Raw genomic sequence first — 288,358 nt, forward strand, 5'->3', positions numbered from 1 at the left:
CAAGGGAAATTTAAATATTTCTATTATTCACATTAACAATGTGTTAGACCAGGATGCAAGAAAAGACCACTGACTCCAATTAAAATCAAAGTAAAGCAAGCTTATTATTTTGACCTGCCAGGCTGCTTCTCCCACCCAAAACCGCAGGAAACAAGACAACAGCAGCAGCTTTCCTGCAGCCCAGCTTTATAGCCCAGAAAGTTACACAAAGGGAGGTTACAGATAACTGAACTCTGACAAACAACACACTAATGGTAGTTTACATTTTTTTTGCTGGCCCCAACTTCAGAATTTATGAGGATCATTAGAGCCTCAGACAGGGTCATTATCTGGTCAGGGAAGGCCAATATTTATGAGGTGTCACTAAAGTTTCAGAGAGGGCTGCTATCTGGTCAGAGAGCCAGGCATGGGTGAGTTCAAGGCACAGCCAGGCATTCCAAGCAGGTTCAGAATTTGCAGTAATTTATAGTAAAGCTAAAATTACCTTTTCGTGGCTTTGTAGGGAGATGGCTCCCAATTTTAAGAAAAGATCAGGTTGGGTCTATCAAATGGAAAAAGAAACAGCTGAAATTGATTTGAATAACATAACCCAGCATAGTACATTTAGGTGACTAATAAAATACCACTAATAAAGTATGTCTTTTTGAAGCCAGATTTAAAGATTGGTAGTTAGTGTAGTTAGGTAAATCAGGTCTAATATTGAGTAAAATTGAAAATGAAGGCCATGTTGAGAATGGAGCCCAGGAAAGCAGAGCAACACTTGGGGAAATTGAAAGGTTAATGTTCCCAAGGCCCAGAGCCCCTTCTAAAAAAAAATGTTAATGAAGCAGGTCCCAGCAAACTGGGAGGTGCTAATCAGGCCCTTCCTGCCCAGACTACTTCTCTGGCCCATCTGCCTCTCACCTTTTTGGGTCCTCCCACCTACATTATATCACTGCAAGATAACAGAACAAAGCCCAGTAACAACACAGAAAAGGGAAAAGAAGACCTTAGCTATAAAAGAGGGAAGTCTCCTCCTAACTTGGATTCCACCTCTTGAGTCCCCTTCTTCCTCTACAGAGAATTCTTTTCTGCTGTCCATTAATAAATAAAGCTTTAATAAATAAAACTTCTACTTTCCACTCTAAACTTGCCTCCATGTGCTTCTCTGGTGTTATACTTCAGCATTAGGGAAGCAAGAACTCCACAGCAGTAAACAGCAGTAACATTTTGGGAACTACACCATCAAGTGTGAATCTCTCTGTCATATCTCAGTTCACAGTAGGCAAGTTTTCAGAGCTATGGGTCCCCTGATATCAGTGAGTCAAGGGCCTGGTCTCCTAATATTTCTCCTCAGGCCCAAAATGTAGGAGAACAATGCCCTCCATGGGAACAGGAACCTCCAACCAGGAAGTGTCCAAAAGTAGATTATTCTTTCCCACTTGATTCTTATCACAGGTTCTTTCCCATTGCAGATATTAGATAGCAAACACAAGGAGATGGGGTCTGAAGACCTTGGGGTCACACACACCATGATCTTCCATGGCCTTGACTCTATTGTTTAAATACATTAAATTCAAACTTATCTCACAATTGGGGCTTAGAACTAATGACCAGGATGTAATATCTGTTTCCTCCTATGGACAAACTCCCAAAACTAATAAAGAGCTGGGCTGGGACTCAAGATGAACTGTGTCTGATTCCAAAGCCAAAATCCCTCCACCAGATCACAAAATTCTTGCAACATCCCTAATTTTCATCAGACTTGGAAAGTGACAATTATTCAGAAAAGCAGGATTTGTGATATATGTATGTAAAATCCAGTCCTATGTATTATATAACATAACACAAACAGAACATTCTCATGTATCTGTGTCACCTTGAGGTTCCCATTCCAGGATCCAGGGAATCCTGGTTCAGGTTACATCAAGGGCAAACACCATCTAGAATTCACCTCAGCACCTCTTTAAATATCAAAATATAGGTTGATATTGAGTATGTGGTAAGTTATTCAGGGTTTAACAATTAAAGAACAAGCTAATCTGGAAGGATGCAAAGGACCACTAAATCCTATGTTTTCAAAACAAAGAGGGGCATGGGTTATAGAGGCATGCAGCAGTTTTTTAGTTTGTCTCTTTGTTCGTTTTGTTTTGTTTGTTTTTCATGAGGGCACAGAGCAAAAGCAGGCCAAGGAGGCCATATAATTATTGTCACTTCCATGAAACATCAGAGAATTGGACTCTGGATTGCAAACAAGGAAGAGTTGACATATTTTATTTTGGCACATGGATGACATGAGTGCCCATGATAAAAATGTTATAAGTTTCTAAAAGAAAATTGATATGGTTTCAAATAATGGTTAAGCAGTGTCTACACAGTAACTTCAAGGTGTCTTGTCAGGTGTGGAGAAACAGTACCTACTTATCAATATCCTGAAGAATTCATTAAACCAACTGAGTCCTTTAAAAACATCCAATTGTAGAGATGAGGAAACACAGGCATCTAGATATCAAACGCTTTATCAGAAGCATGTGTCAGAACTGAGAAGTACCCAGGACAGAACCTATGGAATTTCTTCTAAGCTTCTCAAAGTCTGATTTCCTGGTATAGGGGATGTCCATTAAAGGAAATACTATTATTTCTTTGCCATTTTAAAGAGAGAGCCTAGAGAAGCTATCCCAGGAGGTTCTTTTGACTTGAGAGACTATTTTTTATCCTTTTTGCATGTTAAGGGAAGTCTTCAGTAACAGAGCTATGTCAAACCAAGTTGCTTGGAGACCCAGGGTACAGAAAAGCACAATATAGTTTCCAGAATCTGAGAATGATGTAGGGAAGAAAAAAAAATTAAATAGCTGATAATCAACTGAAAGGTAATTAAGGTTGTCAGTTGAGAAATTAGAAGAAAAAGAATGAAAGAAACAGTGTGATTCAAATTGCCACATGGACAAGAGATTAACCAAAATGCTAACACTCAGAGAATCCTGGATGCAGAGAAGCAGGTACAACTAGAGATTTCTTGTGGCAATGTAACTTCAGCAGCCCTTCTATGATGGGATGTAATCTGACTGTAGCTATTAAAATGTTACCTGGGCATATCCCTGCACTCAGTATTTCCTTTCCTGGGAGTGTGTCTTCAGAAGGAGACTAGTTTATGTAACCAGCTGAAGTGTCCTCTCACCAAATCTCTTATATGGATGTTCTGAATACCTAGTGCTTCACACTGTGACTCTTTTTAATATATGGATCTTAAAAACATGATTAATGTTAACACGATTAATTGGTTTAAAGTCTAATCGAATTAACTTTTTCTACTTATAAAAAGCAGCAATAAGAACACAGAGAAGCACAGGAAAATGCCGTGGTAAATATAGAAATAGAAGATGGCAATCTACATATCAAAGACTGGGTCTCAAAGAAAATTATTCCATCAAGCACCTTGATATACATCTCTGGTATTAGCAAAAATGAATTACTGTTTAACCCCATTTGTGGCACTGTCATGACAACCCAATGATACTGATGCAACCCACTAGGACACATGTACACTCTCCCTGCAGCATGGCTGAATGAAGATATATTTGAGTCACATCACATTCCACCAGCATTGAAAGGCTGAAGTGTTGCAAGAAATGATATTTCTTACTTAAATATTATGAAGGCATGTGAGGACACACTTCTTAACTAATAGGGCTATAGTAATTTGTGTGGGGGGAAGGAGGAGGTTATGGCACAATAAAAAAAAGTGTAATTTACTTTTACCTCATTTGTTTGCATAACCTTTACTCCTGTCTGTGTCAATAATTTACTGGTGGTAAAGGTGTTAGTTTTTAAGACTTGTAAAAGAACAAAAAGTAGAGTGGAAATGACTGATAAATGAACTACCAGGGGCAAGGAGCTAAAACAAAAAGAGTAGCAACAGAAAAGAAATATTCAGTGCCCAATAAACATTTAAAATGATGTGAAAATATTTTCTTTGTAACTTATACAAGTTTGTAATCTGGATTTTTCTACCTATTATATTGCCAGGGAAGAATAATGCAGTCTAGATTTCTTTGGGGATAGGAATGTGAGTCGTACTAGTGGTAAATTCCTGGGACAAGATTTAGGGGAGTACCCACACTTGGGTATTTCTTCTGTCTTGGCTATCTCCAAATCCTGCCTGTGAAGGCCCTTCTCCAGAAGTCTCACCTAACCTTAAAACAAGGATATTCTTGTTGGTTATGTGGTGTACTTGCTCATTCCCCAAGGAGACAGAAATAACAAGTAGCTCCATGAAGATCTGCATGGAATTCTGCAAACAGACTGTCTAATATGTAGGAGGAAAATTAATGTTGGTCATACTGGCTGACTCCACAGAGGATAATCACAATTTAAAATTCTTATACCCAGATCAGGTATATATAAATATATGCATAGGCCTCTGTATCCACTGGGTTACAGAATAAGGTCTATGGATAAACATTTGAATAAGAAACAAAATAGTATTCAGCATTTAAATATCCACCCTACCAGCCATGTCCAGTGGTACAAACATGAAATTTCTGCCACAGATTCAACATGGAATAACTTACTCCCATCATTTCTGGTCCCCTGCAATTCCTGCCTCCGCCCCGCCCCCACACAAACACAAAGAAGGGGAAGGTCAAAGGACTCCTCATGTAAATCTTTCTGTAAAAGTGGTGGAAACTGAAATCTGCATGTATCTTGTGGAGACATCTATAACCTGGGCTCTCAGACTGTGGATGATCACCATCCTGTCCTCATTGACAATTTGGATGCTACAGTAAGGACCAAAGAGCTTTGCCGCTCAGGAACCAGGTCCAACTTTTTCTCATGGTGGACCCCCCCACACACTAGAGTATGAGAAAGAGAATAATATTCCTGTTGGTTATCTCTCTTACACATTCTCTCTTTGGCTTTTTCAGAAAGAGATAGAAACTGGGATTCCAGAAATCTTGAGAGTGTAACTGGAACAAGATCAGTGCAGATCATGAGAACTTTTTAAAAGTTTAGTGATACAGGGTTAGTGGCTTCTGGGAAACTGAGGCAGAACAAAGATTCCCCCTTCAAATCCAGATTTTTATATTCAAATCAGACAGATTTCAGACATGTTGCTCAGGATAACAGGCATGAGTTTATTGAATGAATAAGACAAGGGAAAGGGGACACTCTCAACGGAGAGAGCAGGACCTCTCAGAGAAGAGTCAGTGTGCCTCTCTTGTATCCCAGTTGTATTGGGGATACCCAAGTTCTTCACAGAGAGACCTACCATGTCCACCTCTTGACTTTTGACTGACAGCTGGATGATTTCAGACTGTCAAGATTCCACTGCCATAACAACCCTAGCTCACTTTGGTCCATACTGATCAGTTTTCATTGGATTCTTAACTATAATTTTTTACAGATTTTATGACTCAGAGGAAACTCTTCCTGAGTTTCAGGTTCTGGTCTGTGGAAAGGACCTCAAAAATCTCACCCTTCGGGGTAACTTGGGTCTTGGGTTCATCTTATTGATATTACCCTCAGGCCTGTTTTTTTTTTCCTTGCTGATAACAGATAGTTTGCTGATGAATGGGATATAGCCTCTGCACTGAGACCAGGCAGGGATGTGGGTAATTTTCTTCTTGGAACAAAAAGCATGTTCTGAAAGAACCATCGGTATTTTTCTGGAAGTGGAAGCAAGAGCCAATCCGTTGTTTAAGAAGTTCTGAAAACAGAGTCTCTGCGCTGTGACCACTGTGGTTCACAAGTTTGGGACCATGATTTTTCTTTTATGGAAAATCCTGGGTCCTGATGTGCAGATCCCCGGCATTGCCCCTCATGACCCCTAGGTGGCGAGGCTTCATTTTTCTGCCCGCACAGATGGGCTCTGGGTTCACTGTGTTGCAAAAGTCCTGAAGTGTCAGTGTGCTGAGGCCGATTGGACTGCGGTGTCCATGAAGTGCTATGCAGCCAGGGGCATTGACTATAGAGAGAAATTGCCGTGGTACTGTAGCAGAAAAGTTCTTTAGAACTGTACAGGTCCTCATTTCCGTGCAGGGCAGCATGACCATTTTCCCATAGCCCTGAGTCCTGGAGGCTCACAGAGTTCTGGTCACTGACCCTAATACCAATTGGAAATATAAGAGCACATAAGGTGGCAACAGGCTATTTTCTTCTCATAGAAAGTCTAATCTGATTATAAAGATGCCCAGAAAAGACCAGTCTCCTTGTATTGTCCACTGTGAAGGTAAGTGAGGAGGAGGCAGGAGAAATAGCATTTAAATCTTAGGTCCAAGTCAGGCTCGACTCCTTACTATCAAGGGCTTTTGTCAGTTCCTGTGCCTCTTCTGTAATCCAAGTTTGCAGCCATGGCTGAAGAGAGTGTTAGAATAACTTTCAGTCTCAGCTAGCAGCTACTAGCAGCTCAGAAATGCCTGAAATAATCCACCTTCCTTCAGGCCTGACAGGAGCACCTTCAGGATGGGGTGAAACCACATCCTCAGCACTTGTGGTTAGTATTTCCAAACTGCCCTGCCAGGAAACCGAGAGCCAGGGGCTTCAGGGCATGAAACCCCTGACTCAGTAAGGGCTAAAGACCCTTCCAGATTGCTTTCTGCCACGACAGCAATATTTAGAGTTTCGTCACAGTCCAGTTACGTTAGGCAGAAGATGATTGGCCTATGGCTATTGTCTTGCTTATGTATAATTGAAATGCACGCCCCACTCAAACCCTATAACAGTTGTGTGCATTCCTAAAATAAACTGAGCTACTGGATGACGACCTGAGGTGGGTCTCCAGCCATTTCTCTCACCAGCTCCCAAAGTTTGTGTGTTGATTCTTCGTCTCTACCCCCCTGGCAACATGGTAGCCAAGTGACCACCGACCACGAAGGGACTAGGAACACATTCAGTGCAAGAGGAACCATGTTTGCACAGCACCTGCTTCCCAATGACAGCAACCTTTCTCCCCTCCTGCATCTAGCAGCCAGTCCTGTTCACCCGCATGAAGATGGGGAGTGCCTAATAGAAAGCACAAGACTGGGTGCACTCCCATGACCCACGCCCAGTGGTGCAAGTCATGGATGCAATTGCCCTGACCCTCTTGAGAAGTTTTGCATGTTTGGCATTGTTACAAGGGTAACTTGGGTTTGTTTTAATCTGGTATGGTAAGACTCAGAAACAGATTTGACAGGCAAAAGACCACTATAATTTCTTAAAATGCTTGTGCAGGGTCATGTGGGAAGCATCAGTATTTGTCAGAAAGCAGAGGGTATGGAAGGTGAGGGTGAAAACAGGAATGAGACTTCATTGCATTTGTGCAGAAAGTAAAGTTGAGGTTTAGGATGAGTATTTTTCAGTAATTTCAGTCGGGTCTAGGGGCAAAGACACTTCCTGGTTCTCTGGTACCTGAACCTGGTGTAATTAGGGCAGGCAGAGAGTGGCCTAGTAGTGTGGAAGCCCAAAAGGGAGGGAATTGGTGGCATGAGAACTGGATCTCCTGGGCACAGTGGCACATGCCTATAATACCAGTGTTTCAGCAGGCTGAAGCAGAAGGATTGTGAGTTCAAAGCCAGCCTCAGCAAAAGTGAGGTGCTAAGCAACTCAATGAGACCCTGTCTCTAAAGAAAATACAAAATAGGACTGGAAATATGGCTCAGTGGTTGAGGGTCCTTGAGTTCAATTCACGGGGGAGAGAGAGAGAGAGAGAGAGAGAGAGAGAGAGAGAGAGAGAGAGAGAGAGAGAAGAACTGGATCTGTTAGTTTAAGTAAGGTGAATATGCTGGGGAGATAGCTGACTATTATAGAAATTGCTAGTCCCAAAAGGGCATACGATGGGTACAGTGGTACATGCCTGCAATCCAAGTGGCTTGAAACAGGAGGATTGCAAATTTGAAGACAGCCAGGACAATTTAATGAGACCCTGTTTTGAAATAAAATTTGAAATGGCCTAGAAATCTGATTCAGTTGTACATCAGTTGGAGAATGCTCCTACATCAGTTGGAGAATGCTCCTGAAGTCAATACCAATACTCACCCTCAAACATAAATACACACACACACACACACACACACACACACACACACACAGAGAGAGAGAGAGAAAGAGAGAGAGAGAGCGCTTAGGAGTGCATGTCCTTCAGGTTCACCGAAGTCCCAATGTCAAAGAAATAGAATAATAACAGTAAATGTCATGGTAAACACAAGCACTTTTCATCCCAAGAAAAGAAGATAAGTATAGCTCTGCAGGTGCTCCTAGCAAGATTGCTCTCTGGTCCATCTAGGCCAGGGTCTGTGTTTATGGACTTCTGCTTTGCCTGCTTCATAAACACTAAAAGACCTCTGGGTGACTGCAGAGCAGCATCACTCTTTGTTTTAGTGTGGCATAAAGCTTGGCCAGCAAAGCATAGAATGCAGAGGTCTGTCAATGGTCTGTCCTTTGATTTTCAAACTGTCATGAAGAGATGTCTGCCTGAAGCAGGAACAACAAAAGTCTTCTCAGGTAGAGAGAAGAAGGCAGTGGGCTGGCTTTGTGGAGCATTGCATCTCACCAGAGCTTGTATTTTCTTTAATGGCAACTTGGAAGGGAAAGTGAAGTACCACACAGACCACTGTGGAATGCATGGGATCAGAAGCTAACAGGGTTTCCTTGAAGTTGGCCTGAGACCTTCCCAGGCCACCAGCTCCAGCATGGGGCAGTGAATTCTGATGGCCTACATGTTAGTTTATGCATGTGTGTGTGTGTGTGTGTGTGTGTGTGTGTGCGCGTGCACGCGCTCGCGCGCGCGCATGTGCATGCTCACATGCATATGTGAATGCAGGTCAAGTGCTCAATGATTCATTGTGCATTCTGGGGATACAGAATTTGGGGGTTACTGCTTAGAAGGAATCTTTCCTGATATTCGAGGAGGGGCTTTTGACTCAACATCAACAACTGGACTTAAACTGGAAAATTTCTGGGAGAAAGGAAAATCTTTTTGACACAGAGACTGTAGCACTAGTAGCCAAATTAATAATTCCTCTGCTTTCAGGCTTGAAGCTTGTCCTGAAAATATACTGTGTGTTTCCCTCTCCCCTTTCATTTATTTATGTTCTCCCTCCTTTATCTACTATGAGATAATCACTGTGTTGGAAATATTGGAGACAAAAAGTGAACTAGAAAAGGCCAAGTGCCTTCCTGTATAGCATTTATAATCTAGACCAGGGTTCTTGAACCTCAGCAGGATTTACATAAGAGACTAGATGCTTCTTTGTGATGAGGTGCTCCCTGTGCATGATAATGTGTTTAATAATACCCATGGTTCCTAATTCTAGAAGTCCTAGCATGGCACCCTGAAAATTTGGACAAACAAGATGTCTCTAGTCAGGGTAGAGTGGTAGAGTGCTTGCCTAGCATGTGTGAGGCACTAGGGAAAGTGAAGCACCAAAGGTTTGATTCTCAGCACCACATATAAATAAATAAAAATAAAGCGCTATCAACAACTAAAAAAAAAATAATAATAATAATAAATGCCTCTAGCCAGGACAAATTTTCCCTGGGTGTGATCATTGCCCTGGCTGAAAACTGGTGACCAATGTGGAAAACAAATAAGTGCACGCTTGTGTAGAATTTGCACAGATGTGTCTGTGTAGGAGTTCTGTGTTTGTGTTTGGGTCTCTGACACTCTTCGTGATTGTGGCATGCTTAGGGACTAGGAAGTTTCTGGGAAAAGGTACAGAATTCTTGGCTGCTGGGAAGTTTCTGTGCAAGGTTGCAGAATACATGATTATGGGGAAACTCCCATGTCAAAGACATGGGATGCCTGACCACTGTAGCAATGCTCTTCAGGAGGGTTTTGACCTTGATCTTAGGCCCATAGCTCCTGGGAATAGAAGAATTTGTTTGAAGGATAACTACAATGTTTCATCAAGCTACCATGTTCCTGGAGCTGCCTGCCTAATAATAACTTTAGACAATGGACTTTCTTGAGAACTGCACAAAGCTCCTAACATTGCATATTGTAACTGTGAAGTGTAACTCTAGCATAAGCAACTTTACTGATACTCTAAGAAACAATGACACCCATTGGTATAAATAAACATGGCCGCTTGGACAAAAAGCCACTCTGCCACCTTTCCTGCTCCTGCACCTTGTCTGTGTCTCTTCTTTAGTATTATTCTTTACATCTCTATGCCTACTTTGGGCCTTCTCTGGGGTTTGTCACTTCTCACAGAGTTCAGGGTAGTAGGGCTTGCAGAGAGTGTTAATATATGCCTGTTGTGAGATGGAAATTGATGAGAGGCTACCAAATAAAACCCCAGTAAAGAGAGGCTCCATTTTAATATCATGGTGGGATTATCATGGAGATATTTCAGTGACAGCAAAAATCAGTAAAAGTCAGTGGCGGTATCTGTGAATAAATGAAAGATTAAAATGACCTTCCCTCTTATTCCCTTTCAGCCATTCCTTCTGAAATAATTGCAGGGCAGGAAAAAGAGTGCTTGGTGACAGGCCTGCATCCTGAAGTTTTTCTACTTTTCAAATAAAACTCCAATTCCATTTGTGTCCCTGTGGCCCCTTAAAGAGCTGCAAATGGCTTTCTTTGTGCCTCATACAAGGGTCATACTCTGCTTTTGCCAAATGTTTGGCCTCATTTGTTGAAGGCATGTGTGTCTGTTTCCTGTGACATCCAATAGAAAGGTACCATCTAACTCTGGAATCCAGTACAGAAATTATTGTCAACACCCCTGCCTGTTCCTCCCCATTCAGCTGAGTGTCTTTCTGTTCCATTATATAGTGTTGATGGGTTAATTACGACTCAAACATGATGTGTCCCCTGAAATTTCATATGTGAGATAATGCAAGTAGGTTTAGAGGCAAAATGATTGGGGCATAAAAATCTTAACCTAAGGGATGAATCCACTTGAATGGAATAACTGGGTGGTAACTGAACACAGTTGGGGCATGGCTGAAGAAGGTGGGTCACTGGGAGCTTGCCTTTGGGTTTATATTTTGTCCCTGGTGAGCAGTTCTTTCTCTGTTTCCTGATCACCGTGTCCTGAACTACTTTTTCTCCTCTACAAACTTCCACAACAATGTTCTCCTTTATTTTAGACCCACAAAAATGGAATTGGCCATCAATAGATGTATACCTCTGATATCATGAGTCTCATATAAACTTTTCCTCCTCTACTGTTTCTTGCTAGCTCTTTTGGTCAAGTGATGAAAAGGCTGACTAAAATTCCTGCAAAAAATGGGTCCTCAGTCCATTTTTATGTAGGTCTTACAGGAAAGAATTATGAAAAGATTCTGAAACAAAGATCTTGACTCAGAAAATGAGGTTCTATCCTGAGTCTGTTGTAAGGCAGGTAGAGCCAAAGGGTGTTGCTGTTACTAATACCTCACAGTCATCCCTGGCGTGTAAGATTACCAGAAGAAATCTGTTTCTTTGTGTATTTTATACTCAATTATAAATTGAGTAAAGAAGCATTTTTCACTCCTGTGCAAGAATCCACATTTAGTTTTTACTGGTTTACTATACTTGTGTAACACAGGCAATATTGCTCAATTATAGCTAGTCATCAGTGTCTACAGAGGACTGGTCCCAGGATCCTTATGAATACCAAAGATCAAGTCTCTTTTATAAAATAGCAGAATATTTACATATTACCTAAGTAGCTTATTTTATAGTTTCATTCATCTCTAGATGATATTTAATACCTACTATTGATACCACTGGTTATCAGCAACAAGTTTGGCTCCCTCCCATGTTGAACATTAGAGAGGCATGCCGAGGCAAGTATATAAAGCAGGGTTTATTTGAAAAAGAGGTAACATAACTTAGAGGATTAATTTCTCCTGGCCTTCCAAATGGGTGCCTCATCTTGAGTTAGGTTATTCAGCTGCAGAATTTGGAAAATACTGATATTAGCTACAACTTTACTGAGTACCTACTATGTACCAGACATAGAGCATACTTTATCTCTGATTACGACTATAAGTGCATAAGTAGATCATTATAGTATCTCCATTTTCAGAGGATAAAACTGAGGAATAAAGGGCTAATAATTTGCCTAAATTCATTTTGTTAGTGAAGCCAAGATTTGATCCCAACTCAGTATGCTAAATTGCATATTATATCTATTATTCCTAACCAATACTCCTTTGCAAATGGCATGAAAGATTTTACAGGAATATTGTCCCTGAAGCTACTGGAAATTATACATTTTGTCTATGCATGGATTTCACATTTTTATGCATTCAATCATCTATAAATTCATTCATTCATATATTATTTCATTCTTTTAGTTGGCTATATGGAGAATCTATCAGGTCCTGGGTTTGGGGGGGGGCTGGATTTACATGTGAACCTGTTGTTATTCCTGCCTTCATCTTCAAAATAGACTAGCAAACTTGAAGGGAAAGCAATACACAAACACACACACACACACACACACACACACACAGTGTTAAAGGTATGTCTAGGAAAATATGGGCATAATGAGGAGATATCTCTTGCTGAACACAGCATGTGGAGAGGTAACAGAGAGAGTTCTATAGAGTTCTATTTCCCTTTGAGAATCTTATACACAATGCTCCCATTTCACTAAACCCACAGTTTGGGGGCAAATGCCATTATACCTGTCATGATGCTTTTTTCTGAAGGTCATAGTGTCAATGGCTTCTGTATTCTGTCCTTTTCCCTAGAAGGTGCCCCCTTGTTCCAGTTCTCTACTGTCCCTGTGGAGTCATCTTTACTAATTTCTCCAAAAATAGCAGGATAAAATTCTAGATCTTTGAAGGGCAAAAACAGACTTCTCCAAAGCCAGGCCTGTCACTAGCTAGTCATAGTCTGGGGCAGTTTGCAGAATAGGGAAAAAGTGAAAAAGAACCCTTTGATTATGTACTCCTAAGATGGATAGTTTGAATAGAAACAGTTTTGTAGTTCTGGGGAATAAAATAATGGAACCCTCATGTGTGGAAATTGTAAGACAGACGTACCATGTTCACTTCTTTTTTTTTCAAAGCCCTCACAGCAAGCTGCATGTCTGGGTCAGAAAGACTACTGATGACCTTTCAGTCCTGAGGGTGGGTGATGAGTACTACTAACCTATAAGAAAGATGGCTCAAATGCACAAACCCCATGATGTTCACCATCTACTTCCTACAATCTAGAAGTGCTTTTTGAGAAATCCAAACACGACTAGATCCAAAAGTTCCACAAATCCTGACAATGCTTCTACAAGCCAAGGCTTTGGAAATGCCTATCTTCAAAGGAATGAAAGGCAGATTTTTCCATGGGCTCTCTCAGCCCTTAAAACGGGACAAACAAGAGGGCTAAAAAAAAAAAGTTGGTCAAAGGGCATTATGCTGAGAGAACTACAGAAGTCTTCCTAAGGATCGCAACCTTGAACTGATATTAATATTAATCAGGTATTTAGAGCAAAACACTTGAAAAAAATCTCTAAAAATCCACATGACTAATGAAGGGCCTTGGATGGAGGAGGCTGCTGTTGCCCAGAAGGTTTGGCTTATAAAATTTCCCTTATAAGTCTCTTTCTACACAGCTGCCACACCATGCATGATAGCCTCTTCCCCTGTCTGCCATGGGGTCTAGTATGAGGTTCATGTTAACAAGAGTGTTTGCAATGGAAGCTGCCGTAGCTCTTAGGGCCATCTACACAGGGTTCAATTGTTCTTCCTTCTTTATATGGCACCTGCTTTTATCATTACCCTAATGGTGCAGCTGTGGCAGGCAGGATATGTTAACAAAAAAAATCTGCATGCTGTAATCTGTGCTGAGCTTAATCGAGGGTGATCATAGAATCTACTCAGGTACAATCAGAAAGGTCCTGGAAGTAACTGAGGATGGAAAGGATATCTCTTCTGCAGGTTGAGATATCCAGTCCAACTGGATGTGTAGCATGCCTGCTTGATGTCATATTGCTTCTGGTAGCTGTCTTTGGACCTAGAGGGGACCAGAATTATGCCAAAGTTAATAAAGTGGAGGGCAGAATACTATCCTTGGAGATAATATCAGGTTGACAGATCAATACCCCCCTGGGACAACATTCCATGGGAGTAGTAAAGCTATGTGTTTAAAACCAGTTGGGATTGGGCTTTCTGTTCCTTTTACAGCAGACACTTGAGCCATGGTTATATACACTTCTGTCTCATTGAATCATATCCCTATAATTCTATTTGAAAGGTTAATTTGACCTTCCTAGGAGGAAGGTGCTTGAAATGCAAAGAAAAGTGTTATTCAATTTTTTAATGTAATCCTTGGGCATTGTTCATGAGGAAGAATCTTGGATTTCCTTCCTAAGAAGGAAGATGTCACGGTGAGTGACATCTCATGTTGATGGCACCTGAGCCTCCTGTCCAGTGGTAAGGGGATGTTCTACATGAATCCTCCCAGCTTTTCCACCATGCTTTGTTTATATGCACCAGCAGATATTTCACAGGGGACTGGCCCTAGATGGTAGAGTTAGACCAGCCTAGCACTGAATGTGTTACCTCAGGCATGTGACTACCTCTCCCAGCCTCTGCTCATTTGTGATTCCAAAAAGGTGGCCATGATAAACAAGTAAGATGGCAGAGAGTCTGCCCAATAGTAAGAACTCCATATATTCCAGTTTCCTTCACTGTTCTCACCATATTTTTGTCTTAAAGATCAGAGAAAATATAATATAATAAAACATCAGAATCACACACATAATAAAACATCTTTTTAGTGTATCTCCCCCTCCACTCTATCCACAGAATTGGGCTATCCCTGGGAAGCCCAGCTTCAAAAAGTAGTCACAGGGTTTCTCTCTGTCATTTCTAATTATATCATTCAGGTGCAATGAGGCCTGAGTGGACTTCTGACATTGAAACAAACTTAGAACCCCAAGTCTGGTTGTCTGAGACATCTCAACACATGCCACCCAGTTTAAAAATCTGCAGGGATTTAATCATGCCAAGCAAATGTAACAATGCTGTTACTTGATTAGCTTAAGCCAATATTTTTGGATTGACTGACTTTCCAATTTCCAATTGGCCAGGAAGCAGCATTTGCCTCGTCCATATGTGCTTGTTCACTTTGGAAATGTTTGCCTGCCAAACCCCTGAAGACAAGGCTTCATCTCAACACATCTCAATCAATGCTGGTGGGAATCTTGTGGGGGATTGTTATGTGGGCCCTGAAAAATTTGTTCAAATGATTAACTTTGAACTTGGTGTCTGATATGTGATATACCCCCAAGTAAACAAAGCATCAGCTGCCCAGAAAGCACCAGTGGAACAACTAGGAGTCCTTGTTGGTCTCCTGGAACCTAGCTGGTACAAACATCTTGAGTCTGGAGCATCAGAACCTTTTTGTTGGATCACAGTCCCCCTTATTTCCTCTTCCTTGCCCCTGTCACCATAAACCCCTGCTAACAACTTCTTCCCTTCCCAATAAAGTTCTTTCTTTAGACCTGGGTCAAAAGGGGAAAAACCCATGATAATGAATGATAAAATCAATGATTTGACTCAATTCAAGTAACCCTTGAAATTTGCTTAATGTTAGCTCCTCACCTTCCTTGAACTGCTAAATATTGTTCTCCTTTGAAATTCTATTAAAATGAGCTGATTTTGGCGTTGTACTTGGTACTATGTGGGACACTTGTCATGTCTTGCAATTCAGGGCTGGAAATGAGTGCCAGGACTGGGGTGCTGGATACAGATGGGGGGTTTTGGGGAGATTGTGACAATGGAATTGGGAGGTCTCTTACTCTTTTCAAGATTAGTCTGTGAAGTGCTGGTGGGAATCTTGAGGGGGATTGTTATGTGGGTCCTGAAAAATGTGTTCAAATTATTAACTTTGAACTTGGTGTCTGATATGGGCTGAATTCTATACTTTTAAAATTCATACATTGAGCAGGGCACAGTGGTACATGCCTCTCATTGCAATGGCTCAGTAGGCTGAGGATCGAAGATAGCAAGTTCCAAGCCAGTCTAAGGAAATTTGCAAGATCATGTCTCAAAATTTAAAAAAAAAATTAAATTAAATTAAAAGGGTTGGGGATGTTGCTCAGTGGTTAAGTACTCCTGGCTTTGCTCAATAGTACCAAAAATATTTTTCATAGCACATTCTGTTGTTGAATTCAGAACTTTGAGTTGGTTAGGTTTCTCTAATTCAATCTGTAAAGTACCTTTATTAGATGACTGAAAGGGCACATGGTTAAAAATACTATTTTACATCTGTAGAAATTCATAAGACAGTTTCATTAATGTGCTGGTTTGGGGGAAATGGGGCCTGGAAGTTCAAAGATAGAAATAATTTTTTGAGAAAAGATAATTCAAATTCAATCCATAAAGATGGATTTGAAATTTTATTTTTTTTAATTTAATTTTTATTTATTTATTTATTATTATTAGTTTTGTTTGTTTGTTTGTTTTTGGTTTTTTGGTACTGAGGATTGAACTCAGGGGCACTTGACCACTGAGCCACATCTACAGCCCTGTTTTGTATTTTATTTACAGATAGGGTCTCACTGAGTTGTTTAGTGCCTCGCTATTGCTGAGGCTGGCTTTGAACTTACAATCCTCCTGCCTCAACCTGTGGAACCTCTGGGATTACAGGCATGCACCACGGGATTTACATGCATATAAATTTATTGATTCCATGTTATTAGTGCATTATAATTATACATAATGTTGGGATTCAATGTTACATATTCATTAATGCACGTTATATAACAATATAATTTTGTAAATATTGATCTCCAGTATTTACACTTTTCCTTCCATTCTTCCTTCCTGTGATTGAATTTGAATTTTTAGACAAATTATGTATTTACAACATACAGTTTTTTCTAAAATAATAAAACAATTTAATAATAAAAATTGTAATTATACTCAGAGCTTAAAAAGAAAGAAAAAACAATTCTAAAATTTAACCCAGGTTTAATTCAGATGTTTTAAAAATGATAATAATAAAAAGAAAGATAAGGATCATATATCCTTTTTTTTTCCTTCTCCTTAGAGATAACTGCTTTCTTAAATTAGAGTCATGCATTTCCATTCACAACATGCAGGTTTTGAGGCTTAAAGCAAAAGAGTATAAGAAAGACATGCATAGTCATACTATCACATGCCTGTAATTCCAGCAGCTCAGGAGGCTGAGGCAGGAAGATTGTGAGCTCAAAGCCAGCCTCAGCAACTTAGTAAGTTCCTGAGCAACAATTCAACAAGGACCTGTGCAATCCAGTGAGACCCTGTTTCAAAATTTTACAAAAAGGGGTTGGGGGTTGGGGTTGGGGGTAGGGGATGTGGTTCAGTGGTTTAAATGCCCCTAGGTTTAATCTTTGGTACCAAAAATAAAAAATAAAAAAGTGAATCTTTAACATCCTAATGAGAAAAAATAAATAAATATAGTTGGAAATAAAATCATTATGGAGGAACACCACAAGTGTTGGAGTAAATGTTTCTAAGATGTCCAGATAGGATCATCAGGAGGGAAAATAAACACAGACCTTCCCCTGGGATATTTTCACCTGAGAATCACCTATCTCATTCTCTTTCTCTTCCTTTTACTTTCTGTTTTTCTTTTTTTCTCAGAAACCATTATCTCTACAAATCACACCTGAATGTTCATAATATGCTTTTAAAGGTGACAGCACAATCATTTCATCTGCTACCTCTGTATCCAAAGGCAGAAGTGACTTGTGATGCAGAAAAGACAAAACTTTCCAGTCCTGTGTTGCTGGAGAGATTCAGGTATAATAAGTTCCTATATGTTATTACCTTCTTTGGAAAAAAAAATCCAAACGCAACTCTTCTAAACATAGCCAGAATCTCTTTATGTTTGAGTCTGGCCTCATGTTAGAATGATATGTGACATTATGTTAACAACTATTCTGCCAAGAATGCAAAACCAAATCCTAGTGTTATATATAAAAATAATGCACCAATAAAAATATATAATTTTTTGGGCTGGAGATGTGGCTCAGCGGTAGCGCGCTCGCCTGGCATGCGTGCGGCCCGGGTTCGATCCTCAGCACCACATACCAACAAAGATGTTGTGTCCGCAGAGAACTAAAAAATTTAAAAAAAAAATATATATATATATATATATATATATATAATTTTTTAAAAAATATAGGCTATGGCCAGTCATTCACCTTGTGAATTATTTCCATGAAAAAGTGATCTAATTGTATTCTAAAATATGTTGTAGACACAACCCCACATGCAGATCCAGAGGGTAGCCAAACTCTTTGATCCACAATGGAGCATTAAGGATTAGGATTTGTCATGAAAATCTAGCCGGTAAATGCAAGACACTTCTCTTATGAAGCCTGTGCACACTTTTGAGTTTATATTGGTCTGCTAATTCTGGACAGTTTTTAAAAAAAAAAACATTTCCAAATACAATCTACACTCAAAACAGAAAAATAATCTGTAAAATTGTAGGAAAAACAAATATATATATATATATATGATATATATATATATATATCATATATATATATATATATATATATATATGTATAAACTAAAAAATGTAGTGTAGGATATAGGAAATCCATAAATGTATTGCAAAGACAAAAAAATCCTGCCATTTTTATATAATCAAACATATTCAACACATTGCATATAAGTTTTCAATATAAATTATAACTGGCTCTACATAAGTAGACTTGGCAAAATAACTTGTCATATGTTATTCAAAATTTTATCTGGCAGCTTTCAAAACCACCTTATTTGCTATTTGGGTTTATTTAACAGAAACATATATATGTTTCTGTTAAAAGAAGTAGTTTTGTATCTTTGAGGTAGCTGCCTGCTGAAGCTAGGTTAATTTTCTCCTACTTAAACTATGAGATAATGTGCAATCATCTTTGAAATTTATATTTGTAGAAGATGAGTCTCAGGTTCTGAAATTATTCTTTCCTTGGTAAAAAGAAGTCTAACAAAAACCTCATTTCAGTTTTAAAAGCGTTTGTACATGAGTTAAAATTCAGAGAAAGAATTTACAATTAAAAGCTTTCTGAAGTAAGTGCTCTATGAAAAAAGTAAAGGATAAAAAGCTCTTTCCATAACTTAAAAGCGGGAGCTCTGGCACCATTACAATGATTTCTGAGGAAGTAGCCTTGTTTTGCAAGAAGCACAGCTAACCTGTTTTCCTCACACATATGCATGATGGGGCAGGGTGAGAGAATTTCCCTCAGAATTTGTTTCATCTGAGAGTGCTCAGTCCTTGGCCATCTAACAAAGATGTGGATACACAGGAACATGCATGGTGTAGACCTGGTGTCCCACCAGCCCAGACCCTAGCCTGATCCCTATTGACTGAAACTCACATGAACTCATCTGTTCTTACCTCCACTAATATGTCACTGGGGACAATTGTGATATGTAGAACTTAGAACAATAAACAAGCTTTTACTGGGTATATCTACAGGGATATTGCCTGAAATTGTGGTATGGATCTGAAGATACTCTAAGCACCAGATTGATTTGAAACTTTCAAAACCCATAAAGATGGAGCATGGTTCAGTGATCTGTGGATGGAAACATTGAACAGTGATACTATAGACATGTATCACTGATACACAGCTGAGGTTATAAATAGTGGCAATAAAGCAAATTACACCTACATTCATAGCTTGAATTTTAATGTTTTTGAAATTAGTGTATTTATTTTCTATGAGATGTGGTACAAAATATAGTTTCTTTTTATGTATTTAAATTATTTCACTTCTTTGAAGTGAATAAAAGCATTTTTGTAGTTCAGTATTACAAATAATTAAACCTTAGAAAATAGGATGTCAGGCATTTATTATTCATGATCATACTGAAGTTTAGTGTTTAAAATAAAATATTCCTTGTTTTCTGTTCCAAGATTTTTAAAGTGTGTATATACATATATATATATAGTTTAGTTGTACTTAGACACAATACCTTTATCTATTTTTATTTTGGTGCTGAGGATCGAACCCAGCACCTCGAATGTGCTAGGCAAGCGCACTACCACTGAGCCACAACCCCAGCCCTAAGGTATATTTATGAATGTTTATTCACATAATTATCACAGTGACAGTTATTACATAAATATGAAATGTATTAAATAAAAAAAATCAAGTATTTTGAGGGAAAAACATACTTAGAATGAGGAGGAATTAACATTGTGGCAGTTTTCTTAATGCAAACTAATTCACTCAGTTTAATGGCTGGCTCTAACTTTCCTATCCTTCGTCTATAGGTGCCCAATGCCTGGCATATGCAAATTCTAGAAAAAGAGGTTCTGTCTTTATCTTTTCTGCCTCTTTAAAGAGACACTTTCTTTTTCTTTTTGGTTAAAGAGGATATCTGTCCTACATATGATTCTGAAAAAAATTAAAATATCCACCCTGGAAAATGGTTAATCTAGATTAAAAACTACAAAATCTTTTGCTTCTGTCTACAAAACCTTTTGTTCCTCTCTCTGTCCCCTTCTCTCTCTCTCTCTCTCTCTCTCTCTCTCTCTCTATATATATATATATATATATATATATATATATATATATATATATATACACACACACACACACACACACACACACACATACACACACACACACAATTGTATGTTGTATCCACTTGGTACCAAATTGGATTATTAATAAATAAGCACTCATAAAATTAAAAAGACAGATCCAAATGCTTTTTAGTTCATGTGACTTCAATAAACCTTTAACAAAAAATCAATTTAAATTAATTTGGAAATGATAATGAGTAAATTTTTTAAAAAAAGTAAAGTTGTCTTTAAAGTAATCACAAGTTTTTCTAGGTGATTAGTCAATGAAGAGTGTGTTCTCTATAATGTTTAAAGTATAATGTCCATTGCTTTTAAGATTCTTCTTTGACAGAGAAAAATGACTTAAAATATTAACTATTCTTATATGATATCATGGTTTTTATGCATAACTTAAAATTTGCTGTTAAAAAATGGTTTGATATCAATGTTATTTATAAATGTATTAGAAAATATATCTGAAACATTTGTAAAGTGCTAAAACATCAGCTGCTAAATTATAAATTCAAATACATTTGGCTTCATAAATTTTACAATTTGGGTTTATTAATAAGTGTGTTTTTATAAGATGTTGATATATAGAGAAATTGTTTAAGATTGCTTTGTCTCTAGTTCTTCACTAAAATCAAGGTTATTAAAAGCTAAAATTCTAATTAATACATGAAGTTGTGTACAAAACATACCCCCAAAATTAAGTTGTACTTTGATGGAGAAAGTCAATAAAAGGAAAAATATGTCATCTTGATAATTTTTTACAAGTAATTTTTATAAATCCACAATTTTTATAAGGATATTTCACAGAGTAAATTTAAGAAGGAGTCAACAGCAATAAATAAATAAATAAATAAAAAGAAAAAAGAAAAGAAAAGAGTTACAGGCAGGTAAATCTATTTTGGTAAGAAAAATTAAAAGGAAAAGAGAATACTTCTGGATAAAAATATTTTAAAGAATATTTTTAGACCTACATTTATTTATTTATTTATTTATATGCAGTGCTGAGAATCAAATCCAGGGCCTAAAACATGCCAGGCAATTGCACTACCACTGAGCTATAGCGCAGTCCCTGGATAAAAGTATTTTATATGATAAAGTCTATGTTTCAAAAGCTTTATAGAAGGTAAATCTTTGTGGGTTTTTTTAGTTGTTAGTGGACCTTTATTTTATTTATTTGTATGTGGTGTTGAGAATCGAACCCAGTACGTCACGCATGCTAGGCAAGCGCACAACCACTGAGGCAGAACCCCAGCCCCTAGAAGGTAAATCTTAAAAAAATGTGTGTGATTATGTCAGCTATAATTATCACATTATGTTAGTTACTTAAGGGTTTTTCTAAAGTCACCATATAATATACTGATACAAACCAGAATCCAATCCTGTATGTGTTAAAGGGTTTCTTAAAATATTGATCTGCTTATTTCTTAAGATAATTTGTTGTGTATACAAGGTGTTTTTTTGTTTGTGTTTTACTTACAGAAACAGAATCTTAAAATAATTAGGGTTTATACAAGTCTTGTTTTAAACTATTTTTAATGAGCACTATAAAAATCTGGTTAAATTAACACCTACATTAACAGATTCTAAATTTCATTTTAGAAGTAAAATCTAAGTTAACATATACAGGACATCTGTATAATTGTGATGGTAATTATCACTGGCTCCTTTGTATATTAGATTTATTCATGTTCTCCAAGTATACAAGTTTTTTAAAATGCAAAGCTTAGGAAACACTTAGCAAAACAGTGCTTCTCCAAATTAAAGTTATTTGAAACAATAGTTTCTTCCAAATTTGTATAAAAGTTTAAAAAATAATTGAAGATCTACTTATGACTTTTAATGTTGTGTAACTGGATAAATTTTGTTACGCTTTACCCTGGGAGAGGAGTTTAAAGTATTTTTATAAAGGTAATGAGAGACTAATTTGTTTAAAGATTGACAATGTGAACCTTGAAAATATTTTTCCACACAGAAATGGAAGTTCAGAGCTCCCTAGCCTATCTGCTTGATTTATATATTCACATGTAATGTTATGCAATGTCATGTTATAACAACTGATGTTCAGATAGACACAGAAAAGAACATATTAGAACTTGGTAAAGTCACATTTTAAAAAGAAGCAAAGATCAGCTTTAAAAGTAAAACACTTGAGCTAAGATTTGTCAAAAGGCCAGCTCCACCCTGGCTCCAATTCCATTTTGCCACCTAAAACAGCCCTTCTATAAATATTGAATCCCAAACCCAAGGAGGGACATCTCTCTCTCAAGATAGATCCCATTTTCTCCTGAATGTGTATATACTTCCTAAATAAGCCTCTGTCTATGTCTTTGTTTGGCTAATGCTGAAATTCTTTACCATCATGTATACCAAGAACCCCACTGGTCCTGAGTTGAATTCCCCCTTCTCTCTTGGAACTTCTTAGACACTTCTTCAGAGACATTTCTTCTATCATGACACACTGACCAATACATATATATCTAATGTCATTTTGGGATGCTAGGTTAAATATTAGATAAAATATTCAAGATTTTTAATGCAAAGCCAATGGGTATTGTAGTGCCCCATACCTCCCCCAACCACACACAAAAATTTAACAGAATCTGGAAGGTTTGTATATATTTGAATATTATCTGTGCTTTATATTAAATTTGTTATTTCATTTGTTTTTCTTTTTCTTTCATCAGACAGAGGTATTCTGATTCCAATAAACTTAATGAAGTTGTATCTTGAATTTACTTTGAAATACCACAGTGATAATTGTAGTTCACAGCTGAAAATGGCAGTCAAAATGATGAGTTTACAGACTTGCGATGGTAGCTTGTGATGAGTTATATGTAACTTTTGCTGCCATGTTAACATTTTATAGTTTCACAACTTTTTTATGAAATTAGGGAAAAATAATACAAGGGGGAGAAATTAATTACAGTAGAGGGGGTAGAGAGAGAAGAGGGGAAGGGAGGGGAGGGGGGTTAGTAGAGGATAGGAAAGGCAGCGGAATACAACAGACACTAGTATGGCAATATGTAAATCAATGGAAGTGTAACTGATGTGATTCTGCAATCTGTATAAGGGGTAAAAATGGGAGTTCATAACCCATTTGAATCAAAGTGTGAAATATGATATATCAAGAACTATATAATGTTTTGAACAACCAACAATAAAGAAAAAAAGAAACAAAGAAACAAAAAAAAATTTAAAAAATTAAAAATTTAAATCCTTAAATAAGCACATATGCCACTTTGCATAACCAAAAAAAGGCAAACCTTGCATGTTGTAACAATGGAATAAAAATTCAGCATTGGCCAGAGGAGATGCCACAGTGGCTTGTGAATGGGTGCAATAACTACAGATCACCTTCACTGGCTGGTCACCATGAAATAGGCAGAAAGTCTCTTTGCCAGGAAAAGAAGCAAAGAGACTTTGGCTAGGTGGGTAATGTGACATCATTTTAAGTAACAGATGTTTCTTGTGAAGGATAAATGCAGGGTTGAGATCTGCCCAAGTGAGATGCCCATGTGCCAGGCCTCTTGTGTTGTGGTGTGGGTCTCTATGGCTGGCCCAGGCTGATATTCAGCTCTGTGAGACTGCCAAGTGAGGTGAGAGTAGTGGAGAGGCAAAATTGGTAGCAAACTCTGTTTCTTGCAGTAGTCTTTTGCCTAAATCCTAGGTGCACCAGCAAACTTTTATGAGAGATACATAACTGGAACTGATGTCCTCGGTTAAGTGGCTATGTTTTTAATCCTGATATCTATTGCCAAATTGTATTCTACTAGGGGAGTCCATTTCACTTTTTCTTAACCAGTTATAAATATCATTTCTCTTTGCCAATTTAATAGGTGAGAAATTATATTGATGACTAAATTGTCCCTTTTTTGGGGAGACAAAATCAGTCCTCGGAGAGGGACTGAATCTTAGTGTGTATCGAGACACTACTGAGCACAAGTCCCTTCAGACCAGCTCCTCTCTGATGGCTCATATTCTGGATCCTCACATAAGGCAGATACATTTTCACATTTATGCCAATTTCCCCTGTGTGGTATCCTCATCTTCCTGACCTTTGCATGATGGCACATCTGAGTTTACTTCTTATCCACACCACAATTGCTGGTCTCTGAGGACACTGCCCTTTGGTGCTTATACCCTGGCTATCTTTCCTGGTAGTTAGCCTAATATCAAGATGCCATTTTCATGGTCTAACCATGCTATGGAATACCTTTTGACCATAATAAGAAATAAGTTCTGATATATGCTAAAACAGGTTTGATTCTTTTAAAAATATGCTAAATAAAAAATAGCAGGCACAAAATAAAAATATTAATTAAAAATAACTGGGGATGTACCACAGTCATTGTAACCCCATGTTCAATCCCTAGTTATTGCAAAAAAGAAAATGATTAAAAGTATATGTTTAATATTTTATATATAAGAGCAAAAATTGCTACATGCTGCAATATGAATAAAACTTGAAAACATGAGAACTGAAAAAGCTAATCACAACATATGGTTCCAGAGTAGGATAGGCTATAGAAAAAGGGTTTATATTCATGCTTCCAGGACTGGAGTATGTGGGGAATTAAGAAGTGATCACTAAATCCATGAAGCTTTGTAGAGAGTGATAAAAATATTTGAAAATTTTACAGTTGTAATGGTTGTACCATTTTATGAATATACTAAAATATAATAAATTGCATTATTTGTATTAAATTTAATTTAATTTAAAATGCTTTTCTGGGAATTGAACCCAGGGCTTTGCTTGTAGTCCTCCTTCCCCAGCCTCCTGAGTGGCTGGAATTACACAAAGGCACCACTGTGCCTGGCTTTGAATTGTATACTTTAAAATGGTAAACATGATGGTGTATTAAATTACATGTCAACTTAAAAGAAACTATGGGTCTGGGTTGGGAGAGTGCTGTGGAGTTCCAGGCCATACTCAAATTGTGGTTTCTTCTGCTCTCCCCCAGTGAAGGGATATTTGTGTTGTTTTCAGGACTTTTTCTTGTTGATGTCTTATTTTTTGCAATTTGAAATAATTGTGCAATAAACATCACTGAACATGGATAAAAGTCAATCAGGCAAGTCTTGGATGCTCCCCAAGGTTTGACATATGCCTCAGATTTGACATATATCATTGGGGCACTGGTGCATAAACAGCTGATGAATGACAGGAATCCCTACCCTCTGTCCCTGGTAGTTTCTCAGTTACATGAAAAGTCCTGAAGATCTCTTTTTTTCTTCATCAAATCGTCTTTCATAAAAATTAAAATAAATCTGTCCTGCATTACCCTGAAGAGACAAGTCAAAGTGAGAGAAGCTAGTGTCAAGATCAGGAGTCAGCAAATTAAGGCCCAAACGATGTCTGTGTACCAGCTAAGACTGTGTTTTTTAGATGCACATGTGCAACCAGCTTGATAACAGGAAACATTAGCTGTGAACACCAAATTAAGCAATATCCCATAAAAATGTTACACTCTGTGGCTGAGGGTGTAACTCAGAGGAGGAGCCCATGCCTAGTGCATGAAAGGCCCTTGGTTCCATATCCAGGATGGTCACAAGAAAAAAAATGAATAAAACAAAATTACTTTGTGCAAGTATTGCTACTATATTTTTAATTCCATCAGTTAAAATCTCTTAGAAGGGCTGGGGTTGTGGCTCAGTGGTAGAGTGCTTACCTAGCATCTATGTGTCACTGGATTCGATCCTAAGCACCATGTAAAAATAAATAAATAAACAAAATGAAGTCAATTAAAAAAAATCTTGAAATTTTTTTCTCTCATTATATAAATGCCCATATAAGAATGCTATTTCCCCTTGGCTCCCAAAAACTAAAAGAGTTTCTAACCCATTACAGAAAAATGTTTGTCCTTGGAGTAGACTCGAGAGAGATGTTGGAAATAACATAGAAAAGAATAGTACTGTATAAAGGTGGAATAAACTCAAGTTACAATTACTTCTCAAAAATAACATATTGACCAGGTCTTGAAATGTTTTTTACATATTCCACATATTTTAGTTTGAACAAATTCAAAGGAAAGGATGAAACTTTGTATCAGCTGTTATAAGAAAAAAATGAATGGAATATAAAATGAAATTAATAGAAGGATAGTCATGCATTTTAATTAATAATAAAATAATTATATAAAAATAATGTATTTGGACACCTCTGTGTGTATGATCTAATGCATTCCTCATAAAAATTCTGAAAGGCCAAAGGATTGAGAAGCCTGGGAGATTTCCGCAAAGGGGAAGGGTAATAAAAGGAACAGGAAAAGGGCTACTGATGGGAGATAGAGCCCAGGATGCTGCAGAAATTCTCTCTGGGGTGTGGGGGTTGTTCCTATATTGAGGAAGAAATGAGGGAGGGCTGGGTGAAGGCAGTAGAGGAATGGACCACAGGGCCAGTGATATCTGAGCTCCCTGTCCTCATCAGCCACTCGTTGGCACCATGTTTCAGGTGCCTGTTATTGGGGACTTGAGGTGGGGCAGCAGCTATCGCCATGTGGAGGGCGAGCTGTGCCCTGCTCTGGGTTACACTATGATGTAAATAGTAGGCTACACCTAAACTTGAGTTTCTATGTTTTGTAAAGCAGTAATTGGCCTTGAGCCACTACATTTTGAGTACAAGATCCAAAGTGGAATAGCTTCATAACATGTTTGTAAAAGAAAACAACCACCACCTTCCCAGTAAAACCATAAAGCACAAATTGATAAGTAACTCACTTATATGTGTCAATTTATCTAAATAAATCAAGGTGCACCTGGTTATGGGAACATTCCAAACTATATCAGGAAGACCAGAAGCAGGAGCTTATTGATCTCAGCAGATGCAATCTCCTCCTCAATCCAGGACCATAAAAGGAGGACCCCATTGAGAATAAACACAACACATCTCTAACCCCTCTCACCTGGTAATACATCATGAGCCCTGCCTGGGGAAATCACCACAGTGACAAACCTCTAACTTCCTGTCCACATTGAGCTTCAGCAGAGTATGACTTCTGCTTCCTCTGATGATCACACATGGCCCACTCCAAGCTGACAACTTGAGCTGATGTTCTGAAACTGAAACTGCTGGAAGTATGTTCAGTTCACTAGAATTATAAGCTTTTAGGTCTGAAGAGTTTTTTACTAAGTTTATGATGGAGTGGCCTACTCATTGGTGAGAGAGACATGTTCAAATCACTGAGTATTATTGTACTGGAGTCTATCTGAGTCTTTAATCAAGTAGCGCCTTTGAGGAGATAAGGTTCACCAATGTTTGGGGCTATATTCTTTCAAGGTATGAGGATTTCATCAGAGTTACCATCAGTAACTCTGATTAACTTGTCTCAAAATGTGACCTGATATTTTTTTTCTTCAGGCTTTTAAATTTTTATTTTATCCTGTAGTGTGTGTGTGTGTGTGTGTGTGTGTGTGTGTGTGTGTTTGTGTGTGTGTGTGTGTGTGTGTGTGTGTGTGTGTGGTTTTGGGGATCAAATGCAGGGCATTGTGCATGCAAGGAAAATACTCTATCAACTAAGACATATCCCCAAACCTCCTTTTTTTCTGTATTCTGAACATAGGTTTTTTTTTTTTTTACTCTTGCATACTGAGAGTTCTGATAGCATTTGTTTTTGTTTTCACTTTTGTTTTTGATACCAGAGATTAAACCCAGGGGCACTTAACCACTGAGTCACAATCCCACCCCTTTGTTATATTTTATTTAGAGACAGGGTCCTCCTAAATTGTTGAGGCTGGGTTCGAAGTTGTGATCCTCTGGCCTCATCTTCCCAAGCTTCTAGGATTAAGGCATGCAACACTGGGCCCTGCTCTACAGGTTATCAATGCTTTTATTCTGCCTCTCACAACTCTTTCTAATTCCAGTGATTCTTAAATTTGACCTCCCCATGTTGTTCCAAAGTTCTTGGACATTCTGGTCATGGTCACGTATTTTCTCTTTATTAACACTGTCTAAATTTCAAGACAAGTAATTTTGTCTTCCACCTCTGAGATTCTGTCTTCTTCTTATCATGGACTACCCTGTTAGAGAGACATTCATATGAACATTTTATTGGATTTATTGTGCCTGTCATTTCCAAGACCTCTTTTTGTTCTTTTTCAGTATCTCTATGTCTTCATTAAATCTGTCATTCACGTCCTATACGGACTTCCTTATTTCATTCTGTTGTTTTTTCTGTGCTCTCTTAGAATTCATTGCTCACTTTTCTAATCATTATTTTGGAATTCTTTCTTAAGAGATTCATGCATTTTGTTTATTTATGTATCTGACATTTAATCCACATATCGCTGGAGTCAGTTGTTATGAAGTTATGAGCTTTAGGAGGTGACATGTTATCTTATTTTTTTCATAATGTTCTGTATTGGGTTTTGTGTATCTGTTTGGATGGATTTCCTTTTCCCCCTTCTGTGGGCCTTTTGAGGGCACAGTCTTCCCTTGGAAAAATGTTCTGTGATACCAGGTTTTTGTGAATTTTTCAATGTATTTCCAAATGGATTTTGGAGTATAATTTCTCTGCTAGTTCTTTGATGGTGATTAGTGTATTTTTATACATTTTGTATTGTATCAGATCTTGAGAATCCCAATTTCTCTGTAGTTCTTACAAGGGTGGGGTCCTTCTTGTGGATCAGATGATTGTGTTTATACAACAGGATATGTGCAGTAAATACTGTGATTGTTCTTCTATAATTAACAACTCTGTTATTCTAAAGGGGTACAGAAATGATTTCAACTGAGACACCTTAAACATGTGATGTCCATAAATTTGTGCCAATTCTCTCTGGTTTTGCTGTACCACCAGATGTCCCTGTGTGAGACCTCAGGAGCTCAGAAGTAGAAACAGGAAGGTCTGGACATAGGTCTTGGTTTTGGTACACCCACAGCTAGCTTCAAGTTATCCAGAGTCTGGAGGCCATTCAGAAGAGGAAAAAGTCCAGTCTTCTGCCCAAAATTATTTGAGGTGACTGTATAGGACACTCCCTCAATGCTCAAGAGGCCCCTTCTCTCCTCCTCTGATACCTGGCAGAATGACCAAGGGCCTAAAACTCAAGAGCCATCTTTTGACCTTCAGATTGTGGGGAATGAAATCCCTGAAGGCTTTGCCCTCAGGTTGGCCTCATCCTTTCTTGACAAGAACCCAGGACAGGTGATGAGCCTGTTTTCCTCTACCCACATGCTGATGCCCAGTGACAAGACTTGAAGCACTTCCCTTGGCCCACTCAAAATTCAGCCTGTTCTTTGTTTATGCATCTGTTTGGATGGATTTCCTTTCCCCCCCTCGTGTGGGCCTTTTGGGGGGGATCCATACTCACCTCCAATGCAGAGAGAAGACAAGAGAGAAGATTGCAAAGAATTCAAAGATCTTCCCCTCTCCTCCCACTTTGTAGACAACCACATGGCGTCTGGCTCTCACCCACTGCCTTCAGAGCAGACATCCAAAATTAACAAACTTTGGTGCTCTCAATTCTCAGGACTGGAAGAAATTCATCAATGACCCATAAAAGTCCAATGTGGACATGAGCAAAATGGAGAAGCAGTAGAAATATAGAGAGTAAATTCTAGATATCAAGAGCCAAGAAGTTCCTGGGTCACTCAGATGCTGCTGAACTTACGTGTTTTCATACCTCTCTGGTGGCAATGTGGGTACCCTCTTAATCCCACACTGATAAGATACCCCAGGTCTTTCCTGGCCTACCCCATAGCCTTGTGGTAGGGAAGCTTGCAAGCCCAGGTCCCTGAAGGAAGCAGAGTGAAGGTGCTGAGAAATGGTGAAGAATCCTTTGTCTAGAAACTGCAACTGATGAGATCTAGTCTTGGGACTCAAGCTTTGCTCTACCTCTTGGAGCCCATCAGAGGCCCTGGGGAAAGACTTTCCTAATTCTCTAGCCACCATATGGACAAATAATTTCAAATTCTCAAGCTAATCCCTTTGTAGTCCAGTCTTAAATATTATTTGATTATTTTGCAAATTGAGCCCAGGACACAGATGACATGACAACAGAGACTAAACTCCCTGAATGCATATGAAGGTCTGACATCTGGCTCCCTCTGAAGAAAGGTCTGGGGGACCCATACTCACTTCCAATACAGGCAAGCCTTTGCCTCCCCTCTGTACCCAAGCCTGGAAAGTGACTGCTTCGGATAATAAAGCAGACTAGCCTCTCCAGCCTCACTCTGGCTCCTTCCTCCCTCTTTTGTCCAAATATCAATCACATCCTCTCTTTCCCAGAAATTATCCTTCCCTATTTTGAGTAAATCGTGATTGATGGCTAGGCCATTCTCAGAGTCTTGTTGTTCTCCAATCTCCACCCTGGGGCCACTACCCTGGGCTATGCTTTGCTCACTGGACGACTCACACTCCCCGTTCCAGCAGAGACCAAGAAACAGATAGGCATCCTATGGCCCGCTTTGGCACATGGTGCCAATCTCAAAAAGAAACAGGTTACTAGGCCACATCTGCCTGGATATAAACTACATCCAGGATGACCAGATTCATGATCATAGGCACAGCAACACATACAAGAATCCACGTCTTCTCCTTTGTCCCCTGTGTTGAAAGATGTTGTCCCCATTCGGTTGGCAACCTGGAATTTAGGATTTTTGTCCCATGTCCTTGGCCACCCAACCCATTCTCTCTGCAAGCTCTTAGGAATTTCACCCTCCACAGATTCCAGGAACCATCTATTTCTCTCCACATCCTCAAGCTCTTCTCTGCCTCACCCTGCCTAGAGCCTTTGATTTGATCACTGGCTCCCACACAAGGTATTCCATTCTGTTTACCATGTGGCACCAAAGTCATCTTGCTTAACATCAAGTCAGTAAATTCCTATTGCCCAATGATTTTTTGCCTTTATGATTAAAAAAATCACACACTAAAATATTAAACATGGCCCTCATGAACTCAGTATTGTCTGACACCAAATTGAGTATACAGAAGGATGACTGTGTTGGGTGGGACAGAGACAGTGGAACAGTCAGGGGCAGAAACAATTTCTCCAGAAGGACAGAGTCTGAAGGATAAGAGGGGCTATCAGCTGGAGTGAAACAGCATCAGTGAGGAAGGCCCAGCTTAGGCAGAGAGGTGGTCTTCAGCCTGGGTTATCTGCTCCTGCATGGAAGCAGGGGAAGCAGGATATGTCAGAGTTGCCAGCACTTAGATCTGCTTCTGCCTGAGCCAGACCCTGGCAGCTCAGCCTGAATATCTCTGAGACTCCTCTTGCTCTGCATACCCACACCCTGCCCTGCCAAAGGTAGGGACCCTTCTATATGGTGCTTCTATACTGTCCTATTTTTACTAAGCAGCACAAAAGTATTCTTGTCCGTGAGGTGACAGAGTATCACTAATGAGGGTACAGCTGTGAGATGTCTGAAAAGTTAAATCAAATTTCAAAATGAAACATAAATACCAACTGTAGTATGAATGACATCAGGTTGTCCACAGGCTGCTAAGGCTCTGGTAATGGTGTTGAGAAACCTGGGTTCTGGAGGGAAATAAGCAGTGAAAGAGAGCAAGAGGAAAGAAATCTGACTTTTGAGAAATTCACACAAAAGGAGCTTGGGGTTTCTTTTTATTCAGATATTTGTTCACATTCACATTTTCTAAGATCCTTTTGGTGTCTGGCTCAGGGCCCTCACACAGCTCACAGGGTACGGAGGTCATCATATTGTGAACCCACACTGGAGGGTCCCTGATGAGGGCCAGAGTGGAGATAGTGCAAGTGTCTAGAGGACCTCACGGAGGAGATGACTTTTGATAGCTGGCCATCCAGGTTCCAGACAACATATGGCCAGTATCTGACACTGCTCAGGAACCAAATGCATGAGTAAAGCATGTGTGAGTGAATGAAGACAGCATGAGCAATGAGCACTCAGTGCCCAGGCTCTGTGTGAGGCAGTTCACCAGCCCACTGCTGGAAGCATAGTGCAAGTTGGGGAGTAGTGGGATGGGACAGGTCATGGCAGGGTTCCTGTCTCACACCCTCATGCCCATTTACCCTCAATACAGGCAATAATGGGGAATCCCTCTTCTGTCCTTAGCTGCGACACAGATCATATTTATCCCTAGAGACCTGCTTGCGTGGCCTCTGTGCCATGTATAATTGGATCCTTCTTATAGGACTGTATAGGACACTATACAGTCTTATAGGACTGTATAGGAGTTTAATGCACCTCTGTTTCCATTTCTAATCTCTCAAGTAGGATATGATGAATTGAACATATTGACAACTTGGTCTCAGGTGAATTTGCTAGGTGAGATAAACCATTAAAAGCAAAGAAACAAAATCCACACGTAGGGGAAGCTAAGAATCCAGACTGAAAACTCCTCTTGCCAAACCTTCAGCCCACCACAGCTTCAGAGCCTTTCAATTCCCTGTTGTCTCAACTTAACACATAAACAACATGTGTAGCTCGTTCTCTAAAAACCTCCAGAAGCCTCCTGAAAGTCATTTTTTAACCTTGCCTTTCTCCATGGCACATATCATCACCTGACTTAATTTACACTTTACCTATTTTTTAAAATATTTATTTATTTGTAGATGAGCACACAGTATCTTTATTTATTTTCATGTGGTACTGAGGAATGAACCCAGTGCCTCTCACATGCGAGGCAAGCACTTTACCATTGAGCTACAGCCCCAGCTCCTACATTTTACCTAATTTTTTTAGGTCACCCTAATTAAGCTGCCCATCCATGACAGCGGAAACCACTGCCTGATTCACTGGGTAGGTGAATATTATAGGCCACAGATTTCTCAAAGGGTGACAGTTTTGTTTTGTTTTGTTTTCATTTGCTGTTCATTGAGCCATGACTGTATGCCTGGCAATGGCCAAAACTGCAGCATCCAGAAAGGAATAAATAAAATAAAATAGCCTTTCTATTTCTTGGAACTAGCAGTGTGGAGAACAGACACACAGGAACATGGCACAGGTGGAAGGAGAAACAAGTGCTTTGAAGATCTCTTAGAGTGGAAGGAAATCAGGACTGCAGGGGTGGAGCTGGAGTGGTTGAGAGGGCTGGTTACTGACAGGAAAGGAGACAAAGGAGGTCATGAGGCCCAGGTCACACAAGCTTGTGTCCACCATAATGAGGTGAATCAAGGTGGTCAGGAGCCACAAGAGCTGCTGAGCATAGGTGGATAGGAGTGGAATGCCATGGAGGGAATGAAGAGGACAGTAGTGAGGAAGACATCGGTTGAGGAGGCTGTCACTGAAGAAGACATAGGCAGAAATGGTGACACTTGAGCTGTGTCCTCATACTGACCATGTTTCTGGCTAACATGGACTTGACTGATCTAACACCCACTTACATACATGTGCCAGATGTTCCTTGATTAGACAGCCTGGTAACATGCCTCAGTCATCAGGCCTTGGCCCAACTCCACTCTTGTCACCCACCCTCCCTTCTGCCATCAGAATTCTTTCCCCTGGGGTGTGCTCTTTAAATGTGATCCAGCCATTCCATTGTCCACATGCCAATACTTTTACTGTACTCCCAAATTGGAGCCAAATTCCCTGCCTTAAGCACCCCAGGGACAAGATTACTCAACCAGGGATGACCATGTACCCCAGGGTCTGAAGCCATTCAACTGGCCCATCCTAGGCCTGCTTACTCTGCCTCACTAGTTTTTTTTTCCTGAAGAAACCACAATAAATGCTCTTACCACTCTTCCCATCCGTCTGCTTCTGACCAACACTATACCTTCCCCATGTGGCCATGTGAGGGTGACTGGGACCTCCCAGGACAGTCATCTCCTGATTTCTTAACATCACTCCATGGTCACAGCAATGAAGAGAAGCAAAGACACGTTCCACTGCACTCAAGGTGTCCCAGCCATGGGTCTAGGCACTTTTTGGAGTCTACATGACTCTGTAAAGTAAACAACATTGCTCTTCTCATCTTAAAGAAGGCAAAGCTCAAAGACGTTGAGCAACTTGCTCAAGGTTGCTCAACAGACTGGTGTGGGAACTGGGGTTGGAGCCCAGGCTCTGGCTCCATTCTCAATACTCTTCACACGACTTTGACCTGAATCAGGCCACAAACTCTACCTCCCAGTGAGAGAGGTCAGACCCTAGTCAACTTAGGGCTGACTCTCACACATGCAGTAGAGAAGAGCTTTGTCACCAAGCCTTGTATTTATGGAAGGCCTTGGCCTGTTTTGGCCTCCCTGATCCCCAGAAGATGCTCCCTGTTTGTGAGCCTTCACCAGCCCAAACGTGGGTATTCCACCTTGCTTCAGGGGTGTCCCAGTTCCAGGTAAATGAGACATTGTTTGGCCAGTTGTAGCAGTTTTTAGACCCTAAACATTGGGTCCCATGCCTCAATTATAAGATTTTAGACATCAGGTGCTCCTGGGTAGATGCTGATTCCTGGAACCCCCTGGCTTTCATTGGTGAGACTTCTAGGCCACCCAAGTCAAGGTGTGATTGACAATGTCCATTGACCACGAGATTTGCAATCAATCATATTATAGTCATAAACCTGAGCCTGTGCTAAGAATGATGTGTAAAATTACAGCTCCTAGAAAAAAATTTGACTGAGCCAAGCATGGTGGCCACACCTTTAATCTCAATGGCTTGGGAGGCTGAGGCAAGAGAATTGCAAGTTCAAAGCCAGATTCAGCAAAAGTGAGGCACTAAGTTCTCACTAATTGGTGAGAACTTGTCTCTAAATAAAATAGAAAATAGGGCTGGGGAGATAGGTCAGAGGTTGAGTGCCCCCAGAGGGGCTGGGGATACATATGTGCAGCTTTTTCTTGAGTTTGTAAAAAGAAAATCCCTGGTATTAAAAACATAATGATAAAATAAAAAATAAATTTGTTGTTATAAATCCAGATATCTAGAACATTAATTTTTTATCTTGATTTTAGCAATATCAGTCCTGTATGTTAAAAACTTAAAGCCTTGCCTAGGACTGCCAAACTTCAACTCCCAGTTCTGTCTACCTTGCAGAGGCAGGGCTGGGAGTTGAAGCATGTCCTGTTGTCTCGTGAATATTCGAATGATCTCAAGAGGATCCATGGCAAACCAGTCCTATGATCCTCAGGACTGCCATAGCCTTCTAATTCAGGGACTTCTTGGTTCCAAACTCCTTTGCTGCCACTGACACTTTATCACAATCAACTATAGAAGACAAGTTGATTCACTGTGACGCCACTACATGCCATGGATTGCGAACAGCCCGTGTCCCATCAGCAAGGAACACAGTACTGCCTGGAGTCAGAGCACTCCATTTAACCATTCTACCCATTTCATCACTCTAGATATATCTTCTGGGGCGACTCATGGCACCAGTTCTGTGTCTGTCAAGAGTCCAGGAGATGCAAAGCATGCTGTAATGGGAAAGGCACCTTTAGTATGTGAGGCTTTAACTATTTAGATGCGTAAATGATAAGAAGAGATAGAGCAGATTACCCTAAGGTGGTGAACAAGTTGAAGAAAGAGGTAGACATAGGAACAGAGGGAAGTCCTATCCACCACGGTCCCCAGTGCCTCATTGGAGAAGGTGCGCTTGCTACTCCTTGGATGGCACATTGGCTCAGTTGCCTAGGCCAGAGCTGGTCTGTATCTACAAGTGGCAGCTGGCAGGTAGGGAGTCATGGGCTGTTCCTGGCCAGGAGAAAAACCCCAGCTAGGATGCAGTGGGCCAGATATCCTGGGCAGGAAATACATGACTGGGACTGGCAGAAGAAAAATCCATAATACCCAGGTATGAGCTAGCTGAGACACTTGTACAGTGAAAAAGAAACTCTTCCTTGGCTATTAACCCACCAATGCCGCCTAGTGACCAACTTTACTTCACACCAGTTGGACTTGAGGCATGTCAACTGCATCATCTCAGAACAAGAGGAAGAGGGAGGATTTGGATCTCATAGTCATCAAGTATATAGTGGAATGGTTGTTAATGGATAAACAAGATGATGCAGAACAGTGTTCTCAGCAAGCTGTCATTTGTGCAGGAAGGCTGGGGATATGTAAGTGCAGTTTTTCTTGAGTTTGCAAAAGAAAATACTAGCATTTCTTATTTTCCCTTTCTTTGATAAATATTATGTGTCTGTGTATGCTACTTCCTTCTTCTCACTTTCTATTTCCTTGTAGGATGTTTTAAAGTGGAACTTACAACTTAGTCCTTTGTACCACTGACAGAATTGTAACTGAATTTGATGAGTCATTCAAATAGCCCATAATGCATAGCAGTGACCCCTGGGATTGTGCATCTCACTGTGGGGACTTCTTCACATGTCTGAACTGTAGCTGTATCTTGCTACAAGGAAGAGTTGCTTTGTTGTACAGAATTTCAAACATGAGCAAGAGAAGAACATGGATGTTGAGTAGCCAAAGGAGGAGGATTGTGGTAGTTAATGACCTTTTGTCTCTCAGCTTCAAAACCATTGTGCACTGCCTTGCTCTATCATCATAGATCTTGAGTTCAAAATGTTCTCTTCTACTTTTAGCAATGAAGACTTTGGGGGAAGACCACAGGAAGGAGAGGGGGGGCCTTTCTGGTCATCTGATTTTTCAAGGGCATCTGACTTTTTTCCATCTGTGGCTGCCTCTGCCTGTACCCCAACAGTGAGTTCCAACTGCAGTTCCCTGTGTGCTAACATCTCACACACTCTTTCTTATCACCACTCCCACATCACAATTCCAAGATGGGGATCCTTACCCCCAAATAGTGGGCCAAATATGGCCTGGTGTAGCCCACCAATTTCTTCACCACTCATGACTAAACATACTACTTCTGCAAGAAAGATGCTTCTTGGAACCATAAGAGCTTCCCAAGGGACCTTCAGTTTGATGAGAGGCAACACATTTTTACTGTGGGTTAAGCCAGTCAACTTTGGAGTATTTTGTTATGCAGTAAAGTCTAACTGAAAAACCACCATTTAAAATCATTGCTTTCCAGAAATGTTTGCAATGCCTTACTACTCTTAGATTTTCATGAAATTAGGCCTGTTTCTGGCTTTAAAATATGACTCAACTTTGCTCCAAAGGTTTTTTTTTTAAGAGAGAGAAGAAAGAGAGAGAGAGAGAGAGAGAGAGAGAGAGAGATTTTTTAATATTTATTTTTTAGTTTTCAGTGGATAAACATCTTTATTTTATTTTTATGTGGTGCTGAGGATCAAACCCAGTGCCCTGGGCATGCCAGGTGAGCACGGTACCGCTTGAGCCACATCCCCAGCCCTGCTCCAAAGGTTTTAAACTGGGAAAAATTCACACCTTCTTGGCAAATAATGCTACTCAATATGGGAAGTGTACCATTCTTTATTCAACTCCAAATTTTTTCTCAGTGTTTTAATAATTTCCTCAGATACTTTTTCATTATTTCTCTTGTTGTATAAAATAAGCTTTATAGCTTTAAAATCTTTATAACTGTTTTTTTTCTTTTTCTTTTTCACTTTTTCTACCACATTTACTTTACTGCTTTTCCCCCCAACATTTTAATTTGATGTTTCTTTTCATTCTTTCATAAATGGAGTTTCTCATAAAGTCCACATTTTTAAAATTTAGGGACTGGAAATTTTCTTTCCTTAAGATGCATATTCTACATATACCACACTTTGTGTGTGTGTGTGTGTGTGTGTGTGTGTGAGAGAGAGAGAGAGAGAGAGAGAGAGAGAGAGAGAGAGAGAGAGAGATAAAGTGTAAATAAAGTGTACTTAAATATTTTCATCAATGAGAGGACAAGGATGGGAGCCATGCCCCTGCCACCCTCTGCCACTATCAGCGGATACCGCACTCCAGGTCCAAGCAGGTGATGGCCAGCACTAGGTATTTTGAAATCGTTCCAGATGGATGAAGGCAAAGAGTACTCTGGCATCTTCAAACCAGGTAGAAATACCCCTGATACCCATGACCTCTGAAGAGCTAGGGCTTAGCCAACCCTGGACTATACAAGTACCAGTTCTGGACATGGATAACTGGACGAAACAAGAAGCAACCAGCACTCCCTTTGAGCCAGAGTGGAGTTGGCTCCCAAGAGGAGGTTCTGGATAAAGAAGTCAATAGATGGGCCCTCTTCAACCAGAAGGCCTGCTGATCCTTCAAGAAGCCATCTCTAGGGTCACCCTGGATGGGAATTCCCCTGAACATAAGTCAGCTAACATCAGTTCTGAATTTCAAGATTTTGGGGTGAATTGAGATAAAAACCTAGGGGGGTGGATTCTCTTTCTGGCCAGGAGACCACAGGTCTGATTCACCCACAGTGAGCTTTTACTTCTGAGTCTCATAGGCAGCTAAAACTTTCTCAGATGGATTTGCTGTCTGGTGTGAGAGAAAAATAGAAAATAGGCAAGTTAGCATCTTGGCCTCCCATGTAACCAGGGCTTGGTAAGGCCCAGTCATGGACCACTAACCCATATGCAGTGATGGGTGGCCTTAGCACTTATTGAATGATGTAAGTTGCCCTCTTGTCTGCCCTGTGGCCTTCCTTATCCATGTACTGGTAGAAAATATGAAGTTGGATGGAAACTTGGTGAAGAACTTTGGCAGAGATGACCAATGGACCACTAGAGCTCTTGAGTCTCTTTCAAGATGGCAGAGCCATTTTCAAAAACTCAAATTGAATCACAGTGAAATAGAAATTTTGAACTTCCTGGAGTACAACCACCCCACCCCCATCCCCCATGACCTTGGTTAAAAGGAGACGTTGTTCAGAGGCAAAACTAATCTTGTTGGGATCATGGTGTTTTTTCTTTCTATTGTTGCTGAGCATGTTAGAGCTGCTGACCTTGCCCAGGTGAAAAGTTGCATGGTGGAGGCTTTAAGAGGACCTGTCACCAGACATCAGTTCTTCCCCATTTAAAGTTTGGAACTTACAAAACTTCTGGGATAATTTCTTGCTTCATGTTCATCTGAAACTGCCCTCTTTAATGTTGGTAATTATAGTTGCCAGATGAGTGTTGCCTTTGAACTATTTTAGCACCTCAAGAGTTATTATTGAAGGGCTGGGGAATGTGGCTCAAGCGGTAGCACGCTCACCTGGCATGTGCGGGGCGCTGGGTTTGATCCTCAGCACCACATAAAAAATAAAGATGTTGTGTCCACAGAAAACTAAAATAAATAAATAAATATTTTTTAAAAATTCTCTCTCTCTCTTTCCTCTCTCTCTCTTTAAAAAAAAAAGAGTTATTATTGAAGTTCAATAAGCAGAAAATAATAACTACTTCTATGATAGTAGGTAATTGTGGTAGATGTAAAATTGTTTTCCTATGGGATGATCATTTGCATAGTCATTACTAAAAGAGCTAAATTGCATTATGAGAATATAACTAATGTCAATATTTTTTATAGCCTATGTCTATATTATATAACGTATACCGAGGAATTTTTTGTTGTTCAAATTTAGCATAGACTTCTAATTGTGAAACTGTTATATGCATAAAAATAGGATATTGATTTAAAGAAAAATCTTGGAATACCTAGTATAACGACTGATTTTAAAGAAAAAAAACAAATATCAATTCTAAATTATGCTGTTACTTTAATTAAATAATATACTTGAATGTACATAAAATGGCTTCTCGTACCTTTAACCAATAGTGTATTTTGAGTAAAAAATATATTTTCATTAACCATATCAGGTATGCTTAAATGTTTGCCTTTTTTCAATAAAAGAGTAAAAATAAAGTAAGATTTGGGATTATTTTGGTTTTCTTTGTGTTTGTGGATTTATTGGGAGGGGTGGGGGATGTTTTCTGTTTCTAGATTGGTCTTTCATATGTGTGTAAAATTAAGGAGAAGAAAGCTAAAAGCAGTCAGGTGGAAGGCAGTTCAACATCTACTTGGACCTATTTCAAGGTTTATGGTAGCTAAAGATCACCCCACAAGATCTAGGTGAATGGAGCCCAGGGCACCCAGGCAAAATTAAATCAGGAGTGCTCTTCCATAAAAGATGAGCCCTGTGACCAGGTGCAATGACACACACCTGTAAGCCCAGAGGCTTGGGAGGCTGAGGCTGGAGGACTGCAAGTTCAAAGCCAGCCTCAGCAAAACTGAGGTGCTAAGCCACTCAGTGAGACCCTGTCTCTAAATAAAATACAAAATAAGACTGGGGATATGGCTCACTGGGTAGGTTCAACCCATGCCCCCCACTCAAAAAAAAAAATGAGCCCTGTGGATTTATGGGGCTCCATCCTGACTGTGCTGTGTGATGGAAAAATGGAAACAAAGGTGCCCTGGGTTTGCTGCTGGTCCGTGCTGGCATATGGACTGCTGGTGATGGTGCAATATTGTCCCACATGGATTGGGTGGAGGTTGGTGTCTGAAAGCAATGGTTCCTTGCCATCCACATATATCTCAATAGGTGGGTTCCCCATAGTGAAAATCAGAATAATGCTGATGGGCATACTGGATGTGCTGGGATGGTGAGGAAAGGAGATTCTGACACAGGTGGATGTACTGGATGTGGTGCCCATGAAGCCGGCCCATGAACCCATTATCTGTAGGCCCCAGATAATGGCCAGGAAGAGTGTTATTAGTACTAGAGGACTGGCAAATGTAAGTGAGATGTGACTAGGGCCAAGGGCAGTGGACCTAGGCAGGGTCCTTTGAACACCTTCTCCAAATAAGGAGTGTAGGAAGAAGGATGAATTAGACATGGTTTAGAGTGATAGGGATATTCCTCTGTTAATATAGCTTTCTATCACATACAAAAACTGGTAATGATGGATTCTCCCAAATAAAATTCATAGAAATCAAAATTAAAAGATTTTAAAAACACTAGCTGGGTATGGTGTGCATGTCTGTAGTACCAGTGACTTGGGAGGCTGAGGAGGATCTCAACTTTGAGGTCAGCTTGGATAACTTAGTTATACCAATCTCAAAAAAAAAAAAAATTCTTGGAGTGTACAACTCAGTGGTTATGTGACCCTGAGTTCAATCCCCATGACTGAACAATAAAAACTAAGAAAAATTTTGAAGCATATACATGAAAAGGATTTTTGAATGTAAAATTTTACCGACTACCAATCTTTACCTCAACTCGCTGGTGGAAGAGTTGGAGCAGGGTAGTCAGGACTCAGGCTCTCACCTTTTCTCATGCTACTGTGCAAGACAGCTGGGGGAGCTGAACCCTCACAAAAAGTAGGAGTGACATCAGGAAAAAGGTGACCTCATTTCTGTGCAGCAGCTTCAGCACATGTGACATATCTACTCTAATACTAATAAGCATTTTTTTCCCTGCAGCATGCCTGAGGTCTGAGGTCACAGTGACTGGGTGAAAGTTTCCTTGACCTGTGTGTAGACAGGGATGGAGGAGGAGGGATGTACCTGTGAAGGTATTCAAGTTACTGCAGAAATCTTGACCTAAACACTCCTTGGTACCTCTCCACTGAGCTGAGGGCAAGAAAAAGTACCCAGAGGAAGACCTGAAATTTGAGGTTAAGATGTAGAAAATACTGGAGAGAAGGCTGGAGGACAAACGACATCTCTTGAAACCCACTAGCTCTCCTGTCTTTCCTGGTGTTCTTCCTCCCACAAGCTAACTAAGCAGTTTCATGCCATCCTGACTGCAGACAGCCATCCAAACTCCACAGAGAACTGATGGGGACGGCAGAGCCTGGATGCTAAGAGTTGAGCAAACATCCAACAGAGAGAGCACAGGGTTAAGTGTGGATTCTAGAATCTTCCTGCCAAAGACCAGTGATAGCCAGAGCTGCAACCCCTCCCCCCACCCAGAGGGTTTAGAAAGCCAGGGATGGTTAACCACATTTAGGAACCTCAGGGGACAGGCGCCAGTTGTAAAGAAAAGCATAAAATGCAGAACCACTGCCCTTTGCTGAATAAAATAGATACTGAGAGGCATAAATACTTTAAAGCACTGAGAAGCTGGAACACCTGGGGTCTGAGACAGGTAGGGTTGGGGAGGTTTGCACCCATGTCTCTCTGAAGGAGAGGAGGAATAGCAAAAACAAGAAGACAATGGGTAAATGTCAGGAATTGGGCAAGCTGACATACGGCAGCCAGCTTGGCAGAAATGCTTTCAACTTAGTTTCCCATGTCTTTCTACTGATTCTGCTTAAAGGTATTATTCTTATATTCCTTCCCAGAATACACAACACTAGAGTTTAGTCACAGATACCAGGTTCAGGTGTTTCCTACCTGTCCAGTGCTGCTGCAGCTGCCACCTTGAGCAGGTGCCAGTGTCAAGCCCAACTGCCTGTGCATGCCAGGTGAAGGGGTAGAAAGCAGGGCTCAGTATCAGGGCTGGCAACAGTGCAGTGGCCAGTTGGTGGGATTTTTAATACAACAAAAACAAAAGTATTTTTAAACCAGCCTCAGTGGTATACCTCTCCTCCTACATCTGCAGTCTGTTAAGATGGCCATGAATCTGAGGGAGGACCATAGCCCCTAATTCCTGCCTCCTCATCCCTGACTTGTAGTTCAAACTGTCTATAACTGAATACTGATGAAGAGGGGGCAATAGTTACTTGTTAGTGACCATCAAAAAATACACTGCCATAATCCAACTTGCACAGAGACCATCACAACTTTATACAAAAAGTGCTTCTATGAGGATCTGACCAACAATTGTATGGCAACCTCAGATTGATGTCACTCTTGTTTTTAACCATGGTGGCCAAGGTTTACTATTTTAAAATAGCAGACGTAATCCTCATTATTTTTGCCTTTAAATTTTGGTTCTTGCCTCTGCCTTTTGGCCCACAGTTTACAACAAGATGCATATTCCCAACACAGTGCTCAGGTACCATTATAGTTGGGGCGTGACTTGGGGTCCAAGTCCTTGATCCCCTAAAAGAAAAACTGAGCAAAAAACAGAAATAACAGGCAAAGTATGGAATTGCTTTTTAAATATGTCAATGGATATTTATTTATATGCAGTGTTGAGAAATCGAACCCAGTGCGTCACAGGTGCTAGGCAAGTGCTCTACTGAGCTACAGCCCCAGCCCCAAAGTATAGAATTATTGGAGGTGAAGGTGAAAGAAAACGTTCTGTAGGGTAGACTGGAATGGGCCGAGCAAGAGAGAGAAGCTCAAGACCCCCATCTCTGCAAATGAATCTTACAAGCTGGGCTCTGAGGCATTCGCTTACCTATATGGACCTGATTGAAGACCTTACACCATTTGTTCCCACTGATTATCTTTATAACACATGATAAAAACAGTATCCAATTTCCCCCATTGGTTACTTTACAAAGTCAAATTAGAATACTGACCACTTCATCCTCAATGGTCATTTTAGAATGCCAAACCTTCAGGAGGGAGTTTGACAGGGCAATGAGTCCTCAGTGGCGGGCATTTTCATGTCAATGGAACTTACCCTAAACAAAGACTGTGATGACTGCCAGCTAGGAAGCGAAACCAAGCGATTCCCATTATTACATTAGCCACTTAAAAAATAGTACATTCCTTTTACTGTGAGCTTCCTCCACCAGGGTGGCTAATTTCCTCCACCCACTCATGCTTCCTCTATTTTACAAAACCTAGTAGCCACCAGGGACAGAGAAAAGGACAGTGGAGGCCTCCGGGCCACCCTCCGATTCTTGGATATCCAGAGATCAGCTGGGTTTTTACCCCGACGCTCCTGGTACAAGACAAAAACACGTTTCTGCTGCACTTGACCAAGCAGGCTCACCTACGCCTTGCCCCGGAGGAGTGGAGAGTACCCACCACCTCTCGGGAGGCCAAGAAGCAGGGACCCAGGCGCAGTGAGGGAAGCCAGGATGTGCGGACGCAGGCGCGGTGAGCTGGGACCTCAGCACGCGCAGGTGGCGTCATCAGGGGGCGCGGCTAGCGCTGATCATTTCGGTGCCTGGCGCGTAGTGATGACGCCTTCTGTAGCCAGCACAGGTGAGCTGCTTGAGCAGTCGTAGGCTGCTGACAACGTTGACAGAGAGGTTGTGCTGGACTCCAAAGCGAGAGTCGTGCTGTATGGTAGCCAAGTTTGTGCCAAAGAGTTCTTTCTGGACAGAAGCGAGAAAGTACGTTAAACTCCAGGCCACCCTTGCTGTCTGTGACCCTTTGCCTGTAGGCCATGTTGGGGTTGAGCTTTGTCACTGTCCCCAGACCCTTTGGACAAGCACACCTTTGTCGGGTAGGGCATGCCGAAACTATGTTCCCGAGACCCACTGGAGCCTGAGGAATGAAAGCTACAACTTCCCACAGCAAGGATCGCTGGGAAACGTGGTTTATACAGTGTTGGTATAGTGTTGCAGCTATTTTCCTATCAGGCGATTTGGGGAAAGCATAAGGGGTGGTGGTCACTAAGCCACCATCAGTTGGGTTTTGCTCCATCTCTGCTCCAATGACACTCGCCGCCCCCCCTCCCCCAGCCAATTCCCCCTCCCCCAGCTTCCTGTGAGCCATGAAGCACCACCTTGCCACTGGGGTTCTTCAGAAGTCTGGTTCCAAAGTTCCCGCCCATGGCACAAGGCTGTGAAGGTAATTGTGGCAGGGATAGGCTGAGATTCTGTGTATTCTGTGAAGGAGAAATATTTGTTCTGAGAGGCTGAGTGATGGGCTCATCTACCTTTTTTTTTTTCCCCTCTTTATAGACTAGTTTAAGAACAGGGTTGTGATAGATACAGGGATTCCTTTAAGTGAATAGCATTGCAGCTCTTATTGGCAGACCCCAGCAGCTCACCACCAATGTCTTTCTGAGTTTTTGTCTCATAAATTTGAACTGAAAGGGTAAAGTTTCTAAGCTGGAAAGCTTGAATGTAAAAGATTAGGTATTATTAAGTTCCTCTGTTACACCCAGATTCCTGAGATAGTTAAGACAACACTCTACTGGCCATTTAGCCTAGGGCCCTGTGCAGTTCCTCACAGGGCCCAAACCAATAAGTTTGAATGTGTAACCCGCTTACGAATGACCAATCACCGCCACCCGGCCGGTTCCCGCCAATGATTGTGCCAATCACATCTCAGAGTTGTTGTTCAATTTCCCCGCGCCTCATGATGATTTGTTCTGATGTATGCAAAGCCCACCGCCCTCTCCAAAAAGTGTACTTAAGCTCTGCTTGACCTTTGCTCTGGGCTCTGGGCTGCTCTCCCTTCTTGAGTGAGCACAGAGTCCCAGTGCGCTGGAATGGATCCCCAATAAATCCCCTTTTGCCAATTGCATGGAGTAAGTCTCTTGTATGGTCTCTCCCTCCGACCTTCCGCCGGACCCCCCTTACAGAACAATGAAATCCATGGATAACCATGGCAGGAGGTGTTACCGCTGTTGGCCACTGACGAGTCCTTGCTTCCCCGATGTTGAAGAATAACACCAAAGAAGCACGCCGAGGCAAGGTCAGAGTAGAGATTAGAAATTTATTAAAGGACAGAAGAAAAGACTTCTCCCAGAGGAAGAAGGGGACCCAAGAGGTGGAATCCAGTTAGCGGGCAAATGTGTTCCCCTTTTTATAGGTTTGGTGATGGAATGTAGGTTGGAGGGCCCGAGGGGTGGGACACAGGTGGGCCAAAAGGGCAGAAAGGACTTTTGGGATGGGCTTATCACTTCTCTAGAATGGGCCATCTCCAAATCTGTTGGGGCTGTTCATTAACACTTCTTTGAGGTGGACTTTGGCATAGGGCCTTTTTGGGACTTCACTGACATTCCATGAATTATCCTGCATTTTCCCTGAGTCATTCCCAGCATGGCCTCCATTTTAGATTTCACTTGATATTAGACCCGATTTACCTAACTACCCTGACTACCTAACTTTAAATCTGGCTTCAGAGGGAGTGAAAGCAGTAAGATATATTTGAGTGAGAAGGAAAGGCAACTCTGAAAAGGTTAAAGGGAACCTGATAGCAGGTTTCCACTTAGATATACTAGCCTGGCACCAAGACTGCTGGTTACAATCTATGGCAAACAAATATTGGAAAAGTACCAAAGGTATAGGTTCAGCCCATAACCTTCTAATTGGCTGTGTCCTTTTTAGCCCTTGAGTTTAAACATTCCCATAACTTCCATTTGGGTCCACCCTCACTTCCATTTTCCCTACCATTCTGGGACAAAGACTTATTTGGAATGTTTCTACAGGCTAACCTTCTGGAGCAGCCTTTGCATAAAGCACTCACCTAGCACATGTGAGGCCCTGGGTTTGATCCTCAGCACTGAAAACCAGCCTCTACCTCAGAGCAAAGCCTGTCCAAGGAAGAGGGCGTGACCCTTGTCCTTGGAAAGACCCACAGAGCACTCTTAGGCACCTACCCACCTGAGTTGTTTATCTACAAATAACTGGAGAGATCTGCAGAGCCAGGTGTCCTTGACTCAGTTAGGATAGGAGGGGACCCATAGCAACCCACCAATCAGCATGAGACAGGGAAAATACCTGGGATGCCAGATGATCCTCCCAGTAGTTTATGGTGGTTGATAACATGTTGGGAAACCATGTAGTTCAGCACGTACTCCCCTCATGGCTTAAACCAATCAGTTCAAACAAATCCCCCTCTTGAACTAACCAATCACCCCTACCCAACTTATTCCTGGCAGTGAATGTGCTAATTGTTGGGAAAAGTGTAAACAGCAGCCGTACCCCAGAGAGAAACCCCAACATGGCGTCTAAGGACTTCTTCTTCCTACCTTCTTCTTCTCTGCAGTGGCGAGAAAAGTTCCCGCCCTTGTGAATTCTCCCGCCGGCGCTAATTTTAAACCTCGCTGGCGGGAACCTTAGCCCCAATGAGAACTAATTCCTGGGCGCGGGAACTGATATCTGGAAGAACTTGCCAATAAACGGGTATCCTGCCATTTATCTAAGCCCTACCATCTCCCCTTTAGTTCTATATAAGCACACAGCTTTTTGCAATAAAATTGGAATTCTCCTGGCGAAGTGTCTTTGCGTGGGGATCCTTTCATCTGGTGCCCCGTGTGAGGAGACGGGTAAGCTCTTTCCAACAAGAGCCCCGTCATCTGCCCTGCTGAAGATTCTCCGCCCAGGTCCGCTGTTTTCAGGCGCCGGCTCCCCTGCACTCACCACTGATTCGACTGTAGGTAAGCCCCCCTTGACCCTGGCTCGCCAACTCCCTTCAGGCTAAAGCTGGAGCTGTGACCGTTGAGCGTCCGGCACTCTCCAGACGCTCGTTGGGGGGAGGGAATTCCTCCCACTAAGGCCTTTACCGGCCGCAGTGGACCCTCTGGTGATCCGTTTCCCTTTGGGGCGTGAGGCTTCTGGGTTTACACGAGAGGTTCTGTGGTTTTTCCTCCTCCGCTGCTGCTGCTGAGGCTGCTGCTATCAGCTAGAGCTGCTATTTCCTGCTGGGCTACTGTGTCTGCCTGAAGCTGCCTTTCTGCTCCGGCAGGAAAACTGAACTTCCGGCCTGGAACTGCGTTCCACCGGAACCGGAGTTCTGTTTTCATTTCTGACTTCTTCCGCTACGGTCGAAAACTTTCCTAACGTCAGGTTGCCCGAGGCTCCGACCCCATTGGGTCTCACAGATCGCACTTCACTGGTGACGACCGGGTAGTGCCCTCTGTAGTTCCTGGCGACGGCTGGTCATTTTGGGGACGCCCACTTGACCCCCGTTCGCCCTGGGCTTCCTGGAAGCCGTTCCAGCCCTGGTTTTCCCTTTTGTCTCTCTCGCTTAAGCCTGTTCTCTTCTACTCTCTTCCATCTCTCCCTGTGACTATGGGCACCTCTTCGTCTATACCTGAAGCCTCACCTCTCAAATGCTTAATAAAAAATCTGGCCACACTTTCCCTCACACCAGACATTAAGCCCAAACTTTTAATCAAATTCTGCACCCAAGATTGGCCTACATATCCACTGGATAATGGCAATCATTGGCCTCCAGAAGGCTCCTTAGATCCAAACCTCCTTCGAGATCTTTTTAACTACTGCCAGCGTCTGAAAAAGTGGAGGGAGATTCCCTGCGTGAGGTAGCTGGTCCCGAGGGTGTCATCAGAGTCCACGTGCCCTTCTCCATGTCGGACATTACTCAGCTAGAGAGGAAGCTAGGCTCATTCACCACTGACCCCACCACTTACATTCGGGAGTTTCAATGGGTCCTGCAAGCATATAGCCTCACTCATCATGACATCTACATGCTCTTGGCCAATACACTTCTCCCTGAGGAAAGGCGACGGGTCTGGGAGCTAGCCCAAGCTCAAGCTGATGAAATTCATAGGACCAATCCCAACCACCCCTCGGGCCCTCATGCTGTCCCAGAGCAGGATCCCCTATGGGATTATAACACCCCTGAAGGCTTACAGTCTCGTGACCTTTTTGCGTCCTGCCTCTTGGCAGGCCTGGAAAAGGCCACCCGCAAGGCTGTTAACTTTCAGAAGGTGCAGGAGGTCATTCAGAAAAAGGAAGAAACACCCTCAGAATTCTTGGATAGACTAACCAAGGCCCTTCAACAGTACACAAACCTTGACCCAGAAACCCCTGATGGCCGTCATGTCTTAATGACATATTTTCTGGCCCAAAGCTACCCTGACATTAAAGCCAAGCTTAAAAAGCTTGAACAGGGCCCTGCTACTCCTCAGACCAAAATCCTCGCTGTCGCTTTCATTGTTTTTCATGGTAGAGAGGATGAAAGCAAACGCCGTAGGCAGAGGGCTGAAAATGCCAAGCTCCAAATGCTGGCCCAGGTCATTCAGAGAAGGTCATCACCACGCCGTCCTAATAAGACACCCCCTGGAGCTTGCTTCAAATGTGGTAAGGAGGGACATTGGGCCAAAGATTGTCCTTCGCCAAGGACACCCTCCAACCCCTGCCCAAAATGCCACCAAAGGAGACACTGGGGGGTGGACTGCCCATCAACCCGGAGGGGAGGTTGGTCAGCCACCCGGCAACCCCAGCCTCTCCTGGGCTTGGCAGAGGAGGATTGACGGAGCCCTGGGCCTTCCCTCCCGACTATTACCATCAAGAAGCAAGAGCCTAGGGTCACCTTCCTGGTGGATGGACGCTTTATTACCTTCCTCTTAGATACTGGTGCCGCTTTTTCGGTCTTGAGGGAGTATTGGGGTCCTACCACACCCTCAAAAACTCCTATTGTCGGGGTAGGAGGTAAACAGATTTTCCCTCGAAACCCCCCCCCTTATCATGTCATATGCAGGGATCCCTTTTGTCCTTCACACACTCCTTTCTCGTTATAAGCCATTGCCCCACTCCCCTTCTGGGAAGGGACATACTCTCACTATTGAAAGTCACCATTCACATATCACCCCACACCTCCCCCGCCTCTCATTTCCTTATGATGTTCCTAGGGGCAGATACACCTCTTTCACACACTCTTCCACAACTATCTAAACCAGTTAACCCTGAGGTTTGGGACACAACTACACCCTCTATGGCTAAATGCAGCCCTATTCACATTGTCTTAAGGGACCCTTCAAGATATATTAGTCAACCACAATATCCACTCACAACCACAGCCCTCCTCGGATTAGAACCCATCATCCAAGATTTATTACGAAAGGGATATCTTAGGCCTACACACTCTCCTTTCAACACCCCCATTCTGGCAGTTAAAAAACCTAACGGGTCCTACAGGCTGGTTCAAGACCTTCGCCTCATTAACTCCTCTGTGGTCCCCATTCACCCGCTAGTGCCCAACCCTTACACCCTCCTCTCTCAGATCCCTGCCACTACTACCCACTTCTCAGTTCTAGATTTGAAAAATACATTATTTTCTATTCCCTTGTCCTCAGAATCTCAGGATATCTTTGCTTTTACGTGGACTGACCCTCACACCCGCCATTCTCTTCAGCTTACCTGGACTGTCCTCCCACAGGGATTTAGGGATAGCCCCCATCTCTTTGGCCAAGTTCTTGCCCAGGACCTCACATCCTTTCACTCCACCTGTCCTGACTCTATTCTCCTTCAATATGTCGATGATCTTCTTCTATGTAGTCCCTCTTGGGAACACTCTCAATCCCACACCGTCCAGCTTCTTAATTTCCTAGCAGACAAGGATATAGGGTGTCTCCCCACAAGGCCCAGGTTTCCCAGTCTTCTGTCACCTATCTTGGTTTTTGCCTTACACCCGGGAAAAAGGAAATAACACTGGATAGGAGGCAACTCCTCTCTAATCTTCCAGTGCCCCATACGAAAGCTGAAATACTATCATTCCTAGGACTAGCAGGTTATTTTAGGGCCTGGATCCCAAATTATTCTCTTCTAGCCAAACCTCTGTATGACCTAGCAAAGGGACCCCCTAATGAATCCCTTGCCTCCTCCCCCAACTACCACTTCCGCAGGCTTCAGCAACTCCTCTTAAAGGCACCCGCCCTTCACCTTCCTGATCTTTCAAGACCATTTCATCTATATGTCCATGAAAAAAGGGGACAAGCACTTGGGGTCTTAGGTCAAAACTATGGGCCTACATTTGTACCTGTGGCATATTTGTCCAAGCAACTAGACCCTACCATCCGTGGATGGGCCCCTTGCTTAAGAGCTCTGGCTGCTGGACAAATTTTACACAAAGAAGCCTCTAAGCTGACTTTTGGGGCCCCTTTAACTATCCACTCCCCACATCACTTGAAGGATCTTTTAGCTTATAAGAGCCTTCAAACCCTTCCTCCATCCAGAGTTCTGTCACTTCTTACTTCCTTTCTGGAAAACCCTAATATTACGTTTCTCCCCTGCTCTGCACTGAACCCTGCTTCACTGCTCCCAACGACTCCCACGTCTGACACACCAACTCATAATTGCTTGGAAACCTTAGATGATTTCCTCCCCTGTCATCCTTCCATTTCTGAGGGACCACTCACTAAGCCTGACCTTATCTGGTTCACTGACGGCAGTTCCTTTAGGCAGAACGGCACTCATTACTCTGGATACGCTGTAGTTTCAGCCACTGAGATTATAGAGGCCAAAGCTCTGCCTTCAGGAACTACCAACCAGCAGGCTGAACTCATAGCAGCCACTCGTGCCTGCCTTCTAGCTCAAGGCAAATCCCTCACCCTCTATACTGACTCAAAGTATGTCTTCCATATTCTATTATCCCATGCTGCAATATGGAAGGAGCGAGGCCTACTTACCACCAAAGGTAATGCAATCACTAATTCGGCTCTTATAACCAATCTGATAGAGGCCTCCCACTTACCCACCCAGTTGGGAGTTGTCCATTGTAGGTCTCATCAGAAGGACGGCTCTCTTATCACTGAGGGCAATGCCAGGGCTGACCAGGCGGCACGAATGGCTTCTACCACTTCCAATTATGGCCCCCCTAGGGGACATATAATGGCCACTTTAGACAGCTCATCTGAAGCCCCTACTTCTTCCAGTAAGAACAAGGATCTTTTCGAGTTCCTTCATACTCTATTCCATTCCAACTCTCAGTCTTTGACCCTCTTCTTACAGAGCTTCTTTTCCCTCACCCCCTCTGACAAAGCCATGCTACAGAATATAGCCTCTAATTGTCAGATCTGTCAGCGGACCAACCCTCATACTCCTTTAAGGCCTAAACCCTTCCCCTCCCACCAAGCTAGGGGACACACTCCTGCTGCTGACTGGCAGGTAGACTTCACCAACATGCCCACAGTACGGCGCACTAAATACCTCCTTGTCTTTGTGGACACTTTCTCTGGTTGGGTTGAGGCATTTCCTACTTCCAATAAAAAGACTTCCACTGTAGCTTCAATCCTACTGACAGACATCATCCCTAGGTTTGGTATGCCCACTTCCTTACAATCTGACAATGGTCCTGAGTTTATTTCTAAGATCACACAAAAGGTCTCTCAAGCCCTCTCCTTCAAGTGGCATTTCCACTGTCCATATCGCCCCCAGGCTTCAGGGAAAGTGGAAAGGGTAAATCGGACTCTGAAGGAAGTCCTTACCAAATTGACAATGGAATTAAACTTAGACTGGGTCAAACTCCTTCCCTTGGCTTTGCTTCGAATCAGAGCTCTCCCTAAGAAACCATCTTTACTGTCTCCCTTTGAGATAATGTATGGAAGACCTCTCTCATACCCCCTGGGTTGGTTGTTTCACAAGGACCCCTCACCCGAGATTTGTCTTTGCCTCTCTTGTTTCATCTCCGCTCGGAACTCTGGAAATATCAGGACTGGCTTCTTCCGGACCCACACTCCTCTCCAAACACTCTTCCCTTAACACCTGGAAGTCTAGTCTATTATAATACCCCAGAGGAGAAAAAGCCTCTTACCCCCAAATGGGAAGGCCCCTATCCTGTCATTCTCTGTACCCCCACCGCCGCCAAACTTTCCTTACCAGACAACCGTCTCACTCCCTGGATTCACATTTCTAGGTTGAAGCCATATTACCAGGAGGCCCCACCTGCTGACGACAGGACCACCCCAGAGGAACTCCAAGAAACACCTCCTGAACCTCCCCTTTACTCCTGCTCTCCACACCCATCTCACCCCTTTAAGTTGCGGCTCACACGGTGTTCCCCGCAGCCCAATTCCTCTTAAAAAGGCACAATGAGCTTTCCCAACACCCCAGTCTTTTCTCTCTGCTTGTTTTTTGTGCTCTGCTTATTTTCTGTGCTCTGTCGGGATCGGTCTTTACCCTCCTCTCCTACCATGTATCTATTCACTCTTAGGGAACGATACTCAGAACATGGCATGCTAAAGGTCCGCGAAGTGGATGCAACTACTTGCTTCATCCACAACTGCACCTCTATTTCCCTAAAATTGTCACCTTCCAGGACCTTCGTCCCTGGTAGCTGGAACTGGCCTTTCATTTGCTTCCTTTTTGATCAAACTAAAGGCTATTGTCATTGGTGGCCTGAGATATATAATGGATGCCCCTATTGGTCATGCAGGTTCCATGATGAACGTGGTAGCTATTCTTACCACTCACTAGGTTACCCTGTAGGATGGACTTCTAGTTACCTAAAATGGCATAAAGGCTTTTCATCAGATAACCATGGATGGTATACTTTAGATATACCTGACCCCAAGGCCAAACGTTGGGACTATGTTGAGTTTGCTGTCTATGCCCGGACAACCTCAGCCAGACCCACGGGGTGGATGACTGTTGGCCGCACCCTGATTACGCCACCTAAGGCAACCATCCAGGTAGTCGAACACATCAAGGAGTCAGAATCAAACCTTCAAGATCTTATCCATAGCCCATCCAAAGGGGATTCAGAGCCTTCAGCCCCCTCAGGCCTCCCTCCCACATGGCTCAATTTGTTACACCAAACTCTTCGATTATTAAACTCCACCCCTCTTTCTGTGCCTACTTCTCAATGCTTTCTCTGTGCTTCACTTAGTCGTCCACTTCTAGCAGCAGTCCCATTAGCAGCAGGAAATATTTCAGAAAAAACCTACAATTTCTTTGAGAAAGGACAACCCCTACACGTGACAAGTATCCCACTATGGGAAAGTTATTCCACCAATACTTCATTTCCTTTCATCTGTTTCCACCCGCCAACAACGAATCCTTTACCCATTTGTTCCTTGAGCTATAGCACCCCATCAAGCCCTGCGTTTATGCAACCTGGACATTTCCTCTGGTGTAAGGGGTCTTTAAGTACCTCAACAATCAATGTCTCTGGCACCTGTTTCTTGGTTACTGTAGTTCCTCAGCTGTCTTTATATACTCCCACCGAATTCCGACAGCTGGCCCTACCTTCCCGCACCCGTAGGGCAGTCTTTCTGCCGGTTCTGGTAGGCCTCTCTTTAACAACCTCAGTGGCGAGTCTCAGACTCTCTGGTGGAGCTCTAGGTCATGCTCTATGGGCATCCAATGACCTGCAACAAAAACTGCAGGAAGCACTTGATACCACTGCTGAGTCTCTGGGCTCCTTGCAGCGGCAAGTTACTTCATTGGCACAAGTGGCTTTGCAGAACAGAAGAGCAATTGATCTTCTCACTGCAGAAAAAGGGGGTACATGCCTGTTCCTTAGAGAGGAATGTTGCTACTATGTTAATGAGTCTGGGCTAATAGAAAAAAATGTTGTTAAATTGCAGGAATTATCAATCCAATTGCTCAAACCCACCTCCTCTAATCCCATAACGGGGTTCTTCCAATCCTCTCTTGCCACGTACTTACTACCTATCTTAGGGCCCCTTATTGGGATACTCCTTTTCTGTGCTCTCTTGCCCTGCATAATGAAGTTCCTTCAAACCCAATTGCAGAAAATTTCTAATCAAACTTTCAACCAGCTTCTGCTTAGGCGCTACCAGCCTCTGATGACCGATGAACCCCCAACATCTCCAAGAGAACAGTTCACTCAGTGCTGAAGCTTCCTACCAGGCACGATGGAATGCAACGGACATCAGACAGCGAGAGACAACGAGCCCCAAGAACCTTTTAATCTGCCATCCTGGATCCATAAGTCTTTATGTTCTTTTAAGCCTCCTCATGGCCCTTGGCCTCTTCTCTGTCAGTCCCCCAACATGGAACTTCTGCCAAAAATTGACCTTCGCTTTAATTTTTATCTTTATTCTGTTTGTATTCGCTCTGATCTTCTTCAGGTGCTGGTGACGCCATGTCCAGACAACGCTTCCAGTATTTCCTAGAGTCCCTGTTACAGGACCAGTGGCTGATACCAACAATCTTCTCCATCCAGGACTGGTTCGATGCCATCAACAACTTGTGGCTTCAGGGAACTTTTATAGACTTCACCCCTACGGAAGTAGCTGTCTATAGCCACTGGGTTTTATTTCTGGCTGCCATGATATCCCCAGACCTTCCCCCCCCAACATTCCTCCACTCCCCCTTTTAGGCCCTACGACGCCCCCACCCAGCAGGAAGCAGCCGGATCTGACTAACGACGTCCCAGTTCCTAAGAAAACAAAAAGGGAGGAATGTTGGGAAAAGTGTAAACAGCAGCCGTACCCCAGAGAGAAACCCCAACATGGCGTCTAAGGACTTCTTCTTCCTACCTTCTTCTTCTCTGCAGTGGCGCGAAAAGTTCCCACCCTTGTGAATTCTCCCGCCGGCGCTAATTTTAAACCTCGCTGGCGGGAAACTTAGCCCCAATGAGAACTAATTCCTGGGCGCGGGAACTGATATCTGGAAGAACTTGCCAATAAACGGGTATCCTGCCATTTATCTAAGCCCTACCATCTCCCCTTTAGTTCTATATAAGCACACAGCTTTTTGCAATAAAATTGGAATTCTCCTGGCGAAGTGTCTTTGCGTGGGGATCCTTTCACTAATCATGTTTTAGAGTTGTTTTATGATTTTTCCACAGTGTATGATGATTTGCTAAGAGATGCTATGATGTATTGAAGTCCCTACCTTCCCCGAAGAGTGTATAAAACTGCTGCAAACCCTGGGCTCAGGGCCTCTCAGAGTCACCAGTTGCTGGGTGTGCGACGAGGACCGAGCTAGCTTGCAATAAACACCTCTTTGCTGCTTACATCGATCTTGGTCTCTGGTGGTCTTTTGGGGATCCCGAATTTGAGAATAACAAGCACCACATAGAAATAAATAAATTAAATAAAGCTAAAAAAAAAAAAAAACCTGAGTTGGGGCCTATTATCTTCGTTGCCTGATCTTTTTCTTATCTATTCTCCTATTCACTGTGACCAAAGAGGTGAAAGGGTAAATAAAGTTTCTAAGCTGGAAAGCTTGAATATAAAAGATTAGGTATTATTAAGTTCCTCTGTTACACCCAGATTCCTGAGATAGTTAAGACAACACCCTACTGGCCATTTAGCCTAGGGCCCTGTGCAGTTCCTCACAGGGCCCAAACCAATAAGTTTGAATGTGTAACCCGCTTACGAATGACCAATCAACCCCCGCCCAATCTGTTCCCACCAATGAATGTGCCAATCACGTTTCAGAGTTGTTGTTCAATTTCCCCACGCCTCATGATGATTTGTTCTGATGTATGCAAAGCCTCCCGCCCTCCCCAAAAAGTGTACTTAAGCTCTGTTTGAACCTCTGCTCGGGGCTCTGAGCTGCGCTCCCTTCTTGAGTGGGCACGGAGTCCCAGCGCGCTGGAATGGATCCCCAATAAATCCCCTTTTGCCAATTGCATGGAGTAAGTCTCTTGTGTGGTCTCTCCCTCCGACGTTCCGCCGGACCCCCCCCCCCTTACAGAGGAACTAATACATTTGGGGGCCCATTGCTAGAGAAGAGGAACCAGGTGATTGATTGTATGTACAAAGCCTGGGAGAAAGGCTAATGACTTCTCTAGAAACTTCTTCTTTGGATACTTGGTAAGAGGTGCCAGGAAAAGAGGCAGAGCTCCTGGCCTGGCAGATTGTGAGCCATCACTGATCAGCAAATGCACATCCAAGTTCATATCATCATATGTGTAAGTGCATGGCCCACAAATGAACAGAGGAAGGAGAAGGGAAACAAACCTGGTGTCAGCAAGCTTCCGTTTATTCTGTAGTGAAGTCAATCAGGCACAGAGGGCTTATTTTCTTTGTATATGAAATTGCCCCCAGGTTCTGGAAGGAGTCTGGGTTTTATAGTTTTACAATGAGGGCAAATTAATCATTGGAGACTGTGGACATGCAGTTTGCACAGTCAGGGACCTAGTTGTGCAGGTTAAAATTTTAATTCAGGCAGTTGTAAAAAGTTTGAAACTCCTTGTCACTGGAAAAACCTCACAACTCAGTAATCACTGCTTATCTTCTTTCCTCTGGGACCCATTGTTACCTAGAGCTTCACTATGCTTAACCCTTTACCAAGACTCATCTGCAATGGTCCAGGGCCCAGCATTTCAGAATTTTCCTTCTTCCTTAAGGACCCATTGTGGTTGGGAATCGGTAAATGTTTGCTTTAGGTGGAGATGCTAGGGGTGAACCCAGGAAGGGATGAAAGTTCGCTTTTTCCCTCAGGGCCCACTGATAGTATTTGCCTAATTCCCCCTCCCTCCTCCTGAGCCACACTGTCCCTCTGATTTTATTGGGGGAGCTGTCTTATAGTAATATTATTTTCCATTACCCTTTAATATGCAGGCACCAGAAGGAGGGAGTGGACTCCAGTAGACCAGAGTGGCTTATGCCAAGGCAGAATGATTTTAGGGTCCAGCACAGAATCCTGGTGTTTTTTGTTGTTGTTGTTTGTTTGTATGTTTTGATTTTCGCTGTTTACTTTGAAGTAGAGACTGGAAGCTAAGTCATTCTCCACACCACAGTGTGAACAAGAGCAGAGCCATAATCTAATACATGTAATTAATCCATTTTCCAGGACTTGTGGTCATTTTTTAATGTCACAGTTGAAGAAACATTTATAACAGAAGTGAAACACTGAGAAAGGCTATGTGAGTTGTCCCAGCCATATCTAAAGAGTGGCAAAGCCCAGGTTGAATTCAGGTTGATCTGGCTACAGTGGATGACCCTCAGCTCATTTCCTCACGCAGAACAGGAAATATGTCAGCAACAATAGGGGCAGCAGCTCAAGGAGTCATCCTGGTTCCCATGGGATACTCTTTCAGTGGCAGCATTTTAACCTCACAAAATAAGTGATGTAGAGTTTTCCATTTTAATAAAGAGCTTCATGTTCATTTTCTTTCATACTTCTCACAAGGGCTGCAGAAAATGCTACCTACATATCATGGGTGAAAAAATGGAAGTACTGAGAAATTAAGTGATTTGCCAATGGATTTGCAACTAGTAAGCAACATATCAAAGGCTAAGCTCAGTGTTTCTGTTAGTATGAGCCCTTTTAAGGGACAGTCCTCATTTTTTAAAAATTAGCCCTTACAATGCCTGATAAGAAAATAAACCTTACAATGCCTAATAAGAAGTGTAGGGCTATGGAAAATAACATTTCTACAAGATAGCCCCCAGGTTCAGGGGAGGGAGGGAAACTAGTCAAACAATTAGACCTCTCACAACACATCCTTTCCCAGTAACAGTGGGCCCTAAGAGAAAAAGGAAACTTTTCATCTCTTCCCAACCACAATAGGTGCTGAAGGAGGAGGCAAATACTGAAATACTGAGCTCTGGACTTTGACTCTCCCCCATTACCGATGAGTCCTGGAAAGAGAAAAACAAATAGTGAAGCTCTAGGTAACAGTGAGTCCCAGATGAACAAGATAAGAAGTGAACACAGAGTTGTGAGCTGTTCTCAGCGACAACAAGTTTCAGACTTTTTACAACTTTTTTCCTGACTGCCTAAACTGACCCATTTGCCTCAGTCTTCAATGATTAATTCACCTCATTGTAAACTAAAACTCGGACTCCTTCTGTAACTGACAACCATTTTCATACCCAGAAAATGAGCCCTTACAATGCCTGACTGATTGTCTCTACTGCAGAATAGAGAAAAATTTGCTGATCTTATTTGTGTTTTCATAGGGTGCTGAAACCATGTTGGTTATTTTTGATTACAGGAAGCTGATCCAAATCAGGAATAAACCTATTTGACAAAGGAGGTGGAGTCTTTCACCTAATTCCTATATCTAAAGCACCCTGAGAGGTTTGCTTTCCCAGTCCTTCAGTGGGTCTTTTTCTTCCCCTTTGTATCATGATGGACCTTTTGGTTAACATGTAATTTTTAATAAAGTGTTTCTCTCTCTGTTTTTTCCTTATTTCCTGAACATAGCAAAGGTGAACTTCATGAAATCAATCCATTTGTGAGAACCATGGAAAAGTTCTTCACTGAAAAGAGTATGCATAATTTTCTTTGTCATTGCCAATTCACATTGTAAGTGTGATTGCATTGATAATTGATTTAGAAATAGTGTATATAGAGAGGAAGCCCTCTTCATTGTTGTTAATGAAGTAGAATTACTTCTAATCATAACATTTTGCTTTAGGGATCATACCAATTGTTAGTTATTGAAAGACATGTACTTGACTGTTTCTCCATAGTTCCATGGTGAAGGACAATTTTTAAACAATTCAAACTGCTGTAGAACAACACTCATACAAGATACAATGAAAATGCATATGTAGAAAAATGAGATGAAAACATCTGAGATACTCAAAATGCAAATCATATGTTGGTTTGTGTGTCAGTGTTAGATGGTACATGTTTCTAAAGGTTGAGTCTGAATTCCTATGCTGATCTTTTTACAGTGGAGGCATGGTCGGTACCACCTACATCTGCAGCCCACATATGGAAAAACATCCCTCTAGAATGTGGTGACTCTCCCTCAGGATGGTAGGCCATGACTTAGCAGTGCAGTTGTCCCTCTCAAGGGGACTGCCTGAGAACTGATTGATGGTAAATTAATAGCCCTTCTCCAACAGTGAAAAACCTAAAGAGCTTTTATTTATGTTTATTTTATCTACCAATATTTACCCTGTTGGGAATTAAAACTGAGAATTAAAAAAAAAACCACTGCATTCAGTTAAACATATTACATATTAACACACATAGAATTATTAGTAATGTGTGTGTGGGTGTTTATTTTAGATGTAGGTGGACACAATATTTTATTTTTATGTGGGGCTGAGAATAAATAAAACCTGGTGCCTGCCTCATGCATGCTATGCGAGCGCTCCACCTCTGAGCCACAATCCCAGCACCAGTAAAATATATTTTTATCACAAAAAATATCAAGGGAAAGAGTGGCGTTGTTGGAAAGTTTTAAAAATCTTGCTGTTTGGCTAATTAAAATACAGCCAGATTCCCCTCTTTCTACACTTTATGTTCAACCTGTGTCATGTAACCTGTGGAAAAATCGACACTATACTTTTGAGAGAATTAGAATTAAAAAGGCAAATAGCATTTTTCTATTACAATAAAATAGCTTTGAACCTGTGCTCCCTTAGAAGCAAATCTTGTTTTCCCACAACCTGTCTTGATAATGCTGCTGTATATCATTGCTTTATACCATGTTCTACTGCTCACAGTGGCTTGTTTGTATATAAATATGTTTTACTATTTAGAAATATTTATTTTGTTCTTGTGTTTACCTTTTCCTACTCAAGCCTTTAGTTTCTTGGACCCTTTTTTAATTTAAGCTTATACTACATGACTTGGCAGGGTTTTTTCCTTACACTTTGTTGAGGTATAATTGATTTATATTAAATCAGACAGGTTTAGGTTGTGCCCTGAAGAACCTTCAGCACATCCATCATAATAAATATAACCATTCCGCCCAGAAATTTTCTGCTCCCCCTTTATTACCCTCTTATTTGCATGAAACTGCTGCTGTGCCTTTTCTTACTATAATCTTTGTGTGTGTGTGTGTGTGTGTGTGTGTTGTCAATGGACCTTTATTTTATCATTAATTTACTTATATACAATGTTGAGAATTGAACCCAGTGCCTCATACATGATAGGCAAGCACTATACCACGGAGCTATGACCCCAAACTTTTAATATGTTATATAATCATATATTCTATGTGTTTTGTCCATCTTCTAGCATATTTTTGAGTTTCACATGTTGTGTGTATCTATGCCTTCCATTTCAGTACTGAAAATTTATTTTGTATATATTAAAATTTGTTTATCCATTCACTTATTCACCCTTGATATACAAGGAGATTTAGCTCTCATTAACACACTTGCTGCAGACATTTCTCTGTGGTATTTGTGTAGAATCATGTTTGCATTTCTCTTGGTTGATGCCCAGGAGTGGAATATGTTGACCATGAGATTGGTGTACACTTTAAGAATTTGCCAAGCACTTTCTTTGCAACTGTTCCACATTAACAAAATTTTTAAATTTTATTTATTTATTGGTATGTGGTGCTGACAATGAAACCCAGTGCCTCACACACATGCTAGACAAGCACTCTACCACTGAGCCAAACCCCAGCCCTCTCCAACTTTTTTTCTTTTCTGCTGTTTTAACTCTTATATTTAAATCTGTTTAACTCTTCTATTCTTTTTTTCTTTTCTGCTGTTTTAACGCATTTAAATCTGTTTTAACTCTTTTGTATTCTTTGCTCTTTTACTGCATTTTAGATTCAACTTTTCAGTGTCCAGAAAAAAAAGGCGTACTGTGGGGGCTGTGGTTGTACCTCAGTGGTAGAGTGCTTGCCTAGCAAGTGTGAGGCGCTGGGTTCGAACCTCAGCACCACATAAAAGTAAGTGAATAGAATAAAGGCATTGTGTCCATCTACAACAAAAATATTTTTTAAAAAAAAGCTTGCTAGGCCTATGTTTGGAGTTACAATAAATTTATAACTCAGTATAAGGAAAAATTTAAATTTATAAAAATAGTGAATCTTTTCATATATGACCATGATATATATATCTCAGTTTATTTGGTTCTTTTCTTAATTTCTTTTAAGTATTGTGCATAGTTTTCAGGATGTAGGCCTTAAATACTATCTTAATAACTTCATTTTATTTTTTATGTGGTGCTTAGGATTGAACTCAGTGACACATACATACTAGGCAAGTGCTCTACCACTTAGCCACAGCCCTAGATCTTAAATATTTCATATGAAAAGTTTTGTTTTCTTTTGTTTTGGTACCAGGAATTGAACTCAGGGGCACTTAACCGCTGAGCCACATTCCCAGCTCTCTTTTGTATTTAATTTAGAGACAGGGCCTCACTAAGTTGCTTAGTGCCTCGTCATTGATGAGGCTGGCTTTAAACTCTCAATCCTCCTGTCTCAGTCTCCCAAGCTGTTGGGATTACAGGCGTATGTCACCGCTCCTGACATCAAAAATCTTTTTTGATTTTTATTTTATTCTATTTATTTATTTTTATTTATTTATTTATTTATTTATTTATTTATTTTTACCATTGAGTTAGTTTCTTCACTCAGCAAAGAATTGAACAGGACAGAAAGATAGTAAGAAAGCAGCAGGATTTTTGCAAGAGCAAAGGTAGATAAGTAACAGACTTTTCTGAAGAAAAGGTACCCTGGAACCACAACCTGGAATCCTAAAGGAAAGTACTGACTGGTTCTTTTCATACGTTTTGGGCCTTCCTCCTTTTTCAAACTTTTCTCCCTCTACTCTCTCCTTACTTTTGCTCATTGGAATCACGTGTGTACACATCTATTTTAGTCTTTCTGCTGATTCCCCATTTGTGTCCATGGGCACATTTGTCAGCTAGGAATTTGGCCTTGTTAGGGGACCATCATTGTGCTCTTACTGTCTGGATCTGCCTCTGGCTTCCTTCTTTGCCATCCTTGCCTTACTGTCCACACCTTTCTGAATCTCCCTCGGGTTGTTATCTGAACATTTCTTTGATGGGTTGTGAAACTTATTTATAAGTACTTAACCTTTTTTATGTCTATCATAAATGGTGCTATTTCAAAAGTTCAATTACTGCTGAAGGCAAATAGCCATGTCTGTAATTCCACCCACTCAAGAGGAAGAAGGCACAAGTGAAAGCCACCCTGGAGAATATAGTTGGACACATTCTCTAAGTAAATGAATAAATAAATAAATAAATAAATAAATAAATAAATAATACTAACAGTAAAATAATTGAAGGGGACTGGGGTTGTGATTGGCCCTGGAAGTGATCCTTAGAACTACACGACCCCCAAAAAAAATCACTGTCTGATATTTCTTGCTATGATATAGAGGAACTATTGATTTCAAATAATTTTTACAGTGACTTTAATATTTTTGTGTAACTTTATTTGCAGAATTTATCCTTTTATTTTAAGTTTTAATCTTTCATCAGTAAAATAAATTTCTACTTATTAGAATTTTAGAAAGTACAGATAAAATGAAAGACAAAAATCATCATGTTATAGTGTTTTTTCAATGTTTGAAATGTGTTTCATGTGGACTTAAAGATCCAGTATTTCCAAACATTTGATAATGACATTATTGGATTTGAACTGTTAAAAAAAAAAAAAAAGATGGTATAGCCTAGGAGAAATAAGTAGAACAGAAAGCCATACAGTGATGATTTTCTTCTCTTCCAAGATGAATCTTAAACACTGGCCACAAGTGGAGAGAAAGTGTCTCATCCAAACTGGGAGTGACAGTCTCTAGAAACACTAATCTCTTTTAGGACAACTTCTCCTGAGGTACTGGCCGGTACTGGCCACTAATGCTGCCAGCTCAAGGACTCAAATTCCTGAGTGCCCAGACTTGACACACACACTAAATCACCCACAACTTACATAAGCCCAGTCCCCTCCATTGTTTGGGGGCTCATTTTACTTATTTATTTTTAGAGACAGAGTCTTACTGAGTTTCTTCATGCCTCGCTTTTGCTGAGGCTAGCTTTGAACCCGTGAATTCTCCTGCTTCAGACTCCTAAGCTGCTGGGATTACAAGGGTGTGCCACCACATTTGGCCAGAAATACATATTTCACTCAATTTCTCTTAATGGTATAACATCGTGCATAACTATAGGATGCTGGCACAAGGAGAAAGTTGGTCTCAGGTAGTGCAGCTTAAGCTTGCTCAGATTCACCAGTGTTACATATACTGGTATGTGTGAATGCTTCTGCAGCTTTATAATGTGTTCAGATTCATGTGCAGATTACCAGTCAAGATAGAGGGTTATATCATAAGCATTCCTCATTCTGTCCTTTCTAGATTTCTATAAAACTTTGTGTAAACTAGTATTATTTCCTCCTTAAATTGTTTCTAAAAGCTGTACACAGTGCTGCATGCCTAGAATTCCAGGTACTCAGGAAGAAGGGGGCCACCCATAATATTCTCATTTGAACAGCATTGTGTTCGTGAACTACACATTGTGAAAATTTTGTGGATCAGCTCTGTTCATCCAGCATCAATCTCCATGCAAGTTGCTATATCTGTCAGTACGTTTGTCCATGTTATTGCTCTGTGGTGTTCCATGGTGCGGACATGGAGCCCTTCATTGGACACTGTCGCGACCCCTTGCCCGCAAGGAAGACGCAACTCAGGAATCTTCTTTCAGCAGTTTATTCAGGTCCTTGATACTTTTTCTTCTTTCAGCTGTTTATTCAGGCCTTTGTATTGACATGTCTTTTAGCTTCTACTGCTACTCCTACTACTACTTCTACTGCTACTCCTACTGCCACTACTACTACTGCTACTACTACTGCCACTACTACTACTCCCGTGTGCCCCAGCCTTAATAAAGCAGATAAAGCCCCAATGCACAACTGCCACGTGGACTTTTCTCATAGGGTGCCAAGTCACAGCGTGCCAACTCATTCTGATAAGGAGTTGTTTGTCACAGACTACAGGGGAAACCAGCGCCATCTTGTAATGGCGGCCACAGTTCACAGAAACGGCTCACCACAGGACACCCCTGAAAGTACATTGGGGGTGTCTTTAGTTTTGTGGGTGCTTTTGAATCAAGCTGTGACATATGTGATTAGGGATATTTGTGGAACTGTTTCCATTTTTCCAGCATAAATGCCAAGGAGAGCCACTTTGGGGACTATGTGTAATTGTTTAAGAAAGTGCCAAACCTATTTTTAAAGTTGCTCTATAACTTTACATTTCCACCAACAATATGTAATGTGACCCAGGTTCTCTGCCTTTTTGCCAAAATTTGTTTTTATTTTAGTGTCTTTCTTTCAGTCACTCTGATGGATATGGATTGATTTCTCACTGAGGTTTTCATTTCTATGTTCAAAATGGCTAATGAATGTTTTCCATGTCTTTACTTTCCCTCCTTCTGTTTTCTTGAATGAATACAGTTGATCTTCCTGTAGATCTTGTATCCCATGATCAGATTACAGCAATTTGTATGTTGTAGGAGCTTTTTGATAGAATGTTTCTATATAGACAGTTGTGCTGGACACAGCTTTATATTTTCCTTCAGAGTCTGGTTTTATTTACTTTGCTTTATTGCAGTTTCTAAAACTTCCGGAATTTTCCTTTTATTTAAGTGTGATGAGTTTTCATCGTGAGTTGTATCGAATTACATCCAGTGCTTTGTTTTGCATCTATTAAGATGATTATCCATTATTGTGATTATGTATCAACAAACTAAACAAGAAATATTGAATTTAAAAGGCTGATACATGCTTACATTTTTAGGATATTTCTCACTTGGTCATGATGTAATGTCCATATTTTATATGGCCGTGATCAATTTATCAAAAATTTTCGAGGTTTTGCATGTCTTCTTGAGATATATTGGTCTATAGTTTAATTTTGTGATGCCTTTTTTCCCTTTAAAAAATTCAAATACCAGTGGTCTCATAGGATGAGGACAGAAATATTGCTGCATCTTCAAGTTTTTGCAACATTTTGTGTAAACTTATCATTATTTCTTTTTTAATATTTGGTAAAAATTGGCACATGGGTGCATGTCTGTAATCTCAGGTACTCAGGAGGCTGAGGACAGGAGGATTGCAAATTCAAGGCCAAACTCAGCAATCCAGTGAGAACTTTTCTAAAAATGAAAACAGCTAGTGTTGTAATCCCAGCAGTTTGGGAGGCTGAGACATGAGGAATGGGAGTTCAAAGCCAGTCTCCACAATGTAGCAACACTTTGTCTCTTAAAAAAAATACATAAAGAAAAAAGGGCTGGGGATGTGGAACAGTGGTTACGTGCCCCTGGGTTCAACCCCTGGTACTGGAGGGAAAATTTTTTTAAAAAGAAAAGAACAGCTAGTGGTGAAGCCCTTGCCCCCTACCATGTGTCATGCTCTGGGTTTAATTCTCAGCCCAATTAAAACAACAATTTTTTAGATGTCACCAGTGAACCCTCTTGAGCCTAGGTTTAATGGGAATGTTTCAGCCAATTCAAATTATTTTAATAATTTAATAGCTATAGGGCTCTTTGGGTTCTCTCTTTCTCATGAAAGCTTTAATAATTCTCGTTTTTTAAAGAAATGTAGACACGTTTCTCTTTTATCAAAGTTGTTGAATTTGTAGGCCTAAAGCTGTTCATAATCTTTCCTTATTTCTGTATTCTTAAAGTTCATAGGCTCTCCAGTGATATTCTGATTTTTACTTTCTAAATGTATTATATTGTGATCAGAGAACATAGTTTGTATAATTAAAATCCTTTTGGTTTTTTTGGTACTTGTTTTGTGGCTCAGACTAAGGTTGTGTCTTAAAAGTATTCTTTACAGCCGGGCCTGATGGCACACACCTGTAATCCCAATGACTTGGGAGGCTGAGGCAGGAGGATTGAGAGTTCAAAGCAAGCATTCTTCCTGGTACCCTGGAAACCTATGAAAATTGGAAAATTGTCCTGCTGTTTGGGTGGAATGTTCTGAAAATTGAGTGGAATGTTGAAATCTCTAACAATAATCATGTATTTTTCATGTTTGTTTATACTGGCTTTTTCCTTCATATATTTGGCACTCTTTAGGATGTAATGTTGAGGATCACTATGTGCTCTTATGAATTGACACCTTTCTCCCTAAAGGACCTTTTTTATTCCTGATATGATGGTATCTGCCTAGGAGTCTACTTTGCCTCATAAACAAGAAATTGAGAGTAGCATCCCTAGTAATAGGACTGAGTGACATCATCATATACTTCCTGCCATGATACATGTGATAGGTACTTGAAACCTGATCACTTAGTGACAAAGAGTGCTTTGTTCTTGAGCACCTTCTATATATTAGGGATGGATCCAGCACCCTCATGTCTTCATGTCCCATCCTCCAGACCACTCTGCCAGTGGTGGAGGTGATGAAACTGATGATGAGATCCTCAAGTGGGGCATTCCTTGCCCAGTGGAGAACCCAAGATGGAGATCCCAGAGTCTGACTTCAAAGCTCTGTTGGTTCTGTTGGCCTTTTCACAGTGCTCTGCCTAACGTGGTGAGCTGTGGGCTCATGGTGCCATTTCCTTGGGTGAAATAAATATTTTCTTCAGAAGGGGAAGTCTCACAACCGTGTCTTATGCTCACTTCTCAGCTGAATTTAATCTGTGTAAATATCATGGGGGCTCATCTTGGTCAGCAGTGTGGAGCAGAGGTCAATTAATTGCCTCAAATGGTGTCTGGCTGATCTTTGCCTTCAAGAGCCAGACAGTTGTGCCTTCTCCCACAAACATCATCTGCAGTGTCCTTGGAGTTTTCCCATGTTCCCTAGAAAAGGGGCTGTTTTCCCAGTTTCACTGTTTCTAAGGAGTGGCTGAAATGGATTTCTTCTAATCAAGCCAACTACACTCCTTGTCAATGCTTGAATCATAGCTTCTCAGTCACAGTAGGCTTACACAGGAGTTTATGTTACTGACAGCACCTATAACACCAGTGTTTGTGGTACACACCACATTTCAAATACGTGGACTAGGTGGAATGTCCCCATACATAGATGAGGAACTGTGGTTCAGTGGGATGTGTCACCAGTCTGGCATCATTCAGCTAGGAAGAATAAGATCAGGATAGGGCCCAGGCCTTCTGACTACAAATCCATTACTTGGACCATGCTCAATCCTGCTTTACTTGGGATCCTGGAATAGTCATCCCTCCCATAATATTCTGGACCAATCCTTCTGTAGAAACTGCTGCCTCCTGAGCTGCCTCTGGATTTATTGTTTTATTTTTTATCACGAAAACTTTCAAACATACATGAAAGCATGGTGAGATGTTTCCATGTACCTGCCCCTGCACACACTTCAGTAGTTATCACTACCTCTGGATTGCATGTTGACAGTTTCAACATGTAGCACTAAAAGATAAAGCTGTTTCATTATTTGCACGTTACCTACTCTTTTACCTTTCTGTTTAAGAGTTTGCTTGAATCAAATACAGATAAATGCCACACATTGTAGTTTTTAAGCAGTGTCTTTTTTTATTCCTCTTTTTTCCTTCTTATTTATTTATTTTGCTACCAGGAATTGAGCCTGGGGTGCTTAACCACTGAGCCATATTCACAGCATATTTTTGGTTTTTGAGACAGGGTCTTCCTAAGTTTTTCAGGGCTGTGCTAAGTTGCTGAGGCTGGCTTTAAACTTGAAATCTTCCTGCCTCAGCCTCCCAGGTGGAGCTCCTGGGATTATAGGTGTGCTCATTTTTATTGTTATTATTTAATTATTTTGGGGGGATGGTGCTGGGGATTGAACCCAGCTAGGGCCTTGTGAATGCTAGGCAAGCACTCTACCAACTGAGCTGTATCCCCAGCCCCTTTTTCATTTATGATTTTTATTATATATATATATATATATATATATAGTTATATTTATATATACATATATACACACATATAAAATATGTACAAATATTTGTGTGTGTGTATATATATATATATATATATATATATATATTACATACATATATATTATGTAGTTGTAGGACATAATACCTTTATTTCATTTTTATTTGTTTTTATTTTATTTGGTGCCAGGGATCAAACCCAGTGCCTCACACATGCCAGATGGGCACTCTACCACTGACCCACAGCCCCAGCCTTCATTTATTTTTAAATAAATAATTCAAATACAAACATGGTGTGTGTGTGTGGGGGGTGTCTATAATTTTCTGCTTACATGTGGTATTGAGGTGTATATGCATACATATATACACATATATATAATCTTGTCGTGTGATTCTTTCTGGAAATATCCCTGTTCTCTGATGGCAGAACGTGAACTAACAGTTCCACTCAGAAACATTTTTCCACCTGCAACCGTGCCTTGACCTCATGTCTTTTAGGAAATTTGTGGGGAGTCTGTATTGTTTTCTGATCTTGCAGATTTGGTTCTGAGAACCTAAGGACTTGTACCTGTCTGACCTGTAGTTTGATTGGCAGCTGGAGCTTGATGGTTAACACTGGAAATGGGATTTTGTCAAATGTACTTCATGGAAGCCTGAAGATACATTAGGCTTTCAATGGTAGCTTGTAAGTATATTTGTGTGTGTCTGAGGGAGAGAGAGAGGCAGACCAACCTTTCATTACACTGAAATATCAAGACATGAGACTTAAATAATGTGGATTTCAATTAAGCATTTTGCAGTATCAGATTACGAATGCCACAAAAGTCTTCCATGGTGAAGATGAGTTGCTTAACACAAACTCATGCATTCAGTAGACATCACCTGCATACCTCCTTGGGCATTGAGCTTTGGTGATTTCAGGTGGAATGAAGAGCTCATCCTTGGGTTCGGTGCACAGTCATAGACACTACATAGGGCAGAAGTTTTGTTTTTTTTTTAACAAAATTCACATTTTATTTAGATTGAAATAAACTATACAAAATTGATTTTCTTCACCAAAAATAACAGCAATATTTTCTGTATTATTTCTAGATAAACCACAAAACATTTATTTTGTAGGTTTTCCAGGTTTTGCTTATAAATCAAGACGAGGCAGTAGATATAGTCATGGAAAAAGAAAACAGACAAGTTGCCCATATCCACAGCCTCTGATTCTGTCTTGACCATGAAGCAGAAGTGTTCACCATTTACCTGCTAAAATGAAGATGTAGGCTTATAAAGACATAGGCTCAACAAAGGAATGTAAACAGCAACGACCAGATGTGGAAAAACTATGGCAAGCTCTTCCACTCAAATTTTAACTGTAACTTTTTTTTTTTTTTTGGAGAGGAGTGAGAGAGAGGGAGAGAGAGAGAGAGAATTTTTTAATATTTATTTTTTAGTTCTCGATGGACACAACATCTTTGTTGGTATGTGGTGCTGAGGATCAAACCCGGGCCGCAAGCATGCCAGGCGAGCGTGCTACCACTTGAGCCACATCCCCAGCCCAACTAACTCTAACTTTTACACTAACCCTAAACCTAACCCTTACCCTTACCTAGCCATAGACCTAACTCTAGCCAAAGTGCTGGTCCTAGCCATAACCCTACCCCTAGTCATAACCTAGCCCTAACTTTAGCCATAACACTAACCTTAGCCATAACACTAACACACTAATCCTAACACTAGTTCTAACCCTAACCAGAGGTGTAACTCTAGCCCTAACCCTAGCCTAAGTCCTAACCCTTATGGAAGCCTTAGACCTAACACTAAACCTTAATGTACCCCAAAACCTAACACTAGCCCTAATCCTAGACCTAAAACTAGCCCAAACAAAACCCCAAACCTAACACTAACACTAGCCTTAACCCTAGCCTAACCCTAGCCAAACCCTAAACCTAGCCCTAGACCTAGCCCTAACCCTAACTCTACAACAAACCCTAAACCTAAACCTAGCCCTAACCTTAACTCTACCTCTAACCCTAAATACCCACACAATAACCTTTACCTAAATATTTCCCTAGCCTTAAAACTAATCGTAACTCTAAACATAACCCTAGCTCTAACCCTAACCATAGACCTAACCTGAACCCTTAACTACCCCAAACCCTAACACTAGCCAAAACCCTAGACCTAACCCTAGCCCTAGGCCCAAACCTAACCCTAAACCTAGACCTAGATCTAGCCCTAACTTTAAAAATACACCTAGCTCCAACCATAAACCTAACCCTAATCCTAGCAAGAAGCCTAGCCCTAGACCTAACTCTAGCCCTAGAACTAGTCCTAGCCCTAACCTGAGCCCTAGTCCTAATTCTAAACATAACCCTAACCTGAGCCCTAGCCCTAACCCTATCCCTAGCCCTAGTCCTAACCCTAGCTCTAACCCTATTCTTTAACCTAACCCTAAACCTAGCCCAACCCTAGTTCTAACCCAGGCCTAAGCCAACCCATAGCTCTAACCCTAGATCTAACCCTAACTATAAAACTAAACCGAACCATAAGCCTAACCCTAACCCTAACTCTAACCATAAGTCTAAACCTAAATCTAACCCTAACCCCAGCCTAAACCTAGCAGTAGCCTAAACCCCAGCGCTAACCCTAGCCCTAGCTCTAACACTAGCCCCAGCCCTAACTCTAACCCTAGCCCTAACCCTGGCCCTAACCTGAGCCCTACCCCTAAACCTAACTCTAGGCCTAACCCTAGTGAAAGTTCTAACCCTAAACTTAGCCATAATCCTAGCCCCAAACCTAATCCTTACCTTCAACTGAAAACTAAACCTAGCCCAAACACTACACCTGGCCCTAGCCACAACTCTAACTCTAACCCTAACTCTAACACTAGCAGTAATTCTAGCCCTAGACCTAACCCTAACCCCAAACCTAGCCCTAACTTTAACCATAACCCTAGTTTTAGGGCTAAACCTAACTCTAACAGTAGATCTAACCCTAACGCTAACCCTAATCCTGATCTTGACTCTGAATTAACACTAACCCTAGCTCTAAACCTGACCCTAACCCTAACCCTAAACCAAACACTAGACTAAGCACTAAACCTAATTCTAAAACTAGTCTTAACCATAACCCTCACCACAAGATTAGCCCTAGCCCTAATTCTAGCCCTAACCCTAACACTACCCTAACCCGAATCCTAACCTGAACATTAGACCTAGCCACAAATATAATTCTAGCCCTAACTCTCACCCTGGACTGACTCTAACCCTAGCCCTAAACCTAAACCTTAAACTAAACCTAACGCTTACCTAACTTTAAACTAAACCTAATGCTTACCCAACCATGACCCTAATCCTGACACTCACCATAACACTGACTCTAACCCTAACTCTAAACCTGACCCTGATCCTAACCCTAAACCTAACCATAACTCTAATGCTAATGCTAACCCTGACCCTAACCATAATGCTCACCCTAAACCTAACATAGCAGTAATTTTAGCCCTAGACCTAACCATAACCCAAACTCTATCCCTAATTTTAACCATAATTCTAGTTCCAGGCCTAAACCTAGTTCTAACAGTACCCCTAACCCTAACCTTAACCCTGGCCCTAACCCTAACCCTAAACAAAGCCCTAACCCTAGCTATAACCCTAACACTAAACCTAACCTTCACCCAAAGGCTAACCCTAAACCTAACCCTAACCCTAAATTTTATCCTAATGCCAACCTTGGGCTTAGTCTTAACTTTTACACTAACCCTAACCCTAAACCTAAACCTAAACCTCATCCTAGCCCTAGCCCTATCCATAGCCCTAGACCTAAACTTAACAATATCCCTAGACTTAACCATAAATATTGCCCTAACCCTACACCTAGCCCTAACCCTAACCCTAACCCTAACCCTAATGCTAAACCTGCCCTAACCCTAACACTAACCCTAAACCTAAGGCTAGCCCTAGCAGTAATTCTAGCCCTAGACCTAACCCTAACCCAAACCCTAGCCATAACTATGACCATAACCTTAATTCTAGGCCTAAACTTAGCTCTAACAGTAGCCTTAAACCTAGACCTAAACCTAACCCTGACCCTGTCTCTGTCCCTAACACTAACCCTAGCTCTAAATCTGACCCTAACCCTAAACCTAAACCCAACACTAGATCAAGCACTAACTCTAAAACTAGCCCTAACCATAACCCTTGCCCTAAATTTAGCCCTAGCCCTAATCCTAACACTAACCCTAGTCCTAATCCTAGCCTGAATACTAGACCTAGCCCCAAATTTAAGTCTAGCCCTAACTCTCTCCATAGCCCTAACTCTAACTCTAACCTTAAAGCTAAACATTAAACTAAATCTAAAGTTATCACCAACCCTGACCTTAATTCCAATACTGACCGTAACCCTGACTCTAACCCTAACCCTAAACCTGATCATGACCCTAATCCTAAACCTAACCATAACTCTAACCCTAACCCTAACCCTGACCCTAACCCTGACTCTAACCATAATGCTCACCCTAATTCTAAACCTAGAAGTAATTCTAGACCTGGACCTAACCTTAACTAAAACCTTAGCCCTAACTTTAACCATAACCCTAGTTCTAGGCCTAAACCTAGCTCAAACAGCAGCCCTAACTTGAACCATAACCCTGCCCTAACCCTAACCCTAAACTAAGCCCTAACCCTAGTCCTAGCCCTAACCCTAGTCCTAGCTCTAACCCTAACCCTCACCCAAAGTCTGACCCTAACCCTAACCCTAACACTAAATTTTAACCTAATCCTAACCCTAACGCTTACACTAAACCTAGCTCTAGCCCTAAACATTACCCTAAGTCTAGACCTAGCTGTAAACCTAGCCCTAACCCTAGGCGTAATCCTAGCCCTAACCCTAAACCTAGATCTAACCCTAACTCTAACTCTAAACCTAATACTAAGAATAAACGTAACAGTAACCCTAACCATAGCCCTAAACCTAGCCATAACACTAACCCTGACCCTAAACCTAAACCTAACCATAACACTAAACCTAACCTTAGCACTGACCCTAAACCTAACCTTAAATTTTACCCTAACCCTAACACTGGACTTAGTCTTAACTTCTACACTAAACCTAACCCTAAACCTAAACCTAAACCTAACCATAGCCCTAGCCCTAGACCTAGACCTAGACCTAAACTTAACAATAGCCCTAACCCTAAACCTAGCCCTAACACTAGCCCCATCCCTAATCCTAAGCCTCACACTAAAAGGAACCATAGCCCTAACCCTAGCCCCTAGCACTAATTTTAGCCCTATTCGTAGCCCTACTGTTAATGCTAGCCCTAACACTAACCCTAACCCTAACCATAACCCTAACCCTGACCTGACCCTAACCCTAACTCTAAATGTAACCCTAACCCTAATGCTAACCCTGACCCTAACCCTTACCCTAGCCATAATGCTCACCTTAACCTTACACCTTACCCTAAATTTTGCCCTAACACTAAACCTAAACTTTTACCCTAACCCTATCCTAAAACTACCTCTAGCCCTAGTCCTAGTCCTAACATTAACCTTAGCCATACTCCTAATCCTAACCCTACCCTAGCCAAAGCTATAGCTTTAACCCTAACCCTAAAATTAGCCCTAACTCTTGCTCTAACCCTAACCCTAAACCTAACACCAGCTCTTAACGTAAACAAAAACCTAAAACTAAAGCTAGCCCTAACCCTAGGATTGATTCTAGACCTAACTGAAACCCTAACCCTAGCCCTGACCCTGACTCTGTCTCTAACACTAAACCAAGCACTAAACCTGACCCTAACGCTAAACCTAACCCTAAACACTAGACCTAGCCCTAACCCTAACATAAAACTAACCATAACCCTAGCCTTAACCCTAGCACTAACCCTAACAGTAACCCTACCCTAATTTTAGCACTAACCATGCCCTGGCCCCAAACCTAACTCTAGGAATAACCCAAGCTCTAGACCTAACTCTAAACCTAGCCCTAAAACTAAACATTAAACTAAACCTAATGCTATCCCTAACTATGACCCTAATCCTGACACTCACTGTAACCCTGACCCTAACCCTAACCCTAACCTGACTCTAAATCTTACTCTGACCATGAACCTAACACCAACCATGACCCTAACCCTGACCCTTACCATAACCGAACCCTACCCTAACCCTAATGCTAAAGCTAACCCTAACCCTAACATTAACCCTAACCCTAACAGTAATTCTACCCCTAGACCTAAACCTAACCCAAACCCTAGCCCTAACTTTAAACATAACCTTAGTTCTAGGCCTAAACCTAGCTCTAACATTAACCCTAACCCTAATCACAAACCTAACCCTGACCTTGTCTCTGAAGCTAACACTAACCCTAGCTCTAAACCTGACCCTAACGCTAAACCTAAACCTAACACTAGACTGAGCACTAACCCTAAATCTAAAACTAGCCCTAACTACAACCATCAAACTAACATCAGCCCTAGCCCTAATATTAGCCCTAACACTAACACTAACCCTAGCCCTAATCCTAGAGCTAACCCTAGCCCTAGTCCCAAACCTAATTCTAGCCATAACTCTAGCCCTGGCTCTAACTCTAACCCTAGCCCTAACCATAAACCTAACCCTATCCCCAACGCTAACCATAATCCCAACCCTGACCTTAACCCTGAACCTAACCTTAGCCCTAAACCTGACCCTGACCCTAACCCTAAACCTAACCATAACCCTAACCCTTATGCTAACCCTGACCCTAAACCTGAACCTAACCATAATGCTCACCTTAACCCTAAATCTAGTTTGTGATGCTGTTTTTTCCTCATGTAAAATGCAGTGTCCAGCTCTAATAAGGATGCACACCTGGGCAGAGCATCTGTAGCTTTTGTAGGAAGGCAGTCCCACTGCCTGAGATCCAGGTGACTGGTGGGGAGAGCACCAGGTTGGCCTTGGTTTGTGTAAGACTGCCTTCATGTGGCCACCACAGATATTTCTCTCAAAAACTGGTGCACCAGCAAGTTGGGTTTTAAATGGTTCTGTGCTCTCTGATGATCTTTTTTTGTGATAACAGCCATTTTCTGCCTCCAGACAAAATGCAGAATCAAAATATATATTAAATTCAATTGGAGAAAAAATCAGGTTCTAATGATTTCTTCCAGATTCAAGTCTTCTCCAAGCAACTGCCTAGACTCCTCTGACCCTCAACCAAAGTGGCCAGTGATGCTTTGACAACTTCCCAAGGGGATAAAAGGCCATTTGTTTGTATAGCTTTGCATAGATAAGTAGATGACAAATCAGCACCTCAAAGGACACCTTGGGAAGGTCTTATTATAGGAAGAGTTCCAGGTAATTAAACTTTGAAAAAGTGACCTCAATTTCTTTTTTTAGATTTATTTATTTATTTATTTATTTATTTATTTATTTATTTATTTATTTATTTTGTAGTTGTAGATGGAAAACATGCTTCCATGTTTATTTTTATATGTGCCGAAGATTGAACCCAGTGCCACGTGCATGCTAGGTAAGTGCTCTGCCACTGAGCTACAGCCCCAGCCCATGACCTCAATTATATACTATTAGAACTCAACAGATCTTAGAATTCTGCTAACCAGGCACACACATTCTAGAGAGAGTGTCTTATTCAGCTCATGTGGTGGAGGTGTTATGTCAGATTTGTGGGACCCCAATAGACCTCCAGGAGCCAAATCCAATGCAATCACACAAGAGTATTTATTGCAAGCTTGAGCCTGGACTCACAACTCTTCCCCACGCAGTGGTCCCAGGAGGTGAGTCCCAGTCCTTTGTTCAGTGAGATTTTATAGGTTTTGGGGATACTCTATGCATCACAACATCACACAGCAAATCATTCCATACAGCAGGAAAGTCAAACAACAACTCTTAACATTGATTAGCACACTCAATGGCAGGGACAGGTTGGGTAGGGGTGATTGGTTAGTACAAGAGGGGGATTCGTTTGAACTGATTGGTTTAGGCCACATGGAGTGTACGTGCTAAACTACATGATTTCCCAACATGTTATTAACCACCATAAACTACTTGGGGTCATCTGGCATTTCAGGTATTTTCCCTGTCTCATGCTGATTGGAGGTTGCTAGGGGGGTTGCTATGGGTCTTCACCTAGCCTGACTGAGTCAGGGACACCTGGTGCTGCAGACCTCTCCTGTTATTTACAGACAAACAACTCAGCAGGGTGGGTGTGTGCTTAGGAGTGCTCTGTGTGTTTTTCCAAGGACAAGGGTCACACCCCCTCCTTAGACAGACCTTGAGGTAGAAGCTGCTGTTATTTATTTATTTTCAAAAATGGAGTCACATCAGTTTCTCAGAGGGAAATGGGCAAGAGAACTAGATATTTTCTTGATTTCTGTAAATCTTTGAAGATTCCAGGAAAAAAACGTCCAAATTTTGACTCAGCCCTCACACCAGACCCTTGTGGTCTCTTATTGAGAGCCACCCACAGACAAAACAGGGCAGCCCCGAGAAGACCCATGCAGTCAAGTCCTCATCTGTGATCACATCTGAGGAGTCCTTTGACCTTCCCCTTCTTTGTGTTTGGGGGGGGTAGGGGGGATGGAGGCAGGAATTGCAGCACGGGACCAGAAATGACAGGAGTAAATTATTCCATGTTGAATCTGTGGCAGAAATTTCATGTTTGTACCACTGGACATGGCTGGTAGGGTGGATATTTAAATGCTGAATACTATTTTGTTTCTTACTCAAATGTTTATCCATAGACCTTATTCTGTATCCCAGTGTTACCACTGTATGGAGACCTATGTATATATTTATATATACCTGATCTGGGTATAAGAATTTTAAATTGTGATTATCCTCTGTGGAGTCAGCCAGTATGACCAACATTAATTTTCCTCCTACATATTAGAGAGTCTCTTTGCAGAATTCCATGCAGATCATCATGGAGCTACTTGTTAATTCTGTCCCCTTGGGGAATGAGCAAGAACAGCACATAACCAACAAGAATATCCTTGTTTTAAGGTTAGGTGAGACTTCTGGAGAAGGGCCTTCACAGACAGGATTTGAAGATAACCAAGACAGGTTCAGAAGAAATACCAAATGTGGGTACTCCCCTAAATCTTGTCCTAGGAATTTACCACTTGTACGACTCACATTCCTATCCCCAAAGAAATCTAGACTGCATTATTTTTCCCTGGCAATATAATAGGTATAAAAATCCAGATTACATACTTGTAGAAGTTACAAAGCAAATATTTTCACTTCATTTTAAATGTTTATTGGGCACTGAATATTTCTTTTCTGTTGCTACTCTTTTTGTTTTAGCTCCCTGCCCCTGGCAGTCCATTTATCAGTCATCTCCACTGACTTTTAGTTCTTTTTTTTTTTTTAATTCTTTTTTTTTTTAAGAGAGAGTGAGAGAGGAGAGAGAGAGAGAGAGAGAGAGAGAGAGAGAGAGAGAGAATTTTTAACATTTTATTTCTTAGTGTTCAGCGGACACAACATCTTTGTTGGTATGTGGTGCTGAGGATCGAACCCGGGCCGCACGCATGCCAGGCGAGCGCGCTACTGCTTGAGCCATATCCCCAGCCCGACTTTTAGTTCTTTTACAAGTGTTAAAAACTAACACTTTTACCACCAGTAAATTATTGACACAGACAGGAGTAAAGGTTATGCAAACAAATGAAGTGCCATTACCCTCTCCCTCCCCCCACACAAATCACTATAGCCCTATTAGTTAAGGAGTGTGTCCTCACATGCCTTCATAATATTTAAGTAAGAAATATCATTTCTTGCAACAGTTCAGCCTTTCAATGCCGGTGAAATGTGATGTGATTCAAATATACCTTCATTCAGCCATGCTGCAGGGAGAATGTACATGTGTCCTAGTGGGTTGCATCAGTATCATTGGGTTGTCATGACAATGCCACAGATGAAGTTAAATAGAAATTAATTTTTGCTAATACCAGAATCTGCATATCAAGGTGCTTGATGGAATAATTTTCTTTAAGACTCAGTCTTTGATATGTAGATTGACATCTTCTATTTCTATGTTTGCCTGGCATTTTCCTGTGCTTTTCTGTGTTCTTATTGCTGCTTTTTATAAGTAGAAAAAGTTAATTCGATTAGACTTTATACCAATTAATTGTGTTAACATTATTCATGGGGCTGGGGCTGGGGCTCAGGGGTAGAGCGCTCACCTCGCAGGTGTGAGGCCCTGGGTTTGATGTTCAGCACCATATAAAAATAAATAAGTGAAATAAAGGTATTGTGTCCAACTACAGCTAAAAAATAAATATTTTTAAAAAGCATTATTCATGTCGTTAAGATCCATATATTAAAAAGAGTCACAGTGTGAAGCACTAGGTATTCAGAACATCCATATAAGAGATTTGGTGAGAGCACACTTCAGCTGGTTACATAAACTAGTCTCCTTCTGAAGACACACTCCCAGGAAAGGAAATACTGAGTGAAGGGATATGCCCAGGTAACATTTTAATAGCTGCAGTCAGATTACATCCCATCATAGAAGGGCTGCTAATGTTACATTGCCACGAGAAATCTCTATTTGTAGCTGCTTCTCTGCACCCAGGATTCTCTGAGTGTTAGCATTTTGGTTAATCTCTTGTCTATTTGGCAAATTGAATCACACTGTTTCTTTTGCTAGTTTTCTTCTAATTTCTCAACTGACAACCTTAATTACCTTTCAGTTGATTATCAGCTATTTAATTTTTTTCTTCCATACATCATTCTCAGATTCTGGAAACTATATTGTGCTTTTCTGTAGCCTGTAGTCTCCAAGCAACTTGGTTTGACATAGCTCTGTTACTGAAGACTTCCCTTAACATGCAAAAAGGATAAAAAATAGTCTCTCAAGTCAAAAGAGCCTCCTGGGCTAGCATCTGTAAGCTCTGTCTTTAAAATGGCAAAGAAACAATATTTCTCTAAATGGACATCCCCTATACCAGGAAATCAGACTTTGAGAAGCTTAGAAGAAATTCCATAGGTTCTGTCCTGGGTACTTCTCAGTTCTGACACATGCTTCTGATAAAGCGTTTGATATCTAGATGCCTGTGTTTCCTCATCTCTACAATTGGATGTTTTTAAAGGACTCAGTTGGTTTAATGAATTCTTGGGGACTATTTATTAGTAGGGGCTGTTTCTCCACACCTGACAAGACACCTTGAAGTTACTGTGTAGACACTGCTTAACCATTATTTGAAACCATATCAATTTTCTTTTAGAAACTTATAACATTTTTATCATGGGCACTCATATCATCCATATGCCAAAATAAAATATGTCAACTCTTCCTTGTTTGCAATCCAGAGTCCAATTCTCTGAGGTTTCATGGTAGTGACAATAATTATATACCCTCTTTTTGCTCTGTGCCCTCATTAAAAACAAACAAACAAACAAAAACCTGCTGCATGCCTCTATAACCCATGTCCCTCTTTGTTTTGAAACACAGTGTTGTAGGGACAAAGGAGGCAAGGCACCAAAGATAGCAGGAAACAGTTTTATTTGGCTGCAGCCAGGTCCAGAGGGTACAGCCTTTGCTATAATCAATCAATCCCTTGAACCCCGAGTTCAGGGAGTTTATAGTTTTATATCCAGCATGTAAGGGAAGGGGCACAGAAGTTCACAGCCTGAAGAAGTTCACATAAAAGCAGCTTTTTCTTTCACTGTTCTGGGCATGTTAACTCTTCAAGGTCAACACCTGAGATGGGGAGAGCTTCATCTCCCCTTTCTTTCTTCCCCCTGCCAGCTGTTACCTGATATACCTAGCCTAGTTATCTCATTAGATCAGAAGCCAGCTTGTCACAAGTTATGAAGGATTCATTTCTGTTTTCTGTAAAAATATCAGGATGTCTGTATGGCCTGGCCATTAGTTGATGTTGTAAAGCTGATTGGAATGCCTACCCATGTCCTGAACTCACCCATGTCCGGTTTTCCCTGACCATATAACAACCCTTTCCTAAACCTTAGTGACGCCTCATAAATTCTGGCCTTCCCTGGCTGGATAACGACCCTCTCTGAGTCTCTAAGATCTCCATAAATTCTGATGCCAGGGCCAGCAAAAATGTAAACTTGTGTTATGCTCCTCAGAGCGTTGTTATCTGTAACCCCCCTTTTGTGTAACTTTTTGGGCTATAAAACTGGGCCACAAAGAAGCCTTGAGGCTGTCCTTGACTCCCACGATTTTGAGGGGCAAGGCAGCCCAGCCGGTCGAAATAATAAGCTTGCTTTAATTTGATTTTAATTGGAGTCAGTGGTCTTTTCTTGCGTCGTGGTCTAACATTTTGGAGTTCCCCAGCGAGATCAAACTGCAGGACCAGACTGCAATATCAGGCTGCTGGAAATTCTGAAGTCGGACCTTCGCTCCCGGGCTCCGGGCTGGAGAGCCACTCTAGGGGGTGCGCACCTTGAGATGTTCCAAGGCCCCAGGGTGAGCCTTTGGTCCTCGGAGAGCTGGAGTGAACTGCTGCACTAAAACAATTAGCAAGCATCTGGGGGAGGAGGCCTCCATAGGTAAGTGGCGCCTTTATAACATCTGATATCCGGTTAAGGGAGATTTCTTCTGATGACAGAGAGGTGGCCTGGCGAGGTTCACATATACTCCTGTCCAGACAGTAATGAGAAATCGTTCTGGTCCTCTGTTCTGTTCTGTAGGGAATTCCTCTGGAAGGGTAGAAAGGTGCCCACGGGCACGCACGCACTCCTACCCCGGAGTTTTAGCAAGACGTTGCATTGCTCCTCCGATTTTCTGTTCTGGTGCCGGGTTTGTGTTTCCTTGTGTTTTGTTCTGTGTTCTATATGTTTTTTCTGTCTTTTGTTGTATGAATTCTGCGGTGAAACTTAAGGAAAGTGGACATCAAAATGGATAATAAAGCAAGTAAGCCTGATAGCCCTTTGAACTGTGTTTTAAGGAATTTTGATAAACTTTACCCCTCTTTTGTTAAGCAGAGCTATGATTATCCCATCACCAAGAATTGCCTCCGAACTTTCTGTGAGGCAGAATGGCCCACTTTTGGCCCCCTGAGGGCACCTTTGATCCCCAGGTGGCATGGGCTGTAATTAATGCCACTCTTGGCAACCCTGGCCACCCAGATCAAATAGGATATATCCTACCCTGGGCAGAAGCAACAACTAATCCACCCCCTTGGATGAAGGTTTGTATGGTCCAAAATGTACAGGGAGGGCAGGCCCTGATTGTGACCAAAAAAACTTCCCAGGAGCCCTCAATTAAGAACCCTGTTTTACAGGACGCTCAGGAGGATTTCCTCCCCCCCCCCCCCACTGGGGCTCCTCTTTATCTCCCTGCTGCTGGTGCGGGAACAATGGAGACAGCTGCAAAAACTGCACCACCGCCTCCCTCCCCCTCCCCTGAGCCGCTGCAACTACCTCATTCCACCACTCCTTCTGCTATCACTTCCCCAAATAAGCCAGCCCCTGTTTTATCCCCTCCCCATACCCGACAGGGTTGCCCCTATGGAAGGCCTGATTCTATCCCCCCCCCCCCAGGCAGACCCGCAGGCACTGTTTCTATTTCTATCCCAGAGGAAGAGGTGACTCCCACCCCTGTCCTTCCTCTCCGCCAGGTTCCAGAAGGTCGTTATATATATGTACCGTTTTCCACAATGGATCTCTACAATTGGAAAAATCAGAATCCCCCATTTAGTGTGGATCCTAGTTCCCTGATTTCCCTGGTTGATTCTGTCTTTTTTAATCATCTCCCCACCTGGGATGACTGCCAACAGATTCTGCATACCCTTTTCACTATGGAGGAAAGGGAGCGAATCCTGGCAGAAGCAGCTAAAGTGCTGCCTGGAATAAACTCTCTTATGCAGGACGAGAAAATGGAAGTAATCAACTTGGCTTTACCTAAAGGAAGACCAGACTGGGATTATGGAACGGCTGAAGGAGAGCACTCAGTGATTACCACCAGGCTCTATTAGAGGGTCTTAGGAGGGCAGCTCGCAAGCCCACCAATCTTTCTAAAGTAGCAGAGGTGAAACAAAACCCAGACGAATCGCCTTCAGCGCTTCTCGAACGGCTCCTAGAGGCATACCGTCTATATACTCCTATAGATCCTGAGGACCCGACAAATCTGAAGGCGATTAACCTGGCTTTTGTAGCTCAGTCAGCCCCAGACATCCGTAAAAAGATTCAAAAGATAGATGGCTTTGCAGGGAAGAATAGGTCAGAATTATTGGAGATAGCCCAAAAGGTGTTTGAAAACAGAGAGAGCCTGGATGATCTACTGATAAGGAAAGTAAATCGGGCCACAGTAGTTGCACTAAGGTCTCCCGAAGTTTTCAATTCCAGATAGATGCAGGCGGCACATGGCAGGGGCAAAAGACGGACTCCCCTCCAAATAGATCAGTGTGCTTATTGCAGGGAATATGGACACTGGAAAAATCAGTGCCCCCAACGAAATCAAAAAGACTTTCCCCCAGCTGCAGACCGGAGCCCCTCAGCCAAAACCGGCTCTAACTTTAGAAGAATAGGGGGACCATGGCTCTTTCAAACTAGGCTCCCGAGAGCCAATGGTAACCTTCACAATTGGGAGCCAACCTGTAAATTTCTTGGTGGATACAGGGGCTTCATATTCGGTGTTACAGAAGCCCCTAGGACCCCTCACTAATGAAACTATGGAAGTATAAGGGGCAACAGGAGAAATTAAAAATTATAGATGAACCACAGATCGGACTGTTGATGTAGGACAAGGAACAGTGACTCACTCTTTCATTGTTATCCCTGAATGCCCTTTCCCATTGCTGGGGCGGGACCTTCTAAGCAAACTTCAGGCAACTATATCATTTTCAGGGGAGATGCCTACACTACAATTGCGGAGTCCTACAAGAGCCTTAACTATAACATGCCCATTAAGTGAGGAATATCTGCTTTCTCAAAATCCTATCCAAGCTTCAGAAGGAAAATGGAAAAAACTATTAATCCAAGAAATTCCTGCAGTTTGGGCTGAAGATAACCCTCCGGGGTTAGCTAAACATGTGCCACCAGTCGTAGTCCAACTAACCTCTGGGGCTATGCCCATTCGGGTTAGACAATACCCCATTAGCTCTGAAGCCAGAGAAGGCGTCAAAATTCATATCAGACATCTCCTAAAAGAGGGAATACTAATTAGATGCCAGTCAACCTGGAACACCCCTTTGCTGCCGGTCCAAAAGCCTGGGACTCATGATTACAGACTGGTACAGGACTTAAGAGAAGTAAACAAACAGGTGGAAACTGTACACCCAACCGTCCTTATACCTTGCTCCGTATGTTGCCACCAGAACATACAGTCTACACTGTATTAGATCTGAAAGATGCATTTTTCTCCATTCCTTTGTCAAAACTGAGTCAGCCCATCTTTGCATTTGAATGGACTGACCTGGAACTGGGGATATCAGGACAACTAACCTGGACTTGACTACCTCAAGGATTTAAGAACTCCCCCACCATCTTTGATGAAGCACTCAACAAAGACTTGAGCCTCTTCCGCAGTGAGTACCCTGAGATAACTTTGCTCCAATATGTGGATGATCTTTTACTAGCAGCAAGGGATGAAAGGGACTGTTTAAGGGCCACCCAGGGTTTATTGAGAACCTTGGCTCAATTGGGGTACCGAGTCTCCAAAAAGAAAGCACAAATCTGTTCTCCTCGAGTTACTTATCTAGGATATGAACTGAGGGAAGGGAAAAGGCTGCTATCCCAAGCCTGCATAGAGGCAATAATGAAGATCCTGAAAAACCAGCCTCTATCTCAGAGCAAAGCCTGTCCAAGAAAGGGACATGACCTTTGTCCTTGGAAAAACCCACAGAGCACTCCTAGGCACATTCCCACCCTGCTAAGTTGTTTATCTACAAATAACAGGAGAGATCTGCTGCCCCAGGTGTCCCTGACTCAGTCAGGCTAGGTGGAGATCCATAGCAACCCTCTAGCAGCCACCAATCAGCATGAGACAAGAAAATACCTGGGATGCCAGATGACCTTCCCAGTAGTTTATGGTGGTTGATAACATATTGGGAAACCATGTAGTTCAGCACGTACACCCCTCTTTGCTCAAACCAATCAGTTCATACCAATACCCCTTTTGTTCTGACCAATCACCCCTACCCAACTTGTTCCCGCCAGTGAATGTGCTAATCATGTTTTAGAGTTGTTATTTGATTTTCCCGCGGTGTGTGATGATTTGCTATGATGTATGTGAAGTCCCTGCCCTCTCCAAAAAATGTATAAAAATGCTGCAAACCCTGAGCTCGGGGCCTCTCAGCGTCACCAGTTGCTGTGTGTGCAAGCGGAGGACCGAGCTAGCTCGCAATAAACACCTCTTTGCTGCTTACATCGATCTTGGGTCTCTGGTGGTCTTTGGGGGTCCTGAATTTGAGCATAACAATCCCAATCCCAACTAATAAAAGGCAAGTTAGGGAGCTCCTGGGGGCCGTTGGGTACTGCCGTCTTTGGATACCTGGATTTGCTGAGATTGCCAAGCCTTTATATACTGCAACTGCAGGGGGCAACTCACCCGTAGTTTGGACTGAAGAAAATGAATTAGCCTTTAAAAATCTAAAAAAGGCCCTGGCACAGGCTCCAACCCTAACCCTCCCTGATATCTCTAAGCCCTTCCATCTGTATGTTCATGAGAAAAAGGGCATTGCAAAAGGGGTTCTTACCCAAAATCTAGGGCCATGGAAAAGGCCTATTGCCTACATTTCAAAAAGGCTGGATCCAGTAGAGTCAGGATGGCCCCATAGCGGCTACTGCACTTCTGGTGAAGGAAACAGACAAGCTTACCCTAGGGCAGACTCTAACTGTGACTGCCCCTCATGCAGTGGAAGCTCTATTGAGGGATGCCACAAATCATTGGATGTCAAATGCCCGCCTCACTCAATATCAAGCTCTACTCCTAGATAAAGACAGATTAACCTTCAGTAAATCCCTGGCCATCAATCCAGCAACTCTGCTGCCAGACAGCAATCCAGAGGAGCCAATTCATGACTGTTCAGAGATGCTGGATGTCATCCAAGGTACTCGAATAGACCTGACTGACATTCCTCTCACCGTCAGAGACACAGACCTTTACACCGATGGCAGCAGCTATGTCCGGGATGTAATAAGGTATGCAGGGGCAGCTGTAGTCACAGGTCAAAAAGAAGTTATTTGGGCCCAGGCTCTGCCCAGGGGCTAATCAGCCCAGAAAGCAGAAATCATTGCTGTGACACAGGCATTGAGATGGGCAAAAGGAAAACGGGTGAATATCTACACAGACAGCCTTTGCTACTGCACATGTGTATGGACAAATATATAAACAAAGGGGACTTCTAACCTCAGATGGAAAGACTATAAAAAATAAACAAGAAATTCTTGAACTACTGGAGGCAATTTTGTTACCAGACAAATTGGCTATTATCCACTGGCCTGGACACCGCAAAGACGATAGTCCTCAGACCCAGGGTAACAACCTGGCAGATCAAACAGCCAGGGAAATAGCCCTTGGAGAGCCAAAATACCAAGCTGTCCCAGAACTCTCCAATTATCCAAAATTTCCAGTTAAATTTTGGGAAGAGGCCCCGTCATATACTACAGAAGAAATAAACTCATACTCCTCAATGGGGGCCCAGCAAAACTGTCATGGCTGGTGGACCCTCCCAGATTAAAAAAACTGCATACCTAAGCTGCTAGGGAGAAAATGATTAACTAATCTTCATCAAGCCATGCATTTATCCCCCAAGAAGATGTCAGAATTGATCTCACCCTATGTCTGGCTACCAGGACATCGAGAGATGATTCAAGATATCTCAAATCGATGCATGACATGTGCACAGGTAAATGCTAAAAGGAACCAACTTCCAAAAGGAAACAGGAGTCAAGGTACTGTACCTAGTGAATTTTGGGAACTAGACTTCACTGAAATTAAACCTGGCCTATATGGATATAAATACTTGCTAGTCTTTGTTGATACTGTCTCAGGCTGGGTAGAGGCTTTTCCAACCCGGACAGAAACAGCACAAATAGTAGTTAAAAAACTAATAATTGAGATTGTTCCTAGATTTGGCCTCCCTCTAATTTTGGGGTCTGACAATGGCCCGGCCTTCACGGCCAAATTATCTCAATTGATTTCAAAGGCCCTTAATATAAACTGGAAATTACGCTGTATGTATCGTCCTCAAAGCTCAGGGAAAGTAGAAAGGATAAATAGAACATTGAAGGAAACACTGACTAAATTAATTCTTGATACTGGTGGTAACTGGGTTGATCTCCTGCCTTTTGCCCTGCTGAGGGCCCGTTGTACTCCTTATCGGGAAAAATTTACTCCTTATGAAATAATTTATGGGCGGCCACCGCCTATGGTTCCCAGAATACATCTAGATCTGCTGGGAGACATTCCAGTCTCAGAGGCACTTAAAGGGTTACAACTAATCATGGATAAGATCTTTCCTCAGGTCCAGGCTGCTCAACCCATGGACACAGATCACCTGATCATTCATTCCAGCCTGGAGACTGATGTGCTGATAAGATGGTTAAAAACCAACAGTCTTGAACCCAGGTGGAAAGGCCCTTACATCCTGATTCTCTGCACTCCCACTGCCGTCAAAGTTGCTGGCATTCCTGCATGGATTCACCATTCACAGCTTGAGAAGGCACCTGCAGAACCCACTGGAGGAAAATCAAGCAACCAAAGGTGGAAAGTGACTAACGTGGACCCTTTAAAATTAAAATTTCTAAGGGTTAATGTTTTGTCATTAACTTCTCATTTTTTTCCTTGTCATTGTAAACATTATGCTAATGTTTTTCACTTGTTGTAATATATATTTATTCTTGGGTTTTAGCTATGCCAGTTTCAACGAACCTTGCACTCCTTCTGTAGCCCAGGTAGGACCTGCCATTGCAGGATCCCCACTAATATTAAATTGCACTTACTCCTGTCAGGATCCAATAATTGGCCCTATCAGATGGTATAAAGATAACCAAGAAGTTTTTAGTCAGGTGTTCAGGGAGGGACCATGGAAAAACCTCACAGATCAGTCCCAAAGAGGTAATATAAACTTTGGAATCTATAAATACTCAGCTCACCCACGAGATTCAGGGCAATACTCCTGTGTTAAGCTTAAAAAGGGAGCCCTGGTGGATACTGTCTATTCAAGTGCCACTTTAAATGTGGATGTTTCTGTGAGCCCCCTAGAGTCTGTAAATAACCAGAACTTCTGGCTACAATTGGCTGTTGATACTATGAACAAAAGTTCCTTCTGCATACAAGAAGGAAGTTCAGTCCATCAATTGTTAGCTAATAATCTTATGGGCCTGTCTATAAAATATGATGACTATGTTAAGGTGACTGGGGATAGAGTTACACAGCAAAACTGGCCTGTGTCTCATACAGAGCCAGCCTTGCTGGCTTCACTAATTGTCCAGAAACATTGTCTATGCATAGACTGCACCCTTCCTCGATCCCCACCAAATTGCTCGATTGAACAATATATCTCCCTACCCAATGGCAAACGACTTCCTACAGGATGGGTTTTTCTCTGTAATAAGACAACCTTCCAAGCGTTGCTACCAATTTCTCTGGAATCTGCTCTGTTGGGAGGATTTTTCTTTTACTGCCATCCCTGGCATCTCCCCACTGAGTTATCCAAAGTCTGCCCCCCAATTGCAATGACAATGTAATCCTCCTGGATCCACTAGACGTTGCAATTGCAGCAGCTTTCATTCTACCAGTCCGGGACTAATGGTAGGAATTCAAAGAGAAATCACTAAATTAGCCTGAAGTTTTAGCAAAAGAGCTAACCTTACAGCACAAGTTTTAGCAGAAATTAATCAAGACATGAAAGAACTCCGAACCTCAGTACTACAAAATAGAGCAGCTACTGACTTTCTGCTACTGAAACATCATTTGGGCTGCCAACAATTCCCAGGCATGTACTGTTTTAATATTACTGACTATTCTAATGTTATTCAACAACAGATAGATGAAATGAAAAAGGAAATAAACAAGATTCAAATGGACAACTTTTGGCCAGACCTAAAAAACTGGTTTCCATGGTTAACTTCTCTTGCAGGTCCTATAATTTGTATTCTTCTCCTATTAGTTATTGTCCCATTCATTATTAACTATGTGCTCAGGTTTATAGGGCTACAACTCAATTCTATTATGTACCACCGACAGTATTAACATATGTTGCTGACATTGCTGGTTGCTCCCTATCAAAGATTTGAAAGGGACACATCAGAAAAGGGAGGAATGATATACCTAGCTTAGTTATCTCATTAGATCAGAAGCCAGCTTGTCACAAGTTATGAAGGATTCATTTCTGTTTTCTGTAAAAATATCAGGATATCTGTATGGCCTGGCCATTAGTTGATGTTGTAAAGCTGATTGGAATGCCTGCCCGTGCCCTGAACTCACCCATGTCCGGTTTTCCCTGACCATATAACAACCCTTTCCTAAACCATAGTGACGCCTCATAAATTCTGGCCTTCCCTGGCTGGATAACGACCCTCTCTGAGTCTCTAAGATCTCCATAAATTCTGATGCCAGGGCCAGCAAAAATGTAAACTTGTGTTATGCTCCTTAGAGCGTTGTTATCTGTAACCCCCCTTTGTGTAACTTTTTGGGCTATAAAACTGGGCCACAAAGAAGCCTCAAGGCTGTCCTTGACTCCCACGATTTTGAGGGGCAAGGCAGCCCAGCCGGTCGATATAATAAGCTTGCTTTAATTTGATTTTAATTGGAGTCAGTGGTCTTTTCTTGCGTCTTGGTCTAACATTACCATGGGCCCATTTGTAACTTATCTTAAAAATGTAGAAATCTCTGTGAAGCCCAGCTCAAGGCCAGAGGCCTTGTTTGCACATTTCTTCAAAGTACTGTACTGGGTACATTTGTGAAAAACTACTAAGGGGGTGTCCAGCACCTGGAGTGCTGGTATCTTCTCGGCCAGTGGCCAAGTAAACAGGTGACATGAAAATAGGAAGTTTATCTACATTGAATTATTTTGCTGACAGTCCTAAAATCAGCCATGGTGAAGGGGGCTTTCTGTGGAGAAAGGGGGTGCCACTTCAATAGGATTTAGTGATCTTTGCATCCTTCCAGATTAGCTTGTCCTATAATTGATAAACCCTGAATTGCTTACCACATACTCAATATCAACCTATATTTTGATATTTAAAGGTGCTGAGGTGAATTCTAGATGGTGTTTGCCCTTGGTGTAACCTGAACCAGGATTCCCTGGATCCTGGAATGGGAACCTCAAGGTGACACAGATACATGAGAATGTTCTGTTTGTGTTATGTTATATAATACATAGGACTGGATTTTACATACATATATCACAAATCCTGCTTTTCTGAATAATTGTCACTTTCCAAGTCTGATGAAAATTAGGGATGTTGCAAGAATTTTGTGATCTGGTGGAGGGATTTTGGCTTTGGAATCAGACACAGTTCATCTTGAGTCCCAGCCCAGCTCTTTATTAGTTTTGGGAGTTTGTCCATAGGAGGAAACAGATATTACATCCTGGTCATTAGTTCTAAGCCCCAATTGTGAGATAAGTTTGAATTTAATGTATTTAAACAATAGAGTCAAGGCCATGGAAGATCATGGTGTGTGTGACCCCAAGGTCTTCAGACCCCATCTCCTTGTGTTTGCTATCTAATATCTGCAATGGGAAAGAACCTGTGATAAGAATCAAGTGGGAAAGAATAATCTACTTTTGGACACTTCCTGGTTGGAGGTTCCTGTTCCCATGGAGGGCATTGTTCTCCTACTTTTTGGGCCTGAGGAGAAATATTAGGAGACCAGGCCCTTGACTCACTGATATCAGGGGACCCATAGCTCTGAAAACTTGTCTACTGTGAACTGAGATATGACAGAGAGATTCACACTTGATGGTGTAGTTCCCAAAATGTTACTGCTGTTTACTGCTGTGGAGTTCTTGCTTCCCTAATGCTGAAGTATAACACCAGAGAAGCACATGGAGGCAAGTTTAGAGTGGAAAGTAGAAGTTTTATTTATTAAAGCTTTATTTATTAATGGACAGCAGAAAAGAATTCTCTGTAGAGGAAGAAGGGGACTCAAGAGGTGGAATCCAAGTTAGGAGGAGACTTCCCTCTTTTATAGCTAAGGTCTTCTTTTCCCTTTTCTGTGTTGTTACTGGGCTTTGTTCTGTTATCTTGCAGTTATATAATGTAGGTGGGAGGACCCAAAAAGGTGAGAGGCAGATGGGCCAGAGAAGTAGTCTGGGCAGGAAGGGCCTGATTAGCACCTCCCAGTTTGCTGGGACCTGCTTCATTAACATTTTTTTTTAGAAGGGGCTCTGGGCCTTGGGAACATTAACCTTTCAATTTCCCCAAGTGCTGCTCTGCTTTCCTGGGCTCCATTCTCAACATGGCCTTCATTTTCAATTTTACTCAATATTAGACCTGATTTACCTAACTACACTAACTACCAATCTTTAAATCTGGCTTCAAAAACACATACTTTATTAGTGGTATTTTATTAGTCACCTAAATGTACTATGCTGGGTTATGTTATTCAAATCAATTTCAGCTGTTTCTTTTTCCATTTGATAGACCCAACCTGAACTTTTCTTAAAATTGGGAGCCATCTCCCCACAAAGCCACGAAAGGTAATTTTAGCTTTACTATAAATTGCTGCAAATTCTGAACCTGCTTGGAATGCCTGCCTGTGCCTGGAGCTCACCCATGCCTGGCTCTGTGACCAGATAGCAGCCCTCTCTGAAACTTTAGTGACACCTCATAAATATTGGCCTTCCCTGACCAGATAATGACCCTCTCTGAAGCTCTAATAATCCTCATGAATTCTGATGTTGGGGCAGCAAAAAATGTAAACTACCATTAGTGTGATGTTTATCAGAGTTCTGTTATCTGTAAACTCCCTTTGTGTAACTTTCTGGGCTATAAAGCTGGGCTGCAGGAAAGCTGCTGCTGTTGTCTTGTTTCCTGTGGTTTGGGGTGGGAGAAGCAGCCTGGCTGGTCAAAATAATAAGCTTGCTTTACTTTGATTTTAATTGGAGTCAGTGGTCTTTTCTTGCATCATTGTTAATGTGAATAATAGAAATATTTAAATTTCCCTTGTGCCTTACATGCTGTTTTCATTGGATGTTGTCGCTTTAGGAGGTTGCTTCCCAGTTCAATCTGCCTCCTAACAAGAGCAGAAAAGTTAAATGAAATTTCATAGTAATTGTCACTATATGACTTTCAACCATGAATAATATACAGGCATATGTAATCCAGAAACGGAAATTACATTATATGCAAATGTTATGCTGGTTGGAAGCTCTGGGGTGCAATTCCCAGACCTCGGAAAAAAAAAAAAAACCAAAAAAACCAAAAAAAAAAAAAAAAAACCCAACAACAAACCAGGATGCAACCAAGAACCCTGCCATTCTGGCCTTATTCATGCAAGGATTGGACATAATTCCCTGTCACTCAAAAAGAAGGCTTACTGGGCTCATACTGGGGGTGGGTGGGCACCCTCCAAAGCCCTGTCCAATCAGGAGCACTTCCTGACAACTGTCCAATCCTGTGTGCAGCCAGCGAGAAGGGGGCGGGCTTCCTCGAGCTCGTGAGGTCCTTTTCTCCTGAGTTCGCCATTGCTACTGTTCAGCTGCAGGATCGTCTGTGACGTTTAGAGGCCCCGGTTGGGGTGCTGTGCGGGTGCTGAAGATCCCTGGGTCGTAGGCTTGGCTTCTGAGCAGGAGGAAATGGTGAGTGTGGCGTGGCATCCGGATCCTGAGAGGGAGGCGGGCGGCGGCGGCGGGCGGCGGCGGCGGGCGGCAGGGGGAGGGGAAGCAGAGACTGTTGGAGCCTTGGATGTGGCGGGAACGGGAGCCGGCGGACGCGACTCCAGGCAATCTCTCTTTGCTCGGCAGGCTTGAGCTTCCTCGGGGCGTACCTCCCCTCAGTCCCAGTACTCCCTCCCCTCAGTCCCTCTAGCCCTCCAGATGGCGAGCGTGCCCGTGGCAGAACCCCGAACAGCCTTCCCCACCCCCCCCAAGGGCACCCTCAGCCTCCGACTCTAACCCTATCTGGCCGCCATGTGCCTGCAGCCAGTGTCTTCCCAGATGTGGTGGCTGACTGGGGGCAGGATTATCTTCATCCAGTCTCCACCTGCGGGTTTCCCGCGGGAGAGGAGGTGTAGGATATAGGAAGAAGCTTCTTCCTGAGTTAGCTCGTTTGCATTTTTACTTCATTTTTTTTTCTTTACTTTCCTTTTGTTTGTTACTGGACCATTGACGGGAGGGATACTTTAACCACTGAGCTACGTTTCTGGTACTTTTTTTTTTTAATTTATTTTTTAGAAGTAGTCCGAAACAATACCCTTATTTTGTTTGTTTATTTTTATGTGGTGCTGAGGGTCGAACCCAGGGCCTTGCACTTGCTGGAGGAGCACTCTACCGCTGAGCCACAATCCCACCCCACCCCACCCCACCCCCCTTTTTTATTATTATTTGAGACAGAGTTTAGCTAAGTTTCTGAGACTGGCCTTGTTATGGTTTGATTTCTCTAGACTTCTCTATCGCTATTAAATATATAATTCTAACATACCTGCAAATGGATTCCTGTGTGGAGTTTGTTTACATTGTTATTCCTTGATGATTAACATAATGGTATAGTTTCATAATATGCATGGATGTTGTAAGGACTTCTCTCCAAAGCATATTTGGAGATCTTTATCATTAATTAGATTGTGAAACATTTCTAGGTCTCTGTAGCTCCTGTTTTGTTTAATGGTCTCTGTTTTTGTTCCAGAAACACACTGTTTTTGCTATTATGGCTCTGTGGCATAAATTGAAGTCAGATGTTTTGAGGTTTTCTGGTTTACAGTTTACAGAATTGCTTGCTATTCCATAAGACACTGAGGGTTTTATTTTTCTTCTAGTTATGAGAATAATAATATTGTTATTTTGATCAAGATTATATCCCATCTGTAGGTGGCTTTAAGTAATCTGATGGCTTTTTTTAGTCTATAGATGGCTTTAGTTTATCTGTAGATCACTTTAATGTTTTCAGTGTTTTGTAATTTTTCTCATGGAAATTTTTTCTTTTGTTAGACTTATTGCTAAGCATTTTTAAGTTATTTGCAATAAAACAAGTTTTTTGATTTATTTCTCAACACATTCATTATTGTGGGCAAAAGTTATTGATTTTCATACTGATTTATTTATTCTGTAACTTTGATGCATTTGTTTATCACCAGTAGGAATCTTCTGGTGGAAACATTAGGATTTTCTAAGTTTAACCTTATGTCATCTGTAGACATATAATTTGACTTCTTCCTTTCCTATTTGTATCCCTTTAATTTTTGCCTCTTGTCAAAAGCTTCAGCTAAATTTAAGTACAGGAGTGATGGGGGTGGGTGTCCTTTCTATTTTTCATCATTTAAAGGCACCGCATTCAGCTCTTCCCTATTCAGTAGAAAGCTGGCATTAGATTTGTTATGTAGCCTTTGATGTTGAAGCAATTTCCTTCTATTCACAGTTTCTTCAGATTATATATCTGGATGTGATATTGAATTTTTGTCAAAGACTTTTTTTTTTGCATCTAATGAGATGATCATGTGACTTTTATATTTGTATTTTTGTGGTGTATTATATGTATATTGATTTGTGCTTGTTGCAGTCCTGCAATAAAAACAAGTTTATCATGCTTTATGATCTTTGTAGTGTGTATTAAATATGATTTGGTTTGCTATCACATTCAGGGGGTATTCATCTAAGTTCATTAGTTATATTGGTTTGTCATTTTCTTCCCTCAAGAAGTGTTCTTATCTTGCTTTGGTGTTTGTTTGGTAGTATTGGGATTAAACTCAGTACCATTCAACTCATACAATCCCAGTTCTTTTAATTTTATTTTGAGATTGTTAAGTTTTGGATGTGAGGTGGACCCCAAATGCTCACATGCAAGATAATGCAAGAAGATTCATAGAGGAATTGATTGGATTGTGAAAGCCTTAACCCTATCAGTGAATTAATTCTTGCATGGGATTAACTAAGTTGTCACTGGAGGGAATAGTGCATTGGGGTCAGGGCTTTGGGGTATATATTTATGTCTGGTAAGTGGAGTTTTTCTCTTTGCTTTCTCATCACCATGTGAGCTGTTTTCCTCTGTCACACTCTTTCTTTCCACCATGATCTGCTTCACTTTGAGCCCTGAGGAATGAAACTGGCCTTCTATGGACTAAAACTTCTAAGACTCTGAGCCCTCAAATAAACTCTTCATCCTGTATAAATGTGTGCATTCTTTTAGTCACAGTGGTTAAATAGCTACTAACTAAAACACAAGGTCTTTCTAAATTACTGAGGCTGGCTTTGAACTTGTGATCTTCCTGGCTCAGCCTCCCAAATTTTTGGGATTATACGTATGCAACACAGTTTGGGATTATAGGCATGCAACACAGCTGGTCTCCTGCCTGGTTTTTAAAATCATGATGATACTGGCTTCATAGAATGAATTGGGGAGTGTTCCTTATTTTTCTAGTTCGAGGAATAACTTGAGGAGCATTGTGTTAATTCCTCCTAATGTTCTGGTAAAAGTTAGTATTGAAGTCATCTTGTCCAGGAGATTCTTTGTTGAAAAGCTTGGTATTATTGCTTTATTTGCATTAGTTTTTTTTTTTTTTTTTTGCGGGGTGGGGACGTACTGGGGATTGAACTCAGGGGCACTCAACCACTGAGCCATATCCGTAGCCCTCTTTTGTATTTTATTAGAGACAGGGTCTCACTGAGTTTCTTGCTAAATTGCTGAGGCTGCCTTTGAACTCATGATCCTCCTGCTTCTGCCTCCCTAGCTGCTGGGATTACAGGCATATGCCATTGTGCCCAGCTGCATTGAATTTTATTGTTATTTTATGTTTTCAATATGCACTTGTTAAATTTTGGTAAGTCATGCATACCTTGAAATTTAACCATTTCTTCCAGATTTTCCAATGTATTAGAATATGAGTTTTCTAAATAGTCCCTGATAATCCTTTCAATTGCATTGGCCTCTGTAGTGATATTGCTTCTTTCATCTCTAATTTTATGAATTTCTCTTTCCTATGATTTGATTGTCTAAGGGTTTATTCATTTCATTAATGTTTTTCAAAGAACCAATTAGTTTCTTCATCAATCCTTTGTACTCTTTTTATTCTCTATTTCATCTCTTATCTTTATTCTTTCCTTATACTCAGTTGGAGAATAATTTGATTTTTGTCTTTATAAGACTAACAGATGTATTACTAGGTTATTTTGTTTGTGTCTTTCTGGTATTTTATGTAGGAACTCATAACTGCATTTTCTTTTTTTAGAACTTCCTTCATGGTGTCCCAGAAATTCTGGTATATAGTATTTCTATTGTTTGAATCTAAGATTTTAAAAATTTCTCTCCTTATTTATTTTATGACATACACTCAAAAGTATTTTATTCAGTCGCCATGTGATTGTATAGTATCTTTAATTTTTCTTGCTACTGATTTCAGGCAATAATGACCTGACAAGATACAAAGCATTGGTTGCACGTTTTTCTCTGTTAGGACTTCCTTTGTGGCCTTCAATATGACCTATTTTGGAGAGAGTTCCATGAGCAGGTTAAAATAAAGTGTGGTCACCTACTGTAAATTGAAATATTTTATAAGTACTTGTTAAGTCAATTTTGTATGTAGTATGCTTTAGCTGCAGGCCATATTTTTTCTTCAAAAATTAGGTCTGATTTTGTAATTGAAAGGTAAATTTGGTCATGTTTAATCAGTTTCATATGATCGTAGTGAACTTGGAATAAAAGCTGTGGCAAACCTGTGAGAGTTGGACTTCGAAAAAGTGGAGTTGGTAATAAAATTATAGACAGAAAGAAGGCTATCTAAATTGGATTTTGTCATGAGCATATATCTGCATATTTGTAAGGACAATCTAAAAATAAGTTGTCAAATATTTTCTTTGTTCTCTACTTATTTGTCAGGGTTGTGTTTTCCTATTATTGTTTGTCAGTGTGGCTTATTCCTCATAGAGGTGACTTGTATAATTGCTTCTGTATGAATATGGGAATGTCAGATGACAGCATTTTTTGTTCGTTTATCCTGGCACAAGTTTTTGTGTAGTGCGTGGTAGATACAAATGAAGGCCTATGTTCTAGTGTAGATTAGAGTATTATCAACCCTAAGCTGGAGCCAATGCAAGAATGAGGAGACAGTAAAGCCCAGAGAACTGAATATTTGGTGAGATTGATGACATTGATCATTAGAGAAACAAGGTTTGATTTTGGATTAGATATGCAAGCGATTATACAAGACATAAATGCAAAATAGTACAAAGTTTTGGCTGAACAATGGAATTCTTAACATGTGTCAAGAAAATAATAATAATTATGATAATAATAGAATATTACTTGAGATATGAGAAGATTATTTTAATAATAACAAATGGCTTAAAACAATAAAACAATAAATATGAGAAAGAGTGACAAGAGATGATCTTCCAAAAATAAAGATTTGAAACATACATTTGTGTCGGGTTTATGACTCTGTGGTATAGAAATTTCCTTGCTTATGAGGTAACCTTAGTGTAATTCCTACCACTTCCAAAATAACAACAAATAAAAAAGGAAATTTTCTAATTACAACATTTAGTTATACATATTGTGTTTATTTTGCCAAAATTATACATGGTTCAATTTTATTTTCTCCCTTTTAATCCTCATTACCTTCTTTTCTCTTCCATCTTTCCTCCTCATATTCTCCTTAGTCTAATCTACTAATCTTTCTCTCATTTATTTCTTTTTCATTGGTACTTTATATATACAAAAATATGTAATTGACAGTGTTATATTCATGTATGCAAATAATATTTTGTTCAATTCTGTCCACATTTTTCTCCATTCCTGTCCCTTCTTTTCTCAATCTCTAATCTCCCCTGTATATTTATGATATCCAATCACATTTTCCTAGTTTTGCTCTAGCTGACACATATGAGATAAAACATTTTACCTTTGATTTTTTTAATCTGTTTTACTTAGTATAATATTCTCTATTTCCATCCATTTACTGGCAAATGCTAATATTTAAAATTTCTTTATGATCGTGTAAAACTCTGTGTGTGTGTGTGTGTGTGTGTGTGTGAGAGAGAGAGAGAGAGAGAGAGATGGATGAAGAGAGAGATTTCTTGATGCATTCTTCTGTTGATGGGCATCTGAACTGCTTCAACAATTTGGCCATTGTGAATTGTGCTACTATTGTGCTACTATGTGAATATATGAAAATATAGTTTAAGTTACATTTAGTTATGTATATAGGGAAAATTGACAGATATCCAATATTCATGACTATTCAGACATGTTTTTCTCATACAAATATAAATGAGTCATAAGAAGAAAATAACACTTCCTAATGATTTTATATATATATATATATATATATATATATATATATATATATAGCGCCATGGCATAGTAATGCAAATGTTTTTTTATTATGAAAAATAATTTTTATTCAGAAACTATCACTTGCATTTTTGTGTGTCTCTTCACAATACATGACTGTAGAATTCATTTTAGAATTGACACATTGTACAAAAATGGAGCACAAGTTTTCATTCCTCTGGCTATACATGATGCAGAGTCACAAAAGTAGGGTAATCATACATGTGTATAGGGTAATAATGTTTGTCTAATTTTATCATCCTTCCCATACCCACAGCATTTTGCCTCCCCTAACTCCCCTCTGCACAATCCAAAATTTATTCATCACCCCCCACCTCCCTTGATGGATCATCATTGGCTTATCAGAGAAAACATTTGGCTTTTGGGTTTTGGGGGGTTTGGCTTATTTCACTTAAATTATATTATCTGTAAATGCCATAATTTCATTCTTCTTTAAGGCTGAGTAATATTCCAGTGTGTATGTGCACTGATTTTTTTTTTTTTTTTACCCATTCATCTATTGAGGGGCATCTAGGTTGTTTCCATAGTTTAACTATTGTGAATTGAGTTTCTCTAAACATTGATGTGGCTGTTTCACTGTAGTATGGTGATTTAAAGTCCTTTGGGTGCAAGCCAAGGAGTGGGATAGCTAGGTTAAATGGTGGTTCCATTCCAAGTTTTTTGAGAAATCTCCATACTGCTTTCCATAGTGGTTGACCAATTTGCAGTCCCACCTGCAATGTGTGAGTATGCCCTTTCCTCCCCATCCTCACCAACACTTATTATTGCTTGTATTCTTCATAATTGCCATTCTGACTGGAGTACGAGGAGATCTTAGAATAGTTTTTATTTGCATTTCTCTAATTGCTACAGATGTTGAGCCTTTTTTTCTATGTTTGTTGATTGATAATATTTCTTCTTCCATGAAGTGTCTATTTAGTTCCTTAGCCCATTTATTGATTGGATTATTTTTATTATTATTATTTTTTGGTATTAAGTTTTTTGAGTTCTTTATATATCCTGGAGATTAATGCCTGTGGTAAAGATTTTCTCCCATTCTGTGTTCTCTCTTCACGTTATTTATTGCTTCTTTTGCTGAAAAGCAGTTTTTAGTTTGAATGTATTCCATTTATTGATTGTTGGTTTTACTTTTTGCACTTTAGGGGTCTTGTTAAGGAAGTCAATTCCTAAGCTGACCTGGTGAAGATTTGAGCCTCGTTTTTCTTCTATTAGGTGCATGCATGGTCTCTGTTCTAGTGCCTAGGTCTTTGATACACTTTGAATTGATCTTTGTGCAGAGTGGGACATAGAGGTAGAATTTCATTTTGCTACATATGGATTTCCAGTTTTCCTATCACCATTTGTTGAATAGCTACTTTTGTCTAGTATGAGATAAGGTGTCTATGTGCATTTCTCTCTGTGTCTTCTATTCTGTACCGTTGGTCTACATGTCTTATTTTGGTGCCAATACCATGTCATTTTTGTTACTACTGCCATGTAGTATAGTTAAGGTCTGGTATTGTGATGCCTTCTTCACTCTTTTTGCTAAGTATTGTTGTAACTACTCTGGGCCTCTTAATTTTCAAAATGAATTTCATGATTGCTTTTTCTTGTTTTATGAAGAATGTCACTGGGATTTTAATAGGAAACAATTTTGGTAGTATTGTTTGGCCTTTTTTATTGGCAGTGGATTTGACTGTTCTCTGCCTCCTGTACAAACTTGTGTCTTCTACTTTCTGGTAAAATATGCATAAAATTAAATTTACTTTTATAACTCTTTTTAAGGGTAAAATTCAGTACCATTTAGTGTATTCACAGTGTTGGAAAACATCAGAACTATGTAGTTCCTGATATATATACACACACACACACACACGCACACACACACATACACACGCACACACACACACACATACAACAACCAGTGCTTTCCAACACCCATTTCCATTTTCTTCTTCCTCATAGCCTGGAATGACTAAGATACATTTTTTTTTCCAATGCATTTGCTTTGTCATAAAATTTAAAATAATTTGACCTATGTAGTATGTGGCAAGTTCCTTTAATTTATTTCCCTTAACATAATGCTTTCAAGGCTATTTTGCTATATATTTTAGCATATTCTAATTAAAGTATTGATGAGTAAAATACTTTGTGGACATACCAAATTTTAGTTATCAGTTGTGGTTTTTATTGTGTCATTTGCAGTATTTTGGATAAATCCAGGTGGACTCTACTACTGTACTGACCAACATTTCCAGACCTTTTTTTTTTTTTTTTTCTTTCTTTCCCATTTTGAGGCAGGGATTCCATAATCTTGCTCAAACTTGTGATTTCCACTTTCTACCCTCTAGAGTTCCTGGGATTCTAGGTTGCACCACCATAAGTGACAGTTATCAGTGAATCTGCTATTAGATATTTGGGTTGTTTGCACCTTTGGTTATTAATATTACATTTTGTGTGTGAGTGAGTGTGTGTGTGTGTGTGTGTGCGTGCGTGCGTGCGTGCATGCGCGCGTGCACAGTGCTAGGGGATTGAATACAGGTCCTTGTGCATGTGAGATAAGTACTCTACCACCTGAACTGTGGCCCCAGCCCAGTACTTTTGGTTATTTTGAATAATTCAACTATAAATACTCATATACAAATTATTTTCTAACTATGTTTTGAGTTACTTTTGTACATGTCTGGGGTGAATTTTGATTTATTTTGTAATTCATTATGTATTATAGTTATTTATATGTTTATTGCTTATAATACATGAAGGTGCTTTCCACACTACTTGTACCATTTTGCATCCTCCCAAAGGTGTATGGAATTTTCTCTTTTCCATAGCTTTGATTTCCTTTTGTTTTGCTTATTCACAGTTTTAGGTTTTGGTAAATTTTAATATTTTTTGTTTACAGCACAAAACAACAACATTTAGGCAGATAAAAGATCAAACAATCTGTTACATATGGCTCTGAAGAGAAAAATGTATTGATACAAAGGAACATAGAGAGCATATGCAGTCCATGGTTATCACAGTCTAGATCCCTAAGACACAGTTTGTACGTTTCAGTTTATATCAGATCAACAAAAGTTTATGGAACCACATTGATTTAATAGGTGAAAAAATTTGGGTGACTCTGGAATGTGCAAGTTGTCCCTAACAGTATGGTCTCTGGCATTTGTGTTTATATGGAGTATGCATATGGGCACTGCAGTGTGAAAACCTGAAACAGAAGTGTTGTGTGCATGGCTCTAATCATATTTTCAAAAGGGGAAATAACTGCCCTTCAGCTCAGGTTAAATATTTGTTGACACAACTTTTCAAAAACAAGAAAACTGTTAAAATCGTCTTTTTAGTTCCATGATAATATAATATTATGCACAGGACTTTTATTTTAGTAGAGATTAAACATTTTTGTTGAATTTATTTTTGCAGCCAAAGGCTCCATTGCCAAATCTAAGTTCATGAATATTTAATTTTGCTTTTGTGTAAATTTTTATAGTTTTGGCATTAAAATTAGTTCTGTGGTTTACTTTGAGATAATCATCGTACAACAATCTCCTTTTTTGCTTGTAAATAAGCATTCATCTTAACCTTATTTGTAGAAGAGACTATTCTTTATTAAATTATCTTGACAACCCTGTCAAAAATAAATTGTCGTCAGGTATGTGGTTAATTTCTTTTTTCTTTTTGTTTTTAAAGAGAATTTTTTTAATATTTCTTTTTCCTTTCCTTTTTTTTTTTATAGTTTTCGGCGGACACAACATCTTTGTTTGTATGTGGTGCTGAGGATCGAACCCGAGCCGCACGCATGGCAGGCGAGCGCGCTACAGCTTGAGCCACATCCCCAGCCCTATGTGGTTAATTTCTAGACTTCAAAATTGTTGAGAGCCACAGCCGAGTTGGGATGGTGCCTAGCATTTTGCCAGAAGGAGTGGTTGAGAGGTGTCCATCGAGAGCCATTAAGATGATGATAATTAAGTTAAGCTGTGTATAATTGCTGTGACTGGATGATGCTGGATTGAAACAGGCTGTGTATTCAGTTGTCTATAGACCCCTGCTGTCCGGCAGTAGAGTGACTCCATTGGGCTGCTCTGGCAATAGGGCAGCAATAGGGTGGCTCCTGCTGCCTCAGGCGCCCGCTACTTTTGAGTTCTCGCGGAGTTCCAGTTGAGTTCCCGTGGAGTTCTCACAGAGCCTGGTGGAGAGGGAGAGAGTTCCTGGGAAGTGCTTGTGGAGTTCGGGTGAGAGTTCGGGCATAAAGGAGTTCCTGTTTGAACCTACAAGTGGCTCATCACCTCCAGATTTGGTGCCCAGCCTGACTGCAGCATTTGGTGGCCTGTGCGGGGAACGCCTGAAGCTTGGGATTAAGTGAAATTGCTCACCCCTGAGGGAGGGCGAGAGAATGGGTGTCCCTTTCAAAAAACAATGTGTTCTTGTTTTGATTTGTTTTGTTTTTGTTTCAAGATGCCTGTCCCTAGAACTTTCTCAGGCAAATTGGGGAAAATGGTTGGCTCAGAGTTTGAAGTTGTCCGGCCCTGAGGAAGAGATAGAGAAAAACCATGGATACACATATCAAGAAAATAGAAAAACTGATACAACGAATTTTTGTTCCATTTTTGTTTCATTATGTTTCGGTTTTGTTTTATGTTACCTTGTTGGGTTGCGTTATCAATGTAGCAGAAATATGGGGTCAGAAATTAGCAAAAAACAAACCGAAAGAATGTTAAGTAAATTGTTAGAGGAAGGAGGCACCCCAGTAAAAGCAAGAACAGTCAGGGCATATGTTGATACAATACAAAAATGTAGCCCATGGCTTTTTAAGGAGGAGTTGTTGAATATATCACAATGGGACCATCATGGTGAAGACTTAAGAAAGAGGGAAAAGAAAAACCCAGGAACTCTGCCAGTTGGTACATTGGCATTGTGGATGATGATACGATTTTGTTTGCCTAGTCCAAAGCTTTCAGTTCAGATTATGGTAGAAGACATATTAGATCAGGAAAAAGAGGAGGCATCTCGAGATAGTCAGAAAGGGGAAGAAAGTTTAGAGAAGAAAAAGCCATCAGGGGAAAAGATACAACAGGAGGCTGCTACTAATACCTTTCTATCACCAGAGGGCGTAAGTGTCCAACCAACAGCTCCACCCATGGAGTCAAGATATGCTGGGGGGCCCCAAACCCCCGTAGTTGGTAGATGGGATCCTGAGAGAGGACCTCAAAGATTACGATGCCCTCTATTTAAGACAACAGAAGGGCAGCGATTTCACCATGCTCTAGATTTCGAAACAGTGATTCAGCTGAAAGAGGCTGTAACAACCTATGGTCCTCAAACACCCTTCACTATAAGTATGGTTGAATCCATTACCAACTTCAACATGACGCCAGCAGATTGGGCTAGTATGTGCAAAGCTGTGCTAAATGAAGGACAATATCTGTCATGGAAGCTTGCCAATCAGGAATTTTGCATGGAGACAGCTAAGCGAAATGCAGCAGCTGGTTATCCTCAGAGAAATCTAGATATGTTGTTAGGAAAGGGACCTTATGAGAGTCAGTTGCAACAAATTAGATATGATCCTGCCGTATACTCACAAATCGCTTCAGCTGCAGTTAGGGCATGGAAAACTTCACAGGGGCATGGAGATTTACAATTATCTAAGGTAATACAAGGAACTAATGAACCTTATGCTGAATTTGTATATAGGCTTATACAAACAGCTACGAGAATCTTTGGGGATGAAGAACAAGCAATGCCATTAATAAAACAACTAGCTTACGAGCAAGCAAATAAATGGTGCAGGGAGGTCATTAGACCATGGAAACATGAAGATTTAAACACATATATTAGATTATGTAGAGACATTAATGAACAGGAGCAAGTCTTGGCAGCTGCAATACAACAGGCTTTAGGTGCCAGGCCAAAAAGATGCTACAATTGTGGACAAACAGGACATTTTAGAAGGAGTTGCTCCATAGGAGGAGGGTTTCACAAAACTGGATATGATCACAGGGGTAGAATACCAGCTATTTGCCCATGATGCCATAGAGGGAGACATTGAGCTAATGAATGCTGTTCTCAAACCACCATAGAGCGTATTTCTTTATCAAAAAACTGACAAGGACCAGGTGTTGACCCACAATATCATGGAGAAAAGCATCGGGCTCCATTGCCAAAAAACGGACAGGGCGGCCCAATGCTCTGGGGCCCACCACCACAAATATATGGGGTACTGGAGGAACCCAGCAACACCATCAGGGTAGTGCCCAGGATACATTATCCGTCATAACGCTCATAAAAAAAATGGATCCAAATATTTTTATTATTCACATGATTTAAATGGTTTAATTTAAATTAAACAGCTGTTGAGGATTGTTTTAATATGTGAACAGAAAAGGAGATTAACAGATCTGTTTACTTTCACTTTTCCTTTTCATTATATCTAATTCTATTCAGAATACTAAATTGTTTAGAAAATTGCCTTTTTTTAGTGCCTGCTGGAATGTTACATAATTTTTTTTAGCCATGATTGCCAGAATTCCTATCTTCATCCCAGTGCTGGTGAAAACAAAGATAAAACCAAACTACAGTTCTGCAATAGCTATCACAACAAACTGTATAAACTGATGCATCAATGAATAACAACTCAACAAGTGATGCTCAATCAAGGAGTCGATTTACTTTGGGAGGAAATGGACATATTGATGGATTCCTCTGCTTTGAACTGCTTGCAGAACTTGCCTGGACTATGTATCACTTGTATGCATTGTGAACTATCTGTTGGTGCAGCGAATTGTGGTAGTGCTGCGGTATCTTTGCTGATGGTGTCATCGGTGGTACAATTTTTCCAAAAGGAACCGTCATTTGGCTTGGTGTCATGGCATTTTGAATCCTCCTCCCTTTTGCTTGTGATGGTCTAAAATTTGGGGGCCAACAGTGGTGAGGCAAAGAACCTCACCCCCCCCCACTGGCACCAAGGCCAAATTTGGGGGCCAACAGAGGTGAGGCAAAGAACCTCACCCCCCCACTGGGGCAAAGGCCAAACTTGGGGGCCAACAGAGGTGAGGCAAAGAACCTTACCCCCTCACTGGTCCAATGGCCGATCCACAAGTATGGCTGTATGCTGGAACAGTAGTCAATGACTGGTAAAATCCAATTGCAATGGTACCAACCTAAGACAGGAGGCTGACACCTTGAGGTCAGCTCATCCTATGATGAGTAAGGACCATATGTAGTATTGGACAACCTAAGACAGGCATGGTCCCTAAGCCACATTGCTTGTTGTTTAATTAAACAGAATAGAGGAGATGTTGAGGGCCACAGCCAAGTCACTATGATGCATGGCATTTTGCTAGAAGGGAGTGGTTGAGAGGTGACACCATGGAGCCATTGAGATGATGATGGTTATGTTAAGCTGTGTATTCAATTGTATATATGATCTTTGCTGCCTCAGGCACCCCCTATTTTGGAGTTCCCTTTGAGTTCTCCCTGTGGTTCCCAGAGTGAGAGCTCATGCAGCCCAGGGGAGTGAGGAAGAGTTCCCAGGGAGTGTGCCTGGAGTGCTGGTGGAGTTCAGGCAATAAAGTTTCCTGTTTGAACATACAAGTGCTTTGTGGCGGCTCAGTTATTTGTGCCCAGCCAGACTGTGGCACTGTGAAGCGGAGTAATGAGGTTTTTAATCTGTCTGTCTGTCTGTCTGTCTGTCTATCTATCTATCTATCTATCATCTATCTTATCTATTTTTTAAATTTATTTTGGTGCTGGGAATGGAACCCAGAGCATTGTACATGCTAGGAAAGCACTCTACCAACTTAGCTATATCCTCAACCCCAGACAGAGTTTTTTTAATCATTTAAAAATTTTATTAAGCGTCTTTGAACACTTACAGTATTTGGGGAAAAACTAATGATTTGTTTTAAAGCAGGGAGAAAATTATCTACAATGTCACTGCATAAAAGTTATAGTGAATTATTTGACCAACTTCTTTCCTTTTTTGCCCACAAAGATTTTGCAGTTTCTTAGTTCATATCTTCTACATGTATCCCAATCTGTTGCAGAATAAATTTTTAAAATTATTTTTAGTTTTTTTTCTTCTTAAAAATATTATTTTAAATAATCATTTATACTTTTTTGGTTGTAATTGACACAAAACCTTTATTTTATTTATTTTTATGTGGTTCTCAGAATTAAACCCAGAGCTTCTCATGTGCTAGCCAGGTTCTCTACAATTGAGCCACTACCCCAGCCCTTACTTTGTTTTATTTAGTTATACATGACAGTAGAATGCATTTATGCACTTTGATATATCATTCATAGATGGGATATTATTATATTTTTCTGAGTGCACATGTTGTAGAATAATATTGGTCATGTATTTACATAGAGTAATAATGTCTGATTCATTCTACTATCTTTCCTATTCCCAAGTCCCCTCCACTCTCCCACCACTTCCCACTACCTAATTCAAGGTAACAATACTCTTCCCTCTTGCCCCCTGCCTTGTTGTGAATTAGCATTCACATATTACAGAAAACATTCAGCCTTTGGCTTTGTGGGATTGATTTTATTTTGCTTAGCATGATATTCTACAACTCCTACCATTTACTGGCAAAGCCATAATTTCACTTTTCCTTGAAGCTGAGTAGTAATCCACTGAGTATATATACCACATTTTCTTTCTCAATTCTACTATTGAGGGGCATCTAGATTGGTTCCATAGTCTACCTATTGTGACTTGACCTGCTATAAATATTGATATGGCTGTGTCACTATTGTATGCTGATTTTAAATATTTTGGAGTGGGTCAAATGGTGGTTCCATTTCCAGTTTTCTGAGGAATCTCCATACTGCTTTTTATAGTGGTTTCACCAATTTGCAATTTCACCAGTAATGCGTGAGTGTACTTTGCTCACCCCATCCACACCAACATTTATTGTTGCCTGTATTCTTGATGATTGCCATTCTGACAGTATGATTTAGAATAGTTTTAATTTGCATTTCTCTGATTGCTAGAGATATTGAACACTTTTTCATATATTTGTTGATCAATTGTATTTCTTCTTCTGTGAAGTGTCTGTTAATCTTCACCACAAGCAGCTCCAATAAAGCATTAATCTCTAAGATATATAAAGAACTCAAAAAACGTAACACCAAAAATAAACAAATAAATAATCCAATCAATAAATGAGCTGAGGAACTGATCAGAATAAATCTTTATTGATGCCTAAGCCAATCACTATGGCCAGGAAGGTGCACTGCTTTCTTCTTGCTAAGGCTAGATTACAAATGGCACTCCTGGGATACAATAGTACCCTATCTTCCAGTTGGATCAGTTGAAGACAATGGAAAGGGAATACCCAAAAGGAAATTGTCTATGGGCATGGTGGAACTCACCTCTAGTCCCAGAGGCTAATTAGGAAATCTGAATTCAAAATTTGAGGAAGGATGAAATGAATCAACTGTGGTTCATGGTGTTTTTTGTTTTGTTTTGTTTTGTGTGTTTGTTTTTGGTATTGATTTTTCCGTTGTCTGTTTTTTGTTTGGTTGTTTGCTGTTGTTGTTGTTGTAGGTCTCAAGGAATCCAACCCAGGGCCTCTAGCATGCTAAGCAGTAAGTACAAGCTCTATCATGGTTGAGCTGTTCCCCATCCCCTGGCCATCACCTTTTTTTTTCCCCTATGGTCTCTAGTTCTGGCTGAGGAAGAAGGAATGGAGCAGTTTTGGGAGAGGGGGGAGAAGAAGGAGGGTCACAACTTGTTTGTGGTTTGTTGTTGTTACTAGGACTTGAGAAAGGGACACTTTGCCACAGAGCCACTTCCCCAGCTCTTTTTTATTATTTATTTATATATTTATGATTTACTTTGAAACAAGTTCTCACTGAGTTATGTGGAGCCTTACTCAATTGCTGAAGATGGCCTTGAACTTGGAGATCTTCCCATCTTTCTCAGCCATCAGAGTCCCTAGGATGATAGAAGAAATGGGCCACCATGCCTGATCTTTTGTTATCTTACGCTCCATGCTAGAAGCAATGAATGGAGAGACACTACTTTCACCACTGGTTGAGATGTTTCAGTGTTGTGAAGACAGGAAAATAATCAAAGATGTGGATGTTAGTGAGAGTGGTAATATATAGTGAGTGATTTTGTTATTTGTTGTTGTTGTTTTTGTTCTTGGCAATGTAGGGTAAGGGTAGGGGCAGCAAACCAAGGGCCTTTCAGTTTGCTGGGCCAATGCTCTACCACTTAGCTGCACCCCCAGCCTTTTTGACATGTGTTTTTTCACCATCAAAAAGTTCAGGAGGGGGACTGGGTTGTGGCTCAGTAGTAGAACATTTGCCTGGCATGTATGAGGCACTGGATTTGATTTTCAGTATCACATTAAAAAATAAATAAAAGAAATTTATTGTGTCCACCTACAACTAAAAAAAAAAAGGAGGAATCAGGTTGTAGAGTGCGCGACTAGCTTGTGTGAGGCATTGGGTTTGATCCTCAGCACCACACAAAGTAAAATAGACATTGTGTTCATCTTTATTTGGTATTCCCAGAAATTCACACAAGCGAACTTAAATTCAGCTGCCTACACAGGTTGGGGGCAGCAGAAGTGCTCTGCTACTGAGCGATATCCCTAGACCCTTGGACTGTTTTTTGGAAAAATATTTATATTTTAGTTATAATTGGACCCAATACCTTTATTTTATTTATTTACTTTTATGTGATGCTGAGGATCAAACCCAGGGCCTCGCACATGATAGGCAAGCATTCTACCACTGAGCCACAACCCCAGCCCAACCCATGGCGCTTTTAAAATTTACAGTTGCTCCAGTGATTGCAGCTTCAGAAAATCCATAGCCTGTTTTGGGCATATTTTGAGAAAGCCTGCCCTATGACTTTAAAAGTATATTTATTTTTTAGTTGTAGTTGGACACAATACCTTTATTTTATTTATTTTCGTGTGGTTTTGAGGATTGAACTCAGGGCCTCACACATGCTAGGCAAGCACACTACCCCTGAGCCACAACCCCATCCACAAGGTGTAATGCATTTAATCCATTTAAACATTTTATGTGGATTGTCCCGGTGATTATGGTGAAAGCATGGAAGTTTGTTTCATGAATATTAATATTAACTTCTTTACCCTGGGACGGCTGGGAAGTACCCATGTGGAGGGGCCTATGGGGTACTCCCTCTCCCTCTTTTCTCACAGAGATGGGTCCAACTCCCCCCTTCCCCAGTGTTGTAGATCTCCGGAAGCAGTGCTTGCCAAATTGGTTCTAAGGACTGCACAGGTCAGGCTGGGACAAAGCCCACCTGGGTAAGTACTGAGGTTGTGGGTGGTGCTGCCCCCACCCACAATGCCTCCAAAAACGGCAGCATGCCTTCCAGGCCAGACACCACCAAAGGCTTGCTCTCCTGCCCCCACAGTACCTCCCCCATCACCAAGCGGCTCCCCGTATCCTATTTTCACCTCTCTGCCACTGAGGTTTATTATAAAGTGGACATGTTTTTCCCCTTTCTTCCATGGTGAAGGTAGTCCAGAGAGTACTGGGAGCTGTGGTGGATGAGGGTGGTCTCCTGGGGGCTTGGGGAATCCACAGTTGCGGAGGGCTGGGTGGTGATCTTACACATGAGCTAGGCTCTTCCCATGGACCACCCCAGCTGCTGTGGCACTGCAGCCGCCCTTGGGGATCCTGAAGAGAATACTGAAGAGTACCCTGTGGCCCTGGAGGCAGGGGTGTGGCAGCTGCCAGGAGTGACCCTAGATGGGGAACCCCAGGTGGGCAAAGGGATGGTATGGAGGAGCTCCATCCCTGCCTTGCCCACCCCAGTCCCCCAGCACCCCCCCCCCCGCCCGCAGGATATCCTCCTCCCCGCTTCCCCCATCCCTCCACCCCAGGAGAATCCAGAAGTTGGGTTGAATTGCAGGGCCAGTCTACTTTGCAGGGTCCAATCTGAGCTGCAGTTTCCATCTGGGTCCTACATCCTCAGGTGCTGGCAGCTTAGAACTGGTGAAGACTCTTTAAAACAAAGCTTCGTGTTGAGGGGCGGGTGGGGGGTGTGTAAGGCAGGAGGAGTTCAAAGTTAGCCTCAGCTAAAAGCGAGGGCCCTAAGCAACTCAGTAAGATTCTGTTTTTAAATAACATACAAAACAGGGTTGGGGATGTGACTCAGTGGTAGAGTGCCCCTAAATTCAATCCCTGGTACCCTCTGTCAGGTCGGTGGTGGTTACTTAGGAACAAAGAACCAAGCACCCTGAGCATGGGAAAGAAACACCTGTCAATCAGAGTCTTCTGGCCAATCCTGGATTCCATCCAGTTCCACCAACCAACTTTACCAGGATAAGGGACTCTAAGAATACCTTTTCCTGTCCCAAGCCCTTCCCTTCCTGCCATAAGCCCCATAAACTTCCAGTCCCATGGAGCTTCCACGGGTTTTCTCCTCTGACCCTTCTCCTGTTCACTCTGTCTGTCTGATCAAGTTGTGCTCTGGAGCAACATCTCAAATAAAGCCTCATTCAGCGGCCTTTTAAAATCTGTCTCCTTTGGTCAACATCCATTGCTGGACCTCACACCCTCCCTATCAAACAAAATAAAATAAAAACACAAAGCATTAAGAGGGCCTGCTGGGGGTGTTAACTCCATGTGATTTCTGCCCAGTCCTCTGAATGTCAAAGTGAAGAAATTCAGTGAAGTGCGGTTAATCAGAGGGAGTAACTATGATTCTCTTAAGGCCCTCAAATGCCTCCTCTTCTAATTAGTGATGCATGAATAGATGAAAAAGATTCCCACTTTCTCTATGTACTATCCAGCAAAACCATAGCCAAAGGAATGGGCTCTGCAGACCCAGTGAGGAAAGAACTGTAGAAAAAAAGAACCAAAAAGAAGTCCAGCTTGCCCCCCATGCCCCCGAAAGGGCTCCATTTTTACTTCCTCAGCCAGAGCTGGAAGTCCAAAGAAAACAACAACAATAACAAAACAAACAAAAATAACAACAACAAAAACATGACAGCCAGCAGTGGAGGAAACAGCATAGCCATGATAGAGTTTAAAGGAGCTTACTGTGCCAGATCCCCTGGGTTGGTTTCTTTGGGACCTACAACAAAGAAACTAAAGAAACACCAATCCACCCTGTCCCCAAGGAAAAGAAAATGAAGCACAGTAGATGCATTCCATTCTCCCCCCTTAATGGACTATCTAGTACCACAGATTTTGAACTCAGCTCTTCTGCTGAAAGGAAATGATAAAGCTTGGTTTAGTGGCAGAAGCCTGTCACTGGAGGAAAGATCACTTGAGGAATTTGTGACCCAACCACATAGAGACCCCAGTTTACAAACAAGGCAGCATGCCAGCTTAAAGTTCAAAGGAAGATCAGATTGTTTTTAATGACTTGAAGGCTTTTTCTGTCATGTATTACTCTTCATCTCTGATCAGTTCTTGGGAGACCCAAAGTATCAGGAGGTGAGGGTGTGGTTGTCACTTAATGGTAGAGTACTTGCCTAGCACGTATGAGGCACTGGGTTTGATTCTCAGCACCATGTAAAAATAAATAAGACAAAATTATTGTGTCCATGTGATAGTAGGAGCAAATGTGACTCCATTTTGTTTTATGACTTCATCCTGTAAAACAACCATGCCAAGTAGAAGAGCCATGACTGGGGCAAGATGTTCTTTTCCTTTTGCTATAGAAATCTTTAAGAACACAAAACTACCTAATGGGGTATTGTTTCTGTAACTAGGGTAACAGGGCTCTGTTTCTGTAACTGGGGTGACTGGGCTAACTGTGATTGGTTAGGCTTCCCTCCACTTGACTGCACTCTGCCACTTCTGCAACCTGGCTTGCTTGCATTGGCTAGACCCCCTGAGCATCCCTTTTGCGGTTTTCAGGCTTATAAGGAGTGCCCTTGCAATTGTTCTGGGCTGATCAGGGGAATGGCTTTATGTTCTGGTCAGCCGCCAGCAGTGTGCTTCAATAAAGGCTTGATTTGATTATATGTGGGTGGTCTGGAAGTCAGTTTATGAAACCCTGGGAGGAAGCTTTAACTATAATATCCATCTCTAACTAAAAATAAATAAATGAATAAATAAATAATTTAAGGTTTGAGTAGGTGGGAGATGGACCCTTAGAGTTGCATAAGAGGGGATGGGAAGGTAGCTCAGTGGTACAGCTACCTAAAATAGGCTAGACTTGCATGTCTGGTGGGTTCTGGTTTCATTTCATTCCATTACCAGGATGGATTAAAAAAAAAAAAGTTTTTTTTTTTTTCTTTTTTCTTTTAAGCCTCCTAAGATTTTCAGTGTAGCTTGTGAGGAACACATAGCCCAGTTAGAGCTTTCTTTTACTAGAGGAGTTGAAGATAAAAATTAAGTAAGGAAGAATAAGCCTAAACTCTCAGTTAAATAGAGAGGGAGAAAAAGGGTGAGAAGTGAGTGGAAGAAAAAGAGAAAGTGAGAAACCAACCTCTACCTCAGAGCAAAGCCTATCCAAGGAAGGGGGCGTGACCCTTGTCCTTGGAAAGACCCACAGAGCACTCCTAGGCACATACCCACCCTGCTGAGTTGTTTATCTACAAAAAACAGGAGAGATGTGCTGTACCAGGGGTCCCTGACTCAGTCAGGCTAGGTGAGGACCCACAGCAACCCCTAGCAACCACCAATCAGCATGAGACAGGGAAATACCTGGGATGCCAAATGACCCCCCCCCGTTGTTTATGGTGGTTGATAACATTTTAGGAAACCATGTATTTCAGCACATACTCCCCTTGTGGCTTAAACCAATCAGTTCAAATGAATCCCCTCTTATACTCCCCAATCACCCTTACCCAACTTTTCCCTGCCACTGAATGTGATAATCAATGTTAAGTGTTGTTCTTTGATTTTCCCGCAGTGTGTGATGATTTGCTAAGAGATGCTATGATATATGTGACATCCCTGTCTTCCCCAAAGAGTGTACAAAACTGCTGCAAACCCTGCCTCGGGGCCTCTTAGTATCACCAGTCGCTGTGTATGCATGGAGGACCCAGCTAGCTTGCAATAAACACCTCTTTGCTGCTTACATCGATCTTGGTCCCTGGTGGTCTCTTTGGGTCCTGAATTCGAGCATAACAAGAGAAATTTCAAAAACCACAAAAACCAGTCCACATCTTAGACTGCCTCCTCAAAGCTAAGAGTATAATGCAGCTGGATGCTAGTCATCTCAGAAGCTCAGAAGTGTTGGTAGGAGGAATGGAACCCAGGGGCACTCAATCACTGACCCATATTTCCTTCCCTACTTTTTTTATTTTTTTTGGTGGGGTGGGTGGTGTGGAGGGGTGGGTTACCAAGGATTGAACTCAGGGGCCTTGACCATGGAGCCACCTCCCCAGCCCTATTTTTGCATTTTATTAAGACAGGGAGCCAGGCACCTGTAACCCCAGAGACTCTGGAAGCTGAGATGGGAGGATCGCAATTTCAAAGCCAGCCTCAGCAAAAAACGAGGTGCTAAGCATCTCAGTGACACCCTGTCTCTAAATAAAACACAGAATAAGGCCCACTGGGCCTGAGTTCAATCCTTGGTTAAATCATTCCCCGAAAGAAAGAAAGAAAACAGAAAAAGAAAATAAAGTAGAAACTCACATTCTTGTTAGATTGCTTTCCACCACTCTGCTATATCCCGGCTATGATGTATTTATAAACAGTGTGTATTCCTGCACTTTGCCCCTCCTCCACCAGAACATCCACTTTCTCCCTCTCTTCTTCCCTCCACCCATTTTCTGAAGGAATTACTCTGGGTTTCCTGGTTCAGGACACTGCTGTTCCCTTCTACATCCACCCCACCCTATCCTATCCCACTCCACATTCCAGCTGGATTGGATAGATCTGCCTGTCACCAATACAAAGACAAAACAACAAAAAATCTCTCTGGGCCTGTTGCCCTGGGACCCAACCCACCCCAACCTGGAAAAACGTGACAGGATATGTGCCAAATGTCCAGGCGGGTTTGAACAGGGCAGGTTAGGTGTCCAGGAGTAGTGGACTGGGAAGACCTTAGAGGGAGGGGCTTTGGTCTGGTGTGGGCATGAATGCAGGGCATTGAGTACCTGCAGATGTTCTGGGATCCATAAAGGATTGACCCAATTTTATCTGCAGACTTACTTGGCACCTAGAGAATCCAGTCTGTGTTTCAAATATCTGTTTTTATTTAAACTTGGATTTTCATTTCCCCGAAGAAAAGAGTGGAAGAAAGAGAGGGATCCCATGGGAAGAATCTCTAGGATTCACTTCTTCTATTTTGTATTTTCCTTGAAGGTCCTCTAGAGATCCTCCAATGTGGGAGGTACAGATGTGTCCTACTGCATGTTTGGCAGCTGTGGAGGAAAAAAAAAAATCCCGATCCCTCCAACCTGGTCACATATCATGTCATGCCACATTTTTTTTGAAGAAGAAAGGAGAGCCGAATATTCTGGAACAGAACAATAAGAGCAGTTAAAAATCAGATAGGTGGAACAGTGTAGCACCCATGGCTCCAGATACTCACAAGACAGGCTGAGGCACAGGAAACACCTGGGCAACCTAGACAGACCTCACTTTTGAATAGGCAAGCAAAAAGAGAGTTTCCCGTGGCAAAGAAAGAAAGGAGAAGAAAGCAAGAAATGTGCCCCACCACATTAAGAAAGAAAGAAAGATACCAAATAAAAGGGAAGAGAATGGAGAATAGAGGAACTATAGTTAGTTCAAGATGTGTATGGGTTCCATCAGGAAAGTACAAATGGAGCTACCTATGCAGGAGTGGTGGCATACTTCTACAATTCTACCTGTAATCCCAGGGTGAGGTAGGAGGATGGCAAGTTTAATGCCAGCATCAGCGATTTAGGGATTCCCCCTCTCAAATAAAAATGAAGAGGACTGGGGATGTGACCCAGTGGTCAGGCAACCCTGGGAAAGAAATGAAAAGAAAAGAAGGAAGGAAGGAAGAGAGAGAGAGGGAGGGACAGACAGGAAGGAAAAACAGGAGAGAGAGAGAGAAGGCCATATAAACACATAATCGGTCCCATACTACATAGTTCCCCACCATATGCGAGGGTGCCTGGTGGGAGATAAGAGTACATTAAAAAAAAAAAAAACCACCTAAGCAAAAGTGAAGGGAGGGAGCAAGAGAGAAAGAAAGGAGAGAAAGAGGAGAGGGAGAGAGGAGAGACAGACAAGGAGACAGAGGAGATGAGTCCAGGGGAGAAGGGTAAGGAAGTATCTCCATAAGACATAAGAAAGGGAGGAAGGAAGGAAGGGGATATAGAAGTAATTTAAAAAGGAAAAACCAACAAACACACAACAGAAATACCCAAGAGCGCCCTGTGTGGCTTTGAGGTTCCATTCCAAGTACTGCCTACCCTAAAAAGAAAGGTCCAGAGGCAGGAAAGTAATGATTTAATGTATCTGATTAAAAATGAATAAAAGGAAAGACAGTGGAAAGGATCCGAAATAATTATCCTATGTAAAAATAAGAATGGGAAATACTTGTACAATCATTCTAAATCAAGTTATAAGTAGAAAGAACCTTTGAAAAATGAGTATAAAAAGAGCTGGGAGAGGAGGCAGGGAAGAGAGAAAGAAAAAAAAGACAGGAAGAGGAGAAGAAGACAGACAGATGGAAAAGGAGAAGAAAAAGGAAGTTCAAGCTGGGACAATTGGTGGATCTCCCTCCCGGGAGGAAAAATGTGCCCCAGAGCACGGAGGGAAGAGGGGCACCTGCTCTGGCCAGGGCCCCTCTCTTCTTCCAGTGTCATTGGTGGGGAAGGCGATGGCCAAGACATGGAGAGCCCAGCTGCTCTCCTCCCCTCCGGAGACTTGGTCCCAGCCTGGGAATATGCCAGGCCCCTCTTGTAGGGACAGGGGTGCACCCCTCAAACACCAGCCTGGGGGACCAAGGGCAATGTTTAAAGACAATTGGAAGCGCTGGCAATGAGCACAGGCAGCAAAAGAGAGACAAAGTCAGACAGACAGACACACACACACCCTTGTGCGGAGGGATGACTTTCAATAGATACCAGTAAGGGAGGTGTTCTGCTACCTACTAAATCCTTACACAGAAGCAGGTTTAGAGCCAGGTTCCCCACAACTTGCAAAGAATGACACTCCAGAGAGCAGCCACATCCTGTTTCCAAGGAGGAAGGGCTCTCTGCAGCATCCTACACAGGTCCCCTATCATCAAGCATTCCCGGGTACCTCCTTCCAGGCTACCAGCCCCACTCTCACAGGGCAGGCAGGCCATGGTGGCCACAGGAGCTGCAGGGGTGGTGGCGCACAAGTCAGTGGCCTGCACGCAGCAGGAGCAGGGAAAAGGGACCAATGGTGACTAGGACACAGAGCCATGCTTTCTCTAACATGCACTTCTCCCAGCAAGTGGCGCCTGAGGCTGGCCCTGGAGAAAAGCCTCAGAGGAATGACCTTCTGGGAGGGTGCAACTCCAAGGCGATTGTGTTCTGCAAGTCAAGTCAATTCTTGGAGCTAGCTGCATGTTTTGTGGATGCAGGAGCCAAGTGATCCACCTCAGAATCATTCTTTGTGTGTGGGGAGAGGCTGAAGGTCCCCACCACATCCCTTCCTGGCATGGCACTGGATCTTCCTCCTCTTGAGCGGGGAGGGAGAGCTTGTTTCCTGGATGGCCAGCAGACAAGGCATACAGAACAGAACTCAGTGGTGATGGGAAGGTTTCACGATGGTGCACGCCCTGCACCACAATCAGGCGGCCTGGAATGGCTCCACAGGCTCCCGGGTGTTCGTCGGGAATCTAGTGGAGTTGAGGTCAGCTCGGGCCCTTCCCCTGCAGTACTACCCCTTCGCTACAGGAAGACCCAGGCACAGTGGGCAGTGCTTCGGGCGGCCAGCGAGGTTCCACGTGGAGCACCTGAGAACCCTAACTGAGCCAAGGGGATGGGGGCCTGTACCACCACCACCACCGAGTCACATCACACCCCTATCTCCCACTGACCCCTTCACGTATGCCACTGGACCCGGGATTTGCACCCAGACTCTATGGCATGGGGAGGGCACCATAGCGGGGACAGCAAAGCCAGAGACAGGAATGGATTGCCCCACACTGGGAGACAACCTGGAACCGCCTGGCGGCTGTGGCTGGAACAGGCAGGGAGCCACTCACAGTGGGCGAGGGGCAATGGATCAGTTACCTTGGCCTGTGATGGAGCGCCACCGCCGCTGCACACACATGAGGTACTTGGCCCTTGCTCAGAGGCCTGGCCAGGACCAGCTGGTCCGTCTCTCCACTGGGAAGGTGCAGGCGCAGGCGACAGTAGGTTAAAGAGCATGCGCAGGGCCCCAACCCGCGGGGGGGGGCCAGCGAACCCCTTTCAGGAAGTCTTGCCTATGCACAACACCATCTCAAAATTAAAAATAACAATGACTGGGGATGTCGCTGAGTGGAATAATACCAAGTTTATTTATTTTTGGGTGTGGGGATACCAGGGATTGAACCCAGGGGTACTTAACCACTGAACCCCATACATCCCCAGGCTTTTCAATATTTTATTTAGAGACAGGGTCTTGTTAAGTTTCATAGGGCCTCCTTAAGTCTCTGAGACTGGGTTTGAACTCCTGATCCTCCTGCCTCAGCCTCCCAAGCCGTTGGGATAATAGGCTGCATGACCAGGCCCAGTCCAAGTTTAATCTTCATTACAAACAAAAACAAAATTAAGAAAACCAACTGCTTCTTAAAACGAGAGTGACTTATCAAACAGTCTCGAGGGATGAGCTAGATAAATGAACTGAGGCACCATTGCTTCAGGCTGAAGGTAAGCTCTCACTTTCAATTGTTACTCAAAATTTTATACTAGCAGAAGGAATCTAACTGTTCCCAGGCTCCAAGCTGACTGCCAGATCACCAAAGCCTTAAATGTTAACACAGGGAAAGGAAACACCTTTTGAAACTATGCCCCAAACCAATGAAAACCCTAGACTCTAGGTGCCCGGCCCTCTCCCCACCCCCACCCCTGCCCCACAACAAATACACATAAATAAACCATTTCCCTTTATTCAAGGTCAGCCTGTCTGGCTTTCAGTCGGAAATGCATCTTCTTGCTTATCGGGCAAAATCTCCAATAAAGCCTTCCCTGTGTTTGAATTTCTTTTGGTGCCCCCCCCCCCTCCTTCTTGCTTATTGGGCAAAATCTCCAATAAAGCCTTCCCTGTGTTTGAATTTCTTTTGGTCTCTCTCTCTCTCTCTCTCTCTCTCTCTCTCTCTCTCTCTCTCATATATGGACACAATACCTTTATTTTGTTTATTTATTTTTATGTGGAGCTGAGAATCGAACCCATAGCCTCACATGTGCGAGGCAAGTGTTTTGCCACTGAGCCCCAGCCCCAGCCCTGGATCTCGTATTTTTTCCACCATTTCTGTACCCAAAGACCTGGCACAGTTAAGGGAGGAGAATCCCATCCCTCACTCAAGGCAAAAGAGGACTTCTCATAGATAAAGATTCTCAATCCACCATAGATTCTCTCCTCTAGGAGAAAGGCAAGTGTGCCGACTTCCAGAGAGCCAATCATGATCATTGACCATGCCAGAACAGAATGGAAGGTGGAAGCATATATGCCACAATTGAAAAACTGATTAGTACACAGGACTGTGGTTAGAAATTCCTCCTGAACCTGAACCCAGCCTCTCCAAGTATATTTGGGATGGACCATCTGGCATTTTCAAAATGGAGTTCCCAAGCTGAAAGACATGGAATTTAATTTGTCTTTATCTGAAAAATTTTCCCCAGACCCACAGATACACAGTTCATTCATTCAGGATTTTGTAGGACAGGACAGAAGCAAATTTGTCTTTGGGGAGCTCATGTTTTGCTTAGTGAGACAAACTGTAGACACCATGATATAATATTGTGGTCAGGACTTGACAGTAAATAAATGGCAGAGTGATAGACATGGAGATTGGAGGGAATAGATAACAATATTTTTATTGAAGACTATGTCAACCTTTCCTAAGGTAACATTTAATAGAAGTTTATGAGAAAGAACTAAATAGAGAAAAAAAAATAAGCTAGATAGAAAAACACTTCCTTGGGGCAGATAGCATTAATGGCCCCAATTCTTAACTACAATATAACCACACCAATACACAGAAATGGCAGCACCCTCCTAACTTGGTCAGGACAAGCCTCCCTTTTTCTGCTTCTAATGCTAGGTTTGGCCAACGGAATATAGCCAATGCAAATTAATTAAAATCATTTTCTGTTCAAAAAATTTAAACAAGAGCCAGGTGTGGTGGTGCAGGCCTGTAATCCCAGCGGCTCTCGAGGCTGAGGCAGGAGGATAGTGAGTTTAAAGCCAGCCTCAACCCCTGAGTTCAATCCCTGGGATACAAACCAACTAAACAAACATTAGTATTTAAAGTCAATGAGAACAGAAGACTTAATTGTGCTTATACGGTATGTCATGCCCTGTTAATTGCCTGTGATGTGCAATAAGAACCTGCCCCAGGATGGTAAAGAAGACTCTTGGGCTGCACTGAGGCCAACCCCAGCCTGAACAGCTTGTCCTGGGAAGCCCAACAACACTGCAGGAGTGGTGTTCTGAGGCATCTGTCAGAAGGACTACTGTGTCATGGGAAGACTTGCAGTCTTGCTGTAATTCACATCAGTCCTAATGGAGAACAAAGGGAAGGTCAATGTGAATATGACACCAGAGAGGAGAGGCACAGTGGGTGCCATTGGAACCTGAGGAAGACAGTGGCTTATGACATATTTTCTACTTTGCATAAGCATGCCAAATCCTGGCAATTTACACTGGAGAAAAAAGAGGCTTAGGGCGAAGGCTTTCATGGTTCAAGGATAGCCAGGCCAGGTATGAGCATGCTCACTCTGCTGATTGTTCTTTCCACTACTGCCACTGCACCCAGAGACCCTACTGGGGAAATATATTAGAATCACCATCTCTCTGGTCCCGGGGTTGAATTTAAAGCTTGTATAAATGGCAGGTAGGACCAGGCCCTTCTGCCAGAGTCTACTGCATGTGGGTAGGAATCTGCCTTTTTCTATTGACCTTGGCCATTGGCCCACTCCTGTGGGGTCCCTGAAAATGCCAGTGGACACTGCCCACCAGATTTCAGTGCAGAATAAGCGCTTGCATAGGTGATCACTGGCCAAATGGCTCTGTCCTTTCACCTTTCTCTTGCTCACATGCCACACTCTTCTTTAGCCCAAGGCTTCTGATCTGTTCTCATTTGTTGGCATTTTTGGTTCTCAATAAGTAATAGTGGTCTTAGCTGTCACGTTCATGGAAGCGATTCCTGCTGTCACACTTCCACATGCACCGAGCATCCCCATACTGTATGCTGCCTCCTCACATCACTTCCACAAGGCAGGTTTCATCAGCACCTATTTCCTCTCACTGGTAAAAAATGCAGCAAGTGTTGGGGCTCAGGGTAGAGCTTAGGAACCCCTGAACTCTCAGCCCAAGCCCTATAGCCATTTTCATCCTAAATACAAGGTTCCCAAAGATGAAAGTGATTAGCAGTGACAAGCTGGAACACAGTCACCCCCGGGACTTATAGTCTTGAGACCAGAACTGAGAGACCCATGAGAGAAATAATATAGGACCCCATGACAGCACTGGAGAGGGAAAGCCATCTTAGAAAAAAGTAGGCTGAATGAGCTGCTTGTTCACCAGTGATGGCAGGTTGGATGGACGGGCAAAAAGGCAGCAAAAGAAAAAAGATTTTAGGAAGAAAGGCAGGGTGGTCTGTCATTGGATGTTTACCCAGAACATCAAAAATTTTCTGCCCTGCTTCCATCCACCATTTATGAAGCCCTTCATTTGCCTGATATCAAGTTTTTTCCTAATGTATACGCTTTGCTGAAGGTCCTGTGTATTCTTCCTGTAATGAAGGTTGAGAATGAGCGCTATGAAAATGGACGAAAGCGTCTTAAAGCATACTTGAGGAACACTTTGACAGACCAAAGGTCAAGTAACTTGGCTTCGCTTAACATAAATTTTGATATAAAACATGATCTGGATTTAATGTAGACACATATATCAAACTATATACAACTAAGTCAGAGCTTCCTACAGATAATTCAGAAACTGTTGAAAATAACTAAAAGACTTCTTAAATGGGCTTTCTCTTATATTTGATATTCGGAAGAAAAGCCTTAAGGTATATGTAGGTCACTTATCACTGAATATCTTTGCCTACAGGCCTCATGAATACATTAGCCATTGGTAATCTGCCGATGTACATGGCAGCTGTTTGAGCTCTTGTGCTTTGAAAAATTGTCTGTTCTTCCAGAAGACTGCATTGGAAGTACTACATTTCACCTCTGCGTGACCTCTGCTAGTAGCACTCTGAAATTGTTTTAGTTAAGTCTTTTAGGTTATAAAATGTATTATTACCATGGATCCAGTTGTCAGGTATTATTATCAATTTTGAAGAAATAAATTTTGAGGAGGTATAAGAAAAGAATGCATCTTATGAAATGTTACAATGAAGCCTACTGTTGACCTTTGACTATTAGGAGTTTTAAGTGTGTTAAAATCTGTAATGGACAATTAAGGGAATTAACCAGAGTTGTGAGCTCACCAAACAGATTTCAGTATAGATTTTGTCTTTATCAAAAGAACTTAAAGAAAGTTACAGTTAAAATCTGAGTGGAAGAGCTTGCCGTAGTTGTTCCACATCTGGTCGTTGCTGTTTACATTCCTTTGTTGAGCCTACGTCTTCATAAGCCTACATCTTCATTTTAGCAGGTAAATGGTGAACACTTCTGCTTCATGGTCAAGACAGAATCAGAGGCTGTGGATATGGGCAACTTGTCTGTTTTCTTTTTCCATGACTATATCTACTGCCTCGTCTTGATTTATAAGCAAAACCTGGAAAACCTACAAAATAAATGTTTTGCGGTTTATCTAGAAATAATACAGAAAATATTGCTGTTATTTTTGGTGAAGAAAATCAATTTTGTATAGTTTATTTCAATCTAAATAAAATGTGAATTTTGTTTAAAAAAAAAATTTCTGCCCTATGTAGTGTCTATGACTGTGCACCAAACCCAAGGATGAGCTCTTCATTCCACCTGAAATCACCAAAGCTCAATGCCCAAGGAGGTATGCAGGTGATGTCTACTGAACGCATGAGTTAGTGTTAAGCAACTCATCTTCACCATGGAAGAGTTTTGTGGCATTCGTAATCTGATTCTGCAAAATGCTTAATTGAAATCCACATTATTTAAGTCTCATGTCTTGATATTTCAGTGTAATGAAAGGTTGGTCTGCCTCTCTCTCTCCCTCAGACACACACAAATATACTTACAAGCTACCATTGAAAGCCTAATGTATCTTCAGGCTTCCATGAAGTACATTTGACAAAGTCCCATTTCCAGTGTTAACTATCAAGCTCCAGCTGCCAATCAAACTACAGGTCAGACAGGTACAAGTCCTTGGGTTCTCAGAACTAAGTCTGCAAAATCAGAGAACAATACAGACTCCCCACAAATTTCCTAAAAGATATGAGGTCAAGGCACGGTTGCGGGTGGAAAAATGTTTCTGAGTGGAACTGTTAGTTCACATTCTGCCATCAGAGAACAGGGATATTTCCAGAAAGAATCACACGACAAGATTATATATATGTGTATATATGTATGCATATACACCTCAATACCACATGTAAGCAGAAAATTATAGACACCCCCCACACACACACACAATGTTTGTATTTGAATTATTTATTTAAAAATAAATGAAGGCTGGGGCTGTGGGTCAGTGGTGGAGTGCTCACCTGGCATGTGTGAGGCACTGGGGTTGATCCCTGGCACCAAATAAAATTAAAACAAATAAAAATAAAATAAAGGTATTACGTCCTACAACTACATACTATATATGTATGATATATATATATATATGTATATATATATATGTATATATATATATATATGTGTGTGTGTGTGTGTGTATACACATACACAAATATTTGTACATATTTTATATGTGTGTGTTTATATAAAATAAAAATCATAAATGAAAAAGGGGCTGGGGATACAGCTCAGTTGGTAGAATGCTTGCCTAGCATTCACAAGGCCCTGGCTGGGTTCAATCCCCAGCACCATCCCCAAAATAAATAAATAATAACAATAAAAATGAGCACACCTATAATCCCAAGAGCTCCACCTGGGAGGCTGAGGCAGGAAGATTTCAAGTTTAAAGCCAGCCTCAGCAACTTAGCACAGCCCTGAAAAACTTAGGAAGACCCTGTCTCAAAAACCAAAAATATGCTGTGAATATGGCTCAGTGGTTAAGCACCCCAGGCTCAATTCCTGGTAGCAAAATAAATAAATAAGAAGGAAAAAAGAGGAATAAACAAAGACACTGCTTAAAAACTACAATGTGTGGCATTTATCTGTATTTGATTCAAGCAAACTCTTAAACAGAAAGGTAAAAGAGTAGGTAACGTGCAAATAATGAAACAGCTTTATCTTTTAGTGCTACATGTTGAAACTGTCAACATGCAATCCAGAGGTAGTGATAACTACTGAAGTGTGTGCAGGGGCAGGTACATGGAAACATCTCTCACCATGCTTTCATGTATGTTTGAAAGTTTTCGTGATAAAAAATGAAACAATAAACCCAGAGGCAGCTCAGGAGGCAGCAGTTTCTACAGAAGGATTGGTCCAGAATATTATGGGAGGGATGACTATTCCAGGATCCCAAGTAAAGCAGGATTGAGCATGGTCCAAGTAATGGATTTGTAGTCAGAAGGCCTGGGCCCTATCCTGATCTTATTCTTCCTAGCTGAATGATGCCAGACTGGTGACACATCCCACTGAACCACAGTTCCTCATCTATGTATGGGGACATTCCACCTAGTCCACGTATTTGAAATGTGGTGTGTACCACAAACACTGGTGTTATAGGTGCTGTCAGTAACATAAACTCCTGTGTAAGCCTACTGTGACTGAGAAGCTATGATTCAAGCATTGACAAGGAGTGTAGTTGGCTTGATTAGAAGAAATCCATTTCAGCCACTCCTTAGAAACAGTGAAACTGGGAAAACAGCCCCTTTTCTAGGGAACATGGGAAAACTCCAAGGACACTGCAGATGATGTTTGTGGGAGAAGACACAACTGTCTGGCTCTTGAAGGCAAAGATCAGCCAGACACCATTTGAGGCAATTAATTGACCTCTGCTCCTCACTGCTGACCAAGATGAGCCCCCATGATATTTACACAGATTAAATTCAGCTGAGAAGTGAGCATAAGACACGGTTGTGAGACTTCCCCTTCTGAAGAAAATATTTATTTCACCCAAGGAAATGGCACCATGAGCCCACAGCTCACCACGTTAGGCAGAGCACTGTGAAAAGGCCAACAGAACCAACAGAGCTTTGAAGTCAGACTCTGGGATCTCCATCTTGGGTTCTCCACTGGGCAAGGAATGCCCCACTTGAGGATCTCATCATCAATTTCATCACCTCCACCACTGGCAGAGTGGTCTGGAGGATGGGACATGAAGATATGAGGGTGCTGGGTCCATCCCTAATATATAGAAGGTGCTCAAGAACAAAGCACTCTTTGTCACTAAGTGATCAGGTTTCAAGTACCTATCACATGTATCATGGCAGGAAGTATATGATGATGTCACTCAGTCCTATTACTAGGGATGCTACTCTCAATTTCTTGTTTATGAGGCAAAGTAGACTCCTAGGCAGATACCATCATATCAGGAATAAAAAAGGTCCTTTAGGGAGAAAGGTGTCAATTCATAAGAGCACATAGTGATCCTCAACATTACATCCTAAAGAGTGCCAAATATATGAAGGAAAAAGCCAGTATAAACAAACATGAAAAATACATGATTATTGTTAGAGATTTCAACATTCCACTCAATTTTCAGAACATTCCACCCAAACAGCAGGACAATTTTCCAATTTTCATAGGTTTCCAGGGTACCAGGAAGAATACTTGCTTTGAACTCTCAATCCTCCTGCCTCAGCCTCCCAAGTCATTGGGATTACAGGTGTGTGCCATCAGGCGCGGCTGTAAAGAATACTTTTAAGACACAACCTTAGTCTGAGCCACAAAACAAGAACCAAAAAAACCAAAAGGATTTTAATTATACAAACTATGTTCTCTGATCACAATATAATACATTTAGAAAGTAAAAATCAGAATATCACTGGAGAGCCTATGAACTTTAAGAATACAGAAATAAGGAAAGATTATGAACAGCTTTAGGCCTACAAATTCAACAACTTTGATAAAAGAGAAACGTGTCTACATTTCTTTAAAAAATGAGAATTATTAAAGCTTTCATGAGAAAGAGAGAACCCAAAGAGCCCTATAGCTATTAAATTATTAAAATAATTTGAATTGGCTGAAACAGTCCCATTAAACCTAGGCTCAAGAGGGTTCACTGGTGACATCTAAAAAATTATTGCTTTAATTGGGCTGAGAATTAAACCCAGAGCATGACACATGGTAGGGGGCAAGGGCTTCACCACTAGCTGTTCTTTTCTTTTTAAAAAAATTTTCCCTCCAGTACCAGGGGTTGAACCCAGGGGCATGTAACCACTGTTCCACATCCCCAGCCCTTTTTTCTTTATGTATTTTTTTTAAGAGACAAAGTGTTGCTACATTGTGGAGCCTGGCTTTGAACTCCCATTCCTCATGTCTCAGCCTCCCAAACTGCTGGGATTACAACACTAGCTGTTTTCATTTTTAGAAAAGTTCTCACTGGATTGCTGAGTTTGGCCTTGAATTTGCAATCCTCCTGTCCTCAGCCTCCTGAGTACCTGAGATTACAGACATGCACCCATGTGCCAATTTTTACCAAATATTAAAAAAGAAATAATGATAAGTTTACACAAAATGTTGCAAAAACTTGAAGATGCAGCAATATTTCTGTCCTCATCCTATGAGACCACTGGTATTTGAATTTTTTAAAGGGAAAAAAGGCATCACAAAATTAAACTATAGACCAATATATCTCAAGAAGACATGCAAAACCTCGAAAATTTTTGATAAATTGGTCACGGCCATATAAAATATGGACATTACATCATGACCAAGTGAGAAATATCCTAAAAATGTAAGCATGTATCAGCCTTTTAAATTCAATATTTCTTGTTTAGTTTGTTGATACATAATCACAATAATGGATAATCATCTTAATAGATGCAAAACAAAGCACTGGATGTAATTCGATACGACTCACGATGAAAACTCATCACACTTAAATAAAAGGAAAATTCCGGAAGTTTTAGAAACTGCAATAAAGCAAAGTAAATAAAACCAGACTCTGAAGGAAAATATAAAGCTGTGTCCAGCACAACTGTCTATATAGAAACATTCTATCAAAAAGCTCCTACAACATACAAATTGCTGTAATCTGATCATGGGATACAAGATCTACAGGAAGATCAACTGTATTCATTCAAGAAAACAGAAGGAGGGAAAGTAAAGACATGGAAAACATTCATTAGCCATTTTGAACATAGAAATGAAAACCTCAGTGAGAAATCAATCCATATCCATCAGAGTGACTGAAAGAAAGACACTAAAATAAAAACAAATTTTGGCAAAAAGGCAGAGAACCTGGGTCACATTACATATTGTTGGTGGAAATGTAAAGTTATAGAGCAACTTTAAAAATAGGTTTGGCACTTTCTTAAACAATTACACATAGTCCCCAAAGTGGCTCTCCTTGGCATTTATGCTGGAAAAATGGAAACAGTTCCACAAATATCCCTAATCACATATGTCACAGCTTGATTCAAAAGCACCCACAAAACTAAAGACACCCCCAATGTACTTTCAGGGGTGTCCAATGAAGGGCTCCATGTCCGCACCATGGAACACCACAGAGCAATAACATGGACAAACGTACTGACAGATATAGCAACTTGCATGGAGATTGATGCTGGATGAACAGAGCTGATCTACAAAATTTTCACAATGTGTAGTTCACGAACACAATGTTGTTGAAATGAGAATATTATGGGTGGCCCCCTTCTTCCTGAGTACCTGGAATTCTAGGCATGCAGCACTGTGTACAGCTTTTAGAAACAATTTAAGGAGGAAATAATACTAGTTTACACAAAGTTTTATAGAAATCTAGAAAGGACAGAATGAGGAATGCTTATGATATAACCCTCTATCTTGACTGGTAATCTGCACATGAATCTGAACACATTATAAAGCTGCAGAAGCATTCACACATACCAGTATATGTAACACTGGTGAATCTGAGCAAGCTTAAGCTGCACTACCTGAGACCAACTTTCTGCTTGTGCCAGCATCCTATAGTTATGCACGATGTTATACCATTAAGAGAAATTGAGTGAAATATGTATTTCTGGCCAAATGTGGTGGCACACCCTTGTAATCCCAGCAGTTTAGGAGTCTGAAGCAGGAGAATTCACGGGTTCAAAGCTAGCCTCAGCAAAAGCGAGGCATGAAGAAACTCAGTAAGACTCTGTCTCTAAAAATAAATAAGTAAAATGAGCCCCCAAACAATGGAGGGGACTGGGCTTATGTAAGTTGTGGGTGATTTAGTGTGTGTGTCAATCTGGGCACTCAGGAATTTGAGTCCTTGAGCTGGCAGCATTAGTGGCCAGTACCGGCCAGTACCTCAGGAGAAGTTGTCCTAAAAGAGATTAGTGTTTCTAGAGACTGTCACTCCCAGTTTGGATGAGACACTTTCTCTCCACTTGTGGCCAGTGTTTAAGATTCATCTTGGAAGAGAAGAAAATCATCACTGTATGGCTTTCTGTTCTACTTATTTCTCCTAGGCTATACCATCTTTTTTTTTTTTTTTTTAACAGTTCAAATCCAATAATGTCATTATCGAATGTTTGGAAATACTGGATCTTTAAGTCCACATGAAACACATTTCAAACATTGAAAAAACACTATAACATGATGATTTTTGTCTTTCATTTTATCTGTACTTCCTAAAATTCTAATAAGTAGAAATTTATTTTACTGATGAAAGATTAAAACTTAAAATAAAAGGATAAATTCTGCAAATAAAGTTACACAAAAATATTAAAGTCACTGTAAAAATTATTTTAAATCAATAGTTCCTCTATATCATAGCAAGAAATATCAGACAGTGATTTTTTTTGGGGGGGGCGTGTAGTTCTAAGGATCACTTCCAGGGCCAATCACAACCCCAGTCCCCTTCAATTATTTTACTGTTAGTATTATTTATTTATTTATTTATTTATTTATTTATTTATTTATTCATTTACTTAGAGAATGTGTCCAACTATATTCTCCAGGCTGGCTTTCACTTGTGCCTTCTTCCTCTTGAGTGGGTGGAATTACAGACATGGCTATTTGCCTTCAGCAGTAATTGAACTTTTGAAATAGCACCATTTATGATAGACATAAAAAAGGTTAAGTACTTATAAATAAGTTTCACAACCCATCAAAGAAATGTTCAGATAACAACCCGAGGGAGATTCAGAAAGGTGTGGGCAGTAAGGCAAGGATGGCAAAGAAGGAAGCCAGAGGCAGATCCAGACAGTAAGAGCACAATGATGGTCCCCTAACAAGGCCAAATTCCTAGCTGACAAATGTGCCCATGGACACAAATGGGGAATCAGCAGAAAGACTAAAATAGATGTGTACACACGTGATTCCAATGAGCAAAAGTAAGGAGAGAGTAGAGGGAGAAAAGTTTGAAAAAGGAGGAAGGCCCAAAACGTATGAGAAGAACCAGTCAGTACTTTCCTTTAGGATTCCAGGTTGTGGTTCCCGGGTACCTTTTCTTCAGAAAAGTCTGTTACTTATCTACCTTTGCTCTTGCAAAAATCCTGCTGCTTTCTTACTATCTTTCTGTCCTGTTCAATTCTTTGCTGAGTGAAGAAACTAACTCAATGGTAAAAATAAATAAATAAATAAATAAATAAATAAATAAATAAATAAATAAATAAATAAAAATAAATAAATAGAATAAAATAAAAATCAAAAAAGATTTTTGATGTCAGGAGCGGTGACATACGCCTGTAATCCCAACAGCTTGGGAGACTGAGACAGGAGAATTGAGAGTTTAAAGCCAGCCTCATCAATGACGAGGCACTAAGCAACTTAGTGAGGCCCTGTCTCTAAATTAAATACAAAAGAGAGCTGGGAATGTGGCTCAGCGGTTAAGTGCCCCTGAGTTCAATTCCTGGTACCAAAACAAAAGAAAACAAAACTTTTCATATGAAATATTTAAGATCTAGGGCTGTGGCTAAGTGGTAGAGCACTTGCCTAGTATGTATGTGTCACTGAGTTCAATCCTAAGCACCACATAAAAAATAAAATGAAGTTATTAAGATAGTATTTAAGGCCTACATCCTGAAAACTATGCACAATACTTAAAAGAAATTAAGAAAAGAACCAAATAAACTGAGATATATATATCATGGTCATATATGAAAAGATTCACTATTTTTATAAATTTAAATTTTTCCTTATACTGAGTTATAAATTTATTGTAACTCCAAACATAGGCCTAGCAAGCTTTTTTTTAAAAAATATTTTTGTTGTAGATGAACACAATGCCTTTATTCTATTCACTTACTTTTATGTGGTGCTGAGGTTCGAACCCAGCGCCTCACACTTGCTAGGCAAGCACTCTACCACTGAGGTACAACCACAGCCCCCACAGTATGCCTTTTTTTCTGGACACTGAAAAGTTGAATCTAAAATGCAGTAAAAGAGCAAAGAATACAAAAGAGGTAAAACAGATTTAAATGTGTTACAACAGCAGAAAAGAAAAAAAAGAATAGAAAAGTTAAACAGATTTAAATATAAGAGTTAAAACAGCAGAAAAGAAAAAAAGTTGGAGAGGGCTGGGGTTTGGCTCAGTGGTAGAGTGCTTGTCTAGCATGTGTGTGAGGCACTGGGTTTCATTGTCAGCACCACATACCAATAAATAAATAAAATTTAAAAATTTTGACAATGTGGAACAGTTGCAAAGAAAGTGCTTGGCAAATTCTTAAAGTGTACACCAATCTCATGGTCAACACATTCCACTCCTGGGCATCAACCAAGAGAAATGCAAACATGATTCTACACAAATACCACAGAGAAATGTCTGCAGCAAGTGTGTTAATGAGAGCTAAATCTCCTTGTATATCAAGGGTGAATAAGTGAATGGATAAACAAATTTTAATATATACAAAATAAATTTTCAGTACTGAAATGGAAGGCATAGATACACACAACATGTGAAACTCAAAAATATGCTAGAAGATGGACAAAAACACATAGAATATATGATTATATAACATATTAAAAGTTTGGGGTCATAGCTCCGTGGTATAGTGCTTGCCTATCATGTATGAGGCACTGGGTTCAATTCTCAACATTGTATATAAGTAAATTAATGATAAAATAAAGGTCCATTGACAACACACACACACACACACACACACACACACAAAGATTATAGTGAGAAAAGGCACAACAGCAGTTTCATGCAAATAAGAGGGTAATAAAGGGGGAGCAGAAAAAATTCTGGGCGGAATGGTTATATTTATTATGATGGATGTGCTGAAGGTTCTTCAGGGCACAACCTAAACCTGTCTGATTTATTATTAATCAATTGTACCTCAACAAAGTGTAAGGAAAAAACCCTGCCAAGTCATGTAGTATAAGCTTAAATTAAAAAAGGGTCCAAGGAACTAAAGGCTTGAGTAGGAAAAGGTAAACACAAGAACAAAATAAATATTTCTAAATAGTAAAACATATTTATATACAAACAAGCCACTGTGAGCAGTAGAACATGGTATAAAGCAATGATATACAGCAGCATTATCAAGACAGGTTGTGGGAAAACAAGATTTGCTTCTAAGGGAGCACAGGTTCAAAGCTATTTTATTTTAATAGAAAAATGCTATTTGCCTTTTTAATTCTAATTCTCTCAAAAGTATAGTGTCGATTTTTCCACAGGTTACATGACACAGGTTGAACATAAAGTGTAGAAAGAGGGGAATCTGGCTGTATTTTAATTAGCCAAACAGCAAGATTTTTAAAACTTTCCAACAACGCCACTCTTTCCCTTGATATTTTTTGTGATAAAAATATATTTTACTGGTGCTGGGGTTGTGGCTCAGAGGTGGAGCGCTCGCATAGCATGCATGAGGCAGGCACCAGGTTCTATCCTCAGCCCCACATAAAAATAAAATATTGTGTCCACTTACATCTAAAATAAACACACACACACACACACACACACACACACTACTAATAATTCTATGTGTGTTGATTTGTAATATGTTTAACTGAATGCAGTTTTTTTTTAATTCTCAGTTTTAATTCCCAACAGGGTAAATATTGGTAGATAAAATAAACATAAATAAAAACTCTTTAGGTTTTTCACTGTTGGAGAAGGGCTATTAATTTACCATCAATCAGTTCTCAGGCAGTCCCCTTGAGAGGGACAACTGCACTGCTAAGGCATGGCCTACCATCCTGAGGGAGAGTCACCACATTCTAGAGGGATGTTTCTCCATATGTGGGCTGCAGATGTAGGTGGTACCTACCATGCCTCCACTGTAAAAAGATCAGCATAGGAATCCAGACTCAACCTTTAGAAACATGTACCATCTAACACTGACACACAAACCAACATATGATTTGCATTTTGAGTATCTCAGATGTTTTCATCTCATTTTTCTACATATGCATTTTCATTGTATCTTGTATGAGTGTTGTTCTACAGCAGTTTGGAATTGTTTATTAAAATTTTCCTTCACCATGGAACCATGGAGAAACAGTCAAGTACATGTCTTTCAATAACTAACAATTGGTATGATCCCTACAGCAAAATGTTATGATTAGAAAGTAATTCTACTTCATTAACAACAATGAAGAGGGCTTCCTCTCTATATACACTATATCTAAATCAATTATCAATGCAATCACATTTACAATGTGAATTGGCAATGACAAAGAAAATTATGCATACTCTTTTCAGTGAAGAACTTTTCCATGGGACTCACAAATGGATTGATTTCTTGCTGAATGTCCCAAATATTGTGTCCTGAAACAAATGTACTAAAACTCATGTATTTTGAATGATTTTAGTGTAAATCAATCCCTTTTTTTGTTTTTGTTTGTTTTTTTTTTTAATCATGATTGTAACTTTCATCTGGGGAGGAAAATATTGACTGAGAAGATCCACAGAAAATTTTCTTAGAATATTGTAAATATTCTATGCTTATCAGCAATAAAATTTTATTGGTGTATTTGTCAAATCTGCACAGTTAATGTTTGTTAGATTCAATATGTGTCCATCTGAACACACCCAAAACTTAAAATAAAGTGGGATTTGGATGGGAAGAAGGTAGGGACATAGAAAAAGTAGAAATAGGAGATAATTAGCAGATGTTGAATCTAGTTGACATCTATACTGTACTATTCACTTTATTTTACATATTTTTAAAGTTTTATGTAATGAAACATTTGTATTAATGTAATTAGTTGATGTATACTAGTTCTTAAAATCTTGGTTGCTTATTGGATTATTATAGAAGGAACTGATTTTTGTTGAATTCTGATCAAGAGTGATTTTACTCTGTTATACAAAAGTATTTACTGTGAGAACATTTATGAAACTTCACATGAATACTTAGTCTATGTGTATGTTTTGTGTGAACATCATATATCAATGCAAATGGCAAATTTGATTGATTTGCTCAAAGTAAAGTATCTTAGAATAACAGCAACAATTTGCTTTTTGCTTTAAAGTAGGACATGTTTACTCTTCTTATGGATTTTAATATTCTAAGGCATTTATATATGTGCTAACCCTGGTGGGGGAAGAAAAGTTATCTTTTCATTTCATTTAGGCCCCAATTTGGTAAGTGGCCTTTAAAAAATTTATTTATTTTTCAATACAGGTATGAGTCCAAATGTGCTTTACCACTGAGTTGCATCTTCAGCCCTTTTAGTTTTTGTTTTAATTGTGAGAAAGATCTTCACTAAGTTGTTGACACTGATGTCTAATCTGCATTCCTTCTGCCTCAGCCTCCTGAGTTGCTGGGATTACAACATGCAGCATCATACCCAGTTTGACTTTCTTTTGGATTGAAATATTTCCCAGTAAAACCTTTCCCACACTGTTGCTCACACAGGCAGAGTACAAACCACAGTGCCATGTCAATATTGTAATCTCAGAAAGTGTGAAAGTGTGAACTGAGTTCAAAGACTAAAAAAAAAAAAAAAGTCTCTCAAAGATGACTGTGTGCAAAGGATAGAAATTAGGTAATGCAAGTGCTGTGGTTTGTGTAGGTGTTCCACATAGGTTAACACATTAAAAGCTGGGTTCCCAGTGTACTTGTCACTGGTAAAATCAAATGATGACTTCCACAATACTCAGGTATTGGGTTAAAATGTAGCTGGAGGAAATGTTTCCCCAGCAGATCTATTTTGGGTACTTGCTCTCACATTAAGAGGTTGTTTCGGGTACAGTGTTTTCCATTAGTCTAGGTTGAAAATGATAAATAGCTTACAATTACCAAAAAGGAATTAAAACATTGCATATATATGAAGTACAGTAAACACTTTCCAGTTTAACCCATGATAAGAAATTTTAAAAAATGTTTAAATTTTATTTCTTTAGCTATTTATTCACATTATTCCAGGGTTTCCAAAACAGGTAATGTGTTCTCTTATGAACATTCTAAAAATAAGTACACAGGATATATAATTCTAAAAGGAATCCTGCCTTTATTGCAGACATTTTGCTTCATTTCCTTGTTTTTCTAGAGCATCAGCAGGATTAGTTTGGTATAGAACACTTTGAGTTTTAGAGTCTGGCAGTAGTGAGTATAAGTTTCATCCCAGACTAGACTTTTAGTAGATACAGTGTTTGGAAAATTTCCCTAATTTGAAAAGTCACAAAAACTTTATCTGTGTTGGGGTTGGGGGGAAGCAGAATAAAAGACTGCAAAAACAGCCCCAGTTCTTCATTCTCCCCAGCCCTTGGCAGTGTTTTTTTTTTTTTTTTTCAGTTCCATTTGCACACAGAATGTTCTTGCCAAGCATTGGATATAGGATGGTCTATATACTTTGCCAATAGAATGCAGTGAGCATGATAGTGTACCAGTTTTTTCCTCCCTTGGATTTATTATTATTATTATTATTATTATTATTATTATTATTTTATTTGTATGTGACAGCAGAATGCATTACAATTCTCATTACACATATAGATCACAATTTTTCATATCTCTGTATATAAAGTATGTTGACCAATTTGTGTCTTCATACATGTACTTTGGATAATAATGTCCATCACATTCCACCATCATTTCTAACCCCATACCCCCTCCCTTCCTTTTTCATCCTTCTGCTCTATCTAGAGTTTGTCTATTCCTCCCGTGCTCCCTCTCCCTACCCCTCTATGAATCGGCCTCTATATATCAGAGAAAACATTCGGCATTTGGTTTTTTTTTTGGGAGGGGGGATTGGCTAACTTCACTTAGCATTATCTTCTCTAGCTCCATCCATTTACCTGCAAATTCCATGATTTTATTTTCTTTTATTGCTGAGTAATATTCTATTGTGTATATATGCCACTTTTTAATCCATTCATCTATTGAAGGGCATCTAGGTTGGTTCCACAGTTTATCTATTGTGAATTGTGCTGCTATAAACATTGATGTGGCTGTGTCCTTGTAGTATGCATTTTTAAGTTCTTTGGACATAGACTGTGGGGTGGGATAGCCGCGTCAAATGGTGGTTCCATTCCCAATTTTCCAAGAAATCTCCATACTGCTTTCTATATTGGCTGCACCAACTTGCAGTCCCACCAGCAATGTATGAATGTAACCTTTTCCCCACATCCTCACCAACACTTACTGTTGTTCATCTTCCTAATAGCTGCCATTCTGTCTCTCATTCCTATGAGTGAGATGAATTCTTAGAGAAGTGCTGATTTGCATTTCTCTAATTGCTAATGATGATGAACTTTTTTTATATATTTGTTGATTGATTGTATATCATCTTCTGATATGCATCTGTTCAATTCCTTGGTCCATTTATTGATTGGGTTATTTTATTTTATTTTATTTTTTGATATGTAGCTTTTTGAGCTCTTTATATACCATAGAGATTAGAGCTCTGTCAGATGTGTGAGGGTTAAAGATTTGCTTCCAAGATGTAGGCTCTCTATTCACCTCACAGATTGTTTCTTTTGCTGCAAAGAAACTTTTATTTTTTGTTTGTTTTTCCATCCCATTTATTTATTCTTGATTTTAATTCTTGTGCCAAAGGAGTCTTATGAAGGAAGTTGGGGCCTAATCCCACATGTTGGATATTGGGCCTACTTTTTCCTCTATTAGACACAGAGTCTCTGGTTTTATTCCTAGGTCCCTGATCCATTTTGAGTTGAGTTTTTGTACATGGTGGGAGATAGGGATTTAATTTTATTTTGTTGCATATAGATTTCCAGTTTCCCCAGCAACATCTGTTGAGAGGCTATCTTCAACAAATGCATGTTTTTGGCACCTTTGTCTAAGATAAGATCATCGTAATTTTGTGGGTTAGACTCTGTCTCCTCTATTCTGAACCATTGGTCTGCCCGTCTGTTTTGGTACCAATACCATGTTACTGTTGCTCTGTAGTATAGTTTAAGGTTTGGTATAGTGATGCCATCTGCTTCACTCTTTATTCTAAGGATTGCTTTAGCTATTGTGGGTCTCTTATTTTTTCCAGATGAATTTCATGACTGCTTTTTTTTTGTTGTTGTTGTTTCTATGAGGAATGTCATTGGGATTTTGATTGGAATTGCATTAAATCTGTATAGTGCTTTTGGCAGTATGGTCATTTTGATAATATTAATTCTGCCTGTCCAAGAGCAAGGTAGATCTTTCCATCTTCAAAGGTCTTTTTTGACTTCTTTCTTTAGGTCTCTGTAAGTTACATTATATAGATCTTTAACCTCTTTCATTAAATTGATTCCCAAGTATTTTATCTATCTATCTATTTATTTTTTGAGGCTATTGAGAATGGGGTAGTTTTTCTCATTTTCCTTTCTGAGGGTCACCGATATACAGAAATGCCTTTGATTTATTATTTATTATTATTGAGATGTGATTTGTATTCCCAGACATTTTTGGCATTTAACTTCACTTTGTTTCTCCTCTGATTACATTTTCCTTTACTGTAATACCTCCCTTTGCTGATTTTCTTTGTTGTTTTTCATTTCCTCTTCTTGGAATATTTTGCTGAGGATGTTCTGTAGTGCAGGCTTTCTAGTTGTAGATTCTTTAAACTTTTGTTTATCATGGAAGGTTTTTATTTCATCATCAAATCTAAAGCTTAGTTTTGCTGGATTAGATTCTTGGTTGGCATCCATTTTCTTTCAGATCTTTGTATATGTTATTCTACAATCTCTTGGCTTGGAGGGTCTGCTGAGATACAAATTGATCTCCCCCTATATGTGATCTGATTCCTGTCTTTTCCGGCTTTTAAGATTCTATCCTTGGGCTGGGGATGTGGCTCAAGCGGTAGCGCGCTTGCGTAGCATGTGTGCGGCCCGGGTTCGATCCTCAGCACCACATACCAACAAAAGATGTTGTGTCTGCCGAGAACTAGAAAATAAATATTAAAAATTCTCTCTCTCTCTCTCTCACTCTCTCTTTAAAAAAAAAAAAGATTCTATCCTTATTCTATATGCTAGGCATTGTCATTATCATGTGCCTCGGTCTGTTGTAATTTTGTACATTTGGTGTCCTGTAACCCTCTTGTATTTGGTTTTCCAATTCATTCTTCATGCTTGGGAAATTTTCTGATATTATCTCATTGAAGAGATTGTGCATTCCTTTGGTTTGAAACTGTGCCTTCCTCTATCCCAATAACTCTTAGATTTGTTCTTTTGATGCTGTCCCATAATTCTTGGATGTTCTGTTCATTGTTTCCTACCATATTCACTGTGTGGTCAACTTTATTTTCAAGATTGTATACTTTGTCTTCATTATCTGACATTTTTTCTTCCAAGTGATCTAGTCTATTGATTATGTTTTCTTTTGAGTTTTTTATTGGATTTATTGTATCCTTCATTTCAGGGATTTCTGAGTAGTTTTTTTTCCCCAAAGTCTCTATCTCTTGAAGTAATCTTTTGCTCTCTTATCTCCTTGTTGGAGTGATCCATTTTTGCCTGCATTTTCTCATTTAGGTCATTCTTTAATTCACTGATCATTTTAATTATGAACCTTCTGAATTCCTTCTCTGATATTTCATCAACTTCACTGTCCATGGGTTCTGTTAAAATAGAGTCCTGGTTTGTTTGGGGCACTTTCCTCCCTTGTTTTTTCATGGTGTCTATGTATCTTCCTTTCTTTCACTGTGGATCTGCGATATTTCAGTTTCTTCCCTATATTCTTGTAGTACCCATGCAGATTGTCTGTACCTCACCTTGATGTTGGGCTTCCAGACCCTGCTGGTGTACCTCAATGTATGCTACTGCATCTAAAGGTGGTGGCTGCAATAGCTGAGGTAACTTGAGATAATAGTTACGGTGCCCCAAGATGGAAGTAGTGTCTTTCAGAGATGGGGCTGAAAGAGTGGCCTCACACTCCCTTTGGGATGCCTGCTCTGAGACGCATTAGATTCTAGGCCCTGTCTGCCATCAGAAAGTTAGGGACTACTGGGTGTGAAGGCTATGGCGATGACTGCAGTGTCCCAAGATGGAAGTGGGTTAGGCTTAGGCTCTGAGGTAGAGGGCAGGCAGACTCAGATTTACCGTGGACCTGGGTCCTTCGCAAGTTGGTGTGGACAGATCTGGGCTGTGCCTGGGCTCCCACGGTTGTCTGCTGGTCAGAAGAGGTGGTCCTGTGCCAGAGGCTGGCTCCTATGGTTGTCTGCCCTTTGGGTGGAGGGGTAGACCTGGGTGTACTGTGAGCCTGGGTCCTACACAAGCTAGTGTGGTTGGATCTGGGCCACCAGGACTTGACCTCCTGTGGTAATCTACCGGTGGGAACTGTGTACCAGTTCTATGTTTAGGTCTAAAATGTTTTGAAAGCTTCTGTTTTTTCCTTTCAAACTTCCAACAACACCATGAACAATAAGATCCCATTGAGTAGAGTAAAATAGTGCTCCAGGGGATGCCAACTCTCTCCTAAAAATACAAATCAAGCAATAGAATATATTCCTGATGGAGCCCGGCAGACAGTAGAGGAATAGCCTAGGTAAACTGAGCCTAACTTGTCTTAATTATAGTCTAAAAACTTGGTGGTGGCTTGTTAGGCTTAGTAGCTGTGCAAGAAACACATTGCAACCAGGATGCCAGTAATAATGGCATGCCAATTTCAAATTAACCGACAAGCAGCAGACATGTAATGGGTACCATGTTCCTGTTCTTCTGATTTAATATTATTCTCTTGTTAGATTATTTGAGTACATAAAATGCATAGAGACTTGAAAACATGTTAACAGTGCTTAAAATCTCATAGGACTCCACACCAAAGGATGAAACAACCAAAGCCTAAGATTAGGGTTAAGGGTAAAATGCAAAATAAGAAGTTTTTCTTTAGTCTATTCCCTTCATATAAAAAAAATGGTGTCTAAGGTGAGGACAGATCTGAAGTCCACATGAGATTCATTCCTTCTTAGACCATATCACCCATTATTCACTGTCTGATGTCTGCAAGGGGAGGTGCCACTGATGAACAGCAGTTGGGAAACAGCATTCTACCTTTGGGGACTTACTTTTTTTAGGGCACCATCTCTTCCCCACTTGGGCCAAAAGAGATCTTGGGAGGAAAGTCATGTTTCCTCACCTCTGATCAAAAGAAAAAAAAATCAGGTTATTCACTATTCTGGACTCAGGGGCATGAGAGACCTCAGATCTGCATTTGCAATATGGCAGCATCTTGCCACTGAAGGTGTGGCACACCTGAATGTGCCTGCCAGTTTTGAAATGTTGTTGAAATTTAACACACAGAGGGAGTTGTGAAGGGCTTTTGCTGAAAATATGTACAATTAATTAATAATTTTAAATTGGTCATGTATTAAAATGAAAATGTTTCAGATTTGTTGGGTTAAATAAATTATTACAAGGTTTTTCAGGGACTATGTGAACACTAAAATTTCAAGGTTACATACATAGCTCATATTTGGTTTTCATGGAGTGATGTTGTACTGACCTTTCTCCTTTGGAAAGATCAAGCTGCCTCTTCAAATTATAAGAGGATGATCTGGGTGTGGTTGTTCATGCCTATAATCAATCAATCAATTAATCTCTCTCTCTCTCTCTCTCTCTCTCTCTCTCTCTCTCTCTCACACACACACACACACACACACACACACATACAACCAGAACATGAAAGTTATAAAACCTGAAAATTTAAAATAATATTCACTATTATTATTTATTATATTTTAAAGTAATTCTCACTATTTGTAAATATGCATTATTGATATTATTATTGGTAAATTGATATAAATTTACATTCCAGGTAAAATTCAAATACATCCTTTACAAAGTCAGCTATTCAAGGTGGAACACTCTTTGTGAAAAGAGTTGTAGCTAAGAACCTTTCAATCTTTTGCTCTGCAACCAGACTTTGAATTTCTTGTCTTGCCACTCAGGACTAGAGGAATCTGAGCCTGGAGCCTTTCCACTCCAGTTTTATAGGATGAGAACTTTCCAATGAGAGGCACAGATAGATAATAGAGGGTAGACTTCATGGTCTAAAATATTTTTGTCTATGGCTTAAGCAAAGCTCTGAAATCATCTTCAGGTTCCTTGATATCTGGGTGGTTTTGTCATAGTCTCTGTCAATATGCTGTTCATGTGATGGCAGATTTGTAGAGAGGTTGCAGAAGCCAGAAAATGGTAAGTCTGTGGACTTAGGTATTCTGCAACAAGGGACAAGGGTTGGTTGGAAACAGCTAGAACAAGCTGTGGGGACCTGGGCTTTTCTAAGGTCAGGTACTCAACTGAATTTCATTTCAACACAGATATAGCTCAATATTTTGTCTTTTCTGGCCCACATGGTGAGAGTGGACTAGCAACTAGGGCCCTGCTTGTATTGTCCTGTGCCTGATTGGCTCCAATTGTGTGATTTGCAGTCCTCTTTGTGTAGCCCCTTGCCTGTACCTTACACTGACTCAGAATGGGTCATGAAAATAGGGAGGGTCATTACAGGAGAATCCTGATTCATGTAAGGTATTCATATTTGGAGTAGCTATGGTTTGAAGCATGGCTTGTCACTCTTTTCTACCTAGAGATCACCCACCTGTTTTGTACTATGTTTGCCATATTATGGAAAATGTAGTCTTTCTAAATGCTTTCTTCCTGCATCTATTTCACTATGTTATTAATGCTTACCCATGCCACATTTCAACTAACAGAATATTTTAATTCAGTTTTCACTTAGTTATTCATGGCATTTTGAAAAAAATCTTTTGTTGCTGTTTATGATCATTCTCATAACAGGAAAGCAGAGAATAGTTATTGAACACTTATATGTAAAACACCTTTGTACCTCTTCATTTATCCTCCTGAGGCACAGATATCATATCACAATGTCTTTTTGTTGAGTTTTCCTTTTGGAAACATGATAGGGTGATATGTCCTCAGTCACTGCCATATTTTTACCTGGTCCTGCATTTAACACCTGCATGGTACTCACAGTTGCCATGTTTCTTAGAGTTCTTAGAGGATATCAGCCCCTGTGTAGCCATCTCCTCCTGCACTGCATCTTGAGATTGGGGAATGGAGCCTCTTGTGCTAGCACTGGTTACCCTGAGTAACACAGGAATGTCCTATTATAGGTTTCATCTAAGTTGATCCTAGATTAGACATTAAAATTATCTTCTCACAACTTTTTTTTTCTTTTCTATTCCTTGCAGACCCATTGTTGGTCAGTCACTTTGATTCTAGTATTGAAGGAAAAGACAAAGATCATCCTTGTAACCTGGGTGTTCAGAGTTGTGAAAGAAGATGAAACTATTCCAAAGAACTAGAAAGATTATCTCAGTTAATTCTTACAGGTGTTCCAAGGCAAAACTCACTTCATGCAGATACAAGGGCACAACACAGTGATTCTTGGTGGAGAAGGTCATCCAGTCCTTAAATGAGCCAAATATTTTGAGAGAATTTCCCTTTTGATAGGATAACCTGATTTAGACATGTTTTTGTTGTAATCAGTGGTGTCCCTCTCTGGGCTTTTCAACTTAAACAGCAGATGTTCACTAATTTCAGCTTCAATTTTTCATGAAATATATTGTATCAATAGTATTTGAAAGATATAAAAGTGTTTCCTAAGTGGCAAGATACAGGTGGATTTTACCCAAAAAAGTCATAAACTAAGGCCAATATATGTGTGTGTGTGTGTGTGTGTGTGTGTGTGTGTGTGTGTGTGTGTATGGAGGGAGAGAGAAAAGATATTGAGCACTGGAAAATTTGGGATCCAAAGGACCCAAAATTAGTGTTTCTAATTTTGATGAAATGAGGAGTTTGCTGACTTTTCTGAGGGTACAAATTCTTAGTATTGTGTGGCCATTTCTATAATGTCATGTGAGAAATTCAGATTTGGGTTACAAATATCTTCAAAGATGGATTGAAATCTTGGGAAAGTGTACACATTCAAGGTTAAGCAGAGAAGGACTTTCTTTCTGCCCTTGTTCCTAATGCTAATCTAAATATGAAGAGAAGGTTTTGAGAAAATGGAGAAAGTTTTACTTCTTTACTAGCAAGGGAAAAACAAAGGGGTCTCCTCTCCCAGAGTCTATGATTTCTAACTGCTCTGGGGAATAATACGCCTTTAATGAAGTAATTCTAAGACTATGCTTTAGCTGTGCCCTTTCAGGAGTTTTTGTTTACTTGTAGCATAGAGAGGCAGACATTTCATAGATCTTCTGGTACCTGCCCTGAAGTTATTATTTTAATTGTTTCATTTCAGTTATAAATGATGATGGAATTTATTTTGATATAATTGTACAAGCATGAAATATATCTTATTCTTGTAGGACCCATTCTTATGGATGTACATGATGGCGGGATTTACAATGGTGTATTCATATAAGTACATAGTAAAAATTGTTTTGGATTTATTTCCTTTCCCTATTCCCCCTCCCTCCTCTCCAGCCCTGAAGTCTTGTTTTTTTTTTTTTATTGTCATGGTGCAGGGGCTGAAGGGGAGATATAATTAGGCAAGGGCAGAAGAAGGTTAATCTTTCCATGGTGATAAAAGGGGAGTGGGAGAAAAGACAGAACAAAACCAAGTCATTTTAAAAATAAATCACAGTGACAGAGCAGCAAGAGTTATGTTCAAAACATGAAGTGGACCCCTGTTCCATTTTCCCCACTGTCAATTTTTGTGGAAAAATCAGTGACTACATTTCTAAGCTGATTTGTACTTAAACTTGGTGTTTTCTAGAATGGGAGGGTTTTACCTGTTGAATTTTTATCTATGTATCTATCTATTTATTTATTTTCCTCTTGGATTTTTACTAGAAGGGGTGGAGAGACAATTCCAGCCTTATTGGTGACCTGGAAGAAGCAGACTGTTGTACAGTAGTTAATGTTTGACTGATTTTTGTTTTTACCTGGGATTTTTTTAAAAAAAATTATTTTAATGCCATATTTTCCTCTCTCCCTCCATGGCACAAGGAATGCCTCAGATACACTATTTCTTTGTGGGCTCAATTTAATCCTTGTTCCTTGGATACCTTTTTTGGTGGGAGAGCCACTCTGCACAGAAGCTATGTACACACCTTTAATCCTGAGTAAAGGTGTACTGAACAGCTATTGCATCTTGAAATACATTTGGGCTTTACCTCACTTTGGATAATCAAGGTGTAGCTCCAGAAGTATGTGTTTCCCAGTGGGGTTGGGTCACACCTACCTCTGTTTTAACCCTACCCTTTGCCTCTTTTTGGGTAGAGTGTTTCATGGAATAGCTCTCCCAGAAATGAAAGCCAAGCCTCTGAACATGCCGGACACCTTGTCAGCCTCTTATTTATTTCCACCCCCTTTGTGGGAGCTTGAGGCTGGGAGCTGGGGAAGCCTTCCTGAAGTCCAGAGAAAGGTATTCTGTGTCTGCGTCGTCTTTTTTTGTCACCCCATACTCACCCGAGTGACTTTGGTTTAGTAGCCTGCAATGGATGGGGGTTACAGATTGGAGCCCAACATGGGATACTCATTGTGAATTTGGTGGGTTTGGCCTTGGTTAAGCACACTTAGAAATTCAGATTAACATGAATTGGTTGTAAAAGAGAACAGATTGTAAATGAAGAGTAAGGGTTACTAATTAGTAACATGGGGAATTCATTGTCTTCAGAGAGACAGATTATTTCAAGATCTTGTAGACATTAATCTGTCATAGAGGAAAAAAGATCAAAAGAACCCAGCTCACAGAATTTCTAAAAATAGTCAGTGATGTCTGTCCATGGTTTGTTGAGGAAGAATCACTTAATTTGCACACTTGGGAGAGGTTGCCTTTCAGCTAAATTACCTAGAATACAATAGATAATATTCAGAAAGTTTGGACTGCTTTAGAGATGTGTTCTTCCTCAGACTGAAAGGATGACCACTGGTCATCTGTGGACTTACTGGAAGGGCTGCAGAATGCAATTAGGAGCCTTGAGCATGACAAGCAGCCTTGCTCTGCTCCAAGGAGAAATTCTCTGTGTGTGGCTGGACTAAGGGTGGAGTCAAGTCATACCCGGTCTATAGATGATAAATGTCAGACATAGAGCCTCAGGGCAAGACCTAAAGCTATTCCAATTACAGCAGATAAGGTCAGAGAGTGAGCCACAAGTGCATTAGGGAAACTCATTGATGGAGTGTGTGCTAGAAAGGATGGTAACCCAAATGGAGATTCAGGAAGTAAAATCCCAGATGGAAGGGAAAGAGCCACATGGGGGAATTCTAGAGAGGCTGAGCTATGGGATTCGGAATGTTCCCAGTCCAGTGGAGAATGTGAGCTGGAAATGGGTTTTAGTAATCTGCCATGGGGTTGTCCTGCTTCTGCCATTCAGATATGGTCGCTTCCCTCCAGGAGAAGGAGGTTTAGCTTTCTCGACATGGCTGTAGCCAAACTCTTCTCACTTCAACATGGTCTTAGGACTGCATTGGGGGAAGGAAAAGACATTACAGGTTTCCAGCTTTTTCCAATTTTTGAGATGATAGACAAACAAAACAAGTGTTTTTGAGTTCATGCTGTGGTTCCTTTTAAAACTAAGTTAGAGCTTAAATATTTCTGCTTCAGGCATGTCTCAAATTCACCTTCTGTTCAGAGCCTAATTGAACCAATTTGTAGTGAGGCATTACTACCCATGACTGGGTCACACTAGCAAAAGTGTGTCTGTCTGGAGATGATTTATTTATTTTTTATTGTGGCGATCAAATTGGATGGGTTTTTGTACTGAACAAGCTGAAAGAAATTGCATGCATGGGATTGATGTTCCAGTAGAGATGTTAGGCATAATAGGGCCATTTGCTGATTTAGAGTAACAGTTAAATTATGATTTACCAGTTTATGATCAAATAAGTACATGTGCCAGAAGAGGCTGGAGAGAATTACCAAAGGTGAAAAATAATGTAGATTTCAGTCAGATCCGGTAGGAACCAGAGGAAAAATTCTCGGAATTTGAATTTGTAACATGCCTTTATCAGGCAGCAAATAGGATGATTGATGATTCAAATACTTTTGAGGTTCTGGTCAAACAGTTAACCTTTGAAAATGCCAATAAAGTCTATCAAGAAATTATCTGACCACATTGGTAAAAAGAAACTGTTTTGAATTTATTCGCCTTTTTTTCTGCTGTGGGTTTGATGCATTTGCAAGGTTTGACCATGGCTGCAGCTTTAAAACAGGCTGTATAGCCTCAGTCTAGGAGATGCTATTCTCAGAGGCAATGTTTTAACTGTGGTAAGACTGGGCACATGGCTAGGGACTATGTATTGCCATGAAGCTGGGGAGATCCATCTGGTTCACACCTACGCCATTGGAGAGGTGAACACCTGGTTCAGGGAGGCCCCAGCAGGCATGGTGGAAATAACTAACAACAATTTGCCACTCCACATATGTCTTCACTGCCTCCATGAAACTGGAAGTGGGGCTTGCCTAGCCTTGCCAAACAGTAGGGGCGTTACAGTTTATATAGGAAGAGGAGCCAAGGGCTCACCGACAGACATCATCAAGTGTTACAGTCTGTAAACAAGTTAGGATGGCACCTAACAAAAGTTAGAGTCTGTAAACAAGTCTGGATGGTGCCTGGCATTTTGCCAGAGGGAGTGGTTTGTGAAGTAACACCAGGGAGCCATTAAGTGTGGAGATTCCTTATTGGTTGACTGCTGTATCTAGTTTATGTTAATTAAGATAAGCTGTGTGGAATGTATAAATACCTCTGTTGTCCTACAATAAACCGCTCTCACTCCTGCTGTATCAGTCTTCACAAATTGCTCAACACCCCCCGGTTATTTTGCTGCAGCCGGACTGCGGCAATCAAGCTTAGCCCAGCTGGTCCAGCACTACTATTCTTTCAGGATGTTTCCACCCAGGGGCTGAAAACTTAGGACTCTGACCAGCCATGGGACTAATTTTAACTCCTGAAATGGGCCCACCGCTTGTCCCTATAGGGATTCATGGGCCACTGCCACCAGATAACATAGGATTAGTATTGGGACGAAGCAAATTTACTTAGAGAGGAATTCAAGTCTTGCCATGTGTGGACTCTCTCTCATACAGTGCGGAGGCCCATGGAACAGGGTAGAGGAGAGTGTGGCTGTGGAGTCACTAATCAAGACCTCCAGAGGCCAAGCAGGAAGCAGGTCTGATTTTATTGCGCAGTTACCATGTATATATACTCAGGCAGTAGCTAAGCGGGTTACAGGCAGCCACCAATGCAATTTCTGCTAATGTCCTTGCAGCAACCAGTCAAGGAGTGGGCCATGGAGCAAGCGCAGGGGCTGTAACACATGGCCTCATGCCCAGGGCTGTGCCTATGGGTTAAGTGGCCTGCCAGTCGTGTGCCTAGCACAAGGGGAGTAGTTTGCCACTCAGAGGCCCTTATCCCATGCCATGTATGCAGTACTCCATGCACTTGTCCCCACATCTCTGTCCTCTGACTGTGCTGCAAGGACTTCAGCCAGCATCGCTGTTTTTTGTTCGGTGGAGTTTACATGGTTACATAAGTGTCTCACAATAGAAGAAAAAAATTATCACTATTTTAAATAGTAGGGCCAGAATAATAGCAGTATAAGGATTAGTTAACTTGGATATCAGGTTTTTCCATTGTTCAGTCAATCCCTGGAAGAAGAAAGAGGTTGTCAAGATTGATACCTTAGTCTCATTGATTTTGACAATTGCCTTAGTAAGGTTATGTGTAGTTATAACATAGTTAGCATCCCAAGTACCCTTAATATATTGACAAAAATTGGAGAAGTGAAAGATTAGATTTTCAGGTACAGCAAATTGGGTGACACAAATACTATGAAATTCACAAGTTGCAACATAGGGCCACAAGTGAGCCTTTGCAACATAAACAGAATATCTAGTTATTCCTGGTGGAAGTCTATTTTTTCTGGATGACTAAAATAGTGGTGTCATTAGGAATAGCAAAAGCTTCTGCCATGGCAGTAAACAAATTGTTTATAGTCTGAACCATCTGGATACTCTGAATGAGCAAAGCAGTCGCAGTGGCTATGGTGGCAATGGTGGCTACCAGGGCAATAATTCCAGCAATGATCAGGCCAATTGCATACCTTGTCTGGCATAGGATCTCATTCATTCTTCATCTTCGTATCTCGTGGACTCCTCCACTCTCTGGACAGGTTCACTGGACACCAGATTGCTGGGGGCACCCTGAAGATAAATATACGTTTAACTTTCATAGCAGGGGTTAGGCAATTTGTGAGCCAGCAAGGATGTATTGACTGCACAAGGGATCTCTGTAGGAGTGATATTTATGCCATCAGTATCATTGATTATTAGCATGGCAAAGCTAGCATAACACAAGGGTGTGTTTGGTAGTTATGGGTATAATTTGGCACAAAGCCAAATCCATGGTCATTGGGCACATCAGTTATGTTCCAGGGTGCTGTGTGCACCCAGGACCATAGATATTGTTTTTTCCCAAAGAAATTCTGCTTATCAAGGAGATAAGGTATGGTAGAGTCACATTGATTCCATTGGATGCTCTTATAATATGAGGGAGGCTTTCCAAAAAGTGTTTGTGGGCCTGTTGGCAGCAAGGGTTTCTTGCATTTGCCATGGGGGAGTGTATGGCTATAGGCAGCATTAAGTATAACTCTAAGGTCAGTGAAAGACAGCCCAATGTATGGCTTATTATAGTTATCTACAATAGTTTCACTGGCAAGAGCAAAACAGAGGGGACTGTCTAGATTATAGGTATTCTTATCCACTAAGTAAAAACATAGGCAGAGTTGGTATGGAAATGATAGTATTCCAGAGTATGATTACCTCCTGAATGGATATTTATAACCCAAGATCAATAAGTTTGGAATTATTTGAGAAGAGCTTGGGTAATTGTCCCTTCCCAATTAGCAACTGTTAAAGTGGTGGCCTAATGTCCAAACTGATGGGAGATTTCACTGTGAGCAGTGAGTGTTGAACACAATAGGACAATCACCACAGGCCTAGGGGTGGTATTGCCATCCATCAAAGGGGCCAATCTGGTGGCTTGTTCAACAAGATCTTTAATATCACCCCAGGTTATGTGAGGTCCGTTTGCATTGTTGAGTCCCTTGTGTGTGGGTTTTCTTCTCCAGAGTTAGGTCCTTGATCTTTTTGGGTGGTGGTTCTTCAGGTCCAGGGCTTGACTTTCTGGCAGGCACCCAGGTGTTGTGAGGCTCCTCTTAATATATGCAAACCCTCAACCCATGGTTAGAAGGGGCCCCAGAGCATCCCATGCATTTTTTGTGGGATCCTTTCATGAGACCAAAGGTAGATGGGAGGGCCCTGAGAGGGGGCTCTGATGTTTATGGGCTGTTGTTTCTATAGAAGATTGTGACATTGAAAGAAAAATTAAAGCAAATAAGGTTTTGTTTAAGGCATTGAGAGGGGACTTGGTATAGTTTCGCCTCTCTGTTTTGTAGCATAGTCTTTAATTCCTTAGGTGCTTTTTGTAGTATGCCTTGAGCCTGAGGGTTATGGGAATCCCAATTAAGTGCTGTAAATGCCAATGATAGCAAACCCCTTGGAATGTCTTGCTAGTATAGCCTGGCCCATTGTCAGTTTTAGTAGACATGGGAACATCCATAATTCCAAAACACTTAAGTAGATGGGAGATGACCTTTTTTGTGGTTTCTCCTGTGGAGGCTGTGGCCATTACACAGCCTAAATAGGTATTGATGATTACATGGATATATAATTTTTTAGACATTGATGGACTTCTCTTTTATTCATATATTTGTATGTGGTGCTAAGAAATGAACCCAGCACCTCACACATGCTAGGCAAGTGCTCTGCCACTGAGCCACAACTCTAGCCCCACATGAATATATTTGAAATTTCCAAAAGGACCATAATGAGTGACATCCATTTGCCATAAAGCATTAGATTTTAACTCTTGGGGATTCACTCCAGCAGGGTGTAAAGGCCCAATGGGAGAAAAGGGTGCACACTTTTTGAAGTCTCTGACTAGCTGTCTGCAAGCCTCTTTACTTCTGCCTTTGTGCAACTACCATGGCTGAGGCAAGCAGAGAGGCTTGAGCTTCTTGTGTCCCTGGGTCCTGGGTGGCCAAAGTCCAGTCATCTAGTGTGCAGTGTTGTACTGGCACCACTGCTGCTCTATGTTCCTTATTTAATCTTATATCAGTTCCTTGGATAAGGCCTCCCTAGGTCCTTCATGAGACCCCTTTCCTTCTACCACCTTCTTTACTCTGTCAATAAACTATGGCAAGTCCTCAGTGGCTTTCTGCCTTAAGCCCTGTATAGAAACTGTACCTCCCCCAGCTGGTAACTTCCTCCAGGCCCTTAAAGCACAGAGTTGTACCTGATTGAAATAATTTGGTAGGCCTGTTCACATTCATCATAGAAAAAAAATGTCTTCCACTTCCAAAATGTTGTGGGCTCAAGAGAGGCTCCGTGTGGGTCTTTCCAGTCTTGAGGACAATTAAGTTCAAGATTGAGTGATTTGAGCATCTGCTTTGCAAACGGCCCCCAGAGCTCGTCCTCTTTCACTGCCTTCTTTAGCTTTTTCAGAGAACCCAATGTGTGTGGATACTGTGTGGCAGCGTGCTGTAGTGTGGGGGCCGTGTTGACTGGGAAGGCTTGTGTTCCCTTACCCCACTTTTCTTGTTCTATCTTACATAGATCTTCAGTAGGATCTCTGGCCTCCTGGAAAGGGTTTCTGGGAGACCATGGCTTGAGTCTGTCTGATGGCCTGGTTATTTCTAAACTGTCATAGTCCATTGCTGGCTTTGGCCTTGCCTTATAAGGAGGCAGTTGCCCTTGACTCAGGGAAGGATGTATTCTTTGCCTATCAGTAGAAGGCGCACTTGCACCATTTGTGGTCACCTCTTCTGCACCATGAAGGCTAGAGGTACCACTGCCTCTTTCCCTCCTGCACCTGCTGTGGTTACTTGCTTTGAGGTAGACTGTCACCCCCACTTTTTCCCCCTTGTTTTTTTTCATAGCCTCATCTCCTCTCATGGCCATCATTACATGACAAGGGTCTATTGCAGGGCCCCCTAAACCTTGCTGAATGACTGTCATAATAGGAAAAAATAGGTAAAGTATACCCCTGTCTCACTTCATCTTGCCACACATTTGCCATTATCTTGTCCCATATGGTAGGATCAAAATCACCAGCAACATTGATCCACGGGTTGGTTTTTATATCCCAGAACTTCTGGGCTTCTCTCTTATTCAGGGTTAAACCTCTAGTATCTAAGAGAATGTGCAGCACTTGCAGCTGGGAGTCTTTGGTGGAACTCTGTAGGTTCCCCGTTTCTCATTCCTCACCCCTCTGTGAGGGGCCACACCCTGTCTTATAGGCTTACCTCAGGTCCCTGCTTGGGCCTCACGTGCATGGGCTCTCTCTCATCCGGTGAGGAGATCCACAGAGCAGAGTAGAGGAGAGTGTGGCAGCAGAGTCTCAAATCAAGACCTCCAGAGACCAAGCAGGAAGCAGGTCTAATTGTTTTCACACAGTTACCATGTATATATATTCAGGAAGTAGGTAAGCAGATTACAGGCAGCCACCAATGCTAACTGTCCTTGCAGCAACCAGTTGGGGAGTGGGGCGTGGAACAAGCTCAGGGACTGTAACACATGGCCTTATGCCCACGACTGTGCCTATAGGGTAAGTTTTCTGCTGCTCACGCACCTAGCATAAGGTTAGTGGCCTGCCACTGAGATGCCTTTAACATACACCATGTATGTAGTACTCTTTGAACCTGTCCCCACATTGCCAGATGTTATTGATGCCAGTTTTGAAGGAAAGATTATGGTTACAGTTCAAACAAAATGTGTTATTCAGCTTTCTCCATGGGATAGGATAGCACAAATAATATTCTCACCTTGTTACTCTGTGAATGGTCTGGGTGAAATCCGGACTTCTGGATCCCCATACTGGGGTGTATTTCGCTCTTTTGGTTAGACAGGAGCACACTCTATTAGATCTTAAAATCAACCTTAAAAATTTCAGAACTGTGCTTGATATGGGAGCAGACAAATTAGTTACTTCTAGAAGGTAATGAACACGAAGTGGCCTTTACACATTGCACCTGCTAGCTTAGAAGGGATTGATCAAATTGTACAACCTGCCCAGATAGCTCAATACATTCAATGGGAGGATAAAGAGATTAATTCTGGAATTTTTAAACATATATCTTAGACACTTTGACAGTAAATTCATGGGCTTAAGATATTCTAATCATCCTGTGTTGTTATTAATAACTCCAAACTCTATTGTGTCACGTCAGGAAGTTAACCAAAAATTTATTTCTCCTAGAGAATTTGAAATGAATCAACAAGAAGGATATTTACCTATAGCCCAATCTTTTCAGGAAAGACAAGTTAATTCACCCAGTCAAAATTTTGGCAGGGGCACTTACTTCCTTTCCTGGCCCAAATCATAGCAGAAAATATTAACTGGCTTACAGAAGAGCCAATTTGGATTTGTCAGTGGCCCTTAACAGTGGAGAAACTAAAAATAGCCAATATTTTGGTCCAGGAACAACTTCAGGCTAACGATATAGACCAAACCTTTAGTCTCTGGAATGCACCAACTTCTGTGATTAAGAAGAAATCCAGTAAGTGGAGATTGTTCTAACATCTTAGGACAGTTAATCACATTATCAGCCCCATGGGTGCCTTGCAAACACAACTTCTTTCTCTTACAGCCATTCCTTTTGATTATCATCTAATGATGATAGATCTAAAAGATTACTTTTTCGATATACCCTTGCATCCAGATGATTGTAAACAAACAAAGAAACAACAACAAAAATTGCTCTTAGTGTTTCAGCAATAAATTTTAAGAGATATTACTGGAAGGTGTTATGTGTAATAGTCTTTGTTAAAATTTTTGGCTCAAGCTGTCATACCTGTAAGAGAAAAATTCCCTGATGCATATATTATTCACCTTATGGATGACATACTTTTAGCTCATGATAGTCCACATGTACTTTTATAAATTTTTGCTCATTAGAAAATTCACTGTCTGTAGTGGGTTTGTGCATAGCACCTGAAAAGATGCAAAAGACATCTCCTTTTCAGTATCAAAGTAATATAAAAGAAAGATGCACTGTTCATCCTCAGGGATTGTACCCAGGTGGGCCTTAGCACTAATTCACATCCCCAGTACTTTCTGTTTTTCATTTTGAAATAGGGTTTCACTAAGTTGCACAGGACCTCATTACATAGCTGAGGTTGGCATTGACTGTGCAGTCTTCCTGCCTAAGGCATTCAAGCTGATGGGATTATAGGAATGTGCCACTGTGCCTGGCTCACTGGTGTCTTTTTTTGAAAAACATCTGACCCAAATTGATTTATGAGTTAAAAAAAATTTGACATTTTGTTGTAATGCATTTGATCCATTTGATATTGTTTTGTTCTTAAAAATGTTTCCCTTACTCTTCTCACTAATTGTTTTAACATTCACAATTCCTTTTAACTTTAAGTGTACCTTTTATTCTGAATTACAGCTCAAATAAAGTCATGTAAAACTTGAGCTCTACCATTTCCTGGATGCTTCATAAAATGTCCTAAATTGTGAATACTATTACTGAAAGCAAAAGTAAGTAAAATGGTGACAGACCTTGATGGATCAGTGATGCTTTATTAAAAAGCAGAGGGGCACAGTTTCAAGAAAGAAAATGGCAACAGGTTACATACAGTATGGGTCTGAGTTTTATAGGGTTTAGTTAGAATTAATCATAGTAGAATGGCTGGGTAGTCAGGGAAAACAATTATAGGATGAGAATTTGTGAAAGTCCAAACCCTATTGTTTCCTTCTCTTCCTGGGAATCATTGTTCTCCTTTTTTCCCTGGGATTATTGTTCCCACAAATATATACTTATATATAATTTTTTTTGTGTGTGTGTGTTTGTGTCCCTGGGACGGGGGTGGGGAAGGGAATATATATATTTCTTTTCTTCTCCTCATTTTTAGTCATTTTGTTGAAGCTTTTTTTTTTCTCATTCTGTTTTTGGAGGGTTAGGTCTCCCCCCTCTTTAATTTTCTTTATGGGTCAATGAATTTTTATTTTTATTTATTTTTATGTGGTGCTAAGAATCAAACCTAGTGTTTCATATGTGCAAAGCAAGCAATCTACCATTGTGCTTTGATCCCAGCCCGTGAGGGTTAGGGATTTTGATTAGCATATTTTGATTTTTTTTTGGTATGGCCTTTTGTACTACTTTATTTTTCTTTCGAAGTCCAATTCTATTTTCTTTTTCTTTATATTCATAATTGTTTTTCTCTCCCCTTCCTCACTAACAACATAACCTATATTTCCACTGCATCTGCCATATTCATCCTTTGAAACTGAAAATGTTTTCTATCCTCCTACCTCTTTTCTTTCCTCATACTGAATTCTATCTTTAACACCTCAACACTATTTGATGTATATGATGTCTGCCCCTACCACTAATGCCAGAGCAATAATTAACAAGGAAGAATTAATAGACAACACCTATTTTTTAATATTATGCCAGACATAACTTATGATTATTTATTGTTCAGTGATGGAAATTGTTGATCCTTCTCTTTATGCCTATTGTATCAATTGATGCTGTAGATATCAAAATAGAAACCAAGTACCTGTCTGCTGTTATGTACTGTTTGCAAAGATTGTTGTTATCATTGGCCTCTCCCCTAATTTGTGATGTGCTAGTAATACAGAGGCACAATAAACTTATAAGATAGAAATTACAGCTTCAGATCTATCCAGATATATGGATAGACACACAAGTATATTAAAAAAAAATCAAGGGGGGAAAAAATCCCCAACAATAGAGAATACCTCAACAGACCCTATGGACACTACAGTAGAGGAAATGTCAGAGATGGAATTCAGAAAGTTCTTGGTAAAGCTTATCTATGAGTTAAGAGAGCACATATAAAACAACATTAGAAAGCTAATACAGCAAATAAAATATTACCTCAATAATGAGATGGAGATCATGAAGAAGAATCAGTTGTAAATCCTTAAAATGAAGGCATCAAATTAAAAATTTGATGGAAAGCATCACAAACAGACTAAACCATGGGAAAGATACATACATTTGCAGGCCCTGAAGACAAAATATATAATCTTGAATGGGGGGAAAAAGATGACTATGGAAAAAAAGATGTTAAAGGACCATGCAGAAAACTTTTTAAAAATATGGGATTTCATTAAAAAGCTAAGCTTAAGATTCTTCGAGAGAGATGAAGGCTTTGAAATACAGACTAATGTAATGCACAATATTTTCAGTCAAACAATATCAGAACATTTCCCATACCTTAAAAAGAACATGGAAAATTAAATACAGAAAGCATACAGGACTCCAGATATTTTTAAAAAATTAAAACACACCTACTTTAAGATCATTTTGAAAATGCTTCATATACAGAAAAATTATAAAATTTTAAAAGCAGCAAGAGAAAAACACTAGTCACATTTAGAGGCAAGCCTATCCAAATCTCAGCTGATTTTTTTAACCCACAGGAGGAGGGTTAGGAGGTCTTAGAATAATATATACCAAGCTCTAAAGGAAAATGGGTGTGGACCTAGAATACTGTATCCAACAAGATCAAGGTTTACATTTGAAGATGAAATAAAAACCTTTCAAGGTAAACAGAAGTTAAAAGAATTTACACCTGTAAATCTGGCACTATAAAACTTAATAAAATTTTTCAAGAATACACAGAGAATAAAAACCAAAGCCAGCAAAGGGAAAAACAACAATAGAAGAATACTCAATCAAAGGAGAATCTAATTCAACTTAAAAGCTAGAAATAACTTAAAATGACAGGAAATAAAAAAGCATCTTTCAATAAAAACACTCAGTGTGAGCACTCTTCAAGTGACTCCACCTAAAAGTGCTGAAATGTTGAGAACCTTTTGAACTCCAATGGAAAGAATCCTTTAACATTTCATCAAGATTTTCTACAATTCTTTTTCTTTGTTTAATTGTGACCTTAATGGTACATGAACATTTATACAATTCATATTTTATTTTCTACCATTTTTGAAGACAGCTATTTTTCATGGGCTAGTTTTTGTAAACTAGGATGTTTTGATTAGTATATTTTGATTTTGTTTTTAATTCTTAATTTTTAAAATTTATATACACATATATTCTCTTCTCCTACCTGTTTCTTCTGATACTCTCTTTTCTTCTGCAAACTGCAAATCTATTTTTTTCTATTTTACTGTTTTTAAAAGTTTATTTATTCTTCTCTCCTCCTCCCTTATAATCATTACATTGTATATGACTTCTCTCCTTTTCCTGTCCACCATTTGAAATTATAAAACATTTGGAAACTTTCTATTTTTATAGTAGGCAATAACTGATCATATCATTTCTCTTTACTGTGATAATTAACTTTTTTGACATCATAGTAGGAGCTATTTGGTTTAATGCTGCATATTGTTGTTCTTATTATTTGTATTCCCCTAAACAGTGATATGATGGAAACCTTCTAGAACAATAAAGTCCATAAGGTTGAAACTCTCTTACCTGAGATCTATAGTATTAGATGGGTAGACAAACAAACATGAAAAATCAAAGGAAAAAAATTGCCCCAAACAAACCAAAATACTTCAGAATTCATTAATACCACAGTGGAAGAAATGTTAAGTAAGGAGTTTAGAATGTATATAGTTAAATTTCATCTCTAAAGTAAATGATGGTATAAGAAATGAAATTCAAGAGAAAATACATGAAGCTAAAGATCACTTCAATAAAGAGGCAAAGATTCTGAAAAACAACAACAACAAAACAAGCATAAATTCTCAAAATAAAGGAAATAATAAATGGAGTTAAAAATTCAATAGAATGTATTACCAACAGACCAGACTCCTTAGAAGACAGAACATCAAGCAATGAAGACAAAATATATAATCTTGAAAATAGAGTTGACCATGGAGAGGATTTTCAGAAATCATGAACAGACCTTCCAAGAACTATGGGATAACATAAAAAACAAATTTATGATTCATCAGGATAGATGAAGGTGCAAAGATACAAACCAATAAAGTGCACATTATTTTCTATAAAATAATATCAGAAAATTTTCAGACTTAATGAATAAAATGGAAAATCAAATAGAAGAGGCTCACAGGACCCCAAATGTACAAAATCACAACAGACCCCAGGCATATTATAATGAAAATTCCTAACATACAGAATAAGGACAGAATTTTAAATGCTGTGAGAGAAAAAATATCAGATTACATATAGGGGGAAAAATTCCAATCTCTGCTGATTTCTCAACCCAGACCCTCAAAGCTAGGAGATTCTGGAATAACATACATCATGCTTTGAAAGAAAGTGTGTGTCAACCAAGAATCCTATACCCAGTAAACTTAAGCTTCAGATTTGAAGATAAAATAAAAACCTTCTATGATAAACAAAAGTTAAAAAATTTGCAACTAGAAAGCCTGCACTACAGAACATTGCCAACAAAATATTCTATGAAGATGAAATAAAAAAAATCAAACCCAACAAAGGTAGGAACTACAAAAAAGAATATAGGAAATCAAAGGAGAAACTAAGGGATCATAGGAGGAATAGATGAACTCTAGATAGGGCAAAGGGGAGGGAGAGAAAGGGAGGGGCATGGGGGTAAGAAAGACGGTGGAATGAGATGGACATTATTATCCTTAGTACATGTAGGAAGACACGAATCGTGCTACTCTACTTTTTGTACAACCAGAGATAGGAAAAAATGTGCTTTATATATGTAATATAAATTGTAATGAATTCTGCTGTCATATAAAATAAATTAGAAAAAAAGAGAAACTAATTCAATTTAAAAACTAGAAATAAACGCAAATGTCTGGGAATACAAAGCACATCTCAGTAATAACCTTGAATGAAAGTGGACTAAAGTCATCAATCGAAAGACATAGACTGGGTGATTGAACTAAAATAGAAAACTGAACAATGTGCTATCTCCAAGAGACTGAACTCATAGGCAAAGACATCTGAAGACTGACGGTAAAAAAATGGAAAAAATCATTTCATTCACATGAATCATGTAAATAAGCTGGGGTTTCTATCCTCATATCAGATAAAGTCCACTTTATCTGAGAAGGGACAAAGGTCTCTATCCTCATCAGATAAAGTGAACTTTATCAGTTATGAGAAGGTGCAAAATTAATGAGAAGGGACAAGGAAAGCCATTTCATCTGTATTAAGGGGATCAAACATCAACAAAATAATCAAATATTTATACCCAAACAATGGAGCATCTATGTGCATCCAACAAATCCTTCTCAATGGAACCAACCTAGGTGTCCCTCAATAGATGAGTGGATAAAGAAAATATAAAATAGATACTCAATGGAATATTACTCAGCTTTAAAGAAGAGAGAAGTTATGGCATTTGCCAGTAAATGATGAGAGTTGGAGAATGTCATGCTAAGTGAAATAAGCCAATCCCACAAAACCAAACACCAAATGTTTTCTCTAATATGTGGATGATAATTCACAATAAGGTGTGTGAGTGTGTGTGGGGGGGCACTAGGGCAGAATAGTGTTACCTTAGATTAGGTAGAGGAAGTGATGGGGAAGGAGGGGAGGAGATGTGGGGATAGGAAAGATAGTAGGATGAAACAAGCATTATTACTACATGTATATATGTGACTACATGATCAATAGGATTCTGCAACATGTACACTCAGAAAAATGAGAAATTATATTCCATCTGTATAAGATATACCAAAGTGTATAAATTCATTCTACTGTCATGTATAACTAATTACAACAAATTAAAAAATAAAATAAGTTTATGCTAACTTAAAGAAGAAGAAATAAAAAGAAATAAACCACAATTCAATAATACTTGGCACTTTTAACATGCCAATGTCACCACTGGATAGATCTTCAAACAATAACTAAATAAAAAGTTATAGAAGTAAAACATACAATTGATAATTTAGATTTAAGACATATATGTATGTATGTATACATATTTCATCCATCAGTGACTGAATATACTTTCTTAGCAGCACATGAATTCTTCTAATATAGAGTCGTCATGTAAGCTGTCACATATGTTGGCATACAATTGTAATATTACCGTAACATATTTTTGCATCTGTAACTGTTTTTCTGTTCTTTCTTCCTGATTAGACTTGTTTATTTTAGTCAAATTTTAGCCGTATTCTTTTTCTTAATTTTATATATTTTGGCACCTACTCTTATTTTTTTCTCCTACTACATATTTAAAAAATAATTTGTTATTCTAGCTTCTTTGTGATACTAATGATTTAAGTTATAATTATTCTTCTCAGTACTGTTACATTGGAGATATTTTGATATTTTAAGCTGTTTTTAGTACTTAGTTCAAAGCCCTTTTTATTTACTTATCTTGTCCTTTCTTTCTTGACCTCAGATATTTATAAGTGTTCCATTTAATTTTGAAGTATTTGACCTGTGAGAGTAGGTGAATGATTTCTAATACAATAAATAATGCACAAACAGTCTGCATGACTTAAAAAATACAACAAAACCACTGAATGTAAATGGTCTAAACTCTGATAAAAATAATAATTAAAAAAGACAGTTTGAATAAAAAATTAAGACCCAACAATTAGTTGTCTCCAAATGACTCACTCAAAAAGAAAGAGATCTACAGTATCAAGGTAAAAATTTTGAGGAAAAAAATCATTCACATGGTCCTCATAAACAAGCAGGGGATTCCTATCCTCATATAAGATAACATGGACTTCAAACCAAAGTTAATCAGAAAAGACAAAGAAGGCCATTTCATACTGATGAAATGAAAGGAGAAGAAATAAGGAGTGAAATAAAAAACACTTAGCAGTAAATGAGAACAGCATTACAACATATCAGAACCTCTGGGACACTATGAAGGTGGCTCTAGGAGGTAAGTTCATAGTATTGAGCTCATTTAATGAACAGAAAGACACCAAACAAATAATCTAACATTACATTTCAAGACTCTAGATAAAGAAGAACAAATCACTATGAGTGCCAATACTAGATGGGAAATAAAATCAGAGCCCAACACATTGAAATTGACATTAACAACAACAACAACAAAAATAAATAAAAAAATTTAAAAAATCAATGAATCAAAAAGTTGGTTCTTTGATAGAATATGAAATTCATACATTTTTAGTCCAGCTAAATAAAAATGCAAATTGTACAACCCGTAAAGACAATGAAAATATCACCAGAAACACTACAGAAATATAAATGAGTACTTTGAAAATTTATGCTTCAGTGAACCAAAAAATCTTGGCGATATTGACACATTCCTAGTGACATATGATCTGACCAAATTGAACCAGAGGGAAATAGAAAATTTAAGCATAAATTTCTAATAATAAAATTTAATAAGTCATCAAAAACCTACCAAAAATGAAAAGTATAGGACTCTATGGATTCTCCATTTTAAAGACTAACATCAATCCTCCTGGAACTATTTCATAAAATAGAAAAGGATATGAAAACCAGACAAAGACACATGAAGGAATGGAAACTTCACACCAATATCCTCAATGAACATAGATGTAAAATGTTCTTAATAAAATACTGGCAAATTGCATATAAAAATAAATTACCAAAATAGTTTACAATGGCGAAGTGGGTTTTATCCCAGAGATGCAAGGTTGGTTCAACATATGGAAATCAATAAATGTGACACATCACATAAATAGTTTTAAAGACAAAAAACCCATAATTATCTCAAGTTGCAGACAATGTATTTGCCAAAATACAGCCTCCACTCCTGTATAGAACACTGGAAAACTAGGGATAGAAGGAAATTTCCTCAACATTGTAAAAGGTATATATGACAAATTAAAGGCAAGCATCATTCTAACTGGAGTAACTGAAATAATTCCCATTAAAAAGAGGGGCTTGACAAGGATATCCCTTTTTACCACTTCTGTTAAACAAGGCATTTATAAATAGAAAAAGCAGCCAGCAAAATTCATTTGGAAAAGTAAGAGGCTTAGAATAGCTAACAATTCTTAGGGAGAAGTATGAAGCAGGATGTATTACAATACTAGGCCCTAAATTATACTACTGAGCTCTAGTAACAAAACAACATGATATTGGCACCAAAATAGGCAAAAATGCCAATGGAACAGAATAGAAAACAGAAAAACTCACGTAAAAAGTTACCTCGGGACTGGGGTTGTGGCTTAGCAGTAGAACACTTGCCTCTCATCTGCAAGGCCCTGGGTTTGATCCTCAGCACCACATACAAATAAATAAATAAAAGCTATTGTGTCCAACTACAACTAAAAACAAACAAATACGTGCATACATACATACATACAAGTTACCTCATATTAGACAAAGGTATTGAAAATGCACACTGGAGAAAAGATAGCCTCTTCAGCAAATGGTCTTGGGAAAAGTGGGAATCTATATGCAATAGAATTCAAGTTAATTCCTGTTTCTCACCCAGCACAAAAATCAACTCTTAGTGGATCAAAGACTTAGAAATTATACTAGAAGACTTGTACCTACTAGAAGAAAAGGTAGGTCCAGTGCTTCAACACCTTGGCACAGGAACTGACTTCCTGAACAAGACTCTAAAATAAAAAAATGAATAAATAGGGTCTGGGGTTGTGACTCAGAGCACCTGCCTGACACATGTGAGGCACTGGGTTCAATCCTCAGCACCACATAAAAATAAACAAACAAAATAAAGATATTGTGTCCATGTATAACTAAAAAATATTAAAAAATGAATAAATGAGGTGGCATCAAACTAAATATCTTCTTCACAGCAAAAGAAACAATAACACTGAGATTAGCTCAGTGGCAAAGCATCTGTCTTGCATTTGTCAAGTCCTGGGTTTTACACTGAGTTCAAAAAAAAAAAAAAAGAGCATGAAGACATAATCTACAAAATGGGAGAAAATATTTGCCACCTGGACATGTTGTTAATTTCTAGGATATACAAAGAATTCAAAAAGCTTAACACTCCCCTCAAGGAGGGGCAGGAATTATGTTTCATACTTAAACTTAACCATGACTTCTCCACCAGTGGTGCCAAAGGTGTTTACACAAATAGGAACAAGATGCACATCTGAAGGAAAGCAGATGTGTGCAGTCAAGGGTCTTATGCAAAGTGAAGGAGATTATCAAGTGGCTAGTTGTCATGACTTTACTGCATTCATTTTCCTTTTCCCCAAAGTAAACCAATGGTGGAGCAATTCATACCATAAAGGTAGAGAAGACAGAAATTCCCTGAAGCAAAAGGAGCCTTGGTAGTTTCTGGGAAGGTATCTTTCTTTTTCCCCTTTACTTAGAGGAAAAGCACCTCCAGTTCAACTTGAGGCAATCTTACCCCATCTCCTAATTTTCCAGTGATTAGGCTTCAACAGGCTTATCAACCAACCACTTGGTATCCTCTATAACGGAAGCAAAATTACACAGAGTTCCAGGCCTGCTTATGAAGATTGAAGCAGGTGCACTCTCAGATCCCCTGCTAGACACCAAATTTGATACAGATGTTTTGGTCCTTGTTCCGATACATCAGTAATGAGTACAAAGTTTAGAGAAAAAGGAAAATCGAGGTTTTATTGCTTTGCTACCAAAGGAGAAATTCAGGGGATTTCTGTTTTAGTATCTGTGTTTTTAACTTTTAGGGGAAAAGGGGACCAGGCGATTTCAATGGGTACACTCCAGGTGGCCCTTTCAGAATACATAATTTACTTGTAGTCCTGAGAGAGTGGGTGTCATTTCTTAGATCTTTATTTTTTAGTTCTATTTGTTACTTTGGTTATACATGACAGTGATTTTTGACATTTATACCAATTTGGAGTACATGGATTTCTTCATTTCTGTGGTACAGGCTCTGAAGGATGGAGAGCCTGTTTAATGACAGGAAGGTCAATCTCATTTTCTTTATGGCTATAAAGACATAGTGGATATAGAGACAAAGGGAAAAAAGTTAGTTTTAAAATAAGCCACAGTGATAGAACAGCAGGGGTTATGATCAAAGCATGAAGTGGACTTATTTCCCCCCGCCCCATAGGAAGGAGCAAATAAAACACAAGGAAGTTCAGAATTGGAGGCACTGATGAAAATTGGAGAATTTAGATTGAGCTAGGCATAGTGGCACATGCCATTAATGCTGAGTACTTGGAGTAGGGCAAGAAAGTCACAAGTTCAAGAAAAGCTACATACTTAAGACAGGGTATAAAAAGAGTACATTTTGGCTTAGGCTGAAGCAGGTCAATTTTAATGGGATAGAAGGAGGGAAATTAAAGCCATGTTTTGTTAAAATTATCTTGTTCTTGCCACTGGGTAAAACGCTGTCCAGTAAACTATTCATGAAAGATTAATTGGGAATATGCAAAATCAGTGCCTTGGTTGTTACAGATAAAATTGGGAGCACCATATATGTGATAATAGGGGGTTACTCTTTGCAGTAAACTTCTGTAGAGCTTATTCACCCATTGCACTGCTTATGGAGTTTGAATTGTTTGTTGTTTTTTTCTTTTGATTATATGGACAGTGTTATTTTTATTTGTCTCCAAATAGTGTGTCATAAATATTTTACACTTTACATGAAACAGTGTATTGTACAAAATAGATTGACACAAATTGACTGGTAAATATTAGTGAAACATATCATCCATGGTGCCATGCATGCATGTGTGTTTATTCCTTAGGAACATTTACCCTTACTTTTCATGTGAATATATATTACTTTTTATTGATAACCTACAGCGTTGAGTAAACCTACATCATTGAGCACTTTCTTATGTGATCTTATTCTGCTTAATCATTTTGTATGTTTATTACTTTTATCCTTTTTTACATATTTCACTAATAATTCATTTCTATTTATACTCTTTTCACATACATATTTTCTCTCAGGTAGCATTATCTCTTTTCACCTCCTCTTATCTTTTTATGGACTTTTAAATTTTAGTGGAGTTTAATTTATCAGTTTCTTCTTTGGGCTTGCTTAATTTTCTAAAAAAAAAAAAAAATCTTCAGGGACCAGAGGGGATATTAAGCTCCGAAAATTAAAGCATATTATTCCCTTGCCTCATCTCCAGAGAATGGCTTTTTCTGGAGCTACTCTTCATCAATTAGAATCTGGAATGTGTAAATGTATATTCTTCTGCCAGTAGGTTTTCTTTTTGAAATGTGTTTCAAACAGACTCCTTATCTAAGTGAGCTAATAAGTTATTTTATTTAATTTAAAAATAGTGCTTCTGGGCTGGGGATGTGGCTCAAGTGGTAGCGCGCTCGCCTGGCATGCGTGCGGCCCGGGTTCGATCCTCAGCACCACATACCAACAAAGATGTTGTGTCCGCCGAGAACTTATAAATAAATATTAAAAATTCTTTCTCTCTCTCTCTCTCTCTCTCTCTCTCTCTCTCTCTCTCTCTAAAAAAAAAAAATAGTGCTTCTGTCCAACTCCCATTTTTATGTGTTTAATAATTGTTTTCCTTTTGTGAAATCTTTGGTTTTCTTTGATGAAAATAGACTGAGATAACAATTTTTAGAAGCCTTGATTGTCCAGCCACCGGCCTCTACTACCTCCTTCCTTTATATGGTAGCCAGTTCTTTCTTGTCCAGAGTCCAGATTTTTCTTGTTTGAATATTATCTCTGTAATATGACATAGAGACAATGGTGATTCCATGTCTGAAAGAAAAATAACGGAGTAGCCCACTAAAGGAACGGTAAGAAATCTCCCAGTTCTTGAAAGCCAAGATAAAGCTCTGATAAAATGCAAAGGTCCCTTGAAAAGAAGAAACAGGTTTATTTTTTTTTTATTGGTCGTTCATAACATTACATAGTTCTAATACATCATATTACACGGTTTGATTCAAGTGGATTATGAACTCCCGCTTTTACCCCGTATACAAATTGCTGTATCACATCAGTTACCCTTCCATTGATTGACATATTGCCTTTCTAGTGTCTGATGTATTCTGCTGTCTGTCCTATTGTCTACTATCCCCCCTCCCCTCCCCTCCCCTCCCCTCCCCTTTTCTCTCTCTACCCCTTCTACTGTAAATCATTTCTTCCATTTGTATTCTCTTGTCTTACCCCTCCTTTCCTCTTACATGACATTTTGTATAACCCTGAGGATTGCCTTCCATTTCCATGCAATTTCCCTTCTCACTCCCTTTCCCTCCCACCTCTCATCCCTGTTTACTGTAAATATTCTTCTCAAGCTCTTCATCCCTACCCTGTCCTTGTTTACACCCCTTATATCAAAGGAGTCATTTGGTATTTGTTTTTTAAAGATTGACTAGCTTCACTTAGCATAATCTGCTCTAATGCCATCCATTTCCCTCCAAATTCTATGATTTTGTCATTTTTTAATGCAGAGTAATACTCCATAGTGTATAAATGCCACATTTTTTTTTATCCATTCATCTATTGAAGGGCATCTAGGCTGGTTCCACAGTCTTGCTATCGTGAATTGAGCTGCTATGAACATCGATGTAGCAGTGTCCCTGTAGCATGCTCTTGTTAGGGCTTTAGGGAATAGACCGAGAAGGGGAATAGCTGGGTCAAATGGTGGTTCCATTCCCAGCTTTCCGAGAAATCTCCATACTGCTTTCCAAATTGGCTGCACCAATTTGCAGTCCCACCAGCAATGAACAAGAGTGCCCTTTTCCCCGCATCCTCTCCAGCACTTATTGTTGTTTGACTTCCTAATGGCTGCCAGTCTTACTGGAGTGAGATGGTATCTTAGGGTAGTTTTGATTTGCATTTCTCTGACTGCTAGCGATGGTGAGCATTTTTTCATGTACTTGTTGATTGATTGTATGTCCTCCTCTGAGAAGTGTCTGTTCAGGTCCTTGGCCCATTTATTGATTGGGTTATTTGTTATCTTATTGTCTAATTTTTTGAGTTCTTTGTATATTCTGGTTATTAGGGCTCTATCTGAAGTGTGTGGAGTAAAGATTTGTTCCCAGGATGTAGGCTCCCTATTTATCTCTCTTATTGTTTCTTTTGCTGAGAAAAAACTTTTTAGTTTGAGTAAGTCCCATTTGTTGATTCTATTTGTTAACTCTAGCGCTATGGGTGTCCTATTGAGGAATTTGGAGCCCGATCCCACAGCGTGTAGATCATAACCAACTTTTTCTTCTATCAGATGCCGTGTCTCTGATTTAATATCAAGCTCCTTGATCCATTTTGAGTTAACTTTTGTGCACGGCGAGAGATAGGGATTCAGATTCATTTTGGTGCAAATGGATTTCCAGTTTTCCCAGCACCATTTGTTGAAGATGCTATCCTTCCTCCATTGCATGCTTTTAGCCCCTTTATCAAATATAAGATAGTTGTAGTTTTGTGGATTGGTTACTGTGTCCTCTATTCTGTACCATTGGTCCACCCGCCTGTTTTGGTACCAGTACCATGCTGTTTTTGTTACTATTGCTCTGTAGTATAGTTTGAAGTCTGGTATCGCTATACCGCCTGATTCACACTTCCTGCTTAGTATTGTTTTTGCTATTCTGGGTCTTTTATTATTCCATATGAATTTCATGATTCTTTTATCTATTTCTACAAGATATGCTGCTGGGATTTTGATTGGCATTGCATTGAACTTATAGAGAACTTTTGGTAATATCGCCATTTTGATGATGTTAGTTCTGCCTATCCATGAGCAGGGTATGTTTTTCCATCTTCTAAGGTCTTCTTCTATGTCTTTCTTTAGGGCTCTGTAATTTTCATTGTATAAATCTTTCACCTCTTTTGTTAAGTTGATTCCCAAGTATTTTATTTTTTGGGGGGATATTGTGAATGGAGTAGTTGTCCTCATTTCCGTTTCAGAGGATTTGTCGCTGATATACAGGAATGCCTTTGATTTATGCGTGTTGATCTTATATCCTGCCACTTTGCTGAATTCATTTATTAGCTCTAATAGCTTCTTTGTAGACCCTTTTGGGTCTGCTAGGTATAGAATCATATCATCTGCAAATAGTGATAATTTAAGTTCTTCTTTTCCTATTTTTATGCCTTTAATTTCTTTTGACTGTCTAATTGCTCTGGCCAGTGTTTCGAGGACTATGTTGAACAGAAGTGGTGAGAGAGGGCATCCCTGTCTTGTACCAGATCTTAGAGGGAATGCCTTCAATTTTTCTCCATTCAGAATGATGCTGGCCTGTGGCTTATCATAGATTGCTTTTACAATGTTGAGGTATGATCCTGTTATCCCTAATTTTTCTAGCGTTTTGAACATAAAGGGATGCTGTACTTTGTCGAATGCTTTTTCTGCATCTATTGAGATGATCATATGGGTTCTTATTTTTAAGTCTATTGATGTGGTGAATAACATTTATTGATTTCCGTATATTAAACCAGCCTTGCATCCCAGGGATGAATCCTACTTGATCATGATGTATAATTTTTTTGATATGTATTTGAATCCGATTCGCCAGAATTTTATTGAGGATTTTTGCGTCAAGGTTCATTAGAGATATTGGTCTGTAGTTTTCCTTCTTTGATGTGTCTTTGTCTGGTTTCGGAATCAGGGTGATGTTGGCCTCGTAGAATGAATTTGGAAGTTCTCCCTCTTTTTCTATTTCCTGAAATAGCTTGAAAAGTATTGGTGTTAGTTCCTCTTTAAAGGTTTTGTAAAACTCTGCTGTATACCCATCCGGTCCTGGGCTTTTCTTAGTTGGTAGTCTTTTGATGGTTTCTTCTATTTCCTCTATTGTTATTGGTCTGTTTAGGTTGTCTATATCCTCCTGGCTCAATCTGGGCAGATCATAGGACTCAAGGAATTTATCTATGCCTTCACTATCTTCTATTTTATTGGAGTATAAGGATTCAAAGTAATTTCTGATTATCTTCTGTATTTCTGAAGTGTCTGTTGTGATATTGCCTTTTTCATCCCGTATGCTAGTAATTTGGGTTCTCTCTCTTCTTCTCTTCGTTAGCATGGCTAAGGGTCTGTCAATTTTATTTATTTTTTCAAAGAACCAGCTTTTAGTTTTGTCAATTTTTTCAATTGTTTCTTTTGTTTCAATTTCATTAATTTCAGCTCTGATTTTAATTATTTCTTGCCTTCTACTTCTTTTGCTGTTGTTTTGCTCTTCTTTTTCTAGTATTTTGAGATGAAGTATGAGATCATTTATTTTTTGGTTTTTTCTTTTTTTGAGGAATGAACTCCAAGCAATGAATTTTCCTCTTAGAACTGCTTTCAATGTGTCCCATAGATTCCGATATGTTGTGTCTGTGTTTTCATTTAACTCTAGGAATTTTTTAATTTCCTCCTTGATGTCTTCTAAAACCCATTGATCACTCAGCAACCTATTGTTCATTCTCCAGGTGATGCTTGATTTTCCCTTTCTTCTTTTATCATTGATTTTCAGTTTCATTCCATTATGATCAGATAAGATGCATGGTATTATCTCTACCCCTTTGTATTGTCTAAGAGTTGCCCTGTGACATAGTATATGGTCTATTTTTGAGAAGGTTCCATGTGCTGCTGAGAAAAAAGTGTAGCTACTTGATGTTGGGTGGTATAGTCTATATATGTCAATTAAGTCTAGGTTGTTAATTGTGTTATTGAGTTCTATAGTTTCCTTATTTAACTTTTGTTTGGAAGATCTGTCCAGTGGTGAGAGAGGTGTGTTGAAGTCTCCCATGATTATTGTATGTTGGTCTATTAGACTCTTGAACTTGAGAAGAGTTTGCTTGATGAACACAGCTGCACCATTATTTGGGGCATATATATTTATGATTGTTATGTCTTGTTGGTGTATGGTTCCCTTGAGCAGTATGAAGTGTCCTTCTATATCCCTTTTGATTAGCTTTGGCTTGAAATCTATTTTATTAGATATGAGTATGGACACTCCTGCTTGTTTCCGAGGTCCATATGAGTGATATGACTTTTCCCAACCTTTCACCTTCAGTCTATGTATATCTTTTCCTATCAAATGCGTCTCCTGTAGACAGCATATTGTTGGGTCTTGTTTTTTGATCCATTCTACTAGCCTGTGTCTCTTAATTGGTGAGTTTAAGCCATTAACATTTAGGGTTATTATTGAGATATGGTTTGTTCTTCTATCCATATTTGTTTATTGATGTTACTAAACCTGATTTGTTATCCTCTTTGACTACTTTCCCCCCTTTACTGTCCTACCTCCCATTGTTGGTTTTCAATGTTATTTTCCATTTCCTCTTCCTGTAATGTTTTGCCAAGGATTTTTTGAAGAGATGGTTTTCTAGCTGCGAATTCTTTTAACTTTTGTTTATTGTGGAAGGTTTTAATTTCATCTTCTAACCTGAAGCTTAATTTCGCCGGATACACGATTCTTGGTTGGAGCCCATTGTCTTTCAGTGTTTGAAATATGTTATTCCAGGATCTTCTAGCTTTCAGAGTCTGTGTTGAGAGATCAGCTGTTATCCTGATTGGTTTACCCCTAAATGTAATCTGCTTTCTTTCTCTTGCAGCTTTTAAAATTCTCTCCTTATTCTGTATGTTGGACATCTTCATTATAATGTGTCTAGGTGTGGATCTCTTATGATTTTGCACATTCGGCGTCCTGTAGGCTTCTAGGATTTGGGATTCTGTCTCAATCTTCAATTCTGGGAAGTTTTCTTGTATTATTTCACTGAATAAACAGTTTATTCCTTTGGAATGGAGCTCTGTGCCTTCCTGTATCCCAATGACTCTTAAATTTGGTCTTTTGATATTGTCCCATAATTCTTGGATGTTCTGCTCATGGTTTCTTAGCAGACTTGCTGAGCTGTCTATGTTCTTTTCCAGTTGAAATACTTTGTCTTCATTGTCTGATGTTCTCTCTTCTAAGTGATCTACTCTGCTGGTAGTATTCTCAATTGAGTTTTTAAGTTGGTTTATTGTTTCCTGCATTTCTAGAATTTCAATTTGTTTGTTTTTTATTACCTCTATCTCCCTGTGAAATTGATCTTTTACTTCCTGGATTTGTTTGTCAATGTGATCTTTCATTGTCTGATTTTGCTGTCTCATGTCTTCCTTGAGACTCCAGATCATCTGAAGCATATATATCCTGAACTCTTTATCTGATATTCCATCTGTTGCAGCTATTACCTCTTCTAAAGTTGAGTTGACCTGCATTGCTTGTGGTCCTTTCTTTCCTTGTCTTTTCATACTGCTCGCTTTTCTTTCTGCTTGGTGCAACTGTTGTGTTTTGAAATTTACCCCCTATTTATTTATGTTGCTCTTGTATACTTGAAAAGTCTCCCTTGCAGGTGCGGGCGGCGGCTGTGCCCCTACTCCAATTGGGGTGACGTGTCTACCACGCTGGCGGCTCTCTGGGCCTGTTCCGGGAGTGGAAGGCGGCTCTGCTCTGTCCCTATTCCAATTGGGGTGTCGTGACTACAATGCTGGCAGGTCGCTGGGCCTGTTCCAGGCGTGGGCGGTGGGCTTGGCTGGCGGGATTCCACCTAATGGCAGTCCCTAACCTCCCTGCTTGCTAATTAATGGCTTCTCTGAGGCGCCACGCCTTCTGTAGCTGGGGGGCAGGCCACGCGAATCAGTTGGCCTGGATCTCTGGGGCCCTGCTGCTGGCTGCTTTGATGTTGCAAGCTGTTGGAGAGTGGTGGTGTATTCTTCAGCTTTCCCGGATGGTGGCCTCTGACTGCGTGGATGGAGTGTCTGCTGTTTTGATGTTGCAGTCTGAAGGAGAGTGGCGGTGTATCCTTCAGCTTTCCCGGATGGTGGCCGCTGACTGCCTCGGTGGAGTGTCCGCTGTGGGGGATGGGAATGTACCGCTTCCTTCCCCTTCTGAGATCCCGAGCTCGGCCCAAGGGTCCGTGTGGGCTTGGCTGGTGGGATTCCACCTAATGGCCTTCCCTAACCTCCCTGCTTGCTAATTAATGGCTTCACTGAGGCGCCACGCCTTCTGTAGCCGCAGGGCAGGCCGCGCGAATCAGTTGGCCTGGATCTCCGGGGCCCTGCTGCAGGCTGCTGGGATCCCTGGCACTCTATCACTTTGATTTTTTTCTGCTTGCCCCTCCCCCAGCGCTGGCTAGCCAGGTTTCATTTTGGCTGCTACTGGGAGGAGGGGTTGGAGGTCAGGTGTCTCTGGTTTCCCCCTAGTCTTTATGGAGGCTCAGCTTGATGCTCCCTCTCCCGGCAAGCCTAGGAGAGATTTTATGCGAATTCCCGCTGTCTGGGGGGTGAGCTGAATGACACCGACCTGTTTTGATGTTGCACTCTGAAGGAGAGTGGCGGGTGTATCCTTCAGCTTTCCCGGATGGTGGCCGCTGACTGCCTCGGTGGAGTGTCCGCTGTGGGGGATGGGACTGTACCGCTTCCTTCCCCTTCTGAGATCCCGAGCTCGGCCCAAGGGTCCGTGTGGGCTTGGCTGGTGGGATTCCACCTAATGGCCTTCCCTAACCTCCCTGCTTGCTAATTAATGGCTTCACTGAGGCGCCACGCCTTCTGTAGCCGCAGGGCAGGCCACGCGAATCAGTTGGGCTGGATTTCCGGGCCCTGCTGCAGGCTGCTGGGATCCCTGGCACTCTATCACTTTGATTTTTTCTGCTTGCCCCTCCCCCAGCGCTGGCTAGCCAGGTTTCCTTTGGCTGCTACTGGGAGGAGGGGTTGGAGGTCAGGTGTCTCTGGTTTCCCCCTAGTCTTTATGGAGGCTCAGCTTGATACTCCCTCTCCCGGCAAGCCTAGGAGAGATTTTATGCGAATTCCCGCTGTCTGGGGGGTGAGCTGAATGACACCGACCTGTTTTGATGTTGCACTCTGAAGGAGAGTGGCGGTGTATCCTTCAGCTTTCCCGGATGGTGGCCGCTGACTGCCTCGGTGGAGTGTCCGCTGTGGGGGATGGGACTGTACCGCTTCCTTCCCCTTCTGAGATCCCGTGCTCGGCCCAAGGGTCCGTGTGGGCTTGGCTGGTGGGATTCCACCTAATGGCCTTCCCTAACCTCCCTGCTTGCTAATTAATGGCTTCACTGAGGCGCCACGCCTTCTGTAGCCGCAGGGCAGGCCACGCGAATCAGTTGGGCTGGATCTCCGGGGTCCTGCTGCAGGCTGCTGGGGAGAAACAGGTTTAAAAGAGCTTCAGCTGAGGATGTATTATTCTGCCATCATTCAGGCGGATTTGAAGTGCATCTACTGTTATTCTATGTCTGTGTGGGGCCTGGAACTCTGTCTAGTAATGAATTCTTGGTGTGAACTGTTAAACTGGGTCAGGAGTCATAAATGAGGGGTCGTCCTTCTAAAGCCTCACAGCACTTTGTTTATCATGCCTCTGGACCTCTGGAGTGTTCTCTGCTTGTGAGGTCCATGTAACTCTGTAGAGGCCTCTTCTGAAGTGCAGGTCATGCAGAACTCTAGAAAGCATGCTGAAATACCTAGAATGCCAGATAGTTAAGAATATGTTTAGCTGGGAATACTGAAATGATGAGGGTAGCTCATTGAAGAAAGGGTGAATCAGCTGTGGAGAGACTGTGTCCTGCCTAAAATTATTTTTACATTCATCTGATCAAGGACCACTGCTTTGACCTCATGACCCTATGACCCTTCTGGGACATGCTGTGGCAGATGAGCTAGCAGCTAAAACTTCTGGACAGTGTCTTCCAGGAGATATTACTGGATATTTCTATATCTCCACAGTTTGTGTTGAGTACACAAAGAGTAGCTTTGTTGACTGAGGACATTAGTTCTTCCTTTCTCCTCAGGGTTCATTCATTTTCTCGGATTCTTTCACAATATGAGAAGCAGGATTTCAATTTGAAGACCCCCATTCCCTCATTCTGACTGCTCACTGAGCTGACATTGAAGCCTTCAATTTTGAACTCTTTCCACAAGTCCTCAAATATTTTTTTTTTCCTTTCCCTGCACTTTTTGAAACTGGCATAGTGTTTTAATTGTTATTTCCCCACGAATAATGGATGATCCTTTCAAAAATAATTGTTTTAAAGAGGATAATGTTTCTCATGGTAAGAAAGGAGAGAACATTCACTGGATTCTGCCTTTCCCACTTTTGACTTTCTTGGGCACCGTCACTTTATCAGAATATCTTTGACAACTGTTATGCATTTATCTAGGATGTCTCCCAAATCACACATGTTGTAATCATGGTCCCCAGTTGCCTGAAGGTTAAAAGATAGACTTTACATTGTTTCACGAGTGCTCTATATCTTCAGTATATTAGCCATACTGGACTTGTGGAAAGACAGAACTGGTTGGAGGAAGTAGGTCACAAGTGTAGCCCTGAATCTGATTACCTTCTCTCAGTAATTTGATCTTCCTTTGCTCCTGGTTCCCTAAAGCTGAACACCTTTTCTCCATGTCCTTCTTCCATGATGTTTATGCCCTGGTAGGAATGAGCCTACCACGGACTGCATTCTTTAAAACTATGATGTAAAATAAATGTTTTCACCTCTAAGTTATTAGTTTTAGTTGTTTAGGTCATAGGAACTGAAAAGCTTACTGAAAGAGAAACTTTACTAAGTGGAATGCCCTGATCCACTGTACCTGGTCATGGATTTGAGAACTGTTTGCTGCATAGCCTTGGTACCCACAGGGGCCATTCACTTGGATTGTCAATAGACTATCAGCCTCCTTATAAAATCTTCCTAGAAGACATCCTGAGGGTTGCAGTGGAGACACAGGAAAAATTAGTTGTCCTGTGGCTTAGAAGCATCTCCCATTATTCAATTAATCTACTTATGTAACTGCTCCATATGTATTCTTTCCTTAGCCTCAATTCACTGCAGATAGAATGTATTCTCCTGTCTTAATTTTCTCTGAGTTGTGAATGCAAGAAGATTATCCCAAAGTTCCAACAAAACCCACACACAGTTGTGCATATAAAAGTTCCACAATGTATTTCAGTGAGTAAAAAAAGGGATGGGAGAATATCTTAGATGCCAGGATTTTCTTGACTATACCCTTGGATCCTGCATGTGTGTTATATTCAGCACTGTTTCCCTTGGCTTGTCACCTTAAGACAAAATGAAATACAAAGGAAGACAAAGACAAAGAGACAAAAACAAACAAAGGACCAAAAAACAACAACAAAAAAACTTGTTTCATGTTTAACTTTTCTCTAACTGTAAAGTATATTTTGTTTCTGTAGCTTCAAATGTAAAAGATATAACCAAAACAACTGGATATAACTTGAGTTTTAGAAAATAAGTTGCCCTTACATTATATAAGAATATTATTTGGCCTTCTTCTACCCAAAAGTGTTTTTAGTGGTTTCTCATGTGTGCTCTATTTGGTAGCTTATTTTAGATAAAATTCCATGGTTTATCTATAAGTAGAAAAAAATCTCTCTTCCATTTTGGCTGAAGAAAAACAAACTGGATTCTTTGAAATTGTGTTGTAATTAAATCAGTGAATTCCAGGTATATTAAATAATCTGTTCCTTTTCTTTGAACCCTTGAAAGAGTCAAGCATATATATTATTATCTGGACATTTTAAGCTAACATTAAATCATGTGAGATATGGTTTGGCAAATCCTAGAATTATTCACATTCGATTTCTATTAATGATTTGTTATTGTGGAGATAGCACCAGAATTATATATTTTCTGGGAAAATGGGTGCTTTTGTTTGTTGATGTTTTGAAATATAAAATCAGCCCTAACAAGTTATGGAGTCCCTGTTTTAAACAAAAAAATAAATGAAAAATAAATAATATTTCAGTGGATATTTTTCAGTGGTAAATCTGTAAATTGACACTAGTTTCAACCCCTAATAGAAAACAAAACAAAACTCACTAAATGTGAATATTTTTATGTATTTACTCATTTAAACGGGTATTTTCTCCTTTAAAACTATATGAATAAAATTTGGAATCAGGGAGGTCTGAGCTAAATGACTTCTAGTTAAATTAATCTTGAACCTACAAATAAGGTCTTTGAAGACCCACATGTTTTGTTTCTTTAGAGGCCTATTTTCAAGATGTGGGTTTGAATTGTGGGCAGTCACCTATGAGAAAGAAGCCTCAGGAAGGACAAGGGAAGAAGACATGCTTGGTCTCCAGTTGTGTGGCCCAGGTCAGAGGCTGCATCAAATTTACCTCCTATAGTACTTCATGTTTAGAACTTGCAGTCTTCCTTTTCTATCTTTCACATCTGTGTTTAGCATATTTACCTACTTTACTTCCTTTGCTTCTCACAATAGTCAAATTTAACTCTATATTATATATACCCACATATATCCCCTATATTGAGAGCCTTCCTTCCATCTCTTACACTTTTGTAAATTCATGCCATGACTGCATGACCTGCAAGCTTGAAAAAGTTTTCTTTTTGAAAAAGGAGCATAAAAAATCTTGGTATTCTAGACTTCTGTTGGGGATGTTTTGGGCTCACTGAACATTGCTGAAGAAATGAAACATGCTTTGTTTACTTTATGTATAGATGTTCCATTGTCTTTAAGTACTTGAGAAATGCACATCCATTGTCCCTAACAACTTAGCTAGCCCTGAAAGGATGCAGTAATTAGGACAGATTCATTCCGTAGAATGCCAAAGAAAGCCTACTGACATATCCTTTAGAGCATAAGAGATGTGTAAAGCTAAAAAATTGCATAAAATTAATGTATTTTTATGAGTTGACTGACATTGGGCTTTACATTTTATTATATTTTGACTTGTCCACTGATATCATGGCAGTGATATGTCCTTCTATGTCAATTGAGACTTCATACCAATCTGCTCTTGCACAGATTTAGCCTTATTTGCTTGGCCCAAATCCTCTCAGATTTTCTCTTTAAAGATAAACATTTTCTTGTTTTCATTAAGAACATTGTCAAGAGTTTTCTAAATAACCTTTGGAAACCATCATATTTGATACAGAATCTCTTCTTTATAACTTTTGTTTGTGCTTCTCTCTGGACAATGAATGTTCTGCCTGTTGTTTACCAGAGGTGTTTGCTTTATTGTTGGAGGTCATGAAGCCGACCACAACCTGTAGGCTTTCTTTTTATTTTGCTTCCAGTTCCCAGACACAAACCACAAAAGTTCCATGCATTTGCCCTTAAGGAAACAACAATCATATGATTGAAATGTCTAAAAACTATGAAATAGATCTCAAAACAAATTATAAATAACAAGGGAAATTGAAGAATGTTCAAGACTCACAAATGTAATTCTTGTTTATTTTTATGTTTAAATGTGATTATCTCTATAGTGTCTTTTAAAAAAGGCTCAATCCCCATAGATTTATAATTTTTTTAAAAACCAAATTTATTATTTTACATGAAAATGTATCTATCCATTTTTATGTATACAAAGTTAAAATTTTACGTATGTGCTCATAAAATAAATATCATTTCCTTGACTTGATTATGTCTTCTTAACATGTTTCTATGACTCTTCTTATTTATAATAACTCTTGCTCTGAAAATTGTTTCAATTTATTTTGAACTTAATGTTTACCCCTCCCCCCATTACAGGAGAAATAAATTTTGGTAAATATCAGGTTGTACCATTTAGTGTATATTTCAGAAAATGTCATAAAAGATAAATACTATTATTACTATCAGATTATTTTGGTTGTTATGAATCAATATGTGAAAAACTCTTTAAGAGTAATATGTGTAAATGTGAAATGGTAAAAAAAGATTGTCATTTCTGCTTGTTATTTTAATAACATTTATGAATCCCATAATATATTTTAAACTCACACTCTTCAATGAATGTTCCCCTTAGGTCTACCTAAAAGTTTCTTATATCATTGTTATTGAAACAAACTGTCAGATACAAATATGAGCACAATGCAGGAGAGGTTACACACCATGCAATGGATTCTGTCATCAGTGTTGGTATAACTGCCTATAATACTGACAACATTGGTATCAACACAGTGGTAAAGAAACCTGCAAAACAAATAGGGGGAAAAAAACTCCTTGAGGACTATCAGATAACTGATTCTTCTTTGAGAGAAAAGGGAGCAGCAAATGCAAGTATGGGAAGAGAGAAGGATGAATAGAAGAGGAAGTAGAAAATAAAGAAGCAAAAAGGAAAAAAAATACATGATTGAAATGGTAGGAGTCACCTATACGAAAACCTTACCAGGTGGAGAAAATTTTGTGAAATGTGCCTATGTGTAATTCCCTGCAGATTAATCAATATTTTTAAAATGTACGCAATCCTACAAAGTGACTGTCATACATTTTATGACAAATATTTCACTTCTAAGGAAAATAATCAGTATTCTTGCCCCCTTTAGAAATATGTTATTATATTGTCAGTAAATTTATATTTTCCCCAAAATGCTGCCAGAACGTTGGTTTTTTTTTTTTTTTTGAGAGAGAGAGAGAGAGAAAGAGAAGGGGGGGGGGAGAGAGAGAGAGAGAGAGAGAGAGAGAGAGAGAGAGAGAGAGAGAGAATTTTTAAATATTTATTTATTTATTTATTTTTAGTTTTCGGTGGACACAACATCTTTGTATGCGGTGCTGAGGATCCAACCTGGGCGGCATGGATGCCAGGCGAGCCCCATACCGCTTGAGCCACATCTCCAGCCCCCAAAACGTTTTTGTAGAAAAAAATCAAGCTTATAATAAATGTTCTATGCCCCTCATTAAAGTGTTGTAAAACTAGTTTGATATCTGTCATCTTTCAGAAAGAAGGTTACTTATCTACATAAAAGTTGGTGTTTACTAACCTTGGTTTTATTTATAGTGTGAAAGAATAACTTAATATACTTCCTCCTTTTTGTGCACCAATTGTCGATATTTTTAGACCCTTCTCATATTTTCAGTGTGTAAGCTAAACAAAAAATATAATTATAAACTAAAAGAATAGTCAGGTAATATTTTAAGTGTTTCAGAAAACAAGAATAAAGTTGATCATGGAAATGAGGTTCTATAAAAATTATTTTGTACCTTATGTGTTGGTTCTGAAATGAGATTTTTAAAAAAATTTTAAGAAATACAAATACATCCGCAAATCTTTTGCACTGAAAATGGTATTTATTAATTAAAGGCCTAAGCATTTTTTTCAGTATGATTTTACTGCATTAAAATTTGAAGTGACTATTTTCAGCTTAATTGGATGAAAAGTACCCTAAGAAATAACTTTACCCTATGTTCTTATGTTTTTCTGAAAGGATAACACTTTGTAAAAATTTAAAAAAATAGAGAGATTGAATTTACTGATGGCTAATATACTTTTAATTTTGGCTTCAGCCATTGCAATTTATTAAAAAGCCAATAAATTCTTAAAAGGGAAGGTACTATTTGTGATCAAGCCAAATAATATGAAAAATTTAGGCACAGCCCAGGGTGTGTAGACACGATAATTTCCACTTTGGTAGAAGCTAAGTTTAAGGCACATATACATATAAGTAACTAATACCTAATAGCATTTTGTTTTTGCTTACTGATTTTTAAAAACTCATATTTTTTATAGATATAGTCTATTGTAATCCTTTCTGAAGCTTCATTGGCTAGTTTATTGGACTTTATAAAAAATATTTAAAGAAAGCGCCTTGTGTATGAATTGGCCTTGAATGTTTTCATTGGGCTTGTTGTTTAGGATTGTAGATTTGTGGAGATTTTCATAAGGCCAAAGGTAATGCACTAGTTGATAAAATAGAAATAAAACTGAATAGGTCAATTAACAAAAACTATGAATAATCATATGGTCAGTGTGTTCTTTACTTTCCTTATTTATTAATTAGTCTCTGTATTTATTATTTATCTTATTTCAGGAACTAGTGACATTCAGGGATGTGACCATTGATTTCTCTGAAGAGGAATGGGAATGCCTGGAACCTGCTCAGAAGAATTTATACAGAGATGTGATGTTAGAGAACTATAGAAACCTGGTCTTCCTGGGTGAGGATAACTTTCTTCAAGATTTCTAAATAAGTATTAATATTTAATTTTCTTTACTTGAAGAATATTTTTTTACATCTAAAACCTAGTTTTATTTATTTGTTCTTTTTTAAACTTAAATTTTTTTCTAATTAGTTTTATATGAGAGTAAAACACATTTTGACACATCATACATAAATAGAGTATAACTTCTCATTCTTCTGTTTGTACCTGATGTAGAATTACAGCAGTCATGTAATCATATATTCACCTAGGATAAAGCTGATTCATTCTACTATCCTTTCTATACCTTTACCCTCTCCTCTTTCTTCAATCTCCTCCATCTAATCTAAAGTACCTCTGTTTTTACCTAGCTAACCCCTTAATGTGAATTAATTAGCATTTGCATTCTAGAGAAAATATTTGGCCTTTGGTTCTTTGGGATTGGCTTATTTCACTTAGCATAATGTTTCCCAGTTGTATCCTTTTACCAGCAAAGCCATATATCACTCTTGTTTTTGGCTGAGTAATATTTCACTGTGTAAATGTACCATTTTTTTATCCATTCATCTGTTGAAGAGCACCTAGGTTGGTTCCATAATTGAGCTGTTGTGAATTGAGCTCCTATATACATTGATGTGGCTATGTCACTACAGAATGCCAATTTTAAGTTCTTTGGGTATAAACTGAGGAGTGGGATAAGTGGGTCAAATTGTGTTTTCATTACAAGTTTTATTTTAAGGAATCTCCACACAGCATTCCAGAATGGTTGCACCAATTTGCAGTCCTACTCCCCACATGTTTGCCACATTCATGTTGCTTGTGCTCTTGATAGTTTTTATCTGACAAGTGAGAGGAAGTCTAGGTGTAGTTCTGATTTGCATTTCTCTAATTGCTGGAGATGTTGAACATTTTTTCAAATATTTGTTGATCAATTGCAATTCTTCTGTGAAATTTCTTAGTTCCATTTATTGATTGGGTTATTTGTTCTTTTGGTGTTAAGTGTTTGATTCTTTATATTTCCTGAAGACAATGCTCATTCTGAAGTACATGTGGCAAAGATTGCTCCCAATTTGTAGTCTGTCTATTCATGTTCTCATTTTTTTTTTCTGTAAAGAAGCTTATTAGTTTGGTGCCATCCTATTTATTGATTCTTGATTTTACTTCTTGCAGTTCAAGTCTTGTTAAGGAAATCAGTTCCTAAACTGACATGGTGAAGATTTGGTGCTATTTTTTTTCTTCTATTAGGTGATGGATCTCAATTCTATTGCCTAAGTCTTTGATCCACTTTGAGTTGATTTTTGTGCAGGATTAGAGATAGGGGTTTAATCTCATTTTGCTACATATGGATTTCCAGTTTTTCCAGCACAGTTGTTGAAGAGGCTATCTTTTCTCCAATGAATGCTTTCAGTGCTTTCTTTCTAATATAAGATAATTGTAATTCTGTGAGTTTATGTGTCTTTTATTCTATACCATTTTTCTACATGTTTGTTTGGTGCAATAGCATTCTATTTTTGTTACTATATCTCTGTAATATCATTTAAGTTCTGGAATTGTGATGCCTCCTACTTCACTTATCTTTCTAAAGGCTGCTTTGGCTATTCTGAGCCTCTTAATTTTCCAAATAAATTTTATGATTGCTTTTTCTGTTTCTATGAAAACTGTAATTGGCATTTTAATAGGAATTTTGTTAAATCTTTATAATGCTTTTAATGGTATGGCCATTTTGACAGTGTGAATTCTGCCTTTCCAAGAGCATGGGAGAATGGGAGATCTTTCCATCTTTCATGGTCTTCTTCAATTTCTTTCTTTAGTATTATGTAGTTTTAATTGTAGGGGTCTTTCACCTCTTTTGTTAGATTGATTCCCAAATATATATATATACACACACTTTTTTTTTTTAAATTTGAGGGTTCTTGTGAATGTGGTAGTTTTTTCTAGTTTCTCTTTCATGTGATTCATCAGTAATGTACAAGAACATGTTTGATTTGTGGGTGTTGATTCTATATCCTTCTGCTTTGCTGAATTCATTTATTAGTTCTAAATTTTCCAGTGATAATTTTTGGGTCTTCTGAAAATAGAAATGTATTGTTAGGAAATTGTGGTAGTTTGAGTTATTTTTCTGTTAGTTTCCATTTAATTTATTTCTATTGTCTTTGTTCTCTGGAAGGGTTTCAAGGATGATGTTAAATAAAAGTGGTGAAAGAGGGCATCCTTGTCTTGTTCCAGTTCTTAAGAGAATTCATTCATTTTTTTTTTCACCATTTAGAATGATGTTGTCCTTGGGTATAGCATATGTAGCATTTATAATGTTGAAGTATATAACTACTATTCATAGCTTTTTTTTGAACATATGTTGATGCTATATTTTGTGAAATGCTTTTTATGCATCAATTGAGATAATTACTATTCTTGTCTTTAATTCTATTGTTGTGATAAATTATGCTTATTGATTTCTTATGTTGAACCAGCCTTGCATCCCTGGAGTGAACTCCACTTATTTTAAATATGTTTTTGTTTGTGATTTGCCATGATTTTATTGAGAAGTTTTTCATCTATGTTCATCAAGAATATTGGTCTGCAGTTTTCTTTCCTTTATGTGTCTTTGTCTGCTGTTTGTTATCAGGATGAGCTTCATGTGATGAGTTTGGACGGTTCTCTTGTTTTCATGAAATGATTTGAGGGCTGCTGGTGTTAATTCTTTGAATTTCTGCTAGAATTTGGCTTAGAATCCACTTGGTTTGTAGAACTTGGCTGATAATCCATTTGGTCCTTGGCTTTTTTTTTTTTTGATAGCTCCTTCTATCTTTTTAGTTGAAATTGATGTGTTTAAATTGTATGTGTCCTCCTGATTCAATTTGGTTCTGTCATATGTCTCCAAAAATTTGCAGACCTCTTAAAGATTTTCTATTTTATTGTAGTATACATTTTTGAAGTAGTTTCTGATTATCATCTGTGTTTCAGTAGTGTCCATCATGATACTTCCTTTTTCATCACAAATTTTAGTAATTTGACTTGTTCTCTTTCTCTTAATTAGTGTGGCTGTGTTTATTTTATTTATTTTTTCAAAACATTTTTTTGTTTTAATTTATTATATGACAGCAGAATGCATTACAATTCTATAACACGTATAGAGCTCAAAATTTCATATCTCTGGTTGTACACAAAGGAGAGTCACATCATTCATGTCTTCATACATGTACTCAGGGTAATGATGTCTATCTCATTTCACTGTTTTTCCTACCCCTACGCCCCTCCCTTTCCTTCCCTCCTCTTTGCCCTATCTAGGCTTCATCTAATCCTCTCCTCCACCACAGCATTATGAATTAGCATCCTTAAATTAGAGCAAACATTTGGCATTTGTTTTTTGGGATTGGCTAACTTCACTTAGCATTATATTCTCCAACTCCATTCATTTATCTGCAAGTGCTGTGATTTTATTCTCTCTTATTGCTGAGTAATATTTTATTGGGTGCATATACTACATTTTCTTTATCCATTCATCAACCAAGAGACATCTAGGTTATTTCCACACTTTAGCTATTGTGAATCTTGCTATTATAAACATTGATATGAATGTGTCCCTGTAGTATACTGTTTTTCAGTCCTTTGGATATAGACCAAGGAGTGGGAAACCTTGGTCAAATGTTGGTTCTATTCCCAGTTTTCCAAGGAGTCTCCATACTGCATTCCATATTGGCTGCACCAATTTGCAGTCCCACCAGCAATGCATGAGTGTGCCTTTTTCCCCACATCGTCATCAACTTGTTTTTTGCCATTGATTTCTTCTTCTATGCATTGGTTGTTCAATGTTAGATTAGCTTCTGGTTTTTTGTTTGTTTGTTTGTTTGTTTGTTTTACTTTATCATTGATTTCTAATTGTTTTTTCCATTATGATCTGTTAGAATGCAGGGTATATTCTCTATTTTTTAAAAAATTTTCATAGAATTTTTTTGTGGCCTAATATATCTTCTATTTGGTGTTAGGGTTGTTGTTCAGTGTTAGATTGCTTGTTTAGCATTTGTGAGGCACTGGCCTAAAATGTTAAGCACCAGTTATAAATAAAATGGATAATCTAAAAATTGAAAAAGAATCTACACAGTCTATTTTAGAGATGCAACCATGTGCTGCTAAGAAGAAAGTGTGATCACTTGTTAATGAATGAAATACTCAATATATTTCTTTTAAATCTAAATTGTTGATTGTACTTTTTAGTTTTTTGTACTATTCTTTGGAGGATATATCCTCTGGTGAGAGAGGTCTGCTAAAATTACCCAGTATTATTATGCTATGGTCTATTTGATTCTTGAAATTAAGAAGGGTTTGTCTGGTGTGTGTAGATGGTCCATAAATATTAACAAGTGTTATGTCTTGTCGATGTATTATTTGTTTATACAGTATGAGATGTATTTCTTCATCTCTCCTGATTAATTTTGGCTTGAAGTTAACTTTATCTGTTATGAGGACAGAAACTCCTGCCTGTGTAGGAAATCCATGTGAGTGATATATTCTTTTTCATCCCTTTGCTTTTATTCTGTGAATGTCTTTGCTTATGAGGGGAATCTCTTGGAGAGAGCATATCGTTTGATCTTCATTTTTAATCCATTCTGCCAGTGTATGTCTTTTAATTGATGACTTTAGTCTGCTTACATTCAAGGTTATGATTTAGATATGATATGTATTCTCAGCCACTTGGGTTTATTTCTGTTTTTTAAGTTGAAATAATTTCTCCTTTGATTGATTACTCCTGTAGTATAATTCCTTCCATTGCTGATTTTTGCTTTGTTTTTCATTTTATCTTCATGGAATATTTTGTTGAGAATGTTGTGTAGTGCAGGCTTTTGAGTTGTGATTTTTTTTAACTTTTGTTTGTCATGGAAGTTTTTTATTTTATCATCTGATCTGAAGCTTAATTTTTCTGGATATAGTATTCTTCATTGAAATCCATTTTTTTCCCTAAGAATGTGGTATTAATATCCTAGGACCTCTTATCTTTGAATGTCTGGCTTGAAGTCAGCTGAGATCCCAATTTCCCCCCACTCCATATGTAATCTGATATTTTTCTCTCCCAGCCCTTAAAATTCTATCCTTATTCTGTAAGTCATTTTCATTATAATGTCTTGGTGTGGGCCTATTCTAATTATATGCATTTAGTGTCCTATAAACCTCTTCTATATGATCTTTCATTTCATTCTTTAGGATTGGTAAATTCTCTGATATTATTTTATTGAAAAAATTGTGCATTCTTTTGGTTTATATCTCTGCTCTTTCATTTATTTCAATAAATCTCCAAACTTCTGCTTTTCATGTCATCCCATATGTTTTGGATGTTCTGGTCATGGTTTCTTAACATCTTCTCTGCATAATTAGCTTTATTTACAAGATTATGTATTTTGTCTCATTGCCTGAGTTTATGTCTTCCAAGTGGTCTAGTCTTTTGCTGATTCTTCTATTGAGTTTTTATTTGATTTATTGATTCATTCACTTTGAGGATTTCTACTGTTTTTTAATTTTTTTTTATTATTTTTCCTTCAGAATCTCTGCCTTTTGAAGTGATCTGGAGGGTTGTCTTAAGCATAATGCTCCAACCTCTGGATTGCTGGAGTGCAAGAGGTAATATAATTGTCAAAATTCCTGGAGGCAGTGTTTAGGTTGAAGTAGGCTCCAGACTATTCACTGATCCCCATTGTTTTGGAGATTTTAAATCAGCACACTTCCAGAGTCCAAGACTTACTGGTCCAGGCTGAAAGACTATACCCCAAGGATTTCACTTGGATTCCCTTTTTGTGGTAGGGAGCCAACTGTTAGTCCCATACCTCACATGGAGACCCTACAGTTCCTGGTCTTGGATTCAGACTCCAATTTCTTCCCCCTTGTTCTTCCAAATTCCTTACCAGAAGCCTCTCTCTCACTAGTATTGTAAGGAGCCAGATTGGAGAGGGAGGTGTCTGGAGGCTGAACATGACCAGTAGTCTGTTAAGAGACTACCTCTCTCCATGTTTGATTTTCTGCTGGTCATGTAAGAACACTATATGTCATTCAGTGTGCGTTTATTTATTGGGCCTGTATTTCAGGCCAAACTTGGATTTACTAGGCATTGGTTCTGTCTGCTGCTAGCCTCTTTGCTGTGGCTGCAGAATGTTTCCTTATGATGTCCTCTGCATGCTTCTTGGAGGGATGGTAGCTACTCTTCCTCAGCAGGATATTGGATACTACATCTTTCAGGTTTGTTGGACAATGTTGTTGATATCTAAATGCTGTTTCCAGATATGCTTTGGGTCTCCCAAGAATCCATACAGGCTTCTTTAATTCCCTTATCCTTCCATTGTGCTCATGGGGGAACAACTCTGGCTGGTGTTTCTAGCCTGGCTGTGGCAGCAGCTATGTTGCCTGGGATTTTTTTATTTTATTTTTTAAAATATCCAACCCCCTGACTATCCAAGTCACTCCTCACTTTTTTTTTTTAAAACCCATCTTGGAAAAGCTGCGTGTCTGCTTTTTTGTTTTCCCACCACAGAGCAGCCAGGAAGGCAACCTCTCTATCTGCCATCTTGGAAACCTCCCCCACAATAATTCTTTTTATTTGTTATTTTTAGTTATGCATAAAAGTAAAAACTATTTGATCCTTTATACAAGCATGGACTACATCTTATTCTAATTGGGAAACCAATCTTGTGGATGTACACAATGTTGAAATTCACCATGTTGTATCCATATATGTACATAGGAATATAATCAGATTCATTCTCCTTTATTTCCATCCTACTTTTGTGTGTGTGTGTACGCGCGCGCATGCGGGTTGGGGATTGAACCCAGGGCCTTGTGTATGCAAGAAAAGCACTCTACCAACTTAGCTGTTTCCCCAGCCCTCTGTTTTCCTTTCTTCATTCTTTGTCTAATCCAATAAACTTCTATTTTTCCCCTCCTCACCCTCCCTTGTTATGGGTTAGCATTCACATATCAGAGAACATTCAATCTTTATTTTTTTAATTGGCTCTTTAATTTAGATGATGGTCTCCAGATGCATCCACTTACAAGCAAATGTCACAAAGTTATTCTTCTTTATGGTCAAGTTATATTTCATTGTTTATATATATATTACAGTTTCTTCATCTGTTCATCTTTCATTGGACATCTAGGTTGGCTCTGTAGCTTAGCTATTTTGAATTGTGTTGCTATAAATATTGGTGTGTCTGTGTCAATGTGATAGCTGATTTTTAACTCCTTTGTATATATACCACATAGTGATACAACCAGGTTAAATTCCATTCCAAGTTTTTTGTTTTTTTTTTCAGAATCTCTATACTACTTTCTAGAGTGGTTGCACCAATGTGCAAAAAAAAAAAATTGGAACAAAACTGCAAAATTTTGAAAGCTACCTTTAAAATGCTTTATGCTACACTACACATTAGAACAAATTCATAAATATATAGATAATAAACATTCATGTAATTCCATCTACTAGGAATTCTGATGTAGGAGGATTGCAAATTAAAGGCTATCCTTAATAACTTAGGTTTCAATTCTTGCTTTTTAGGAAAAAATGGCATTTTTTTGTACAGAAAAGAAAATGTTTTATCTTTTGTATAGTGTTTGAAATTTTAATTGTGATCAAAACCACAAATAAAACTTGCTGTTTCCAACATCTCAAATATACTTAGTTCAAATTATTATATAATGTCTTTAGAAATTTTATATCTCAAAACAAATGAAATCTCATAAAAACAAGGTTTATTTATATTGCCTCATCTCAAACACCATTCACCATTTTGTTAAGAAATTTTTTTAAGTTTAGCTATCTTATTTATATTAGTAGAACAGTTCAGTATTTTTCTTTTAAAAATTATTTATTTATTTTTAGTTTTAAGTGGACACAATATCTTTATTTTATTTTTATATGGTGCTGAAGATTGGACCCTGTGCCTCACGCATGCTTGGTGAACACTCTTTTACTGAGCCACAACCCCAGACCCACTTCAGTAGCTTCTAGTGACTTATTTCTTTTAACAAAATCTGCTTTATGTTTTTCCTTATTATAGATCTTACAAAATTTTCTACCTTTTTGGACTTGAAAAATATTCTGTAGTTTATATATTCTAAATTTTCTTATTTACTCATTTCAAGGAGTATTTGGTTTGCTTTGACATGATGTCTCTTTTGAATAATATTTTAACAATTGCAAATGTCTTAATTTGCCATAAACTTTTGGGTTTACTACCATACTCACTTAGAATTCTATATGCCTAGTGGTATAACTTGTTGTCAGTATTAACTATTGAATATTGTAGCTTTGTAAGTCAGAAAAGAGCATTGTTCGGATTTGTTTGTGTTTTGAATATTTTTGAGTTAATCAACAATTTGTAGAATATCTTTTTTATCTTTTTGGGAAAAATAACATTTGGAGTTTAATAGATATTGCATGAACTCCCAGATAACTTTGAGGAGTAGAAATATTTTAATTTTGCCCTTCAATTCATGAAAAAGACCAAATCAACTTATTGCAAAATATTTGTCCATTTTCTAACATCACTTCCACTTTTTTAAAAAATACTTTTTAGTTGTAGTTGGATATAATATCTTTATTTATTTCTATGTGGTGCTGAGGATTGAACCCAGTGCCTCACAGGTGCAAGGTAGGGTACTCTACCACTGAGCTACAATCCCAGACTCACTTTCAATTTTGATTTTAATTTTATTCCATAATATATAGGAAATGTTAATATTTTCATATTTTTAAACTTTTTATAACCGGAGTTATTGTATCCAGTATAATATTTCATTTACTATTGAAAACATTACTTTTGTAAATGTAATTTGTTTAAAATAGTTTTTCTGAGTCTTTCTTTTTTTTCTGTTTGGTGATTCCCATTTAGTTTGACTTTACAAGAAGCTACAATGTTATTTTGTACTACAATGTTATTTCCTATTTTGTTGTCCAATTTTTTCAATGTTTGCTTTCTATATTAGGGAAGTATGATGTGAGTTACAAGTGTTCATATTGTTATTGTAGTAATGTAGGGGGGAAAAAGTTTCCATTTTTATGTTTAAGTAATGTATTTTGGTAATGGGGATTGAGGCCAAGGGTGCTGAACCACTGCTCCACATCTCTGGTCCTTTTTATATTTTATTTTGAGACATAATTTCCCTAACTTGCTTGGGGCTTTTCTCAGTTGGCAAGACTGGTTTGAACTTTCAATCCTGTGTCAGCTTCCTTAGCTGCTGGGTTTACAGGTGTGTGCCATAGCACCTAGCTACTTTCACCTTCATATAATTTTCTAGTTAACCTGTCACAGTTTTCTATATTAAAAATCTGTTTTATCCCATGTAATTGTTATTTCAAACTATGTTTTGCATGATATAATTTTGTTATTCCTCTTTTCTTTTGGTTAATGTTGTATGCAGTATTCTCATTTTTTTTTGCATTTTATTTGTGTTTTTACCCTAAAAGCATTGTATACACTACATACAATAGTATTTTTTAGATTAAATTCTATTAGTCAAGCTTTGTGATTTGTGTTTTATAATACTGCAGGTACAATCAAACAATTTTCTAAAAGTGAAGAACTTATTACACCTGACAGAGCTTTCTACATTTCTTATAATTGATTATTCTACTTTTCTTAATCAGTTAATTTGTAGTTCATTGATTTTCAGACTGACATGCTTTGATTTCTTTCCCATATCACTTTGCATATTGTATGGCTGTTTATTTTGTAACTCACATGAGATTTTATAAAGATTACATTATGGGGCTGGGGTTGTGGCTCAATGGTAGAGTGCTTGCCTCACATGTGTGAGGCACTGGGTTCAATTCTCAGCACTGCATATAAATAAATGAATAAAATATAGTCTGTTCTATAAGTTCAATGCAATGCCAATCAAAATCCCAACAGCATATCTTGTAGAAATAGATAAAAGAATCATGAAATTCATATGGAATAATAAAAGACCCAGAATAGCAAAAACAATACTAAGCAGGAAGTGTGAATCAGGCGGTATAGCGATACCAGACTTCAAGCTATACTACAGAGCAATAGTAACAAAAACAGCATGGTACTGGTACCAAAACAGGCGGGTGGACCAATGGTACAGAATAGAGGACACAGTAACCAATCCACAAAACTACAACTATCTTATATTTGATAAAGGGGCTAAAAGCATGCAATGGAGGAAGGATAGCATCTTCAACAAATGGTGCTGGGAAAACTGGAAATCCATTTGCACCAAAATGAATCTGAATCCCTATCTCTCGCCGTGCACAAAAGTTAACTCAAAATGGATCAAGGAGCTTGATATTAAATCAGAGACACGGCATCTGATAGAAGAAAAAGTTGGTTATGATCTACACGCTGTGGGATCGGGCTCCAAATTCCTCAATAGGACACCCATAGCGCTAGAGTTAACAAATAGAATCAACAAATGGGACTTACTCAAACTAAAAAGTTTTTTCTCAGCAAAAGAAACAATAAGAGAGATAAATAGGGAGCCTACATCCTGGGAACAAATCTTTACTCCACACACTTCAGATAGAGCCCTAATAACCAGAATATACAAAGAACTCAAAAAATTAGACAATAAGATAACAAATAACCCAATCAATAAATGGGCCAAGGACCTGAACAGACACTTCTCAGAGGAGGACATACAATCAATCAACAAGTACATGAAAAAATGCTCACCATCGCTAGCAGTCAGAGAAATGCAAATCAAAACTACCCTAAGATACCATCTCACTCCAGTAAGACTGGCAGCCATTAGGAAGTCAAACAACAATAAGTGCTGGAGAGGATGCGGGGAAAAGGGCACTCTTGTTCATTGCTGGTGGGACTGCAAATTGGTGCAGCCAATTTGGAAAGCAGTATGGAGATTTCTCGGAAAGCTGGGAATGGAACCACCATTTGACCCAGCTATTCCCCTTCTCGGTCTATTCCCTAAAGCCCTAACAAGAGCATGCTACAGGGACACTGCTACATCGATGTTCATAGCAGCTCAATTCACGATAGCAAGACTGTGGAACCAGCCTAGATGCCCTTCAATAGATGAATGGATAAAAAAAATGTGGCATTTATACACTATGGAGTATTACTCTGCATTAAAAAATGACAAAATTATAGAATTTGGAGGGAAATGGATGGCATTAGAGCAGATTATGCTAAGTGAAGCTAGTCAATCTTTAAAAAACAAATACCAAATGACTCCTTTGATATAAGGGGTGTAAACAAGGACAGGGTAGGGACGAAGAGCTTGAGAAGAATATTTACAGTAAACAGGGATGAGAGGTGGGAGGGAAAGGGAGTGAGAAGGGAAATTGCATGGAAATGGAAGGCGATCCTCAGGGTTATACAAAATGTCATATAAGAGGTAAGGAGGGGTAAGTCAAGAGAATACAAATGGAAGACATGATTTACAGTAGAAGGGGTAGAGAGAGAAAAGGGGAGGGGAGGGGAGGGGAGGGGAGGGGGGATAGTAGACAATAGGACAGACAGCAGAATACATCAGACACTAGAAAGGCAATATGTCAATCAATGGAAGGGTAACTGATGTGATACAGCAATTTGTATACGGGGTAAAAGCGGGAGTTCATAATCCACTTGAATCAAACCGTGTAATATGATGTATTAAGAACTATGTAATGTTATGAACGACCAATAAAAAAAAAATAAATAAAATAAAATATAGTCTGTTAACACTAAAAAATAATTTTTAAAAAATTTCATTAAATTTACACTGTATTTTGAGCTAGTAATAAATTAAATTTGATTTATTATAAAATTTTGTTTTGTTCATATATACTTTCACAATTTTGATAATTTTACAGTTATTTTAATATTGCATATACATTAACAAGTTAATATTGATTTTTATGCTTTTGTCTTTCAAATTGTATTGCCAGATTAAGTGTTTTGTCTTTGAAAGTGATGTTTTTTTCCCCAAAGGAACTTTAAAATTTCATGTAATTTGTGTTGCTGTACAGATTTATTTTTCATTATAATGGATTATTTTAGTAGTTTTAGAGGACAGATCTAGTGGTGATGCTCTTTGGAGGCATCTATATATGTTAAAAGTGTTTATTTTTCTTCACTATTTACAGATCAAATATTGTCAAAAGGGTAAAAGAAAAAAAATGCCAACCAAGCACATATATCCAGAAATCCATTCTGTATTGTAAATCTTCCTAAGGAATTGCATAATAATTATATAGGCTTTACATCTTTTTTTGTGACCTCAAGTATTTGTCTTTTTGAATTTTATGGAGGTACTAGAGATTGAACCCTGGGGTACTTAACCACTGAGCAACATATCCAAACCTTTTTTTTTTTTTAATTGTTTAGTCAGGTTCTCACTTAATTGTTCTTGATCAGTTGCTGAGGCTGGCTTTGAACTTGTGATTTTCCTGCATCAATCTACCAAATCATTGGTTTTGCATAGGCATGTACCACCCTGCCCAGCTCTTTGTGAATTTTTAGTCTTTGATGAAAACCTGCTTTGAGTCTTTTCATGTCTCCCCCGCCCCCTGCCCCACCACCCCACCGCCAGTTGGAGATAATTGGACTTCTTAGGTTTTGATTTTGAGTTTATACCTCATGTTTATTAAAAAAAAACCAACTTTTTTTTTGACATGATTTCATGATCTTGGGGCTTACCTCAAACTTATGAAGCTCCTGGCTCAGTCTCCCAAGTTGCTGGGATTATAGCTGTGCACATTAACCCTTGATCTTAAAATATAAAATTCTTCAAATATAAAATTTTATATTTTTCAAATATAAAATTTCTGCTTGTATCAATAATTTTTCTCTGATTTTTGTTCAATTTTTTGTATTCTGGTTTAGCTCACTAAACTTATTTTAAATTTTTATTTTCTATACTTCAGGTAATTCATAACTCTCAGTTTTCTAATGTTTAATTCCTGCTGCTTTAGTTTGTTATATTGGTTAAGCCTTGTTTTCATTTATGTGTGTGTGTGTGTGTGTGTGTGTGTGTGTGTGTGTGGTGTATTATTTTTAATTGGTTTGTCCATTTGAAAATCAGCCAACGATGGATTTTATAGTCATTTTGGTAAATAGTTTGAATGTTATTAAAAAATAGACAAGAGTGATGCATACTGTCAATCCCAGCTTATTTAGAAGCCATACAAGTGTTTCAAGTTTGGGACAAGTTACAACAATTTAGTGACTAACAAGTTTAAAAGGGCTTGTTTCATAACTTAGTGGTACAGTATCCTTGGGCTTAATCTCAAAAACCATATATAATAAAAGTTAAAAGTAGACGTTTATGTGAACTCGAAATGCAAATCTTAATTATGTGTCCACAGGAGATTTAATCAGCATGTTCAAGCGATATCTCCACTGTTTATTGCAAGCATCATTTACAATAGTAAAGTTATGAACTCACCCTTTGTGCCCATTGATGATTGATTGAGAAAAATATGGAATTGTTCTTATTAGTTGTAAAAAAATCTTGTCATTTATTGTGAAATAAAGCAGATCAAAAAAATTCAGTTGCAGGAGCATCTGAGTTTGGAACCAACTCAGATGGGTAAATTGATGTTCCCAGGCACTGTGTTTGGTGTAGTGTTGTTCTACATCTACAGTATTTTATTTTAATGGGCATAAGAAGGTTGAGAGTTGTGTTGGACCACATGAGTGTAGCCAATGTAATGTGCTGTATTCCTGATAAATGCTAATAGAATGAACAAGTGTTTTCTAAGCACAAAATGATTATTATAAGAACTAATACAGGTTTTCATTCACTGGATATATATATACTCAAAAATACCATGATATAACTAGCAATACATAAAGTTTAATTTGTCAATGAAATATGTCAGTAAATAACAAAAATTTAAAAAATCCAAAGCAAGTCATTTACCTTGATCGTCATGTGTTGGGTGTCATCTGTGTAATACAGATATAGGCTATGCCATGTTTTTAATTGTCTCTCAAACTTGTTTTTATTGTGAATTTTCTCAAGACATGTATTTTTCCAATTAAAAATTTTGTCCATATAGTTTTAAAGAGTCCATAGACCTCTGTTGAATATATTTACAAAGAAGGAAAGACTATGTTTGACAAGTAACACAATATCCCTCCCTAGAGAGGGAAATTATATTACACTCCTTAGTAATGGACTCATCTTGTTTACCATTTTTGGGAAGCCATCCATGGACTGTGCTAGAACTAAAACATTGTTGAAGCCATTAGGCAATGAAGTCTGGGGGTGGGGTGTGGTATGGTGTAAAATTTTTCTTGTTTCAACAGGGCCTTAGAGCCATTAAAGCAGTGGCGGAAATTTAATGGGATTCAAATTATACCCTATTTTGGGGCAGTTGGATCCACGTAATCCAAACCAAAATATAAGAATTCATATTTCTGTTCTTTTTAAACATTAAAAGGGGTTAAAATCCGCTTGCTTCATGCATGGCCTAAACTCACCTTTTGTTCAAAGCTTGGTAGAATCAGTTTGTACTGAGGCCCTGTCCTCTACTGATTGGGTTACCCTGGTGAAAGCTTTCCTTTTAAGATGTGAATATTTGTTGTGGAAATCTAATTGGATGGAATTTTGTTCTGAGCAGGCAGAGATAAACAGAATTCATTAGAATTGTTGACTGGGCAGGATCATTTGTGATTTGGAGGAACAATTAAATTATGATTTACAAACTAATACTCAGATAAGTGTATGTGCAAGAAGGGAACGAAGGTAACTACCTACTAAGACAGGGGGAAAAAATGGATTTTAGCCAGATCTGGCTATCTCACTCTCCTCAAAGTCCTTGACTGCATTACATGGTTTTGTGATTTTCAATTACTCATTAAGGTAGAACATGAGTCTTAAATTTGGTTGGATCAGAGCATTCTATTATTGTAACCTCCTTTTCTATCCAATAGCATAGTTGGCTCTGGCAATCTTCCAATATTTTAAAAATAGCTTTTGCTTATTTTCCTAGTCAAGTAGGAAGTCTTCATTCTCATGATAATGTTGTTCAGTTTGGTCTTGTAACTTCATTTATTTTTTGAAGAAATTGTATGTGCTCAACCAGTAGCCACAGCAATGGCAGTTTTTACTGATTGCTCAAGTTCAGGAAAAGCAGATTTCTGTAGCCATGCTCATACTGAGATAATACAGACAACATAAACTACTCAACAGTGAGCAGAACTTCAAACCCTCATATGCTTTACTTAATTTTACTAATGAGCCAGTTAGTGTTTTATAGTGATAGTGCATATATTGTGGGAGTTCCTAAACATTTTGAAACAGCTAGTATTGTAGATATACCACCAAAAGCAACATTTCATTTGTTTCATACTTTACAAAAGACAATTCAAATGCATCAAAAATCTTCATTGGCCATATCAGAGCACATTCTATAGAAGCTTCCAGATCCTTTGGCATCAGTTAATGATAATATTGAAAAGCTTATTGCTGCTTGTCAACAAATATCTTTATTTGATTTTGTAGAAGCCTCACACATTTTACATCATCAGAATGCTTCTAGTTTACATTAAAAAAATCTGTAGGGAAGAAGCTTATCAAGTTGTTTGCCAGTATTCATAATGTGTTATACATATTCTGTCTTCACCAACAGGGGATAATCCCCATTCTTTATTGCCAAATCAGCTATGTCAAATGTATGTAACTCACATGCTTCAGTTTTGCAAAAATTATTTTGTTCATATTATTGTGAATACTTGTTCTTAATTTATCTTTGCCTCTGCAAAGATAAATTCAACATATTATTTCTCATTGCCTATGGGCTTTTGCAGCATTACACTGTCATACACAGACTAAAACTGATAATGCTTTAGCTTCAACTAGTTCTTCTTTCAAGTTTTGTCACCAATTTCATGTTAATTATAAAACAGGCATTCCTTGTAATCCTCAAGATCAAGCCATTGTAGAGTGGGCTCACTTATTTATTAAGCTACAATTACACAAATAATGGGGGGGGATAAGACCCCACTAAATAACCTTGATTTTTTTTTGGTTCTAAATTTTTAAAATTGTGATTCTGAAGGCCATAGTGCTGCTGAGACAAGTCTTCCACTGTAACAGGTCTGTTGGTCCTAGTTTGGTGGAAAGATTTACAAACAGGATAGTGCAAAGGACCAGATTCAGTGATAATAAGGAGTGGAGATCATGTTTGTGTTTTCCCAAAGGTTCATTTTGTCCTATTTGGGTACTGAAACGTGCCATCAAACATGGACCTAGAGCCAACAGTCAAATGACTAAAATTTAAACCAGAGATGTCAATCCTCACCCCAGAAGGAATAGGAAGGTAATATGGAGGAAAAGGATGAGCATGGATGGCCCTGCCATGCAAACACTCAAACTGCCAGTGTGTAAGCAACTGAAGAATCTTATCCAAAAGACTGAGCAAATGGTTCAACAAAAAGGAGATATTAAATCTCCAAGCACAATGTTTGTGGTCATGATAACTCTATTGAACTGTCAAGGGATGTGGGGTCCATGTAGAAACTCATTAGACCTATTTTCCATGTCCACCTGTAGTACACACGGTGGTGTGGACTGGAAAATCCATCCCAATATTTACTAATGATACTGATATGATGGGATGTTTTACAGATATTCACATTACACCCATCCATGTAACTGGATTTCATTATATTGGCTACAATGAGCAGTTACCTATTTGCGGGTTCCATGATAAACATGCTGGCTGTTTAAAACTATCTTTTGAGGGAAAGAGTATATGGGGGACCTAGACCAGCCAATCATGCTGGCCCATGGGACTTAAGATTATGTGTCAGGACAGTTATTAAAATAGTACGTTCTCATAACAAGCCAGTCACTTCCATGGAATATTTACCAATACCTTACTGCTCCAATTGTTCTGCAATAGAATTTTGTACCTTTCCTAAATGAATGAAATGTGCAAATGTCATGCCAGTAAAACATAAAGTTTCTAGAAATAGTGATTATATTTTTGGATTGGTCTCCAAGAATTGGCAAAGGACATCCCTGTAAGGATGCCATGACTCATTTCAGTTTTATTGGTAATGTTCTAGCTTCCAGTGGAGTTAGTATTTTAAAAGATCTCTGGTGTTTAATTGCAGCCTGAGATTTTCTACATTATATAAATGGCCCTCTGCCTGACTTTGTAGGCTAGAATTGCAAATAGGTTTTATGCTATGGCCTGTGAGACTGTATTCAATCTCCTTATGCTTTAAACCTTGAAATATGTTTCAACATATTATGCATCATGTATTATTGGAATCATATGTTTGCTACTAGTTCTTTTTTGTATCATGATAATAAGTTGTTGGGCCCTCAGAACAAGGATCCAGGATGCTTAAATAACTGCCCATCATTTGCATTTAAAAAATAAATAAGGGGGATACGCAGAAAACCACCTGTGAGCTGTGTGGGAACTAAAACAACATTGAAGCCATTAGGTAGGAAAGTCTTGTGTCTGGAAATCCCAGCAGAAATCCTGCTGTTTTGAGACTGTGTGGCTTATGTGGCTTCCTACATAGCTCAGTTACAGTTCAGAACAGCATCAGTGATGGGCATGACCCATTAAGAGCAAAACAAACTGCCTACCCTCACCCATATCCTATTGTGTGAAGAAGAAAGTACAAAGACAAGAATCTTCCCACACTGAAATCTTTTTTTTTTTAAATTTTTTTTTTAAAGAAAGAGTGAGAGAGGAGAGAGAGAGAGAGAGAGAGAGAGAGAGAGAGAGAGAGAATTTTTTTTTAATATTTATTTTTTAGTTCTCGGCGGACACAACATCTTTGTTGGTATGTGGTGCTGAGGATCGAACCCGGGCCGCACGCATGCCAGGCGAGCGCGCTACCACTTGAGCCACATCCCCAGCCCCACACTGAAATCTTAATACCTATGAATTACCTTTGATCTATACTGCTATAAATACAGCAAGTGGTGGCTCTATCTTTGTTGGGTGCCACCCCCTTATGATTGGCTTAACCCATTATTGCACCAACTTTGTAAAACATTGCTTCTCTTTTGTGTGTATATCATGGTTTTACTTTCATAGGTTTTATTTCTCAGCTCACCCATCCCTCCAACAGAAACACCCATGTGGGATGTGAGCAGGAACATGAACTCTAATATGGTTTTGGTAGTTCTCACAATGTAATTTTGTCTGTACACTTTTACTTAGTTTATGTATTTCTAGAGTAATGATGGCATTGTATTTAGTAAACTGTTCTCCTGCTGGTGTCCCGACAGTGCTATAATTTCATATGGTACATTTGCAAAATATATTCACCTCAGTCTATTAAGTAATACCAATTTTATTTATATTTATTTCAGCCATGACTTCTCATCATACTGAAGAATTTTCACCAGAGCAGGGCATAACATATTTATTACAAAAAGTAATAAAGGGAAGATATGGGAATTGCAACCTTGACTATTTACCACCAAGAAAATTATGGGAAACTATAAGTGAGAGTGAAGTTCAAAAATCATATTATAAGGGACAAAACCAATTATCAGTGACTGTTCATAGTGAAAATTTTACTGGTAACAGATATAAAGAACAAATAATATCTCAGAAAATACTGCCATTTATGCTTGTTACTTTTCAAGAACTCTGTATGTCCTTAAGAATAAATCCACAGCAATTTTGGAAGCATATATTTTCTCTGAAAGAAAATATGGAAAATCTGAGAAGACATCTAGTCCATGCTTCAATTTTTAACTTGACCAATTTCAAATGTAGCTTTGAGTTAAACTTCCTTTGGAACATTTCTATAGACAAGAGATTTAAAACTAAAGGACTATCTTCTAAATGTGATTATTTTGAGAGTTTCTTTACAAAGTGTCCATTAGTAGACAATAAACAGATAATTCCTTCATGTGCTGAAACACACAATTTTAACACTTGTGGGATTGTCCCTACTTACCCACTATTGTTTAATGAAAATTCAGATACAGATTTCTGGAAGACTTTCTACATATATATTGAAACAAGTAACATCTTTAGCCAGGTCTCTACCCCAGGTTATTACCAGCATATGTATATTGCTGATAAAAATTATGAATATGAAGAGCCTCATAGAAAGTTTATTATTGGTAACAATGCCAGAAAACATCTGTATACTCATTTTCCAAAGATGTTTTGCAAAGATAAAAAGCATGGTAGTTTTTCTCTTCAGTGCTTAAAACTTGTTACCAATCCAAATATTCATAAGCAAGACAAATCTTACAAATACGAGACATATGAAACAGCTCTTAATCCACTTGCAGTCCTCATTCAATATAAGAAAATTTGTACTGGGAAAGAACCCCAAAACTTTAAAAGTTGTATCAAAGTATCTGATTGCTCAACCCTTAGTAAATACCACATATACTACAGCAGTGATAAACCCTGCATGTTTAAAGAATATGACAAAACTTTTAATCAGAAATCGCTACCTGTCAAGCATCAGAGCATCCATGCCCAAGAGAAGCCCTGTAATTGTAAAGCAAGTCTCAAGTTTAACAATTTCTCAACCGTTTCTCAATCCTTGAGATGTCATAACAGTGACATATTCTGCAAATGTAAAGAATGTGGCCAAGCTTTTAATCAAAGCTCAGTTGTTGTATCCCAGAAAATTGATGTTAATGAGAGCTCTGAGAAATGTAAAGAAACTTCCAAAGCCTTACAACAAAATTCAACCCTTACTCCAAACCAAAGGGATCATTCTGGAGAGAAGACTTACAAATGTGAAGTATGTGGCAAAGCTTTTAATCGAAGATCTCTTGTTATTCAACACCAGAAAATTCATACTGGAGAGAAATCATACAAATGTAAAGAAATTGACAAAGTTTTTAATGAAAGATTACTGCTAACTGAACATCACAGAAAACATACTGGAGGGAAGCCCTACAAATGTAAAGAATGTAACAATGCTTTTAATCGAAAATCAGACCTTACTAAACACCAGAAAATTCATACTGAAAAGAAGCCCTACAAATGTAAAGAATGTAGCAAAGGTTTTAATCGAAAATCAGATCTTAATAAACACCAGAAAGTTCATACTGGAGAGAAGCCCTACAGATGTAAAGAATGTGGCAAATGTTTTATTCAGAGATCAATACTTACATATCACCTGAGAGTTCATACTGGAGAGAAGCCCTACACATGTAAAGAATGTGGCAAAACTTTCAGGCACTATTCAAGCATTTTCAAACACCTGAGAATTCATACTGGGGAGAAGCCCTACAAGTGTGAACAATGTGGCAAATCATTTAATCAAAAATATAATCTTGTTCAACACCAGATAATCCATACTGGAGAGAAACCATATAAATGTAAAGAATGCGGCAAAGGTTTTAATTATAGATCAGTGCTTGTTGAACACCATAGAATTCATACTGGAGAGAATCCCTACAAATGTAAAGAATGTGGCAAAGCTTTTAGGCGTCATTCCAGCATTATCAAACACCTGAGAAGTCATAGTGGAAAGAAGCCCTACAAATGTGAACAATGTGGCAAATGTTTTAGTCAGAAATCAAATCTGGTCCAACACCAGAGAATTCATAATGGCGAGAAACCATACAAATGTGAAGAATGTGCCAAAGCTTTTAGTCAAAGATCACTACTTAATGATCATCGTAGAATTCATAGTGGAGAAAATCCCTACAAATGTAAAGACTGTGGCAAGGCTTTTAGGCAATATTCATGCATCTTCCAACACCAGAAAATTCATACTGGAGAGAAGCCCTACAAATGTAAAGAATGTGGCAAAGCTTTTAAGCAAAATTCAGCATTTACTAATCACCAGAGAATCCACACTGGAGAGAAGCCCTACAAATGTAAAGAATGTGGCATGGCTTTTGCCCGAAGATCAGCACTTACTAGACACCACAGAATTCATACTGCAGAGAAGCCCTACAAATGTAAAGAATGTGGCAAAGCTTTTAAGCATATTTCAGCATTTACTAATCACCAGAGAATCCACACTGGAGAGAAGCCCTACAAATGTAAAGAATGTGGCAAAGCTTTCAGGCATCATTCAAGCATTATCAAACATCGGAGAATTCATACTGGAGAAAAACCCTACAAATGTAGAGAATGTGGCAAATCTTTTAGGCATCACTCAAGCATTATCAAACACCAGAGAATGCATACTGGAGAGACACCCTACAAATGTGAACAATGTGGCAAAACATTTAATCAGAAATCAAACCTTGTTCGACACCAGAGAATTCATACTGGAGAGAAGCCGTACAAATGTAAAGAATGTGACAAATCTTTCAGTGAAAGGTCAGTGCTTGTGGAACACCACAGAATTCATACTGGACATAATCCCTACAAATGTAAAGAATGTGGTAAATCCTTTAGGCATCGTTCAAGCTTTATCAAACACCGGAGGATTCATACTGGAGAGAAGCCCTACATATGTAAAGAATGTGACAAAGCTTTTAATCAAAAATCAGGCCTTGTTCAACACCAGAGAATTCATACTAGAGAGACTAAATACGTTTAAAAATTCTTTGAAATGGCAACATTTTAAATGAAAGGTTCTTGCTTACTGACCATAGGAGAGTTTATACTGGACAGAAGATCTATGAATGAAAACAATGTGGATGAACTGTTAACAAAAGATCAGTCTTTCAATATCTCTAATGAACATAGATGCAAAAATCCTCAATAAAATTCTGTTAAATCGAATACAAAAACATATCAAAAAGATTGTGCACTATGATCAAGTGGGATTCATTCCAGGGATGCAAGGTTAGTTCAACATATGGGAATCAATAAATGTAACTCATCACATCAATAGATTTAAAGATTAAAAAAAATCATATTATCATCTCTATAGATGCAGGAAAAAAACATTTGACAAAATACAACACCCCTTTAGGTTCAAACACATTTGTAAAGGCTATCTACGTTAAGCCTCAGGCCAACATCATTCTAAATGTAGAAAAATTGAAGGCATTCCCTCTAAAATCTGGAACAAGACAGGGATGCCCTCTCTCACCACTTCTATTCAACATAGTTCTTGAAACACTGACCAGAGCAATTAGATGAAAGAAATTGAAGGAATAACTAAAGGACAAGAAGAACTTAAACAAGAAGAACTATTTGCTGATGATATGATTTTATACCTTGAAGACCCAAAGAACTCCACCAGAAAACTTCTAGAACTAGTAAATGAATTCAGAAAAATAGTAGGATATAAAATCAACACCCATAAATCAAAGGCATTCCTGTATATCAGAAACAAATCCTCTGAGAAGGACATGAGGAAAACTATCCCATTGACAATAGCCTCAAATAAAATAAGATACTTGGGAATCAACAAAAGAGGTGAAAGATCTATACAATGGAAACTACAGAACCCTAAAGAGAGAAATAGAAGAAGACCTTAGATGGAAAGATGTACCTTGCTCATGGATAGGCAGAATTAATATTATCAAAATGACCATTCTACCAAAAGCACTATACAGGTTCAATAAAATTCTGATCAAAATCCCAATGGCATTCCTCATAGAAATAGAAAATGCAATCCTGAAATTCATCTGGAAAAATAAGAGACCCAGAATAGCTAAAGCAATCCTAAGCAAGAAGAGTGAAGCAGGTGGTTTTGCTATACCAGACCTTAAATTATACTACCGAGCAATAGTAACAAATAGCATAGTACTGGCTCCAAAACAGGCTGGTAGAGCAATGGTACAGAATAGAAGACACAGAGACTAACTCACAAAATTACAATTATCTTATATTAGACAAAGATGCCAAAAAATGCACTGTAGAAAAGATAGCATCTTTAACAAACGGTGCTGGGAAAACTGGAAATCCATATGCAACAAAATGAAACTGAACCCCTGTCTCTCACTATGCACAGAACTTAACTCAAAATGGACCAAGGACCTAGGAATTAAACCAGAGACTCTGCATCTAATAGAATAAAAAGTAGATCCTAATCTTCATCACGTGGGATTAGGCCCCAACTTCCTTAATGAGACTCCTATAGCACAAGAATGAAAACCAAGAATCAATGAATAGGATGGATTCAAACTAAAAAGGTTTTTCTCAGCAAAAGAAACAATATGAGGTGAACAGAGAGCCTACATTCTGGGAACAAATTTTTACCCCTCACACATCAGATAGAGCACTAATATCTAGGATATAATAAAGAATTCAAGAAGCTAAGCACCAAAACAAAAACAAGAAAAAAAGCCCATCAATAAGTTGGCCAAGGACCTGAACAGACACTTCTCAGAAGAGGATATACAATCAATCAACAAATCTATGAAAATATGCTCATCATCTCTAGCAATCAGAGAAATGCAAATCAAAACTATTCTAAGATATCATCTCACTCCAGTTAGAATTGCACCTATCATGAAAACAAACAACAACAAGTGTTGGTGAGAATTTAGAGAAAAAGGTACACTCATACACTGCTGGTGGGACTGCAAATTGGTGCAGCCAATTTGGAAAGCCCTATGGAGATTCCTTGGAGATATGGGAATGAAACCACCATTTGATCTAGCTATTCCTCTTCTTGGACTATACCCAAAGGACTTAAAAATAGCATACTAAAGGGACACAGCCACTTCAATGTTTATAGCAGCACAATTCACAGTAGCTAAACTGTGGAGCCAACCTATATGTTCTTCAGTGGATGAATGGATAAAATGATGTGGCATTGATACACAATGGAATATTACTCAGCATTAAAACAATCATGGCATTTTCAGGTAAATGGATGGCATTGGAGAAAATAATGTTAGTGAAGTCAGCCAGTCCCCCCCACCCCGAAAAAGCAAATGCTGAATGTTTTCTCTGATATAAGGGGGGTGGCTCATAGTGCAGTAGTGAGGGAGAGCATGGGAGGATTAGATCAATTCTAGATAGGTAAGAGGGGTGGAAGGGATTAGCAAGGATGGTGGAATGTAATTGTCATCATTATACAAAGTACATGTATGAAGACTTGAATTGGATGTCAACATACCTTTTATACAAATGGAGATATGAAAAATTTTGGTATATATGTGTATTAAGAATTGTAATGCCAGTTAAAAGAACATGTATATTGGCATAAATTGGTGAGAACATACTTTGTATAGAGATACAAAAATTGTGCTATATATGTGTCATAAGGAGTGTAATGCAAAAAAATAAATCAGTTTTTATTAATCTCTGGAGAATTCATACTGGAGAAAAGCCCTACAAATTTAAAGAACATGGCAAAGCTTTTAGAAGTTGTTCAAACATCAAACTCCTGAAATTTCATACTACAGAGAAGCACTACACATGTAGCAAAAGTTCAAAGATCGCTTATTAAATATCAGAGAATTTGTAGGGGAGATAAGCTCTATAAATGAGAATATTGTTCAAATACATTTTGGATGATTCAACTGTATACCATATCAGAAGAATCAGCAGAGAAATTTTACCTTTACTAATTAAAAATAAATAAAAATAATAAAGAGAAAAATCTCCAGCAGTTGTTCACATCTTACTCAGCTCCTGAGAATTCATACTGGTGAGAGCTGGTACAAGTGGAAAGAATGAAACAATTTTTTCTCCATCTCCAAAACTTTACCAAACACAAGGGAATTCATAGTGCATAGAAACTCTAAAAAACATTAAAAATAAGCCTATATTCAAATTGAAACTTTCTTCATCTAAAACCTCATTCTGTATTAAATATCAAAGACATTTTTTCCCAAAATATATGCCTATATATAGATAACACCAAAATATTTACCACAAATACAAAACCTTGAAAAATATTAAAAGTAAAGTCTTATCAAGTCCTTATATTTTGATTGATTTAAGAATTTGTATGAGAAGGCATTTAAGTATAGAAAGTGGGAAATTGCACTTAAGTTTTGTTTAAAATTTATATAGCATTAGCTAATGTGGTAGAAATAATTAAATCCTCATAGTTTTCATACTGTACTGTGGATATTTCATTTCTGATTGAGAAAAAATTAATCATAAATTAAAGATTATTAAGTATCTTCATTTCTGGAAATTTGAGTAAACCTATTTTTTATGCTCTATTAAATCAGAGGAAGACCTATCCCAATAATTTTTAATCTGTATATTTTTTGAGATTCTATAATATTAATTTTTTTTCTTTTTTTGTAATGTGGACAGAACTCAGGGTAGCTTAGCCATTAAGTGATGTCCCCAGTCTTCATTTTTTTTTTTTTGAGGCACATTTTCTTAGGGCCTTGGTAAGTTGCTGAGGCTGCTCTTGAAACCTCGACTATCTTTCCTGAAGCCTCCTTGATCACTACAGTAATAGGCATATGCCATCATACCTTGGTATTTATAAATTTTTAGTATAATTATGTTATTGTGGAATTTGTTACTAAATAAAATTGAATGTTAGCTTGCTAATCCGTGTCATGTATTGAATCATGTTACTGTCTTGGCATTCCATTTTACCAAAGATTCTATATAACCGTAAAACATACTAAATAGTGATATAACATCTCCACCAATTATTCTAGAAAACTTAAACTCACTTATTTGGGGAATACAATTTGTATAAGTCAGATTGTTATGCATTTCTACTGCTTGTCATTATGGAAAAATGAAGGATAGAGAGGCCACTGCATGTCTGGAGAGTCACACATCCTCCTAATAAGAGGGATTATGAATACCCCAGAAACTAGGAGTCACCAATTCGTATTCTGTGGAAAGGAGGGTCACTGATGCTTTCACTGGTATCCATGTACTCTGTAGTGCACTAGCTCATTTTGGCAATTGGAATGTCTGGTAACCAAAAATACTGAATAAAGCGTGCAATTCTTCATGAAGTCTATAAGAACAAACTCAGAAGATTGACTGGATTAACTTTAGAAAGAGAGCCCAATATGATACTACCTGTTTGGTCTTAGACAGGCACAAGGGAAGGAACTCTAACCAATAACATGTGAAATAATGGTTATAACACAAGAGATAGATATGTATAGAATAATTGAAACTCCTGCATAATTTGTTTCACTGGATTTTTTATATTTAGATATCTTTTATTCTACTTATAATTTGTAATGCTTATTATGTTTTTAGAGTATAAGATACATGGCATGGCATGAGCTCACAAAGCTTCTATACAATTTAATTCTAATAGGTCTGGATTATTATTGTTGTTGTTACTTTCAGGTCTTACAGGCACATGAACACATGCTACCACACAAAAACAAAATTCTTATTCAAATAACCCACTAGACTATGTATGAGTCTTATTTGAAAAGTAAGATAACTAAAATTTATCCTATATTTTCTCCATGTGTTAATCCTTTGGTCAATAAAACCCTCAGGAATATTAATTAAATTTAAATTGATTGAGAAATAAAAGTAATGCAAAAAATATTGAGAATCTTTGAAGCAGAAATAATGGTTGTGGTTCTTGATTATTATTTTCAGGTACATAATTGTCACAGCTATGCTTCTCTCCAAAGGATATGGTTCTACCTTTTTTTGTTAATCTCTACCCCTTGTCATCCTGCACAGGAAACTTTAAAAAATAATTTACATGTAAGAAGCCAAGCATTAAAGAAGCCAATCCCATTAAACCAAATCTCAAATGTTCTCTGTGATAAGTGGATGCTGGTCTGTATTGAGCGTGGGCTGGTGAGAATGAGAGAACTTTGGGTAAAGGGGAGGGAGAAATTGGGAGGGGTATGGAGGGAGGAACAATGGTGGATGAGATGATCATCATTACCCTAGGTATATGTATGACTGCATATGTGGTTTGATTCTACATCATGTAACATAGAAATGAAAATTTGTGCTCTATTTGTGTACAATGAATTGAAACAGATTCTGCTACCATGTGTAACTAATTAGAACAAATAAAGAATCAAAACAGATGTATTCTAAATATGATGAGTGTGTGATTTCAGAGAGAGTTAGTATAACTTCCAGAAACCATAATAAGATGTTTAGTTTGAAGGAACATCTGCATTATATTGCCTTGATTTATTAGAGGCATTTTCCCAGGAGTGAAGAAAAAGCAAAAAACATCTTTATCATTATTGGTTTAAAAAGTATCCCATTCTATTTAGTTAATGAACATCTTATTTTAAAATTTTTTAAAAAACCATAGTTTCCAAGAAAAAAATAAAAATAGAGAAAAGAAAACATGAAAGATTTTCACAGTCCATGTGCCTGCCATGACCTTTGCACATCCTTGATGAAACATTTTAATAATGCTGTTAAGTGTACTTGAGGGGATCACTAGATTACACAGGTTTTTAGAATAGAGTTTTCTGAGTTCTAACTTTTGAGTATCCTTACTGGGAAGATTTTAAAGTCATGGCCATCGAGAGGATGATGTGGCTGGCATTTCCCAGTTAGGGCTCTGAAAATCTACCTTGACAGTTACCAGCTAGTTGGCTTCAGGTGATGATGTTTTCCTGATTTGTAAGTGTATTTTCTTCTCTTGTATGCCTATCAATTTCACCTTTTTTTTCTTGATTCCATATTATCACTAAATTAAATTGTATCTCATGTTAAGGTAGTGTCTTTAAGTTTCTCTTGGATCTGATCTTCCAAATTGAGTATGTCCACATGTATGTAATTACATACACATGCTTGTATTATACAATTAAAGCAGTATTTTTAGCATGTCTGTCACCTCAAATATTTTTTATTTGATGAGGAGAAAATTGAGAATGCTTTCTTTCCTTTGAATGCATAATGCATTATCAATAGCTATAGGTACCCTACTATATATTTGCCCCTCTCTGACCTCTGGTTTTATGTCTTTCCATATGCTTTTTTCTCCTTTCCATGTTACCAACATGATTCTATACACTATGATATGATATGTAGCAAAGTTTGTAGTCACATCAGACTCATGGCACCCATTGATTTTGGACTTTCAGCCTCCAAAATTCTTAGTTACTTTTTTTAAATTATAAAGTAAGTACTCTTGGGTATTTTCTTATAGCAATAGAAAATGGACGTTTACAGTGTCATTCAACATTATAAGAATTGTTTTGTACTTATCTGTAAGATTAGACTGTATATTTACCTGCCTAGTTGTATATGGGTTAAGATACTCTGTTTAATCGTGTTATTTAAGCTTGATGGCTCTATTAGCATTTCTTAAGGAATTTTTTTTTACTTACACTAAACTTCTCAACATAGAAATATGAAGCAGATTTTTCCAGGTATAAAATTATTGGTTGATAGATTTTGTTTAAAAAGTTTAATCATGTCCTCCCACTGCCTTCCAATGTCCATGGGTTCTGTAGAGATATCAGCTAATTTTAAATGTTCTCTTGTATATAAGACAGCACGTCCACTCCCAAGTTGTTTCTCTCTTCACTTTTTTTTTTGTAAATTAACTATAAACAATTCCAGAAACCACAATTCATGAATTTTAAATTGCACAGTGTTCTAAGTATAATAATTGAAATGTCACACTATGTCACCTCCTCCCACCTAGGTTGTGAGTCACTGCTTTCTCCAGCATTTTCATGCCTTATATACTGTTTATAAAAGTTCCTTCGTATTAGACACCATCACAATCTTTGTTATAACATTGATTGTCATGGTATTGGTGTACTTGTGCTGAGATAAAACTTTCATTTTTTATTTTGTTGCATTGGGAGCCTGAGAATGCAAGAAAGATCTTGACCCTTTACTATCTGAAAACATGATTTCCCCTGAGAACCTTATCCCATAATTTGAGATGTTATTAGTGACCCACAACTGTGACTGGCCTATATCACATAATCTGAAGAGAATGTACCAGTTACTAGAAAATGAAATCTACTTCATTGTAATGCCAACATATCCAACCAGGAAGAAAGTGGACACTGATTTCCATAGCTACATGTTGTATTCCAGTTGTTACTTTTATAAATTGCTGAATTGTAAACAAGCAGACATTTAAGTTCATGATTTCCTGGATTGATCCCAGTTCATTCAGCAACACAAGGTAACCCCATGGCCAGCATAACCTGAGGGGCTAGGTGTCAGTTCCTGGGGACAAAGAGGAACCAATGGAGCCACTGATTTTGTCAACAAGGACAATGCTATAAATCTCACCCATCACAAAAGTAAGCCTCCAACCAAATACTCCATAAAAAGTATGTATTTTTAGTGGTCCTGGACTAACTTACCTGAACCTCTACATGTAGATATTTCCTTCCTGAAAATGTTTATCTCAATATAATAAAGTTACATATTATGCCCAAATTATGGGGTCACTTATTTCAAAGAGATTTTCATTGTGTATTTATTTACTGTAAATAAATTTTGTTTTATGTAAAAACTATTTTGTTTTTGCTTTGTTTTGGGGTTCATACTCATGGCATAACACATGCTTTGCAAGTGCTCTATTACTGAGCTACACCCTCAGTCTAGTGATAAAGATTCAATTTTAATTCTGCAAAGAAAGTAGGTCATTGAGATTGGTAAAAAATCACCCAGCCAAGTTCATAATTGTCTGCTTAGAATTTTTTCCCCTAACAATAAAATGTGATTTTCCAATACCAGCAAAACATTAAGGGGCTATGTCTCATTAACTGGCGAAACATCAAAATTACTCATGCCTACAGGAATGACACTTCCATTCCCATCTATAGATGTTTAGGCAGCAAGGCCTCACCTATATGTGGGCACCTGGCACAACCAAAGCTCATTCTATTGTGAAATGAAGGCACAAATATGTCAAAATTTCTTCTTCCTGTCTTGCAAAATTCAGGAAAATAGTGTCCAGAACCTGATGTGACAGTTTCTCTTTGATACACACATGAACATTGATGCAAGTGTCCCATACTAAATGACTTGGGGAATGATGAAGTAAAATTCTTTCAGCACTGTTGGTACACTTACAAATTAGCACCAACTGCTGTAGTGACTCTGTTTTTTACCTCATTATTCTGGGATTTGGGGCAGGCACTTATTGCCATTTTGGCAATTGTACATCCCAGCATGGGAAGGCAGAGCAGCTCAGTCTCACAGAAAATAAAATTCCACGTGCTGATTTTAGCAGACTATAATCAAATGAGATCTCCTAAAAAGACTTATTAAATAAGAAGGAGTCTCTAGTACATCTCGAAATCACAAATCTAGAAGGGATTAAACAGAAAGAAATTAAAAGTTTAAGCCCCACTCTGCCAAGAGTACCTGCAAAAGGCTTCAAAAGACACACTTGTAAAGTTTTGTTTTCCTGAGATTCTTTTATTCTCCTACCGTATGATTCCAAACAATGTGTAAAACTACAAGCATATATAAAAAAGTGAAAATATTTAATCTATGTTCACTTATTAGGTGTTGCAAAGGTTATTCAAGGCCATTTAGCTTTATTGTTACTTTCTCCCCCTCCTAACACATAAATACCTCAATTTTTTATATTCTTCTCTTTTCCCTCTTTCCTTAAATTTTTATGTGAAACATTTTTTGATTCACAAATGCTCCATGACTCCTAGATTGAATAAAACACATGTATAATGGAAAATATAAAATAAGTCCAATTTTTATTTCTCCATGAGCTATGTGAATAAACAAAATACATACCTCAGAACACAGTTTAATTCAAACATAAACCAAGAATACATAAAACACTTTTCCACTGTACTGATCAAACAGATTTATCTATGGTAATTTTGGAACTTTAGGTTAAATATTAAAGTATTAAGTCATCTCATGCAAAATTGAAGGAAATTGTAGAGTCCAGGTCATACTATCACATAGATAAAAAGATATCTGGAAGGTATATAAATAGTCACACTTGAATATTATTTGTGCTTTTTTTGGCTTATGATATTTTCATTGCTCTTTTTAATTCATCAGGGAGATAGAGGTACTGCAATTTTTATACACTTAATGAAGTATCTTTTGTTTACTTTGAAATACTATAAAGATAATTGTAGAGCACAAAATAAAAGGAAAATGATGAGTGTGGGGAGCGGAGATGTGAATCAGGGTGTCTGATTACCTCATGTTTGTGTTATGCTTGTGCTGAGATTTCCTCTGTGTAAAAGTACAGGGCTAACATTTCCCATTTGCTAAGGCAACTTGGTCTCTCTGGGCAAAGGTCCCCAAGACATCAGTTTTAACCTTGAGATGGAAACATTGACTCCTAGATTCAAGAGAATTCTGGGCATAGTAAGATAACCATAATGCTTCTTCAGCACTTTGACCTTCAAACATGTCTGCTAGCAAAAACTTTCTCACAAAAGAACTTTTTATGATAAAACCTATATGATAAACATAGTGACAGTGCTGTGTCACTGTTCTTAATCAGAGTTCAGTTTCCCACCCTGTCTTTCTTTTCTCTCTAAATGTTTGTTTTTCTTAAGTCCATGTCACCCTCACCAGTTTCTGGATTAAAAGCTACACAGGTCGATGCTGATGAGAATTACTGAAGACTCATAATGGCAACTTATAATGAGTTTTATGCAATTGTCTCTGCCTTGTTAACCTTTTGTAGTGTCATAACTTTTACATAAAAATTTAAGAATGTTATTTTAAAAAATTTCTGCACTGCACATATGGCACATTGTACCAGAAGTCTTGTGTGTTCTGCTTATAAATTTTGAAATTCAGTATTTTATTGAGATACCACAAATGCTTGTGAATGAGTGAGAATGATGCAGAATTCACCTCTCCTCATCTATTTTCAGAAAGCAGGAAGCAAGATTATTTGCCCATTTAGGGTTAAAGTGTCATTTTCAACAAGAAAGAGATCACTTATGAAGGAAAAATGAGAAATTGAAGGCTGCCCAGGTTGGAAGTCCATGTGCCAGACATCGTTTTGAGTTCTGCATGGATGGCCTAGGGTGGACTTCAGATATTTAGGGAATGCCAAGTAAGGTGAGAGGCCATGTCCACCAGCATGTTTCTGTGAAACTGATATTCTGGGTTAAGCGTGTATGTATTTAAACCTGATAGATATTGCCAAATTGTATTCCAAGGAGCAAGTACATTTCACTCTGCCTTCACCAATAATGAACACTGTTTATATTTGCCAATCACATGTGCAAAAACTGATGTTGTTGAATAAATTTGTTTATTTTCAGGGTGAGGGAAGTATAAGATCTGAGAGAGAGGAACTGAATCTAATTGTCTAGTGATAAACAACTGGGTCCCCCCACCCCCTACTCCAGGCCACCTTTTTAAATTCATTTACAGCCTTAATTCTTATCTAGTACAGATATGTTCTTACATCTATATCCATCCCTCCCATGAGGCTCTTTCATATTTTACATGGTTGCACCATGAGATCATTCCTGCTTTGCTGAGTATACTGGATGCTATGAAGTCACTCCACAGCAATAGACCATCATTATTCTGTGCCAAATGCCAATTAAATGATTTCTAACCTTTTACCAATACCATTGGAAAGCATTATATTTGACTGGTATAACACAAACAAATTTGTAGCTGACATGGCATCAAAATGTTTGCTTAAATTTGAGAGCACCAAGCTCATTTCTTATGACAGTAGCTTCCAAAGCATTTAATTTAGTCTCAATCTTATAATCAATGTTTACCTGACTGTAAATAGGATAAATAGGATGAACACAGGTCTGCTTTTAAACCACAAGCATGTTTATTGTGGGACCAATATGTAGGCTTTGGAAGTATTTTGAGAAATAAAGAAAATGAGCCTTTTGAAAGTCTTGGGACAAGGCTGTAGCAGATGTCAAAATAAAAACCAAAATAGATATCAAAGTAACTACTTGAGGTACAATAAAACCTACTGAACACCAGGGTCTAGTTATCTAAGTTTAGGGTTAAGAGTTGGGCATCCGTTTTAGGAGTTGAACTCCAGCATCAGAATACCATGGATCTGAAATATTAGCTGCAGGTAAAACAAAAGAGTGTTGGTATAATACAAGTTCTCCCTTTCTTATATTATACCTAGGGATGCATTACATCACATTACATCTTTTACACATTGCATTATGTCTTTCTTCTTTTTTCCTTTTCCAAAAATTAAAACATAAATAGGATGGACACAGGTCTGCAGACCATAGCAGGGGGTTTCTTTACAGCTCCTATCAATAAAATCAGGCATGGGACCATTTGTAATTGATAAAGTCTGAGGCAGCTATTAAATGCCAAAAATCTTTTTGCCTGCTACCACCAGTGAAAGTCAGGACATTACCAACAAATCCTCCAGGAGTCATGGAATTTTAACAGAGCTGTTTCTTATCAATTCTGGGAGACCAATCCAAAATATATCCATTATTACCAGGAACTTTATGGTGTACTGGAAAGACATTTGCACATTCCATCCATTCAGGAAAAGTACTAAGTACTATTTCAGAACAATTAGGGCAGTAAGGTATTCGTGGATGCTCCATGGGAAACACTGGAGGGGAGTCCCATTTTATTAACTGCCCAGACATATGATCTTAAGTTCAGGGCCAGTGTGTTTAAGTGCCCTGAATCTCACATATGATGTCTTTTCCCCTAAGGCTACTTTTAAACCACAAGCATGTTCATTGTGGGACCAATATGTAGGTAAATTCCCACCATATGCAGTATACTTAAATCCAATTGAATGTACAGGTATAATGTGTTTGAAAAACATCCCAATTTATGAATATCATTAGTAAATACTGCAATGAATTCTGCAGCCCACATAGCTGGATGTACTAAAAGTGGTTCTGGAAATAGATCCAGTAAGTTTTCCCATGAACTCCACTTACCTCAAAGCTCAATAAAGCCAAAATAGTCACAATATGGTGGTTGGAGACTTCACACTTCTCTGTTATTTGACTATATGTTCAGCCTGATGCATCAGGTTAGTCAGTTGCCTGTACTGTGGCTCAAAATCTTTCATGGTGGTGGTGACCAGTATATTCATGTACCCAGAAAGGATGAGTTTCAGTTTCCTGAAAGGTACAAGCATGACCTTTGCCCCATATTATTATGGAATATGGTTTATTCCATTGTCGTGTTTGTAAGTTTCTCCACCAGACTAAGCCCGATGGGCCTACTCTAGTAGAAGCCATGTGTTGCTGAGAAGGAGTGAGAACTTTGACAACATGATTTATAAATAAAAATTAAAACAGAGCATGATTTAAATGATTTTGTGGTGTTCTATATACCCTTTTTTGTTTTTGTAAAGTTGTTGAAAAGAAGAGCTGCCATAAGCTGGAGTATTGTTAGTTTTAAAATTTAGAAAACAGCCCCCAGCACGGTATAATATATTTAAACAATAAGAAACTACTTAGTGAGTATTTTCCCTTGGCCAGGAAGATGAGCAAAAATCACCTTTAGGAATGTGTTTATTGATATAATCAAGGTTGTTGTTAAACAGCCCCCAGCACGGTATAATATATTTAAACAATAAGAAACTACTTAGTGAGTATTTTCCCTTGGCCAGGAAGATGAGCAAAAATCACCTTTAGGAATGTGTTTATCGATATAATCAAGGTTGTTGTTAAGCTGAAAAGAGCAGTGAAAGAAGGCTAAGCTCCCATCAATTGTATGACTTAACTTTTGTCTTTAGTAATAAGCTAAACAATGAAATTATGAAATTGGGTCTGTATGAATACTGAAAGTCAGTCTTATATCTTGTTTGTCCTTGATGGCCTTATTATCTTAACTTAGGTTGTTATATTAGAAATTATAATTGTGTAAGACATTAACAGGAAATAGTTGTAAAGTTTAAAAGGAAAATACAAAATGAAATTAACAAGAGAAAATCATTTAGTTTTTCAGATAGCTGTAAACCAAGGAACTTATTTTTTATAATACCAAACTTTTACTTAATTGTGTATAGTATTTTTGCTTAAGATTACAGTAATCCTTACAACAAAAAAGCACATCCTGACCTTAATTCTAAATGAACTTGAACAGTTATCTTAAAATGAAATTAGTCGTAACTCAGGTGAGGTGACTTCTTGACAAGTGTTACATAAGGGTTTTATTTTTGAAACGAATCCTTCTCTTTTTTAAATACTATTTTATAAAGTTTTTATATATCATTTTTTAATTAGTTGACATAACATTACTTCTAAAACATGAATCAAACACGTTAGGAGAGATTTTAACTCTCTTTTGTGGGAAAGTGGTTAAATGTTTTTATATTGCATATTGTCCACCTTTAAATGAACTAGACTCTCTTTATTCTCTTGAAATTGTTTATAAGTGTATTTCTCAGTATAGAGAGTAACACAAAGTTTTATAGTTTGTGACGGACTAGTTTTATCTAATTACAAAATATTAAATGGCAATTTTTAAAAATAAATTATATTTGTTATTTTAGGGGATAACTTAGTTGTGACACAGAAATCCTAGACTGTTTTGGGGGGAAAGGGATAGTTGAGTCTCATTGTGCTCATTTGTAAAATGAGATCATTCGATTTTTTAAAGTGAGAGTTTCCAAAGATGAAGCTCTTAGTAAAAAAATACTTTTGAAACTGATTTTCACAAAAAGCTCCCGTGTGAGACAACTAAAAAATTTTCAAGGTAAAATGAGTAGATTATGAGAGGTCTCATCTAATCAACAGCTTAATTCACTGATAAAGAATAGCAGTGCGCCAGCCGGCAACCGGCCTCACCACCGCAGGCATGCACACGGTCTTTCTTGGTCCTCATGGCCCCTTTTCTTACACTCTCCTCTTCTCTCTGGTGAGAGGAGAGAGGAGCCGCTCTCTCCAAGTGGTGAATTCAGGGGATCTAGCCCGAGCCTGCTGCCAAAGTGGCCTATGGAGAGCTACTAGAGGCTGCGATTGGGGACAAAACCCCGGAGTCCCCATCAGAAAGGAGCCGACCGGAGCAGCCACCGCCAGAGAGGCCAGCCCACCGGTTCGACTGTCCCCCTGCCCTGCTCACAATCCAGCTTCTGCAAAGTGGACTAGGTCTTCATTGAATTTTGTGTTGAAGACAGTAAAGATGTTAACGTAAATTTTAAAAAATCCAAACTGACTTTCAGTTGTCTTGGAGGAAGTGATAATGTTAAGCATTTAAATGAAATTGATCTTTTTTTTTTTTTACTGTGTTGCTCTAAATGATTCCAAGCATAAAAGAAAGGGCAGATCAATTTTATGTTGTTCACGAAAAGGAGAGTCTGGCCAACCATGGCCTAGGTTAACCAAAGAAAGGGCAAAGCTTCATTGGCTTAGTGTGAACTTCAGTAATTGGAAAGATTGGGAAGAGGATTCAGATGAAGACATGTCTAATTTGGATTGTTTCTCTGAGATGATGAACAACATGGGTGGTGATGAGGATGTAGATTTACCAGAAGTAGATGGAGCAGATGATGATTCACAAGACAGTGATGATGAAAAAATGCCAGATCTGGAGTAAGGAATATTGTTGTCGCCTGGATTTTGAGAAAGAAAATTAAATTATTTCTCCACAAGATTTCATGATTGAGAAAAATTCCAGAGTTATAGCTCTAAAGGCAGCTGCTGTATTTGCCTCCTTTAACCCATTTTTCAACCTGTTCCCCCCGCCTTTTTAAGGGCTTCACTAAGGGTTGATAATGTACCATTGTATGGGGCAAATTTAAGTCAGCTAAGGCACTATCCCTATGCATGAGCATTTTTAAGACTGCCATGAAGCTGTGGAGGTCCTAGTTAATTGATAACACCAGCTGTGATAAGTAAGAACATTTCACCTGTCTCCTTTACTTCATAACATAATTATTGAATAATAAGAAGCTTAGGGAAAGATAACTAAATTTTAGTTTTTAGGATATGGACTCAAGAGTGGCTGAAACAAATTGGCTGACACCTTAAACTGATAACCTGCCTTTCCTCTGGAGTACCCTGCAGTATTGTTACACTAAAGTTTATTTTTCAAAAAAAAATACTGCATATTATTGTATGTAAGTGATTATTTGTCAGTGTTCTAGATGTATCTTAGCTAAAACTAGTGAATGCCCTTAACTTAGATGGCTTTTTTGAAGCCTATACATTTGGCATTATTTGCCCCTTAAGCTTTTACATGTCTTAGCATGGAGGGCCAAGAAAGCTGTAGATTGTTGCTTGAGAGTCTGTACATTTAGACCCCCGATTTGTGTTTGCACTGTCAGTATTGCAACTGAGTGAAAAAATTTTAATACACTATTGGATTTTTTATTTATTTTTTTGGGGGGGGGATTCAGCTTATATCTAGCTGAAAACCTCAATTTATGTTCATGACAGTGGGGATTTTTTAAAATGTCTACATTCTTTCTAATAAACCATTGGAAGACTTAAAAAAAAAAAAAGAATACCAGCGCTACCTATGCACAGATGGGGTATGGTAAGAGAAGGTAGGTTACTGGGAGAATGCCTTCAGGTATGTAGTCTGTCTCTAGTTAGCAGAATTCTGTCTCTGCTTTCTGATTGCCATGTCCTGAACTGCTTTCCTCCTCCGAACTCTTCCACCCTAGTGTTCTGCCTTATATTGGGACCATAGCAATAGACAACTTTCTATGAACTGAGACCTCTGAAACCATGAGTGCCAAGCGAACCTTTTCTCCTCTCTATTGTTCTTGCTACATGTGTTGGTCACAGCAATGAAAAAAACTGACTAGAACAGATTTTTTTTTTTTTTTTTTTTTTTGCTGAGAAGTGGAGTCATTTGTTTAATTAACTTAAGTAGCTGTGACACTTTTTGAATTTTTTCAGTTAGTGGGAAAATTTGTCTTTTTTTATATGTTCTTTTTAGTCATACATGATGGTAAGATGTATTTTGTTAAATTATATATACATGGAGTATAACTTCTCATTCTTCCATTCTTACATGATGAAAAAATTACATTGATCCTGTAGTCATATATGCACATAGGAAAAGAATGTCTTATTTATTCTACTATCTTTCCTATTCCCATTTTCCCTTCTTTCCCTTTATTCCTCTTTGTCTAATCCCAAAACATTTTTACTCTTACCTTCACACCCCTTATTGTGATTTAGCATCTGCATATCAGAGCAAAGCTTTGGCCTTTGGTTTTTGGGAATTGGCTTAGTTTAAAGATCCAAACTGGAAAATAAACATTTTAGAATGTTGTAAGTGGAGTTTAGTGTGTAATTCTTGTGGGGATACTGAAGTTCAGAATGCTGATAGGAGTCTGCAAAGACAAGAATGGGCTCAAGAGTTGCATAGGCAGACTATTAGAAATTTATAATTAGAGTTCATTCCCATTAGTTATGTCAAATAAGTTTTCTACCTTTTGCCCATTCCCTGAGACTTTCTGTGAGGTTGACTTTAAAGATGATGGACTAATTGGGCAGAGAAAATTTCAAGGCAGCACAAAATCCAGGCAGTGATATTAATATTCCTGAAGGCTTTAGTTTACTGTAACTATTACAAGCAGAAAACAGAGAAGAACTTTTTTATTTTTCTAATTAAGAAAAAAAAGGTTTTTTTTATTAGAAAAACTTGGGTGTTTGTCCAGAAAATTGCTCGTAAATCTAGATCTATTGAATATGTAGTTTTTAAAAAGCATTAAAGTCACTAAGAAAGTCCTAGGTACATTAGAAAATAGAAAATATGGATTGAAGGTAGCTCATAAATGGGCATAACACATCCATTTTAGGCTCAGGAGTATAAAAATAAAAATTACTTTGAAAAAAGAACATGGTAATACCTTTCTTGCATTGTGGAGTCTAGGAAGTGGCTTCACTATGCTGAGTAAAGCAGAAACTAAGATGCTGCTACAAACAGGGCACAAGAAAGCTTGTCTATTGCTTCAGATCATGGGAGACTGTGAACGTCTAGTGCGTTCGGGTCCCTGGGTAAGGGTCGCGAAATCACCGGGACACAGGGGATGCAGAGCCAAGGCAGCAATTGCAACTGCATGCTGAGCTTTATTTGCATGTTTCTTTTATATTCTTCTTCTAACAAAGCAAGCAATTCTTCAGTAACACTTCATCCACATAGCCCAAATATCATGCCTCAGCGGGTACACAGAGCTAAATTCAAGTTGTTCCTGTTCTTTTTGATAAGTACCCTCCCAAAGTTCTTTGTAGACATTATCTAATCCCTGAATGTACTGTTCCCAGGTCCAGTATGCAGGAAGCTTCTTCCTCTAGGCCAAACCATGCAGAAGCTTGTGTCTTGTGATAAGGGGAAAAGGACCTTTCCTTCTCCTAGCGAGGCATGCCTTCAGCTGACCTAAATCAGAGCCACAGCTTCTTGCAAAGTGTCAGGCTGAGGGAGCTAAACTCTGCACACTTAAACCCCAACAATTCCTTCTTTTTTCTTTTGTTTTTCTAAAACAGCTTTCTACAAAGTTAATATAGAGTTTTGAGATGGTCTTATACACATGCAATATATAATTACAAACAGGATAATAACTAAGTATAACACTATTTTCACTCCTCCAGCCGTATGGGTAAGACTTTGAGCAATTTCTTTGGGATTTAATCCCTCTAACTGTTTTAAAAACAATTTAGCAATTTGTGTAGCATCATCATGTTGAAACCCTTTTCCAAAAATTTCAAATATATCCTTTTGTAAAGAATCAATCACTAATCGAGCTGTTTCATTACCATCGAGATAATTTTGTATGATACTCCATTTGTGTATGTTTTGATTATATTGTATATTAGTTATACAAAAAGAAGTTGAATTTTAGTCACATTTTAATCTAATTTTTTGTTCTAAGGTAAGTATCTTTTTTCCTAACCAATTAACTGTCTGTTTTAGAATATCTATTTGAGTTTGAAGTCTAGAATCAATTTGAACCTGGGATAGCCATAACTCATGCGAATCTTTATGCCATTCCTCAACAAAATGTTTTGTTTGTAAAGAAGTATGCAAAGCTATCCCTGAAACTGTAGTAACTGTAGCCACTGCTATAAGACTTAGAATTACAGCAACCACAGCTCCCACAAACCGTTTAGTACGTTTTAACAATCATCTAAAAAATTCCAGAACCAAAGTATTTACAGGATCTTGGGACCATGGTCTTTGTAAGTTCACAGGAAGCCAAATGTGAGAGCGCTGTTGTAACAGCACAATGGAATAACCAGAAGGAATAGGAACAGATGTATTAATACAGGTATACAATTTACAATTAAAGCATAAAATTCCTCCATCAAAAGTAACATTTTCAATTAAGAACAGATATGGCATGGGTGCACATGTGGTTATATTATATTTTTTAAATACAGTAAAATTATAAGAAGCAGCAGATTGACTAGTCCCAGAGAAAGAGCCATTAGACAAGATTACAGGTTTAGTTGCAGCAGCAATCTTCCATAAATGTGTTTGTAAATGATGAGGGTACTGCACTGAAACCAAGCATGGGTCAGCAATTCTGCCATCACCCCAGGCCATCAATTTGTCATTCCAAATGGTTTCATTCCATCTTTTTTTCGGCAGGATTCTGTATGTAGAAGATAAATCACAAGCAGTAATATTTCATTTTGAACAATTTTTTAAGAACATCCCATAAGGACCCCACATGATAATATCCTGAAATATCTTCCGGAATTTACCTAAACATTCCTCCCATATGAAAGGGGAGTATCTCAAGTCCTGATAAGTAAAATCAGGGCATTCGGGGAACATAGGGTATTTTTGTTCAGTTATATTATCCCAGGTCATATTAATGGACCATGCAGACAGCCGTTGTAAACGGGTTCGAGAACCATTACTCCAATTTTCAACTAGTATCTAATGTTGTCAATTTAATTGTAAGCAAGGAGGAACACCCAAGCATATAGGTTTACTGTTATTATTTTTATAAGTGAAATTAAATGGTGTTCCATCATTTATATTTATATATGTGTTAAATTGTTCCAAGGGGAAGATAAAAGAGCAGAAGTATATAAGGTAATATCCATGTCACCCCAAGTAACAGGTTCCAGCAAAGGTGGATTGGGAATATAGGCCCAATAGTGAGTATTATTATTTTGTACTTCTGGATCTTGATTCCTCGGCTGGGGTAGTGGATAGGGTGCCCCCCTTGGTGCCGTTCTGATTGTGACGGGTCTGGATCCACCGCCCTGGGAGCCACTGCCGGTGTCCATTTTCTGTTGAAACATAAGCATAACCCTTTCCTCTATAAAGTAAAATCCCTGGCTGCCATTCAGCATCTGCCGCAATTTTTATCCAGATTGGTTCATGAACTGTTTCTAAGGTTTTTTGCTCAAAATGTCGTTCTGCTCTTGTCAATATTTCTCCTTGTGGAAGATTAAGGAAATTTAAAATGAATAAGGCTTGATGTAACAATGCTTTAGGTTGATTTTGTAAATGTCTAAACAAGTGCATATTTAAATCTGTCATTTTCCTCCTTTTTAATTTTTTAATTTGTGTTTTATAATATTAACCTTTATGTAGATAGGGCTCTCATTAACTTAAAAAATATATTTAAATTGTACCTCAGTGTAAAAAGTAACATAAAACTTTACATATCTTATTGATATATAAAGAACATTAAAGGATATAAATAAATCTCCAATATGTTATTTTTATAAGTTTAAAATTACCATGTAACCTTTTGGAGAACACCAGCTTGATAAAGGCTTTTTAAAGCTTTTATCTTAATGACTTATATATTTGGAAAATATGAACACATTTAATATACAAAGAAGAGTAATAGTACCATAATTACTATTGATGTTTTTATATTAATTAAGTTTAGCTCTTAAAGCAATAACATAATAGAATATTGTAAAATAACAGTTGTTATTTAACCATATTTGTATAATTTTTAATTTTTTTAAGATTATTTGTTTAAAAATTTACATATATAGCCAACGTACATAGATTTTTTTTATCACTTACTTAAAACTATAGAGCCAACATACATAGACCTTTTTTATTTACACTTTGAGAATTAGAAACTATTTGATTGTATTTTTACTTAAAAGCAAATTTATAGTAAACACATTTATCTCAAATATCTGTAACTGAAAAGGCAGAGTATCTGATAAATGTAAATATAAAACATAAATTATGGGTTTTTTGTTGAAGAAAAACAATTAGGCAAATATATATTAACTAATCAATTAGGCATGTGCTAATTAATTTATAGATTAACAAATATAGGTTATCTAAATATATATAAAAAGATATACATATATTAAGAATAAGAACATAACTTATAATTGTATTAATTTTATGTAACCACGTGGTCTTAAAATATTTGGATCCATTTTAATTTATTTTTAACTAAGAGTGCACTCTTTTATGTGACGTTACTTGATGTAACTGAAATAAGATCCTTGAGTATACATTTTTATTTTTATAGTTAACATTGAGAATAAGGATTTTTTGGTCATCACAGGAACTTTGTCAGCTTGTTCCTGTGGTGAGCAAATGTATCTTCATAACCTCCAAAATTAAAAGTAAAGTATAAAGAAGCATATTTGATATCTCTCATCAATAGAACATTATTTAGTAACACAACTATAGAGAAAAGTCAGGTTATTTAACTTAGAACTAGCTTAAATTTAGGACTGTAACATAGAAACCTGTGGAATTAAATTTTGTCTGAAAAAGATATCTTTTGTTAGCATTTACAGGTAGGCATTTTTAAAAATACAGACTCTGAGCAGCTCCGGTAGAAATCTGAAACACAGTAGTACAGGTTAGTGGTTGGAAGGTGGGACTAGAAGTCCTGTCTAAGTGACTGTGGAAGAACCAATCGGAAGCCCGCAAAAGTGTGGGAGGCGGGACCAGGAAGCCGCTCTTCCGGCCAGGCACCCCATGGTTACCATGGTGATGTAAACAACATGGAGTTTGTTGCCCATTTTTGGGGCAAAATTATTGTAATGAGTAGCAAAAGCATTAAGCAATTTTTTTACATAATGAGATTGAGGTCCGTACATTGTCACTGCCTTTTTTAATCTGTCAATATGATCAATCTCAATCCCCTCACACCGAGGTGGATGTGCCAGTCCATTAACTGGATCAGGCCTGATTATAGGAAAAGCAAAGAAAGGAGTTTTGTCCTCATCGTCAGAAGGCTCTGAGTCCATTTCCTGGACAGCTTTTAAAGAAGCTGCCAAAAAAGGATTAGTAGCCGGAGGGGCAGAGGGCCTGGTTCCCGATAAAGGCCTAGAGTCCACTTTAGCTTCTAATTTATTGAGACATCCCAGAACCTCCTCCATAAGGAGTTTGAATTGCTCCGAGATGGAACGATCATCAATCATCGTTTTTACTTTCGTTTTCTTTTCTGTCACATTACCAATTAAATCAGTAGAATTTTGTGAAGAATTATGAGTTAATTGTTGTGTATCTTTTACTACCTCTTCCTTTTCACTAATATCCAGAGGGAGATCTAGGATAGAAGGAGCGAGCTCCTTTTGTAAATTGTCGATTAACCTTTTTTCCTCCATAGCTTTAAACATTGTATATAAAATAGACCAGATAGACCAAAACCGAACCGGAATTTTTTTGCCTTGTCTTATGGCCTTTTTAATATTATGATGGACCCGTTTCCAATTATCCACATCCATAGATCCTTCCTCCAGGAACCAGGGATTCCATTCCCTGACCACCTTAAGAGACATCTCTATATCAGAATGAGAAATAATAATACCATAGACGGCAAGTGAATGTCTAAGAATACATAGAAAAGGAGAAGATGAAGATTGTCCCATCACCCTGTAATATAAAGAAAAATAACTCACCCTTCCTGACAATTATGTAGGGTCCCTGTTCGGGTGCCAATTGTGAACGTCTAGTGCGTTCGGGTCCCTGGGTAAGGGTCGCGAAATCACCGGGACACAGGGGATGCAGAGCCAAGGCAGCAATTGCAACTGCATGCTGAGCTTTATTTGCATGTTTCTTTTATATTCTTCTTCTAACAAAGCAAGCAATTCTTCAGTAACACTTCATCCACATAGCCCAAATATCATGCCTCAGCGGGTACACAGAGCTAAATTCAAGTTGTTCCTGTTCTTTTTGATAAGTACCCTCCCAAAGTTCTTTGTAGACATTATCTAATCCCTAAATGTACTGTTCCCAGGTCCAGTATGCAGGAAGCTTCTTCCTCTAGGCCAAACCATACAGAAGCTTGTGTCTTGTGATAAGGGGAAAAGGACCTTTCCTTCTCCTAGCGAGGCATGCCTTCAGCTGACCTAAATCACAGCCACAGCTTCTTACAAAGTGTCAGGCTGAGGGAGCTAAACTCTGCACACTTAAACCCCAACAGGAGACTATGGTGTTAATCGTGTCCTTCAGTTCCTCAGGAATGCATAATGCTGAATTTAGGGGGTCAAGGAGGCTTCTGCAGAAATTTCAAAGGAAGGCCTGTAGATGAGGAAAGAGTTTCAGGGACAGAATCCTTGTGTATTGCCCTGAGAGGGTGAGGCATGAAGATGTGGAAAGGAAGCTGAAATGAATATACCTGAGATTAAGAGATACCAGTACTGTGGGACATCTGCTGAGGAAAATTGAAAACTTTTGAGAAGAAACAAGTAAAGAGATGCTATGTGGTCTGCAATCAGCAAAGATATAGGGATGGAGCTACAGAATCTCTTTGAAGAGAATATCAGCATAGCATATTCACCACATCCTGGATGCAGAGCTACAGGTCTTGTATGCCAAGCTGAATTTGAGTCTTGGTTTTATCTTACACCCTATTTCTCCCTGGTGGAATGAAAATCTTTATTCTGTGCCATTATATATTGGATCTGGATGACTTTCTTTTGATTTACACAAGGTTCAGGTTAAGTTTGCCTTTAGTCTCAGAGCAGACTTTGTACTTGTACTTTTGGGCAATGCTGGAACTGTTAAGGTGATAGGGACTCTTAAAAATCAAATGGGCTTTTGTAAGGAGAAGAAGGTCCTTTTTTGGATCTGTGGTTTCTCTCAGAAGCTCATGTGAGACTGTACAAAAAAAGTTTAAAATAATTAGAATATGAAATTATATCCTAATCAGTGGCCTGTAATTTATCTCCAGTGAATTACTGGCTACACATTTATAAATTTGCCAGTAAATTGATGGATCTGGAGAACATCATGCTAAGTGAAATAAAGAAATCCCCCCAAAGCCAAAGGTTGAATTTTTCTTTCTATATGAGAATGCTAACACACATCAGGTGTGGGGGGGAATAGAAATAGGAAAAACAGTAGAATGTATTGGACAGAACTTTCTTATGTTCATATGTGAACCCTTCATCAGTGAAACTCCACATCATATACAACAGAAGAATGGGATTCTAATTAAAATAGGTTATAATCCATGTATGTATAATATGTCAAAATACCCTCTTGTCATGTATATCAAGGAAGAACAAATTCAAAAATTCACTCTAATTTTTGTCATTGAAATAAAAATAAAAATATAAGAAAAGACTCTTGAAAATTCCCAACAACATTTACATTGTTGAACTGGTGATCAAACTCTCAATGAATAAATTTTGGGGGATAGACTTAAAGCATATCCAATCCAGTTTATCATGCCTCTCATTCCCTGAGATCATGTCTTTCTCACAATTCTAAATGAATTCTCTTATTCTCTCAAGTTTCAAAATTTAGCTGGTTACAATATCACTCAAAATTATAAGTTCAAAGTCTCTTTTGAGATTTAAAGAATATACTCTTTCATGTTTGGGCCTATTTTATATAAAAAAAAGTTCCATACTTCTAAAATATGATGATATAGGACAAGCATTCCTATTCCAAAATGAAGAAATAAAGAAGTGAAAGAAAGGAGCCAGTCTCAAGTAAGAAAGAAATTCAGACTGGTAGAGATTAAATCCCAAATCCCCATGACCACCATCGGGTGTATATTCTGGTGAGGTGTACTCTCCCAAGGCCTTGGAGAACTCAAGTCCTGGAACTTTGCTAGTTTCAGTGGCTGAAATCGAGGGCCTTATGCTAATATCAGTGATTTTCAAACATGGTGCAGAAAATTGATACCCAGGCAATGTTTTTCTGGTAACTTCACTACATTCTCTTTAGGAATTTTCCCATGTGGGGGTTCCTGAAGGAGTTCAGACACTGATACAGGTGTTTGTTCTTTACCCCCATGCTTTCCTTTGTAATTCAAACAGAAGCTGCCATGCCTTGTAACTCTTGAATTCTGTGCACCTCCAAACCCAACTTTACCTGAGCAGCATGATCCAACACTTGCACATGATGCATCTGGATCTACTTCAACCCTAGTTTCAGCTATATCAGTGAGCAGAAAAATCCATCCAGAGGTGATTCCAAGTGAAGGGGTTTATGGAAGGTCCTTCTGGAACTTACCATGAAAAGAATTCTTCCCTGATACATTTCTGGTCATATGATGGGGTAGGATGCAATAAAAACTTTCTGAGACATCTGAAGGCCTGTGATTCATTGTCTTTTCAAATTGCAAGTTTCCTTCCATCTACTTTGATCTCTACATTTTCATACAAAAGTCAACTTTATAATTGTAAACTTTCCTTACAGAAACATCCTTACACTTAGGGATACATTTAAATTTCCCTCCTACTCATTGTTTCTCTTTTCTTTATTATTATTATTATTATGTCTATTTATTTATTTTTGGTACCAGGGATTGAACTCAGGGGCATTTGACCACTAATACACATCCCCAGCCTTATTATTTTATTTTTGTATTTTCTATTTTATTCATAGACAGGGTTTCACTGAGTTGCTTAGTGCCTTGCCAACTGCTGAGACCACCATGCCTGGCTGTTTAATATTTTTTTTCATCCACATTATGAAAAACTAAACTGTTTATTATTTTTGTCCATAAGTCATGAGTTAATCTCTTTAATAAATGTTTTACCATAACACCTGTAATTTTTTAATATAATTAGTATGTGAAATTATATGTGCCTTAAGAAATTTTGATTTATCAACTCTGTGGTGAAAACGTATGAAATTGGCAGTATTTAAAGTATTTGACTTATACCAACAATTGAATACATATTATACGAACTAGAGAAATATATGCTTTCCTAGGTCAATTTTTTTTTAATGTGAAAGAGAACATGTATGCTGGGGAAATCACATTCAGCAAGAGCACAAGCACAACTCAGGTTTATTACATCAGAAGACCCAGATGAGCTCTGAAATTCTTGGTCCCAAGCTGAGGTTACACAGGGCTTTTATAGAAAAAATCGACATCCTTTCTTAACCATTACAACATTGGTGGGTTTGAATTCATGACCAAAAACCATGAGTGGAAGTTCTTGCAATAAACAGTTTACAGCAGCAGAACAAAGGCAGAGAAAAATCTGCAAGTGATATCTGGAAGTGGTCATTACCACATGGAGCAATTTCTCAAGATATCTGCAAGCTTACATTCCTAGAAGCTATATTTCAAACAAAGCCATGCTTAAAAAGTTATAGTTCAAACAGCACTAAAGTGACATATTAACCTATACTCACACTAGCAATTAAGTGACACAGCTACAATCCTACAAAGATCAGAAATTTATAAGGTGCCATTTCATTCTGTATTGTAATAATAAAATAAAATATATTTTTATAAAATTTTTAAAAAGTCAATATTAGGTGATTTTATCCTCATTTTTTAACAATTAAAACTCGGTATTTTAACTCAGAAATAACTTATATAAGTTTCAATTACTTGTTGTAACACAAGGGTAAGTTAATTATGTAACTTGTAAACATTTATATTCACCTAATTAAATTCTTACAATATACCTAGATTACTTAAAAATTATGACCTTGTTTTAGTTAGATTTTTCACTACTGTGACTAAAGGACCCACCCAGTCCAATCATGGAAGAGGCAAGTTTATTTCAGGGTTCATGGTTTCAGAGGTCTTAGTCCATAGAAGGCTGGCTCCATTCCATGAGGCTTGAGGTGAGGCTAAACATCATGGTGGGAGAGTGTGGTAGAGCAAAGCAGCTTACATCATGATGATCAAAAAGCAGATAGAAAAATCTATATACCCAAAGCCATTCCCCAATTTCTACCTCTTCCAGTTGTACCATACCACTTCAGGTACCACTCAGTTAATCCCTATCAGAGGATTAAATCACTGGGCTAAGATTCTTAAAACCAAATCATTTCATTTCTGAACCTTCTTGTATTGTCTCACATGTGAGGTTTTGGGGGACACATCACATCCAAACCAAAGCATTCCACTCCTGGCCCCCAAGAGCTCAAAACCATGTCATAATGCAAAATACATTTTATCCCTTTCCAGAAGTCTCCACAATCCCAACAGTTCCATGATTGCTCAGAGTTCAAATCCAAAGTCTTCTCTGAGGCTCAAGAAAATCTTGCATTGAGAGCTCCTACAAAAGTAATAGCAATCTACAAGTATCTAATATATAATGGTATAAACATTTTCATTCACAAAATTAGGGGCCTAGAAAGAAGGGATAAGACCAAAGCAAGACCAAAATCCAGTAGGGCAAGCAAGTCCTATAACTCCACATCCAGAACCTTGGGCTCATGACTTGTTAATGTCTCTTCAAAGGGCATATGCACCTCCAACCCTGTGGCCTTGTTAGTTGCAGCCCAAGTGGCCATTTTGTTGGCTTGTCTCTGCTCAATTCTTGTAGCTTTCCTAGAACAATGTCTCACATTACTGACATTTCTTAGTCTCCTGGTTCTCGACTGCAACTTTACCTTCCTCTTTATGTCTTTAAACTTTGACCTCTCAAGGGGATGCCCACCGTGACTCTGTACCCTGCTGCACTTTGTCTGGCCTTCTAGGCCTTCTTTTAAAATCTTGGGTGAAGCATCCATGGTCCCTAACTCCAGCATTCTGCATATCTGCAGGACAAGCACCATGTGGTTGAGGCCAAGGTTTGTCACCATCTTGAGCATTAGCAAAGGCTTCAGAGTCCCTGGCTGCAGCAGCCTCTGAGCATCTGGGCGGCTGAGCATATTGAAAAAATTTCCTAGGCCTAGTTTTACACAGGGCTTTCTAATTCAGTTTTCCCAAATATTTCTTCTCTGCTTTCTGCTCAGATTATCACAATAAATTTGGCTAAATTTATGCCACCTCGTGATTGCTATGCTGCCTAGACATTTCTTGCACCAGAATAAGAAGTTCATTACTTCTAAAATAAGCCTCAGAAAGTCTCTGGACATGGGCAAAAAAATAAAAAATCAACTTCTCACAAGGAACATAACACAAATGGCCTCTACTCCAAATTCTACTACAGCCCTCCTTTCCTGAACCCTCTTGAGCCCTGTCTTCACTGACTGTGGTCTTATTGGCATTCTGGTCTTATTAGCTCCCACCAGAATTTGCCTTTAAGCTCCACTTACAAGAACCTAAAGCATTTCCAGCATGCATTGCTAAGCTTCTCAAAATTCCTCCCACCAATTCCAAAAGCTCAAAAATCTTCTGAAACACATAGTCAGGTTAAGCACAGCAATGACCCCACTTCTCGGTGCCAATTTCTGTTTTAGTCAGCTTTTCTCCTACTGTGCTAAAAGGCCCTACCAGAACAATTGTAGAGGAGAAACATTTATTTGAGAGCTCATAGTTTAAGAGGTCTTAGTCCATAAAAGGTTGGCTTTATTCCACAGGGCTTGAGGTGAGGCTGAACATTATGGCAGAGGGAATCAGCTCACATCATGGTGATCAGGAAGTAGGCAGATCCCATTAGCCAGATAAGATATATACCTAAAGCCATGCCCCAATTCCCACCTCCTCTAGCCACACCATACCACTTCAGGTACCATTCAGTTAATCCCTATCAGAGAATTAAATCACTAATCCTTAACCCAAGAATAAATCACTGGGTTAAGACTCTTAAAACCCAATCGTTTTGCTCCTGAACCTTCTTTCATTGTTTCACATATGGCTTCTGTGGGATTCATCACATTCAAACAACCATAACAGACCTTAAAATAAGAAAGTCATCATTTCAAGTCACTTCCTTATTGAGTATTTTCATAGCATATCAGTGTTAAGACTTTGTCTTTGGAGACCATTTTAATAATGCTATCATAATATGCCAAACATATATAACAACACATTGCTTTTAGTGGTGCTATAGAGTGCTTACATGATAAGTTGTTATAAATGCTTCATGTACATTAATTCTCAAAGACATCCTGTAGGATGGGTGCAACATTATCTACACTTCACAGAAGTTTAAACTCTTACCCAGGCTCACATTGAGGCAAGTGATAGATTCAAAATTCCAACATAGTCTGTCTGGAAGTTCAGTGTTTTTCAAGATCCAGAGATCATTTTAAAATGAATTTGCCTTTTATTATATTCACATTTATACCCTTGATGCTTCACAGTTTTATGTTTCCATTGTTTGACTTAGGTGGCTACTTTTCAACTAACAATATTACCCTTTTCTTTTATTCTTTTTAAATTACTGAGTAAATATTTGTTATTTGAAGAAACACCTCATTTTAATCTGGTTGAACCTGTTCTTGACTTAAGGGCATTGAATTTTCAAATCTGAGACTTATTAGTTTACCAATTTCTTATGTCAATGCAATTACTATTATTTCAGTAATTAGTAACCTATAAAAGTAGATGTCATATCCACTTTTGTGATCAAGCAGCAGTACTAAGGAAAGCCCACAAACATTCTAGTCTTTTTTCATGGGAAGAACCTGTTGAGTTAGATTTTTCTCATGCATTATGATAGGTTGATGCCAAATGCTCCTTCCCTCTATACTCATCAGTGCCAGCACCATAGATTGAAATCTCATCAGAAGGTAAACAAACGGCTGCAGAGGAAGCTGCACACAGGAGACAGACAAATACACCATCTTGCCTGCACAATAGCCCTTGTTAGACAACTGAATCTAACTAGGGGATTCCTTTAATTCTCCCCAAGTTTTGTATCTACTTGCTTTCTGCAACTTTGCAAGAAACTATGCCTGGTCATCTCCCAGGATTGTACAATGGTTTTATGTTCATGGTGACCAATACAAATAATAATGGTGACCAGACTAAATGCAGTTACCATAAAGCTACAGCCTGACTCTTAGTAATCAGGCCTCAATGCTGAATAGTTAAGGTACGCTGTTTTTACGACCTTAATGGTAGATGAGTGCCATGCATGGCACAGTTTATAAACCATTTCTCTCTATGTAATGAGAATGTTTATGTGTGGGAAGAGATGACAACACATGGTATAACTCATAAGTTTGTGATGACATGAGCCAAAGGCCATCAACAACTGTTGGTTCTGAAAATATGACTTATACTTCTGCTTGTGTTATAAATGGTTTTAATAATTTCTCACTGACCCCACTGATTATAGAAAATAATACCCTAGGTTACTGAGACAAACACATGACAACCATCACATGACAGATGGGCTGGACAGCAATTTGTCACATGTATTCACTGTCGAGCATAGGCGATCACTGTAAGTTCTCCAGAGCCACTAAGGGTAGCTGAGAGAACAAACTGTTAGCAAGGGGGTAAGACTATATAGTATCATTAAAGCAAGTTTCTAAAAATTGGTTTGGGATAATTAATTGTGCTTACTGGAAGAAAGATGAATCATTTTATATTACAGATTGATAAGTTTTAAAAACTACACTATGAAGCTATTTAATACAAAATACTATAACATCAATTGCATACAGTTTAAGTACATTTGCGTACATTATCATATAAACTAGTTATTTACAATGTAGTTTCATGCAAACTACTATGTCTCCTATATACTTTATACAATGTTGTGTGCACATACATACACTATGTGTACTAGCTAATAATGTATGATATGTTATACCAATATATACAAAATTTCTGACTATCAAGACAAAAAGCATCAAAATATTAGAAAATTGAATATAAAAGCCTCTTATTCCATGATAAGAGATTTGGCCAGGAAAAACAATGTTTTCACATTTTAAAGTCAATTTAACACACATGTTCAGTTCCAGCATTCATTATTCACTTCTGAATAGATACAGTAAAAATAAAAGCATCCCCACTTTCCATGCCTTAGTAGTGTTTTTCTCAAGACTAAATTTTTTTTGTTTTAAAATGAATATAGTAAAACATTACCATACTCCTCACATATGCATGACTTTTCTCACATTTGAATAATTCCATGTTTTTTTAAAAAAAGAAAACTGAAAAATTGAAAGCATTATCAGATTTCTTAAAGTTATCAGGTTTTTCTCTAATAAAAGTCATTTAGTATGTTTGAATAAAATTGGAAAACTTGAATTCTATTCCAAACTGTTTACATAGAGACTTCCTGCATGAGTTTTTTATGTAAATAAAGAGGTATAGGTTGAATCTAAAGTGTCCCCCAAAGGCTCAGGTGCTGGTAATTTGACCCACAGCCAATGGTGCTGTGCAAAAAGACAACAACTTTAGGAGGAAAGGTCTAAATTGACGAAATTTGGAGATTCCTGTTTGAATTAAGATGAACTTCCTTCTGCTGTGAGCAAAAAAAAACTCTAAAAGGCTACAATCCTCTAACTGATAGGTAACACAAAGGATAATAGTGGAAATCACCCCCTCCTCAGGTGTCTGTACATATGAACATTTCTTTTGTTTTATTTGACTTTGTTGTCCCTTCCCTCTCTACTGAGCAGAGAAGGTGGGTAATTGAGATATAACCTTGGAAGGTGTATTCTTTTACACACTGCTTACATTGATAAGGCTTTCATCTAGGATGAATTTATAGATTTGTTGTTGTTGTTTTGTTTTGGGGACCAGAGGTTGAACTCAGGGGTGCTGAACCACTGAGCCACATCTCCAACCCTTTTTTTTTTCCTATTTTATTTAGGGACAGGGTCTCACTAAATTGCTGAAGCTGTCTTTGAAATTGTGATCCTCGTTTCTTAGCCTCACAAACATCTGGGATTATAGGCATGCATCACTGCACCTGGCTTGATCATGGTTTTGAGTGGAATTTTATTAAGCCAAGGCTTTACCACATTGTTTCCATTCATAGTGCTTCTTTCAAATATGAATTTTTTTCATGTTTTCTAATGGAGCTAGAATAACTAAAAGCTTTTCCATATTGTTTACTTTATAGGGATTGTCTTTAGTATAAGATTTTTATGAATATAAATAAAAGTGTAATAAGTGAAGGCTTTACCGCATTGATTATATCCATAAAGATTCTCTCCAGTGAGATCATGAGATCATGTTTTGAAAGTCCTTGAAAAATTGGACTCTTCCCTATGTATCATTCATTTCTAAATGAATTACCATTATGCCTTACCTTATCTATGATCATGTGAGAGAAGTTCTTGTGACTTCTATCCACACTCTTATCTTTCATATGGCTTCTTGCCAGAGTAAGTTACAATGTGCCTATTGAGTAATAGATGGCAAGAAGACTTTTTCATAAATACTATATTCACATGTATTTTTCTTTTTAAGTTTCAGGTTTAAACACTATATATATATATATATATATATATATATATATATATATATATAATGTGTGTGTGTGTGTGTGTGTGTGTGTGTGTACTGGAGACTGAACCTAATGCCTTGTTAATGTGAGTCAAGCACTCTACCAACTGAGCTATATCCCCAGTCCAACACAATATCATTTTTATTTTAAAAGTGCCTCAATCATGATTTCTGAGAAAATGACAGTTTTATTGTTTTTTAATGTTTTTGTATTAATAGAATTTTACTTACATAATTACCAATATAAGGGGAACTGTGTATGTCATTTCTAAATTTTTTGAAAGGAAATGCACTGATTAGTTGACTGACTGCTTCCTAATAGTTACAAAAAAAGTGGTATCCATAAATACACTTTCTTAGTAGTGTTTGCGAATCTACTGTATTTAAAACACTAAACATCTATATTACATTGAAGTATATCTTTCTGGTTATATATTTTAAAAACTTCTAGGAATAAATATTTCAAATTGTGCTTATTTGGTTTGTTTGCTCGTTTCTAATATTACCTGGTGTGCTAAGATTTTCTCAAGGAAAACTGCCTCTTGCGAGTACAAATTACTTTAGACTTTTCACAAGATATTGTTCAGACCATTAATGTTTGGATCCTCTGATTTCCTAAACTGAAAAACCAAGAGAATCATTATGAATTATTAAAAATTATAAAAAATATGGGATTTGATGCACTAGACAGTGACATCAAGCTGGATATATTTCCTAAAGTATTTGATTTTGTAAATAAATGTTATTCTTGACTGGGGATGCAGATCAATTTGTCAAATGTTTGCCTCACATGCCCAAGGCCCTGGGTTCAATCCCTAGTGAACACACACTTGTGTGTAAATGCATGCACACACACACACACACACACACACACAAATGCTAATCTTACCTAGGTTTCTGAAGACTTCCTGCATCACATCTCTGCATGGATTTTACTGGGCAGGATCCAGCAAAGTCTAACCCTCCAGAATGAAGTTAATAGACATTTCCTTTTTGATCTCTGAATTTTAAAACATTACACAAATGTGTAGTAGGAACTGTGTTAAGTTTGATATAAGTAGAATATATACTCAAAATGTCCAATATATATATATATATATATATATATATATATATATATATATATATAATCTCTAAGTCTCTCTCATATATATATATATATATATATATGTGTGTGTGTGTGTGTGTGTGTGTGTGTGTGTGTGTGTGTGTGTGTATTCTATAATTTGGTCATCAAAACTTATACTGTGTGCAGTTTGTCATCTTCCAGCATCCCAATACTAGAACTAAACTACTCAGAAAAGCAACAGCAGAGCACACCATTCTTATTGGTAAGTACAGGGAGTAAGATGTACTCCTTGGTCATCCCTAACTTTTTAAATATGTTCTAACAAAGCTGTACTACTTCCTGTGAAGAAGAAAGATAATATTAGGCTTCCTCATAATACCTATCCTTAGAAAGGCCTATTGAAAAATTTGTCCCTTTGCTCAGAATTTTAGAACAGTCTCAACAACCAAAGCAAAAAGAGACTCATGGTGCCTAAGTAGTTTTATGTATTTTCTGAACGGCTTTTCTTATGAACATCTATATTTTGTTCAACTCTTATGGCAGAACATAGAGGATTAGCTGTCATCCTTCCTCAGAAAGAAACTTTTGCACATGTATTTAATAAACTCTCCTCTAACAAAATATTTAACTTAGATTGACACAATGTGTTAGTTGGAGATTGAGCTCATCCTACATGAGTAGATCAAGAGAACAATTGGAAGTTTGCAAGTGGTTTACTCCAGACCAGATTAAACCAAATGATAAGCAAGAATAATAATTAATAAACATATGATTTGATAATGCATATTGTTTAATGTCAAACCAGAAGTTTGAATGGTATTCTTATCAAATTTCAAAAATCTACAAGACTTTATAGTAGTCAGCAGAAACTACTCTCCCAAGCCTAATGTTGAATGTGTAAAAATTTTCTTAACAACAGACTATTAGCTTATCTGATATATATTTATGTGCCAAACAATAATGCTTCACTTAAGGATATTTTGTTCAATAACAGGATATACATACATCAGCTAATCTTCTCTAAACAGATGGGTAAACTGTTATATATTTATGTATATGTCAGGTTATATAGTATCCTGAACTGAGTTCTCTGCATTCTTGCCAATCCACAATATTAAAGATGTTCCTTACCTGTCTGTTATTTGTTATATTAACTTCCCTAAATGTACTGAGGGACAGAAAACTTCTTGCTGAAGTGTGGCAGAGAATAGATATACCAGATTAATTCTGTGTGTTTTTAAGAAATTGACAGAAATTATGAGCAAGGAATATTCCACTCACCAAGGAATTTAAATGTCTAATATGAAACTTTTGGGTGAGTATAAATTAGCAAAGGTAGCTATGTATGTTGAATACACTCCCAGGAAAATTATACATTTTGGTAGGAACAAGACCATCAAGGGTTCTGAGGCAAGAGAAGGACTTTGACATTGACAGTCATAAGTATGTCCTTTGGAATATTCTGTAATTATTTTTCTTACTCCATTTCAGGAACTTCACATGGAAGAAATACATTTGTGCGGTTTCCATTTATCTAAGTCTGATTAAAATTTACACCATATGTTTCTGGCCTTGCAGCTCAAGTTTTTCCAGTATAAGAATATTTTTTAAATTTTATTGATTTTATTTTTTTAAATGCATGACAGCAGAATGCATTAGAATTCTTATTACACATATAGAGCATAATTTTTCATATCTTTGTATGTAAAGTATGTTCACACCAATTCATGCCTCTACACACGTACTTTTTTGCATTATAATTCTTATTACACATATAAACTACAAATTTTCATATATCTGTTTTTATATAAAGTATGTTGACACCCAATTCAAGTCTTCATACATGTACTTTGGATAATGATGTCCATCACATTTTACCATCCTTGCTAATCTCCTGCCCCCTCCTTTTCCCTCCCACCCGTCTTCCCTATCTAGAATTCATCTAATAATAATAATTCTTGATGTCACAATGATTTAGCTAAAGGTGGAAACCCTGAATTTGGGGAATGGCCAAATCATCCAGGGCATGAATATAATTTAATGGGTTTGTGTGGGTATTGAATCTCACAATTTTTTTTTATCTATTCATCTGTTGAAGAACACCTCAATTAGTTGAGCTGCTGTATGCATTGATGTGGTTCTGTCATTGTTGATGCTGATTTTAAGTTCTTTGAGTACATACCAAGAAGGGCAATAATTGAGGAATCTCCATATAACTTTCCAAAGTTTGCAGATGCACCAGCAATGAATGAGTGTACCTTTTACCCCACTTCTTTGCCAAAATTTATTGTTGCTTGTATTCCTAAAAATTGCCATTCTGACTGGGGTGAGATGAAATCTCAGTGTATTTTTGATTTGCATTTCTTTAATTGCTAAAGATATTGTACATATATTTATATATTTGTTGATTAGTTGTATTTCTTCTTCTGTGAAGTGTCTGTTCAGCTCCTTAGTCCTCTTAATGACTGGATTATTTAGTTTCTTGGTGTTAAGTTTTTTTAGTTCTTTATATATCCTGGAGATTAATGCTTTACCAGAGTTTCATGTGGAAGTATTTTCCTCCTATTCTGTCATCGTTCTGTTCATGTTCTTTTCTCCTTTGCTATGAAAAAAATATTTTTAGTTTGATTCCATCTCATTTACTGATTCTTGATAATATTTCTTGTGCTTTAGGAGTCTTGATAAGAAGTTAGTTCCTAAGCTGACATGATGTAGATCTGGGACTACTTTTTTTTCCTATTAGGCACTGTGTTCTAGTGCCTATGTCTTTGATCTACTTTGAGTTGATTTTTGTGCAGGGTGAGAGATAGAGGTTAAATTCATTTTGCTACATATGGATTTTCAGTTTTGCCAGTACCATTTGTTGAAGAGGTTATCTTTTGTTCAATGTATGTTTCTGACACCTTTGTCTAGTATAAGATAACTGTATTTATGTGGATTTTTCTCTGTGTCTTCTATTCTTTGTATGTATCTGTTTTGCTGCCAATGCCATTCTGGTGTTTGTTACTATGGCCCTGTAGTATAATTTTAAGGTCTGGTTTTGTGATGCCTTCTGCTTCACTTTTCTTTTCTTTTTTTAAAAAATATTTATTTTTTAAATTTTTTAAGTGGTCACAATATCTTTATTTTATTTTTTATGTGGTGCTGAGGATAGAACCCAGTGCTTCACGCATGCCAGGTAAGTACCACTTGAGCCACATCTCCAGCCCTTGCTTCACTTTTCTTGCTAAAGATTGTTTTGGCCATTCTAGGTCTCTTATTTTTCCAAATAAAAAAATTAATGAGGTAACTTTTTATAGCTTTATTTTATTCATTTATTTTTAATGTGGTACTGAGGATTGAACAGAGGGCCTCACATGTGCTAGGCAAGCACTCTACCATTAAGCCACATCTCCAGGCTCCAAATGAATTTTATAGTTACTGTTTCTATGAAGAATGTCATTAAGATTTTAATAGGAAATTCATTAATTATGTTATAATGTTTTTAATAGTATGGCCATTTTGACAATGCCAATTCTGCCTATGCAAAAGCATGGGAAGTCTTCCCATCTTTGAAGTTCTTCTTTAATTTCTTTCTTTAGTTGTGTAGTTTCATTGTAAAGATCTTTCACTTCTTTTGTTAAATTGTGCATCTTGGTTCTTACCTCAGGGCTAAGTTGTACTACACAGACCTAATAAGCTCTCATGAATGTCTGCATATAAATATTCATGATTCTTTCAAGACCCATGGTAACCCAAGATGAATCCTCTAAATCCATGCCAATGCACAATTTAAAATAGATTTATTGCATGACGATTATCTGCCAGACTGTGTTTCTTGAATATACTGATGGGAAAAAAATGTTCTTCATGAAGAGCTGCCAAGCAGCACATAAATTCAACCAGGTAATTTTGTGTACTTTTTGGAAAATGAGAGTAATTCTGGGTAAGATACATTCAATCAGCCAGGAACTGGTTGATTATCATAATATGAATCTCCTTAGGAGAATAAAAAAGTCAGAGTAGATAATTACAATTAAAAATCCACATAGAAGCATGTATGTTGTGACACACAGAAACTCACTGTGTATAATGAGGCAGAAAGAATACCTTGACAAAAACAGTGTTATGATTTAGATGTGAGGTGTTCCCCAAAAACTCATGCATGACAAAATGCAAGAAAGTTTATAGGTCAAATGATTGGGATATGAGATTCTTAACAATATCAGTGCGTTAATCTTCTAATAGGGATTAGCTGGGTAGTAATTATAGGCATTTAGGATGTGGCTAGAGAAGGGGGGTCATTGAGGGCATGATTTTGGAATTTATATTTTGTCTGTTCTAAGGAAAGTTCTCTCTCCCCCTCTTCCTTGTGATGATGTCCTGAGGCAATTTCTTGTACCACATCTATTTATTATGATCTTCTGGCATACCTTGTGCATAGAGTAATAGAACGAGCTGTCCATGGACTGAGGCCTCTGAAACAATGAGCACCCAATAAACTTCCTCCTCTGAAAATTTTCTTATCAGCACTTTTGATTGCAGCACTAAAGAGCTGACTAAAACATACAGTTATTACTGTATTAATCAATAGAATCCAAATATATTTCCCTCAATACCTAACACTGAGGGAAAAGATCTGAGAATATTACATCTTCATGAAAGAGTGTGGGAACCCCAGTCAAGAGTATGTGTTTCTGACCTCGCAGAACAAGTTTCTCTAATGTGTCACAGAAACCATTCTTAATGTCACATGGGTTTTTCTAAGGTGGGATCTCAAATGTATTACCAGGGAATACATTTTCTGTAGCTGAGTGCTTGTGATCTTTGATATATCTAAATACTGGGGAGAATGGAAATACCATGTTAGAAAGGAAAAGAAGTTAGGATTTTGAAGGAGTTAAAGGATTTTAGGAGTTGCAGGCAGAAGCTCTACCTCCCGAAGGCCCACATATGTTAAAACCTAGCTGGATTGGAGGAAAACTTTTCTGGCCAGAGTAAGAGAATATTAATTGAACCAAGCAAGAAAGGTAGGGGTCACTGGAATTATACTACACTTATAGAAGTGCCAAGTGCCACACAAACTAGGAAATCATGAGGAAAATTGTCAGCATGTACAGTGGGGGCATCACAACAAAAGATTGCCATGAAAGCCTGATGCCATATCTGAGATGTCCTGGTGGGAGAATTTACCTGATTTAAAAAAAAAACAAAACTTCTTTTCATGTATGGCTTTCCCCAGAAGAGGGAAATGAAATAAACACATATTTGAAGCCCTGTCTTCAGAATGGAAACACACAAAAGGAAGATTGTGCCACTTGGGCAGAAAACAATGTAGTAATATCTAGTGTGTCTCGGGTCCTCAAAATCAATGTTTTTGGCTTTAGGTTTAAGTGAATCTACAAATTCTTGGTGAGCTCTTATGAATATCTCCATATAAAAACCTATAGATGCCAAAATCCTTAATAAAACATCAGAAAACCACATTGAAAAACATACGAAGAAGATGATACACCAAGATTAGGTGGGCTTCATCCCAGGATGCAAGGCTGGTTCAACATACACAAATCAATAAATGTAATTCACCACCTAAGATAATTAAGAACAAAATCATCTCAATAGATGCAGAAATGACCTTTCATAAAATACAGTACTCAAGCATGTTAAAAACACTGAAAAGGGCCTGGGTTGTATGTCAGTGGTAGAGCACTTATTCTAGCATGTGTGAGGCACTGGGTTTGCTTCTCAGCACTTTATATAAATAAATAAAATAAAGGTCCATCAACAACTAATAAAAATATAAAAATAAATGAACACTGGAGAAAGTAGGGATATAAAGGAGTTACCTCAACATTATAAAGGAAGTATATGAAAAACTCATGGCCAACATCATATTAAATGAAGGAATATTGAAAGCTATTCCTCTAAAATTAGAAACAAAAGAAGAATATTGACCCTCACCACTTTTATTCAACATAGTTTCTGAAAGTCTAGCCAGAGCTATCAGGCTAGAGAAGAAAATTAAATGGAGAAAAATCAGAGAAGTAGTCATTAAACTATCATTGTTCGCTGGTAACAGAATCTTATATATAGAAAACCCCCAAAATTCCACCAAAAGACTTCTAGAGATAATTAAAGAATTTAAGAAATAGCAGGGTACAAGAAAAAAGGCTCATTAAATTAATAGCTTCTTTATAAACAGCAATTCAGCAGAGAAGAAATCATGAAAACCATCATTTGTACAACAACGTCAAGAAAAAATAAAATACCTGGGACTTAATCTACCCGAGGAAGTAAAAAAAAAACTATACAACAAAAATCACTGAACACTGAATAAAGAGATTAAAAAAGGCCTCAAAAAATTCAAAGACCTCCATGTTCTTAGGCAGAATTAATAATGTCAAAATAGCCATACTACCAAGGCAATATACACATTCAATGCAATCCCCATCAAAATACAATAAAAAGCTTCAAAGAATTAGGGGGAAAAAAGGTCCTACACTTTGTTTGGAAGAATAAATGATCCATAATAGCCAAATCAATTCTGAGCAAGAAAAGTGATTCAGGTGGCATCACAATATCTTATTGCAAATTATACTGCAGACCTATATTAGCCACAACATCATGGTACTGGCATCAAAGTAGACATAAAGCTCCTTAAAAATGCCTGAATTCTCATTAGTTACAAACATTACTTTGCTGTCAAAAAAAGTACTTTTCTTGGTTAGGATTTTGTTTTTGTTCTTCAAAAATAATCTGTTAGCTCCTACCTTTTTCTTATGTGTCTTGTCCTTTTAATTCCCTCTTGAACAATCTTCATAAATTATTGGGGGGAGATCAAAAAATCATGAAGAGATTTCCCCCACCCCTAGTAGATGTGGGAAAGTATGAAGACTTGGAGCCCAAGAGGCAATAGGAGGGTATCTTAGCAGAGAGAGTCAGCTTGCTTCAGAGCCCATGCAGAAAAGGTGAGTAGAAACAGGGGGACCACTGCAGAGTGAGGAGGGGAGGGAAAATAGAAGAACTGGGAAATAAGGTTGACCAGATTATGCCGTATGCATGTATGAAGACATCACAAGGCATTCTAATTTTATATGTAAATATAATGCACCATCTAAAACATAAATGAATAGATGTGTAAAAGTGTTCTTTTTTCTCCACATTCTCTCTAGCCTTTATTATTATTTGTATTATTGATGATTCTCATTATAACTAGAGTGAGATGAAATATCAATATAGTTTTAATTTGCATTCACCTAATTGCTAAGGATGTTGAATATTTTTTTCATATATTTCCTTATTGAACTTCTTCTTTAGAGAAATGTCTGTTCAGCTTTTTTGGCTATTTATTTATTATGTTGCTTTTTTGGTGTTAAGTTTTTTGAGTTCTTTATATATTCTGAATATTAATTTATATATAATTTCTTATTTTTTATTAATTTTTAATTAAAATATATATTTTAGAGGATTAGCTGACAAAATTCCCCCACCCCCATTTTTTAGATTTTCCCCTTCACTCTTGTTTCCTTTGCTATGCAGAAGATTTTCAAGTTGATGTTATACAATAAGTAATTCTTGATTTTATTTCTTGAGCTTAGAGGTCTAGTTAAGAAAGTCAGGGCCTGCACCAATATATTGGAGTGTTGAGCCTGTTTTCATTTAGCAGTTGCCAAGTTTCTGATATAATCACTAGGCCTTTGATCCACCTCTGTGTGGAATGAAAGATAAGGATGTAGATTCATTCTTCTACATAGGCAGAACCAGTTTCATCACCATTTATTAAAAAGGTTCTTTTCTCCATTTTTTGTTCTTTTGTTGAATATCAGATGAATGTTTCTATATGGGATTGTCTCTCTGTCTTCTGTTGTGTTCCATGGGTCTTCATGTCTATTTTGATGCCAGTGGCATGCTGTTTTTGTTACTGTAGCTCAGTGGTACAATTTGACTTGAAGTAATGTGATGATTGCTTTGGCTGTTGTGGGTCTTTCATTCTTTGAAATTAATTTTAAGACTGTTTTTTATTGTTCCATGAAAAATGCCATTGGTACTTTGGTGGGGATTGCATTTGAATCTGTGTAACACTTTTGGTATAGTGTGGCCATTTTGACAATATTAATTCTTCCTATGCAAGAATATGGAAGGTCTTTCCATCTTCTGACGTTCTCTTAAATTTCTTTCTTCAGTTTTCCGTAGTTTTTATTGTAGATGTCTTTCACCCCCTTGAATAGATTTATTCTCAAGTATTTTATTTTGAGATTATGTGAAAAGGACTCTTTCTTTCTCAGGATATTCATTATTGGAATATAGAAAAGCTATGGATTTATGTATGTTCATCTTGCATCTTGATATGTTGTCAAATTTGTTTATGAGCTCTAGAAATCTTCCTGTGGAGTTTTTTTTTTTTTGGGGGGGGTCTTCTAAATATAGGATTATGTTATCAATAAACAGAGATAATATGACTTCTTTTCTTATTTGTATCCTTTTAGTTTCCTTTTCTTGCCAAATTGCTCTAGCAAGCATTTCAAGAACCATGTTGAATGAGAGTGGTTAGAGTGTACGTCCTGTCTTCTTTCTGAATTTGGAGGAAATGCTTTCAGTTTTTCTCCATTCAGTATGATATTGGCTTTAGATATGCTGGTTTATAGCTTTTATAATGTTGAGGTAAATTTCTCCTGTCTCTAGTTTCTGCAGTGTTTTTTTTTTTAACATGAATGGGTGCTGTATTTTGTTGAAAATTTTTCTGTATTTATTGAGATAATTGTGTGATTCTTTTCCTTAATTCTGTTTTTATGGTGAATTATATTTATAGATTTGTGTATGTTGAACTAAGCTTGATCCTTGAGATGAAGCCCATTTGATCATGGCATACTATTTTTTAAATGTGTTTTTGAATGTGGTTTGCCAGTACTTTATTAAGGAATTTTATGTCTATGTCCATTATGGTTGGTAGTTTTCTTTCCTAAATGGGTCTTCTTCTGTTTTTGGTATCAGGGTGATAGTGGCTTTATACAATGAATTCGGCACAGTTCATTTCTTTTTCCTGAAATAATTTGAGGAGGGTTGGCATTAGTTCTTCTTCAAAGCCTGGTAGAAATCAGCTAAGAAAGCCATCTGATTCTGGGCTTTTCTTTGTTGGAAGGCTTTTAATTGATGTTTCAATCTCATTGCTTGATATAGATCTGTTTATATTTTCTGTATCTTCATGGTTCAATTTTGGCATGTCACCTGGGGAGCATACCAGGAGCTGGTTCTCTAAATGGACATGTGCACAACTCATTGGTTCATAATAATTTTTTTTCTGGTGCTTTGACTGCTGTGAGATCTGCCATGATTGGGCCATTCTTCTCAGGTGATGGCTATAGCACCTATGGGGACAGAAGACTTCAACTAGCATGTAGGGCAGGTTGCAAATTATGCCCACTTTCTATGACTTCTTTCTTTCAAGATGCATAGCTGAAGATATGTAGAAATTTGCTTTCATCAAGCCAGAGAGCAAGCTGGATGGTGGGTAAATAGTTCTTTCCATCTCACATTCAGCTCCCTGGGACCTTGGCATCTTCAGTTAAGATCTGAATGTCAGCAATAATCTGGGTGCTGAATTAATTTGCATGAGTGGGTGGGTTCACTACAGTTAATTCTAAGCATCCCTGACTACCAAAAAGAAGTCACCAAAAATTTGTGACATCATTGGCAAAGGGAAAGAAAATGTAAAAGAGAAAGCTTTGATACCATTAGTGTATTCTGGAGAAAGAGAGAAGACTGTTTCCTGAGATTTTCTTATCTCCTAGCAAATTGTACTTATTCTCAGTGGATCATGAATAAAATGAAGACACCATAATTCATGCTGTACTCCCTCAAATTTCAGTTCAGAGTATATTGTATGTTATCAAGTGAAAAGAAGTCTCAGTTTTCTTCCCCCTCTGAATGACACTTATAAAAGTTTTTCAGACATTTTGTCATATTTAGGGGAGACACAAATACCTCAATGCTTCCTCACTGTTAGTGAAACTCATTAATTTGTATAACTGATAATGCACTGATGATTATGATAAAAGAATAATTGGGATTAACGCAAGATATTTATTTTCCTTCATGCCATAAAATTTGAATATATCATGTAAGTGTGTTATATAATGCATGTTTATTCATCGGACAAACTATCCAACTTTTTTAATGAGTATGCTAATGAATGAATGGCTAATGATTTTTAAAAAGACTAGTTTATTTATTAAGGGTAGTCAATGTTCGTGAGGCATTTATGGGGTAGGAGGGAGTGAAATGGTAGCTTGAGGCTCCAACATTCAGCAGTATGTGGTCTTAAAAACCACATAGCCTTTCAAAGATGAAGTAATTAAGCTAGAGTAAATAAAGAAAAGAGAGAAGGGAAGGCTAATGTTACACAAAGAAACAATTACATACAAGTTAATAGATAAGCACAAGAAACTCTAGTATAGAGTAGAGGAAGGAGAATAGGAGATGGGAGGGAGGACAGGAGGGAAAGGGAAGGAAAAAGGGAGTCTTTGCGAACCAAAATCATATGAGATTTGTGGATCAAAATGTTTTCTAACTATAAAGCTCTAATAATAATTTTAAAATTCAAAAAAGATTAAGCAATTATATAATAGATGTCTGGGGCTGGGGTGGTGGCTCAGTGGCAGAGAGTTTGTCTAGCACATGTGAGGCACTGGGTTCATGCCTCAGCACCATATAAAAATAAATGTGTCCATCTACAACCAAAAGAAAAAAAATTAAAAAGAGTTCTATGTGAACACTCTACCTACCACCCCAACATGTTTCTAATCATATCTTCTACAAGACAGAGAGCATGATCAATGCTAACAGGGAAAGATAAACACAAGAACTTTCACTTCAACGTATGTCACATTCCCACGTTCTTTTCACTGATCATGCTGTTCTTTATCCTCACATATCTAAATTCCACTCTTCCTGCACTGTGCACAATAGCTGCTTCCCCAAACAATGCAAGGAGGGAAAGCTTTGATATCAGTGTATTCTGGAGAAAAGAGAGAAGAATGTTTCCTGAGATTTTCTTATCTTGCTAACAAATTGTACTTATTCTCAATGGATCATGAATAAAATGAAGATACCATAATTCATGCTGTACTCCCTCAAATTTCAGTTCAGAGAATACATTAAACCAATGCACTCTTACACATCATCAGTACAAACCTTTTTACCTACAGGATTAAAAATGTCAATGAGCATCACAGAGCTTATTGGAACAAATTGGAGAGACACATACCAACATCAGGAGAGTAACTGTGTCAGTGGTCACCTTGAACAGGTAAACCCAAGCAAGAGCAGAGGCTCTATAGAAGAAGAAATTTCGTTCCTCCCTATCATGTCCAAGAGTAAGTCAGATTCTCTCTGAATGACCAAGTTTCATTATGGAAACCTTTCACCTTCAGCTTGGAGGTGCAATGGCACACAAATACATAGACTTTTTAAAAGGCACGTTTTTTTTTCAAGTTTAGAGGGACAAAATAGATTATTTTCATTCAACTTCACCTAAGCTAACCCAAAATTCCTACTTTTTTGAAACCACTATTTATCCATAACATAGTTGCTGATATCCCTATTCATTGGAATCCCTAGGTGACCAAGAATGCAAAGATACGGAAGTAAAAGATGAAATTCTTTTCAGCTATATCATAAAGCTGGCATTTAGGGGAGAAGTAGAGCCAGTAGTTTTGGGTCAAGGGTCAACTAACTTCTTTCCTTCTCCGTTTTTACTTTTTCCTGTCAGTAACACATGTGAAGCTGCCTCCCTCCAGCTCATGTTGATAAATATGCGCCTAGGATCCTGGACCTGGGAGCATTCATGCTGACCCAGAATTTCCCAGCATGTGCTTGAAGCTCTCCTTTCTCAATCTGACCAGGCAAAAAGCTGCCCAAACTTTAAGGAAGGTCGCTGTTTTCCCTCCTCTTAAGCTTCACAATTTACACGTGCATTTTCCTGATCCAGTTAGAAATGGGCATCTGTTCACCAATAAAACATAGGCATTCTGTGTTCTGCATCATATCTAGAAATTGCTGAGTTTATGCATCTAAAATTTTATTAATTGGGGCCTATGTTATAAGCCACTCAGTTAAGTGAATGACTATGCTTCTCTTCAACATGAAACTTACCTTTCCCACTCTCCTTTGCCAGGGCAAAAAGGTTGATTACATCTCTCACAGTCCCAGACTCACGGGGGAAATGCACATGCTACTGTCGTTCTTGGGTCATGTCTATGAATGCCTTCCCCTTTTCTTCCTTCTTTAGCCAGCTAACTCTGAATACTACCCATTCAAACATCCCTTCCTTTAGGAAGCCTCACCTACTTCCCATGCTCTCCAACTTTCTTCCTCTCCAGGCTGGATTCAGTGCCCCTCTTCCATACTAACCTCCAGTATTCAAAAAATATCAGGAATGAGAAATTTCTCTATCACTTGGCAGGTCGAGTTATTTAAAGTGGCTGAGTAAATATTTGTGAAGGACTCTCCAACTAGCATTTTTGCTCCTGGACCTAAAGTCTTATTATACTCATCTTTCTAGCTCTGAAATTATGTCATCAATGTAATCTGCACAATAAAGATATTTATTTAACACATCCTTGTATCTATATACATAGCCATTTCCTTCCATCCCAGAAGCCAAAGTATTAAATACTTAGATACATTCAAGTTTTATATTAATAGAAAATATGTGGATAGTAAACAGACCTCTAACGTTGGTCCTGTGAATTTTAAAGATAGGAGACATTCATCCCAAAGACATCAGTCCACATTTTCTACCTAGAACAGAAGACTTTGACATGAGGCAGGAGAGGGGCAGCGAGGTCACTTTATTGATTGAGATCTGGATAAAACTCCTTCTCATTCAGTAGCATCAGGGAGCTTAACATGAGTCAAAGGGCCTATAAGGTATTTCCTCTTGCAAGAAAGAAGGATGCATATGTCCTAATGTATTCAACACTGGATGGTTTTATTTCTCTTTCATATTTGAGGTAGAATTAGGTCTTCTTATGCAGTTAAGGATTTAGATAAATTATTTCAAAAGAAGCGCTAAAAACTGCCAGTCAGGTGGGGGCTCAGATCCTGGGAAATATTCAGGATCCTGACAGGCAGAAGAAGGTGCAAGATGCAGTTGAGATAGTAGACATTCTTTGTTCAGAGGTGGTGGAAGCCTCTAGTCAGCCCCCTGGTTTCAGGTTCAGCCCCCAGCCTGTCCCATTTAGTGCCTTGAGCCATTTCCATAGGATTTTTTAATTATGCAGGCAAGACTTAGAAGGCACATTGCCAATAGGTTACATCAGTGAGTGCAGCTCCCAGCCAAATGTTTATGACCTTGAATTCATACACTGAATCAGGGTGTTCATGACCTTGACTGCATATTAAAAACATACACTGCTCCAAGTCTCTGTGAGGGAGTCTAATTATACTTAGTCATTTTGGGGCCTACCCAACACTGTTACATGAAGTAGTTGGTTGTCTCATCTCTCCTAGAATGACCAACAACTAAAGGATATAGATATATCATCTCTGCCACTCATTGGCTCTGAGACTCCACACACTACTTAATCTTCAGTATTTCTTTCTTAATTGGTTAAATGGACGTTTGTGGCTAATGAGAAAAGAAATCCTATAGAGAGTGTTTGGCTATTATTTGGTTACCTGTTGATATTTAAGATCCTTGTCATCAAACCTGACCAAGTAATTTATAATCCTGTGTTCTCTCTGGTGAACATAATGTAGAACTACTTAAGTCAATCCTTACTTCCTCACATCCTCCTCAGAACCATCTCCTCTCAAACATGAAAGAAGACAAAGTCAGGGAGGGAGAAGAACCCCAGGAAATATAGTTCAATCTCTGCAATCCCTGCATCCAAGGAGATCTGGGTCAACCTTTAAATTTCATCTCAACAGTTATTTTGGCCATGATGCTTCTGAATACCACGAAGGTACTTTATGTTGTCTTGATTTGAATGTGAGGCACAGAAAGCCACAGCAGTTCGCACACTGTCCTCTGTACAATATCCTCTGGGATGGGTGGGCCATATACATGCAGCATTATGTGCTTGTACTGCAGTTCCCACCTGTGGCTATTTGCATCAAGCCATCTGGACCACCTTGTGACCCATCTTGCGGGGGTTACTAGACGATAGGTTCTTTTGAGCTCTACATAAAATGCATGGTGTGCCCCTTGACCTCCCCACATCCTTTGGATTTATTCCCTCCTCATCTGTCCACCTGTGTGGCCTCACAGGGGCCACATGATTTCTAGCTCAATGTTGGTTGGGCTTTTCTGACTGGCAGGAAGCAATATTGTCTTCATATAAAATTGACAAACCTCTCAGTTCCCAGTGCCACCAGTCTGGCTTATGTCACAAAGAGAGGCTGGAGTCACACAATCAGGCTCCCCAGTGTGGAAGGGCTTCTTCTGTAGGAGATACCCTGCCTACATTTGGTTTCACCCAGTGCTCCATATGTGCTGCTGGTGCTCTTAGTGGAGACGTGGCCACAGTGACCTACTGAGGTACTGTGCTTGGGTGGTGGTTCTTATTTCCAGGCCCAGTGTGGGGCCAGCAGATATAGTGGCTGCATGCTCCCTGACCACTGGTATTCCTCAGACCACTGATTTTCTGAGACAGACAACCAAGTAAAAGTAGGAAGGCAAGGCTGGCTACCACTCTGCCTCCTTGGGTGGACAGAGACCAGGTCTGAGCTTTGTGGAGTGGGAAGGGCTCTGTCTATTAGTGGGATGTGCAGAGGGCAGAGGCTTCATGGTGTTGGCTCAGCCCTCCACCCTAGACTTCTTATCACCTGGATTCAGGGCCTTGAATGGCAAGGGCTATATCCATCACTGTAACAAATAACTGGGATAACCAATTTATGAAGATAAAAGGATGATTTTGCATGATAATTTTGGATATCCCACTTCATGGTTGACTGGCTCTGTTACTTTTGTACCAGTGGGGAGGCAGTTCATCGTAGCAGAGCACAGGAAAGAGGAAAGCTTCTCACTTCATGGGAGGAGAGAGAGAGAGAGAGAGAGAGAGAGAGAGAGAGAGAGAGAGAGAGAGATCCCTTAATCCCTTTGAGTTAATCCCTTTGAGTTGAATGTACAACATAATATTGTTGCAGGCACTGAGATAGGAAGAACTCTAAAGGATGTGGTAAGGAAGGAAATGGAGATCCAGAGTTCACTGGTTCCCATGACCCAGAAGTTGAGGTGGAATGTGAAGCTGTAATGGAAGCTAGGCCAGTAATGGTCCAAAAGATGAAGGACTTTTATCCTGAGAAGGAGCCTGAGAACCCAGATCTGCTGCCTAGTTCAGGGAGACTACAAAAGGAGACAAAGATAAGCCTCTCCTGACAGAAGATGAAATGAACACATAACCTCTTTGGTAATTAGGAGGAGGTCAAGGTTCAAGGATCCAAGCCATGTCTCTGGACCAAAGGCCAGATATGAAATGGGCAGTACACTGTTGTTTTAATCAGCTTTTTTTTTTTCTCTCTGTGACCAAATGACCTGATAAGAACAATTTCAGAGAAGGACAAGTTTATTTGCCACTCATGGTTTCAGGGGTCTCAGTCCACTGGTGGTTGACCCCATTCCTCATGGCAAATCAGTGCAGGAGTTGAGACGGAACAGAGTTTGCCTGTACTAGAAACAGTACTCAAGAGAGTCACATGAGCCTAGAGATTTTGGACTTGAGTGTTTGCATCTGGAGAAAAGAGACCCTTTGTAAACATTCCAGGGAGGCCGAGAATCCTGAGCAGGATCAGTGTTAACTCTGCCTCAAGGGGTCAGATTAGATGCTGGACAGGTTTCCTGTGGTGCCTCTAACCCAGCCCCACAGATCGAGTATTAGTGACATAGGTGGCTGGTTCTCCTGGGTTTAGATTTTCATGGAGCCTGGGAACTAAGAACAAAAAGGAGAACAAAGGAAATCCAATGCATATGTTTTCTTTCTATTAGGAAAACTCAATCAATCAAATAAACAAACAAACAAAAACCCTACATAAAAAAGTGAGATTTTCCTTTTACTTGGAAAAGTTGATAGCTCAGTGGTGAGCTGTCTGGGCTGTCATGTCTACTCAATCAACCATGCCATCATACTCCAGGACCCTTCTTGTCTTCCATTCTGCCATCCTTCTCAAGACAGCTGCCAGGATATAGAGAAGGAGGAAGAACCAAAATTCTAGAGGCTTAGTGTCTTCCAGCTTCATTTTGTGAGCATCACTCACTGCTAAGGATGCTGGGAAATGTAGTTTATTCTATTTCTTTTTATATTTCAGTTATTTTTTTCTCCATTCAGAAGCTGAAAAGATACAGGAGGGAAAATCAGACAATCTTCTGTAAGTTCATAGTTCTGGCGAGGGATTTCTGAGAGAGAAAGTAGTAATGTTCACCAGATTTTACTTTTAGGGGTCATTATTCAATTTAGATCTTTTTATGTTGCTGGGTATCAATCATAGGTCTTTGTGCATGTGGAGCAAGCACTCTACCAACTGAGCTATATCTCCACTCCTAGATTTTTATTTATTTATTGTTTTTAGATATACATGAGGGTGGGGTGTATTTTGACATCATACATACAAGAAGTGCAACCCATTCCAATTTGAATACCATTCTTTTGGTTGTACATGATGGAGAGTTCCACTATTCATGTATTCACGTAGGAGCATAGGAAAGTCATTTGAGTCACTATATTAACTTTCCTATTCCTATCCCCTTCCTACGTCTTCATTCCCTTTTGGGTAATCCAATGGACTTCTGTACTTCCCCTCTCTACCCTCCCTTGCAATGGGTCAGCATTCACATATCAGAAAGCACATTCAGTCTTAGGTTTTGGGGACTGTCTTATTTCACTTAGCTTGATAGTTTCCAGTTCCATCCATTTACCACAAATGCCATCATTTTGTTCTTCTTTATGACTGAGTAATATTCCATTGTGTATATGTACCACATATTCTTTATCCATTTATTTCTTGCAGGGCACTTAGCTTGGCTGTATAGCTTAGCCATTGTGAATTGAGCTGCTATCAACTTTGAATTGACTGTGTCACAGGCATGTGCTGATTTTAAATCTTTTGGATATACGCCAAGGAGTGGGATAGCTGGGTCAAATGGTGGTTTTGTTCCATGTTTTCATGGGAATCTCCATACTGCTTTACAGATAGTTGGACCAATTTGCAGTCTCACCAGCAATGTATGAGAGTTTCTATTTTCCCACATCCTAGCCAACATTTATTGTTACTTATATTCTTGATAATTGCCATTCTGACTGGAGTGAGATGGAAACTCAATGTAGTTTTAATTTGCACTTGTCTAATTTCTACAGATGTTAAACTTTTTCTCATGTTTGTTGACCATTGGGATTTCTTCTGTTCAGTTCCTTTGCCCTACTATTAATTGGGTTGTTTGGTTTTTGTTATTGTTTTTTGTTGTTTCTATATCTTTGAGATCAATGATCTATCTGAGGTTCAGGTGGCAAAGATTTTCTCTTATTTTGTAGGTTCTCTCTTCACATTCTTGATTGTTTCTCTTGCTGTGAAGCTTTTTAGTTTGATACCATCCCATTTACTGATTCTTGATTTTACTTCTTGCACTTTTGGAGTTTTATTGAGGAAGTGAGTTCCTAAGCCAATATGTTGGAGAGTTAGGCCTACTTTTTCTTTTAGTAAGTGCAGGGTCTCTTGACTAATGCCTAGGTCTTTGATCCACTTTGGGTTGAGTTTTGTGCAGGGTGAGTGTAGGAGTTCAATTTCATTCTATTACAGATGTATTTCCAGTTTTGCCAGCACCATTTGTTGAAGAGGTTGACTTTTCTCCAATGTATGTTTATGATGACTTTGTCTAGGATGAGACATCTGTATTTATATGTGTTTATCTGTGTCTATTCTCTACCATTGGTCTTTATGTCTGTTTTGGTACCAATATCAAGCTGTTTTTGTTATTATAACTCTCTAGTATAATTTAAGTTCTGTCATTATGATGCCTCCAGCTTCACTTTTCTTGCCAAACATTGCTTTGGCTATTCTGGGTCTCTTCTTTTCCAAGTGAATTTTATGACTGCTTTTCCACTGGAGTTTGAATGGTATTGAATTAAATCTGTATAATGCTTTTGGTAGTATGGCCATTTTGACAATATTAATTATGCTTATTGAGGATCTTGCCATCTTCTGAGGTCTTCTTCAGTTTCTTTCTTTAGCATTCTGTAGTTTACATTGTAGAGGTCTTTCACCTCTTTTGTTAGATTGATTCCAAATATTTATTTTTTGAGGCTATTGTTCTTTTTTCCCTACAGTGCTATAAGTCATTTTTTTAAAAAATTTCAGTTGTCAATGGACTTTATTTTATTTATTTATATGTGGTGCTGAGAATTGAACCCAGTGTGTCACACATGCTAGGCAAGCTCTCTACTACTGAGCCACAGGCCCAGCCCTGAGGCTATTGTTAATGGGATAGTTTTTCTAACTTATTTTTTGATTGTTTCATTACTGATATATAGGAATGCAGGTGATTTATAGGTGTTAATTTTATATCCTACTACTTTGCTGAATTCATTTATAAGTTCTAGAAGTTTTCTGGCAGAATTTTTTGCTTCTTCCAAATATATAATCATGTTGTCAGCAATTAGGGATAGTTTGATTTCCTCTTTTTCCTGTTTATATCCCTTCAATATTTTTCTTCTGTCTAATAGCTCTGGCTAGAATTTCCAGGACTGTGTTCAATAGAAGTGGTAAAAGATGGTATTCCTGTCTTGTTCCAGTTTTCAGTGGGAATGCTTTCATTTTTTTCTCCATTTAGAATGATGTTGGCCTTGGGTTTCTCATACATAGCTTTTACAATGTTGAGGTACATTCCTTCTATTCCTAGTTTTTCTAGTGTTTTGAACATGAGTGGATGCTGAATTTTGTCAAATACCTTTTCTGCATTTTTCTGAGATAATCATGTGAATCTTGTGCTTAAGTCTATTGATGTGATTAATTACATTTATTGATTTCCAAATGTTGAATCCTGTGATGAACCCCATTTGATCATGGTGCCCTGTCTTTTAAATATGTTTTTGTATGCAATTTGCCAGAACGTTATTAAGAAATTTTATATCTATGTTCAAGAAAGATATTAGTTTTCTTTCCTTCATGTGCCTTTCTCTGTTTTAGGTATCAGAGTGATACTAGCTACATAGAATGAGTTGGAAGAGTTCCCACCTTTTCTATTTCATGGAATAATTTAAGGCAGATTGGTGTTGGTTCTTTTTTGAAGGTCTGGTAGAACTTGGCTGTTAATCCACCTGGTCCTTGGCTTTTCTTAGTTGGTAGACTTTTGATGGCATCTTCAATGTCATTGCTTGTGATTGATCTGTTTAAATTTTCTATGAACCCCTGATTCATTTTGAGTGAATCACATGTCTCTAGAAATTTTTCAATGTCATTAAAATTTTGTATTTTGTTAGAGTATAAATTTTCAAAATAGTTTGTAATTATCATCTGTATTTCAGTAAAATTTGTTGTGATATTTCTTTTTTCATGACAAATTTTAGTAATTCATGTTTTCTCTTTGTTATCTTGGCTAAGGGTTTATCAGTTTTATTTATTTTTTCAAACAACCAACTTTTTGTTTCATCAACTCTTTGGATTGTTTTCTTTTTTCAATTTTATTGATTTTAGCTCTCATTTCAAAAATTGCTGTCTTGTATTGCTTTTGGTGCTGATTTGTTCTTTTTTTCCCTAGGGCTTTGAGATGTAATGTTAGGTTATTTATGATTTCTATTCTTTTAAGGAATGAGCTCAATGCAATGAACTTTACTCTTAGCATTGCCTTCTGATTATCCCAGAGATTTTGGTATGTTGTATAGATGTTCTCATTTACTCCTCAGTATTTTTTAAAATTTCATCCCCAATTTCTTCTGCTATCCATTTGATATTCAGTAGTGTATTCTTCTGTTAGAGTAGCTTCATTTTTTCTTTTATTGTGGATTTCTACTTTTATTCCATTATGATCTGATAGAATACAAGTTATTATCTCTCATTTAAATTTTTTTGTACTTTATAAGAGTTGGTTTGTGACCTAAGATGTGGTCTATTTTAGAGAAGGATTCATGTGGTGCTGAGAAGAAAGTGTCTTCACTCACTGAAGGATGAAATATTCCATACATGTTTGTTGAATTGAAATTATTAATTGTATTTTTCATTTCTTCTGGAAATATGAACTGAACACAAGAGTAGTGGCTGTGGGCTGTCAGACCATTTCTCTTTGTGTGTTGCTCACCAAGTTGCGAATGAAGTTAAAAATTCTGAGCTTCCTTTCTTAGCTTTCTCAATGGTGTCAGGTGGGGTGGGGTGGGAAGTAATGTCAGCTGGTGTTTTCTCTGCACAGACCAGATCAGTGCATGCCCAGGGTGGAATTGCACCAGAGTTCTGTGAGGGGGGTTCTGTAGGTATAGTTCCTGAAGGCAGGTCTTAGAGCTAGTCAGGCCCCAGGTGCTTCTCTGAAGATGTTAAACTGATGCACCTCTATGGCCTGGAAGCTGCTGATATATGCTGAGAGACTTCACCCCAGGAACCTCCCCAGGGTTTCCCTCATGAGGTGGAGCAGCCAATTTTTTGCCCCTTCTCTTTCCTGGCCTCCTGAGCAGACACTCAAATTTCTGACCCACCCAGGTTATCCTGTGAGTTGCTACACTCAAAAATGGGGTAGGGAGCGAGTCTCTCCCCAGCCTCTTTGGTCTGTATTCCCCTGGGTAGAATACTCCCTGAGACTGTTATTCTCTTGGTTTGTTAGGCACAGGTTAGGTCATGTGTCAGGTCTGTATGTTGGGCCTAGCTTAGATTTTCCAGATATTGGTTCCTGTATCTGCTGACACAGTATGGTCACCTCAAGATGGCTCCTGCCATGGCTCTCCATGGACAATTGGAAAACATGAAGCATCATCCATGTATGAATCAGCATATTGTGCAGTACAGCCTCTGGATCAGCCTAGGGCAGGCTACACCTCTGATCTGAGGATTTTCCACACTAGGACTGCTGTATTTGTCAGTGGATTCCCTCTCTCTGTGCTAATACCACTGCTACTGCTAACAGCTTAGCTCTGGTATTGTCCACTTTTCTTGTTTAATGAAATTCTGAGTCTCTAAGGAGGGCTGACTGTCCAACATTGGGTTTACTGAAATCCCTTTTTCACCCACTCTGCAGAGAAGCAGTATTCCTGCTGCTTGAATATTGAGTCCAGAGGTTACAACAAATACAAACTCCCTTTAACCTGCCATCTTGGGGTCCACTAAGAGGGTATATTCTTAATTATAAGTTTGTCATATTGAGAGCTCAAAATATGCAAATGTTCGGTTCAAGTTCATCTGAAAAGAAGACAGTTTGGAAATTCTCAGTCCTGAGGCTTGAGTACCCTCTTCTGGAGACCTTTCTGATGAAACAGACACAGCACTAGCACAGAGCCCCATTTGTAGAATGGGTGTACATGTGAACTCTCCTCACCTTGCTGACCTTTATCCCGATTGGCTCCTGTGCTTTATATTAGCTGTCTGTGCTTCCTCCATAAATGAGCTCCAGCCTTGACTGGTCTCCCTGATGTGTCTGATTGTTTTCCAGCAAGGGAGGCTGGGTGCGGGCGGTCAGACAGCCCTCTCCTTTCTTGGCTCATCCTGGCCGGGGCGTGTTCTCCCTATCTCTCCTGCAGGTCAGGAGGGAATGAGGACTAAAACCCCTGACATCTGGCACCCGAACAGGGACACGAAGAAGTCGGTACACCAAAAGTGAAAGTATCGGGGAGCCAAGCCAAGTGAGTTACGCAATAAGGGTCTCCCTGAAGAGATGGGGCAATCTCATAGTAAGTACGATGCTCTGATTCTTAAAGCGCTGAGATTCACGTCAAAAGCCGAGGTTAAGAGATCTTGGATGCCCAGGCCGAAAAGGTCTGGGAAACCTTGACACATGCTGCACCCTCGTTGGTGTCTGCCAATCTTTTTGATTGGGCCACCTAAGACCATGCAGAACAATTGGTGAGGAAGAGGGAGATTAACCTGGGAGAGGACCCCGCCTCTGGGGGTCTACCTGACGCTATCTGCCCTCAAAGCCTGTTTCTCCCCTGCCCCCTCAGAAGGAACATCTAGGGGCAGGGAAGACCCTTTTAAGACACCTTCTCCTCCTACCTCAAAGGGCAACCCAGCTTGGGAAACCCTTGTTGAGGAGCGACTTGGGTCACATCGAGTCTTTCCTCTCACTGCCCAGGAGGAGAAAAGCTTAAAGCCTCATGCTGACAATGGCCTCCTAGACCTTTTTGATCCTTGGCCTGGTCCTCTGAGTTCCACACCAGTGAGGAAGCATTGAGGTAATTGTGTCTCCCCTAAATATGACAAAATGTCTGAAAAACTTTTATAAGTGTCATTCAGAGGGGGAAGAAAACTGAGACTTCTTTTCACTTGATAACACACAATATACTCTGAACTGAAATTTGAGGGAGTACAGCATGAATTATGGTGTCTTCATTTTATTCATGATCCACTGAGAATAAGTACAATTTGCTAGGAAGATAAGAAAATCTCAGGAAACAGTCTTCTCTCTTTCTCCAGAATACACTAATGGTATCAAAGCTTTCTCTTTTACATTTTCTTTCCCTTTGCCAATGATGTCACAAATTTTTGGTGACTTCTTTTTGGTAGTCAGGGATGCTTAGAATTAACTGTAGTGAACCCACCCACTCATGCAAATTAATTCAGCACCCAGATTATTGCTGACATTCAGATCTTAACTGAAGATGCCAAGGTCCCAGGGAGCTGAATGTGAGATGGAAAGAACTATTTACCCACCATCCAGCTTGCTCTCTGGCTTGATGAAAGCAAATTTCTACATATCTTCAGCTATGCATCTTGAAAGAAAGAAGTCATAGAAAGTGGGCACAATATCTACTCAGCAGATTTGCAACCTGCTCTACGTGCTACTTCAAGTCTTCTGTCCCCATCACCTAAGAGGAATGGCCCAACCATGGAGATCTCACAGCAGTCAAAGCACCAGGAAAAAATTAATATGAACCAATGAGTTGGGCACATGTCCATTTAGAGAACCAGCTCCTGGTATGCTCCCCAGGTGACATGCCAAAATTGAACCATGAAGATACAGAAAATATAAACAGACTTATATCAAGCAATGAGATTGAAACATCAATTAAAAGCCTTCCAACAAAGAAAAGCCCAGAATCAGATGGCTTCTCAGCTGATTTCTACTAGGCTTCGAAGAAGAACTAATGCCAACCCTCCTCAAATTATTTCAGGAAAAAGAAATGAACAGCCCCAAATTCATTGTATAAAGCCAGTTTCACCCTGATACCAAAAACAGACAAAGACACATCCAGGAAAGAAAACTATCAACCATGATGGACACAGACATAAAATTCCTTAATATTAAGTACTGGAAAACCACATTCAAAAACACGTTTACAAAATAGTATGCCATGATCAAATGGGCTTCATCTCAAGGATCAAGTTTAGTTCAACATACACAAATCAATAAATATAATTCACTATATAAACAGAATTAAGGAAAAGAATCACACAATCATCTCAATAAATACAGAAAAAAAATCCTTCAACAAAACACAGCACCCATTCATGTTAAAAAAAAAAAAAACACTGCAGAAACTAGAGACAGGAGAAATTTACCTCAACATTATAAAAGCTATAAACCAGCATATCTAAAGCCAATATCATACTGAATGGAGAAAAACTGAAAGCATTTCCTCCAAATTCAGAAAGAAGACAGGACATACACTCCAACCACTCCCATTCAACATGGTTCTTGAAATGCTTGCTAGAGCAATTTGGCAAGAAAAAGAAACTAAAAGGATACAAATAAGAAAAGTCATATTATCTCTGTTTATTGATAACATAATCCTATATTTAGAAGCCCCCCCTGAAAAAAAAGCCACAGGAAGATTTCTAGAGCTCATAAACAAATTTGACAACATATCAAGATGCAAAATCAACATACATAAATCCATAGCTCTTCTATATTCCAATAATGAATATCCTGAGAAAGAAAGAGTCCTTTTCACATAATCTCAAAATAAATCTTGAGAATAAATCTATTCAAGGGGGTGAAAGACATCTACAATAAAAACTACGGAAAACTGAAGAAAGAAATTTAAGAGAACGTCAGAAGATGGAAAGACTTTCCATATTCTTGCATAGGAAGAATTAATATTGTCAAAATGGCCACACTATACCAAAAGTGTTACACAGATTCAAATGCAATCCCCACCAAAGTACCAATGGCATTTTTCATGGAACAATTAAAAACAGTCCTAAAATTAATTTCAAAGAATGAAAGACCCACAACAGCCAAAGCAATCATCACATTACTTCAAGTCAAATTGTACCACTGAGCTACAGTAACAAAAACAGCATGCCACTGGCATAAAAACAGACATGAAGACCCATGGAACACAACAGAAGACAGAGAGACAAACCCATATAGATACATTCATCTGATATTCAACAAAAGAACAAAAAAAATGGAGAAAAGAACCTTTTTAATAAATGGTGATGAAACTGGTTCTGCCTATGTAGAAGAATGAATCTACATCCTTATCTTTCATTCCACACAGAAGTGGATCAAAGGCCTAGTGATTATATCAGAAACTTGGCAACTGCTAAATGAAAACAGGCTCAACACTCCAATATATTGGTGCAGGCCCTGACTTTCTTAACTAGACCTCTAAGCTCAAGAAATAAAATCAAGAATCACTTATTGTATAACATCAGATTGAAAATCTTCTGCATAGCAAAGGAAACAAGAGTGAAGGGGAAAGTCTAAAAAATGGGGGTGGGGGAATTTTGTCAGCTAATCCTCTAAAATATATATAAAAATTAAATTAAAAATAAAAAATTATATATATATGAATTAATATCCAGAATATATAAAGAACTCAAAAAACTTAACACAAAAAGCAACATAATCCATAAATAAATGACCAAAAAAGCTAAACAGACATTTCTCAAAACAAGAAGTACAATAAGTAAATAAATAAAAAAAAATAAAATAAAATAAAAAAATATTCAACATCCTTAGCAATTAGGTGAATATAAATCAAAACTACATTGATATTTCATCTGACTCCAGTTATAATGGGAATCATCAATAATACAAATAAAGGCTAGAGAGAATATGGAGAAAAAAGAACACTTTTACACTTCTATTTACTTATGTTTTAGGTGGTGCATTATATTTACATATAAAATTAGAATGCCTTTTGGTGTCTTCATACATGCATATGGCATAATCTGGTCAACTTTATTTCCCAATTCTTCTCTTTTCCCTCCCCTCTTCACTCCCCACTGGTCCCCCTGTTTCTACTCACCTCTTCTGCATGGGCTCTGAAGCAAGCTGACTCTCTCTGCTAAGATACCCTCCTATTGTCTCTTGGGCTCCAACTCCTCATACTTTCCTACATCTACTAGGGGTGGGGGAAATCTCTTCATGATTTTTGATCTCCAACACCACACCAGGCCCAATCCCCATGAAACACATACCTTGATCAAGCCCAGATAATTTATGAAAAGATTGTTCAAGAGGGAATTGAAAAGACAAGAAACATAAGAAAAAGGTAGGAGCTAATAGATTATTTTTGAAGAACTAAGACAAAATCCTAACCAAGGAAAGCTTCATTGTATTTCTTCTGACAGCAAAGTAATGTTTGTAACTAATGAGAATTCAAGCAGTTCTAAAGAGCGTGGTTTCCCTAGTTCATCCCAACTTCTACCTGTTTGCAAACACAAAAACAAGCCTTTGTCAGTCCTAGCCCGCCCCACCACCTCCCCATTAATGTGATGGGATTATATTCATTGGTTGGCCATTTTTTCTTTCTTTTCATATCTTATATCTTAGAAGTCTGAATGTGGCAACATGACACATTTATTTTGATATCTGCATAGTATTTTTGTTTGAATCACAGATGGACAGTAAGGACATTTGGACATTGTATTAACACATAATGGACATTAAGGCTATTTCAGATCTTTCTTTCTTACAAACAGTTGCAATATGCACCGTTGTAGAAATATCTTTGCATCTTCAGCTTTTAAAACTTAGTCTCAAAATCAAGTAGTTCAAGTGAATGAGAATAGGCTACTTTAAAAGCAAATTTATTTCCCCATAAAATATCAGGTTAAAAGGACATAATCAGGTCATTTTATCCAAATATTATATTTTACCCAAAATTATTTTTATATCCAATGAAAGAACTCAATCCAAAGCAGGTGATCTTCTCACCTGGGACCCCACTGACATTCACAGAGGCACTTCATTTCTGCCCTGAACAGATTACTCCTTGGCAGTGGGGTCTGGGAGTTTAGATCCAGTAAATTCTACTCCTATTCTGTTTTCTTCCAGGACTGATTTAATGACTGTTTTGAACACTTAAATCATCTTTATTGTCCTTGAACATATCACATTTAATGAAAGACAAGATCAACAAGGCAGAGAAAGATCAGTAAAAATAATACTGAAAACAGAAGGACCTTGAAATTTAAGTCACCGAGAGAAGAGAAAGAAAATAAAACACAGTAAAAGTGGTTCAAAGGGGCCAATTTCTTAGTGAAAATTGAAAGAAAAGTTCATGGAGAGGTTCTTATTGAAAAAAACTGACTATCAGTCACATGAAAGTTGAAGAGGGATGATTAGGAACTGGGAATACGGAAGGAGAAAGGGAAGGCAGGAGAAGTAAAAGACAGAAGGCTGGACAAGATCTATGTGCCACACACCTGTGTGGGAAGGTCACAGAGAAAACCCATTCATTTGTACAATTCATATGTGCTCACAGTTGCATAATAAAAGGGAAAAAATCTTTTAAAAAAACAACACTGCTATATTCAAATTAATCTTGTTTCATCAACTAAAACCAGTTCAGCAGACACCTCTGATGCCTGATGGTTATGGAGAGGAGAAATAAGGGGCCCGGGTACCAGTAGTCCCTCCTGCTTCTGATCATCTCTGCAACAGCAATAATTTGATTTGACTTGAATGCAAATGTACCGAAGCCATCTGAGGTGCACTTTCTCAATTTCCTCATCATTTCCTCCAAAGTTACATAGCTCACTTTTTTCTTTCCTTTCTCCTCTATCATCAACAATATATTTGTGTGTGTGTGTGTGTGTGTGTGTGTGTGTGTGTGTGTGTGTATTTTGTACCAAGGATTGAACACAGGGGCATTCGACAACTGAGCCACTTCCCCACAACTATTTATATTTTATTCAGAGATAGGGTCTCACTAAGTTGCTTAGAGCCTCGCCAAATTGCTGAGGCTGGCTTGGAACTCGCCATCCTCCTACCTCAGCCTTCCAACCTGCTGGGATTACAGGCATGCACCACCACCACACCCACCTAACAATCCATATTATTTTCAAAAGTAATTTCTGATTTATGGCTTGTTCCCACCAGCTCTTTCCTCTTTACTCAGCAGTAATATCTTAGGTATAATTTCTATTTCTTCATCTCTTTGCTCCTTCTCATCTGACTAGACAGCAAGCACAGAAATTTTTTTAAAAAGTATGCTTTCCCTTGATCCTGTCCTGTCTTCAATTACTATCCAATGGCTCTTCATCCAGACTTCTCTAAAGGGAAGTCTATAGACTCTGGCTCACCATCTCTGTTGCCTGCATCAGAACATACCTAAAGTCTGCCACACTTCATAGACCGCAAGACCATACGATGGTTTTCATGACTATAGCACAGAGCATGGGTTAGGTTCTTTCTCTAATGAATTTGAAGAATAAAATCCATAGACACAAGAGAGCAAAGTAACAGGATTTATAACAGTAAGTAATAGAAACTGGAAAGTGCAGGTCCCCATAAGGTAGAGGTTCAAAAAGAAGGATATCCAAGAGTGGCTATTTTCTAAGGTTTATATAGATCTATAGGTCCAAGGAAGTCAGCCTCCTGCCCAGTCCTTGGTAAGGCATTCAGTGTCCACAAGGTATTCATGCAGCCTTTTAGTCCAATCAAAATATCAGATATCTTTCCTTCTTTGGAGAGTCATGGACTCCAGTCACATAGGTCCTTATTTAAAAATAGCCTTTTTGCAAGTTTCTTAGCAAATATCTACAGGTACTATTTGTGCTCAACTGCCCAGAAATTTACCCATCGGCCCACCTCCCCATCCTCCCAGAGTTATCTCTTCCTCCAGACGTCATTACTAGGACCCCATTAAATGACTTAGGTAAATGGCTCCTCTCTTCATTTTCCTGAAAAGGGTACATCTATGGAATGCCCACCTTTTTATAAAAGGAGGTGTGCACAAGCCCACATACGTTCCAAAGTGGTGTCTGCAGCCACCTGTGATAGCACCCCATTTAGCTAGCCTGATCCATGCCTACCCTTTCAGAAGCTCTGAGTGTGGAGAATAATGTTCTGCTTTCACAAGCCCACTAGATGATTCTGACATGTGCCGAAGTATGAGACCCAATGACATAGGTGGTCTTAGACGTCTAAGTTCATCAACCACAGGTTCCGTGGTACAACACCCATCCCTGCTCATGAGTGGGTTGTGAAATGATCTCGGAAAGATCATGAGAGACTCCGTCTCAGTCTCAGAGCAGCTCAGGCCAGGCCACAACTCAGAGCAGAGTGAACAAAATGAAGGAGGGAGAAATGGTCCTGGACCTGGGACAAATATCTTCTACCAGCTCTATGCTCCTGATGCCGTGTGCCCTCTCATATATTACTACACTGGTGGTCCTGTCCCACACTCTGCCCAAGCCCACCCAGCAGCTATGCCCTGGTTTGAAAAGTGCCCAGATATGAGCATACTGATTTTGCACCAGGTTTCTGTGCAGGAGGAAAATCCAGGTATTCAGAAATTTGTGCAAAGCTGGAAAAGAAGGAAAGGAATGAGCTCTATGCTTGTTCTGCACAGTTGGGCCACTTCTGAGCTTCCTCCCAGGGTAGTTGTCCTCAATGGCATGACTGTCCTGTGGAACCCCTAGGCTGCTCCAATTTGGACCAGTCAGCTACCCCAAGATGGAAGGCAATCCATGAGAAACAGGCAGGAGGAAGACCCTGTCCAAATGAGGTGTCCTAAAGTTGACTGTGAGGTGTCCCCCAGGGGTGACACAGAAGCAGGACAAAGCAAAGCCTTGCTTGGAGAGGAAACAGAGAGCCCCTGATCCAGAATATATCTACTGCCTTCCATCCGAGCACCTAGGGAACTATCTGCTCACTCTAGTCCACACACTTTGCTTTGTGTCCTACAACTCTAGGGACTCTCCCTGGACCTCTGCAGCTGAAGGCAGATTCCATCTAACGCATCTTCCATAATTCCACAAGTCCACATCCTTCTTCTACACCACACTAGATGAGCACAGCTAAAACTGGGGGCTCCCAAGTGGAAACAGGTCTCTTCTCTAGCCCTGGATATCTCCCATACAGGAAGGAGGAGGGGAAACCAGAGGCAGTATGCTACTTCCAAGGCCTGAGGTATCAGGTCTCCTGAGAAACACTGAACTGGTGTTTTCTGAGCTGGACATATAAGTCCCCAGGCACAATGCAGACCCCTAGACACAGCTGCTAACTGTAGTGGTGCCAGGGACCAGCACTCTCTGAGCTCTATGCCACCTTAGAAGTACCCACACTGAGGGCACTCCAAGTGCAAGGATCAGGCAGCATATCCCAGAATCCCAATCTCAGCTCAGGAACATGATGATGTCCTTATAGAAGAGGCTGTTCTGAAAGCAGTTGGGACTGCTGGAATCTCTCTTACGTGTTATTTCTCCCTGCATGCTGACTCCATCTGACAGGCAGTCACATTCCCTAGAAGTGTCCCCAGGAGACCACGGGCAAGGTGCAAAGTGAAATAAAGAAGATGATGCAGCTGCAGCCCAGCTAGCTGCAGCACCAACTGTGGGAAGCTCGTGCCCTCATGGGGCTGGGCCTGTCCACCATAACAGACACCAGAGATGGCAGTCAAAATCTATTGTGACCTTTTACAAAATTTGGCCAACACCTGCTCTAGAGAAGTAGGATCATATTAATACTCTACGCTGGGAGTTATACTTGAAAGGCCAGTTAAACGAGTGTGCTTAGCCCCTTGAAGTCAAAAACTTTTGTGGGTAAGTAAAAGGCTTCCATTATTCTCAGTACACTTCATAACGATAAACACAAAGACGGGCGAGGACGTCGTCGGTCGTAATTGTACTGGGGAGGGGCGTCCACCTGCTGCCTTTCTCTCATCTGAGAAGTTACAACCAGTGCGACTGGATTAGTATAAGTGAGAGCTGATACCAAGATGGAATCATTCTCCTCAGTCCCAGAGCTAGAAGTTATGCCTGCCTGCCCAAGTTCTTTCTAATGGCCCCCAAATTATTTCTTCTCAATTATTTCTACCTGCTGCCATGATTTACAACCCTCCCCTGCTTTGCACACCTCCTAGGAATGAAAAATTTCTGCAACCATGCTTACATTTTTTTTAAAGATGACCACAATTCAGAAAAGATGTTCTGGACACACTTGCCCAGCAATCACACCTCCATTAACCAGCTGGTAGGAACTCCTGCTGCAGGGGCCAAGACCAGGGAACTGTGTATTAAAATAGCCTATTCTCTCTGTGTGGTCAACTCTATCTTCAAGATTATATATTTTTGTCTTCATTGCCTGAGGTTCTGTCTTCCAAGTGGTCTAGTCTGTTGGTGATGCTTCCCACTGAATTCTTAGATCTATGGAGTGCTTCATTTTTGAGGATTTCTGCATGATTTCTTTTCAGAACCTCTTTTATTGAAGTGATTTTTCATCTCCTGAATTTTATCTCTGATTTCACTCCTTATATCATCCTTTGCCTCGGGGATCAGTGTAAATATGGACACTCCAAACTCCTTTTCTGACATTTCTTCCACTGTGGGGTCATTGGATTATATTGTTGGTGCATCCTAGTTTGTTTGGGGTGATTTTTTCCCTTGTTTTTTTTTCATATTTGTGTGTCTATCCATCTACCAGTGTGGATCTGAGGCAGTACAGTTTCTACCCTATAGACTTGTAGTGTCTCTGAAGGTTTCCAGTATCTTGCCTTGAAGGGGGAAACCAATAACAGCAACCAATGCACACCATATACAGCGTTAAGCCAAATAGCCCCTGCTATGATATCTACAGTTTTGTTGGAGTGAATCAGTTATTATTACCCTATATGCATATATGATTACAAAACTGGCGTAATTCTCTATCATGTACAACTAGAAAAATGAGAAGTTACATTCCATTTATGTATGATGTCAAAATGCATTCTACAGACATTTATAACTAATAGAATCTTAAAGATTTAAAAAGGAAAAGAAAGATGTGTGTTGGGGTAGGGGAAATCTCATAAAATGAAAGGGAGAAAGGAATCAGGGGAGGGAGGGGAGAAGGAAAAGGAGAAATGATATTGGCCAAATTATATTGTGTACAGATATGAATATTTAATAACAAACCCCACCATAATATACAATGATAATGCACCAATAAAAAATTTGTGTGTGGGGGGGGGGAGAGTAGACTATTCTCTAAAGTAGCAGTTTCTCCCTTGGCCTTTCAAATTGGTACTTGCCTCAACTTTATTAAAGAAGCTCACGGTTTATTTCAGCATTTGATTTTTTTTATGGCAATGCTTTCATTACCAAGTAAACAGTTCACACACTTCAGTCTCTGCCAAACAGCACTGTGCCACACAATGGAGTGTCTCACCCCCGCCCCCTCCCCCCCGCAATAATACTACTTCGTTTGAATTTTGGTTTTGAGGCATTTGACCATGACATGTTTACAATCAAGGGAAGACTACCTTCTAGAAGGTAGCCTCCACATTCCTTTCATCTTCCAAGGGCTAGTTGTTCATAGTGCTTGCATTTTGGATATATATCCCATAATTTTGGAATCCTTAGAATCACTGGGGTTTAAATTCCTTTGATTTTTTAATGTTTTTTGTTTTGTTTTTCGAAAGAGAAATGTTCACAGAACATTTGTGTGTGTGTGTGTGTGTGTGTGTGTATGATGCTGGGGATTAGAACCCAGGGCCTTGTGCATGCAAGGCACTCTACCAACTGAGCTATATCCCCAGCCCTTCATAGAACTTTTATTATAGCATATTGTTACAATTGTTCTTAGTCTCTTTCTGTGCCTAATTTATAAATTTTATTGTAAGATTTTTTTTTTTTTGTGTGTGTGTGTGTGTGTGTGTGTGAGGTACCAGGGATTGAACTCAGGAGCACTCAACCACTGAGCCACATCCCCAGGCCTATTTTGTATTTTATTTAGAGACAGGGTCTCACTGAGTTGCTTAGGGCCTCACTTTTGCTGGGGCTGGCTTTGAACTAGCGATCCTCCTGCCTCAGCCTCCTGAGCTGCTGGGATTACAGGCTAGCACCACCATGCCTGGCCACTATAAGATGTTTTAAGTATTGGGAAAAAAGTAGTATACATAATGGGTTCAGCACTATCCCTGGTTTAAGGCACCCAGTGGGGGTCCTGGAACATGGCTCCCACAGATAAGGGACAACTACTGTAAGTGCTGCGTGCTCATGGGAAACTATACTGGGGCAGGTTTCTAACAGTGGGGATGCTTACAAAATTTTCAAACTAACCTGATGAGCCTACTTGAATTTGGTACCCATTCACTTCTCATATATAATTTCCATATCTTTTGACTTTTTTTAAAAAAATACTTTTTTGTTGAAGTATAGTTGACAGACCAAAAATAAAATCACATAAAGTATACCATTTGATGTGTTGATACATTCGCCTATGAAACCACTACGACAATCCAAGATAATAAAATTATTCATTGCCCCACAAGAGTTTCCTTATGCAACTACTGATTTTCTTTCTGCACTATACATATCCTAGAATTTTATATAAATAGAATCTTATAGTATGTATCTATTTTTTTTCTCTTCTTTTACCCAGGATTTTAATTTTGAGATACATTCATGTTGTAGCATATATTTACTTCACTTTGTTGTTTTGTAGTAACTCATTGTATAGATACCTTCAATTTATCCATTCACTTCTGGATTGCCATTTAGTTTGTGTAAAACTTTTAGTTAGTACAAATAAGCTCCTGTGAACATCTGTGTATGTGTCGAATAAAGACACGTGCATTCATTTCTCTTCTGTAAATATCCAGAAGGGATCGTATGGTCGATGTATGTTTTTAGAATCTATCAGACTGTTTCCAAAGTGACTGAACCATTTTACTTTTTTGCAAGTAGTATATGAGGGCACCCATTTCTTACATCCTCATCAATTCTTGGTATGGTCACTCTTCTGTTTTATTTTTTATTGGTTCTTTTTAGTTACACATGACAGTAGAACTTATGATGATATAATTGTACATGCATTGAATATATCTTTTTTTCTTGGTGGCAGAATTTCTCTTTGCTTTTTGTAGACTTTATCTCACTGACTGGCTATTGGTGAGCAAGCAAATTATGACACGGAATGATCAGACCGTGATGCAGGTGAGGGTGCATTTACGAGATGCCTAAGATCAAAAGCTGGCTTTAAAGATTAGTGAATCTAACTGAGTAGCAGAAGTCTATTTAAATTTTGAATTCAGATTTGGTTCAACTAAGAATTCTACAGATATGTAAATGCTGTTGGTAAAACAAAAATATCATGGAATAACATACATGCATTTGAGAAAACTGGACAAGCATAATTTTCCCTTATTTCAGTCAACCTGTCCCATTCATAATTTCTTGAACAACAAAAATTTTATGAGTACTTACCATGAAAAGATCCCAAATTTTATCAAATGTCCTTGTATTCTGACATATATTCAAAGACCACTGCATTATAGGGATACTCTACAAGAGCATTTGAATGATCCTGTTAATATGTATTTAAACTTTGTTAGTAATGTTTATAAATTTTACCAGCATTTTTAAAAATATTGATTTCCTAACACCTTTTCCTCTTCAACCTCCTCCTCCTCCTCCTCCTCCTCCTCCTCCTCCTCCTCATTTTGTACTATCTTTGTTGGACTTTGCTATTAAGGTAAAATATAACTCATATAAAATAAATTGGGAACTATTTGCTTCTCTTTAATTTTTGGAGAAGTCAAGAAATTTTTAGAATTAGTTTATACAATAATATTTTATGTGTTTACTCCATCAATACCCTGTGGTATTTGGAATTTGGGCTGTATTCCTTGGGGACTCAACTTACTGGTGGGGATAAAAGATCATCATCTGGAAATAATGCAAAGGCAAGTGAGGTTATATTTATATAAACACACACTAACAGAGATGATCATACACCTGCATCACCAAAGTGCAGAAAAGTTCATTCAAACTCATACAACAAAGAGCAGGAAAAAGAAAAAAAGATACAGCATCTGCTCCTCTAATCTCCCTACGTGATAGCTTCGTGGACTAGCTCTACAAAAGAGCAACCATCCATGCAACTGGCTTCAGTGAAGGAGGATTTGAGACAATCTCAAACCAGAAAGATAATTTGGTTTTGGTGGTGGGGATGGGGGATTTACCCGGAATTCAACTCAGGAACACTAGATCACTTGCCACATCCCCAGCCCTATTTTGTATTTCATTTAGAGATAGGGTCTCACTGAGTTGCTTAGCACCTTATGTTTTTTGCTGAGGCTGACTTTGAACTGGAGATCCTCCTGCCTCAGCCTTCCAAGTCACTAGGATTTTAGGCATATGTCACCATGCCCAGCTAAAAAGATACTTAGCAAAATGAAATTAAACCTTTATCTCTAAACCTACACAAAAATCAACTCAGTGTGAATCAAAGACTTAAGCACTAGAACAGAGACCCTGCACCTAAGAGAAGAAAAAGTAGGCCCAAATCTTCACCATGTCGGCCTAGAATCTGACTTCCTTAATAATACCCCTAAAGTGTAAGAAGTAAAAATCAAGGATCAATAAATGGGGTGGATTCAAATTAAAAAGCTTCTTCTCAGCAAAAGAAACAATTAGAATTGTGATTAGAGAGCCTACGGATTAGGAGAAAATCTTAATCACATGCACCTCCAATAAAGCATTAATCTCTATGATTATAAAAAACTCAAAAAACTTTATGCCAAAACACCAAATAACCCAATCAATAAATGAACCAAGGAATTGAACAAACACTTGACAGAAAAAGAAATACAATTGATCAACAAATACATAAAAAAGTGTTCAACAACTCTAGCAATTGGAGAAATGCAAATCAAAACTACCCTAAGATTTCATCTCACTCTTGTCAGAATGGAAATCATCAAGAATACAGGCAACCATAAATTTTGACAAGGATGTGGGGAGAAAGGTACACTCCTATATTGCTGGTGGGACTGCAAATTAGTGCAACCATTATGGGAAGCAGTTTAGATATTCCTCAGAAAATTGGGAATGGAACCACCATTTGACCCATCTACCCCACTCCGAAGTTTATACCCAAAGGACTTAAAATCAGCATACTGTAGTGATGCAGCCATATCAATGTTTATAGCAGCTCAATTCACAATAGCTAGACTATGGAACCTACCTAGGTGTTGCTCAATAGATGAATGAATAAAGAAAATGTGGTATATATAACTCAATGAAATATTACTCAGCTTTAAAGGAGAGTACAATTATGGCATTTGCCAGTAAATGGATGGAGTTGGAAAATATCATGTTAAACAAAATAAGCCAGTCCCACAAAACCAAAGGCTGAATGTTTTCTCTAATATGCATATGCTAATTCACAATAAGGTGTGGGGGGCACTAGGAAAGAATAGTGTTACCATAGATTAAGTAAAGGGAAATTATGTGAAAGGAGGGGAGAAGATGTAGAGATAGGAAAGATAGTAGAATTGAAACAGACATTATTACTGTACGAATCTATGTGACTACATGATCAATATGATTTGATAACATGTACACTCAGAAAAATGAGAAATTATATCCCATCTGTGTATGATATATCAGAGTGCATAAGTGCATTCTACTGTCATGTATAAGTAATTAAAACAAATGAAAAGTTTAAAAAATAAAAAGAAAGATAAATACTAGCATAAAACATTGTTTGAATATTCTCAAATCCATTTATAAGAAACTAAACTAAGTATGTTAAGAGGGAATTATCCCCAAATATGAGCTATCATGAATAAGAAAGAAGAAAACACAATGTGTAATAATTCAAGGGTTGAACTTAATATTTTACTTTGATGAAACATACTAACAGACAACAATCATACATACTGAGTATAAATAAAGATAGGAAAAATATAACTGATTAGAAGGGCACATTAAATTGATGATCACAGTGTCTCAAGTAACACTAGTAAGAAAAATCATACCAGTCACAAAGCTGGTCAGTGCTGGTGCTAGAAACTGAGTTCCAACTTTCTCATTCCACAGGCCACTTTTGGTCCTACCCTCATGGGGCCCTGAGGCAGTCTGCCTCTGCTGGTTTAGGCCATCAGCTGTCCCTGGGACTGACACTGAGCTTACTATGGCTGGCTGTGGTGGGAGCTAAGCAGAGAAACCAGTTAGTACTTGCAGGACAGCAGAGCCATCTGAGTCTGCCAAGATCACATACCACCCCCTTGCCATCCAGCACCTGCTCAGCACCTGGAGTCCTGGTTCCCCAGCAATCACCCCACCAAAGGGTGTGGGGCTAACCAGGGAGCGGTGGCCACAGGCTCTCACAGCTGAAGCCAGGAAGACCTTCTCCACCCACCCTGGGCTTTCACACACCTCCAGGCTGGCCCTCACCTGATCTCACTGAGCCACTCAGTGGAATGGAAACAGACCTCAAATTCCTCCTCCCACTCCAATCGTCTCACTGGGAACAGCTGCATCTCTTGAAGAGCTTTGACTTCCCAGGGTAAGGAAAACAGGCAGCAAGCCCACAGGGCCTGCACTGAGAATGACGTGGGGACCCTGGGAGAGGAAAGAGGAAGGGGCTGGTGTCCTGGACGTCCTTTCTAAGGGGAACCTCCTTCCCTCAATCTCACCCCAGCCCCAAGCTCTTCTCAGAGTTGGGTTCAAAGAGTCCCTGCCACAGAGTTGTACTCATTTCTAATACACCACCCACTGGGATGCTTTTATTCTTTTTGTGTGTACAAAACCTTCCTAATAAAGCCCCAGGGGACAGTCTCACCCCTATTGTGGCACCCAATTTACTTTCTTCATTTTATTAAAGTTGATAAGGTTTCCATGGAGGGAACACAACCAAAGTCCATCATGAAGATGATACACCAATAACAGCCACACCCTGACCCTGTCATGAACTAACTCCAGTGCCCACCAGGGTCATGAGATGTCCATGATAAAGCCCTGCAGCAGCGCAGCCTTTGGCTCTGGAGGAAAGGAACATTGGAACTGAGCTCTGGGGCTCTAATTCCCAACTCTCTCTGAAGACAGGGAAATAGGCCATACACAGGACGGGCGTAGGGACCACATACGTATTTCCTACCTTCAGAGGGTCTCAACTTCGCTCTGTTCTCATGGTACCGCCTGAAAGAGACTATTGTCAGCTCTGCTAAAATCCAATGCAGCTCAGCTGTCGGCCAGCTTCACCACGTGGAGAACAGGGTCACGGGCTTCTGTGCAGCCTCCTTCACTCCTGGGTAAGATGGATGTGACCGCTCCAGCACACAGAGGCCTGTGTGAGACTCTCTGGAGAACAGGTTGTCCAAGTGCTGGGGTCTCTCAGCCAAGTGCAGGGCACTCTCCTCCAACCCTCGGGATGCTGGTTGCCAAGGACCAGAATCACTCACACCCACATGGTCCTTCATTGCAGTGTTCACCATCACCAGATCAGTGAGGAAGGTGCCAAGAAAGGGAATGGCTCTGTGTGCCATTGGAGTCGTTCTGAAGACGAGGACACAGTCCCAGGGCACATAGAAGGCCTGAAATTCCATTAACCTGATTCCTGGACCCTCTACTCAGGCATCCCAACTGGAGCTGCTGGGTGCCTCCCTCTCATTCTCTCTCTCTTTTCCTCTGGGCTGGCTTCAAGGGAGACCAAACACTGCTCTATGCCTCTATGGTGACATTTCCACAAGTCAAAAATGTGTGTTCTGCGTCCTCACCTCTAGCCCCAAACCCACCCTGAATGCAGCCTCTTCCAGGATCTTGCCCTGGGCTCTCTGCTGCAGGTATCTCAAACAACCAGGTAATCAAGTGCTTTACTAGGACACCCCAGGCTCTCTGGATTTGGAGATCTCCAGCTGGAAAGGAGGATCCTGGTCTCCTGACTCTGGAAAGTCCCTCCCTACCACAGGCAGTCACCTTCTGCTGCGGCCACTAATTCCTCCGGGCTCTCAGGAATGGCCATTTGGACATCACCTTGAGCACGTGCAGCTTCCTCATGTGGGAAGTGTCATGTGACATACACCCACCACACGGGTCTCCAGAGGAGGCAGTTGACACAATTATCACTACTTTGGTCCTCATCCCCCTGAGGAAGGCCTGAGCAAGGCACCTACAATTATCTTTCCTCCCATGAACCTCATAGCCACACTCTTGATGCCTGCATGAAGGGTTCATCTTTCCTGTTTTGAGATGAGGAATCAGGGACAAAGAATATCAATCAATATCCCACAGCGACACAAGAGAAGCCAAGTCCTCCTGCAAGTAATCAAGCTATAGAGCCCGTTTCAGCCGCCTTCATCCCATATCCCAGCACCACCAGGGACCAGTGTCCCTTCCTCTGAGCTCTTGATGTGTATCCAGGTACCAGCCACACCCAGCCATGGTGGAAGAGGGGCAGGGGTCTCCGGCAGCAGGTCTGAGAACCTCCTGACTGCCCAACCCCACTGGAGTCTCTGCCCCTGCAGCCAGATTTGAGCCATGCCCAAGATGTCACTTCTGCCGCTGACTCCACCAAGAAATATCTTGCATTCAACTCTCTGCCCATGTGCTTAGAAACGCTTTCCAAGGTGCCATCTCTGACAAGGAAAGGACTTCCCTGGGGGAGTATGCGATCCATTTTCCTCCTTTACACATAAAGTTAGGAGATGTGATCAGAAAGGATCCACTAGGAATCCATGAGTACCCTAGGTCCCTGTGAAAATCTATATGGAAGTTTTGTCACTGCCAGGCAGGCACAAGAGTAATGATCTTCAGACTAGATTAGTAGTTGGAGCAATGGAAAAGTGAGGATTCACAGCAAACACACATAAAAAAAATCACTCCAAAGTGTAACTATTAGGATGTGAGCTGGGTTGACCTGGACCAGATTTCTCTGATGTCCCCACTCTATGATAGGTAAGAGATCTTCGGTTGTCAGTGGTATAGTGAAGACTGAAGAGGAAAAGGGTTTAACTTCGTAAACAATTTTGTCTCTTAGTTTGCTAAAACCGGAGGCCTCACGTACCACATACACAGCAGCACTATGGAAACCACCAACCAGCAGGATGGACCAGCAATGAAGCCAGGGAAGTGCTCACTCTGCTGGCTCACGAATAGCCCAGCTGAAAACACTAGAGCCAATCGTAGGGACTGTTGCCTTTCCAGAACAAACCTCCAGTCTTCAAACAGTCCTTCCACGCTCGCTCCTTTTTCTGATTCGAAACAAATTCACCCCGTAGTGAAAAATGCAGTTTCCATAAGCAAACCATAATGCCTGTTACATTGTCATGGCAGGTTTCCTTCATGCTTACTACACTGTCTTTGGCACAGGACTATGGGACATTTGGGGAGCATTTTCCCTCAAAGATGGGGCAAAGGAAGGACGAATTTAAGAAAGAAGGTTTTGAGCTCCGATTCCTTTCATGAGAGAACCTGAAGGATATAAAATAATTGATAGGATCAATTAATGGATCCAAGGGATTAGGGAAGGGAGCTTCAATATAGATCAGCTGAGCTCCATCCCCATTTCAACTCCACAGCTGTTTTGACAGTTTAGATTTCAGTTGGGCTAAGAGTTCCGTTGCTCTGCAGGGCACACCTGAAAGTCAATATGGCCAACCATGTGTGCCTGACAGTTAACTGATTCCCAAGTGAGAATCCAGACCTGGGACACCAGGGAGGATCAGGACCTCTCCTACCAGGTGAATCCTACAAAGTCAGGGACCCTGACTTTGCATGCCTTCAAGAGGGTCTTTAATGAGGCGATGGCCTGATGAAAGGTACCTGGTCTGGGTGGCTGTTCTTCTGAAGAAAGCAAAACCACCTGGATAATTCTTCAGATAACATGTTGATGTGATCTGCAGAGCAGGGAGGAGGATGGCCTGCCATGAGAAGTTCCTTGGTATTAAGCACTCCGAGGGTGGGAAGGGATGAACCAGGTGGGGTGAGCTGGAGCTCAGCCTCTCAAGATTCATGTGCCTCAGCTGATTTGTCCTTCCTGAATGAGACAGGTGTCCAGGAAGGCACAGAAGAGCACGAGAGGGACACAGTGAGCAATACTCATAAGAAGAGGGATGATGTTTAAACCCAAAGGGGCCAAAATCAAATGAGAGCATCCAACACACAACTAGACATTGGCCCTATGTCTGCAACCTGATGGGAGGTTTTAGGAATGGTCTTAGAGAACACAAATCTCTAAAGAAAACTTCTGGGGCTTTGTATAGCTAACACTGGCCACCTCGATGCAGTGCTGGACCACCCTGTCACTGTCCCCAGGTTTCATGCTGACATCCCCAAGGCGGGTAGTGATGACACAGTTGGCCACATTGTTGAAATGTCCAATGCTGACATGGTCAGAAAGTCTTAGGTGGTACTTGCCCTGCTGGTGCTATGGGCACCACACAGAGAACAGGCAGCCACAGGGCAATACCTTCTTGAAGAGCTCCTAGGGAGGAAGAGAGCATCTCAAGGGCCCAGCCTGCCCCAACTACAGCCTGCAGATGCACACACTCCCAGGAAAGTGACTGTGCTCTGAACTGGAGATCAGGAAGCCTTAGATGTGGATGGAGACTTCTGCAGACAGCTGGGTTTTCTTCTCTACCCAGGGATGGTTCCCCCGATGTGATGACCTGGGACCTAGCACTCTTGTGAAAGAGACTTACATCTTCCCCCAGGCCATCCTCACTCACTTCCAGATCCAGAAGCCTTCTCGGTCTTGCTAATTCCCAAGTGACATCTTCTGCCCAACCTCATCAGTCCTCTGTTCCTTCTTCCACTGAGATGCACATTCCCTGTGGCAGCTCTAAGTAGGGGCTCATACGATGGCTAGCAGATGTATGGGTCTGCCTGCCCTTTAATACTCTCCCCACTGAATGAGCCAAGTAAATGTTCTATTTCCTATCCATGCTAGCACAGATGAAGGTGGTGCTCTTAGTGTCCTGTTTCTAACACCTGCATATGGGCAGGAAAAGAGTGGGATTAAGAATCTAGTCCAGGTCACAGGAGCAGCTGGCCAGGAAATGGCTGGTCTAAGAGTATTGGTGCCAAAGGAATGGCCTCAACCCCCAACCCCGCCTACCATAAAGAGCTCAGCAGCTTACTACATTCATTAGAATGAAGTGCTCTGACAGCAAATTTGGACTGGATCTTTTCCATCACAGGAAAGGTGTAAAGGGTTTTGGAGCCGGTGTTCCCTATAATAGGGTCATGAGAAGTGGCTCTTTCTCTGAGGCTGACACAGGTTCCAGATCTGACCCTGGTGCTGACTCTACCTGGGATGGTACACCTTGTACTACTGGTGATCTGGCTGCAAAGCAGACCCTAGCTTTGCCAGTCTTCCTGGAGCTAGCTCTAGACCAATACTGCAACGGCCTGTTGCTCATGGAGCTCAAAGAATAGAAAGGTTCACCCATGTTCCTCACTTTCTAATGACCTTTTGAAACACCAGATAAATGTCAGTGCACCGGAAGGAATTCCCGCCTCAAAGCAAAATCCCAGTTTCAGACATGGTGCACCTTGGCATCTGTTTGTCTCCGTAGACTTTGTATGGTATTTTTGAGCCAGAAGAATGTAGAACGGAAGCTCCAGGGCTGCTCCAGTCAGGGTGACCTGACGCAGGACAACGTAAGTTTGAGCAAAGGAATGTATTGAGGATGAAACAGACCAGCAGCAGTGCACCACCATGGCAAAGTGCCAAGATGAAAGACAGACTGCTGGGGAGAGAAGAGTGGGCAGCAGTGGCAGAGGCCTGGCCTTTTCTTCCAAACTGTCTTTGCAAGAATCCATTGTGTGGATCCGAGTCCCTGATCCTGACACTCCAGTGTATAGGACAAGCCTTCTGTGTTTATCTGGCCACGGCAGACCTGGTCAAGACAGTTATGGGCCTCAGCTTCCTATCGACTTTCTGTTTCCAACGAAAAAGGCATAAAACTACACGCACCTACGTACTACACGCTAGTCCCCAGAGAGATCTGACAACAAGTTATTCATCATGACTCCAGTTTGGGGTCCCCTGGTGCTGTGGTTGGGATGAACGGTGTGGATGAAGGGAGGACAGGCTGAGTTGGGGACTTATTATGATGAGGATGTGTTTGCCTCTTGTTCTCTCTGCAAGACATCTCAGACCCAATGCACAGGGTCTTTGGATTTTTCTTGCTTTACAGGCAACCTCAATACTTCAGCTCCTTCATAGGAATCATAATATGTAGTGTTTTTTTCTCTGACCCTCCCTTGCCACACAGCCTATCGATTTTTCATGCTGGGCAACTTCTCTGAACCCCAAGGTCCACATAATTTTTAGCTGGTCTCAGGATCCATCAATCTGGTCCTAAAGTGGGAGGATTCTTTTACACTTCTAGCGCATCAAAAAGGCCTCATAGCTAATATTCTGACCTGCTCATGAGGTCTGTGAATATTTGACCCACAAAAAAGAATTAATCCCAGGGACTGTTTTCTGCTTTTTTTCAGTGAATGACATTAAGTGTCCAGAAAAGTAACTGAGCAAAACCAGTTACGTGCTTGTAGGTGTGTGCTGATAAATGTCCCCAAAACAACACCTAGAATGGACCTGTGTGTCCCCTGCCATAACCCTGGGACTCCTATACAGGCTATATTAAAGAATATAGAAAAATTTCTTCTACAGCACTTAGAAGAATCCCCAAAACTAATGAAAAAAGACATAATGTCAGCTTTCTATGTTTTCCTGAACACTATGGGGCACGGGTTGAAAGCACGAGAGAATTTCTTTAGTGGGGGCATAGAGAAGAATCACAATGATAATATGAACAACTAGAAGCCCTTTCTGCACAGCCAGGTATTAGGTACCCACTTGCCACATCTTAAATCCTTTTGTCCTGATATAAAAACCCATTGATGATACACGGCAGAGGTACTACTATGACTTTGAGGGGACAAGCACTCACCCAGCAAAGAGTTGATCCATAAAATATGAGATGATATTAAAATCCTAATAGGAACACAGGATGCTGGTGAAAATAGGAACTGCCCTATTTAGGAAGGATAGTTCCAGGTACCACACCAACTATTCCCTTGTCTGCCGGAGGGTCTGCTGCAACATTCCTTTAGTCTCGGGGTCAACTCACTGTCACACTAGAAAGGACAAGAGGGGACATACAGTCAGTGGCAGCACATGAACCACCAGAGGGTTGCATTTAGCATGTTTAGACAAGGAAGACTTGAACCCTTCCAATTTGTAAATATGGTAGATGTCGAGTGGTCCACGGGAAAAAGCATTTCTAAGGTTCTGAAATAACATTTGATGAGGGCGGGGGTCGGGGGAGGGCAGAAAGTGATTAAGTCCTTAGGAAATGTGACTCCCCAACCAGACTACTAGGAAATGGGTGAGACTCCTGTGTGTTCCTCACTCTGGTGCAGTGGGGTCAGTGAAGGCAGGCACTTGGTTGGAGCATCACCATGATAGTGGGGTTTGCCTCTTGTTCTTCCTGTATGGCTGGTGGCACAGACCTTCACAGCCAGCCATGAATCTTGTACATAAACACCAAGAGAGACTAAGACTTCCTTTCTAGGTCACTTGATACTTTGCATTTGATTGATGACCACAGCAGGACCTAACTTGTCCTGAAGAAGACAATCATAGCCCCTCTGTCACACAGTTCTCTGAAGCTAATTCTGGTTGTGTTTGGCAGTAGTGCCAGGTGGGGACTCCAAGAAAACATCCCTGAGGTGGCGGTTTCCAAGTGGAGAGTTCACTGGGAGTGCTCTCAAAATCTGCTTGCGTGCACGCCTGTAAGGCAGGACTGGTGGTGGGAACGGGGACAGGGGACGGGGAAACTCCACCATGTAGGTAGAACTGAGCCCCAGGCAGGCACTCCATGGGAATCTCCAGAGCTGGAGTGGCCTTCTGTGTTGTCCCAAATGGATATCCCAGTTTCAGGACTTGATATCCCATATCTAACAGCCACGCACTTCTAAATAGCCCCACAAATAGTCATATCCCAGGACAGCGCTGTTGTCCCTAATGTGGGCATCACCTATATGGCACCACAAAGAAGTGCGGAGCCGGTGATCAACATTCCAGGCCCTTGGGAAGGATAAACTGGTCCCAAACAGTCATCTAGGATGAGGTCTCAACATCCATTGACCTTTCTGCTCCCTGCTGCCCACTGCTCATAACCTCACAGCCCAGGACTTCCCGGGATCTGCCTCAAACCCTCATGAGAAACACATACTCAGCTTCCCCACAGTTCTGTCTGATGTAAGAGTGGCCCTGCGCAAGATCCGAGCATTTCTGCCCGATGCAGACCCACTTAGCTGTGGGGCCGAGCAGAGCTCCAGAGGCATGCAGAACTCAGCGGAAGATGCCGACATGGTTCCTGCAACCACAAGGGGTCACGTATACTGTGGCAGCTGTAATGGGGAGAAACCTTAGTCTCCCAGGCAGCCAAGGCTGAGCTCCACAGGGTGGATGTTCCGTGTGAAAGGCTTCTGGAGACATGGAAGCCCAAGGAGAGCCTGCAGAGCGGCTGAGAACCACTGCTGATCTCCATCTAAAGCACCTAAATAGAGGGTGCAGCATTAGGGAGAAGGGTCATATCACGTCACTCAGGGTAACTGCTCAGCATGACACTGGTTAATAGTGAGGATTAGCCCAAATCAGAACGAGTTTTGGATTCCCCACTATCTACTGGGAAATATTTCCATAGTCCTCCTACCCATCCCATTCTTCCTTCTTCTTAATAGGAAATCACTGCTCTACAGTCTCCCCTCCCATTCGTTGTTACACTGACCCACAGTTATTATCTCCTCAGCAGCAGCACTATCAGGTTTGCTGACCCCTTCCTCTCATTATTTTTGGGTTTCTTCATTTTCCCCCTCAACCTTTAACGAAAAGTGTGATACAAAGAAGAACTTCATCTGCAATTAAAAGAACTGTTTTCTTGATTTTTATCACTTGACTCTTAGCTGAATCATCATGAGTTGAACCCATAAAAATGTTTTGCCTGTAATTTTATCATTACAGGTCACCAAATGTTTTGTAAGTTGAATTTTGCTTCTATTTGATAGGAACAAATTTTCCAAAATTCAAAGACAAAAAGTCACTCCTCGTTTTATGCTTTTATTTTCATCCACTTTCTTATCTCACATTTTCACATGCTGAAGGAATGGCAGAAGAAAAAGACACAGATGTATCCTGTTGTAAAAAGGGACATTATGGGGTTTCAGTAGCTAGTTGTTCTCTCCTGCAGTAGGCCGTTCCTTCCCCCATTGCCTTTTATAATTATTTTTCCATTTGCATATCAAAACGGGATATCAAAAATGTGAAGACGCTCACTGGCTTATATGCACCAAAGTTTGCCACACACAAGTGCAGAGTGAAACTGCTGGGTTGTCAGTGTGGAATTAGGGAAAATAAGAAGCTCCCCAAATTTCACATTCAAGAATCAGAATTTTACAGTTAGGTTATATATACATAATTTCCTGTTTGTGTTTTAAACCCAGGGCTCTCTTCCTGAGCTGCATCCCCAGATGTTTTTTTTTTTTTTTTTTTTTTGAGACCAGGTCTCGCAAAGTTGCTGAGGCTGGTCACAGACTCAGGGTCCTCGTGCCTCAGCCTCCCAACTCACTGAGCTCACAGGTGTGTGCCATGACGCCTAGCTAGTGATGATCTATTTTAACCCAAGTAACACAAAAGATTCTTTTTTAGCTCCTAAATAGCACTTCCTAGGATTTTATGAGACAGAGATGATGCAATTTCATAATGCTGTATCAATTAATGACCAGTAAAATCATCACATTAATCAGAAGTGTGCCTTTGGCAAAGTAACAATGTCTTAGTGGGGGTTGGCAAGCCTCATCTACTTTAAAGAATACCTGAGAGCCTTTAAAAACTCAAGAGTCTTTAAAACTTGATATGCCTTAGAACTCAGCTCCCTTACTTTGGAGCCAAATTCCAGATTGGGGGCAGAGGGTTTATGCTACTTGTTTATGCTACTTATGTAATAAAATCATACATGGCAACACTTACTAAACTTTATAAAACTGTGTGATAGAAGCATTGATTTAACAAAAACATTTAAGCATGGTGATAACATAATACATGTAAGTATATACACTCATTGCCAAAATTATTCAAAGTAGACATGTTGGAATTTTAAGGTCAAAGCTTTGGACTGAAGCCAACAAACTTGTACACAATGAGCGCACAGTAGAAATATTAATGTGGAGAAATATTTGTTGCAACTCTCAAACTTACCTACATTTTTAAACATTTTTTTTTTAAGAATCTGTGCACTGTGCACGAGCACAGTGGTACAGGCCTCTTATCCAAGCTGCTAGGGAGGCTGAGGCAGGAGGGTCACAAGTTCAAAGCCAGCCTCAGCAAAAGCAAGGCCCTAAGGATCTCAGTGAGACTCTGTCTCTAAATAAAATACAAAATAGGGCTGGGGATGTGTCTCAGTGGTTGAGTGCCCCTGAATTGAATCCCTGGTATCAAAACACCAAAAAAAAAAAAAATTTGGTGCATTGTGGAGATTCATCCAAGTAGCCTCATTGTGATGTATTCACACAGGCAACCTTCATCTGCAATTCCCGTACTCTCCCACCTCTCCTTCCTCCCCCTCCGACCCCTCCTCTGTTCCACTGTCATCTCCTGCTATCATGAGATTCCCCGCCTCTTTCCATTTTTTATTTCTCTCTCACTTCCACATATGAGAGAGAACATCAGACTCTTGACTTTCTAGTCTGGCTTCTTTCACTCAGCATGATGACCTTGAGTTCCATTTATCCCCAAGTGACATAATTTTGTCTTCTTGATGGCTGAGTAAAACTCTATCTAGCCTAGACACACACACACACACACACACGCACACACACACACACACACCCAGAAACACACATATATACATATATATAATTTTTTTGTGTGTGATGCTGGGATGGAAACTGGGAACTGGGGTCTGGTCCATTGTAGGTAAGCATCCTACCACTGAGCTAGAGCTCCACACCTGACCTCCCCTACTTGGAAGACTGGGAAGACTTTGGGATGATTAAGGAACAAGGATTATGAGAAAGATTTCCTGAACTGCTATTATTTAGAGTAGAAGCAATCTTATCTCTAGACAAAATTTTATATTTACATAACCCCATTTTATACAGGTTGTCTCTGCTCAATTCCTGCAGCTTTCCTAGGATGATGTCCCATGTTACTGGCATTTCTTAACTCTTGGGGGGTCTCCACCGCAGCTTTGGCTTCCTCTTCACCTCTCCATGCTTTAACTTCTCAGGGGGTGCCCTGCAGCCGTTTTCTAGCCTCCCAAGTCCTCCTTTGAAATCTTGGTGGAAGCCTCCGTGACCCCCTAACTCTAGTTTCCTACATTCTTGCAGAACCAGCACCATATGGATGACACCAAGGTCTCACACCATCTCCAGCAGTAGCCCAAGTTCCAGAGGCCGTGGCTGCAGCAGCCTCCGAGTGCCTGGGTAGCTGAGCATGTTGAAAAAACTTCCCAGGCCCCCTTGAACAAGAAGGGTGCCCATTGGTCTCAAGAGATTTTTTTTTACTTTTACTTCCTTGAGTCTGAGATGGATATGGTCTTGCCGATTCCTGAGATGCCTGCAAGCCATCTTTCTTATCATCTCTGGGTATCTTTAGCATTTCTTTGACTGACGGTAATATCTTGAACAACGGCAATTTTCCTCAGCCCCGGTTTGACTCTGATCTTTGAAGTCCACATTTTTCTGATCTTTCTGCTCTGCATTCTGCTCCTGATTATCACAATAAATTTTGGCCAAGAGCTTCCAACAATATCCATGCCGCCAACTGAATGTTATGCTGTCTAGAAATTTCTTCCACCAGATTAAGAGGCCCATTGTTTTAAAAATCATCCTGAGACATCCAGAAAGTCTCAGGACACAGGCAAAATGCAGACAATCTTCCAGCCAGAGCATAACACAAATGGCTTCCACTCCAGTTTCCAATAGTGTCTCCTTTTCCTCTAAACCCTCTGGAACCCTGTCTTAGAGTCCTACTGCCTTTCTGATCTGCTGGGCTCCCACCAGAATCAGTCATTAAGCTTTGCTTACTATAATCAAAAAAAGTATTTTCAGGTTGTGCTGCTATACATCTTAAAATTGCTCCCCCCAAATTCCAAAAAAAACTCCAAAAGCTTCTGAATCACATGGTCAGGTTAGTCACAGTAACAATCCCACTCTCTTACCAATTTCTGTTTAGTCTGCGTTTTTCACTACTGTGACTAAAAGACCTGATCAGAATAACTGTAGAGGAGGAAGTTTATCTGGGGGCTCACAGTTTCAGAGGTCTCAGTCCATAGAAGGCTGGCTCCATTCCCTGGGGGCTCGAGGTGGGGCTGAACATAATGTCAGAAGAGTTATGGCAGAGGGAAGTGGCTCCCATGATGATCAGGTAGCACAGAGAAATTCCACTTGCCAGATTCAAAATATATACTGCAAAGGGCATGCCCCCAGTGCCTACCTCCTCCAGCCACACCCCACCTGCCTTCAGTTACCACTCAGTTAATCTCCTAGGGGAATTAATTCTTTGATTGGGTTAAGACTACAACCCAGTCATTTTTCCTCTGAACCTCCTTGCATTGTCTCACACAAGCTTTTGGGAGACACCTCACATCCAAACCATAACAGTAAGCAAAGGGCATGGGCAAAGAAAAATCAGAACACAGTTAAAATTTAACTGAACACTTCTTAAAATGGATGGGCTCTCTCTCTCTCATCCAGCAAGGAGGTCCACGGAACAGGGTAGAGGAGAGTGTAGCTGCGGAGTTGCTGATCAAGACCTCCAGAGGCTAAGCAGGAAGCAGGTCTGATTTTATTGCGCAGTTACCATGTATATATACTCAGGCAGTAGCTAAGCAGGTTACAGGCAGCGACCAATGCAATTTCTGCTAACTGTCCTTGCAGCAACCAATCGGGCAGTAGGCCGTGGAGCACGCACACGGGCTGCAACACATGGCCTCACACCCAGGGCTGTGCCTATGAGTAAGCGTCCTGCCGTTCACACGTCCAGCACAAGAGGAGTGGCCTGCCACTCAGACATCCTTAACATATGCCAGTATGCAGTACTCCATGCACTTGTCCCCACAAAAATATGTTTAACTACTCCCAAATCACTTAAGTGCAACTCAGAAATGAAAACTAATTTACTCCAACCCAAAATAGAATAAAACAGGAATTAGAAATGTCACTGTTAGGACTAAACTTAATTCACCATGTGTTAAATCCATCAAAACTGAATTAGAAGGTTTTTTAACAGCACAAGGCCTTTCTCACATAAACATATTTTTACATCCTCATGCCTTAGTGAGCCCTTTTGCTAAATATCAGTAACTAGAGACGAGGCATTAGTAAGAGTCAAAGTCCATAAACACCAACCAGAAAGAACAAATTCCCAAATTTTAATTCAACTTATATGCCAGTGGCAACATATGATGATAGTGTTAGGCACCTATATGGACCATGTGCATTAAATCCAGTTCTAATATATTCTAATATTCCACTAAAGACACAATTTTAATAACATTTACCAATTTCCTATATTGAAGTGAAGTAATTTAGAAAGTATTGTTTATACCCTAACATGAAAAGTGCCATTTGGAAGGTATGATTCTTTAATATGCAGTTGGGTTGATTTTATGACCAGATTCTCTCCCAAACATAGACACTGAAGTCAACTAAGACCACAAAGGCAGAGTTAAGTCTGGCGGGGGGCGGGGATACTGGGGGACTGAACTCAGGGCCTTGTACATGGTAGGCTAGCACTCCACAGCTGAGTTATATTCCTATCCCTTTTTTATTTTGAGTCAGGATCTCACTAAATTGCCCAAGCTGGCCTCAAACTTAAGATCCTCCTTTCTCAGCCTCCCAAGTAGCTGGGATTACAGGCATTCACTACTAGAATTAAATCTTTAACTTTGGCATCAATAACTTGTAATATCAAACTACAAACTTTGAGCCAATTGGAATCATTACCCTTCAACATGAATACAACTCAGAAGCCACCACTGCTATGTTGTTCATAATTTCAACTGTTTTCCATCTTTGGAAAATTTTTTTGCTATAATTCCCAGGGTAAAGTTTAGCTATAAGTTACAATAGATGCTAAGAATGTTGTAGGTTTTATATGTCTTTAAAATTACATTTTAAATATTAGAACCTTCTGATTCTAAAAGGTTCATCTGAAAGGTAATTTCATTTGGTCTATGCTACAATATTAAAGCAAAGAAAACAATATGAAACCAGAAATTTATACAACCAGGGGAACTCTACATCATGTACGACCACACAAGTGGGAACCTAATAAAATAAGTTATACTTTATATATGTGTATTCTGCCAGAATACATTCTACTGTCATGTGTAACTAAAATTTAAAAAAAAAATTTGAATTTTCACATATCCATGGCTGGTTATTTTCAATGCCATCAAACTCTTTCTGACCTTCCTCTGATATCATTTCTGAGTGTGGTTCTGTTTACCATCAATGAAAAGAAACGACTTATAACAGACAAAAGCAGTAGTCATTATAAATATAGAAGGGATTTATTAGCCATAATAATTCACCTTTACTTTCCCCATAAAGAATTTAAATTTAGCTCAATCTTTAACTGAATATTCACTTCTTTAGGAAATATTTCTAATTATCCAAAACTTCAACAAGTCACGGGGAAGGGGTGGCACACCACATATCCTAAGGTACAAGGCATACAAAGATCTTGAATATTCATCCTCTCAAAAGGGGAAAAAACCCTCAGAACAAGATTAAAATACCACAGAAACATAAATCCACACTGTACACTACCGTCTACCTCATAACACTAACTTCTAAACAATCAGGTATGCTACGTTTTCACCCACTGTTTTGACACAAGTCCTGTGAGCCTCAGTCGGCTATGCGAAGTCCTCCTGGAAGATGGCTTTGTTTCCCTACATAAACTGTTGTCCCTTTCCTTGTGGCTGTCTGAGGACTTAATTGATTTTTTTTCACTGTATCTTGACCACTTTAATTGTAAAATATTCCTTTACATGTCTCTTCCTTTTTTGCTTCTGTGTCAGAAGGGATAATCTTTTAAGCCAACTTTGTATAAACAGTATTTATTTTTTTTCTTTCCATACTTATTGAGCTCCTGCTAAGTGTTAATGACCTGGATTTAAAGAGGATTTAAAAAAAGAGGTGTCATGACTGGCTTTTCTAGATGCAGTGTCTGAGCTGAGACCCCCAAGATGAGGTTATTCAAAGAGAGGGCAGGATAGAGCAAGAGAGCAGGAAAGGTGGTAGCCAGAGAGGACAAGCAGTATTACACGGGGCTAGGCACTTGTCTAACAGTATTGGGGTTGGCGAGGGCAGCACAGCAGTTTGGTAATACCAGAGGAAAAGGACCACAACTCTTTGACCAATTAGCCCACTCCTTGTATATATCCAAAGGACTTAAAATCAGCATACTACAGTGACACAGCCACATCAATGTTCATAGCAGCACAATTCACAATAGCTAAGCAATAAGCTATGGCACCAACCTAGGTGCCCTGAAATAGATGAATGGATAAAGAAAATGTGGTGTATATACACAATGGAATATTAGTTGGCCATAAAGAAATAAAGAAGGGGCTGAGGTTGTGGCTCAGTGGCAGAGCACTTGCCTCTCACATGTGAGGCACTGTGTTCGATCTTCAGCACCACATAAAGATAAACAAACAAAATAAAGATATTGTGTCCATCTATAACTAAAAAAAATTTGAATAAAAATGAAATTATGGTAAATGGATGGAAATGGAGGCTATCACGCTAAGTGAAATAAGCCAATCCCACAAAACCAAAGGCCAAATCTTCTCTCCAATGCTGATTCCCCATAGGTGAGGGCCAGGGGGGCAGAGTTTACCAGCCTGGACAGGGGAAAATGGGGGCAACTGAGTGGGGGGAATGGGAATGACAGCTGAGTAAATCAATCAAACATAAATTCCTATGTTCATATACGAATATGCGACCAGTGAAACTCCATCCAAATAATGTACAGCCACAAGGATGTGATGCTATATACCATGTATGTATGGTACGTCCAAGTACGTTCTACTGTCATGTATAACTAAAAAAATAAAAAATTAAAAAAAATAAAAAGGCATACAGAGGGAAAAGCTGAAGATGGAGAATTAGTTAGGCTGAAGTCAGATTACAAAAGCGAAGCAAGAATTAATGACAGTCAATATCAATAATAAATCAATTGGAAAGTTGAGGGCTGGTTGGAAAGAAAACCAAATGCTGCCCTTTCCCCCTTTCCAAGCCCTTCCCCCTGCTCCAGCTCCAACCAGTGGCTAAGGTAACCTGTCCCAGGAGTGAGTTTTTCCTCCCTGCAGGGAGTTGGAAAAGGTGTTGCCTACAGGCCCAACTGCTTCTCACCTTTTGGCCACTCCCAGGATGAGGAGAGATAAAGTGGGGGAGAGGGATGGAGAACAAAGAAAATATAAAATGTATAAAAGGGGCAGGATGCTTCCTTCCACTTCTTGGGAATACCAGGATACCAGCTATGGCCCCCTTCCTTCCTGGAAGAAATCAGAGTTACTATTATTTAAATAAAAAGCCTCCTCCTCAACTTGAAGGTGCTTGGAAATCAATGTTTGCAAAAGTGGCTCGTGGTCAAATATTTGCATTGGAGACACAGCCCTCTAAATTCTGCAGGGAGGATGAAGGCAGGGTGGGTGGATGTGAAGAAATGGAGAGAGAGAAGTCAGTAGGAGGCAACAGTGCAAAATAAAGACGACATAAAATAAAGATGGACACAAAGATGTCCAGAAATATCGAGGCTATCAACTTACCAGTGCTCAATATAGAAAGAGTCTATAGTATATAGCTAAGTAAATGCACAAAGCGGGGTCCCTTAAGAGTTAGATTGAATTCTTACTTGACAAAAAGGTATCAAATGATATGTGAAATGTTCATGTACACAAACTGTTTAAATTGCTTGGATTTACTTTATAGTTTTCCCATTTCACATCTTCCTATTTTGAACGGGACTCATTTAGGTGGTTCGTTTTAAATTTTAAATGTCCAGCATCTTAGGTCTATCAAGCTGGTAAGAAATGAAATCAGGCCAGTCGTGGTGACACTCGCCTATAATCCCAGCAGCTCAGGAGACTGAGGCAGGAGAATCTTGAGTTCAAAGCCAGGCTCATAGAAAGGAGAAATAGGACCCCAAAGTAAGACCAAAATCCAGCTGGGCAAACAGGTCCTGCAGTTAGTTCTGTGCCCGGCATCTGGAGCACATGGCACGATAATGTTCTGTCTAGACGGCTTGTGCAGATCCGCCCCTGTGGCCTGTTGGCTTGACTCTTCAAATTCCTGCATCTTTCCTAGGACGATGTTCCATGTTCCTGGCATTTCTTACTCTTGTGGGTCTTCCCTGAAAGCTTCAGCTTCCTTCTCACATCCCCACACTTTACCTTCTGGGGGGGGGGTGCCTGCAGGGACTCTGACCGTGCTGCACTTTGCTTGGCCTCCCAGGCCTTCCTTTGAAATCTTGGTGGAAGCCTCCCAGAAACCCTAAGTGCAGCATAATACATCCCTGCAGAACCAGCACCACAGGGTTGATTCCAAGGTCTACTGCCATCTCCAGCAGTAGCCAAGCCTCCAGAGACCCTGGCTGCAGCAGCCTCTGAGGATCTAGGTGGCTGAGCATGTAGAAAAAAAAAAATTTCCTAGACTCCTGCTCCCTTGGGCAAGAAGGGTGACCCACTGGTCTCTTCTCAAGAGAATTTTCACCTTTACTCTCTTGAGCTAGAGATGGGTGTGGTCTGGCCAGCTCCTGAGATGTCCTCAAGCCATCTTCCTTATTGTCTCCAGTCAAAGTCTTTAGCATTTCCCTAGTGGTGGTGATAAGGTCTTCAACAACTGCAACTTCCTTAGCCCTCGTTTGACTTCAGACTTTCAAGTCTGCAAATCCTTCTGCTCCTGATTATCACAATAAATTTGGCTAAAAGCCACCAGCAATATCCATGCCACCCCCTGAATGCTATGGTGCCAGGACTTTTCTTCCACCAGATTTAAAAAGTCCATCACTTTTAAAATCAGCCTCACAGAAAGTCCCAGGACACAGGCAGAAATGCAGACAACTTCTCTGCCAGAACGTAACACGACTCCTAATTCTACTCCAAATTCCAATAGCCTTCCTTTTCTGAACCCTCTTGAGCCCGGTCTTCACTGACCATAGTCCTATTGCCACACTGATCCTCTGAGCTCCCACCAGAATCAGCCATTAATCTCTGCTTACAATAATCTAAATAAAGCATTTCCAGCTTTCTCGCTACATATCTCAAAATTCCTCACACTCATTCCAAACAGCTTCAAATGCTTCTGAACCACACGGTCAGCTCAGTCACAACAACAACCCTACTTCTTGGTACCAATTTCTGTTTAAGTCAGCTTTTTCACTGCTGTGACTAAAAGATCTGACCCAGAACAATTGTAGAGGAGAAAAAGTTTATGCTGGGGCTCAGGGTTTAAGAGGTCTTACGTCCATAGAAGGTCAGCTCCGTTTTTCAGGGATGGGGTGAGACTGAACATCACGGTGCAAGAGTGTGGCAGAGAAAAGCAGCTCACATCATGATCAGAGAGCAGAGAGGTTTCCACTTGCCAGAGAGAAATACACACTCCTCCTCCAGCCACAGCCTACCACGTCATTTACCACTCAAAAGTTAGCCCTGCCAGGGAATTAATTCGGTGATTGGGTTAGGTCTCTCAAACCCCGTTGCTTCTCCCCTGAACCTCTTGCATTGTCTCACATGTGAACCTTTGGGGGGACACCTCATATCCAAATCATAACACTCACTCAGTACAACAACAAATTTTTATCATGTCTATCAAATCACAGGCATTATCATGGGAGAAACTGAAAATAGAAGAGACACTCTGTTCTGTACTCAAGACACAGAGAGAGGAAAACGAGTAAGAACAAAAAAAGTACAATTCACTAGTTCTACAACTGAAATGAACACAGGAAAAGGCATCAAGTCCATTCACCTGGGACGCTCAGGAAATGCTGCAAACAGAAGGGTCAGATCTTAAAAGAAAGGGCCACGGAGGGTGAGAAGGGTGTCCTAGCCAGGGCAGTACAAGCAAAGGAGGAGGTATGGCATCCTAACAAACGAGTCCCAAAGCCACATGGGATAGAGACACTGGGAAGAGAGGAAGCAGCAGGAAGATCAGAACATGTATTCTGCTGGAGGGTGAAATCTCCCCTTCATGTAGTGCAGGTCCACTGGGTAAGCAGCTGAGTTCCAGTATCACCAATGCACTTTAGAAGAACGTCCGCTCTGGCAGCAGGTGAACCCAACAGGAGGAGGGAGGGACTGAAAAATGAGTATTTCAAAACGATGGATGCAAAAGTGAATCTCTGCGGTAAGACGAAGGTTTATAAAACAGGTGGAACATACAGGCTCTGGGGAGAGCCTAGATTGGTGATCCCAGGGACGGTGGGAGTCTTAGGGCTTCCCCAGCTTCAGTGTTTTAATTCTGTTTACAAAGATGGGGAAAATGGGGTGACAGAGTAGATTAAAACAGTCAGCAAAAAGGAAGGGGTCAAGGTCAATGTCTTTGATTTGGGACATATCGAATTTGAGGTACCCAGAGAAGATGACAGATCTGGATAAACACATTAGGAGTAGGAGTGATGATCCCACTGAGGGAAAGCATCTTGGTTTAAGAAGACAAATATTGCTAAGACATCCTAAACTGGTATAATGAAATAATACTAACCTACACAGAATTGTAAAGCTCTGAAAATGAAAACAATGTCAACATTTGTTTCAAATATACTAAATACATAATCTTTGATTAATGTATACCAATATTTATTTTGGTTGCATTATAGTCATTTGAATTTAATGAAAAGATTTAATTCTAAAATACCAATTCAGGAAGCTTATAAGAAGACTCCTTTTGAAAAAATAAATCTGGAAAGTTCTAAATTCTAAGTCAGACATGTGGTGCCATGTACTTGGGAGACTAAGGCTGAAAGATCACTTAAGGCCATGAGTTTTAGGCCAGCCTGGGTATTACCCAGTGTATTACCCGGGGTATTACACAGTGAGATCCCACCTTAAAAGTTTAAAAAAAAAAATAAAAGCCAAGCACACAGCACACATCTATAATCCCAGAAACTGGTGAGACTGAGACAGGATCACAAGTTCAAGACCAGCTTCAGCAATTTAATGAAGTCCTGTCTCAAAATAAAAAACAAGAAAGGCTTGGGGTGTGTGTGGCCCAGTGGCAAAATACCTCTGGGTTAAATCTCAAGAACCAAAAGAAAGAAAAGAATAAAACAATTGTGGAAGAGAAATGCTTACGTGATTATAGATTTAGTTATTTTTAAATACAAGTATGACATAAAAAACACTATTAAAATCCACATGGTTTTCCTATTCCCCTATAAACAGCATAGGAATAGTTATTTTCCTATTTATACTCTATGGGATGATAGTAAAAAATCAGAGAGGGGATGGGGTTGTGGCTCAAGCAGTAGTACGCTTACCTGGCTTGCGCGGGGCGCTGGGTTCGATCTTCGGCACCACATAGAAAAAAAAATAAAGATGTTGTGTCCACCGAAAACTAAAACAAATAAATATTAAAAACTCTCTCTCTCTTTAAAAAAAATCAGAGAGATTAACTAGCAAGCAGGGAGGTTAGGGAAGGCCATTAGGTGGAATCCCACCAGCCAAGCCCACACGGACCCTTGGGCCGAGCACGGGATCTCAGAAGGGGAAGGAAGCGGTACAGTCCCATCCCCCACAGCGGACACTCCACCGAGGCAGTCAGCGGCCACCATCCGGGAAAGCTGAAGGATACACCGCCACTCTCCTTCAGAGTGCAACATCAAAACA

At 39.3% G+C, this 288,358-nt stretch overlaps 1 protein-coding gene and 1 pseudogene across 2 annotated transcripts; both read left to right on the forward strand.

Annotated features, from left to right (window-relative positions):
• Window positions 1–91,791: 91,791 nt before the first annotated feature.
• LOC144253664 (uncharacterized) lies at window positions 91,792–198,412 on the forward strand. Of its 2 annotated transcripts, XM_077796190.1 has the most exons (4): window positions 91,792–91,940; window positions 176,849–176,975; window positions 182,595–182,599; window positions 196,886–198,412. In XM_077796190.1, exons 1-4 carry the CDS (start codon window positions 91,938–91,940, stop codon window positions 198,410–198,412), a joined length of 1,662 nt encoding a protein of 553 aa, XP_077652316.1. In that variant the 5' UTR covers window positions 91,792–91,937. The 2 variants fall into 2 exon arrangements, with proteins under 2 accessions (XP_077652316.1, XP_077652315.1); XM_077796189.1 differs by lacking the exons at window positions 176,849–176,975; window positions 182,595–182,599; window positions 196,886–198,412 and adding an exon at window positions 101,360–105,183.
• A 14,030-nt stretch (window positions 198,413–212,442) lies between these two features.
• On the forward strand, window positions 212,443–213,213 carry LOC113189176 (prostaglandin E synthase 3 pseudogene; annotated as a pseudogene).
• Window positions 213,214–288,358: the final 75,145 nt, after the last annotated feature.

The sequence above is a fragment of the Urocitellus parryii genome, chromosome 3 (assembly GCF_045843805.1).
Source record: "Urocitellus parryii isolate mUroPar1 chromosome 3, mUroPar1.hap1, whole genome shotgun sequence".
Taxonomy (NCBI): Eukaryota; Metazoa; Chordata; class Mammalia; order Rodentia; family Sciuridae; genus Urocitellus; species Urocitellus parryii.